General features: G+C 41.0%; 12 protein-coding genes across 14 annotated transcripts in view; 6 read left to right on the plus strand and 6 right to left on the minus strand.

Annotated features, from left to right (window-relative positions):
- The first annotated feature begins 17,868 nt into the window (after window positions 1-17,868).
- palm2akap2 (PALM2 and AKAP2 fusion) lies at window positions 17,869-113,158 on the plus strand. The gene is made up of 16 exons (XM_073477359.1): window positions 17,869-18,015; window positions 28,497-28,548; window positions 42,509-42,589; window positions 51,352-51,473; window positions 66,906-67,020; window positions 67,377-67,398; window positions 68,266-68,391; window positions 70,521-71,345; window positions 78,943-79,028; window positions 102,782-103,003; window positions 103,222-103,584; window positions 104,251-104,349; window positions 104,440-104,541; window positions 104,654-106,109; window positions 106,208-106,386; window positions 109,110-113,158. Exons 1-16 carry the CDS (start codon window positions 17,972-17,974, stop codon window positions 109,251-109,253), a joined length of 4,038 nt encoding a protein of 1,345 aa, XP_073333460.1. The 5' UTR covers window positions 17,869-17,971; the 3' UTR covers window positions 109,254-113,158.
- Window positions 113,159-115,297: 2,139 nt separating this feature from the next.
- Window positions 115,298-123,502, plus strand: slc46a2 (solute carrier family 46 member 2). The gene is made up of 7 exons (XM_073477945.1): window positions 115,298-115,856; window positions 116,086-116,256; window positions 116,976-117,185; window positions 117,305-117,476; window positions 119,032-119,115; window positions 121,027-121,183; window positions 121,634-123,502. The coding sequence occupies exons 1-7, from the start codon at window positions 115,374-115,376 to the stop codon at window positions 121,689-121,691; spliced, it is 1,335 nt and encodes a 444-aa protein (XP_073334046.1). The 5' UTR covers window positions 115,298-115,373; the 3' UTR covers window positions 121,692-123,502.
- A 163-nt stretch (window positions 123,503-123,665) lies between these two features.
- snx30 (sorting nexin family member 30) lies at window positions 123,666-140,463 on the minus strand. The gene is made up of 9 exons (XM_073477663.1): window positions 140,215-140,463; window positions 135,754-135,969; window positions 134,746-134,856; window positions 134,462-134,620; window positions 133,449-133,638; window positions 132,134-132,333; window positions 130,926-131,015; window positions 130,347-130,499; window positions 123,666-128,510 (listed from the first exon to the last, which is right to left on the minus strand). Exons 1-9 carry the CDS (start codon window positions 140,335-140,337, stop codon window positions 128,433-128,435), a joined length of 1,320 nt encoding a protein of 439 aa, XP_073333764.1. The 5' UTR covers window positions 140,338-140,463; the 3' UTR covers window positions 123,666-128,432.
- A 729-nt stretch (window positions 140,464-141,192) lies between these two features.
- On the plus strand, window positions 141,193-143,990 carry LOC141006067 (SOSS complex subunit C-like). 2 transcript variants are annotated; one of them, XM_073478171.1, is made up of 5 exons: window positions 141,193-141,336; window positions 141,462-141,524; window positions 141,926-142,022; window positions 142,225-142,312; window positions 143,462-143,990. In XM_073478171.1, the coding sequence occupies exons 2-5, from the start codon at window positions 141,500-141,502 to the stop codon at window positions 143,558-143,560; spliced, it is 309 nt and encodes a 102-aa protein (XP_073334272.1). In that variant the 5' UTR covers window positions 141,193-141,336; window positions 141,462-141,499; the 3' UTR covers window positions 143,561-143,990. The 2 variants fall into 2 exon arrangements, with proteins under 2 accessions (XP_073334272.1, XP_073334273.1); XM_073478172.1 differs by having other exon boundaries at window positions 141,221-141,239.
- Window positions 143,991-144,149: 159 nt separating this feature from the next.
- On the minus strand, window positions 144,150-149,708 carry LOC141006233 (uncharacterized). Its single transcript, XM_073478382.1, has 7 exons — window positions 149,576-149,708; window positions 148,972-149,181; window positions 147,561-147,869; window positions 146,991-147,474; window positions 146,646-146,876; window positions 145,990-146,181; window positions 144,150-145,876 (listed from the first exon to the last, which is right to left on the minus strand). The coding sequence occupies exons 3-7, from the start codon at window positions 147,858-147,860 to the stop codon at window positions 145,569-145,571; spliced, it is 1,515 nt and encodes a 504-aa protein (XP_073334483.1). The 5' UTR covers window positions 147,861-147,869; window positions 148,972-149,181; window positions 149,576-149,708; the 3' UTR covers window positions 144,150-145,568.
- A 2,700-nt stretch (window positions 149,709-152,408) lies between these two features.
- LOC141006074 (sorting nexin-18-like) lies at window positions 152,409-162,319 on the plus strand. Its single transcript, XM_073478180.1, has 4 exons — window positions 152,409-153,287; window positions 153,747-154,040; window positions 155,279-155,661; window positions 160,100-162,319. The coding sequence occupies exons 1-4, from the start codon at window positions 152,557-152,559 to the stop codon at window positions 160,324-160,326; spliced, it is 1,635 nt and encodes a 544-aa protein (XP_073334281.1). The 5' UTR covers window positions 152,409-152,556; the 3' UTR covers window positions 160,327-162,319.
- A 1,987-nt stretch (window positions 162,320-164,306) lies between these two features.
- LOC141006329 (chondroitin sulfate proteoglycan 4-like) lies at window positions 164,307-181,452 on the minus strand. Its single transcript, XM_073478497.1, has 22 exons — window positions 181,389-181,452; window positions 178,713-178,876; window positions 176,968-178,086; window positions 176,425-176,835; window positions 176,221-176,342; window positions 175,407-175,515; window positions 173,742-175,070; window positions 173,009-173,101; window positions 172,292-172,789; window positions 171,887-172,021; window positions 171,296-171,481; window positions 170,945-171,127; window positions 170,440-170,616; window positions 170,137-170,335; window positions 169,901-170,032; window positions 168,722-168,897; window positions 168,429-168,624; window positions 168,164-168,335; window positions 167,640-168,045; window positions 167,305-167,457; window positions 166,231-166,812; window positions 164,307-165,724 (listed from the first exon to the last, which is right to left on the minus strand). The coding sequence occupies exons 1-22, from the start codon at window positions 181,450-181,452 to the stop codon at window positions 164,618-164,620; spliced, it is 7,713 nt and encodes a 2,570-aa protein (XP_073334598.1). The 3' UTR covers window positions 164,307-164,617.
- Window positions 181,453-203,280: 21,828 nt separating this feature from the next.
- Window positions 203,281-218,827, plus strand: LOC141006040 (ras-GEF domain-containing family member 1B-B-like). The gene is made up of 14 exons (XM_073478133.1): window positions 203,281-203,489; window positions 210,834-211,358; window positions 211,453-211,575; window positions 212,020-212,157; window positions 212,527-212,742; window positions 213,864-213,938; window positions 215,115-215,207; window positions 215,464-215,566; window positions 216,040-216,119; window positions 216,219-216,314; window positions 216,401-216,496; window positions 216,815-216,938; window positions 217,060-217,132; window positions 217,240-218,827. Exons 2-14 carry the CDS (start codon window positions 210,840-210,842, stop codon window positions 217,271-217,273), a joined length of 1,770 nt encoding a protein of 589 aa, XP_073334234.1. The 5' UTR covers window positions 203,281-203,489; window positions 210,834-210,839; the 3' UTR covers window positions 217,274-218,827.
- A 78-nt stretch (window positions 218,828-218,905) lies between these two features.
- LOC141006041 (anthrax toxin receptor 1-like) lies at window positions 218,906-232,657 on the minus strand. 2 transcript variants are annotated; one of them, XM_073478135.1, is made up of 17 exons: window positions 232,356-232,657; window positions 231,534-231,605; window positions 230,205-230,276; window positions 229,932-230,013; window positions 229,483-229,587; window positions 228,827-228,895; window positions 227,632-227,712; window positions 227,479-227,539; window positions 226,141-226,236; window positions 224,892-224,961; window positions 222,004-222,082; window positions 221,780-221,875; window positions 221,559-221,609; window positions 220,575-220,670; window positions 220,291-220,464; window positions 220,036-220,116; window positions 218,906-219,065 (listed from the first exon to the last, which is right to left on the minus strand). In XM_073478135.1, the coding sequence occupies exons 1-17, from the start codon at window positions 232,478-232,480 to the stop codon at window positions 219,027-219,029; spliced, it is 1,449 nt and encodes a 482-aa protein (XP_073334236.1). In that variant the 5' UTR covers window positions 232,481-232,657; the 3' UTR covers window positions 218,906-219,026. The 2 variants fall into 2 exon arrangements, with proteins under 2 accessions (XP_073334236.1, XP_073334237.1); XM_073478136.1 differs by lacking the exon at window positions 232,356-232,657 and having other exon boundaries at window positions 230,205-230,358; window positions 231,534-231,597.
- Window positions 232,658-235,568: 2,911 nt separating this feature from the next.
- LOC141006429 (progestin and adipoQ receptor family member 3-like) lies at window positions 235,569-243,498 on the plus strand. Its single transcript, XM_073478637.1, has 7 exons — window positions 235,569-235,715; window positions 236,739-236,981; window positions 237,074-237,236; window positions 239,219-239,374; window positions 239,518-239,715; window positions 239,903-239,993; window positions 240,783-243,498. The coding sequence occupies exons 2-7, from the start codon at window positions 236,785-236,787 to the stop codon at window positions 240,920-240,922; spliced, it is 945 nt and encodes a 314-aa protein (XP_073334738.1). The 5' UTR covers window positions 235,569-235,715; window positions 236,739-236,784; the 3' UTR covers window positions 240,923-243,498.
- A 2,405-nt stretch (window positions 243,499-245,903) lies between these two features.
- Window positions 245,904-255,674, minus strand: slc26a1 (solute carrier family 26 member 1). The gene is made up of 8 exons (XM_073478034.1): window positions 255,541-255,674; window positions 252,451-252,934; window positions 252,083-252,289; window positions 251,224-251,470; window positions 250,905-251,136; window positions 250,260-250,443; window positions 249,015-249,302; window positions 245,904-248,934 (listed from the first exon to the last, which is right to left on the minus strand). Exons 2-8 carry the CDS (start codon window positions 252,856-252,858, stop codon window positions 248,353-248,355), a joined length of 2,148 nt encoding a protein of 715 aa, XP_073334135.1. The 5' UTR covers window positions 252,859-252,934; window positions 255,541-255,674; the 3' UTR covers window positions 245,904-248,352.
- A 10,727-nt stretch (window positions 255,675-266,401) lies between these two features.
- Window positions 266,402-288,358, minus strand: part of LOC141005967 (5-hydroxytryptamine receptor 4) — a 27,260-nt gene continuing 5,303 nt past the window's right edge. The window contains exon 6 of the mRNA XM_073478036.1: window positions 266,402-269,564. Within this exon, the coding sequence (XP_073334137.1) occupies window positions 269,471-269,564 (94 nt within the window). The 3' untranslated portion in view covers window positions 266,402-269,470. The remainder of the gene's footprint in view (window positions 269,565-288,358) is intronic.

Consider the following 288,358-nt stretch of genomic DNA (forward strand, 5'->3'; position numbering starts at 1 on the left):
ATAACATGTTGGCATTTTAAGTTTCTGCAAACGATGGATACGTTTAATTTGTTTGTTTCATATGTATCAACATTTCTACAATACATTTTATGTAAGATGTTGTGTACATCAGCTGACTTTCTCATCAGGAGGAGGAGGGAATGGTGGTGGCATGAAAGCTAGACAAGAGACCAGTGTCCCGGCCAGTTCGCTCCACCTGTCAACCGGCAGAACCAATTTTAGTGAATGTTTGGATGTTTGGCATCTCTAAGGCAAAAAAACCTGATATGTTTAATGCAGGCTGAAAGCAGCTTATTACAACCCAAATTGATGTTAATTGTTAGGCAGCTACCTCTAGGGGCCATATTAATTATTAAGGCAGCAAAGGAGGACAGATGGATGGTTGGGTCAAACAAGCAGAGGACTTTGACCCAGGAGACCGCTGTTCATGTCCAGTGTGAAAGTGAAAAGTCAACCTTGAGTTATTTTAACTTACCAGCGTAGATAAATTACATCACATTACTTAAATGAAGTTATGTACATACCTTTCATGAGTGTATACACTGTTAAGTGTATCTTGGGAAATGTTTTGAACATTGCACATTTACATGAGCATTGCACAGGTATATGCACACAGATCCATCTAGTGTATACAGTATACCATTTTTATTCTATTTTATCTCATTTATTGGAGCATATTTTTTATTTTATCTTTCTCTTAGTCAATTCCTACCTCCCGTTGCTACTTTCTGTTATTGTTTACACACTGTTCCTTTGTGCTGCTGTGTCATGTGTATGTGAATTTCTCATTACAGGCAAATTTTATCTTATCTTCATAACTGAAGTTACACAAGTAACAGAGTTATTTTAAGCCAAACCACAATGTTTTCCTAAACCTAACCAAGTCGTTTTAGTGCCTAAACCCAACCGAACTGCAAGTGTACGACAAAGGTTCGGTATGTCTGATGACGGTGCGCTTAATGGTTATGGTGAAATATGTCGTTTTGAGAGTCACTGGCAATCAACCGATTTGGCTGTTCAGCTATGGGGATGTGTTGTTTTAACAAGACGTAAGAACATTTTTAGCCATCTTTAAAGTGAAAAATCTTGCGTTTTAAACCCCAAAAGAGATCTATTCCAAACCCTAATCAAGTGGTTTTAGTGCCTAAACCTAATCAGACCATGCTATCACAACATAAAACTGAAAAATTAAACCTAAAGTTGTAATATAAATAAGTTTCAACATATCTGTGTTTTGCAGAAATGTAACATGTATTCTGGCGACTGACTGAAAGCTGTTTTCCTGTTGCAGATCTAAATCTCACTGACTCTGTGAGCACTGAAGACGATCAGACGTCACCTCTTGTGGTGAACTATTTGAGATGAATGGGAGCAGATGTTCTTTGAGAGGCCTGAGAAGCATGAATGGGGTTGTGATGTCATTGGATGATGCCGTTGAAATATGATTCAGCTATGCACTTTGAGTTGTGAAGATAGTGATTGACACAGATGAAGAAAAACCTTTGGAGCACTTTCTCTGGCTGAATTCTTCCTCTAAAATGAAGCACTCCATCAAGTCACTTCAGCCTGAAAGTTCATCCCAGCCTCAATAATTTAAATCTTAATTCAAAACCCACATCCCAAACCGTCAGTAACCTTCTCTTCTTCATAACTTCAGATAAATTCATCTTAAGCCTAATCTCAACCTTAAACCCCTCAGTCAGACCCAAAAATAGCTCCTGACACTGTGAAGAGCGGCAGGATGTCCTCGAAGAGCTGACTACTCTCAGGTTGTCCGACCTTGTGAGGACGCTGTCCTAATCAGTATGGAGACACACGCACACACTCTGACACGCACAAAAATGCGTAAACACACACTGTCACACAGACTTTAGTGGAATTTCATACACAGGCCTTAGGGTGTTCTCGGAAACTCTGTACCTTGTGGTCTGACCTAAACGATGACACAGGATTACACACACATGTAAACAAAGTGTGTACACACACACACACACACAAAGGTAAGTTCGACTGCCTATTTGTGTGATTAAATCAGTGTTGTAAGGTGGAGGAGGCAGCATTCATCTCCATTAGAGACTCAGAGGGCTGAAAGCTCGCAGAAACGCTGTGACTCACACACACACACACACACACACACACAACTCTGGGGACACAGGGAATCAAACACATTAGTTATGGAGTTTGCTCAAGGCACTGAAGTGTCCAAAAGACAAATATAAAAATGTGAACACACACAACTACACTCAAATACTTCATATTCTGTGGATTTTTTAAAATTAAATTCTGCAGTGTGAGTGCACACGACGGGCACGGGTCCCACACAGACGGTCTGAACTTTGATTCTTAAAAAAAATACTATCCTCCACACCAATAACATCATTTATTTCCGGCCAGAGAAGAAATGTGCTGCCCACGAGGATAAATAATGTAGTCTTACATCTGCAGGAGATAAATAATACAACATACAATCTTTTGTTTCTTCCTCTCAGCCCTCTTTAAGCACCGACAACCTTTTCCTGCCCTCCTCTTCCCTTGTGTTTTGTCACCTCTCCTCCCCGAACACAGTCTCACAGGCCAGTGAACACACAAGTACAAATGTGATGCAAATGCAGCGGCCACCCACCTGTGCATAAATATCTTACGTGCTGTGAGATTCATGTATCTGGAACAGAATTGAATATATAGAATATCTTTTTGAGCTTATATTTTGGTTAGCCCTGATGCTGCAAAGGTCACTGATGTCTCACCAAAACATATCTGTCATCGTTAATGCAGTGAACTGATATGAACATGATGTTTGAGTGTCGCAGTAAATTATTTGTTTCTACATCATGCACACATCGAAGCGATGCTGCTGACATTATAAATGTCAGCTCTGGAGTAATTACATTAACAGGATGTGAGAGGGGTGTAACATAAAATGCACGGCTGGGCATCGCTGCCCCGTTGGTGCCATCGAAACGACTTCGTCCAGACACATGCTACATCTTGTGAGTTCATTTTTCATTACACAATGTCAGTCTGGAAAGACCAATCTGAACCAGGGATAGGAATTGGTAAGAGTTTATAAATTCAAATGCCATGCTGATTCTTTATCGATTCCCTCATTGATTCCTGATCAATATTCTAAAAAAGAAGGCCTTCACAGGTTTTCAGCATCGACACAACTGTCATCTGATCATGCTATCTCTGAGACTGAACACAGTGGGCCAGTTGAGCTAGCAGAGCTAGAGTCAGTCATCATTTAAAATGGATAAAATGAGTGAATATACATACAGCCAATAATGTACATGGTAATTTATTCCTCACAGGGTTGCATAAGGAAATGGAAGATCATAAAGTCCTTCATGCTACACAAAACACAGAACTTATATATAGAATTGAATTTGCGTCGGGCTGAATGTAAACAGCAGCAACAACGTGGTGATGATAATATAGTCGGCATCTTTACATCAAAAGATGTTCAACATCTGTACGGAAAAACCCTGTCCATCCACTATGACTGAGTGTGAACACCAAGAATCAATGTTATAAACACAGAGTCCACCGCTCCGAGTGCAACAGCTTGATCCAAGATGTTGTGGTGGAGACAAGTCTCTGTGGGCACAACAGTCTCTGAGTCCTGTTGGTCCATTTCCTTATCCTGCGACCAGACATTAGCCAGGATCAGCCTTAAACCAAGCTGGATTAGCATGGGTCTTATTCCAACTCTCTTCCTCCCGGGGGTGGTCCAAAACGGTCAGGTTGCTGCTCTTAATCCAAAACACCCGCTTTCTTCTCCAATGATGATGAAAGTTTCTGTCATAGGCAATACGTGTCTGAGTAATAAAGCTGAATAAATAATGGTTAAAAAAACAAAAATGCAGCATAATTTGGAGGAGCTACGGGCTGCTGCATCTTCATGTGCAGCTGTTGCCATAGCATCTCTAAATCAATCATTTTAATAAAATTTGTCAGCGTAACTTGCTGGCTTGGTTCCTTCATTTGGTCATTCTGCTTTACCATGACTGTGACGTCACTATCCATCAAGATAAATGTGAAATAACACTCCTTTCTCTGCTTTGTCTGCATCATTTTAGCATGTTAACAGTCTTAATCATGAGTTGTGAGTGCATCCCTTGACGTACTGTCATCATGCTGTATTGTCAGTCTTCTTTTCAGGGTTAGGGTTACACACACACACACTTTGGCACAGATCCTCTTTTAACACATGAAATGTATCTTCATTTAATGCTAGATAATGATCTGTCAAAGCCACACAGCATTAATTCAATTAAAAATAAACCCTGAAAACCTGGAGCCAAGCTACTGTTCAGCTAAGCTTTCTCTGAAATCTCTTTTTTTGTCTACGGTCCTTTGAAGATGAGCTGTACAGTAGAGAGAAAGTGCACTGCGTTAATTATAGCCTCCTCCAAGTCCTCGTTGTTTGCCACTTTTCCCAAAGCAACCAAGGACAACTTCCTGTACTTGAACAAGATAGGAACTGAGACAGATGTAGATGAACAAAATCTAAATTAAGTCCAAAAAAGAAAAAAAAACATCCTGTCTGAGGGCATTGCAATGCTAATGCTATGCTATATTATCCTTCTCAGCTATGACAAATTAAGTCAGAATGAGCTGAGCGGTTTACAAATTTGACAAATAATGAAAAGGTATTGAAATGATGAACAAGGGGAATAAAATATGTAGGCTTAAATTAAATGATCGTATTAAAAAAGACACTGGAAGTGAAGGGAGGCAGGACAACAAAGACATTTTCCTTGTCTGGGGGAATTTATGACAACAGGAGAGAAGGAGTGGGAGGTGCAGCCTAAATTAGGGACAGAGAATCTAAGAAGAAAGGAAAGAGGAGGATGAAAAAAATGAGATATGAAGGAAAGGGGATCCAGAGACTGAAAAAAGGGATTATGCAGGCAGTAAAGCAGCTGTATTATGAAACCGTATTTTTGCAGCTGTGGCCTTGGGCAAAGCATGAATTTATTAGGTCTAACACACAAGTCCAGTCAGCCGAGTGAAGAACACATACAATGACAGAGAGAGAAACAGACTTATATACACCGGCATTATGTCGAACCCACCACATGCATCGAGGCTGCAGCCATCCTCACACCACCGCCGATTTTTACGATTCGCTTTCCTTGAATTCATTTTCTGTTTTGGTAGAGCAAACATGAAAGTCTGCTGGGAAACATTCGTTTCCCCCTGAGGTTTCCTATAACATTTAGTTTAACCTTTCTTTATGGAGGGGGTGTGGACTGATTACCCTTGCTAAGGCTTTAAACACACAAACCCATGTATTCAAGCCTTAAGGAATGAAGGACGGGGACATTCCTGCACTGTCACACACACAGGACCACCAGTGGAAATCAGCAGGATAATGCACGAATGCATGTTAGCATACTGTGCAGCACGGATGGTTTAAACATTTATTGTTGATGACTCCAAACATCACAGCCCAATGTTCTATGTGATCTGCAGTTCTGATCCGCAATTTCCAGAAATTGATTCAAACTTTGGGATGTTTAAGAGTTTTCATTAATGAGTCGATGCAGTGGAAGATCAGATTTTCAGTTATATCCAACTTCTGGTTTGTCGTATTGCAAAGGAGCAGAATTAACCCTTTGCTAAACTCTTCCCTGAACAGCGATTCTCTGAGCATAGCAAAGCTTCTTGCCAAAAACCAGCCAGTGAGTATTTCTGTTCCATGTACACAAACCTGAGAAACCTGTTTTGTGTACCTCTAGCTAAAATCAAGGAGCCCACCGTTACTGTCGCGCTTGCCATATCTGAACTCAGAGCTTACTGAGCTCAGCTATGGTTTGGTCAGCAACCCTAGGAAGAGACCTCTCCTTCTGTTGTTTGCTGTTTTTTAAGCAACCCTGTCACCATACGAAATTAATAAATAAAACTGTACATTTCTTTATGTTGCAACATCACGTTTCTTTAGGTTGCATTTTCAATTTAATGTTGTGACAACACTGTGCTTGCTAGGAATAAGATCATGTTTTGGCTTACCTGGTTCTGTTGGCTCGAACACATCCCGAACACTCGTCAAAAATATGTGTTGCCAAAAACACGCATACATCAGACAGCTCATTTAAAATATCCAGTGGTTTCACACTTACAAACGGTGAAACGCCAGCTCGAAACCACCATCCCCAACACCTGAAGTCAGCACATATACACAAAATGTGTACATAATATGACACATATTTAATTAAGGTTGATATGATACGTATAGAAGTTACAAATTTGAACATATCCGCAGAAACATAAAATGGAAACATTGTATTCTGGCAGCTGGTCACATCTGTGACAATACGTGAGGGTAAAAGTGAAGTTAGAATGTTGAATTTGATGAACATCCAAAATACTGTACATCACATGGTAGCAGCCACTAGCTCTTCACCATATACTTACTTATACTTATATATACTCATCCATTTCCTAATCCCAACCATCAAAACCATCCCACCTACAGTATATGCTCTGACACTTACTTTAACCTCACTCCTCAACCCTGAAAGTCTCAACACTCAAACAGCTCTTTGAAGAACTGAGGTGCAGATAAAATATTGTTGCTCCCCAAAACTGTGCTCAAGAAACACACAGAGAGATAATTAAAACACAGTAGCACACACACACACACACACACACACACACACAGAGAGAGACTACAGTGCACTGTTAAAAGCATTTACACGCTCTCTCTCTTCAAGTATCCTGCTGGCTCCGGCTATTTCCTCTTCACACAGCACTGTTTTAATAGTGTCCAATCATTACACACAGTCACACTCACACACACACAACACACACACACACACCTGTGCCCCGGGGGGAATTACGACCCGTTAATTGTAATATTGATGTTGTAGTTGAGGCTGGGTTGCACGTTCCAAAACACCAATCACATCCCTCATTTGATAAACACCACAACAACCCTAAACTGTGTGTGTGCCTGTGTGTGTGTGTGTGTGTGTGTGTGTGTGTGTGTGTGTGTGTGTGTGTGTGTGTGTGTGCTCACATTGGTGTGTGTGTGATTGTATGCTTGCTTTGTCTTCATGTGAATACATTGTGTGTACATTGTGTGCGTGCGTGCGTGCGTGTGCGTGTGTGTGTGTGTAGGCATGCAGTGGTGTGCTGCTCTCCATTTTAATGGCAATTCCGACGGAGCCTTTCCCATCTCCCCGTCGCCATGGCAACCGAGCGGGTAAGCGGCCACGTTTGTCTCGGGGGCCCTGGCCTTCTTTTGCGTGCCACAGCTGCGCACACACATGCACGCACACACACACACACATACACACACATACCAGGACACACATACACACCCAAACTGAAATCATAATTGTAAATACATTAAGCCCACTGAACAAACGTTTATTTCTCAATGCACACACACACACACACACACACACACACACACACACACACACACACACACACACCACGCTACATTCTATGCACTCACAGCTCCGCCCCTCCACCCTCTGAGCGCAGGGTTCTCCCCAAAATGATTCCCACACGCCTCCCCCCTCCTCCAAACCAATGCTTGGGATTTCCCAGTTAAACACTAAAAGGGCTTTCCCAACTGTTCCTCCCTTCACAGAAAGCTCTATAACATCTCTCTCTCTCACACACACACATACATTATACACACACACACACACACACATACACACACCACCCCAGTGCTCTGAACCTCTGAAGCTATTAGCGTGGTCTTTGTGTGTGTCTAGTGGAGCTGGCTGGCCAGTCAATGGGCTGGAACGAAAAATTAACACTCTGCTCTCTGATGTTTTATTCACGCTGCTCACATGTGGGAAAACTGTTGACCTCAGCTGGACGCTGATGATGACTAATGCAACCTCGACCTGCACCTCAGCTCAACACAGCCACGCAAAAAGCCAGGCCGGGCAACACCAGCTCAGTTTTCTGCCTTTAGTCTGGAAAACAATGTCAAGAATCGATTGGAGCACGGCAGCCAGAAACTGAAGCAGCAACGTTTTTAACGTAACTCCCCCACCTCTTGAAACTCTTGAGGTCAAACATTTAAACTAGGTACTGCAGGTATAAAATGATTCTGCAACCAAGTGACCAATCCACTTCTAAAACTTATTCAGACACTGATTTTGGCAGACAATTTAGAAGAAAACTGATGTTTTGTGAGATGTTTATGAACAGCTGCTGCTGTAACAGGCTGTGAGGAATGTAAGACACTAATGACAGCTCAGTTTATTCACCCAAACAGCTTCCTGTTGATGTCTTACTTGTCTATTATGTAGTGTACAGCCAATTAAAAATGACGCTTTTTCTCAGCAGATGCCCGTTGTGCCTTTGAGGACCATAACGACTAAAGGCACTTATATCTTATAGCTTTTTAGAGGTAGAAATGAGCTCCAGTACTTCAGTTAGACCAAATGTGCACTGAGACAAGTATGGAAACCTAACTAATTACTAGCTCTGGAAATTGTGTAAATAAAGCTTCAGGGACAGTTTTCTAAAAATCTGTCTGTGTGTTTCTGTGCAAAATAATCCCTAAAATATATTTTCAATGATTTTTGCCTACATCACTACATCACTACATCACTCCTCTTATTGGAGTTTCTATGCTTGAGTACATAATTCACTGCAGCTGGATCACATCTTTTCAGGTTTGAGTGTAGAGGTTCATTCTTGACCTTGTGAAAACATATCTGACAAAAACTGACCAGGAGTAAACAGACAACCGGAGAAAGGTCAGGGAGGCCGTCCACATAAGATCCAGGAATGGGCATTTCAGCCAAAAATGCAATTCAATATTCACAGGGAACTATTTGACCATCATTCTATTATTTCCAGGTGCTGGTAAAAAACAAGGGGAAAAAAAACAATGGAAGATAAAGTGTTCAAGACAAAGCCACAGTCGTACAAACTATTCTTTTTTTAATATAATTAATATTCAGATATTCAAATATCGTGACCCATCCCTTATCAGATCTAAGACAGATCCTACACAAAGACAACATGGAGTCAAGAGCTGTGGAAAAAGATAGTGAGTAAACCTTGAATTAAGAAGTTTATCACCATTAACTAAGCCTTAAAGCCTCTACCCAGGATGCATTTCATTTTAATTCAAAATCAAAAAAGGCAACAGGCTGAACACATTCATGTTGCAGTGGCTGATATCATGCCTTATAACAGTACATCAATACTGTGAAAGGTTACATCCAAACAAACAAATCGACTCATAACATACAACTCAATTTTCACTTACTATACTTTTTTTTTTTTTACTTATTTCTAGATTTCCAAACCAATCACTAAATAATAATAATAATAATAATAATATATTTAACTTATATAGAGCTTTTCAAAATACTCAAAAGAAGCATCACAAAAGAAACCAACAAATAGAATAAATCCTAACAATGTAAGCCAATGTAAACCCTGGATATGTTGCAACTTTACGCTGTACCTATGCTCTGGTTAGGTTTAGGCACAAAAAACACTTGGTTAGGGTTAGCAAAAGTTCATATTTTGACCTAAAATACCTGTTTTGGTCACCACAAACACAACTTTCTTTGCCACTAACGCTAAAAAATAAGCTGTGGTCCACAATTCATTTCTTCATGTCAGAGAAGAAGAAGAAGAAGAAGAAGAAGAAGAAGAAGAAGAAGATTTTTGGGCTATCTGAACTAGATGACCTGAATAATGTATTACTAAATGTTTAGTATTGTAAAACAAAAAACAGTGTAAGTTGCCTGAAAGGTTACCACATATCAAAACTCTCTGACTTATTTAGAGCTCTTTTTTGCCCCCAGTGTAATAAGATGTCAGATATATGCTGTAGTAGAACAGTGTGGAGCACTTTTGAAGTGGGTCAGAGTAAATCCCAGTTGTGGTTCCTGTGGTGTCGCTGGTTTATCTAAGCTGACAGACTTTCTGGATCAACAACCAAAACCCACCGGAGCATGAAGCATCACCAGCTCGCTCTCTGTCTATTTTTTAAAAAGTTTTTTGTGCCTGTCAGTCTGTCTATCTGCTTAAACATACAGGGATCTTACACCACAGTACTGCTGTAAGGGTACAGACATCCTGCAGAACTAATTGAACCTCACATTTGACTGAGAACATCGATTTTCATGACAAAACTGACGAGCAGCTGTAAGTTGTTTAGCTCTATGCTCTTTAAGTCTCAGCTCAGCGCTGCCTCCACTAACATCCCCTTCCCTTTACATTAACAGTGTACGACACACTTTGCTATGGCATCAGTGAGGGTATACATAAAAAAATCACAACAATAATAAATCTTGAAAGAGATCATGGCTCAAAATTGAAGTGATGCTCTGAAAGCCTTCAAAAGTTAAATACTTTCATTAGAAAATGTTGCCTCCCCTTTAAATTCTGACAAGCAGTGCCCTCTAATGGATGTCTTCTGGCGGTGCGGCCACTGTATTCATTGTGCATTGTTGTATACACGACCTGCATTATTTCACATGTAAAACATTTGAACACATTTTTTTCATATCACTATTTTAGTATTCTTGAGCTAAAAGGAAACAGTATTTAACAGGACAACATAAACGACATAAACAACCATAACACTCAATTCAGTACTAAAGTAATAGTGGAGTATGTTGGACATGTTTCATAATTCTGCAGGAATCACACCCCATATGTTTAATAATTTGATTAATGATCCTTTAGACGTTGCTTTCTGCCCAATGCAGCTGCTCAAGTCAGATATTTTCAGATAGCTCAATAAATCCACAAGATGGCGGTATACTCCATACTTTCAATGGACATTAACCACCACCACCAACATCATACTGGATTACACATACTGTATAGTATGTGTAATATGGCATGACAGAGTACATGACTGTAGTCCTTTGAGGTGCAATGAATGATGATACATAACCGGCTTGAAGTTGATTTAAATGTACAGGTGTGAGAGAGTTGGGAACGGCTTCGGGGGGAAATTTTAGAAGATCATAACAGAGTCATCCCTCCACATCTTCAAAGTTAGTCCCATTTTCAATAATCTACAATTTCAGACTAATTCTTTGTTCACTGTGTGCAGAAAAACCCCTTAAAACCAGTATGTGCTTTGGCAGCAGCATAACATCAAACATGTTGAGCAAGCAAGTTGGAAACACAGTTTGGGCTGAAAGAGTGGGAATATTTATCCGATCTGCAAATCAAATCGATTGTGAAATTGTTACCTTCTGATAGCATTGCCATACAGTCGAAAACAAGAGAAACTTGTTTTCGACTCATGGGAGCTACTGCCTGGGAGGCACTGGCTCAGGTTGTTGCATTCTGCTGCTGCTGACACCAACTCCCAAATAAATCACAATAGGAATGTGACATGGGTGCACCAATAATACAACTCAGAGGGATGCAGCACGTAAAAATAATACTAGAATGTCTAATGTCTAAAATACACAAGACCAATATAACAGCACAGTGAAATAAATATACTCATATACTATCCATGTGTTGTAGAGGGTACACTGATGCACTTCTTGTATGGTATTGTCCCATTTAGATAGATGTTAAACCTAGTCCAGTATCTTGTAAACTAGGTGTGAAAATGGCCACTGCCCAACCAAAAATTGCTCATAGTACTATAGCACTGGCCTCCCTATCAGCCAAGTGAATCATTTAAAAGATTTTATCTGTAAGAATTCTGTATTATAATGTCAAAAAAAAAAAAACACTGGACCTTTGTTATATATCTTGTTGAGTTGAATACTGACATTATCTCAAATTTTTCCAACATTTATGTGCTTGAATTCTGGTCATCCTCTTGATGAACTCAGCACTCACTAGAGATCAGGTTCTCTCTCTTTTTTCCCCCTCTCCTATTTGTAACATAATATTCATGAAGTAAAGTACATTTTTCCTCCAGTTCCAGTCAGCAGTCAACATTACATTAGAACATAAATACCCGACAATGGGGGTCCCCTCTGTTGCTGCAGTCGGTTTGATAAACAGGAGTGAAGATAAATCCACTTTCCCCAAAAGTTGCAAAAGAAAGTTGAGATGTCCTACTGCCAGTAAACAGCTCTCAGTCGGAGCAGAATCCAGTGTGAGTCTGGGTGTTTATTCCTCCAGAGCTGGCCGGCTCATATGTTGTTGTTGTGTTGTTGTGCGTTTAATGAGCTAAAGGCATAAGGACTTGATGGAATCAGTCAAATAGGCTGTTTTGATTCTCCAAGACGATGATAGGCCTGATGGACTCGTTTAACCATGGAACATTACTAGACCTTGTCTGGAGGAAGCTTAAACAGTTTCCTATTACAGTATTTGAATCTCTGTTGTCATATCCCCCCTTCATTTTTGTAATTTATGTATTTACTGTAAGCTACAGGGTGCACTCACTTAGCAATAATGATCGATGGTAGACACCATGACAACTCTCACATACCACACAGCTGGCAGGGTGGGAGTAAGTGAGTGTGGTGCGTGTCCGTGTGGGAGTGTGAAGGGCAGAGGGCGCATGTACGATGTCCATTTAAGGTCACTACCTTAACTTGAAGAGGAGCCTCAGAATAACTGGCATACCACACAATATGATAACCAGGGGCTCAATGTGAAGCGTCAGGCAGAGAAAGAGAGGCAGAGAAGGAGAGAGAAGGAAGATAAGTTAGGAAGAAACAAGTCTCCTGCGAGTGTAAACATCTAAATGTGTGACAGGCAGGAATGTGAAATGTCTTAGCACTTTAAGAGATGTGACCTTCACTGTGTGCTCTGAGCCTGGGAATGACATGTTGTCGACTCTACCGCTGGTACAAAAACAAGAAACACTGAGAAATTCAGCAGGGTTTGTGGGTAATATTGAGACATCCTTTCTTTAGAGCTCATTTGGCTCCTTTTATTAAACACACTATGGAAATTCTGTTTCCTCTGCACTATTTATACCCTTCTGCTTTTTACCCTTCCACCTATTCTGTACATGTTCAGTGTAATTGCTTCAGGTTTTTGTTTTTCGAAATAAAGACAATGCCTGATTAATCTAATGAATGTATAAATATTTAAAGCACTGTTAGTGTTGGACCGCTGTTTCACTTACAATTATACATGCCAAGGCTTCACATCAGACCTTAATCTATAGTAGTAGGGCTGAAACTAATAATTTCTTCTTTTTTTTATGGTGATTAATCGGTCCATTATTTTCTCAATCAATCGATTAGTTGCTTGGTCTATGAAATGTCAGAAAATGTTGAAAAATGACATCTACTTTTGTCCACAACCCAAAGATATTCAGGTTACTGTCAGAGAGAGGTAAAGAAACCAGAAAGTATTTACATTAATAAGATGAATCTGAGAATTTTGACCTTTGTTTTCACTTAATACTAACTCAAATCGATTAATTGATTATCAAAATGGTTGAGGGTTAATTTAATAGTCGACAACTAATGGATTAATCGTTGCAGCCCTTATCTGTAGGCTGCAATTTATGGGTAGGACAACAATTTACAGCTATAGAAAAAAGAGGAGATGATAGCAGGGAAGGAAAAGAAAGGGAGAAAAGGAAAGAAGGAGAAACGGAAAAGAAGCTAGGATGAAAAACAGGAATAGATAGAAATAGATGAGATAGAAAAGGTGGGAAAAGAGATAGAGAAGGACGGACAGAAGCTACCTACAGAAACAAAAAGTTGAGATTTCCCTCTGCCCTCCAGTTACAGCTGCTAAGTACTCCGCCAGCAGGTTATAGACCCAATAAAAAGTGTGCTGGATAAATATCTGAAGCAAGGCCCCTCAGACTAAACTGTTCTTAGTGTAGCAGTAGCACTCACAGTAGCAGCTGGATTCATGTCTCATCGAGCATCAGAGGAGAAGGAGGTGTTTGTTAAAGAAGGAGGTGGCGTGCCAAAATACCATCAGCCAGCTCTCTACTGTAAATGTCTGTTCTATCTGTTTTGCTTAGATTGTGACAGCTGTTTCTTTTTGGCTGTACTTTCATAATTTTCCACACTGTCTTCCTTGACACAGTCAACATCTTTTTGCAGTTTGACTGGTGTTGCTTTGATGATTATCCTCTGTATTTCTGTTTTGCGGTGTACAAACAGCAGTCTTCCGTATCCCAACTTTGAAAATAGTCACTATCATGTTACGACAAGCATTCACATATGCTCATCAGCCAGCTCAAACTGCAACCACAAACATATTACTGTTCATACTTAAAGGGTAACTCTTGAGGAGCCCTACTGCTATGTGGGAAAAGTAGTATAAAGCCTATTGTGGCTCCAGAAGAAGCTGCATCTAATCTTGACAAGACTGAATCACAGAGTTCGGACTCGGATGCAGAGCTGGCGATGATACTTTATTTTGAAGGTCAAAAACAGAAAGCGCCTCGCAAAGGAGGGTTGGCTAGGAAAATTAGCAACTAAAATACCTATCTTCTAGGGAGCGATAACAACGAAAACGAAGAGAACAAAAAACGCCTCCGAGGAGAGAAAAACTACAAAAGGGATGAAGTCAAAACTAACTAAGGCTATGAAAAGTTAAATGACAAAAGGTCAACAAAAAACTCTCTTAGCGAGGCAAAAACTGAGACTGAGACTAAGGTATTACTTTGACAAGAGTGATGCTTCACAACACACGACATGACACACTGGCACAGGACAAAGGGAGACGCCGACTATATGAACACATGAGGTAATGGGGAACAGGTGGACACGATCAGGAATCAGGGAAGACAATCAGACTGGTGACACATGAGGAAGGGCAAGTGACCTGAAACGAGAGGAGAGTTAATTTCCAAAATAAAACAGGAAGTCACAAAACAAACATGGAGACAGGACAAAAACTTAACTTGACATACCGGTGTGACAAATCTGACAGATTGCTTCCAGGGATGTAACTCAGTGAGTGATGTTGCATTGTGGGTAATGTAGGCGCCAGGTTTTGAAAAGGAAGAAAAATGCGTTAAATAAAAAAGACAGTATCTCCAGCCTGCCCTCATCAGAATAATGACTGCATAGGTCCACTATGGAAGCAGTTTATTATTATTAGACACATATTTATGGTTGTTGTTATGCAGCTAAAGTAAGTATAAATGAATACGTAATGATAGTGAGTGTAAAGGCAGTAAAGGAGGAAGTAAGGAGAAAAATTATTAACAACGACAAATCAGCCCAGGGAGGAGATCAGGCATGGACGGTTGGGTTAAACCAGCACCAACTTTCAGTCAGGAGGCAACGTGTCATGCCCAGTCTAAAACCAGCTAGTCGACGGTGAGTTTGTTTAACTTACTAACGTGGTAAAGTTACATCATGTTTGTAGCGTAACTTAAATTAGTTATTTGCGTGAGTTACGTAACATAGGTAGGCTACGTTTGTAACTGAAGTTACAGAAGAAGCTTACCGAAACCACAATGTTTTCCTAAACCTAACCAAGTAGTTTTGGTGCTAGGCTAACCAAACTGCGAATGTACAGTGAAATGTCCAGTACAACTGTTGCTGCTACGCTGAGCTCATGTTGTTTTGGGAGTCGCTGGCAATGGACCTATTCAGTTGTTTTTGTAGAAGGATGTTTTAAATATCTCTGGTTCTGCTGTATTCATTTTGATTAGCCAATTTGCTTTAAAGTGTTCATAATGAGTCTAATTGTAGAAAAGTTAAATGCTTGCGTTAATTAGCTTCTATGTTCAGTATACTGTGAGGCCCAACTTGTTTATTTGCTGCTGTTAAGCTAGCTGGGGGCGCCACCCCACGTGCTGCTGATACACAGCAGTGACATGTGTCTTGAGTCAGTGTAACGAGCAGCGTGTGTCAGTGTTGGTCAAGTGGTGACTACTGTACAGTTGTGCAGTGCCATAGCTTTATTACAAGTTATCTGTGCGTGAATGAAAAACGGGTGAGTATTTATCTGCTAACTGTGATATTTTATTTCCTTGTGTTTTCATTCCGCTACTGATAACTTCTGTCAAAGTCGAAGTGGATGAGAGTTTGGAGCTTAGATGCTAGCCCGCAATTAGCATTATGCTAATTACCTAGTATCCCGTTACCTACATGCTAGTTTATGGCCCTCACATGACCCTGCACGAAAGTTACAAATATGTCATGTAGAGTTCAAAACATGTTCGAACCTTTATTTCCTGTTGTTAAAACAGTCATGTGCTTATTGCTGGGCTCAAAATACGAAGGTGATAGTGTGAACTGTTGTCGCCTGCACCGTTACCGAAGCTGTGCTAACTTCGTGACAGGAAGTTGCTCTGTGTTAGGATGTAGTGTGACTGTCAGTTTTCACAATAAAAGCATCCCAATTGTTAGACAGTAGGAGAATTTAACGCAGATATACGTAATAGGAAGTTTAATGTTAACATTAGCAACAACTTGGCATATTATGTTTTGTAATATTATACATATTGCTGAGCATATGGGGTTAATGTATACCCAATATTTGCTGTGTATTTTGTTATTCTTTTCTTTATAGAAACCACAGCAAGATATAACTACACAGCTGTTAATGCATGCAATGTGAGTAAAGGAAGAAGTAAACGGCAATGCAATTTAGCCACTGAGTGACATAACTAGAGGCAATTCATCAGATTACCAACTATTTTGATAATCGATTAATCAGTTCAGCCGTTTTTAATCCAACATTTGTCACATATTTGTTGGTTTCAGCTTCTTTAATATAATGATTTGCTGCTTTTCTTTGTCACTTATGATTTTCTTTGGGTCTTGGACGGAAGAAGTAGTCTGAAGAGATCACTTTGGGTTCTTGGAAATTGTCGAGAGCTTTTTTCACAGTTGCCATTTTCTATGCAAAACAATTGAGCGACAAATCATAAAAATTGGCAGATTAATCGACAATGCAAATACTCATTAGTTGCAGCCCCATAAGCATTATTGTATGACTCGGCTCTGACTCGGCTCGGAACCAGACTGAATGTGATCCTGTAGTTTGATCTGACAGAAACCTGAATGGAAACACCTGTAATCTGCAACACTCAACACTCTTCAGAGATTACGCTCAGATTTGTGTGAATCCAGCTGTAAAAATCAGCCATTGCCTCATATTAACGCGACAGCTCCAACCCGCCTGGATCTGGATGTGGAGGATTTGAATCCCTAAACTGCAGCTCAGTTGTAAGATAATGTCTGTCCACAGTGACATGCCCTAGTTCTCGTATGTCGTGACGATTGAATTAGAATTGTAAGGGGACTTAGATGGTGTGTGTTTTGGTTGTCCAGATTGTTTTCCCGCATATCAGTGTGCTGACTTCCTTTATAGCTGACAAATCCTGCTCAGTATCATCCAGTCTTATTCATCCAAATATGCATCCATTTTACGTAAACATTTGTCCTGTGTAGGGTTGCAGGACACTGGAGCCTACTTAAAGAAGATTCTTTTTTTTCTTTTTTTTTTTTTCTTTTTAAGTATCCTATCTGCCTCTTTAAAAGAAATCCCTCCTCAGTCTCAGAGGGGAAAGGTTGCTCTCAGGGTAGCAGCCGGAATAAGGCAGGTTGGCCACTCCTTTCATTATACTGTAACTCCCCTAAGGCTCGCTTTCTCTCTCCTGTCTCTTCTCTCTCTATCCTCTGCTCTCCATCCTGCCCCCTCTCTCATCTCCATCTATCACACTTGCTCCTAGATTATTTCTCTCTCTCTCTCTCACTCATTGACAGCATCACCTGCACATTTATACCTACAAATACACAAGTGACGACTCTTTCTCTATTTCTCTCACACATGCTTAGACCCATCCCCTCCTGCCGGCAGAGCGGGGCGATGCAGGAGCGGCAACGGCAGCAGCAGCTGCTCTGACACATTCTGGCGTGACTAGCACACACCGAAAAGGCAGGAGGAAAGAAGAAGGAGGAGGAGGAGGAGAAGACAAGGAGGAGGTGGGAGGGAGGAGGAGGAGAGGAGGAAGAGGAGGACACAACTCTGTCAAAAGGACACCAGAGGACAAGGGAAGGAGAGGAGGACGAGGAAGAGGAGCAGGGGAAGGAGAGCGGAGGGTGTTGCAGCCATGTCAGACACACCTTTGCAGAGGAACGGCACCGCAACAGCACCGTGAGTAGATGATCTTTGTATTTTCCTATCTATCTCTGTCTCCATCTCTGCTGTCCTTGCCTGCATCCCTCCACCTCTCTCCCCTCCATCTGACAGGCTGGGTTGTCATGGGAACGGGAGCTCCGTCATGGTGAGGCTGCTGCTCAGTCATGACTGGCGAGGAGACACGCCGTACACCGTGTACACTCCTCCCTCTCCTCTTCTTCACACACCCTCACACTCTCTCTGCAAACCTCTCTGCTTTCTGCACATCACCCCTTCATGGCTTCACTCTATTCCCCTCTTTCTGTCACTGTTTCTGCAAAACCAGTCCTGCACTCCTGCAGCCTCTCACTCAGATAGTCCTCTGATACAATGTGTGTGAATGTGTACCAGAGTGTGTGTAATGTGGCATGTTTCAGAATAGTCAATGTGGTTGCTGCAGGCTCAGTCCAGCCTCTGTGTGTCAGCACAGTCCGCCATGCTGCAGACCTCTTCTCCTGTGTGTGATGTGTGTGATGTGTGTGCCTGAACCTGAAAATGAAGAATCAACCTGAAAAAATATCCAATACACCCGCAGTCATAAAATCACAGCAAGACAAATATCAAGCAAATACTGGTGGTGTGTTAGGAATCTTGGGAGCTTTTTGGAATTTTTGCTCAGATGCAGACTGTCAAGTCTTTGGTGATGTGTCCCACAAGTACTAGAGAGGAGCAGTATCAGCAGATTTTCAAATCAATCTGACCTGTCAGCTGCATTGCCAGACGAATATAGAATTTTAAGAAAATAAGAAAAATACCCGTTTGCCCCAAATATAACAATTTCTGTGAAAAATGTTTCTTTTTTTATATTCAAAGACAAAACATCCAAATGTGTATTGTCTTTATATAGAGCCAGTACCAGATCTGATGTTACATATTGGGCCTGTTGCTTTGAAAGAGAGTTGCATTATGGGTTGTTTATAGTCCTGGTACCAGGCTAGTAAGTTTTCCCCACACATCAAGCGGCAGTGATGCTGTTAGAGTAAGTCAATATTAAAAGTGTGCAGTAAGCCCAGTTGAACAAAAAGCAGCCAAATGGAGAAAGATGGTTGATTTTTGGGTCTCATCCCCAGGAAGTCAAATACTGACGCTTTGAGTTGGCAATGGACCTGATAGCATCAGTATTTGACGACCTGGGAATGACACTCAAAATATCAACCATCTTTCTCCCTGAAGTTACATTTTGTTGCTTTACCCAAGAGTTTTCTGCTGGTTCTTGCTACCGCGGAAGAAACTAATTTTAAGATGGTACAATATTGGAAAGTTGTTTACTGACGTCTCAACCACATAAATGGACTGGAAGTAATTTGTCAATTTACAAGATTCAAGATTAATTGACACAGCTAACTGGAGGTGTCACCATCACAGAATGTTGCATTAAAAGATGGCAGGGCCCTGAAAGACAGACAAAAACATAAAACTATATTCCTTGCCTTAGTGCAGCAGAGTGTCATACAAGATGACTGAAACACCAGCTGAAGGAAGACTGCACAAAGGTGAGATCATGTCATCCTGAGAATGGGAGCTTTGTTATCTCAAAAGAACAAGACAATCAACCCGTTATTACGAGAATACAAAAGTTAATTTCCTCTTATTAATCATAATGTTCATCAGAGATCAGAGGTACTATGCAAATATACTTAGATGGCGTCTTAACTTTACCAACTGATATAAGCTGGCAAGGTCAGATCATGAAGTACCCAGTATTGATCAACGCATCAGACTGTACTTCAATCTTAATACATACTTAAGTTTCTATTCCAGTTCCCCTATGCAATTCTTGTGTGTGTAGCCTATTGGACAGTAACTGGACAACAAATGCAAATTAGTTGCTAGCTAACTCTGGTGCAATTACTTTTAATCATGCACCATTACTGTTATATAACAATAAACAACGCATCTGTTTTTTTCTTCTTTTTCAACTATGAGGACTGAGGACTTACATTTTGTAGATGTATCTTGGGTAAACCTACCTTTCCTACTCAAATGAATACTTCACTTATATTACATCTGGACAAAGCCTTTGTAAAAAAAGGTGCTTTAAAATCCAAAGCTTTGCAAATCATCAAACAGCTGAGTTCGCTGGCTCTTTCTGAGTCTCAGCGAGATGAAAGGACAAAGTCTGTAAAATCATTTTTGTTGCACCTGAATGTGCTGCGATCAGCTGCTATATGAATCGGTGTGGAGAGAAGTAGTGACAGTGATACTGTAGTGAGAACAGCAGAGTGGGAGTTGTTCTTAAACATTCAAACCTTTGTGGGTGTACAGTGTTATGTTCCACTGAAGCTACTTTTGGTGGAGGGATTCGGGTGGCTGCTAAACAACAAAATGAAGAAATTCATGACTGATTACATTTTGACAGTATTGAGGTGCTTGTGGTGGATTTTACTTTGAAAACCAGAAAGCCTAATGTAAATAAGGTACAGGCGAGTCTTGTGCTGAGCTTTAGCTTTAACATCTGTCTGTTCTGACAAACTGTGTATTTGTTTGATAAAAACATGTAGATGTTGAAGATTAGGGGATGCTGTGCGGTCAGCTGGTTTGAGTGATAACCGACTTGTTCTATTGCGGCTCACCTCCAAGCAGAGAGTCTTAATCAGCTGTCGACAGGCAGTTCGAGTGACAGGTGGGAGTGATTTTTTGCGTCCTCTGTCAGAGCCGCACCCATGAAGCAGGCAGAGAAAGTGCAGTGAAGCATGAGGCAGACCTGCTTCTTTGGCGCATCAATAGTTAATGTTTTAATTGGGAAAATGAGACAGTGCTGTCGTGATTCAGTCTTTCACGTCCGATCTCTCCTGAGCTCTGCATGTTTTCCTCTCTCCTATGGGCTCATTTTTAATCACCATATAGGCTGCACTCTCTTTGGGTTGTTCACTGATTCAGCAGAAAGAAGAGGTAGTATTTGTGGTCATGTAGAGCGCAGACACCACAGTGGCAGATGGCCCATTCTCTGTTGCTATTTATTGCACACTCAGGGAAGTCTTACAGAGAAGGGACTCTCAATAGCGATGGGATGAGTTAAGCATGTAAAGTTTTACCAACTCAGCGACCCACAGCGAGCACCAAATAACTGTTAATCGCTGTTATGTTTTCGTTCATTTTAAATCGGAGTTAATAGGAATGGTTCATTAATCCTCTTTTATCCATCAAAAATACGAAACAATTACTGAACAAAACAAGCAATTTATGATGTGATGAGCAGCTTTCAGTACTTTTGTACAATTTATAGACTAAAAAAATAATCAATTACTGGTAATGAAAAAAAAACAATGGATTGATTGATCATGACAATAATGTTGCAGCCCTTAATCATGTACACAAGGGTCTCGATTGGTGTATTTATGACCCTGGGAAGAAACTTCAAGCCCATTCATAGAGAACAATTTCATACAGATGCAATTAAATGTTCTTTAAAGAGTGAAAAACAACATAAAATGTTAAAACATAAACACAGACAGACAGAGAAATAAGATGAACCAATACATGAACATGAATTGTCAAAACTGGATGAGAGGAGACAGGCAAACTACAGAGAGAAGAATAATGGCTTCCAGAGAAAGAGGGAGCAGACAGAACATGCTGAGGTGATGAGAATCTGAGTGTCTGGAGGCCAAGACATCTGCTTCTCCCACAGACCGTATAAAGGAAATGGACGTAGTTTCTGGGTGCCTTGAACCTGCATTCTTTCTAATGGCCAGCAGGGTGCGACTCCCCTGGTTTCAAAAAATAAGTCCGATTTTATGTAAGCTTATGAGAAAATGACCCTACTTCTCATTTGATGTATGACCTCAGTAAACAGTTTCCTAATGAGGTTGTGGTCTCAACCACTAGTTTGAAGTCTTCTTTAATACAACACAATGTTGTCTTATCCAGATATGGTCACTTCTGGCTCCAAAAAACCAAGATGGCAAATGATGAAAATGCCAAACGTGAGGCTTCAGTACAGTATTTCACAAAACAGTGGGTGACATCACAGTTGCTATACGTCCACTTCTTTTATATACTCAATGGCTTCTCTTTAATCTTTAATTCCACTTTAAAGATTTATTTTAAAAAAGTCTTATAAATACATGCAGACACTCAAACATGTGCATTGATATCTATGGGCATGCATGTGAATTCATCTCTGTCATTGAGATTTGTTCGGAGCATTTCATCAGCTTTGAAAGCTATCAGTAGTCCAAAAATCCTTACAGTCAAATTAAGGTTGCTAGAACTGGCTGTGGCAGACAGAATTATTAGTCCTATCTTTTATAAAAAACAAGACATCACCAATTTTTTCTCTCCAAGACTCGCCGAGACACATATTTTGTTTTTTGTTAAATTAGACCAGTTCTGCTGTGGAAAAATAAACATACTTTACAGCAGTGACAAGGACTGCAGTGCTCAGGGAACTGGCCGTATTGAATTTAGGGGAAAGGGTGCTGAATATAAGGAGGGGGGCAGAGATTGTCAGGTTTTTAAATACTTTTTCAAAGCTTGTAGCTAAACTGTGTGTGCAGACAGACAGACAGATAGACAGACGATGTGGCATACAAACACAGCTTTACCTCCCACAGTGATGTATAAAATATGAATGAGATCAAGGTCTGGCACTCCCCTCGCCAGAAATATGTCTGTTTTTGTTTGGGTTGCTTCTTCTCTCCCCCTTCACTCTCTTTCTGTCTCTCTCTCACACACACACACACACACACACACTCACACACACATACAATAATTCAGTCTGCAGCAGAGGCCAGTCTGTAGCAGATGTGTGGCTCTATCTGTGTGTCTCACTTATTTTGAGGAGCATTAAGGTAAAATGTTGGAGCACCAAGCTCAGGAAAGTTGGGCAAATGATATGACTGCATTAGCATAACACACACACACACACACACACACACACGCACGCACATGCACAGTTTTTCTGACTTATTTTCTTTGTCCATATTTGCTCATTCCCTCTGCCTCCTACTCACCCTTTGCATGTTGTTATATTTGTGTGTGTGTGTGTGTGTGTGTGTGTGTGTGTGTGTGTGTGTGTCTATGTGTTTTCCTGCTTCTGGTTCCACATCTGGAGGCCATTACCTCTGGGCTGGGGGGGAGGCGGAGCTGGGCTGGCTGTGCAGTGAGGTCATCGCGTCGTCGTGGCGATGCAGAGGAACAATGATGCTGTTGTCTCGACGACGACCAACCAACGTAGCCGACGCCAGAGTTAAGGGGCTGAAGGGGGGAGGGAAGGTGGCAGCAATTTAGGGGGCGTGGAGAGAGTTAACAAGTAGTGGGAGTAAAGTGGAATAGAAGGGAAATAAAGTAGAAACTGTTCTAAAGAAGTAGAATAACGTTAAAGTGAAGAGGAATGATTTGTAATGACAGTGTGCGCAGCCAACATAATGATGTGATTGGTGTGAATCCAGGTCAAACAGAGATTCGCAGAGAGGCCAGAAGTCTTTGACTGCTGCTGGCTGTAAAGTCAGACAGCTGCAGAGCTGAGCCTGGTTTTATAACATAAACTATATATCACTAAGTCCCCAAACAGGTCACGGTCTATAACCTGCATGTGCCCACATTACAGACATAGCAATATGTTTAAATGGAGGCAGGTCCCACGGTTAAACAGTACAGTTTTTATTTTAGTATCTCGATGGTGAACCTCAAGCAAGCCAATAGTATGTTTGACTTGTGCTGTAGATATTATCCAACAGAAAACGTCAACAAACTTTTTTTTTAATTCATGAAAACTAGCAAGTCACATGTATAATACATGTTATCATCTTGACAACAACCTTTAGCTAAAGAAACCCTTAATTCCAACAATTCCAGCTCGCCAGTATGCAACAGTACTACAACAACCATTACACCAAAGATATAGTTTGGAATACCTGCTAAACCTGCAAACTTTTTTTATTTCAGGGCAGCGCAACAAGCTGTAAACACAACAAAAGAGTCTGCATCTCTGTCTATTTTTAAAAAGAGATATATTATTATTATGTATATTATGAATTGAAATTGTATTTTGGATTTTAAAATGATTTGTAAATAAAAATAAACCTTGAAACCTTGAACAACAGTGATGGATTATCACCTTATGCAACATTAGCTGTGATTTGAACTCTTGCAACCTAATGAATGTAATCAATTCCCTCAACTTCCAGCTCTGTTTTTGGTCTCCACCAACCTCTGATGGAAATATGTGGCTCTAGATGCTCCATGTGTCTCAAGTAACTGTTTTTGTTATCGCTGCGTCACAGTGATTTGGTCTACAAAGTTGCAGGCTGTTAAACCAGAATAATCAGCTCAAAGGCACAAGCTGACATTGCTCCCTAGACAAAGAAAGAAAATCCAGTATTGCGCCACTCTAAAGTTGGCCAACGGCAAAAACTCAGGACCTAAACCCAATAATCTACATTGTCCTCACAGTGGACAAACTGTTAAAAGGACTCATAGACTACAGTAATAACTTCATCTCATGATATATCACTTCATTAGCTCTTATTTTAAAGACTGTGTTGCCAGTCAGGTTTAGTGAACCTTAATGCATAACAAAAACTTATAAAGACAAACAAATAAAACAAAAGAATGTAATATGTTCTAGTCTTAAAGCTGAAGTAAACAGTTCTAGAGAAAAATAATTGATTGATGAGTCTCATTCGCACATTGTCAAATACTGACGCTTTTGGCCAGCAGTGTCCGGCCCCAAGCGTCAGTATGAGATGACTCATCTGATGACTTATCATTTTCTAGAATTGTCTACCGCAGCTTTAAATGAGAAGAAAAATATGCTTTTTTACTGTTGTTGTGCACAAAAGTCTTCTTTAGTAACTTTAGAGAATTGCAGCGGATAAAAATTGTCAGCACTCCTGAACTGATGAATCTGCAAAATACTTGTCTTTGTGCAGTAGTTTGAAAATGATATAATAACACTGAAACATCGTAATCCCAGAGAGCCCTAAATGTTTTATATAGAAGCGATGGCAGAGAGCTGAACGAGTGTCATTTTTGATTTACTCAACTCTCCGGTGGCTTTACAGGACAGACACTCTCCAGCTGCTGTTATTTATTATACATTTTTTTCTCAGAGTAATGCAGTGGCTGTTATGTCAGAGTGTGTTTGTGTGATAGTATGTGTGTGTGTGTGTGTGTTACATGCTTCTGTATTCTCAAAAGAGTCGGCCAGGACTGCTGCTGCCGTTTCTCCTTATAAGGACGTCTGCTGGTGGAAGGTTGGATGGAGAAAAAAGGAGAGAGAGGAGGATGTGAGGGATCGAGGAAGAGGAGCAAGGAATTGATAGATGGAAGGACAGGTGGGAGAGGAAGAGGAATTGGGCCATGGAAAGAGAGAATGAGGGGATTGTATTTGATGGGGATTAAGAGGAAGAGGAGGTCAGAAGGAGACATGGAGGGATGGAAAGAGGGAGAGGAGGAAGGTTGCAGGGGTGAGATTTGAGGGGGAGATGATTTTAATGGGAAAGAAAGGAGGGAGGGAGGACAGAGATGCACCATGGGAGGTATGTAGGAAAAGGAGAAGTTGCATGGAGGGATAGTAACAGGGAAAGCAAAGGAAAGAGAGGACAAAAAGAGGAAGGGATGTAAGGAAGGGTGGAGGGGAAAAAACAAAGGAAAATAAATGTGGTTGTCGGGAAAAAAAGAGTGAAAGAGAGGAGGGTAGTAAGAGAATAAATGAAAAGGTGTAAGAGAGGAGGCAGAAGAAGAAGAACGGATGAAACCAAGGTGAACCTGGAGAGTTAAAATAGGGAGGGAGAAAAGAAAATTGGGACACAGGTAACAGTGACCCATTTACACAAGCTGTGCCTGTCTGTGTGTGTGTGTGTGTGTGTGAAGGTGTGTCATGTTTTTGCAGTTTGTACTCAGTTCTACTGATGTTCATTTGCATGCATCAATTTCATGGAGTGGCACAATTATCTTCTGTTCTTTTCTTTTGTTTCCATCCTATTCCTGTTTCTCTAATGTGTTCAATTGATGTCACTGTGAAAGGTGCTGGAACAAACATAAAACCAGAATGACCAGAAATAGATCCTGAAGAGTCAGCTGTAGGCTTGTTTGTGTGTGGGCGGCCGGACTGTGGACTTTTATTAAAAGATCAGAATAATTTAAAATGATAGTAACATGCTATGATGCAGGTTTAGGCACTTTGGGTCTTTTCTGTGAAACGTGTTGTATGACCCCTACTATGAGAGAAAGTGTTTTCAGCCCATAGTGCTGTGGTGGCCTGTGACTGGAAGGTAGCAGCGAAACAGCAGTTGCAGCAATTCTGTAAACTCCATCACATATGGCTGAAGGCTAGGCTGCTGGGAAGTGTCATGATGCAGTGGCATCAACTGACCAGTTCTAGGTAGATTTGCAGCAATTGGTCAATTAATCGATCAGTGGATGAAAAGTAAGTCAGTCACTGGCTTGGCAGCCTTCTCGTTGAGCTCCGCTGTAGCCCCTCCACCTCCAGACATGTCTGTTAGGTCACAACGTGTAATGTGAACGTGAAGTGACACGTTATGTTAAAATGTCAATATATTACATAGCCGATGACATGTACAGATGTGCATGTGAATCAGTGGTTGCAGACCCATTCATAGGTTGGACAAAAGAAGCAATATGAAGACGTCACTCTGAGCTCTGGGAAGTTGTGAATAGCATTTTTCACAAAATTGTGACATTTTATCGAACAAACAAATACTCTTGAAAATAATTGGCCGATTAATGAAAATAATCCTGACTTGCAGCCCTAGTTCTCAGGTATAAATGCTTCATTTCCCACTATTAAGATGATTTGTGGTAAAGGAATACATTTGTCATTTGTGTCCAACACACATGTAGCATCCTGTGTTTCAGAGTTGAGACTACATTGTGTAACCATGGTAAGCAGATTTCCAGTTGTGAGCCAATAGAAACTTTTAGCCATGGTAACTCAATTGATTAGCCTGTATATTACCAAAATTAACTTTTTGGTCTACCGCCAATGGCTGGTACTTATCGGCCAGATTTCTTTCTCAGCCTCACATACAATTGCCTAAAAAAACAGTAAAATTGACTTAAAAACAGTGCTTTTCAAGCAGTGGTGTTGCTGCCATAAGAAAGCCAATCTCTTCTCAACCCCTTTATCTGTGAAGCCCCACTTCTCTCTAAATGTCCTTTTAACTGTACTTCCACTAATTCTTTCCTTTTAGAATAATCTTCTCCAATCCAATCCACAATTATTGATTCATAGATTCAGTGCAAAACAATCATGGTGGACACTTTCTGTGTTGTCACGATGGTGATGAGAGTTTTTAGTGAAGCATTTTGGAAACCTGTGAAAAGCAGCCAGTGTAGATTTTTACTAGCATGTGGGGAGTGACGGGTGCTAACTTTGGACCCTGTTTATTACATTCTTGACCATGTGTTGAGGAAAATATCAGGTAAACCAAAAAGCAAATAAGTTACTGCTAAAATCAGTGAAAGGAACTATTTTGATAATCGATTTGTTGTTTTGATTCATTTTTTTGGTGAAAAAATGTCCAAATTCTCTGATTTCAGCTTCTCTAATGTCAGTATTTTCTGCTTCTTTTACTCCCCTATGACAGTAAACTGAATGTCTTTGAGTTGTGGACAAAACAAGACATTTGAGGACATCATCTTGGGCTTCGGGAAACGCTGGTCAACAAAATTTCACCATTTTATGGACCAAACACCTAATCAATTAGTCGATATAAGTCCATACAAAGGTTTTTTCGTAAACTGCTCCTTCAAACACAGAACTAAGTGGTCAAAGTTGACAATGGGAAGGATTATTTATCTCAGTAAAAAGATAAGCCTACATCAAGTTAAGATGAGGAAAAGTAAGAGGCAAAATTATTGAAAGAACAGTTTCCCCTGTTGTTTCCTCTCAGCTTTCAAATATGACAAATTACACCTCTGCTTCTCTTTTCCTTACTTCTGCAATTTTATTATACTCTTCCTCTTTCTCTCCTTCTTCTCACACTCCCCCCCACCTTCATACCATCACTCCTCTCTCCCTCCCCTCCCCTCCCCTCCTCTCTCTCTCCCTCTCCCTCTCAGCTGCTCCTCCCAGCTGTTTAATCACACATGGCTCATGCCTAAAAAAGAGAGAGAGGGAGGGAAGGAGGGGACAAATGGGAGGAGAGACGGAGAGTGCAAGAGAAAGAGTGGGTGATAGAGACAGAGAGAGCAGCGGGCTGAGTGTGGAGGCACATGGCCAGTGAATGAGAGATCTTTGCTTCCACTCAGCGCAAGCTCCTTCTCCCACTGTCTCCTCTCTCCTGTTGGATTACTGCTGAGGAAGGACCTCGCCTTCTTGGATACTCCTCCTTTCCTCCTCTTCCTCTTCTTCTTTTCCCTCTCTCCTCTACTTCCCTGCACCTCTTCACAGAGGGACTCCAGCTCTCTTGTCTTCCCAAAGATCTCACGTCTCTCCTTTCTCCTTTCACCCCCCCCTCTCCCCTGCTTCCCCTCCCTCCTCCCCTCAGGATGTCGTGTGAGGAGGCTCAGCTCCACAAAGAGAGGCTGCTGGCCTTGGCGGTAAGTCAGAGTGTGTTTAAAGCGTCTTTGACCTCCTGTCTGTTTGTCTGTCAGTGACTTACACAGCCGCCCCGTCTTCTTCTTCTTCTCTTTCTGTCGTTCACTGTACAATATCTCGCCTGACTGTCTGGCACCTCGGAGTTCCTGCAACTTCACCAGACTGTCTTTCATAAGTTCTCTCTCTCATTCTCTGTCAAGCTCTCTCTGCATTGTCACATTACTCATTCATGTTCAATTCACGTTAGTTCAAACACATGTAGACGAGCGGGAAAAAGTATCTGCCTCTGTTTTTGTCTCTTTGCTCCAAGTTCAAGTTTTTTTTCTTACTTCGACTACACAACAGAGGTGTCAAACATCATGGTGACCTCTTGGTTGAACAAAGTTTACAAAATATGGTCACTTTTGTCTCCAAAATACCAAAATGGCGAGACATTCTGCTTTTTCATTTAAATCCTTTCCCTTTAGTGTTTTTTATATGTTCTTGTGCACGCAAAAGTTATTGAAAGTTAAAAAGCCATAAGGCTGCACCAACGGGAGCTGAACTCCACAAAAAAAACACTGCTCTTGAAATGCCTTGTCAGTAGTCCCACCTTTTAATTGCTTGACTCTGTGACATCACCATGTCACACATTTGCATGATTATGCCGAGCAGCTAGTTTGGCACGTAAGAATTGATTTAGCGCAGCTGCTCTGTTGTTGTTAGCGGTGCTGGCTCAGGCGTGTGTGAGCTGACCAATCAGAGGAGACTGGGTATTCATTCGTGGGGTCCTTAAAGAGACAGGAGCTAAAACAGAGTGTTTCAGACAGAGGGGGAATACAGTGCTGCAGCACTGGATTTATGGGAAAATTGATGGATTTTTTGAGCATTAAAGCATGTAAACCTATTCCAGTAGTAACCTATAATAAAATGATGAACCTGAAAAAGAGCATAATATGTCTCCTTTAAGCCAATTACATTTAACTTATGGATTTCATATGAGCCTAAACAGAAGCTGAAGATACATCTGACATCCACTGTACACATTCCCCAAGTTAGCCAGTAGTCATACACCTGAGCTTCTCTGGTGTGAGGTTGAATGCTAATCAAGGCAACAAAAGCTAAGTTTGGTCACTGCATGTCACTTTTGGTAATCGTGATTGCATAGAGGAGTTATGTTAGCCATTAAATTAAATGGCTTCACAGGTACAATATGTAAGAACTGGCCACCTGTCAAATTCATACTCAAAACAAATAGAGGCCAGCGTATCACCAGAGTAGCCGCTAACTGCTGCCCTTAGCTAGTTAGGTCAGTTAGCCATGTAGCTAGCATTTCAGACTGAGAGCTCAGAACTTGTGGAGTGAAGTGTTTACACCGCTAGCACAGGAGCTTTGGGCCAGGATGGGACAAGCCTAGCTGGTTAGCATGCTAACTTCAGCAGATATCTCTGCAACACATTACACAGACACCATATTGTCAAAACTTCTTTTTAACCACATTCTGTTAATAATTTTAGTTGGATTTTTGAATATTTCAACTAAAATTCTTACTTATATCCCCTTTAGTGTGTTGGAAGCCCTACAGCATGACATCATAGCCTCCTACACCCATTTTCGTCATATAAAACAAATTGATTTCAGTTGCACCCATTATAATGTGACTCACTAGCCTTCATTCCTGCACTGCTGCCGCTGTGTTTGTCTTTCTGTTCGTGTCAGCTTTCATCTTCTTCCATGTCTTTTTTTTTAAGAGGGGGGGAAACTAACCTCATAGGAAAGTTCTTTCAGGGTTTCTTTATGTCTTTTTGGGCAGATGTCTGAGGTTTTTAGGTACTGTATATATGTTTTTTTCAAAATAGAAGAATCTCAGCTGCAAGGTGGTCTAGAATATGTTTCGTTACGTTGCCGTTATGTTTCATGATCATCTGCTGAAGCGTTCGACTCGGTGCTGGTAGGACTTCAGAGCAACGGTTAGAACGGCATCGCCGGACTAAATTTGGCGCCAGCAAGGAACCACAGCATACCACACACACTCAAGACGCACAGAGGCACAGGAACACACACACTAGTACGTACAAGTGGGGGGAACAGCGGCAGCAGATGGAGAACTATTTTGGCCACGTTGAGCATGGCAGCCGTACCAGGCTTCATGTACTTTGAGAGTGGAAAGTTCTCATGATTTTGAGCACAGAGGAACAAGCACTTCAGTTTCTTGCATCATTCTTGCATGCGCATTTGGCAAAATACTACAAAATGGTCGATTATGCGAAAATGAGCTGAGAGTACACTGCCATATTCTGGTGGCAGCTGTTGTAAACACTACAAAGAGTGCTCGTCTAATTCTATCATATCAGACATCCTACTGTAAGTGCCAAAAGCTTTGACACACATTAAAGAAAGGTCAGGTGTGGAATAAAAGTAAATCATTTGAGCCTCTTTGTCTCCTCCAAATGAGCATCTGTCTTGTCTCACCTCTCTGTGTATGCAGTATATCAAAGACAATAACAGCGCTAATAGCTTTCAAGCCCTACCAGGCACTTAAGTAGAGAAGGCTTACTATTACACTAATAGTACTAACAGCTCTCTGAGGCAGCGAAGCACTCCGAGGGAGCCAACCAGCGCAGGTCCAGTGTAAATACAGTAGCTGGACAGAGTCCTCCAGGGGAAGGAGGTTATAAAACCTCTTCTGACTGTCAATCTAGAGCAAGCATTTCCGAATCCTACAGTGGATTAAAACCTGTCCCTTGACAAAGTTTGATCATCATACGTGCTGAGACCAGACAATATTGTCTTGGCTTGTCTGGCTTTCCTAATAAGCATTACTTAAACCCCTGCAGAGAGGTGTACTGTGCCTACACACACTTACACCCACTGTCTCCGGTCCGCAGCTGACATGCTAATGTTTTCATCAATAATTGATACCCTGAGATTTCATTGTCATCACCGTCAGTGCCTGACTTCATCAATACTTCAGCAGATCTTGAGACAAATTGGAAGCTTCCTTTCAAATCAGAGCCGAGGGGATGGACCGGTCGTCTCCAATCCGCCTGAAGACACACCTGCTGAATCCGACACTGATTTTAATTAACATGTCATAAAGAAGCTTCATCTATTGAACATGACTAAAATAAAAATCACTGTCAGGTAGCAGACAGCTGTCATTTTAATGTTCATTAGCCACAGAGACAGGTCTGTGTGCTGTGTGGCTCATGAATAATGCATGGCACTAATGGCTGTGAATCAACAGCCCTTATTTTATTTTTAATTTAGCAAAAGAGACGACATACCTATCTGCCCAGTCACATCAGTCAAATTAGAGAGTGGAGAGTGAAGTCAAATCATGACAAATACATTTTCTGCACAAACGTGACTCTCGACAGCTTTTTAAATTTTAATGATCTAATTTCAACAATTAGTTATTTTACACTCTGTACTAGAAAACAAAGATTCTAATTTATCAATGAATGTATCACCCAGCTCTAGAATGACCCGTCTTGTGAGTTTATTCCTATATATAACTTTATGTGAGTGCATTTATATTTCATATTAATTATTGAAAGAGCAGACGAGCAATGAATCCCGTGTGGCATCTCTCTCCTCATGCACAATTTACGTACTGTACTTTCTTGCTACATTTCTTCCCTATTATATCTTGCATAAAACTTAAAGGATAAGTTCACCCAAAAATGAAAATTCAGTCCTTTTATACTCAGCCCCATGCCGATGGAAAGTCAGGTGAAGTTTTGTAGTCCATATTCTGGAGCTTTGCAGCTAAACAGTGTTGCAGCATTCTCCTAAACAACTGAGGAAGTCCATTATAGTTCAGTTGTTTGGCTGTGAAGCTCCAGAGATGCTTTCTGGACTACAAAGCTTCAACTGACTTTCTCATTTTTGAGTGAACTAATCCTTTAACTCAGCAAAAGCATGGCTAAGATGGTTCGCTCTTGAGATTTGTCTCAGTTAGTGTCTTCCAAACTGAAAAAAAAAAAGTACAACTGATTGATTTGATTCCACATAATAAGATTACTTAGCGTGTTAATCAGTCAGTACAACAAAGGGTGGGTGTTGCCAGTGTTTCATTTAAGAGTGGATGAGTGGATCAGCTCATATGTCCGCCCCACACACACAAACAAACGGACAAAGATCCCCACAGTCTGATAATGATTACGGCCTGTCAGCTGCCAGCAGTGCGGGTTTCCATGGTTACTAATTGGTCAGATTAGTGAACAGTTGTGATGTAATGTCGTTAAATGCAGACCTGTAATTGGTATATTATTAACATGTAATTATAGCAGTCGGATGGAGCGCAGCCTGGTCAGAGATCCCTAAAAAACTGATTACGTGTGTGTGTGTGTGCATATGTCTGTGTGCATATGTGTGTTTTTTGTAAATGCGTGTGTGTTCACCAAAAGCCTGCGTGTGGTTTTGAGATCAACCAATGACTGATGAGTGCTTCATCTTTCTAATTAGCTGTTGCCCGTGTGGCCTGCCGACCGCAAAACGGCATGGCAAAATACATAAACGCTTGTGTGAGTGTGTGTGTGTCTTTTTGCGTGCACTCATTCACTAACTTGTGTTAGTGTCTGTGATATGTTTACACAGATGACCTCAGCCCTTTGGACTTTAAGCTGCCCCCTGACACACACACACACACTCAAATACACACACAAGGCCGCAGATCTTTTGTGGCCAAAGGGGAATTAGGAAGAGGAGCATGAGGAGTGAGATGATGGCGCTGTGTGTGTTGGAAAGACAGAGAATGAGGAAAAGACAGCTGCTGGCACTTGGAACAAGACGGAGACTGTCGGGAACTTCAGGATTCTCAAACCTAAATCTCTGTTGTCTCTCTTGCTGCTTTATGAGTATTAATAACAATCCTGCAAGACTAATATGCAGTTATGAATGATTGTATTTCCTGGATTCGACCACTGGCTGATCTTCTCAGATGAGCTCTGTGAAGTAATCTGTGCAGCTCAGGGTTGTGGTGGAAGCTGGTCAGTGTTCTGGATCCACTTAGTGAGGTCTAACTGAGGGGAGTGAGTGGGGCAGGGTGAAGGTTAGGGGGATGCTATAGCTAGACCTTGGCATGCACGGAGATTTGTGGCTGTGGCATGCAGCGGAGGGCTGCGTTTAGAGAGGTAAATAGAGTGGGGGGCTGGGCAGCCTGCAGGCATGTGTAGTTTCAGGTTGTGGTTTTGCTTACAGATTGTCATATTGGCAGCACTGAACCACGGAGAACGATTTTGAAGATATTGATTGAGGCTGCAGTCAAGTGTTTTCTCCTGACTATAAGTTACTAATTCTTGCCTTAACTTGATAAGTTGATTTACCTTGGTCTGTGGGTAAAGAAAAGCACAAGGACAACTTCTCCTTAATAAGTCCATCACCTTGGCCACTTGTCAAAATACAAATAAGGTAATTTACATAATAAAATAAATCCTCACAAAAATAAATCTCATCATACACGATCATTTGCAAACAAACTGTTGAATACACAAAAACACAGATAAGTTAATCAGCACATTTATTTATATTGCAACTTTACATTTATTTAGGCTCATTGTTTCTCCTGTCACAACACTGTGCTTATGTTCTGGTTAGGTTTAGTCACAAAAAACACATGATTAAGGTTCGGAAAACATTATGTTTTGGCTTAAAAAAACCTGTTTAGACTGTGAAAAAATATTTGTTTTTTGTCACCACACACGGCTGGAAATTGTTCCGAGGTCTCCTCTAAAACATCCAGTGGTGTCAGGCTAACAACTGCTGAATTGCTAGGGTCACTGGTCAGAAAATATCCAGTGACTTCCCACACAAATGCAATCTTGTTGCCTCTAAAACCACCACCATCCCCTCCACCTCCACACATGACATCCAGAGAGGTCATGATACATGACATGACACATTTTGCAGAAATTTTTATACGGTGCAGCCTATGACACACACTGATTTGAACATATCTGTGGTTCGCAGAAACGTTGACTGCATTTTGAAAGCCTTGAAAGAAAGAAGCAGTTCTTACAATCATACAATGAAAGGTTTGTTACAGATTAGCCTTTAACCTCCTGACATCTGCTTTTATTAGCAGGAATTTTATTTTAACTCAAGTAGGTAATGGAAATTAGATCAACGGTTGCAAACTGCTGTAAACTTTGTTTGGCAGAGCAACAAGAGCATCCTGAAATAACCTCTGTTTGTTCATGTGTCAGTTATTTGTCCACAATAAGACACATTGACAATAACTAAATGAGACACACCCCTGTAATGGTATTCATATGCTTTGTCTGAAGTGAGAGCGAACACAAGTTTCCAGCCCTGGATGAGCGCAGTTATATTAAATCTTTTACACCTTTATAACAGATGTTTGCCATCTCTTTAAGCTTGTGTTTACAACATGGAAACTAGCTTATTTGGTCAAAAAAGGTAGCCAGATTGTTCCCACTTGCTACATTAAATTGGAAACGTGTAAATGCAGATGGCAAAAATACACAAATATTAGTTTATAATGACTCACTGGAGTTTTAGTCGATGTGCTCACATGTGATTGCTCAATGGGCTCCCTGAATTAGTGTCTTAGGTCTTGAATATTTGGCAGAGTGGGTGTGTAACTACCAACGGAGCAGATTGGATCCTGTAGAGGCAGGAGGTGGCCAGGGGAGGCTTGGTTTATGGACTTCAGCAGTTGATGGGGGTGGGGGAGTGTGCTTGGGGCAAAGTCATTTTAAGGGGGAAGAGGGGGTGTGGTTGGTTGGGTGGTAGGGGGTCTGGGGCACGCCAGGCATTACATGCCATCTAAAATTAGCAGCAGCTGTCTACTGGACATTTCAGTGTGTTTGTGTGTGTGTGTAGACGCCTGTTTGTGTGTGTGTGTGTAAGTGTTAGGGTTCACAGAGACTTGAGACAGGAGAGATTGGAATGCGGCTCTAGTGGGGACTGCTGGTTTTGAAATTATATTCTTGACATTTGAGCTTAACTGGATAGTAAACAATACGGAGTGACAGGAGGACAGAGAAATAGTGTAGATGACACGTAGCAAAGGTCATTTGAACAGATACACATATGAATGCAACACATTATACATCACATCGCTCTCCCCATAATAGATACGCTCTGGTTTGCTGATCGCAGTGAGATTGTTTGTCGGCTCATGAAAGGAGCGTCAGGAGACTTTTTAAGGTTATAATGTGTTTGTTTTTGTGTTTATCCATGTGAATGTAGAGGTATGCATGCACATGTCTCACCTCAATATGGACATGATGAGTATAGTCACCACCTGCTCCTATCGCATGACAACGGCATGCGAGGCATTTCAGCGATGTGCTAAGTTTGCATGTAAAGACACCAGCGTTAGCTCGGAGTTAGCAGGTTAGCGTTCTGTTCACTGTAGACCTGACAAATTAGCATTGTCTGAGGAGGACATCACATATCGTCGTATACTTTTTCATACTGAAGGCCTCTAGCTGCAACTAATGGTTATTTTAATTTCACCATGACCAACATTTTTAAATCAAGTTTATTCATAAAGCACTTTTGAAAACAACCACAGTTGACCAAAGTGCTTTACTAATTAGTCAGTGGCAAAAAGGCACATATAGTAGTAAAAAGGCACAATAACAATAATAAAGAGGCGATGAAAATATTCAAAGCAATATCAAAACACTGGGCAATAATGTTAAACAAATTTTAGCTTTTAAGATCAATTAATTAAAAAAATCTAGAAAATATTGAACCCTCAGGAGCAACCAAAGGTCTTTCTAAAATCTAGGTCTTTCTAAATGCAGAATCAAACCCATTCAACACATTTAAGTGGCCAGTCCATTTCAGTCTCTGTTCTCGAAGCGTTCAGGTATGGTTTCCCACCTAGTGGAAGACGATCACTGTGAGATGTCTCTGCTGGGTGTGTTGGCATGTGCAGAATGTGACCCATCAGATTTGCAGCTCACGTCAGTGCAAGATCTCATCACCAGCAGAACTTTGAATTTAAGCGAAGTTACATCACCGCATTATAATCATGTGTGTGTGACCTCATGCCGGGTGTGTGAGCTTATGTGTATCAGCAGTGAAGAATGTTGTTTACGGGCAAGTTTGTGTGTGTTTGCGTTTCAGTGCTCGCATGTGCACATTCTGACACTTTTTCGTTGTTATGGAAGCCGTCCAATCAGCGTCTGGACATGCGGTAACAAACTGTTTTTTGCCCTATTTGCTGTATGTATAAAATTATGATCAGTGGTTATTTCTTGAATTTTATTTACTTCATGGTCAAAGAAAATTCTAGAGAAAGAAAACAGTCGTAAACCATCTTAGAATTTTGGACCAACCCCTTACTTCAATCAATCTTTTCCTACTGATAATGGTTAGGGTTAGGGTTATTGGTTCAAATGTCTTTTTTGAATATTCCCAATATTTCCACTTAAACAACCTGACAGTAAATCCTGCTTTAAGTCAGAATTTTGTTCAAGGATTCATTCATGTAAGTATTTTTTGGATTCTAGATCGGGATCCTTTGTTTCCACCTTAAAGTCTTTTGTTTGTTCAGTTGAGAATTAGGGTTTGGTGATGTCTACAGAATTGGAAAATGACAACGTCCACAGTGAAACATCATGATTGTCGATGATATCATTTGTGCTGGGGGTCAGTAAAGCTGAGTAGGGAGAATCCTCACCACTGTAGTCACCACTGCTTCCCACTGTCACTCTGATGGCATCGCCCAACTGTGTCACAAAGCCTAGGAAACTCTGGCGCCTGTCACCAGCAAAGGCAGCAGGCAGATCAGTTCTCACATCTATGCCAGGCAAACGTCCCACAAACATATCCGTGTCAGGTTTAAAAAGGGTCTCCAAAACACATCCCAGATAGCAAAATGGTTGCAGCCCAGATCTGGCCCACACCGGACACGTTCATCCAGCCCACATACCGCATGGAATGCCCAAGCGTCATCTTTCCACGCAGTTTGTGGGCCAGATGAGGGTGTCTCGTACAATTTTGCTATCTGGTATGCCCGTAACTTAGTTGTCTTCAGCCTCTGAAGCTTGAAACAAAGTTAGCCGATTAGCTATACAGAGGAAGCAAAACTAAGAAAAAAACTAAAGTAATATAACCAAGCATCTTGGGTTTAATAAGAAAACAAGATAATACAATCATGGAGGCGTAGTGCATTGACCAACAACACCAACAGCTGCTTTTTATTTCTCTCCTACATGCCACAAACAACTCCTGCCTTATGACACTACCTCCAGTCCAAATACCTGTAGTAAACACAGAACAGTCTGTGACAGTACAATTGTGCAACTTTTAAAATCACAATTTTATGATGGTAGAGGGGTCATTAGTAGATTGTCAGCCATAGGCGATGGTGTCCAAGTGTGATACCTTTTGCCTGAAAATATTTGTCTCAATCCTTAACAATAGTAGTGTTGAACAGTTTGTTGGGGCTGATTAAATTATACAAATCAACTACAGGAAACCACCCACACACAGAAGGAGGTGAGGGTTAGAGAGGAAATCAGTCATTGACTTTATTCTGTCTTTTCTGGCATAAACACTACAAAGGAAGAGTGAAAGTTCATTGTGCTGAACTGAAGTTTATTGGAACTGTAATCAGATACTGTAAGTCCACTTCACTGCCAAAATGTTCAACCCTGTAGGATGAGAGGCTACTGAGTTCTGTCCAGTCCACGTGCCTTTGGGTTCACTTATGAAGCCAAACAAATCAACAATCAACAAAATTTGCCCGAACCATTTAAAATATTGAACACAAATATTGGACACCAATTTCTCGGATGGTGTCAACAGTAGTGAGAAAAGTGATGTCCCTTGTATACGAGCTCAGTGGCAAGCCAAGTGCGGCCAAACACTCAGTGAGTCAGAGTGTGGGAAGTCATGAGTTTGTCACCAAGAATGTCAACATATTTTCCTGAGGGGGAGGATGTGTTTTCTGAGGGGAAATACAGTGAACAGAACAAAGTCGGGGTCTGTCCTTTCAACTGTACCAGGCAACGGACTCTTTTCATCTTTTTGTAATCAGTTTCTGTTGCATATTCTCAAAGACAGCGACCGTGCCTCCAGCTAATGATTTTTAGTTTTGATCAAGAAGTCATAGCTGGACTCGTGAATGATTCCAACACTCTTCGACAGGAACTCTATGACCCCAGGGAGCTGACTAGTTCTTGGCACTGCAACCCAATTGAAGCCAATGTTCAATAGTGTTTCTAATTCTTCAATTTGTACAAGATCAAAGAAGCACTATGATAGAATTTTCTCCGTACATCATGGTCCAAGATATTGTGTGAGGACATGAGGAAGCAGGGCCTACTTCCTGAAATACATCTCATCATGCAGTTATTTCCAGAAGGTCTCATTCCAGCAGCCACCAACAGAGTGAATATCTTGGTCTTATTCACACTGTGTTCAGATTATTGACTGTATAAGGACGGAGCCTTCTAATCTGAAAAGTGCCTTAAACCTGCATTATTTCCAATGGCCAGGAGGAGACAACTCCACTGGTTGCAAAAAGAAGGCAGATTGTGTGTAGGCTTATGAGAAAATGACCCTTCATCTCACTTAAGTTATAACCACAGTAAAAAGTTGTCTGATAAGTTTATTGTCTCAATCGAAAGTTTCAAGTCTTCTGAAAATACAGCATGACGTCCATTTTGTAACATAGAAGATAGAGCAAAGTATGTTTCAGGGCTACCGTGACATGTCCTCAGGTTCTCAGTCAGATATAATCAGGATATCCTTCCCAGCTTCACCCACTCGTCCAAATATGTTCACTTCTGGCTCCAGAACATCCAAGATGGCAATCGCCATAATGCCAAACTTGAGGCTTCAAAACGGCTGTCCACAAACCAATATTTCTTTACTCAAGGTTAAAACTTACAGCAGCACTACTGCAGTGCTGCTTAGGCTACATTAATGCCAAGACACCCCACTGCAGTTTATTCTCCTTTGAGACAGGATTGTAGAACTCTAGAAAATGTTTACAGCAGCAGTTATGTTCTTGACAATTACTACCTACAGTGTATGTGTGCTGGGTGTTTGATTGGCCAGTGTTGCAAGGTTGCATTGATCTGCAGAAAAAGGGTCTGTGTCAGCTTTTTAGTACAATAGTGTTATTTAAGCAGAGCATTGCTGTGGATGGGAATGTCCATTCTATACTTCTTATTTCGGGAATGGGATGGAAACCAAATGGCAGCCAAACCGTCTTTGATCTGCAGATGTGAAGCATCTGTCTATATGTGTTAGTGAATTTCTCATAATCAAGGATTCACCAACACAGACTACACAGAACTTTCCTGAGTACTGTATTGTTTTGAGAATATATTAGTGTGTATATCATGTGTATATATTCGTCCCTGTGAGTGTGTTTGCTTTTGTGTGTTTCTGTGAATGTGTATTTTGTGTGTGTGTGTGCGTGTCTGTGTGTTGTGCCCATTCCTCGACCACATGTCCTTAACAGTCCTTGACATCTGGTGACCATGCCTCTTCTCTGGCCCTCTGACTGTACTTCACAAGCCATGGGAACCGCTGCTGTGTAGGTTGCTGCGGTTTGTGTGTGTGTGTGTTGGAGAGAGAGAGAGAGAGAGAGAGATATGGCCTTAGGTTTGGTGCAGATGTTTTCACAGTCTGGGTGCAGCTTTGTGATGTGTTTGCTCAGTAAGACTGATAAAGTCATGTTGTTTGTCTCTGGTCTGTATTTTCTAAGTTCAGTTCAGCTTTTTACAACGGAAGTGTTTTAAAGATCCTTGTTTCTCCTGGATTTTTTTCTTTTTACCAAAGATTAGATCTGTTTAAAGATAGCCTAACTCATATTGCATTTGTGTTCCTGTGCATTAAATGATTATGTCTATGTCTTGCAACAAGGAAGCACTTGTTCATTATGGTTTGCTAGAAGCAGCATATCATTCTGAACAACAAATCCTCCGCAACACTTACAGTAATTGACAAAATAGAGGTACACCTGTAGCTTCGGGGTTAAGATGCAGACCATGAACCACAATCCTGTCGCTTCTCTACTGTCTGTAAAGGCTTAAAAATGCCACCGAAAATATTAAAAATGACACAAATTGTTTCATCATCAGTGCCTCCAAATACAACCCGATGTGATGGTCACAAAAACAGCTCATATGACCATCTTCTGATCTGCCATCTCAGTGATCTGCAGTTTATGCGACAACAACTACTTGGTTTCAATTATTACAGTTAAAACAATTATTAACTGTTAGGGAGGGAGGTTGGAGGAATGGAACTGACAAAATCCAATGTGTATATATATATATATATATATATATATATATATATATATATATATAAAGAAATAAATTGAGTTGGATAAATAAATAAATATGCCATTAAATGAACCAAAAATAGTCATTTTAAATAACTTAATTAAGTGTTATTTATATTTTATTTGTATTCCGTTTTATTCCTCTTTGCACTGATCCCCCTATTCTTCTCCATGAATTTATTTATTTCTGTATTTTTTTCTTTTGTTATATTTTTATGCATTTCTGCTTCATTATGCAAATTAGGGGGATGTCATTCAAAGCATGTCATGGGGTCACTGCTGTCAGATGCTATGCCTGACCTTCCAACCCAGCCACCTGCCTAGGATTCCTGCCAGCGTCCGAGCAGTGTTAAACTTTTTCTGCTCTCATTATTCACACACAGCTACATACATTCCTGTCAGGAAAGTTTAAAAATGACTTCTATTAAGCGTTGGAACAGATGACCAATGGTGTAAATATTCTGTTGAGGACAGTCACAGTAAAACATGGAAAGAAAAATGTAGAGAAATGCAGGTGAGATGTTAAATTTGATGCAGATCAGTCAGGGTTCTTCGAAGTAACAGAAGTAGTGAATCAACAACATCTAAACCTGATAATTAGAATTTTCTTATTATATTTTCTCAAGCTTTTTGATACCCCACCAACTCTTCTATTCTATTCTGTGTTATACTTCATCTATGCCACTCTGTTCAGCTCTAACCTTTCCGCTGTGCTCGTCTATATTCAGTTCTCCCTTCATTCTTTTCTGTGTCACTCAGTCTGACTCCCTTTGAGAGGTGGTCTAAGGTTTAGTCACAATTTGGGGTTTTCCCTGATGCCTATTTTTAGCCGACAGGAAACGTCCCAGAAATCCTCGTTCTGCTCCCACTGAGAGAGAGAGAGAGAGAGAGAGAGAGAGAGAGAGAGAGAGAGAGAGAGAGATAAAGCCACATACACATCTACAGTATCTCATGCCCTTCAGCCCCAAACAGGGTTGTACTGGGAACTGCTTTGTTTATATTCCCATGCATATAGTGACTCCACATAGCCTCAGTCTGTTGAGTATTTTCAGTTTCTAACCTCCCACTGACTTTACGTCCTACCCTGCCTCCAAATGTCAGTCTCCTTTATCACATAAAAGGAAAGTAAATGATTGTTCTCCCCACCTCAAGTTCAACCACAGTGCCATTTGGAGGCTTCAAGGCCTAATCAATCCCCTTTAGATAGCCTGTGAACCCTGTCCCCTCTCAGCTCTCGATAAGCCCTGACCTCCGACCGCTCTAATACTTTACTTCCTCCCTGCGTACACCCGGGGGTCATTTTTCTCCCCATCTCTCCAGAATGAGAAGTTGAACAGTGCAGATGGACTCAAAAACTTGGATGTTGCTCCTGTGACACCACCCACCCATCAATTTAAACTGAACTGGAAAGTATCCTGCACTAGAAGCCATTAAGTCTCTGCTCACCTTTAAATTGAATGGATAAAAGCCGTAATTGCCCCAAAGGGATCTTGTCTTGATGAACACTAATATTAAAACGTTACATCAATACAACAGCATGCATTAGTGCATCACCATGCTCAACTGCTTCATCTCTGGTTTGTTTCACTGCACTATTAAACCTAATAAAACTACTGACAATATAAAAATATATCCAGAACAATAAAATGTTTAAGCAATTAATTTGATCTTTCTCTCTTCTGTTTTTTGTCTCTTAGGAGAAGCGAAAGCGACAGACAGAGATTGAAGACAAAAGAAGCCAGCTCGATGACCTGGTGCTACAACTGCAGCATCTCAAGGTTGGTTTGTGTTGCGGTATATTTAAAACATGGAGGTGCTGCTGGTGGTGAAATTACAGCCGCTCCGTCTACAATCTGTCTTCATTCAGTGTGTTCCCAACTTACTAGGTGCACGTAGCTGTTTACGCATGACTTCTATTCCTGTCAGGCTACTCATAGCATGCATTTTGAACCAACTCCGCCATATGAATCCTTGTAACACGTCAAAAAAATGACATTATCAGAGGTATGACTTTGGTGCAAAGACAGTGCAGCTGTAAAGCAAGTCAACTCAAGTTCATGTGCAAGGCAGACTGAAGGAACGTTTCTCTGGGATCAAGGTCCAACATAAATTAAAGCTGCAAGCAGCGATGAACGGGCCCTCGCAGGCCACGCGGGTCGGGCCTTGCTGCTGTCGGGGCGTGCTCCTTACCCGGACCCATTGCCCCGTTATTGTGCGGGCATGTCTTAATTGATAGCCAAAAAGTGGTTTTGTGTTGATAATAGCGCCACCTGCTGGTGATATTTGGTGTGTGAGTTACAGGGGCCGGTCTATACCACCCCAATCAGTTTCATATCCATAAGTGTTATGGTGTGGGCACAGTGCCAATTATAAAATGAAACTGCCACCAGAGCGCCACCTAGTGTCAGATCGGTAACACCTTCGTCAGCTTTCCAGGAGGCCATTGGCAATCAGTGTACCAAGTTTCGTGTTAATCCGACCAACCGATGTCGAGATATAAAATACTTCAATTTAAATAGCGCCACCTAGTGGTCATGGGCCAAGATTTTGCACAGAGCCTTAGGGGCTCATGGGGAAGTAGTGTCCTGAGTTTCATGTCATTTGGACACACCAATGTGGAGATATGCAACACTTCCTGTTTTGACCCGAATCCACAGGAAGTTGTTATTTAATAACTTGAGTATTCTTTGGCGTATCAAAATTCTTTTAATAACTTTTTGCCAGAAGGGTCCACTGATGCTGTGTGCAAAGTTTGGTGAAAATCGGTGAAATTGCCTGGGAGGAGTTCGAAAAAGTAGGTTTGCGACATTTCGCGAGCTAGCGAAAAAAAACGCTAGGCGCAAATGGGCGTGGCCTATATCAGGAGATTCAGCAAGATTCACTGAACGCGTGGATATAAGGTTTTTGAATGTGCGACAAAGTATGTGGGAGTTATTAGGCAAAAACGGTTTGTGTTGATGATAGCGCCACCTGCTGGTCATTTTTGGTGTGTGAGTTACAGGGGTCGGTCTATACCACCCCTGTCAATTTCATATCCATAAGTGTTATGGTGTGGGCACAGTGCCAAATATAAAAAGAAACTGCCACCAATGCGCCACCTAGTGTCAGATCGGTAACCCCTTTGTCAGCTGTCCTCAGGAGGGCAGTGGCAATGAGTGTACCAAGTTTTGTGTTAATCCGACCAACCGATGTCGAGATATAAAATAGTTCAATTTAAAGAGCGCCACCTAGTGGTCATCAACCAAAATTTAGCACAGAGCCTTAGGGCCTCATGAGGAAGTAGGATCCTGAGTTTGAAGTCATTTGGACAAACCAATGTGGAGATATGCAACACTTCCTGTTTGGAACGAAATCTGCAGGAAGTTGTTATTTAATAACTTGAGTATTCTTTGGAATATCAAAATTCTTTTAATAACTTTTTGTCAGGAGGGTCCACAGATGCTGTGTGCAAAGTTTGGAGCAAATTGGTGAAATTGCCTGGGAGGAGTTCGAAAAAGTAGGTTTGCGACATTTCGCGAGCTAGTGAAAAAAAACGATAGGCAAAAATGGGCCTGGCCTATATCAGGAGATTCAGCAAGATTCACTGAACGCGTGGATATAAGGTTTTTGAATGTGCGACAAAGTATGTGGGAGTTATTAGGCAAAACGCACTTTTCTTGATTGTAGCGCCACGTAGTGGTGGAAATTCACAACGACAACAGATTATAAAATTTTTCACGAAGCCTAATGACTTTGCCAAATAAAATCGAGTTTTCATTCACATTCAGGCAGTGAAAAATGCGATCATTTTGGACGAAGGAATAAAATAATAATAATAATAATAATAATAATAATAATAATAATAATAATAATCATTCGAAAAACAATAGGGACCTCGCAGGTTCCCTGCTCGGGCCCTAATAAATCAACAGTAGTATCAGGCTATGAAAACAGTATTAAAAAATGTTTTGCCAGTGCCAGTACATGTGCCGAAAGATAAAATATGCAATTAAAGAGTCATATAATAAGCTGCTGCAGCTAGCCAAAGTGAAATGGGTCGGCTATTAAGCAACCTGATAAGAAAGTGAGACAAAATTCCTGGGTCTGTCCCTTTTTCCAGATCCGCACAAAAAGTTACAACCCAGTCGCCAAATGTAAAAGAAATGCAAAGTGCTGACATATCCTGGCAACTGGGCTGAAAGTTAATGGGGTCTAATCTGGGCCACGATCCATCCTCCAGCCAATTTCCTTGGAAATCAGTTCTGTTGTTTTTGTGTAACCCTGCTGACCAACCAACCATCCAATAGACAAACGGAAAAAACATCTCAGCAAAAGGTAAAAATGTTAAATCCATTTTCCTCTTGATCTCACTAAGAGATGATGTATTGCTTAAGACTTGATGTGACCGTTGGTCAGATATTGAGTTTGGGGTTAGATTACAATGAGGTCAGTGTAAAGGTGAAGGTAAGGTAGAGAGTTCAAATTGGGGTTAGAAGTTAGCAGATGAATGATGCTTACATGAAAGCTTTACAAATGTGTGTGTGAAACCCATTCATCTCTCTTAATCCACTCAATCCCTCTTTCTTTTTTTCCTAAACAGACTTCTTCCCTTAACCCTAAAAGTCACAGAGAGATAAAGAGACTGTGTGCTCTCAAACATACATCCTGTGCCTTTCTTAACAGCTTTGTTCTGGTACTGCTGTTACACGTGCGTGCATTTAATCATTCACACGCACAGATAAATGTGTTAGCTTGTGGCTGACAGGTAGGGTTTTATTCCAAACATCCAGATCTCTCCGTGCTCCCGGTGTGCCGGCCTGTTAGAGTTTCCCTTGGCCAAGCAGGGGCAGGCCAGGGCTGTTTTCTTCTTTCCAGATAAACAGCTCGAATCCAAACACACATAAACATATCCCTTAATAATTACTGCCAGCCGTTGCTCGGAAGCCAAGATTTTGTTTCAAGTAAACACTGATGTGACGTTCAAATCGTAAGTGGTGCGTAAACAGAGCTACAAACTGCTGACAGATTGTGAGTTTTGAAAAAAATCAACAGCTTATTTATGTGGTGTTCTTGAACCTTTCAGCCAATGAAAAATGAGTCCCTTGACCTCGCACACAAGCTCAGAAAAACACATGATCAGTCCTGTCAGGTGGAGACGCACCAGCTAAAGCACCTGATACACCATGTCATGTCCCTTTTTAAAATACATTTTGACATTTAAGACTTTAGTTTCTGTTTCCTGATTATATTTTTTGAATGTATGCGAGAATAAATGTAGCCAAAAATAGATTAAAAGCAGTTCAATTAAAATATATACTGTCACTGCTTACTCAGTGAATGCACAGCATGATTCATGCACTTTTTGCATACTGGACTGCTGAAGAGGAATTGTTCCTAAAATTCTGCGGCCTTAAATGCTGCGCAGATGTTAAGTGGGTGGGGTTTCAGCTGTGGGTACACATTATACTACAAATATCTATGGCAGCCAGGTTTTAATATTTGCCATAAAAATACATTCCATTCTCTAATTACAGACCTTAAACACGCTTGGCATGAATGGTTCCTTTATTAAATAAGTCTGATTCCTGTACACGCCGGTGTTTTCCACCATTTAACACCCACTTATGGAAATATGGACAGAAGAGGAGCATTGATTAAAGCCATGTGCACAGTGTGTATCTGGCCATTGAAGCAACTTGTTCAACGCAGCACAACCATTAATGAAGCGATCGCACCAGGGTTTAATCACAGCAGTGAGTCCAGATGATACATTCTGGGCAAGCTGCGTAATAACATACATTATACCTAATCTAACCCTTGCTGGTTTGTTTGTGCACTGCCTGAATTTGAACCTGACAAGTTCCTTATGTGCAAGTAGAAGTTTTGTATAATATTTTGTCTATATGCATACTTGCGTGCATTTCAGTCAGTTTTCCTTTCATTCTTTTTTGGACCTGACACAGTTGCTCTGCATGGAAAGTATAATGATAACAAATTATACATATGACATCAACTGCTGACATTTCAGACTCCTGCAGTGACTACACTTTAAACTACTGGCTTGTGTTGTTTTATTTAAATCATGTCTGCATTGCAGAAATCCCCAGGGAACTCTGCTTTAATTACATGCAGCATTTTCATACACAATGTCTGTTTTTCTACTCTCGTCTGTCTAATCGCCGGCTCATAATAATTCAAACAATGTCTTGGTCAAAAAAGCTTTTCCATTGGCTGTTTTAAATACTCGATGTCTGTTTTTTGTCATGATTTTGGCATTTTATGCTTGATTGCATAACTGTATACTTGCATAGCTATATCTATACTGCAAGATAGCTGGCAGTAGAGAAATGACAGGAAGTGAGGAGGGAGAGATGGGGTCTCCCACCAGACTCACACCGGGTACGTTGCAGATCGTGATTAGCGCCTTAAGGCCTCATTCAGACCAAATCAGTTGTTGTAGCAAAAACAACAATCCTCCCTTTCATTTTGAGTGTGGGTAGTGCGTTCAGGCTGCGGTGGTGCGACCACAGGGGTTGCCGAAATAAAGCCCTGTGTCAAAAAGTTGAAACAGGATCTGAGAAGCTAACACTGACGTTAGCCTGTTAGCTTTAATTTCCCAGAACATAAATGGCCTTAAATCCATTTTTGTTTTTTAAGCTGTTAACACTAAATGTTTCTAGAAAATGATGCCAAAAATATAGCCTTTCATGTTTTCTTATACACGCTGGCTGACATGATACATTCAGTGTCATGTTGAAACCGATACTGTCATATAGGCCAAAAGAGACACTTGCACAAATGTTCAGATGTCCACCATATTGCTCCAAGTTTCTATTACGTTACTTGGTGCCTCAAACAACATCATGCTGAAAACACTAGAATGTATTTATTATGGAAATGGCCTCTGTGGAAGAAGGGATGCTACCAAGCTGGGAGCTGTAAACCACACGTTAAAGATCCTATTTGTAAGAGTAACAGATATCATCTAAATGCTCCCTAACCTAAACATGGTACTGCTTTGCTCTATCATCTACTGGGCTAAGCAGGGAATCAAATCAGAGTCTTCAGAGTCTGTGTACTGCTCTGTTTAGTGTTCTTGCATACAACACCAGCAGGCTTGAACTCCAGATGTTATCAGCATCTGGCCACAAAGTCCCATTTAATGGCCATTACCTCTGAGTGCCACACAGCCAGGCAGCATGAAGCAGGCTTTGTAGTCCGCTCTCCAGAGACGCAGTGGCCTGGGAGAGGAAATGGAGACTGGAGCCCAGAGATTTGATAAGGACCTCTGGGCGGCACGATTCAAGCCGCTCAGAATGGAGGCGTTGATCTGAGTCTGGGTCCACGCTGAACACAGCGATGATTTCAGAGTAAAGTTAACCTTTGGCCAGGATTTATGCTGCAGCCTGGTCTCCTCAGTACATGGTTGGTTTTCCCTCTGGCAGTTATGCATTTGAATGTTTTGATGCTCGACAATTTTGTTATTTCAGTTTCTGATGAATAGCACAGACCTTCTAACCGGCCCCAATCCTTGCCTTCAAAAGTACAGATTGGAGCGGTTGTGTGTCAGAGCTCAACAGGAAATGGAAAGTCTATTAAACAGCGTGAGAGAGAGCAGAGAGCAGGCTGGTTCTCAAAAGGAAACAACTGGTCAGTTACCCTACATAACTTTATTATCAGTGTTTTGTTGACTGTTGAATTGGTCCAGAAAACCTTTTTTTAAGTAATGACTTTTTTGTACAGTAGTACTAAAATTCCACACGGTGGTCAGACGTTAGAGTCAGCTCAATACCAGCATCCTCCTCGAAATAAATGACGTTTTTTTTGCCTCACATACACAATATTGGTGTGGTCTTTATTGGCCTCATGGAACCACTTTAAAGACAACACCAGTCAGTTTGGCTTTAAAGGTGCCATATTTTAGAAAGTGAGACTTCCATGTGTCTTTTTAATTATAATGCAGGCCTAGGTGCTCAATCTGCAAAGAATCGTTCACAGTCAAAAACTGAGCCTTCAAACGAGCCATCGGGACTTCCGTAAGGTTGTGATGTCACAACTATACAGTCACACCGCCCCCAGCACGGCCAAGGTCGCAAAAACACCAGCAGGACTGATGCAGAAACACAGTGGGTGGTGCCTGCTCAGGCCTGTGAGAGCTGAACAATCAGAGCAGACTGGGCTTTAGAGGAGGGGGGTCTTAAAGAGACAGGCACTAAAATGAAGCGTTCAGACAAAGGATGCTGCAAAAATGGACATTCTGAAAAAAAGAATGTGCTTTTTGAACATTAAAACATGTAAATGTTTTTTAGTAGACAACCAAATTAAAAGTATAGACCTTAAAATGAGCATAATATGGGTACTTTAAGGTAACTCCAGGTTTCATATGTATATTCTATCACCTTTATTTACCAGGAAAGCTTTATTTCTTATTTTGTTTTTCAAGATAGACAACAACAACAAGTTAGAGTTATGCACAAACCCTTTTTCTATCTCAGCGGACAAAATAAGCTGTGAGCAATCTGAAATTTTAAGTAAATGTGTGACAGGGAACACTGACCCTCTGCAAACTGCAAACATCCGAAGGTATTTCAGTCGTTGTGATGTTTAAATTTTAATCAAATGCTTAAATTGGATTTTGGACAAGCGTATCCATTCAGTCCAGCGACATAAATGATTGCACAACTTGAGCCTCATTCAAAAATATTTCCTGCCAACAGCTATGAATACGTGACGCACATGATCTATGTGAGGTTAGCTCGGCCATGTGGGTGTGTAGCAGCCACACACGCAGACACAAACAAACAAACAGCCCCGCTGCCACATTCTGACAGCAGGTGGTAAAATGCTTTGGAATCATTTCTGCAGAGCTCATTGTGTGCTGTGTGCCAGTGAATGTGTGCATATGTGGAGGCACTCGTACTGTTAATTGTCAGCTCTACGACCTCAAGCCAAGCAATGGTTTTGACAGTAAACAGCCAAAGGTGAAGCTAAGTGCTCGACTCTGTTGTGGTAACAGTCCCAGACTGAGACATTAGTGGCATAAACACACAGCTCTGGCATTCATCTTTAATACATTCAGGAAAAGTATTTACCCCTGTGTGATGAGATGATTGGTACTTTTACCTCTATTTATGCAGCCCTGATGTAAGACCTAATGTCGACTGTACATTTTAGTAACATAAACATTGTGTTAAAGGGATTATATCAGACATCTGTGTGACTCCTGGAGACATAACTGCTGTAAAGACAGAGACAGAATCCACTTTTGGGGAATGTTTGTGAGGCAAAAACTGCCATCTGTCTTATCAGACAACAGCTTCACATAAGATTTGTTTTATTCAATAGACTAGTTCAGTAAAATCTAATAAAAAAACAGAAGCATTCCAACTGAAAGCAGCAGGCAGATTCTTTGGAATTTCACGAAAACACATTTGTTAAAGTTCACAGAAAACTTTCAGGAATGAAAGAAAGAAGAAAGAAAAACAGACTCATTTGTGGATGAACAATTAGAGCAAAACCCCAAAAATACTTCAATGTATGTGTATTTGTACGCAACAAGACTTACTTTATGACTAATTACTGTCGTTCTCTTGGCCTGATGGGATTCTTTGTGTTTTCCTGTGAGTAACAGCTGAGTTTCAAGTCTGTGTTATCTAAAATACTGTGTGCATGTGTGGGCCTACAGTGAGTGTTTGTTTATTTGTTATAGCCGTGCTTGGCAGTCATCGTACACATCTCTCACAAATTAGTTTCCATGAAGGTCCGCTGGCTGTTGATAATGTCTAATAATATCGCAAGAGGCAAAGAAAATAAGAGCTACTTGAAGAGTGTGGTGGTGTTTCTGTAGATCTTTACGAGACCATTACTACTGATGTGTTTTGATGAGGGGGTCCGTGTTTAGTTTGCATTGTTGTGCATGCACACAAAGACACATATGCAGGCTCACAAGCTCACTGGGTACATGCCAGTTTCATGCAGTTCAACGGAATCGCAGTTGGTGGTGGTAATGACCCAGAGAAATGTGTTAATCCTAAGTAAAGGGTAGAGATGAAGACTGCCAGTTAGCAAACATGGATGTAAACAATGTATGTTTGAGAATGTTCAGAAAATCTGCTTTGCAAATGTTTTATAAGGACGCACACATTGTGCTTTTGGTGAACAAACTGTGTTTAAGAGACATTTCTACAAGCAGTGGCGGACTCAGGCTGTTTGAGGGGCAGGGGCAAAAAAGGGCACCACATGTATGTGGGGGGTACCAGCGTGCAGAAAATCGTGATATATTTATAGTGGTGAGAGGGCACTTGACCACATTTTGTCCACTGGATAGGGGAACCTGGAGGGCACTTTTTCATTATCATGTTTTGTCAACTGTAAGGGCACCCAAGGGGGCACCAATCAGTCCAGTTGAGTCAGACAAATCTGACATTATAAACATGAGCATCTCTTTACATTCACAGTTGACCTGAGGAGGAGGATGTCTAAAATGGCTGCCAAAATATGTAACATCTCCGATAAAAAAAAAAACTGTCTGACCTAACTGTGTCTCTCTTTCCTTCTTCAGTCCAAAGCCATGCGTGAGCGATGGCTCCTCCAGGGAATGGCAGTGGAGGAAGGGGAGGCACGGCGGAAACAGCTGGAGCAGGATGAAGAACAAGGCAAGAGGCTGGAAGACCTGATACACAGGTACGCTAGTGGACATCACAGTGACACTCGGCGTGGGGCTTTGTTTTGTCTTCATGATATAATTTTGGCCTTGCTGATCAGGTCTGACATACTGAACAGATGGGATTAAGAGAGTAACTATAACAAAAGTTGACAAATGGATTTTTGTCACTGCACATCTGCTTTTCTTCCCTCCAATTTTAAAATGTGTCTGGCAAATGTTTAGCTGCGAAGTGAAAATGTAGATTCTCTGAGGACAGCAACAATAGTTTGCATCCATCAGCCATATTTGAAGCATCGAACCAAAGTCCCAGTAAAGAGCTTTAATTTTGTGAGACTAACCACTGCATACTGTACAGTGGTTTAAACACACACACACACACACACACACACACACACACACACACACACTCTGTAACTACAGAAGTATTGGATTTCAACGGGACAGTTCTGTAACCTTAGAGCAAAATCCACATTTTTCTTGTGCATTGATGTGAAAACAAACACCAACAGCAGCTGTACAATTACACATCTTCTCTAAAAACAGAAACGACAAGAGATGACCAGGAATGAAATGAGAGAAGGATAGATGAAGAGGGGAAAATATGATGGAGATATTAAAGAAAATGAGAGCTGGAGGGCTGAAACAGGGAAACTCATAAAGCAGAGACAGAAAAACAAGTGAAAGCAGGGCGTAGATGTCAAAGGAAGAGAGTTAGATATTGAGACGGTTGAAAGACGGGAGAAAAAAAGAGAGAGTGATGTGATTCTTGGGCACTTCCTGCGTTTGTGTCTCTGGGAGGAGCTTCCTGATTCCCATCAAGCATTGCTGTTAGATAGTCACTTATTCCCCCGATGAAGGTTGGACATGAGATCACCAGTGCTATGAATAAAGCGCCTGCCAGCTCTTGCCACCGCGATGCTTTGTAAACCAAGCTGTGAGTGTTTCCATTGGCAGGGTGTGAGAATTGGGCTGGGCTGCACCTTGTCTTCTCTGAGACAGGACAGGCATGTTGAGATCACGTTTATTTATTTAATCTTTTTAGATTTGTAAGAGCTGTCCACAGTCAGTACAATAGAGAAGATTCTTTAGATTTTTCCTGAAGAGAATTAACTGTGAAAATTGTTGTGTGAACAGTGCATCATATTGGGAACAAGGGCTCTTGACAAGTAATGTCCCGTCCTCCAGTATATAAAAAAAAATGTGTAGGACGAATTGAAATCTTCCTTTGGACACCTCCAGGACAAAATGGATTACTCAGTGTGAAACTTGTGAAAACTGTGACACATTAAAATCTAAAAGAGACACAATAAACTCACTATCACCCAGGGACGCACCTGATTTTTTTTTTTTTTTGCACCATGCCTGCCCTCTGGTAAACTGATTACTTATTAACTTATTAGCAAGCACTGTCTTACATAGACACAAGGCTGAACTGTATCTTATTCCTACCTCAACAATACTCCAGTTTTTATGCATATCACCGTTTATTCATGCACAGAAAAAAGAGAAGGCTGGCCCCCAAATCGCTGACTTTGCCTTAATAATGTATGTATATACAGTAGCGTGGACAAGAACGCCCTTGAAAGTTCAAAAAATGCCTGGGAAATTAAAAGGAAAGGAAAAGCCTCTAAATGGGATCTTTCCCCGGTGTTTCTGGCAAAGACAAATAGAAAGAACACAGCCTACAGCAGCAGAAACTGTTGGCACAATGCAGCAAAGGGTAGAGGAAAATATGACACACACACACACACACACACACCACTGCATTAACAAAAAAATAAAATACAAGCATTTTAAAGAATAGTGGCGGGAGTGGAGTGGAAGCAGACTTCTGTCAGTTTCGAGTAATGGGAGTAATCAGCCAACACTCAATGTTTTATTCGATGATATATAATTTGGTAGCTTTTGTATTTGAGCGAAGGAGATCAGAGCACGCTCAGAAAATGAGGCTCTGGGTCAAACTGGCATCCGTGAGTCAGGCTCCACCTCCTCATCTATCACATCTCCGCATGAAAGAGACTCTGTTAGCCGGCAGCTACTGTAGCTTATCACCAGCTCTGGAATAACATCAACATCGTACGTTGCCACGAACGCCAGGATAACACTCGCTCTGGTCTGAACAGAACAAGAGTGAATGGTCAAAGACGGAGCGTTGTGGACCAAAAGTACAGTTGTGATTGTGAAGCCGAGTCGTGTGAATCACTTCATTCAGCAGCTGTTGAATAGACTTGTTGTCCAGTTCTCTGTTTCAAAGAGGACATATTGCAGTTACTCACAAAAGCGATTAAAGCCACAAAGATAATTCTTTACTGTGCCACAGTGACATGTGTTTTTGGTCTGGTTTCACTTTATTTTCCAGTGTTTAGAGTGTGGCCAAATGTGGCTTTATTTAGTTCCTCCGACAGGAAGAAGAAAACCGAGCAGTATCACAAGGATGAAGACATTCTGTATTTAAAAAACCCAGTGCCATAAGTTAAAGGCTCAGTTCGCACAACCACAGATCATCCACAATCACCCACAGTGGGTCAGAAACATCCTGAATGCCTTTTTTTCCCAGACTGCTTCTGACTAAATCTCGAAGTTTGTGACAACTTTGTGATACAACTATCCCTTGCTTTGTTTTATCTTAGTAATAGCCTTTGTCACTTTTGGTTGTGTAATGTGCATATATACCAGTAATTGTATCAGTTCTCAAAAGTACAAAGAATGATAACTGTCTCCGCAGAACCCAAGTTTAGAACGCGATCAAATGGCTTGGCATTTTTCTTGCATGTTTGTATGTAAGGAATGCTGCAGAAGCAGCTCTCAAGCAATTACAATAGTGAACCAGGGTCTCAGATGTGCGCTGGAAATTGCTTTAAGTGGAGCTCAGCTGTCTGAGATTCAATCCTCGAGGCTTCCAGAAAACAATCTCCTCCAGTGGGTGAAATAAAGTCACAGAGCTCATGTGTGGGAGTCCAAGGAGTGCCTTCAGTCACACAAACCTTAAAGTCAAAACACTTTAACCACTGAATTACCTCAAAACATTGACCTTGAACATCGATTTCAAAGTAGTTAATTGCTTTAAAAACTTAAAAATTGAGTGCGATGTGACACTGTGGTGGTGAGATTTTTCTAATTTGATTTTTTGTGTGACCGTGTACGTGTGTGTGTGTGTGTGTGTGTGTGTGTGTGTGTGTGTGTGTGTGTGTGTGTGTGTGTGTGTGTGTGTGTGTGTGTGTGTGTGTGTGTGTGTGTGTGTGAGTATTTCAGGCAGAGGGTGTGGCATCTATATTTACACTCTATGGGACACATCCCAGAATATCTCGTAACCCGGGCAACTGGAATCTTTCCACCACTGATAGGGACAGAGGTGAATCGTTGGGACGAATATGGACTCTGCATTATCTTTTGTGTGTGTGTGTGTGTGTGTGTGTGTGTGTGTGTGTGTGTGTGTGTGTGTGTGTGTGTGTGTATGTGAGAGAGAAAGAGGGTGACTAAAGCTATAATCATGAATAAACCTGGATTTCCATGAAAACGTCACCTTCCTCCACCTATAAACACTTCTCAAATAGACTACACTGTCTTGTAACCAAAAGCACAGAAGCCCAGACTTCTGTCTGTCCCACTTTAATGGCTGCTAGACTAATAACACATGCACCGTTAGACATTTTAATGACAGAAAGCAACAAAGACAAAGCGGCAGCTCTTTTATGGATGCTCGTATCGCTTCATGCACTGGAGAACACATAAACAAGAGTGGAAGAAAGAAAGAGGAGGAACAGCTGCATCTGTCTGTGGAGAACATCTCTAGTGCTACTGAGCTTCACATGCATGAACAAAAAAAGAGAAATGCACAAAGAAAGAACAAGCCACTCTTCAGATTATCCATACGATTATGCAAAGCTAATGGAAAACACATTATGAAAAACAAAACACAAAGGACAACAGCAGCGTCTTTGTGTGGTGTAGTAAGCCGTGCCTGCCTTTGACCTTAAACTGGAAATCATATAAAATGACGTGAGGAAAAAAGAGTGAACAGTACAATCTTTGTACGGGCTACTTCACACACATACCTACGGTCTTTGAGCACAGAGAAGGAAAAGAGACAGAGGCAGTCTGTGAGTGTAGTTGTAACGCAACGTGAGGAACACACAAAGCGACAGAACGATGAAGAAATAGCAGCCATTGTGTGCATGAAAAGACGCTTACTTTGCAGAGCCCGGAGAACAAACAGACAGAGGGAGACAGAATGAGAGAGTGTGGCAGCAGCAGTGGTAGCTGTACAGATATCCCTATCATTACACGGACAGGCTAAGTAAACAGAGAAAGGGACACAGCAGCAATAGGCCCTCTCACAATGTGGCACCAGCCCGACACGTACCCACACCGTGCTACTTTTGGATCGTTGCTTGTTCCCTGCCACAGCTACAGGACAAGTTTCCCAACTCGTTAGAGGAGACATTAGGAGGAATTGTGTGTGCAGGAGCATTTTAGACATGCAAAATTGTATTTGAGTGAGTTAAAGTCTATTTTGCAGCATGGACAAAAAGTAGGACACTGCAGCAAGATGAGCCTGTGCATCTGCATTACTGTGTACCTGACCTCTTTATGTATAAAGTCCACAAATTTTACACATTAAAGTGTGTTTACAGCTCTTAGGGACTACTACTGCATATCTGAAAAAAGTAGTATAGCGCATTTAGTGGATCCAGAGGAAGCTGCCTTCAGTTTGATAAATTGCCTCCGAATAATGCTCCATGTTCATGTAAAAACAGAGAAAACTCAAGTTTCTTCCATTTCTGTGGCCTTTCCTTAAAGAAATGTGTTTCCTGTTGTTGAACACTAGGTTCTAAACAAAACTTTGTGGAAACGAGGCATGGCAAGACTAATATCTGTGTGTTCAGTTCAGTATCTAAAGCTCACTTACTAACACTGTGTATCTAATGTGTTTAAATCATATGAAAACTGACATGTAAAAACATCATGTCGCAGTTTTACAGGGCGATGTTGGCTGAACTATCTCCTTGCCGGGGCGCAGCAGCTTACCAGAGTCTCTGCTGGTTGCCAATTTTCATGCCAGGCTAAGCTAACTAGCTATAGCTTCAGATTTTCTAACAGACATGAGAGTGCATCTTATCTAACTCTCTGCAAGGAAACAAATAAGCAGATTTTTCAAAAATGTTTAGCCACATCTTTAAATGTATGAGTATCACATTGCTATGTTCACACAGTGATCTCTTTACTCTTTTCCTGTTTGCTATGTGTGCTGAGAGTCTTAACTTCCCAGCTGAACCCTGCTGCTGCAGTGACCTCATTTCTCTACAGAAGATCAATAAAGTCACATCTAATCTTATCTAACTATCAATCAGTTACCAGTCCAGAAAACCTTCATTCTAAACTGTGCTGAAGAGGCAAATGGAGTGCGGAGGATACACAAGGTCCAGCAGGCAGTCTGGCTGCAGCAAACTAAACTTACTGCAACAAGCCCATTGAAGTGCCCTGTATGGTGTTACATAACGTTCTAAGAATATTTGTCTTTTGCCTCACAGTGGCAGTATGAGAGCACACAGTTTTTTAACTGACCAGAAAAAGTATGATGCAGTTTGTAGAGTAAACCTGCCCTAATTTCTGAATTTATCAACATTTCAGAAACTATTTGAGCAACTGCAGTGAGAACAAACCGCAGACACTAAACTTGTACCTAACAAATCTGCTTCAAAGTCCAAAATAAGTCACAGAATGTGACATAGTTCAGACGGGACACCATGTTAGGATAGACTGGATTTAAGAGAACAGCACAACCATGATTCATGTTGGACATTTACTGTAGATACAATCAGATCCTACACAGCCTTTTGTGTCGTCTTATACCTAAACCAAAGTCCCAGTTTACAATAAACTTGTAATAATAACACACTCGTGTTTCAACTCTCCAAAAACCAAAATCATTTAGTCTTTGGTATCTATCTTGATGTCAAAACAGAACAGATTGTATATACAGAGGAATGAAAAGGTACTCCGTCACGGCCATTTGCTTAAACGGAAAAAAATGTCCTGTCGTTCCTCTGGGACACTCGACTGTTTGAGATCTGGCTTTTATCCTTTTACGCCCTAATTTTATTTTTTATCAGCGCATTAAACTGTTGCTCTCATTTAAAGTCAGATCAAATGAGGAAGTCAACTAAATAAATAAAAAACAGTAAATTCCTGGGGTGGACAAACAAGTGCTTTTTACTAACAGAGCCTGGACTACATTTTATCCTTTGGGTGTATTTTGAAGCTAAATACTTCTTTTTTTATGTTAAAGCAACATGTCATGATTGTAACATTGTAGCTTACAGATGCAGTTGTATAGTATATATTTAAAAGTGCAATATGTAAGAAATTTAGTTTTAAGTATTTAAAAATTTACTGAGATTTTCAACACATTTAGACATTATGTGAACGACGTCTATGTATTGTCTTTGCAGAGATATCTATTAAAGCAAGCAAACCAGCTAGCCCCTAGCTACTTTGTACCTCAAGAGGTGGTAGTAAACAACAACAACACTCCCCCTGGTACTTCAAGCTCCCAGTCCTGGCAAAGTCAGCTAATACGGCCACTAGCTGCACGGTGAATTGAGCTAACGACAGCTCTGGCAACATGCTGCCCCCTATTTGTCTGAATATTGCACCTTTAATTGCACGATTAATTGATTTTGATAATTGATTAATGAGTTATTGATTAGAGCAAAACATCAAACACTTTCTGTTTCCAGCATCTCCAATCTAAGAATTTTCTGCTTTTTACGTGTTTCATAAGGTTGTAAACTGAATATCTTTGGGGTTAGACAAAGTAAGGCATTTTCAAGACTTCTCACTGACTAAACTTTGAAGTGATTGAGCAAAAAACGAATAGAAAAATTTATCAAAAAGATAATCATTGAGAAATCACAAATATGTACATAACCCAATTTTTAAAGATCACACAGCCTCATAAGCTCCCGGCTTCTTTGACCACTAATATAATTTTAAAATGATTCATCTTTTCGAAGACTTATGCTTCTTTAATCAGAGTCTCATGGCCTCAGAACTGTCAATGTTATGAAGTAAGGCCTTTTAGTTTAACACAACAGTGCTGAGACTCAAAGACAGCTCTGTCAGGCTCACCTGTCACTCAGATATTGAGATATTATTATTCAAACCCACTGAATGTGTCATTAACACCTTCCCAGATCTGTTCACTGTAAGGAACTGATAGAAAACACAAGCACTGTCAGATATTATGATAGATAAGGTGCTACCTTAGCTGCAAGGGTGCAAATAATAACAGAGGTGAAACATGACAGGGTGCTACATTAAGTCCTGACATTTACTTAAGTACTGTTTATATTTAACTTATACTACTACTTCTGATGAATCTTTGTGGTTGTATAGTATATTTAGTATCCATTCTGCCAGCTCTGTCATGTTGATGGCAGCAGAACCTCTAATTTGCCTTTCTATTCCCTTTAAACTTTACACAATGGTACAGATAAGGACTCGGACAGAGATAGCAAGAGACATATAATATGTCTTTATGTTGAGTGTGAATTTCAGCCAGGGACAGTAAATCATGACAAAAGCAGAAACAACAAAGAGCTCCAGATCTGTTTTTGTGCCAAGTCTCAATCAACTTCCTCTTTGTGATCTGGAAGACAGATCAACACTCGGGACAGAAACAGGAAGAAGCAGACTTCTGTCTGACAGCATTAAATCTTTACCAGCATCGGTGTGCCTGAGTGTATCAGAGGACAGAGTGCAGACACATGATACATGCTTTGATCCATGACTTTGGCAGGTTGTGTATGTAGTAACATGGTGTTGTGAAATATTTTGTTTAGCATGAGTAAGCTAGCCCCCAAAGGACTTTGCAATTTTGCAATTTTTTTCAGCTGTAGGCAAGTAATGGAGTGATTCAGTGTTGGCCTTTTTCATTTGGCTTGAGTATGGTTCATTGAGCTGAGCTGTGTGTATTGATTGTGAATGTGGTTGCGGTTGAATTTGGAGGCCACTGATGAAAGCCTTCGCAAAGCAACACTGCTTTTCATTAAAACCATTAATGCAATCACATCTGTAGAAGCTGTGATCGAAGAACTACTGAAAAATGAACCAGATCGTATTAATAGCTCACATATAAATATTTAATAAATGGTTTATAGTATATTACATTGTAGTTTTATGTCACCAATCAGAACTTCTCCTATGAAGACATATTTTATATTAATGCAAGTTTGTTTTGATATTTTTGTCATTCATTATCTATTTATACACCAGCCTTCACTTGTGGGTACAAACTGAAGGAGTTGTAGACAAATACATAAATTAACAACTATATCTGTTTACAACTAAATTCTAGTGTGCTGTGAACATTCATTAAATGTTTATATGCTGCTTATAAATGCTAAACAGCTTACAGACTACATTTCTTTTTCTCTTGAATGACATTTTAAGCTGAAGTTGAAGGTGACAGGAAAAATGAGCAGAGAGTCAAAATTGAACAGCGCTATCCACCTATTCCAAACCTCCATTATACCTTGGATGAATTATGGAAGTATCAGCCATAATTGTTTCCCCACTTACGTCCCCTGGAAACTCATAGATATAAATTTAAAGTTAAAGGTGCAATATGTAAGAATTGGTCACCAGTTGAATTAATTCTCCCAACAAATAGGGACAGCATATCACTAGAATAACTGCTAACTGCTGCTAAATGTATTCTGTTTAATCATCCATGACAAATAGCTACTGTTAGCTTGTTAGCCCAGTTAGCTGTGCAGCCAGCCGGACTACCAGGGGAATGTTGGCATTGAAACCAGTAACACAGGAGCTTTGGACTGCTGGGAGAAAGAGGTTTTCAGGCCTGAGGCTAGCTGGTTAGCATGCTAACTTAAGTAGATATCTCTGCAACACAATACATACATGTCTTTGACATAACGTCAAAACTGTTGTTTCTTCACTGTTGACAATTTGAGTTAATTTTTGAATGTTATAAGCTAAAGTTGTTACATATTGCCCCTTTAAGTTATGTCTCTTCATGGGTTGCTTGAGAAAAATGTGGCCCTGTGGCTCCACCTACTGAGGCCTACCTCAGCCAATACAATTTTTTCATCCTCTGCACCGCTCTGCATCTTAGAAAGTGTCCAAGAAAAAACTCCAGGAGAAGAACTGTACCTAGAAAGCAAGTGTACAACGGTCCCACACGGCCCACATGCAGCATCATTTATAAATACACAACGTGGTTACACTTCCTCTCTTCCACCCTCAGTCTGTCATTGTTTTTGTCAGTCTATGTATCTCTGACAGCCCCAACACACACACACACACACACACACACACACATCGACCAAACATAAAACCAGATGTCTGCTCTTCCTCCTCCTGTATGATGTGGAAAGCAGTTGCTGCCCACCCAGGCGTATCCATGGCAACTGGCCTGCGGTTGGTTGACAGGGTGGGACGGTGACATCACTGGCCCTTTTCAGGATCGCCACAGAGATAGCAACACCACCAGACACAGAAGTATAAAGAGAGGACGAAGAGGAAGTAGGGGGGAGGGAGAAGAGGCAGTGCAAGGTCACGGCCTCATCTGCCTCATGCGCACACACGTGCATAAATCACATATTCCAATCTGCAACATCCAGTCTGAAAGTAAATGTTTCAGATTAATTGGGTTTTATATGCATACCTAGCTACATAGTGTTTAATTATGTAACAATGCACTTAATGCATGCTTTATAAGGACCCTGGACTGTATGACGATGAAGAAGGAAGAGACACAGGAGTAACATCTGGTCGGATGGTTAATGAAAAGGTTAAGTCTTCATCATCAGTCAAGAGTATAAATAAAATTGATTTGATTTGATTGGTCAAGAGTAGTTAAACAAACCAGTATCATTTTATTTTCGGGAAAGGTGGGAAATACCACAGGACTTGATTGTCAGAAGGGTCCATCATGGTGTTTCTTCTTCTTCTGTGCTCACAGTTTTGGTCATTTTTATGGTTTGATCACTGGAGGGCGCCAGACACAAGTTTGGCCAGTGTGTTCCTGTTTGCTCTGCACATAATCTCAGGACCATTCAAGCTGACTGACGCATTCAAAGACACAGTGATCTCACCCAGTCTGATGGGCCTAGCGGAAATGTCACTTTTGAGAATTTTCATTGAGAGGTGAATAATTTTGAGGTTGTAGTTTGCTGTTGTGTTTTAGTAGATCGTATTGTGATGTTCAATTATACTTCCCTCCTTTTATACTCACCTAGGTTAGACCTTCCCTCCCACCCTTCTCTATATCGACTCCTTACCTACCCTTCTTACCTACGGTCTACTATTTTTTACAGTGGATAAACTAATTAGGTGCCACAGACACAGTATGAGTCCCTACAGGATTATAAAGGTGATATTAGAGCAGTTTTTCATTTGAGGTGACAGGTTGTACTTACAAAGAAGGGTTATGATTATATTAGAAAGGATTTAGACAATTTATTTTAGTGTCAAAAGCAGCTTAAAGCATGTATGCTACTCACAGTGAATATTTCTAGCATTTGTCTTGTTGGATGCTCCTCAGGCTATAATACAGTTCCTGAAGTCTGCGTCCTCCTCCGGCCACAAATCTTGTTTCTTGCCCATTTTGGCAAGACCTCGTGCAGCTTACAGGAAGCAGAAGTAAAAGCCATTTCCCTGCCAGAAAGGGAAAAAAGGAAATGAGATAGAGAGGAGCTGGGAAGAGAAGCCACATGAGAGGCAACGGGGTACAGACAGCTGCTACAGAAAGGAAAGACAATGGTGAGGGGCTGAACAAGACAGGAAATTTTCATCCGCCAACCAAATATACATGGTTACTGACAAACACTGCACATTTTCTGTGTTAGAGGTCCAAAACAGCATCTGTAGGTCTTTGTGACTCGTGTTCATGTACTGGTTACTAATCACAAACTTCTTACACTTTCAAATCCCACGTTTAAACTACGCACATCTCTGAGCTAGCAAACTGACAGGAGGCTAACTTGGACACTAACGGGAGAGTAAGTTCCGTTTATTCAAAAGAAATGTCTGTACCATTGACTCCTGTCTTGTAACTGTATGTAAACCATTTGTCTTCTGTGGAAGAGTTTTTACTACGACAGTGAAATGATGTTGACGATACAGCATAGCTAATAGCCTACCTAAGCTACAGTAGGCCTAGCTTCTTCCATTTTCTCCTCCAGCTGTTAATTTCCCCAAAGGTCAGCATTGTCAAAACAGCTTGATATTGTTCAAATTTGTGTGTCAAAGTTAACCAAAGTTGAACGTGACATGAAAGATTCAGGCAGTGCTTGTTAGCCTGTTAGCACGTAGATACTATTTATCGCTGCCAGCAGGATTTGACCAGACAATTTTTAGAGACTTTAGACTTTAATCATCCCCAATTAATTTCTTGTTCCTGCTAACATCATGATAAAGCATATATTTGGTAGATTTTTGATCTATTTTTACTTGAAGATTAGTCTAATTAGCGACAGAAATAATGACAATAAAATGACAATAAAGTCAAGTAAAGACAAGTAAAGTAAAACAGTTATCAGCTTTATGTCAACAACTTAATATTTTGGAAGGATAAACAAGCACACGTATTTTGCTTCCACTAAAACCTTCAGCACATCCTGCTAGCATGCACTAACCCGAAAACAAAGTTTGATAGGCCTATATTTAGAGGTCTAGGTATAGCAAGTAGTCTACTTACATAAACTGATTACACATTGTGGTGCAGCCCTTGCAACTCCAATCCAAGGTTGGGCGATTGTTTCTCATACCAGCAAGGCTAGAGATAAATATAGGATGCACAGTCCAGCATTACTGTGTTTATAAATAACCACCATCTCACTGCTGTTGAGACTCCTAGACCAAGAAACACACACAGATATAAAGTCGGAGAAAATGCTGAAAAGCTACTTCAGAAAGGGTAAGAGTGATGAAAGTGTAGTATCATAGTAAGTATAGACAAAACGAACGAATCAAGTTTCAGTCTAACCTGAGCCTGACATGCTGTATCATAATGAACAATACATTCTGATTAGATTGTGGCTCTCTTCAGTATTGACAGTGGTGTTAAAATAGCCCTTGTGCATGCTGCTATGTTTTGTTACATTCTTACTGTAGCAAGAAATAATACTCTGCTGTTTTTTAATGCACAAACCCCCTGAATCATCTGATTTCAAGTAACACACACAGTAACACTGTGGTGATTATCTTGATCCAAACAATGGCAAGGACACAGTTACAAGAAGCCAATTCAATGATGAGAAAGTGGTCATGTGCATTGTTCAGTCTTCAGATCCCATCCAAAGTAGTGCGTGATTACATTCAGCAAAGACAAACAACAGATTTGTGTGACAGACGCAGCCAATAAAAGCTTTGCTTCTTACTGCAGAATAGCTCGACTGCAGCTCTAACCCAACACACCACAGCTTCTGGAGCGTGTGCTGACTGCTCTGCTGTTCTCTGTTGTCTCCACTGCAAAAGAGATGTTGATCTCAATGAGATTACCTGATTAAATAAAGATTGTATATACAGTGATGTGTGCATGTAATGTACCATTTGGCTAATGTTATTGAGCGTATACATGTATCCGTGAGAAAGGGTACTTGGTGCACACAGTTATCAAAGCTTTGAAAACAATTGTTTGTGGCGCCTAGAGTTGTAGTCAAGACCACCGAAACCAAGGCCAAGTCATCAAGACTTTGAGGGTTTGAAACCAATTCAACAAAAAACACCAGAGTATTTCAAGGCTCAGACAGGACCAAGAGTTTGAGGTGTTGAGACCAAGGCAGGGTGAGCCAAGGCCCTGACCAGATCTGAAAGATCCACATTCGCATAAGGAAATGAAAATGAAATGAAACACAAATAAAGATTCCTCATTATTCCGCTTTTTTATTGAAATATTCTGTATATATGTGTGTATGGTGCCACAGCACAGTTGGGGTAGCAGTATCACATCCAAATATCACACCATTGAAGCTGAACTTGAGTAGAAACTGGCAGAAGGTGAAGTGATGAGTGTGGACTATGGGGATTTGTTTAGTTAGGCCTCAGTGATCAGAGCCAAGGCACCAGGTTTTCTGGCAAACATTAAAGACACCATTCTTGATTTTGTTAGTGCCAGCTAATCCAAAAATATCCTCTATGGTAAATGTTGATATCCGAAAAACTCAACACAGTTCAGACCTATTCTCACTTAAAACCTGTGCCCTTGTGTTTCTCTAAGCTTCAGATACAACGTCTGTAAACAATGCAGTCAGGACAGTGTGTACTAGTGTTTGTACACGGTCACTGATGCTGATATGATGAGGGAGCCCTATTGACGCTGGAATACTGTGGGAAGACCGACTGCCGATGGCATTGTTATGAACCTTAATATCTCTTTTACACGCACACGCTTGCACACACTGACGCACAAATTCCTCGTGTCCCAGAGGAGTGTACATTGAAGTGCTCTGAGTGCTGGCGTTCAGTGAGGAAGCAGCCCCGGTCCTCCTCCCTGACCGCTTCCTAGTATTGTTGCGACATCCATCTTAAATGTCCATGTGTGGGTATGTGTGTGTGTGTGTACATGGGTCTATTTAAGGTGCAAATTTGGGAATGATAGTGATGCCTAGAGATTGGCATCATCAGTAAAAATGACAGAACTGGTTGTATGGACGTTCCTGAGGCTCTTTTGTTGTGCATCCATTGCAAAACTTCTTGTGTAGAGTTTGTGTAGAGTATACAAAATGTTTGTTGACACACCAAGGTTCTCAATCTGTCCTACTGACGACTGAAGTCAATGTTATTTTCTTTTAACCATGACAGTGATCTTTTCATAACTTTATTCAATTTGTTCTTTGGTTGCCTGAACTTAACCAGACCTGAATTACCAGGGCAGTTAATCTATTACATATATATAAATATTTAAAAACAGTAATATGGGTGGTTTTGGAGGGCAATGACAAACATATGGACTGTATCTCATAGGGGTGCATAATCGTACTGACTACTTGAAATCCGGACTAGGTGATTACTTACACTCTAAATGATAAGACACTGATACCCACGCCTTCTGCAAATAGGATTAGCGGCGCAGCATATACTGTATGGATCCTGTCATTCTTCAGCCTCGGTGTCAGAATAATCTGAAGCAACAACTCAATCAGGATAAACTGCACCATTACAACGTTAAACTACAGGATTACTGAGTTTTATGGCATATTTCTTCTGTTTTTAATAAACAGTAAGGCTACTTCAGCAATCTAACCACCGAAAGCATTGATAATATGCATTAAACTCCACTTAAACCATGGTGCCCACTTGACTGATAGATTACAACCTGCTGATGGAGGATGTACAGATTTGTCCACCAGGCAAAGCTCTCGGCCAGATGTCTGCACATTTCTCACTGATCCCCTGTCTCTGTCTGGTCATTTCATGTGTTTCAAGCATCTGGATTACATCCAGATCAGAATTATACACTTCAAAATGCTGATGGTGTAAATTCATCCAGGAGACACTGAGAACAGACTGGAAACTGACGGCCTGAAGCAGGTGGTCTGAGGTGCATTTTAACCAGATGTTCTACTGTACAGTGCAGTTTAAATGCATATCTCTCTGCAAGCCACATGCTAAAGAAGAAATATGTATTGTTGGACATCAATGAAATACATTTGTATTTTTACTTAAATGAAATAGCAAATGGTTTTCAAACCAGCTGACCGTACAGTAGATGTGTCTAACACAAAGAGTACATAAGATGTGATTAAATCTTATTTGGAGGCAAACCTGGTATCTGACTAAATCTTTTTTGGCCTTTTCCCAAATAATCAATATTTTTATATTATATGTCCCATATTGTAGAAAGTGAGATTTATTTTATGATTACAAAGCAGTTCTAGGTGCCGTATAAATACTGTAAAACTATCAAAATGCTCAATTAAATAATCTACAGAAAAATGCACACAGCCCATATTCACAAACTGTGTATTTCAATGAGCTGCCAGGACTTGTGTAAAGTAGTGATTTCACAACTTTACAGTCTCTGCCCTCAGCAATGATCTCAGCATGGCAAAAACACCGGTAGAGATGATGCAAAACACTGTGGGTGGTGCCTGTTCAGGCTTGTGAGAGCTGACCAATCAGAGCAGACTGGACTTCTGGGGAGGGGTACCTTAAAGAGGCATGAGCTAAAACAGAACGCTGAGGCAGAGGGTGAATGGAAGTGCTGCAGCAACAGACAGTATGAGAAAAATAATAACATTAAGAGCATGTAAACATTTTGTAGTAGTCACCCAAAATAAAAGATGTGAACCTAAAGAAAGAACATAATATCTTTAACTTTCAAGCTGTGTTGTCCTGCACTTTATTCTGATCAGGGCAACCTATTGCTTGACTCTTGGGATATCATAACAGAAAATGTTTTCCTGTATTTCTTGTGTTCGCAGGCTGGAGTCTGAAATCGGTGCACTTGAGAGTGAAGAGTCCCAGATATCAGCCAAAGAGCAGGTTCTACGGGAACGTCTGAAAGAGACGGAGCGCTCAATAGAAGACCTGCAGAAGGTAAGAGAACATGATCTGTGTCTGAGCTGTTGAGGTGCTTCAAGAGCTACAAATTGTTGGCTTTAAATGCACTTACTCATTTTCTTAAACATAACTGGTCATTTTTCAAGTAGTGTCAGGATGCAGCATCAATTCTAGCATTGCTTGAAAAAAGAAGTGGTAAAGACAAGAAAAGAGACAAATGAATGCTGTTTTCCAGGAAACACGCTCTCATATATTATGTCATTATTAAATAAATTCCATACTAAGTAATAGTTTTGAATAGTATAAAGCATTCAATCATGATTATTATATAAAAACTGCACAGAAATCACTCTTCTATGACTCATATGGATTTCCTGCTGTCTCTCTTTCAGAGCCTGATGACCCAGGATGGAGGTATGAGCGACCGACACACAGACAGACAGACTGAAAATGCACAAACCTCATTGGGTGTCCTCCCCTGAGTTATTGTTGTTTCCTAGCAGTGGGGTCCCTCGCTTTCTATTTCTGTGTTTGTGCGTGTGTGAGTGTGTGTGTGTGTGTGTGTGTGTGTGGATAATAGTCTCGCTGAGGCAGGGGAGATGCAGGCCAGAGCACGCTCTTGAACCCCCCCGGACTCACACGTAGACATATGTACACCTGCACACAAACACACACGCGCGCGCAGTGAAACACACACATACACACACAGAACCCGGCTCAGCGAGACTATTGAAGCTCACACACACACAAGGCCATGACTCTGCAGCCTGCAGTCGCTGGCTTTATCCCCCCTATTCACCAGCAAGCCCCGTAAGCCCCTGAAGCTTTGTTTCTGCCATCACACACACATATACATTCACACACACACACAAGCAGAAACAAATACACGAACACACACACGCACACACTTCTGCTGCATAAGCACTGAACCTCTGGGGTGCTAGAGTTGGTGTGTACACTGAAACAGAGATGGGGAGAGGTAGATGGAGTGTGTTTGTTTCTGTGTGTGCATGTTTATGAGTGTGTGCGTGTGTGTGTGTAATAGGGGCGGGCAGGGTCACTCAGGGGTGTGGTTAATATCTCTACTGGGGGGCTGGGCCGTAAGTGTGTGTGTGTTTTTGTGTTAGGGTGTGGTTACACACCACCGAGGTGTGTATATGTGTGTGTGTGTGTGTTTATCAGCGTGCGCCTATTGTAGGTGTGTGTTTGCAGCTCTCCCTCACGGCCTCTAACGTCCCCCTGAACATGTGTCATTTCCCCTCTTGTGCTCCTGCTCACTAGATGCCACCGGCTGCATGTCCGCCCCTCTCTCGGACTGCACGGACCCTGATCCCGACCACCTCGTCCTGGCTACGCAGCCGCGGACCGGCCCACCTGCCTCTGGAGAGAACGCCATACCAAGACCTGGTAAGACAGAGGGAGGAGAGGAGGGTGAGGGAGGGGAGAGAAGAGAGAGAGGGAGGGGGGGAGTGAGGAAGAGAGGACGTGAAGGTTTTGGGTCGCAGCCAAGTTGGATTACCAGGACAAACTCACGCGCAGGGTGGACAGGCGCACATACGCACACGTTTGCATAAAAACAGTCAAATCTCTTATGGACTTCAACAGTTTAACATCCAAGTGGGCTGAGAAAAATCTTTGACAGTGATAAATTCATAATTACATACACTTAAACACATATACTGAAAGCACATGGACATCAGGCACTGGATCAATATTTTAATTGACTTTGGAGAATTAGTGCTGTCTCCAAGTTCATGTTAGGCCCACTATTTACTTGTGACATGACTACAATCCAGACTGTCTATTTAAAATTAGCAAAATTAACAAAATACAAAAACAAAAAAAATAAAATTTACTAGTATTATGGTCAATATTGTAATTGTATTAATAGATATTAGAATCACTTTCAGTTAAAGTTTCAATATAAATAATTTCTTATCAGTGAGCAACATTGAAATCACATTAGTATTAGCATTACCTTCAGTCTCCCTGATACTATCACTATATTTTTTAGTTTTAGTTTCAGCCTTTGTATTTTCAGCACTTGTATTAGTTATTGTGTAGTGGTACTACTTCGCTGTATTACAGCACTAGATCTACAGTTGTTAGCTTTAGTTTTGGTACTAGTAGGTTTAGGATTAGTAGTAGTTTTAGTCTTTTCTCCTAGTAATATCAATACAGTTTCTCTAGTTAAAGAAAAAAACAAAAGTTTCAGTAGTAAAGTTAAGTTCTTTATTGGGAATGTTTCATTGTATTTGGTGCTGCTGACTTTGCAGTGGGGAAAAGCTCTACAAAATAAAAGCTCAGCTTTTGTGTCAGCAAGATAAAGTAAGACAGTAGTGCTTATGGCTTATCTGCAGGAAGAGAAAGCTTTATACCAAAAGACACAAACTAAACCTTTAGAATGATCATTCTTTTTATATTCTATTTATTATTCTATCTATACTATCTATTTGTATTCTAGAAAATTACTGAAAACTGAAATATTTTGTTGCAGAAGCAAATGTGTATACAATCACTGCATGGATCCTTGTCAGGATTTACCGTGTGGACCACTGGTGATGTCGATGCATATTTTTATAATATTTCCCAAATAAGTGGGAAGGCAGTGAATAAAAAATAGTTGTAACTAATATAACTTGCTAAATAACGGACTACGCTAGGGTTACGCTAACAATTTTACACATCAAAGTGTGTTTAAAGGCCCTGAGGAGTACTACTGGATATGTGGAAAAAGTAGTATAAAGCTTTCTGTGGCTCCAGAAGAAGGATGTAATCTGATAACTTGTTTCAAGTTATGTCACTCAGTGGCTAAGTTGCAGTGTGGGTAATGTAGTCACCATATTCTGAAAAGGTCTAGCAACTGGTTTAGCATTGCACTTCTGTAACACTGTTGGACTCATTATGGACAGTTGAAAAACAAATGATTAACATCGATGCAGCAGAACCAGAGATATCGCCTTTTTATTCCTTGCAATCTTCTTCCTTTTCAAAACCTGGTGCCTACATTACCCACAATGCCTCAGCCACTGAGTGACATCACTGGAGGCCATTTATCATATTATATGCAGCTTCCTCTAGAGCCACACAATTCTTTGTAATACTTTATTCACATATGCAGTAGTACTCCCCAAGAACTGTAAACACACTTTAATATATAAACTTGGTGTAGTTAGCCTTTAATCCCATAAAATATCTGCAGGTTACTAGAGTACCATCCACAGTTTACTTGTCCTCAATTAGTTTAGGCACAGTGAGAAATAGTTAAGTGTTTTTCTTGTTGACTCAACATCATCTGTGGTTTGTGTCTCTTAAGGATAACATTAAGGTAATGTTATGTCTCTTACTAATGTCACGTTTTACAGTTTGCAGATATCAGTTTTATCAAAACACTGTGTCCCCATCCTCACGCTTTACTCCCTCCATCTTTTCCTCCCAACACCCCCCACCTCCTCCACTGGTCCCTCCCTACCCCTTCACTTTTCCCTCTGCATCAAACCCCTCCCTTCTCCCTGTCTCCCCTCCCCTCCTAACAGCAATGTTTGCCATGGAGATCAACGTACAGCACGACCCACAGACAGGCGAGCAGCGCGTCCTGTCAGCCAACCGTGTGAGCCCGCTGGATGCAGCGTCGCGTGGCATCAAAGTCTATGACGATGGCAGAAAAGTGGTCTACGAGGTCACTTCCTCCGGGGGCGTGTCCACCACCACCGTGGAGAATGGTTGGAGCTCTGCACAGGTTGACCAGCTGATCCAGCGGGCTGCCAGACCTGTTGGAGGGGGAGATGGCGAAAAGGGTCATGTGACAGTGACCCCAGCTGCGCCACGGGCCTACATTTCCCCAGCAGATATCGATGATCTGTCTCCGCCCTCCTGCGCCCCGCCATCCATCCCTTCAAGCCCCCCAGCCCAGGTCACCCTCCAGAGGGAGCCCCGGCTTGGCATGATGCCCCCCTCTTCTCCCATCACGACCCAGCCCGGCTCCATGGCCCACCCAGGTAATGAGCTCACCTCCCCACCCCAAGCCAGCACAGAGCACCCAGTCACCATGGTGTTCCTCGGCTACCAGGACGTTGAGGACACAAGCGAGAGCAGGCGGCTGCTCGGCTTCGACGGCGCCGTGAAGGCCGAGGTGGTCCTGATTGACGAAGACGACGAGAAATCGCTGAGGGAGAAGACGGTCACCGACCTGTCCATCATCGACGGCACGGCGGCTGACCTCGTGTCGGGGCGGCCAGCCACGTCCGAGGCCGTCAGCACGGAACTGTCATCTGACGGCCGTGAGCCTGACAGCGCCTCCTCGCCCCCCGCCAACCCCGACGCCAACACAGCCCCCCCACCCGGCCTCACCCCTGCCACAGGTACAGACAAGAGGAAACGCTGCGAGTGCTGCATCCTCATGTGACTGAATCTTCTCCCTCTTCCACCCTTTTATTATTACCCACAACACCCCTCTCTTCTCCTCTGTCTCTGGATGGTTACTAACAGAAGCCCTGCCTTCCTCCTCCTCCTCTGGACTCTGATCAGCTGGCGCACACATGCACGCACTCACACGCTGTTGTCTGACCTTTGACTTTTTACTCAGTTACGTTATTACCTCTACATCTCTGCTCTTTCGTTACCTTCTCTGTCAACATGGAGTCTCTGCCCTCCCGCCTCCTGTCTCCTCAGTATGTTTCATGGATTCAAATTCATTGAATTAATGGTAAAAGCAGTGATACAGATGGAGAAAATTGATGAACAGCTTAATCCAGGTTACATCAAACTACTCTCAGTGGTCAATAAGACTTTACGGACAATCAATCACATTATCATGCTGTTTAACCAAACAGTATGTCTGGCTCTGGGGACAATCAACCACTCATCTCCTTTTAATAAGCCAGTTTATAAAACATTCAAAAAGACAGACACGGTCTCAGTTATTTCTTAGATTTCTCTATTCAGTCACTTCCCCTCCCAACAGACACACAAAAACAACCACACACCCGACCTACGAACTCAAACGTCCCACCCCCACCCCCACCTTTCCTTGCACAGACTCTCTCTGACCAGGGCGGAGAGGAGGAGACTTGTTGCCTTGGTTTCTTTACGTGCCTCTTCATTCTTCCACATTGATAGTCCTAACAAACAAAATAGAGATAAGTAGAAGTTCTATTAGACTTTTATTTCAGTTTGCTGTTGTTATCTGAACTTTTTTTTTTCCTTTTGTTTTCAAATTTAAAAGGCCATCAAATTGTTGGGACGCCTGTTTCCGTGGGAGGTTTTTTGACACTGTAGGACTCTCTCCTCATCTCTCTCTCTCTCTCTCTCTTTCTCTCTCTCTCTCTCTCTGTCATTTTGTCCATTAACTCCAGCTATTCCACTGCTGAGGTCATTTCCTCCTATTCTAGTACTTCCTAACTCAGCAGCCAATAAGAAGCCGTGGAACACCTTTTGGCAGCCAGTAAGATCCGCACAGCCAACTTTTTCCTATAGAACACAGGAAGCTAACGGCAGCTTATTGAGTACACTCTGGCAGCGAACATGTATTTCCACCTATGAAAACAAACATGGGTCACTTCTAACAACTAACAGCCTGGGCACAACAGTGTGAATGAATAGTGACTAATAACAAGCACTACCATATAACTAATTATGACAGCTGTGCTCAGATGAGCTTTTAGTGCAATCCACATTCACCTTTTCTGTCCATTAAATTGGCTTCATTGCTGCAGAAGGCTGCCAGAGATCCATTATACTCTTTACAATTGTAAAAACACTGCCAGCTTTTGCTGTAGTCACCGACCAGGCCCTCGTTTACAAGGGTGCTACAAATAATGTGGCCTGGGTGTCATTATAACATCATATATATTCCAATGTAGGACATTTACTTGGCTGGCTTTCAGAAAAAGCTCTCAAAAGCGGTAATCATCCCCATTCTTTTGAATGATAATGGATGCTCTGGAAAGATTTTGCTTCATTTCAAGTGTCTTTGATGGTACATAGAATAGAGAGGACACTGATGCTCAATAGGCATCTAGTTAGTGACTACACTTAGCCATTGTACACAAGAAGAAATACGTTTTGATATGTGATCGAAGAAGATATGTGCACGTTTACAAAGAGGTCAGAGGGGCTCTTCAGATCCAAATAATGTGATTTGGGGTTGCTTTGTGGCTCAGGTGTGTAGCCAGAAACTGCAACGTCCTTGGTTAACTTCCATCCTGGGTCTTAAAATGATTCATTTACATCAAAATGTTTTTATTCACATAGGAGAAATGACAGTGAACACAACACTAACCTGGAGTGACCTGAAGAGCTTCAGCAACCTTTTTTTCTCTCTTTCTCTTCAGTCAGTAAAGAAACATGTCTGCACTGTGTACTAACTCTGATAATAGTCCCAAAAACAATGAAAGACAGAATTCATTGAAAGGTCTTTGGGTAAATCAAATCTCTCCTCACATGGCTCTGTGAACAGCTATCCAATCCCACCACTTCTGCTGCATACATGCTTTATTGTGATTGGCCACTGCTGCTGTCAGTCAGTCCCGCTGGCTGTGTGAATGGCCACCACCAAGGCCCGTCGGGGTCGAGTCTCCTGTGTAGATAAAGAATGTAAATACACTCTATATTCTATTTAGCGATGATTTTATTTTCCACATCTATATAGAGATCTAGAGATAATTCTGATTATAATGGGTACTGTGTCCCACGATGATGCCATATCACGACTGTATGAGTGCACAAGCGCGAGCTTTGTATATTTTCATCCTCTAACTTCACTGCTTTGCTGTGTGTTATATCACTAATAACCCCTCACGACTTTTCCCCCTCTTCTGACCACCACCACCTTCTCTGAACTCTTGGCATCTGCTACCATTCCCAGATGTGTTCCGGTGGGCCTCTGAAGGCATCTGAGGGTCTTAAAACATTGTGCAGAGGCAGGATCTCAAATGTCCATACCATTGATTTGCATGATAGCCTATTAACTACAAATCACATTCAATTTACTTTACTGCTGACCATTCCCCACGTTTTACATTGATTCCCTCTGGACAGCCATTGGTTTCCATTCATTTAAGTAAATCCATTACAATTTTTTGTTATCAAGTTTGAAATTCATCTGCAAAGTAACAATTTTACAGATAAAACATGCCAGTAAACTCTCATCCTTTTGAGCACATCCATGTTTATTTTCTTGGTTCATATCTACCACATAGCAAAGTTGGTCTGGCCCAGTGGTGTCGATCAAAGTGAACCCTGTGCTGGTTTCGCTTTGATTGAGTGCGAGTGCTGGTTTGGAGTTGATTCCATCTCGACCCTTTAAAGAACTGGTTTACTTTGAGTCACATCATTCAGTCGCTGTATACATTTCCAAATTCCCAATACTGCTAGGAAAAACTATGACTACATTGCTTCTTTACAAGTGTTGCTCCTGGCTTTTCATGCCTACATTGGCATCCAAACATGACTGTACTCAGACCACTGTTGCTTCAATTTGGGGTCCATAGTAAAAATCTTTTGTTTATTGTTGCGCTACACTCATTCTGGTTTCTGGGTGTAGGTGGTCCTTGGTTGAGATAACCCCACCCTCAGCCCTTGACATAACCGGTTCTTTGTTCTAGACCAGCAAAGTGTTGGGCAACAGCCAGATAAACTCAGCCCAAATACAGCAATGAATCACAGCTGTGGAGGTTGTCCAGATCTGGTAGCCAGGACACGGGTGCCCATGACATCAACGGTTCAACAAAATGACTGTAGCTGGTCTATGTCATGGCCAGACATGTTCTTGCTACCAGATCTGGACCACCTCTGAACTGTAATTGTTGTATGGTGGCTGAGAGTATGTGATTGTGTGCCCCATCGCTTGTCCAAACTGGAGGCCATCTTGGGTGCCCTTCCAGTAGACAAAACATGGTAAAGTGCCCTCTCTTCACATGAATGTATCAAGACTTTCTGCGCACTGGTGCCCCACAGCATGCAGCTGGTGCCCTTTTTATATTTTTGTCCCCTGCCCCTTAAACATCCTGAGTCTGCCACTGCGGGGCCAGGCCAACTTTGATTATTTTCACACTCTGGTACAACAGATCTCATTGGGGGACAAAACACCAAGATGGTTCCTCTCATACTTATTTTCCCTTAGTACGTTTATTTGCAGCAAACAGACTGCGAGGCTCGTGCAGGCTGGGGACAATTGCTCACGTGGTCCTTTTCAGTGTCCCAGATTGGCCAAATCATATTCATTGCATGACTGTTTGGTTTTAGAGATTGTGGAGGCTATGTGGAGAAATCTCAAATGTGTAGTGTTAGTTTCCCCAACGCTTAATGCACACACGATGTGCAACAGATTAAAGAAGCACTTAATGTATGTACCTACAAAAGGAAATGCAATCACAATCTCAAAAACATTAAAAAAAAAATAAAATAAAAAAAAAGAGTAAGACGCAAGGCAAGTTAATGCAGCCTGACCAATCTGGTTTGCCTGTTTGGGTTTGTGTGTGTGTGGGTGTGGGTGTGGGTGTGCGTGTGTGCGTGTGCGTGTGTGTACTTGATGTAAAGCGAGGAGCTGCACACGAACAACAAACTTGTTGAGTTTACCAGCCCAACTGCCACGCCTGCAGTACTCCTCTGACTCTGTAGGGGTCTCTCTCTTTCTTGTCTGCCTGCCCTCACTGGTTGTATGGACTGTTAAAACAAAAAAAGGAGCCATTTTCTATTGTTCAAACTCTCTCTCTCTCTCTCTCTCACTCTCTCTGGTTATGACAGCTCACTCTGTCACATTCTCTCTCTCTCTCTCTCTCTCTCTCTCTCTCTGATGTCTGTATCCTCTCTCTATCTTTGGTCAATAAAGCTGAGTTTCTCCAGTGCCCCCCTGCTGTCTCTTGCTTGTTGTTCTTTCCATCTGTCTCTAACATTCACTTTTCCATTGGCTGCTGACACAGAGATCACAAGCTATCCTTACTGCACCCCTATCTGCCACTAACAAGCACACACACACACACACACACACATTTCACACTTAGATTTATGAGTTTACAAGCAGATATGTGAAAGGATGTAAGGATGACAAATAGACCTTTAAGACTTTTTTCTCCCACGATGCTAATTGAGACAGGTTTTACAAGAAAAAAGACACACACAGGATTACAAATAAATGCAATCAGGTAAGGTCATCAATCACTATGAATGAGAAGACGAGGCACAAACACAAGTGACAGTCTGGTCGCACAACTGTTCTCTTATACAGCATGTTCTGTATAAAAAAATACAACTTTATAGTCATTGATTTAAACAATTTAACTTGGAACTTCTTTATTCAGTGTACCTCAATATTTAGACTGAATTAGTTTCATGTGTATAAACATGGTGCACCCATGTTGGGGGAAAAAAACGTTGCCTTCTTGGATGCCCTTTTGGTACATAAAACATGATAAAGTGCCCTCGAGGGTGCCCTTCCAGTGGACAAAACATGGTGAAGTCTTCACTATAAATACAGTTTATCATGACTGCGCGCTGGTGCCCCACCACATACATATGGGTGCCCTTTTTATTTTCTCGCCCCTGCTTCTCAAACATCCTGAGTCTGCCACTGCTTTTTTCATATAGCACCTGTTGCAATAAAAGCTTGAAAACAACTCCAATGAAAGATTTTTGGAATACAGAAAATTGCCAGAAGGATAAATAAAGAAATATCCCTGATACTATTAGCTTTTTTTATAGCATCAGTGTGTTCCTAGAAGTATTAAAGCCAAGACTAATGGATGGTATGACTAACCACTGCTCATGAGAAAATCACTTTAATATTATTGCAGCATTCCTGTAGGGACCCATGCTGTGTCTGTGGCATTTAATGAGTGCACACACTGCAAAAAATAGCGAGTAGGTAGCAGCATAGGAAGGTAATATTTGAGAAGATAAACAGAGAAGGGGAAGATAGCTGGTGTTGATGGAAAGAAAGAATAGAGTATGTAAGTAGTTAGATAAATAAATCGGATCAATGGAGACACAACACATGCCCTAGTTTTGCAGGAGCCCTGGGGCGCCCCCTTGGTATCAATCGTAGGTACTGTAAAGAAAAAAATCATCAAACTGTGACAACAATCACTGTGTGCTCACTCATCTAACTTTACTGATACCACTCAACTCCACAGAAAGAGATGAGAAACAAAAAAAAAGTAAACACACTCAGAACAGTATCAACACATATGATAAATTCATGTAACAGACTGTCATAAACATATCGTGAAACCATACACTGTGTTCTGTTAACCAGTACAGTACTGTAACTGAGTCAGAGATTCCCTTTGCAGTTGTACAACGTCATCTGTCCACCAGCACAAGCGTGACACACACTCCCCCAGAAAACCTCATCCAGAGTGATAAAAGATTATATTAGAGTCCTCATCGCAAAAAGGTATCTGAAAACAGGACGAGCAGGAGGAAGACACACACACACTTCCTGCACAGCGGATGGGTGTTTTCCGTGATGATAAACACTAATTGATTTATCTTGAGACAATGACAGTCGGGTGTGTTCGACAGAAACCATGACTGCAGATAATTATTACACACACACACACACACACACACACAAGAGGGGGAGAGGATGATAATACAGTACACGTGTCAACAGTGGAAAATATGTACCACTGTACGCATTTGCTGTAACATTGTGATTTTGGCTGCTCTAGCCTGCAGTGAAATGAAAGGGCAATGACTTCATGGCCCTCTAACATGATTTGTGGTTTACTCATGTAAGTCAAACTTCACATAATAACAGCACAGCAAATATAAAGCAAAAATGTAAGTAGTATATTAGACATCTTTTTGAGGGAGTAAATAGACTCCCTGAATGTTCTGCGCAACAAGTCAAATTGTTCTGATATCCTGGGTCTACTTTTAATACAATACTACCACTGCTGATGCTACTAATACTGCTGCTACTATACAGACACTACTACTAATGCTTATACTAATACAACGGCCAATACTGGCACTACTGTTCCTACTACCAGGTCTATTTAGGTGATATTCTATATCCTTTACAAGAAGCAATAACACAGTGTACATACAGAATGGTCAGTTTCAAAGTATATTCATATTATAGCATAACTACATTAAGTTATTGGATTATCATTACTGGTGCATTAATGTTTAAACAGCATTTTAAAGTTGGATAGCTTCATCTATATTTTATAAACTGATCGTACATACATATAAAATATTAATACACAAAGTAGCTCCTAACTGTAGCTGTCAAATACATGGAATAGAGTAAAATGTACAATATTTACTCCTGTAATGAAGAGTTGAAGTAAGAATTGGCATTAAATGGACCTTTAAAATACTGTAATTTTAAGAACAGTATTTTAGTTACTTTCCACCACTGGCCAATACTTCTACTACTATGGTACAGCAGTTACAGTATGAAGTGAACTTGTTTTGATGGATAAATGTTGGTATGTTGTGCAAATAACTGAAACAAGATAAAAAAAATAAAGCCAGATAGTGCAGCTGCAGGATTTATTTTCAATGTCAGGCAAATAGAGTTGCTCTAAATCAAAAGTATTCTCACAGTGATGACAACTGACAGAATATCAGATGTAAGCAGTTTGCCAATTCACAATCCACCACAAAAGCATCAGTGCAGGTGTGCAGGTGCATGTTTGCATCATTATCTTTTTACTGTGTTAGATTTAGACGTGGAGGACGGATGGACTTTCATGCTTTCACTACATTTCAAGGTGATACATTCCATTCATTTGCAGTTTGTGAAACTGCTCTCAAAGCCAGATAACAAGCCAAAAAGGGGTTGTTTTTCCTCATAAAGTTACTATAAGGTACATTGCCATAGAGATGGTGGGTATACACTGGAATATGTACAGTATGTAAGTCACAGGTGCAGATGAATATGAATGTATGATGATGATTGACAAAGATGACAGTGGTAACGACAACTCAAATTTTGTTTCATCATAGGCTACAGCCAAACACCGGGGGTTACCATGACAACAGCAAATGGGTATCAAGCTCCCATTCCGATCAGACATCCTCACACTGCCATGGTGAGTAGTCTGTATCCCTGTGGGTGTGTTTTTATGTTTATATACTTGAATCCATAAATGTGGGGCAAGGCGAGGTATTCTACAAGATGTACACATAATGTTCTCACACGTTTTCCCAAAAGCTTGGTTTGACAACAAAATAGTTATGGGCAACACTCCAAGGCGCTATATCTGCCCGGAAACCTTTCATGATGCAGCTATAAAGAGGGGACCATTTGTTCACCTTTTAAAGGGGATTACAGGCTTCCAGGCGGCAATTTCCATTATCCATTTTTTTTGACTGGCACTCACTGAAATGGTGTGTGTACAATGTGTGAATGTATCCGTGTGTGTGTGTGTGTGTGTGTAGACTAGAGGGAGAAGAGAGAGGGAAAAGTACAAAATCAATATTAGTTCAAAAAAGATGTTGCCATCAATTAATAGCTAAATAAAATGTCACATGGATAAAGACATATAAAAGGAAAATATAGAAATAAAAAGGTTTGTGGAAATAAATAGAGGGAGAAATGCAAAGGGAGAAGATTACAGAAATAAATAAAGACATTAATAAAATGTCAAATAAAATGGGAAAGTAAATAAGTAGTCAAAGTAAGTTAAATAAATACAGAAGCAAATTAAAACAGAAATATCTATTGATATCACATTTTATACATTTATACATTAATGGCATCATTTATTTTAAATATTTTTGGTGCATTCACTCGCATATTAATTTATCCATTGAGCTATTATTTATTTCTGATTTTGGCAATTTTAGTCCTTCATATTATATGCAATTAGATGCAGGCTGTTAATGTGAAAATATGTGTGTTTATATCTCAAAATAATTCCTTGAATTCCTGTAAATCACAGATTGATGACCTCTAGTTTAGCTGTCGCCCTTTCACAAATTCCTTTTGTGTCTACGGCTGTCAGACAAACACAACAGCAACAAAAGACATTACAGTTAAAGAGAGGCATAGAGGGCATAGTGCTGCATAGTGACAGGCAGCATAGCGTCCCACAACAAAATCACCATGAATATAAAATGTACAACAAAAAGCGAATGTAAGTATCGTATCTGAGGCTGGGTTTTGTCCATCTGGACTTCAGGTTCCTGCACTTTGTACTGTACGTGCTTCCACATAGACTGTTTGTGCTGAATCTGCTCGGGGGACATGTCTGGAATGCCTTTTAGTCTACAGGTGCATAGTTGTTCTTTAGTGTGCCGAGATTTTCCACTATACTGTCTCTATAATATTTACACATTATGTATATATTCATGGCACTCAGTAAATCTAATATGATCTGACTGTGCTCTGTAGCATTTTTATCAGCCTATAATATCTCGAAATGGAATTCATAATGAGTCTGTGGTGCCAAATAATGTATTTATACTAAGCTTACTGTACTGTGGGGCATTTTTATCTACTATGGAATCAATTTAATATAGTACTGTAATATTACTACTGGGAGACATGCGGTACTACAGTAACATGCAGTACTGTAAATTTTAAAGTATATAGTGACCATATTATTCCTTTATGACACAATATTTAATGGCGGAGTCCCATTTGTTCCTATTAAAGCTGCTCAGTGGTGTTTTGAAGCCAAAAAAGCTTGACTTCCCGGCTTATCAAAATACCTGGATCTACCGAAGTGTGCGGCCCACAGAGAGACAGTATAGACTTCCGTCGACCGAGCTGGCTTACTTTAGGTTTAGCTCCTGGCTAACTTGAATGGGGATAAAATAATTTAATCGTGCAGCTCTTCTAGACTTTCCGAATTTTATTGGACCTAAAGGCTGTAGATATGACGCTTTTTTCACGGTTTGGCCGGTTGCGAAAACTGTCTTCGAAGCCTGGCACTCGTCCTGGGGGCTTGTTTTTAGTCCTACACTTCCCATGATGCAAGTTGATTGTGTTTGGTTAGACCCTCTCTTTAGACTCCACACACAAAGTTTATAATAAAGGCTAACCCTAATGTCATCATCAGGGTAATTCTCTTATACCATGTGAAGCTCATCTAGGGCCACAGAAGACAGTAGAAATTATACAGAGTGCCCCTTTAAATGTAGTGAGGGACATATTCAAGTACTTACCAACTTGTGTAGGCTCGAGCAGGCTACATGTAGGTTAGCTAACTTTTACCACCGCCATGGTTCTGGAGTGTTCTGACTTTGTTGTTGTGTCTCTAAAAATGCCACCTGAGCACATTTGGGTGAGGGGGGGCAGGGGGTCATAGAGCTGGAGGTGGGGGAGACAGAGAGAGGGAGAGGTGGGGTACGGGTCGGCGCAGGGGCTCGGGTGGGTTGGGTTTGGTGGAGGGGGGGGACGCTGGCTGTCCGGGCTGCAGTCAGGTTGTTTTGCAGCTGAATAAATGAATGAAAGGCGGTAACCTGATCCGCGCGGGTCGGCCTCTCATTGTGCTCGGCTGGAGCTCGCGCTGGCGGCTCGCTCTCTGATTGTCTCTGGAACGAGACAGAAAGCAGCCCGCGAGCCCTGCATTATTCAGCGCGCGTGCCTCGAGGACGAGAAAGAGAGGAGAGAGAGAGGAAGAGGAGGGAACTGCTGGTTGGAAAAGCCGGCGCGTAAAAAGGAGCTCAATGTCATCTCAGTCACCGGTATTACCACCGCTGAGAGCACACGAGCATCCGCGCCGCTACCTCTCCTGTCCGGCTGCTTCTCTGACCGGCCGGCGGTGCAGCTGCTGCGGCCACGTTTAGCTTTTGTCGAGGTGAAGTGAAGAAGAAGCAGACAAAGCAAGAAGAAGAAGAAGAAGAAGAAGAAGAAGAAGAAGAAGAAGAAGAAGAAGTAGCGGTCAGCAGGTCGGTTACGCCTCCGCCGTTAAACAACTAATCCCGGTTATTAGCTGTTAATTAGTCGCTAGTAGCCTAGCTAAGGATCAACACAGCCACACATCTTCCTCCACACAGGTAGATTTAATTGAAACAAAAGTACTGCTCAAAACATATCAGGAATGTATTTTTAACTGAAGTTTATGTGGGATAGAAAACTCAAAAAGGGATATCAGTGAAAGTGAGGAGAGATTTTTTGTATGCTGAAGGTGTTGTCAATTAGCAATATGTGTGAGTTTTTGTAGTGTATGTATGTGTGTGTGTGTGTGTGTGTGTGTGTGTGTGTGTGTGTGTGTGTGTGTGTGTGTGTATACGTGCTGGTTAATAGAAACAGAGCCTGTAATTACACTGATTGGCTTTAAAGTGAGGAGGACACAGGATACTGCACCCTCCTCTCCTGACAGAGAGAGGCAGCCAAAGGAGGTCAGTGGACCAGACTGCTTGCTGCAGTAGTCTCTGTTTCTCCCTCCATGTGCTCCTCCTCCTCCTCCTCTGCATCACTTTAACCCAGTATAGAAATGACCTTAACCTGGTTTTCATCATCCACACGCTGAATGACTTGGCAGAGGCAGAGACAGAGTCTTCTGTGCCGTTACGTGTCCCTCACTGATAAAACATCATACTGTTGTTAAACTGGATATTTGTTTTGGTGTTTTTTTGTCCAGTCTAGTTATCCACTCCTTATAATTGCCAATTCTTTTGACAATCAGTTGTTTCAGTCATTTTTCATGCAAAAATGGCAAATATTTTCTGGTTCCAGCTTCTTAAACATAAGGATTTGCTGCTTTTCTTTGCCATTTTTAATAGTAAATGAAGAGTGTTTTGGTTTTGGATTGTTAGTTGGAAAGAAGAAGCGATATGAAGACGTCACTTTGGGCTCTGGGAAATTGTGATGAGCAATTTTTGACATTTAAAGACTGAACAATGAATCGATTCAACGTGAAAATAATTGGCAGATTAATCACTAATGAAAATAGTCTTTAGTTGCAGCTCCAATCTCAGTGGCTTATTATTTCTATCTGGCTGTAAGTAACTCTCAAACATGCATACAAACAGCGAACATGCTCGTGCTCTCATAACAAACCTGGTCAAGTGGCAGTGCACACAGTTTCCGCCCCACCCCTGCTGAAAAGCACTCATTTTGGATATTAAATGCATGTTAACATGTTTAAAAAAAGGTGAAAAGACAAGAGGCAGTCACGACCGTCACAGAGTGGCAGCCAATCGAAACAAAGAGACAGCTGGCACATGTCCAGAGCAGAGCACCTGAAGTCAGACTTCATTTGTTTGCTCCAGATTTTTCTTGTGGTGAGTTTTCAGTCTTTCTCTTTGCCTGTAGCTGTTGCCAGGCAACTTGCAATTCTTTTGATTGCAGACTTTGTCAGTGTTAATGGTTAAGGAGGGACGGATGGACCTTGCCATGCTCGAGGTAATTGGCTGATGGGTTTTTATTTTCCCGTGGTGTCAGATCAGATCATCAGAGGAATGTTAAGGTGAAGGCGAAGTATCTTATCTTTTCTGTGTAGCTCACTGATACAGTTATGTGCTGATAAATATCCCATACTGGGTTAGCTGATTGAATCCACTTATCCTAAAATTGCACACTCATGGTGCAGAAATATTCCAGTTAAATCCAGTACCCCCACCAGATGCTGTTTTTTTAGGAAGGTAAATCTTCCTGCTGTTGTCAGAATAAAGAAGGTGTTTGGAGAAAAAAGAAGTTGACCCTGTTTTCCCATCGCTTCAATCAGGCCGATTGATTTTACTTCACTATAGACATTTTGCTTGAATGCAGCTGACCAGTACAACACCAGACGGGTGAAATCAAGTGTGTCTTTGAACATCCTTACACACGCTCTGTAAAGAAAGACGTGTTCATTTCGAGTTTATCTTGGATTTGACAGCCTTTATTTGTCTTCCACCTAGTTTACTCAGCACAGCGGTGCCTTTAAGATGGGCAAACACATCCACCAGGCACAAGGAAGAACAGTACAAGAAACAAGGCACAGTGATGAGATTCTGGTCAGATTTGATCAGCAACATTCAAAACTGAGGGGTAAACAAAGTTGTGTTGGAGGTTCAAGTCTCTTTTTACTGCCCACCACACTCTATTTAGAATAGCTCATCGCCCGTGTTCGCTGTTTTGTTTGGTCATCATTTGAAATTACTAGCTCATTCTGGAAATAACGAAGCGCAGCAGCAAACTGCCAATTCAGGCAAAGTGTTTGCCAATCGCTCTGCTGGGCCCAGGGACAGAAAAATCACAGCCAGCTCTACAGTTTGATTAGATAGTCAATGACACGGGGGTACCTGCCACATACTGAATGTCCCATTGAGACAGTCAGTGCCTGTTTGTGTAGCTCAAGGTTTGTGTGTTTGTGTCTAGTGGAAGTACATTTTTCGTCCCCACCTCTCTCTCAGCAGCATGAATTGTGACAAGGCTGACAGGAACAACAAAGTTATCAATGATGTCTTCTTCCTCCGAACCTCTCCCTCTTCCCAGAAACCACACACACACAAACATACACAAACACACACACATAATCACAGGTTATATAACAGCTGTGTGGTTGATGATCCCAAAGCTTGGTGTGTGCACAGGAGGTGGAAATGGGACTGAAGGAGAGATATGATTACAGAGGCCGAGGCGATGACATGAAACAATGAGTAGAAGGAGAGATAAAGGGCGGTGGAGGTGCAGGTGTGTGTGCGTGTGTGTGTTTGTGTTGGAGGGTGGTTGGAGCAGTGAGTGTGAAGTGAATGAGGAAAACGTGAGGGAGGGAGGAAGGTGGAGGATGCGGGTCTAGGAAGTCTGTTCAGTCTCACATGGCTCGAAGTGTTGTTGACATTAACTGGCCGATGGCCTTTCAATGGCCGATCTGTTGATGAGCCTCCACTGGCTGTCTTCCAGGAAGAGAGTGATACTCCGCCTTGTGTTATTGGATGAAGTCCCAAACATTACAGTCAAATCAGCGCTGTTCACATGGACACTAATGCTGTCATTGATACACCATTGTTGTGTCTTTTCAGTTGTCAGTTCTCATTTCATGAGTGTAATGTGTGTGCGATCAGCTGACAGGAATAGGAAAGAAAACATTGTCATTGGAAATCATGTGAGAGCCCCTCAGGCACAGCTATTAGACTGAACCTTGAAAATAATTTTTGCTGCATTTAGACAAAGCCTGCTCATGTTTTTGCATCTTTGAAGTACAGCTGGAATCTTAAGTAGTTCTTTGCGGTGTGAATGACACTGTGGCTATTTTTGTTTGGCCCTTGGGAATGGATGACAGCTAAAAGTGATGAAAGGACACAGTGTATCTGTGGGTATTTCTCAGAACTTTCCCTTTGATTACACAGCAAAATGAAGTTACCTAGGTACAGTGAGAGAAGAGCTAATTTTTGGTTCTTAAAAAGGAACCCAGCCATCATGTCATAGGAAAAGATAGGGGACAAAAATGGGTCATGGGCATAAGTGCTGTGATTGCTGTCGCCATTTTTGTTTATTTTGGAGTTGGTTCTCGCACTGGCACAAGAAGAGGATTTTCCCATTGGTAATCTGTCCCGATTGGCTCAGCAGTTGCTCCAACTCTGGGTACACCAAATCAAACAACCTTGGTTCCAAAGAAGTTGGGACGTTGTGTAAAACAAAATGTGATAAATTGCTAATCCTTTTTGACACACTCAGTTGAAAAACAGGACAAACACAATATATTTAATTTAATAGTTTTATCATCTTCATGGATTTTTTGTAAATATATGATTATTCTGAATTTGGTGTCAGCAACATGTTTCAAACAAGTTGGGACGGGGGCAACTAAAGAGTAGGAGAGTGGTGAAAGGCTCAGAAAACACCTGTTTGGAACATCCCACAGGTAAACAGGTTTAAATGGTTAACAGGTAGCTCAGTTGTTCACAAGCAAGGATGGGGCGAGTTTCGCTACTTTGTGAAACACATAATTGTAGAAAAATGTATTTGTTTGAAATGGTTGCAAGGTGTTCTTATTTACTTTTTACACAGCATTTCAAATTTTTTGTAATTGGGGTTGTATTTGGTTTGGTGTATCCTTAGGAACCAGGTTTTTAAGGGCCATATAACATCTATGTCTGTGAACATGACATGAAAGAAAAATGTGTGACTGTAGCACCTGACGGGGTCAAAGAGTCATTTTTTGTCGCATTCCATCTCAGAAAAGTATTTTGTCCAGTGTTTTGGTATTTGTGTTCCAGAGAGGAAGAGAACTGGAGGGATGCAGGAAACGCAACAATACAACCCAGCCATGTGATGGCCACCATTACACAACCTCCGCCACCCACTATTGTCCACAACATCCACCGACTATTGTTATACTGTGCAACAGAAGTCATTCATTCAACACAAAGCGAAGCACAAACCACCTGCTAGCACAAATACCGTGTTTACAACAAAGACACTCACATAGACAATGAAAATGCAGCGCCGAAATACAGGGAACAGACATTTTTAAGACAACTGCCTTTGAACAGAACATTTCTCATTTTTAAAACTACATAAAATGACTAGTCTGATAGAAGTAGAGAGCTGAATAATTTTTTACCATGAGAAGTTACAGTAAACAAGAAACTGTCTCAATCGGTAGTTCGGGGAAGTAAGGCGGGAGGTTGACCTCTAATGTCAGGGTTTCATCTCACAACACAATGCTGTGTTTTGGTGGTGAAAGGCTGCAGAAGTATCTTTATCACATTCCAGCTTAAGACTGGAATTTCAAAATACCCTTTGGGCTTGAGGTGTTGCAGAACAGAATGATTACAGAGGCCGGGGGGGGGGCTCGGGGCGCCTTTGTCTGCAGGGGTGTTGTCGTTATCTTTGTAAGAGCCTAGTCGAAACCCTCAAAGCCAAGGTCATTTAAAGGAAGTGAGGTCCGTTACATCTTTGTGGGTCCAAGAATTTTGATTTATGGTTGAGCTTCAACCATCCAGTCAGTTTCTTGGAAATGACTCACAGCTATTACAGGACTGAGGACATGATCCATAACATTTTTATCCACTTTTAGTTCCCATGGCCTCAGGAAAATCTTCCTTTGGGATGTGGCAGGCAGATTTGTGGGCTGTTTGCTCTCTGAGCTGGATGAAACAAGTTCAAGGATGTTCCTATGGGTTGTTGAAAGATTGTTGGGAGAAATCAGTAAGTGGATCAGGAGCAGATAAGGTATCTGGAGTGAAAGAGGGAACGCAGAACAGTAAATTACAACACTTCATCACGAAATATCTCCAGGAATGTACTAAACGTCACAAACTATGTAAAAGAATCTGATGGGAGTTTTCCTTAAACTGGGGCTGGGCAACATTTTCTCTCCTGTGGCAAGACAAACTTTCTGTTTGTTGTTTGATTTGTAATCATTTTTAAGATATGAACTTCAGGAATTTACAGGGAGGGAATCAGTTGAGGTATTATATTTATGCAGTGGTAATTTATGCACACAGGAACAGGAATGAGTTCAATCTAAAGACTCATTTCAGGTTGTGTCGTTCTAACGCTCTCTAGTCATGTGTTTGTATTCTAAGAATACTAAGGTTGTCAAGAACACAGAATTTTAACCTTCGATACCACACACTTTTTTAGGATTTCTTTAACCTGTGACTCCGTTGTCATGAAAGCAGGTGAGCTGGGTGTGGAGGAAGCTTGTCGTTTGTTATATACCCGTATATCTCACGTACCTGGGCAGCCATTCATATACCTCAGCAGCCCACCCAAGTAAAGTCTATCTGTGGGAAAAACTGAATGATAATATCTGTTCAGCCTCGGGTTGAAAATCTGATTGTAGATCAGTATTTTTTAATAGCTCCTGCACTTTCAATACAATCGAATATGGATCAAAAAGGTACTGAAGTATTAATACTTTTGACAACCTTGAAGAAAACATGAATTATTTGTTCCTCAGAATGGTGGTGAGCGCAAAACGGTTGCTGCTGTATTTCAGAATTGTACTGAAGCCATGCTGCTCCCTTGAAACGACAGAAATAGAAAGCACTAATAGAAAAAAGCAGCATCTAAATGAATGGGTAATGCTGCCATTGTCAGGCTCAGGCATGTTTTCTGTCACCAGGCTGTTTTCTTCCTGTGTGAAGCCTCCTTCCTCTGTCTAAATACTGCAGCCTAATGAGCTAGTTTCCTGAAATAGACAGGTGATTAACACACTGCTCTTCTCAGTGTGAGGCACAGCGGAGCTAGTTAATGCTATAAGCTAACACTGGGTGGAGGTTCACTGTCTTAGGAGAACAGTGTTATTATGTTGTCTGATGGGTGGGAATAGGTCTTTAATAATTCTTGTGTGTGCTGTTCAGGCAGGGCCCGCTGCAGCCATGCAGCTTCAGAACATACAGCTGGGATGTTATTTCTAAAAGCTGTGAAAAAACCAATCTGTTACGTGATCGATCGACTCATGGAGAGGAAGAGTACGTTGGTGATGGATGATAAGGTCAGACACAATTCCTGATGAGTTCATGGTATTAGTCGTGGTCTCGGACATTTTACTGTCGTTGTATAATGTGAGTTTTGAGACTAGCTTTCTTTGTATTTGACAGGATGATCTCTATATCAAACTTCATCCTCAAAACTACTTCAAGTATTTAATTAAAATTTAGAGCTATCATTATAACCCGTTTGAGCGCTGACATGTAATCTTCATGTGCTTCCCTTGACAAATCATGTTATTTAGTCCGCAACATGTGGTGATAACAAGCCTGCTAATTAGCAAGCATGCTGGAGTGTGATTCGGTAGGTGGGTGTGTCAAGCTTTCTAAACATAGCTAGCTGCTATCCCAGTCAGTGTTGTACCGTGATGCAAGTCACTAATCTAATCTGTCTCCACTCTTTGACTCAAACAGTACATGTAAGCTCATGTTAACTTTGAACATCTGATTTGAGCTAATCATTTGCAACTGTTTGCAAAAGTTGGATGACGCCCATAGTCATAACCATGCTTGACTGGCTGATTATGTTAATGATGCAGATTGACAACAACATCCAGCAACCAGTGCAGAAATGTACGTGTGAAACTGCAACAAAAGCAACTTATTACTCAGTTACTACACACTGTTTTCTGATATTGTGTAAAGCTAATAGCTTCTTTCACTCTAGATAAAATCCCCCCAGAAAGCTTACATGTTAGCTTCTCTGACCACATTTCTTAATTTTATTCAGAACCTTTAGCCCACTGGCCGGTTAGCCTCACTGTGTGGTCGTTGCATTGAGAGCACTGTGGGACAAAATACTAAAATGGGCTGATTCACGCTGGGAAAGGATTAGAATTATATGCTCCGTGGCTTTTTCTTCACTCAGACACACACACACACACACACACACACATACACACACTGGGTTGCACACAGAAACAGGCACAACCACATCCTCGAAAACCCTCAAACTCAGCCATCCATGTGTCCCTTCCTCCTCTAGTACAGATCTGTTCCTTCATGTCTTTCCTCGGCTTATTTCCTTCACAATCTTCCTGTTATTTTGGATTCTGATTGACTGTCCAAAGAGGCTCAGATGTGTCTCTTTAGTTTCACTTCTGAGATTACTTACAGTATTTTAATTACAGACTTGCACTTAGAGTTAAAGTTTCTGAAGTTCAGCTATAGAGGAACCAGAGAAGCACTATTTTCGTTGCCTGGAACTATCAGTTATTATACGGTTTAGTTAAAGGTTAGTGTATTGAAAGGTTTCTGGGTTCACTGTGGGTGTTTGTGTGTGATGTGATAAGAAACAAAGGGAATGAAAGTTGACAGCAAGTGCTGTGTCCTGCTGGATTAACAGCAGGAGAGAGCTGGACTGTTATATAACCAAGGGGGGCTGCTGAAAGGAAGGAAAAAAGTCCTTGGCAATGTGTCCTGAAATTTCAGGAAAGTTTTGTCCTTTGGTCATTGATGTCATTGATAACATTTATTATTCCTGGACAATCACAGGTAACATGACAGAGAGAGGTATGCTCAGCAGGGCTGACCCCTATTGTGTGTTAGTAATGAGTCCTAAAACCTGGAAATCAATTTTTGCACTTCCAGTTCCCTCATCTCAAAGGTCTGTTAGTTTTTTGTTAATTGCCTCAGATAAGGTCTGTGGTCATCACATGCTTACATATTTGTCATTTGATGAGCCAAACACGACCCTCTGCGCTCGCAACAACTCAACACTTGACTTTTGAGACCTTTGAAGTGGCAACATTGGCTGATTTCTTCCTCCTGTCCTCGTCTCCCAGTAAACTCTAGATTACAAATTATCGCAAAGTATATATACTGTAGGTAAATAACGGCCACAACTTTGATAGCCCTTGTTGCTCCCACCTCCCGTTGAAGCTTTGAATATGTGTTTGAATAATCAGGACAGCCCTAATATTTAGCACAGCTTCAAATTCAGCGATAAGTTAATCTAAATACTGATATCAGGTTTCAGTTTGAGTCCCTCGGAACTAAAAAGCAAATGTTTTTTTCTTTGGATCGCCATATTAAATGCAATACTTTCTGACTCTCAATACATAACCAGATAGAACAGCTCTGCAGGCCTGTGTAATACCTAACCTTATTATTCCTCATTTAACATGTCTGGTCCATTTTGTTGATTGGATTCTAATCAAATGAACTAATGATACTTCATGGCTTTATTGCTGTTTCTTGGATCCTGCTGGCAAGAGGATAAATTACCTGATATAAACTGATGTTTAGTCACTAATTAGTTTCACAGCCTTCATGTCTTTGTTACACAGCTCTATATATGTATAAGCAGTTTCAGCTACAATGAAGTGTAACTGTTTTCCGACATGAGGCTGTTGAGGGTGATCGGAATGGCCTCGACTATAACCTGAACTCAGACTTTGCAACAGCGACTGACTCAACGTACATTATCTGTCACATAATACACACACAGTGCACAATTTCACTGGGCAACAAGCCCAGCAAAGTACAGTTTGTTTTACTTTCACAGTGTGAAATATTATTATACACACAGATCTGGGCACCGGTCAACAAAAGCAGTACAGTCGGCGCTTTGACTCAGTCCAAGACATTACTCATAATGGACGGCTGCTCAGTGTTACTGTTCGACTGTGTTTTGTCCCAGTTAGTCCTGTACTTGTGCTCTCTGTCCTAACTGTGCTTTGAGAGCTCATGTACACAAGTGGTCACACTCTCTGACTACAGACCTTTCCGCTGGAGAAGAGCCCTCCATCTGTGAGCATGTAAGTGTGTGTGTGTGTGTGTGTGTGTGCGTGTGCGTGTGTGTGCGTGCGTGCGTGTGTGTATGTAGAGTAGCATTAGTATTCAGGATTGAGAGTCTCAGTGAAGCGCCCGTCGGGCCCTTTGTTGTTGTTTCATGAAGGGGTCTGAGGGGGTCTGGGTTGTGCGTGAGTGGTGTCATGAGAGACTTGAAAAGGGACACAAATAGTTGCCATGAGTCCAGACATGCGCTGCATTCCTCTCTAACACTCTAAACTCTAAAGGCTTCTTAACATGATTTCAGTCTGGTTGTTGTTTCGAGCTCTCTGGCAGTGGGTAGGTGCAAATCGGCTTCATTATTATTCTTTAGCGGTGCTGCGTATGCTGTCACTGTGCCTGTGTGTCTCTGTATAAAGCTGGGTGGAAGTGCAATTATACACACTAACCTTATCCTACCAGTGCTTCTTAAACAGTGATGGACATTTATTGACTTTGATTGAGTGAACTGTTTACTCCGCAGAAGTCCTTGTGAGGTTTGTAGATGTAGCTTAAGCCAGGTCTAAAATATTTGAATTAAAATGTCTGTTTTTGATTGGATAGGCTGATCTGGTCGTATCTTTCAGACTATCTATTAAGCCAAATGTGTGTTCTAGTGCAGGTGGCCTCTAGTTTTTTGGCGTATTTCCTGTGTTGAGGGCCATTTCCATGGACACAAGTAAGCGCAGCTTCCTGGTTTCCTGTTTAGATGACCTGTGAGTTGTGATAGGCTTCTATCCAATCAGTTGCTTCCTCTACATTGCGGCATCATTTGTTATAATTTCTTAAAAGTGTTCACCGCCCATCTTTAAACTCATTGTGGCAGTCTTCATCATTCAGCAAGAATTAAAATAGCAGTATGAGAGTGAAGGATTTAGGAGGGCGTTGGCCCTCAATGCAGGCAATGCTGGATTCAGCAATTGGCAGCTTTTCTGAGAAATGGGTTTAATAGGATTTTACAGCCTTGGAAAAAAAAACAATATTACAATAGATGATTGGCATCGCAACTCAGACGTCATTACGAATGCTTCCTTTTTGTGCTGTAAATGTCAAATGTCTTCTAAATATTCACCAGTTTTTAAATACATTTGAAGAGAGTAGTAGACCATGCTGATGCAGAATAATACTTAGTTTTAGGACTGTCATTTTTTAATCTTCTGCTAGAAAGAATACAATGTTTCTAGCTCAAAGCCTGCGCTTTCATCTCATGTTGACATGACGATATTTAACTGGGCTGAATTAAAAGTCAAGTGGTTGTTCGCAGTTCTAAAGGGATTACTCTGCTAAAAACCTATGTTTTGAATATCAAACACTGAAAAAAAATCCTAGCCTACTCCTTTAAGGTAGAAGATTTGATCTCTGTCTCTTTGTATGCACGGTGTGTTCTAGACTCTGGAATTTTACCAGTATGAGGCTCAATACACGACTTACCTGTGAACGTAGATGAGAGCAGCACTGATAGGTCTCATACGAACTGTATACCCTGGAGCCATGCTGGACTTGACTTAATTACTAAAAGAGGAAATATGATTTTCGTGTTGATCGTATTTTTCTGTTCATACTCGTAAAAACATCTCAGTTTCTTACTGTACGTGGAAAGTCTTCTGTGTTTGTGCAGCACAGTATGTGTGTCTCTGGATCGTATGCTGCGATGGTTAAGTGTGTCATTCGTTGATCAATCATGATCAACTTCCATGACATAAGACTGCTCTGGGCACTGCCCTTTATTGGCAGGATTGTGTTGACCCAGATGCATGCAGTCACATGTAGACACGCACATGAATAAACCGTTACATATACTCCTGCTGTCTTCCTGTTATTCCTCTGCCTTTTCATTTTCTAACAATCTCTTTTCATCTTTCACAGCTCGTCCATTACTTACTCTATAGTCTTCAGCTCTTCCCTCTTTAAATCACCAGTTCTGGCATAATGACCATCACAAGTCTCTTTGTGTGCTACAGGAATTGAACTCCCCAGTGCATAAGCAATAATTGGGTTACTGTCCCAATTTTCTGCGACCGATTTCTCTTCATCATATGAGTTATTTATAGCCTGGGAACTCACCAGGAACTTGTGATTTGCCATTTTAAACAGGGACACCTAAAAGGGACGGAAGATTAGGATTAGGATTTTGTTTGTTTTGCATTGTAGTCAGGCCTCTCATGATGATTACATTATCAACTTATTGTACATATGTTATCGATTCATCAATGTACATGAGCTTGATCGTTTTTTGCCGAGCTTAATATTGCCCGTTGTGTTTACATGCGTGTTTGTTTATATAAGAATATCGTCAACACTTAAGACAAAATTAAGATAGGATAACTAGTAGGGATTTTTCTACAATTATAAGACTTTTATTTATTGTTTTGAAATTAATGAAACTGTAAAAAACTGTTATTTCTTCACATTCTGTTGGTTTTATTTTAAGGAAATCTTCTCAAAAAGATTCAACTAAAACTCTACATATTGCACCTTTAAGAACTGAAGGTTCATTGCTCTTTGAAATAGCACACTTGCGATTTTAGTTCTATTATTTCAGTGGTATAAAATGGTATTTAAACTTGACAACATTATAGGTAATCTATCTAAAGCATTATTTCTGGAATAATACAGTATATATAATAACTAATGATACTCAATGATGTTATCTAGAGAAATCCACAGTTAGAGAGCGAGGCCAGCTCCTGTTTGTCACTCTCTGACAGGACATCCAGCTGTTAGTGGGCACACATTGGCTTTCGCCCACCTTCCTCTGCAGCTACAGAGTAGGATAACCTCTCTGACCTCTGGACCACCCTGCTGTTCTCAACACGCGCTCCTCATTTCAATCCATTTTCAGTTTGATAAATAATGTCATGGTCTAAACTTAAAAGACTGGTGGTTTGTACAGGCCCAAAAGAAGTCCTACAAAACTGTCTTTTGAAGTTTTTGTTTATTTCGTTGAGTTTATTTTGAATTGACAGGTGATATTTTAGCCCTGATATTCAAAGAGGACACAGTGCTTGTGCTGTGTGTGGCAAGTGTGTGAAGCCCCTTTATGTATACAACAACAGCTGATTCAGTTTCTTGTCACCAGACCACGGTTAACTTTTCACAGAGGAGAGAAGGAAACTAGCTAATTAGAGCAAAAGTACATTCCAGAGAAAGGTCATATATCATTCTGTCAAATACTGCAGTAAAACTGCTTTGTCTTTTGCGTATATGGCTTTTAAAAATTAATCTTTAATGCTCTAATTGCTGAAACACATTCTGACATCGGTACCTTGCTTGCGGCGCCGTCCTCCATCATTTAGCAGCCACTAACACAATATTGCTAATTGATCCTTTAAATCTGAGGAAAGTGTTTCTAGTTGCGCCTTGATGTTGTGTTTGTGGGCAGAGAAAGTGAACCATGACTCAGGTGAGCTCTGGTTTCCACCGGCCTGATCCTATGACCCACACACACACACACACACCAATACGAGTAGCCTTACAGTGACCCTTAGACGTAAGAATTAGATTTCTGTCAATTTGGAATGAAAGTTACCGATAGCTGATAGCTGCTTTGACGAGCCAAATAAGTGACAGAGATTGGATTTCTTTCCATAACATTTCATTTTTGTCACGGTGGACAAGCTTCTAAAACAGTATTAAGACCAGCCTGTTATAAAGTCTCCACTAATACTGAAATACTTTGAGGTTTTAAGGCAGCATGAGGTCACAGCTATTATTTTATTAAAAGGTGAATACAACCAGCCCATCAGTCTACAGTCAACAGTCCCATAGTGATGATGACAGGAGAAAATACCATTACCTCCCTTATCACCTCCACCCCCTTTCTTCAGTCATCATCTCTTCATCATCCCTGCCTGCCTGCCTCTCTCTCTCTCTCTCTCTCTCTCTCTCTCTCTCTCTCTCTCTCGGCCTCCTGAGTTTTGACAGGAGCTGTAGGTTGAAGGGAAAGTGGGCGAGTGACATACGTACAGGACGGGGAAAGACAGGGCTTGGTCTGACACAGGAAGGGAGGAGTGGGGAGCCACAGGGTGGATGTTTTTGGTGTGTGTGTGTGTGTTTGTATGAGGGGCCTGCACAGACGGGGTCTTTGTGCGGGAGGGCATCTGGAGAAACACACATACACACACTCAGCCCATGACATCACAGCTTACCGAGCTGCCGGCAGGAATGTTACTGAGAAAGGAGAGGCTTTGTGGAGGAGAGGAAAGAGACGGGAGGGGAGGAAAAGGAGGAGAAGAAGAGGAGGAAAAGGCTCGGCCAGGGAAAAGTCCGGCACTCCCACTATCTGGAACAGGACAGAGCGTGGCTGGACTGAAGGGAACAGAGCTGAATAGGAAAAACGGATAAACAGATATTCAACGAAGGCACATACATGGTGGAAGTTATTGTAATATTACAAAACTGAAGGAAACTTGTTTTTTAATTTCATCATGGATATACAGATATCACCATTATAGAGAAAACCTACTGTTGAGACACAAGATATTTGTCAGAGCAGCAGGTGAGTACCAACCTGACTTGACTTTGTTGAGTTGTGTGACAGTTCTGCTTTGCTATTTAAGGTAGTTTAGGGCATTTCTGTTTTATACAATAGATTAGATTTGGTTTTGGTGAGAACAATTAGATCAAGAAAAGACTAGGAGACTACTCAAAGTGAGAAAAGGAATGGCTCTTCACTCTACTTGAGTTTTTTTTAACAGATAAATGTTCTGGAAGCTTAAACTTAGTAAAATATCAGTTACAGAGGGCCAACGTGAGCTGGATTACTGTAACGGTAAAGAGGAGGAAGTGTAAGGATAGGCAAACATCCAGTTCAAGTCATATTTTTTAATTAAGTACTGATGTCAAACTTGAGATTCTGGTGCTCTGGTGGTAAAAACTGGCCAGATTATGGCTGCAACAAATGATTATTATTGATTAATCTGCCGGTATTTTTCATGACAACCAAGAGTCCAAAACCCAAAGACTCTTCATTTACTGCCATAAATGTCAAAGAAAAAAACAGCAAATTCTTACATTTAAGGTGGAACCAACAAATGTTTGACATGTTATGCTTTTACAATGTCTGAAATAATTAATCGCTAATCAAAATCATTGAAAACTTTAGCTCAACTTATCAATTTATCAACTAATCACCCAGTCCTGATGTTACAACATAATCTTGTAAGAACTGAACTGTGTACTTTACCCTCTGCAAACTTTGGCCTGAAGACCCTGCTGAGTCCTCTCCTCTGGCCCGATGTTTACCTCCAGCTGTTAGCTCCCTCATCCAGCCCACCTGCCTGTCTGCTGACAAACCAGACACCCACTATGTGTCAATGTAACCACTTGTTTAGTCACTCTAGTGACTGAAATCATGACTTAGTCCTTGATAGTGCTGTTTTTGGCCTGGGTTCATAATCCAGGCTGCGTGGATATGAACACCAGGCTAACCCAGCACCAGGCTCCAGTTACTACGCAGGATCATATTAAGCCAGGGAACAGAGCCGGGTACACTGACTGCACCGGGTTACATTTAAGCCCAGAGTGTGTGTCAACTCCAGTGTGTGCTGATACAACCCGATGACGCGATATTAAAGGCATGGAAAATATGTTTGTGTGAGACGGAGAGAAGCCAAAAGATAGAAAGTCATCAAGGATGTGTGTTTACTTCCAGTCAGGGAGGATTCATATTCTGGTAAATGTGTTCGAGCTTACAAACCCCCCCAGCGTGCGTGGCATGCAGCCGAGTGTGTATGATTAAAGTGTGTATGTTTGTGTGTGTGTGCGTGTGCATGGGTTTGTGAGTTTTGTGCATCACAGTCGGAGCGTAAGCATTTCCAGATGTGATGGGAATGGCGACAGGCGGAGAATGAGACAGCATTTACACAGAACACAGTAATAGTTAGCTGACTCAGATAGACTCATGACTGTATCACTATACTCGTCATGACTTTCCAGTGAATTCATTGCTCCCCACCTCTTATAATATCGACCTTCCCAGTTACATACCTCACTGTATTATGTCTGTTTAATACAGGGAGTTGCTCTTTTTCTTTCTCTTAATTAATTGATCTGAAAGAGAAACCAAAAACGTCAAAGCCCGTAGTACAACAAGCTCAGTTAATCCTAATTAGATTATCAACCCTAGACTCAGATTTTAGCAGCCTAATCCTTCCCTAATCTTAGCTGTAAACCCAAATCCAAGCCATAAAAAAGTATCTTAATCTGAACTTGGATCTAAACTTTCTCCCAAAAACCCAACCCTAAAATCGTCCCTACCAACATTATCCTATAATAATCAAATAATCCTCAGGCAAATTGTGAATTTAAAGGTGCAAAATGTAAGATTTTAGTTGAAAACAAAAAAAACAACTAAAATTATCACTTAAATGTGAAGAACTAACTTTGTTGAGATATCTACTGAAGTTAGCATGCTAACTAGCTAGCCCTAGCCTGTCCTGGTCCAAAGCTCCTGCAGATTTTTTTCCTCAGCTCTCCATCCTTTTTTGGCAAAACCCCAAAACAGCTGACGCATCATGTTGGTGACTGTGTGGCACTGTTTACACTATATCTCACATTCATGTCAGTGTAACATAGACATTTACGTGTGTTTACATGCTAATGGAGCCTTAACTGCTGGTCCGGAGGTAATAAAGCATTCTGATGCTTCCAGACATTCACGTAAATCATGAGGAATTTCAGCTTTTTCATTAACGTTAGATTATTTCTTTCTCCACTTATACACACACTTTGCTCCTTCAGGCAGGGTGTACAGCGTCCCTCATCACAAGCATTAGAGCCAGAGCCTTGAGGACAGCCAGTTATGCCTGGAATGTCAGCTCACCTCAATGAGAGTCAGATACACACACGTGAATACACACACTTGAAAGAACACGCTCACACTGCCACGCACTGCTGCACAACTAGTCTCATACACTCTCCGTCTATTGTGTGTGTGTAGCAGAATAGAATTGCATATGAGACATTCCTGTACTGTAGTACTGTTTTCCTGAGGCGGTAACAGGATATCCTCCCCCTCTGTACTGTCCTGCCTGCTGGACACACACTCCTACACACACACACACATTCCTTAATATGAACGCACATACAGTACACAAACAATGGGTCGAACGTACCAAGACAGACGGTCTCATCTGTCTGAGTGTCTACCTGAGAGTGACATCTGGTCCTCATGTGGTCGCTAATACCATTAACTGGGTGAAAAATCATTTGACCTGTCGATGGGCAGAGTGTGGGAGAGCGAGAGGAACACAAAGGAAGTGGACAAAACGCTGGAGATGAAAGAAAAATACATTAGCATGAGCATTGTTTTTTGTGCTAATTAGCAAACGTTAGAACCGTGAACACGCTAAACTAAGATGTTGATCATGGTAAACATGATCATCCTCATTAGCATTGCCATTGTGAGCATAATAGCATGTTGGCATTAGCAGGGGTGCTAGCATGGCTGTAGGCTCTCATTCTTCTTACACGTCACTTCCCAGAGATCACCTGACAGTCACTAAGTGCATTAATGGCCTCTTTTTTCTTTTCCATCTTTGTAATTGGTATTCTGGTTGTTTTCTGTAGGGCTGTACCAAATGTCATTTTTTTTCGCCTAAAAACAAAGTAATTATCTACTCATCCTCATGTTGATGGAAAGTCAGGGGAAGTTTTGTAGTCCACAAAACATTTCTGGAGCTTCACAGCAAAACAGTGTTGCAGCATTCTCCTAAACAATTGAAGTAGATGGAGTATAAAATGTAAATAAAACAACTGAAGAAATTAAATAAGATAAAATGCCTCCCTAAAGGTCGTCCGATGTCTCTGGAAGCCCCGAGATCTCAAATTGATCTAAAAACGATGTTATTCACACCCTTCTCTATGCTGAAATCTTCATTGGGACAGCTAAGCTAAAAGTTTTAGCACACACCCCGTCTGAAGTGGGTTCACAATTGACTGTGTGTCGAGGGTGTAAATAACAGCTTTTCAAATCAATTGGGGATGTTGGGACAACAGGAGACTTGGATTACGCCCCAACAAGATGTATGGAGCCAATTTTGGTTCGTTTCTCCTTGTTTTGTTTTGTTTTGGTTTTGTTTTTTGTTTTTTTAGGTTTTAAAACAAGTCCCCAACTACTTCAGTTGGAGAATGCTGCAATGCTGTTTTGCTGTGGTGTTTCAAAAATGTTTAACAGACCAAGAAACTTCACTGACTCTCCATCCCTATGCGGGTCAGAAGATAATAACTGAATTTTAATTTTGAGTTGAACTTATCCTTTAAGGTTTTCGAATAAAGCTTCAAATCATCATATCTTATGACTTCTTCACCTGAAAGCAAAATCCTTAATTTGAATAAAGTGAATCATTGGATTTAAATGGATCGTCGAGAGCAAAGAGAATGCAGATACATAATACGCCAAAATAGATCATTTGTTATTGTGGTTAGGGTCACAACAGTATGTTTTCACAGTACAATAAACATTGTCAGAAAATATCACTATTTGAAAGTATCACACACTGTATACTGTATCAGTATTATGTCCTGTCAGACATTAAACTTGATATACATTTTACATATATCAATTTTAATAACACGTTTTAGTAACACCAATACAGTAGAAGTCAGTACTGTAGATGAGCAAATGTACACAGTGATGACCACACCGTCAGCAATTCTGGAGAAAGATAGCTGATTGTTCAGTCTTATTCAATACCGACAATTTGGATTGGGAGCCTCCGACCCAAAGTGTTGGTAGCTTGTCGCTGGGAATGAGATTGCAGAATCGCTGAATAAACAAGCCAATAATAGAGAGAAAGCTGCACAGCCTTCAAATGTTGATTTAGATTTCTAATGTCAACATTAAGAATGAAGAAACTTTTGAGCACAGCACAGTTTTCTGTATAAGAATAGACTCAGTTTTATTTTTAAAACAACCTTGACACTGAGTAGCTAAATTAATTTTTTTACATCAAGATGTCACAGAGTGTAACAACAATAGTCTTGAGCCAAAAGTATTCATTTAAGAGGATGTGTTTATTCTGAAATATATGACACACACTTCTTGAGACAGTATTAAGTGAAGAATTCGCATGTGACTGAGCCAGATGGGTCACTGAAATGCCCCCAGAGCACATTTTTTGCTCGCGGTAGAAACAAGAGATATGAGGATTGGAGGGAGGGGGAGAGAAATGAAGGGAGGGCTGAGGGAGGAGAGAGGAGAGTGTTGCTTCAGTGTGGACGAGAGAATGCTTTTTGAGGAGTGGCAGGGTGTTATAATCCAGCGTGTGACCTCACTGACAACTGTGGAACAATCCCAGAGAGGAGAGAGGAAGCAAGAGAGGAAGGAAAGAGCAGTAGAAGAGGGGGACAGGGGATTCAGTGGAAGAAGAGACGGGGAGCAAGAAATTGAAAGGGAGGGAAAAGAAATGATCGAGATTTAAGGCCAGCCGCCCACTTTAGTCCGACTGAACTCTTCTGCTGATTTAAGTGCAGAAACCCCCCGTGTTTATAGTTAAAAGGCAGTCTGGTGGTGTGTCTGAGAGGGTCAAAAGCAAATACTTCCTCATTATGGCCGTGTGTGCTTAAACTGAACAGTGTTCCAATTCACTGAAGTGATCCTCATTAAATCTCCGCACACACACTCTCGCGTGTTACAAAGGCAGAGGTCAACAACGTCTCATGGAAGTAAACACATCCTTGGAACAGAGGTGTAATGGGTGCATGGCAGTAAAACAGGAAGCCAATAGAGTATTTGTTAGTGGAAGCAGAAAGATCAATAAAGACAGGAGTGTGTAAATGCAGCTTCTTGCTAACGGTGGGTCTGGAATGTGTCGGATGGATGGTTCACAGAAACAGAAGGTCACAGGTTTGATCCCTGCATGCCAATGTGTCTACGAACGTGTCCTCTGACCAGACCCACTATGTAAATATCTTCCCTGGATCAATCACACTAGCTGTGTTTACATGGACAATATTTCTTCAGTCTGACTGCTGTCATTCTTATTAGAGAATCCAACTGAACCATTTACCTGGACGGTTTACATTTTAGTTTACAGCTTACATGCAAGCTTTTAATCAGAATCGAACACTGTGAAGCCTCTACTCTGGGGATCATGATAGCAATCGATAAAGCTAAGTTCTTCTAAGTGTGGCGTACGTCTATTTTACAAGGCAACGTATATTTGAACAAAATTACAACTTTAATAACAATAGCCTCTCAGAGGAGCGTCCATTTGGTGAAAATGATCGTGTTGAAAACAAACTGATCATAAAAGTGAAGTATTTTGCTGCTGGAAAGATGGCTTCTGCGTAAAACTTGAATGTCTAGGCTGTTTATACAATAGAAAGATACATCTATTTTTTAAATTGGTGCTACATGACAGGAGAAACCAGAGAAATGGGGCAGTGGTATTTCCTTTTGCTCAAAAGGTAGAAAACCTACAACAACCACAGTGCCCTGCATCACACTGGATCAACAAACACTCCTGCTGATGGGTGGCATATTGTGATTATGAGCATATCTTGGTTTTGGCAGCTCTCTCTCTCTCCCTCAAGATCAATATTTTATAAAATCAGAGTTTGTTTTTTCTAAATGGGGAAAAAAAAGAAGTCAAAATCACAGTATTGCATTAACTGGGGATTATTGCTTCATAAGTGTGAAACATCCTCTTTAGTGATGATATAATAATTGTATTGAGGAACTCTGTCAACTACTGTTCGTCAGCATTTGAATTACATCACTGGATAAAACTGTTCCTCTTTTTATGAACTAAAGTCGCCTGTTTTTGTTTGTAATGCAGCGTACTAAAGAAAGTTGATAGATTTCATTTAGAAGCCATTTTTATCACATTTTGTTATCAAGTTATCCAGTTATCAAGTCAGTGTCTACAGGCTGTGTGACCAGCTCAGCAGGGAAATGTAGGTTTCTGAAGACCTATTCCCTCCTCTCATAACAACCACTGATGATGTGGCCTTGAGCCAGGCACTTAATCCAGAAACACATCAGTGGGACTGCTCTGTGAAAGGCTGAGGATGGGAAGATACAAGGAGTGAATGTGCGTAACAGAGCAAATGTGAGGCTATAAACCTTGAAATATCTTTAAAGCTGCAGAACCTGAAGTATCTTTGGTGACTTGCCAGTGATTCAGACAAACTAAATGCAGAACAAGTATTATGGTTAAGGTGTCGAGTGATGGCAGATAGAACCATCGGACTCAGATCTTTAATCGTGAGGAGAAAAAGCAGAGTTTTAATGGTCATGAGTTTTTCTCTTCTTTTACAAACGTTTCTCCAAAACTACAAAATGGAATATCCACCATGCCACCTGCCACTTTAACTGTACAAGAAGAAATGAGAGACATGAAGAGTGACTGTATTGGAAATATGTTAAAATTATTCAGCATACTGAATGAACAAATCTGTCATGTTTCTGGTCTGTCATAAAGCAGCAGCGTTGGACTTGGTGCCCCCTAGTGTTGGAAACCAGTCAGCACAGACTCCTGCTGCTGCAGAGGTTGAACTCACTGTACTACTGCAGTGCAGACAGGCAGATTTAGTGTCTGTATTAGGTGTGTGCGTGTCTTTTTAGAGTCTGACAGGTTTTCTTCTAATTCCCACTCTGAGCAAACATTGTCTTGATCATGAGACAGTGTGCAGCCCCTCCGTGCAGCATCTCTGAACCTCGTGTCTTTTGTTTGTTTGTTTGTTGATGCAGAAATCGTGGCGGGCAGCCGAGGATGTCAGTGACACAGTACCAAGAGAGCGAGCCCTGAAGAGTGTCAGTTTCCAGGAATCGGTCAGCGTTATCACTGACAGGCCTGCAACCATGGAACTAGAGAGCCAGCAGATCCAACATGGCTGCCTCAGCAGCCCCAGTAACCGAGCCCACAATGCAGTTGGTGTGAAGGTGGAGACTCCCGACAACGAGGTGGTGCAGGTATGCAGGTTGTCTGAGAAATAGCCAGCTCAAATGTTCAGTTTCTTGTTTTATTTTCTCTGGAAAAATACATTTGTCTTTTTTTTGTTCTTTTAGCAATATGAGCATGTCATCTTATCTGCATATTATCTCTTTCTTTTACGAATAGGAGGACTATGATGAACATTATAGTACAGTAGCTTTACACACAGTAATTTGCCTATGTGCTGTGTCTACAGGAGATCCGCTACTTGGACCAGGTTTTAGACGCCGCCTCAGAAACACCCACCAACGGAACCTCTTCTCCGTCGGAACACACCAGAACAATCAGCATCGACGGAAACTCTCCTTCTGTCTTCATATCGGCCTCCTCTCCTGTCAATCACCAATCAATCATTGTAGAGGGGCAGCGACAAACCACGTTCCTCCACCAGGAGGACTCGGCTGTGAAGACCAACGGGCACGTGCAGGGAGAGGAGTCGGGGCGCAGCGGGGCCAAGTTTGAGCTGAGAGCGTTTCAGGAGGAGAGACGGCCGGCGAAACTCTTCACCCCTGGAGAGGAGCAGCAGGTCAGGGTGACGAGGAGGCGACCCACAGAGGAGGTAAATGACAGTTACATAATGTGTCAGCTGTAACAACAACAACAACACAGCAGTTCTGTTATTGTGAATTAAGACTCAGTGTCTGTGTTGACAGAAGTGTTAGTAAGTAATAGAACATACGGTATCCACATATGTTGACTTTCACTGAAAGTTTAAAAGAAAGGCTTAATTTCAGAGTTTTGTGTTCTTTTTAGGTACAGTATTAAGTAAAATGTTTGTGAGTTCTGACCAAAATCACATCGTATACTGTCCTTAGCACAATGCACTGCAAATTGAATCGTGAAATCAAGAAAGTACAGTCTAAAAGGGAGAAATGTTGAAATTGAAAGTGTGTCGCCAGTTAACCTGGAGTAACACATGCACATCATGCGACAGCAGTGGCCACGAGGGCAGTTGTGGTCACATTTAGTTAGAAATTCCCTGGAGAACAAGATCATTTTCAGTCGAGTCAGGCTGTTTATGATCCTTCTTTAGAGTAGTCAGGTAGACCACGGTTGGCTCGAGGGCAACACACCCTGCTTGGCAGGGTGATAGCACATGTAAAGCCTGTCAGAAGGCTGACACTGATACTGATACTGACACTAATATGCAGGGGGGCAAAATGATTGTTGTGAATGCTCTTTTTGCATATTCATATTCTTTTCTCTTCTTCTCCTTGTTTGTCAGGTTCAGGAGCTGGAGCGTGAGCGTCAGGAGCTCATTAAAGACCAGGCAGTGAAGAAAAACCCTGGGATTGCCCAGCGCTGGTGGAACCCTCCTCAGGAGGTAGCCTCACATTTAAACTTTATTTGGAAATTAAACTCCATTGACTTCCTGACAAACTGATTAAGTGGTTCTTTGGTTGGTTAATTCAAGGTTCCTTTGGAAGAACAGCTGGACGCAGAGCAGCTCGAGTCTCTCAAGAAATACCAGGAGAGGAAACAGCAGAAACAGACTCATGCTTATCCATACACACAGGTAACACACACACATACACACATAGGCACCGTACCATTTGGAAACAATATAGAAAAATGTTAAGTTCTCTCCTTTCTTTTATTTTCCTCTAACTTTCTGCTTCTATTTGCAGCCCCAGGTGTCAGGTCCTCCCACCGTGGTGACTTTTGACCCGGAGCTCAACAGGAAGGTGGATATTGTGGAGGAGCAGATCGACTTCTCATCTGCCAGGAAGCAGTTTCTGCAGGGGGAGGCGACCAAGAGGGATGTAGCACCTCACATTTACTCTGCCAAACCCTTCTCTAAAACCGTTATCAGGGGCAGTCACGGGAGCAGTGACATTCTTGCAGAAACAGGAGATAGCCACGTCACTTGGTCTGATGAAGGTCTGGCAGGGGAATTTACTTGTGCACGAGCTGTAATGACATTCCTGCGTGAGGAGGATGACGCGAAGGGCCACTTCCATCCGTCGTTTCACCCAGAGGAGTCCGACTCAGGATTAGACGAGCTGTCTGTCCGCTCTCAGGACACGACTGTGTTTAGCTTGGATAATGTCTCCGACAGCGGGGCTTCGCTACCACCTACCCCGCTGCCACTCACCCCTGTGTCACCGCCGACCCCTCAGCCCACCACGCCAGTCAATGGGCAGAGCAGCGGTGGTCCAACAGAAGACGAGCTGGAGTACCACGCAGGGGTACTCGTTCAAAATGCCATCCAGAATGCTCTGTCAGCTCAGAATGGAGACGAGTGGCAGCCATCTGACTTGAATTCTTCACAGCTGAGCACCCCCGTGTCTCCATCCTCAGCTTCTACAAACAGCCCAGTGCCAGTTTCTTCCTCTCCTGTGTCTTCTGGTGGAGCTCCAAGTCTCCAATCACCTGTGTCCTCCAGTCCTGCTCCATCCAACCTGTCCCCTCTGCCAGAGAGACGGTCAGAGGTGAGAGTCGTTTCCCAAGAGAAGACGTCAGAATCACAGCACGCTCAGCAGCAGCAGCAGCCCTCCAGTCCAGCCCAACAGCCACGCCTCCAGACGCCTTCTCCACCTCCTTCTCAGCCCATCTCGCCACCACAGAGACCCAAAGATGGAGGCCCCAGGATCAAAATCCAGTCCTCTTATGCCAGAGCGCTCGCCTCCTCTGCCCCAGCTCCGGCTCCGGCTCCAACTCCTGCCGCAGCAGCTCCAGTTCCCAGGCCAACCCCAGTCTACCGTCCCCCTTCTCCTCCAAGCCCAGAGAAATCAGAGTTCAGCTACTTCAGCAAATACTCAGAGGCGGCCGAACTGCGTAGCACGGCGGCAACATCACGAGCCCCTGAGGCTGAGCCAGCCAGCGGCCCATTCCGCCTGCGCTCCAAGAAGCAGCGTACTCTGTCGATGATCGAGGAGGAGATCCGAGCTGCTCAGCAGAGGGAGGAGGAGCTGAAGAAACAGAGGGAGACAGTGCCAGTTGTCATCGTCCGCCCCAGCAACACCTCCAGCAGCGGTCATGGTCTTGTGAGGACGGGGATGCGGCCAACCATTTCCCCAGCAGATAAGATGAAGAGCAACAGCCTGCCAGCTAGACTCACACTGACAGCGAGGACAGCACCAGGTTAGTTCCTTCTGTAACTGTACTGCCTCTTATTAGCAGAACCTGTGCTAATTTAACAAATCCCTGTCTAACTCCATGTTTTGTTCTGTAATGTTCAGGAAAGATTGAAAAGATTCGACCTGCACAGCCCGTCTCACCCTCACCCTCAGAAGGAGCCCTGTCTGATGCCGGCAGCGAGGACTCTGGAGGATCACGGCCCAAAAACTTCATGCAGACGCTTATGGAAGACTATGAAACACACAAGGTGAAGAGGAGGGAGAAGCTGGAGGACAACAGTGTAAGTATTTAAACCTGAAACACCTGGGGTTAACAGAGAGAAAGGAAGACTTGTTTCCCATCTGTAGTCCATTCAAAGCTGTCGATTTTAGATTCCTGCAAAAATAAAACACAACAAATGCATTTTTTATGGATTTACACAGGTAATACTTTTAATGAGCAGCAGATAAAAAATAAAGATAAAGGATCTTACTCGAATCAAATAAAACATAACACTGATTTTTTTAGCATAAACATCAGAAAAGCCTCTCAGTAATTGAAAGCAGCTCAAGGTGAGAACAGCTTATCACACATAATTAAGCGCTTGTTTGACTCTCGCGGTTCGCTGGGATTTGTAAATGTCAACACGGTTGAATGCCTCCATCCATGGCCCGCGGGCATGAGCAAATAGTGTACAACACCAAAGGGAATTTCCCCGCCTGAAGCAGGAAATGAAAGTGAAAGTGAGGCACAGAAGCTCGGGGAATTCTATCCTGACTTCATCTTTTCTCATTTTTTCTATGTGAATACATTTTTTCAGTGCCAGACTACTTCTGGCAAAGTGTCATTGTTCAGAATGAGGTCACTCTTGAGAGGAAGTATTGAATTCTGGCAGACTAAACTGTCTACAAAGAACATTATAACATTATATTGTTAATGAAAAAAGTTTCATAACCACCTGTTATTAACTCATTCATTTATTAATTCATACACAACATTAACATACTAGAAACAATACACTTGAGGGCAACATTACATAACAACCACTGACAGATCATATACTAGAGAAGAAACTATTACATGTCATTCATATTTATCTAATCATTCATTTTTCAAGATATTTAACTGAATGTGCAGCAGGGTTATTGTTGCTCTTGTTGTTGTTTATTCATGATGACATCACATATGTTGACTGTATGTACTGTTGCTTCTCTCCTGCTGGTCGGTCAGTATGCCCGTTTGTTGCTGGCTAACGAGGTAACCAACGAGGTACCTGTTCCCTCTGTTAACTGCCTTTACTGACAGACCTGGGTCAGACTGAAGTGGACAATTAATACGTTCCTGAGTATAGTTGGACTGTTTCTGTCAAGGTTGAAGAGTGACTTACCAGTAGGAAAATTCTTAGGATTTTGGATCTGTATTAATATTCATGGCGTTTGTTAATTGGGATGATTGAGAAGAGAAAGTTTATGTGTCACAAGAGTGGAAATTCCCACTGGCAATCACTTTCTCATTCTCCATTGAGTGTAGAGGAGTCAACAGTAAGAAACACAAACTATGTCACTTCCATCAGTCTCCCACATGTGAAACCGGTCCAGAAAATATAGGCCAGGATGTATTATTTTTGTTTGAAACCCAATACCTGATGGATTATGTGAAGGAAACCTATTTTTTTTTTTTTTTTTTTATCTGGTCCCAGGTCTGCTTGTGGTCTCACTGCATTACTCTTCTGCTCTGTGGTGTTGGTGCTGCATGTGCTTGTCCATGGATTTGTTGTGACCTTTGACCCCCCACCCCAACCCCAAACCCTGCACAATGTCATGCACTTGACCTCTGTATGCGAAACATATCCTGTACAGCATTAGTTACAGACAAAAAAAATCTATGCTACTTAAAAATAGTAGAAAATAATTAATATTCATGACATTAAAAAAAATCATGATGTTCATTTAAAATATGAAGGTAATCAAACATTTTGGATGGTCTACGTTTTATTAATTTATAAATGTTGGATAATAAACCTCAGATAATGACATTATTTTACCATACAATACAATATATGTGGAGAAATATACTGTATTAAAATCCCATACTATGTTCATTTTTAGGTTCGTATTTTTATTTTTCATCTTGTAGAAAATGTTTACATGCTTTAATGTTTAAAAAACACGTTGCATTTCTCATACTGTCCATTGCTGCAGCACCTCTATTCACCCTCTGTCTGAACGCTCTGTTTTAGTATAGTTCACACATAGTACATCACAACCTTACGTAAGTCCTGACGGCTTGTTTAAAGGAACAGTTTCTGAATACGGACTGTGTGCATTTCTCCGCGGATAGAGTGTATTGATGATCCCAAATATTCACATATCACCCTAAACTTGCTTTATAAACAAAAATACTTGGAAATCAAATTTTCTACAATATGTGACCATTAAAATATGAAGGTAACCGACCATTATGGATGGCAAAAGTAACAGTGTAAATGTTATGTTAAGCTATGTTGTGTTTATCAGTGAGTCTTATTTACTTGTGGTGGATGTCTGTGTTGTTATCATCATTGACTTGAGGTTCTAGTTACAATAGCTTAGAAGCTTGAAGCTTGAGTGGGCTCAGTGTAATCACCTTCAGCCTGAATTCCTGCTCACAAAGAAGTCTTTCCTGCGTGTGAAGATGTGCTTAAGTGCTTCCAAGTAGGTGTGTGACTATGTGATGGCATGAGAGGTGTTTGGAGAATATGAAACATGGAACTAGTGTTCAAGCATGAACTTTCCCCTGAAATGGAGTCAAATTTGTTTTTATTGTCAAATACTGCAGGTGCGCTTCATTTGGTGGTAGCCATCAAAAGTTTTACTGCAGGATGGTTAAATCAAGCGCTCCCTCAGTTTTTGACAAACACTGCATGCCATGTTGAAGTCACTGTGGTGTGTTTTGTTTTTTTTGTGAAGTAAAGCATGTTTTTTTTTCAGGCTCTCTCTTACATTGACTGTGCGTGTATCTGATGAGCTGTTTTGTGACTGACAGGTTCTTGAGGCCACTCGTGTCACCAGGAGGAAAAGCGACATGGCGCGGAAGTGGGAAGCCGGTATCTACGCCAACGAGGAAGGAGAGGAAGAAGAGGAGGAAGAAGAAGAAGAAGAGGAGGAGGAGGAGGAGGAGGAGGAGTAAACAGCTCCTGAAAGAGACAGTTAAGGGACCGAGTGGAGAGGAGAAGGAAGCGAAGGATAAAGGAGAGGGAAAAGGAAACAGTATTTATTTTACTTATAGTATTCTGATGATCACATGACCCACTGGCTCGACCAATGGGGCTCATCGAGGAGAGGCATCAAGTTGTGGTGTTTGGACCTGAGGATTGAAGGCGCAGCAGCATGTTGAGTGACTGAGTATGTGAGAGACATTTGAAGTGTTGAGTTTGGAGAAAGAAGAGACACTTTGAAAGGTTTCATGGTGGTTTAAGAGCGCTGGTCAGAAGTGTACTTGGGATGAAAGGTTTTTACTAGTTGGTAGACGCTGAATGACTTAAATATTCATAGGATTTTACATTTACCTGTAATTTTTTAAAATTGAAACATGGGCTGAGATCTACAGATTTTATTTTGAAAGGTTGCCTGAGACTTATTGATGATGGTTTTGGCAATGGGTGCTTGATAATAACCCCTGTCATCTTGAAAATGTGTGGGAAAAAAGACAAGCAGGTGTGTGCAGAGTGACTATGAAGAAACTTTGGACTGAAAGTTGTTCAAGAAAGGAGAAAAGGCCTAATCACACACCCAGACATCCACTTTCACCTGGATTTGATGATGCTGCATGAATCCGGCCGCGATCTTTGAACCAAATGGGACTCGAAGCATCACCCTCAGTTTTACTGTCTGCGTCCTGCAGTGCCACAGTACACCACAGTACAGATAAAACACACATATAACACGTTGGTTGGCGCTTTCGCAGTCCTTTCAAGCATCCGTATTAAATCTTAAGTGCCGACTCGGGGGTCAGGAACCTCGAACTTATTGAATGCTAGCGAGGAAATGTGCAACACTAGCATCGTGTCTTCAACTTTGCCTTAGACCAGTCAGTAATTGTCGGGATGCACAATATGTATGATGTATTTTATCTTCTCCTGTTTCAGTAGACCTTAGAGAAAATACGCAACCACATTAGATAGAAAGTCTATAAAACACTTTCTTCAGTGATTTCATGTCTATGAAGTGCAGTCAGTTCAATTAGGAGGAGTTTAAACAACAAAGGGGAAAGAGGGAAGCTAACTGTGGGTCATGTTTGCGTCACTTCGGTCAGTGTGTGTGTCCATTAAAGGGCTGGGTCGGGGGTTTTATATTCTAAGAAATCACTTATTTTACCGTCTCTGGCTACGTCGCTTTGTTGACCTGTGCTTTCTGATGTAAGCAGTCGTCGTTTGGTGTATTATACTGAGGTAGGACTGTGTATTTGATATATGAACATGTATGTTGAGATTCCAGTGGGGCGACTGCTTTCTTGTATCTACTATACCTTGCTAGCTGAGGATAAAGTTTTGATGAGAAATATTGAAAAAGCTTTTTATAAAAAAAACAAAAAAACATTGTTATACCAAAACAGAATGTTGTTATTTAGTCAGACTGCGCTCTCAAGTCTGTTTAAGAAGTATTGATTGTGTGCATGACATCACACTCCTTCCCTGACCTGAAACAAGCACACAACAAGCAGGAAGAAGAAGGCAGTTGACTATCAGTAGGAAGGCTCTAAGACAATACAAGAGCAGGCTGAACATCTCTTGATGAGTGGGGATTGTTTTGTTTTTTTTACGACATAGCGTTGACTTTGCAGGACGATGTGATTTTCTGTTTTGTTAGATGAATGAAAAATAACCGCAATACAGGCCTCTATGAGTGTGGTGATACTGTGGATCGTCCAGGTTTAGCAAACAAAGTTCAGCTTTCAAAATAAAACACTAAGGATCAACTGATATGATACTAATACTGATTATTAGTAATCAAAGAGACCGATAACTAATAATGGAAACCGATATACATTAGCAGTGCATACAAAAATCTTACTGTCAAAGTTTAGAATAGAATACTTAAGTACAATTTTGAGGTAATTGTACTTATACTTCCATTTTGCGCTACTTTAAACTTCCACTCTACAACATTTTGGAGGCAAATATTGTACTCTTTACTCCACTACATTTATTTGAACCATAGTTACTAGTTACATGTGGCTACAGACAAAGAAAGGCAGCCGCATCAGAGCCAAAGCAGCGCATTTTTAAATAATAATTTTATCAGTAATCAGACAAAAAATACAGATTCTGAAAATCAGAAAAATGCTAAATCCAGTGTTTCCCACACATAGACTTGACTTGGCGACCCATTTAAACATTTTATACTTTCATTTTTTTATCCGTCCGAGATCGATTAACTAGCTGACAATCTGCCCTCGCTCTTCCCCTCCCGTCTATTGTCAATCACACATGCTTTGCAGAGAGAGGTGTTGTGTTACTGTACATCCTCCTGTAAATGCAATGATTGTGAGGCGACCTCTCCTATGTAATGTAGGCTTACTTAAAGCTCGCCACAGGTACAGGTCTGTGGGAAACACTGATAGCAGATCCGATAATCGGCCTTAGTAAAGACGTTGACACAAAATCATAAAGCAACCCCTGGAGCCTCCAGGACTGACAGAAATCTGTCAACAAACAGTACTTTTGAACCACTTTAGCTGAAAAGTAGCAAAATGATTCTACTTTTCAGGCTTCATTAGCTTGTTTTACTGAAGCCTTTGAGATTATTTTTAGGAGGACGGTGAGATAAGATTCCAGTTTTGATCACCATATCTGTTAGCGTGGCCTGTTCAAGTGTCCTTCAGCAAGGCACTGACCTTCACTGGCTGAATGCCTGATATATAACTGTACACTGAGGTAAACTTGCACAACATATGAAAAATAAAGAATTGACACATACTAACCCCTTGACAACAGTAACTCTCCTTTATATTTATTGGGACCGTCCCATCCTGCGTGCATGATAAGTTTCTCTTCGTAAATTCTCAGACTCTTACTTAATTTACCTCTTGCGATACGCTCTCTGAGGGAAACGCAGTGCCACTAACCTCACCAACCAGAAGTGAAAACCAAGGTCTCATGCCTCCGTCATGTGTCTGTTTCCCCCTGAAACAAAAAATCCCACACTGGTTCCTCAGAATCCTCCTTGTACTTGTTCTAATACACATGCAATAATTTATAAAATGATGAAAGTATTTAAAGGACTAGTGTCCCTTTTTATGAGACGTTTTTGTGGTGCAGCAGGGATAGTTAACTTAGTCTGGTTTGTTGTCCAGGGGTCAGGAACATGATCTGAGTTGTCAGACAGTATTAAAAGCAACTTGCTTTACTGCTATGTTGATGCATTCTCACATTAGGTTTTAGAGGAATCACAAGCTAAAAAAGACGTTTTTTTCAGTATGAATGTCAGATGCAGATCCTTTTTAATGAATGATAGTTTCACAGTGGCCTATTCTGGATGCCACCTGAGCGTCTGCTGTGTCTCTCTGAGCTTCGTTCGCAGCATGATTCGAGTTTTAAGCAACGTAAGCAGACGGCTACTTTCCCTCCTGTACTGTAGCTGCAGCAGCACATCGTCAAACTCTCTTATTGTACACAAACACCCCAAAATCATTTTCAGTTCTCATTAAAAACGCTACAGAAATCATGCAAACGCAGAGGAGATAAAACGGTGTGATTTATTATTATTATTATTATTATTATTATTATTATTATTATTATTATTACGATGCTTTTGTTGTTTGAATTCATGGTGCAGAGGTGATTTATTTATCATTTTTGAAATGCTGGTAGCTTGTTTTTTTTTTGCCCGCAGAAGCTGCAGTGTGGGACTCGCACTGTCTGTGTGTGATGAAGCAATCCTATTATACAGTATACACAGTATAGCCTCTGTTCCTATGTTAACCACTTGTAATGCTCATACTCTGCTTTGTTATTTTATAGCACATGTAAGGCTCACAGTTATACACCTACTATACATATTATGAATATTTTCTCATTAAAAACAAAACCTGTACACGTGGGACTGCTGAGTGCTTCATTCATGTATGTTTTTACTAATATGGTGGTCTTGTGTTTTGTTTAATCTACTGTGTGTGCACTTGAATGCATCGTTTTTCAGCAGCTGACTCCTTTAAGAGTGTTTTAACAAAAGACTGGACCACTGACGTACACTGTCGCTGCCGTTTAGTGACCAAAAACTAAACATTTTCTGGTTGTCGCTCCTCCAAAGTGAGGATTTGGGTAACACTACACAACAAGGGATCAAAAAGAATACTTAAAGGGTAAGGCCACCAATTTTACATGTTGAACTCGAAGTGTGCTCACAGGTCTTCAGGAGTACTACTGTATGTGTGAAAAAGTATTATGAAGCCTTTTGTAGCTCCAGAGGAAGCTTGCATGTAATCTGACTCAAGTGAGTGGCCAAGTTGCATTGTGGGTAATGTAGGCGCCAGGTTTTGAAAACCAGTCCCCTGGTTTCTAGCTTTGGACAGTGGACAGTTTAAAAACAGGATCGATATAGCAGAGCCAGAGATATCTCCTTTAAATTCGACGCATTCCTGTTCCCAACTGTTTATCTAACTGATCTTTTATCATCCTGTGTTCTTTCTCACACTCTGACATCCTCAGATGCATCTTTTCTTGTTGTTCCAAGTTCAAGATTAATTCACAAAGGTGACAGAGCCTTTGCAGTTCGATCTCCAACACTTTGGACTGACCTGCCTGAGGAGATCACGGCTGCAAACTCAGTCTCACCTTTTAAATCACTTTTGAAAACCCACTTGTCTATAAAAATGACCTTTCAGTTATTCTATCCGCTTTTTAAACATGTGTTTTGCTCTTTCATGTGTATTGTTTTTATTGCTTTTAGCTTGTTTAATTCGTAACTGCGTTTTGAAAGGTTCTGTACAAATAAAGTTCGTTATTATTGTTATTTTCAAAACCTGCCGCCATTTCATCAGCTCAGGAATAACCCACAGTTACTTCAAACATGAACTGATATGCGACAAAATAAGATGGTGTCCTCCAACATAAAGTTTATTTCAGGACCGTGCATGTGCTCAGCTTCTCTGATAGAAAACAATAGCTTCCCATTTCTATAACAATGATGTTCTGCTTTCGAACTGGGCAATAATTAAATTACAATTATGTTGTTGAAAGAAGTGTGGAGCTAGTAGACAAAGTCTACATCCAGCATGTACCAGCTGACAAGTTGTTCCATCCCCGACAGGTCAGACCTGCTCAACTACTTTTTTTTAGAAGTGTTAAACAACGCTCTGTTGTTCATTTTCATCATTAAATAAGAATCATTTACAAAAATACAGGAAGAACAATACACCTTTTGAATCTTTGGAGTAGGTTGTCAGTTTGTACCCATAAACTCCCCCTGCTTTAACAGTCTGAGTTCAAACTTATTAATGAAATAAGTGTATATTTGTACTTGTAGCAGCAGACACTACTGATAAATGCACTAAAACGCCTACTAACAAAATGATCAAAGAGCAGGAATGAGGTTGTTTAAGGGACACGAGGTTGTAAATGTGTCAGAATATAGATTAATTGATGAAGTAACTGTGGATTCACATTCCTTAATTGATGATCACATAAAGTGAGAGTAACTTATTATCTCTTAATGTTGAGAAACAGGGATCCATGATACATCCTGCATTCATTCCTCAGTTAATCATCACTTACTTACTTAATCATTACAAGATTAGCTTTTTCCTCATGTCTGACATCATTATAAACTGAATCTCTTTGGCTTTTTGGGCTGGTGGTTGGACAAAACGAGCACCTTGAAGACATCAACTTGTCTCCAGCACTTCACAGACTAAACGACCAAGTTATTAACAGGAAAGGAAGATGAGCTGAGGTGTGCTGATGTAATAAATAAACAAATGTGGCATGTTTTTTCTGAATACCACACAACAGGAGCTCTCATCAGTTTTACTTTCTCTCTTGAGTTGATGGAAACCACAGCAGAGACAGTTCTGTTGGGTGGAGTTGGAGGTGGGGGACGGGTGGTTTCCCAAATTTCTGTTTCACACACACGAACACACCCCGTGAACCAGCTGAGCACATGAAGAAGGAGGAAGTGGGCGTGAGAGGATTTCATTTCCTCCATCATATATTATCAAGCGCACAACTCACTGTGTGGAAGTAAGGAGAGGAGATCAGCTGTGTTGACTTGTTGCACTGACAGTGAAGTTGTATTCGTTAAAAGTGAAGTCATGGTGCTGCCGAGCCTGTGTCAGACAGCCTTCGCGATGCTCCGGCACATAGAGCCCATTCTGGTGCTGGAGCAGCTGGGCAGCACCTTCTTCGACACCGCCCTGCAGATGGTGGTCAGGGACCGGTGCGCCAACGCCACCTACCCCGACACCCACCTCTCCAGGGAGAGCAGCCAGCAGAAAGCCATGTCGGACTTCTACATGACCTACAACCTCATCATCCAGCTCACCCCGATCCTACCATCGATGGTCCTGGCCCGGCTGAGCGACCGCCGCGGCTGGAGGAGAGCCCCCATCGTGGTGCCCCTGAGCGGGTACCTGCTGTCCAGGCTCGCCCTGCTCCTGGTGGTCCTCTTCGGCCTCCCTCTGGAAGTGATGTTCGGAGCGGCGGTTCTGTTCGGGCTGTCCGGCGGCTACTGCGCCTTCTGGCCCGGCGTGATGACGCTGGCGTCGCTCGGCTCCACGGCGACGGAGCGGTCCAAGGTCGGTGCGTCAGGGTGGTGGTGCGTTCAGGGCCTGTAGTGTCATTAAACGATACAGTCATAGACAACTGTGTTGGCTGTGTGTTGCAGCCAGGGGCGGACTCGGGATGTTTGAGGGGCAGGGGCCAGAACAATAAAGAGAGGACAGTGAAGAGAGAACACTAAACATTATTTTGTGTATGTGTGTATACACTTTTCAAAGAAGTAACGTGTGTCCGTGTCCCGTGCAGGTGTTAATGAAGGTGGAGCTGCTGTATGGGATGACAGGCCTGGTGGGCAGCCTGGTGTCGGGTCATCTGTTCCTGCTGTACAGCTCCAGTCTGGGACACGGGACCATCCTGCTCACTGTGAGCACACTGCTGAACCTGCTCGCCTTCATACACTCCATAGTCCTGCTGCAGGTCGGTGTGCTGTGTGTGTGTGTGTGTGTTTGTTTTTTGATTTGTCTCTTTAGTCTAAGGCTTCATCCTAGATTGGCCAGTGTTTCTTATCTGCCAGTAATGTTCTCAAAGGTCTCAATGAAAAGTCTCTTTAGAAAAGAAGTTAATCACTTCCTGTATAATTCTAAAAAAAAAATGCATATGATATTTTAAAGGTGCAGATATAATGAATAATTGATAAGACTCTAGCTCTCGATTTACTGCTGTCACTCAACTCAACCCTTCCCCACATTTGAAAATATTTTGGACTCGTGATAAATGACAGGACCTTTTAACTTGTATGTGAGAGATGACACCTGACTAACTGTACATCCCATGATTGTAATATAAAACACAGGATGTTTGCCTCTGTGGAGCAACTTAGTTTGCCACCTTTTAATTTCAGAAACCTTTATGAGGGCTAAAAAGCTTTTAAAAAAAAGAAGAAATTTCCCTTATTGGTCTTAAATCTTGGCAACGCTGGCTCTCACCTGCAGTTGAATACTGAAAACAAACATCTGTGTCACTGGTGGTCAGGAAGACTTGTTCCATTCAAGCTTGACTTGAATTCAGTCTGACAGTTCAATGATGTCCAAACCATCAGAGCCATATTTTTCACTTTCACTCAACCACAACAGGAAAGTAATATTCTCCATGAGCATACAGCTGTTAAATGTCTTTGTGTCTCCATCTAATTCAAGGTGAAACAAGTACCAGAGCCAGAGCAGGACTCCAATATCCTTTCTCACGCCTCCAGTGATGTCTCTGTGGCGGCTCCTGCCCGGATAGATATAGTGAACGTGGTGCTGCTGTTTGCAGCTGCCATGCTGTACGGCTCTGCAGTGGGTGGAGCCATAGAAATACTGGGCGTCTTTGTGTTGAAGGCACCGCTCAGCTGGAGCGCCACTCAGGTGACATATTGTGATTTTGATGCATGAAAGATGAAACATCAGGCTGTTGGTTGGACTTGTGATTATTATTATATACAGCACAGTGTATACTCACTTTGTTTCTCTCTCTCTTCCTCCAGGTGGGTTATGGGAACGCAGCAGGCTGCATGATCTTCCTCACCAGTTTCCTCGGCGTCATCGTGTTCCGTCGTTGCGTCAGCGACGTGTTGCTCATCCTGATCGGCATGATGTCGTTCGCCTCTGGGATTTACTTCATGTCCTTCGTCACGGCAACCTACCAGTTCTACCTCGGTAAGACCGAGCACGTCCTGAGTCACTTTGTGATGGATCATGACTAATGGACATTTTTCCAGGTCCTGCATACGCACCATTATTTCCCCACAAAATACAACTGGAACGTCATTCTGTAACACCTTAACGTTGGTCCCATTATATTCTATCACCAGAAGAAATACTGGAATAATAACCTTCCCTCTTTTTTAACATTTCCTACTAAAATTTATTAAACTGGGTTACTCTATTGTCCCAAGGTCAGAACCATTTGCTGGAAAGAAAAAAAATGCAAATAACCATTATTTTTCTCTTCAATTAAACATTCAGTCTATAAAATTGTCAGAAAATCCCACCACACATCCTCAGAGCTCGAGGTGACATCTTCAATCAGTTGTTTTGTCTGACTATTAGTCATAAAAATCCAAAAATAATCAATTTGCAACTATATGAAACAGAGAAAATGAGAACAAGAATAACTCTCTTTACATTTGAGAGGCCTGAACCAGTGTTTTTGCCAGATAAATGACTTTAATAATTGATTGACAACCAAAATGGTTGGCACTTTGTTGGCCAATCACTTGAACACATTCTGGTATGATGACACACAAGGTGAAAACAATACCAACATGTGTTGCAGCTGGTAGAAAGTCCCTTTGTTGTCAACCGGCTGTTCCTATAAAGAAGAACAGGTTCAGTTCTTATAATAGCAGCCAGGTCCCAGCTTCATTCTGACTAACCAAACTGCAATCAAAGCAAACATAGAAAACTAGGACTTAGTTCCTCATTCTTCGTTTGCTGAGTCAAATCTTAAAAAGGAACAGATTTCACGTCATCTGTGTTAGAAGTCAAGCTGTCAAGGTTTTACCTCGTGCTTTACGTCTTGTAACAGGTCGATGACAGATTTGGTCAGCACAAATTGTAAACATGTAGGAACCACATTGAGGAAGTGAGAGTGAGCAGAAGCCACCACATCGTTTTTACATTGATACACTGGAATACATCCCCTTTAACGCTTCAGGTTTTATTTGGGTAAACGAACAAGATGCAGCATGTGAATAGTAACGGAGCCGAGCTAGCTGTTTCCCTGTTTTGAGACTTTGTGTACTTTGTGTACTTAGCGTACAGACATGATAGCTTTATGTCAAGTGGTATCAATCTTCTCATGAAACATTAGTCTTCTTTACCAACCAAACTGAAATATAAAACACATTTTCTTTGCTTAAGTAAAGAGACACAAGCTGTCAGGCTACATACCAGCAATTGGAGGCTAAAGTAAGCTAGCAGAGACAAGCACACAAATGGAAATTCATGAATCGATTTACTGTTGAACCAGTCTTGTTTTAAAGCAAGAAATAGACATACATATTTGATAATATCACAGGTAACAGTATTACTTTAACAGAAAAAGACTGATTGTTTAGATGACGTGGGCGAGATAATACAAAACGAGCTCCATTAGAGACCTGACCTGCCCGAGAGTGAAAACAGTAGCTGCATGGCGGTTGTGGGTGGTGTGTGGAGGGAGAGGTGGAGCTGAGAGGAAATAAATTAATCAATGTTCATTTCTCCGCAGCTCGCTCACTCAACCTGTTTGGTCTCATCCCGATGCCCACGATCAGATCTCTGCTCTCCCAGCAGGTTCCAGCATCCTCATGTGGTGAGTGTGTGACCTGTGTGTGTGTGTGTGTGTGTGTGTGTGTGTGTGTGTGTGTGTGTGTGTGTGTGTGTGTGTGTGTGTGTGTGTAGGTGTGTAAAAGCACTACAGATGAATCAGTAGAGATAATTGAACAATGAAAAACAATTAAATACACACAACAGTATTATGCAAATACATGCGACTGATGGTTTCAACATAATAACATCATTTTGAAGTCGCTTTTAAAAGATGCTGTTCGCAGTTTTCCATTACGAAAGGGTCGGTTCACCTTAAAGGGACAGTTCACCCCAAAATTAAAAATACATATTTGTCCTCTCACCTGTGGTGCTAATTATCCATGTAGATTGTTTTGGTTTGAGTTGCTTAGTTTTGGAGATATCAGCCATAGAGACGTCTGCCTCATCTTGAATATAATGGAACCAGATGGCACTCGGCTTGTGGTGCTCAAAGCACATAAAATATATAAATAGGATAGAATAGGATAAATAGCAGTATGGGTAAAAGGAAAGACATTAATTTGTAATGTTTGTGTGAACTGTCCCTTTACCGGCAGAAATTTCTTCAGTAGAAAGTAGTCAATGCAAACACAACCAATTTAATTTGATTCACAGACAAATATCTAAAAATCTGGGTAAATAAAACCAAAACCATTTGCACCATCTGCTAGATACCACCAAACATAGATAAGTGAGAATGTAATTTTGTGAACTGGTCCTTTAAATGCATGAAATCAGTGTTGTATGCAAAAATAAATCAGAGCTATCAAAAATATTTCTTTAGCATTATAGTACAGACGGTGTCAGAGATCAGATAGAAGTGCAGGATCAGGGTAAGCACAGGAGGAAGTGGTGGTCAAAAGGGAAGATGATATGACATTTCCAGAAAGTTGAGTTTGCAGTGTAGGTCAGGAAGTCATGGAACGGTCAGAAATAAGAAAAATGCTGATTCGATACAGATTTAGTGAAAGTTGTGTAATAATACGTCACCTGACAGATAATGAAAGAACTTTGACGATGGTGAAAGCAGACATGAAGTTAAAATTTTGCTCTGTAACATCATCTAACACGGGAATGCTTTAGAAATGCCTGCCAGAAAAATGGATTTTATTTGGAATAATTTCCCGCTAATGCATGACACATCAGATATTCAAGTGTGGGGGGAAATGATCCAACTACTTAAATTAGGTGGTGTCGTTTTGGAAAAATGAAGCAAGAAGGATGAGCCACCTACGAGTGTGGTGTTCATAGATTTTGATCAGGCGACCAACATTTATAGTCTTCAGATCTCATCTTTAGTGTGTGTGCGCAGTGTCTGGCAGCTTTTAGGTATGTACCCGTGGGGGTGTGGTGTATACTGGAAACCTGCAGTCAGGCTGGTTTATACCGACAAGATGACGCATCATGTAGAGCCTGTTCTGCCTTTCTCTCTCTCACACATACACAGAGAAAAGGTTCACTAATGTTTACAGACTCAGGGTTATTGATTGTCAGGGTTTTTCCTCGTGTGTTTGCTCTGACACAACATATGTTTGAGAAGTCAAACAAAAACAGCACCCGACTCAACTCTTTTCCTGTTCACACAATTCACAAATATACATCAATACAAGACAATAGTCTGTCATATAACCCCTCATAAAAAGGCTGATTGACGTATATACACTTAGGTAGTTACAGTGATTAAACAAACGAGATATGACGTGAACTGAGCTTTAGAGGGGCTGTTAACTCTGTTTCCAGTCAGACTGATGGCGGTAGCTTCATATTTATATGAGAGTGGTTCTAATCTTCTTGTCTCACTCATGGTGTGAAAGCAAATTAGTGCATTTCCATTATTTGTGGAGAGCTTAGAAGTTAATGTATATGATATATTTATTTCTCTGTAATCTTACCTGTCTGTCCTCCTTCCCATCAGGCACCACGCTCACCGCCCTGCAGTTGTCTCTGAAGTTCGGAGGTCTGGCCTACATCCCCGCCTTTACTAAGATCTATCAGAGGACCCTGGACTGGTTCCCAGGCTTCGTCTTCCTGCTGTCCAGCATCTTAACAGTCCTGGGAATGATACCCATCAGGTAGGGCCTGGGGAATGTAAAGTTGTTGACAGTGTAGTGACAACAGGACCAGTGTTTATTTCATTATCAGTAAATCAAAAATGTAACAGATTTTTGTCTGAATACTCTATGAAATTTTTAAGATCGTCGATGCCACTCTTGGCTTCATATTTCCGTTGGAGCCAGGAGTCATTTAACCTAGCTTAGCATAAAGACTGAAAAGACTTAGTTGCATTTATGAAGGTCATCAGTATGATCATGGGTAAAGAGGAAATGCGGGTGGAAATTACCGTAGACCAATCTGCAACTTTTAAAAAGTTTTACAAAATAAAATCTTTAAGGTCGTGTGATAAACTTCCACTGCCTCAGCTCTGTAAGTGCCGTGTTGACAGGATGTACAACCTCGAATGAAAAACTTATTTTAAAAGCACAGATCTTCTCATCAGAACACTTTCTCTCTCCTCCCTCCAGTATCATCGGCTGTAGATCACCTCAGAGGCGTAACTACGAGAGGATTCAGGGAGACTGATGGCGCCCACGTCATCGCCAGCAGTGAGTTAGTGTTGGTACGAGGCAGATGGGAACTGAGACTTGAAAAGGGCAAAAGGAGAACGGTGCCTTTAATCTCACTTCCTATAATGTTCGAACTGTAGAAACCTCAGGAGAGCTGGTTTTCCTGTGGTTTTGGTTGTTACAGGAGGAACAGATCGGAGGTTTTTTGTTTACATCAGCATTTTATATTAAAAAAACACAAATGATCTTATATATGTATATTTTAATGAGGCCTACGCAGAGTTATAGTATACATGCGCACAGCCCAGTTTGACAAAAGGTTTGTAGCAGTCCAATTGTTTGACTTGCTATTTTTCTTTGTTTGGGCTGATTTTCCTCATGACTGATTGCAGGGGATTCAGATCACCTGTGCACAGGTGGGGGGACTGACTCCTGATTGAGGAGTGGAAGCAGCTTGGGGCATTTCCCTCCCAGCCAATCAGGATGTGACAACACCTTGTTTGAAAGGCTTAAGAGAGGTGGGAAAAGGCACACCGGTGGCTGTCACCCTCATACTGAATCTGCCCCTGACGCAGTCTGAATCTCTCCCTGAACCACTGTTTATTGTCCTAGTAGTGGACATTGGGCATTCCCCTAATTTTACATGTTTTTTATTTATATTTTTATGTAGGTTGGGCTGGCCTGTAAGCAATTAACAGCCAGTACAGCCACAGGTTGCAAACTGTTAAACTGTTTGACATCAGTCAGTGAAATTTCTCAAGAGCGCATTGAAACAAGTGAAGCCATGTCTACAACAACACACCCAATGTGATTTCAACATAATGTAGATTTGTTATTGAATGGGCTAAAAATGACTGACTGTACACATTTAAACAGGCTTTTTATTATTTTAATCTGAGGTGTGTAGACTTGCAGTATGTTGTCTTTAGACTGTGTTGCTGAATTGTGAATTAATTAACTGGCTAGTAGTGAGCAGTGTGGCCAAACATCATGTTAACATACCAACTGCTGTCTTACAAAATATGCTTAGTTATCATAGCATTCACTGCAACATTACGATAGATGCACTTTATGGTATTTATGGAGTCCAACAACAATTACATGCTGACTTCAGAACCTGCTGGTCAATGAAGGCTGACATTTTGGTGACGTTGACTTCTCTTTTACATTTCTTTAACCTCTTTTAGGTCCTTACATGTTTACTCACTTATGCAGTTTATCATATTTTTTCTGTTCACTTGTCTCTCTGACAAACAAACAGACATTTACATTTTTTTAGTTGTATGTTTGGTCAGTTAATTTTGCATTTGGTTGTAAAGTACTTTGAACTGATACCATATATGGTTTGATATTTTAATGTTTAGCTTGTGTTGTGTACTTTGCTTGGTTGACAGCCACATTGTTCGACAAGTGATCCAGTGAAATTTCACACTGTGTATTCTGTCATTCTGTTTTATGGTACTAATGGCAGATATGAAGGGAAAACCGTGCAGCCTGCATTACTGTTGTTTTATTCAATGCATATATTTATTAACACACATTTGTTTGTTGACACTTTAACAAGCACTGATGCCAAAGGAGGGCTGTCAGTTTTTTACAGGTAATTAAGGAACAGTTAATGTTGGTGTAAGGGTTTGAACACAAGGGAAAATATTTGCTGTAAGTTGTATAAAAGTTTAGTTTTATATATGTATATTTATATATAAACATTATTGAGGTATGTTTTGAAGTTTAAAATTTGATTCCACTGATATGAAACTTAATGGATGCAATGTTTTATAAGATTCATCTTGATTTTGTGAATAAAGTTGTTTAAATCATTTAAAATGTATTTTTTAATATGTTTTGTCACACCATTTTAAGTTTATTATTATTCTATGTATTTAATAAAACACTTGCTTATTTTTATGCACTTACAATACATTTTAACTGTACACACAAAATGTTACAGAGAAAAAAATGAGACGAATCAGACCAGAGCAGACGAGTATCAAATGCATTCATTCTTTTTATTATTGGTCCAATATATCCAAAAAAATCATTTGAGGTAAAGATAAATTGCATCAAAACGACATCAATATACAAGCTTATTTATAATTACAACAAGATGTTATTAACATCCAAATGTACAATAAAAACTCTGAACGTAAACAGTACACACTGGGGAGGAACAGAGATTAAAAAAAAGACTGAAGCTAAATCCACACGTTCATAAATCGTCTGACTTTGAACCTTTCACACAGGTTTGATTGATCAGGTTTGATTGATCAGGTTTGTCCTGCACTGCAAATCAGAACTTCTCTTCATGTGTGAATCAACGTGAAGAAGACAGGAGGAAAAGATGGGGACGTTTGGCTTTCAAAACATTTGATTTGTACATTAAAGAAAGCAAAAAAATCACGTCCCTCATGACTCTACCGTCTTTACAGCCGCAGCCATTAATGTCCCTGTTTGCAGACGATGCCTTTCTTTATATCACAGAACAAAGTTTCCAAACTGAGACATAAAATACGCCTCAACCAACTCAACACCAACCCAATTATTTTCATTTTTGGCAACTGCAAGAAAGCAATTATAGTTTTTTTTGTTTAATGTTTTTCAGCAGACATGTCTGCCCGGGGGCGGAGCTCTGTATATAGTGCAAAAACAAATCAGCAGGCACACAGTATAAGATGGTGATTTTACAATGACTAAGAAGATTTAAATGAATCAGAGAACTACTGTTAGCTTTCCAATGAGCATCAAAAATAATTTACAAAAAAATCCCTTCTAACATGTGTCACTTACTCATTGGAAACCCAACAATGATCTCCTGCTTCTTTTATACAAAAATAGACTCAGCTGCATCATATAATTCAGCTGTACACCGGGGTATATTGAATATACAGTATATTGCCATTAGAGCAAAAAGAATTTGAAATCAAGCCTGAATGATCCCAAAACTTTCAGCGCCCTGCTCAGGTCCCTTCATCAGGTCATTACTTCATTTACATCACATAGCAGGAAAGTCTTCAGATGCACTGATGCCTCACAGTGCTGAGCTGTAACAGACACAAGTACTGATCTGATCCAGAACAAAAAGCAAAGCGTGACAAAAGTTGCTTTTCTATGTCCAATTGGATACATTTTTTTAAACTTTCATTGTTTGCTACATGTCCTATTCCTTAGTTCTTTTTTTTCAGGTCAATAATAAAATGTTTTTGGCTTACAGTGAACATTAGCTACTGGCTGAAATGTACTTTTTGCAAGTGAATGTGGAAATTAAGCCAGAGATACAGAACAGATTTTGAAATGCAGATCTTTTAAAAGGACTCTGTGCAACAATTTGTTGCAATTTACGTGTATTAATCCCTTTATAAATCATATGTGAGCAGATTGTAACGTGACATGAAAAACGAGACCTTCCCCGTCTCTCTCGGTTGCCTACACAAGCCTGTTTAAGTTGTTGCTGCTGGACTGTAGATTTCTTTGTGAAGGACTCAGGTCGGATTTTCCGTGACAGTCCAAAGGATCTGACTGTTTCCACGATCTTGAGTGCCTCGTCTCAGTGCCTCTCTCTGCTCTGCTAACAGAGAGCAACAGTCGCTAACATCCGCCAACATAATCAAATAAGAGACGTTCCACAGAGCCCCTTTAAAGTCTGATATAACAATGAAGTTGAAAGGTGCCCTATAGAGTTTTAAACAAACAGAAGTATTCAACTTTTCCTACCAAAATGCTGTCTGTTTCCATGAGATACAAACAAACTGGGGACTGGTTCATGAAAACGCTGCTCTGTAGCGCTACTAGTGGTCACATACTCCCTAGGGTGTCTTTAATTTAGCTTGAATGGCTGCTGTTCTTAACTGAATAACAATAAGTCAGTCCATGAAACCACTTTAAATATGTCTCTTTAAGTTGGTACAAATTAATTTGACAACATAAAAAAGATGGAAAATTTGCAAATTATAATGGAACAGTTACTTTTAATGCAGCAGTATGGGAATTTTAAAATAATTACTTTACTTGTTCAGTATTTGTGAAAGAAACAGACAATACAGAAGCTTCTGTTTTGATTTCTAAACACCTGGCTCTTCTTAGTTGATTTGAATGTTTTGGTACAAATACAGTATTTTAGCATCAGTGCTTCCATAGTACTGTCCGCTGTTACTGCCTCCACACTAGATCACAGTGAACCCACCCTGAAAGCTTCTCTCCTTCTTAAAACAAATATATAGAAATTAAGTTTTCTTCATGTGTCACCTCGCTGACAGAAGTGGAAACAGTAGCTGCTCTGTGCTTTTAAAGCTCGAGGGGAAAACATGAAGGATGAATAAAAAGAGAACCGAAAAAGTACCAAAACCAGTTTGCAAGCAGCCACAGTCACTTCCTCTCATCGCTGTGGTACAACTCTTGCATTTGGCTGCACCGAGAACAGGCGCAGCAATGTGACAGCAGCCTGAAAAAAAAAAACAGGGCGAGGGCCATTCAAAGACTTTAAAAAAAACAAAAAGAAAACAACTAAAAAACTTTTCTGTTCTTAACCAAACCTCTTCACGGAGCACAGACCGGAGAAAGTCAAATCAGCACCTTATTTCTGAAAATCCTGTCAATAAATAAAAGGATGCGAAAGAAACTCAGAAATTCTTTGTACATTTTTTGAAAAAATAGTTTTTTTTCCAGTTTGAGGCTACAACACTGTGTTATCCATGCCACACATGAACAAAGGTTAAAATCAGCATCTTTGTAAATGTTGTTCTGATGAAGATGCCAGACGGAGTCCGCCCTCGTCATCATTGGTCCAGTTTTTCGCTACTTTATGCCGAGTTAAAAAATAAATGTTTTTTTAAATTGCCAAAATACAATTTAAACAATATTTAAGGGATCCACCATTAATATGATAAATGGGAGAAAATCATTTTGGGAAAAGTCAGATCTCATTAAGTAAAGCGGGTTCAGCAAAGATTACACACTGAATGGATATTTCCTTTAAGGCCACATGAGCAACATTTTGAGCCAAAAAATAAGAAAAGAGGAAACAAGTGTGACGCAAAAAAGCTGTTGGCCGTACATGCTGCAGTGCTACGACATGTCCTCAAAAATGCTTCCCATGAGTCACAGCTGAGCAGATGAGGTCAAATCGTCAAACTGCTCTATCACAGGGAACTATTTACACATTCAGTCTGATACTAACTTGCTTACTTGTGTAGTTTTGGAGAAGAGAAATATCTTCATTGAGTGTTTTTTATGTCTTAACAAACTCTCATACTGTTTTACTTTGTTGATATGTGGCGGACCCTGCCACCCTTATAACTTCAGTGTTCTGGGACCTTGTTTTCCTCTGAGAACTGCTTGTTTACTCAGTTACAGAAAATTTAATATTTCTGAGTTTGTATTATTACCTCAAGACCTCCACAAAACTCTTCTGAGTGCTGGTTTATCTAATGTCCCAGGTGCTTACATGACACAGCAGAGATTTGAAATGCTCTGTTCCTCTATAGGCTAGCAGAATCAACATGTTTAGTTATTTCAGGCCAGAGTCCGCCTTCAAGACTTACTCCTCTTGAAACAGGACAAACGTTTTGTTAATAGGATGCGATAATATCAAATGTTCACAATGCAGTGTTTGTTCCTTTCAGAGATGTTCTATAAATGATCTGCCTCTAAAAAGCCGATTGTTTTCATTTGTTTAAAGAGAATAAATTAGTGTACCACTGGACTCTTCGCCTTCCTTTTCATTGAGTAAATCTGCCCTTTTACATCCCCAACTGACTTAAAGCCTTCACTGAAATCCCTACAGCCTGTTGAAATGGCCATCGTTTAAAAGAAAAAAGCATGTGATATCTAAAGCAAACACCAGTTTCAAAAGACTGAAAGCCATTAGCATCTTAACCACCAGGTGGTGCTGCTACACTCACTTAAAACACAAGCACAATCAAATCTGCTGTGTGGATCACTTCCCTGATAAAGCTCAACATTCATAACTTGTTGTTAAATGTGGTGTCTAAGGGTCAAAAATACATCCTAAAGTTTACATTTTGAAGAATTTTTACAGGGTTTTACTGAGGTTTGTTGCTACACCTCCTGCTTCATCTCCATCCAAGCATCATTTCTGTTTGAGCACACATGCCGTGTCATGATTCAAGAATGAATACGAGTAAATGGGAAACTATAAAATGTATAAACCTCCTGGAAAAATGAGTAACAGTAATGGCAAGTAAAAGATTTTATGTGCTGAAACATGCAAAAACAACAGGAATGGTCCTTTAAATTTAGAGCCGATATGATGCCTCTAAGAGTCTTGAGTGGAGAGTTTTAGTGTCAAGTTTTCAGAGGTTGTTACAACCTGACAGGAAGAAAGAAATCCCCGGGATGCTCTGAATGCTTCAAACTTCGCACGATATCCATATCTGTTTTTTGCTTAAGAGTTATCCTTCACACTTGATAACAGGCAGAAAACTCTGAGACCGCAGTTAAATAAACACGGGCAGCGACTGACTGTTAATCTGAAATATATGAAGTAGAAAAAGTCAATAAGAACAACGACAAAAAAACAAACAAAAGGAAAATGTCTGTACATAGTAGGTCTCTCTGCTTTCCTCGCTGTCCTTGAACGCGCCATTCGTTACCTCAGGTAACGACGACTCCCCTCCGTCCAGTCGTCTCCCAGGTGAACACGGGCAGAGTCCAGCAGTCCAAATCTGCAGCCCGGTTGGCCCTTTTCCTTGGCATGAGAGTGTGTTTCACAGAGGGGGGTGCAGGGACATGAGGAGGTGTTTCAGTTCGTCTCACTCGTTTTGTCCTCAGTCTGTTTGTCCTGCAGGAGAGTTACGAGCGACTCCCACGCTGCCTGGCACTGCAGAGGGCGGAGATGGATGGAGACAGTCGACAGAGGCAAAAAAAATGAAGTGAAAGGGAAAGAGGGAGACACAGAGAGAGAGATGCAGAGATTTTTTAATACAGAATGTGCCTTTGTACATTCATGCACAAACTGAACAGCTCCTTCATTTCAAAACCAACCATACTGTACATATTTTTTTAAATATTTTTTCATATTTTATTCTAATTTTTTCTATTTCCTATTTATGTTTCTTGACTTTTACAGTACTTGCCTTTTATTTAATTATTTTTCGCTTACTATGTTTATTGTTATGCACAGATTCCTTGTCGGTGAAAACTTACTTGGCAATAAACCTGGTATTTTGGTTCCGATTTTTATTGCACATTTGGTTCAGATTTATTCTCACTATTGCCAGTAATGTTGTGAAGCCAATGTTCTTTGGCCTCTGGCTGTGTGTGATCACTTACTTTGTGTTTCCAGGTCAACGGTCTTGGACAGATCAGATAAATCTGGGAGTGAAGTTAAAAAGTACTGCCACTTTCGCGAGCAAAGAATTTATTTCCTAACTGCTTCAGTAGATCAGCCTGTTGTTGTACTGGCTGGGTGTGAGTACGAACAGGCTGTTTCTGTTACAGAGTGTTCGTGATTTGTGAATCTACTCCAGAAAAATAAAGGTCAACAACAGACAGCTCATTTCAGCTCATCTGGTGCTCTGATCTGGTGCCAAAGCTCAGCTTACTACAAATACTAGAAATTTAACAGAACTGGCTTATTACTGTGTGTTAACTACAGACCTGCAAACTGAAATTAAGATATAAGACATAAGAGATTGGCGATGACGAAGGCTGAGCTTCAAACGTCTGTACTGTTTGAATACCAACTGAATTAATTCTGCAGTGCTGAGTACTGAAAACACAATAACAGACATTTTTGGATGTGAATAATGATGCTTGTAATTTCATGTTAAAAACGGCTATCCTCAACACATTTCAGAAATGTGTGTCATGGTGTTATAAATGTTGTAAGCGTTATTAAAAAAGTAGTATTTTGGTATCTCATATTATAATGGTGACAAGGGCTTCTATGGAGTAGGACTCAACACTTTGTGAACTCATTTTACAGCAGAAAGGGCTCACAATAATGGAGCCCTCAAATACTCCTTTCTATTGCCCTGGTATTAAAATGGTATCACTATGCGTTTACACCTGGTATTCTTAATGCCTTCTCGTTACCCTCATTGAGATCGCACCTCTGTCCTACATAGCAGAACCAGTGCGTGAGTTATTTGTGGTGGCTACAAATCAGCCCGACTCCCCTGCCTGTCGCAAAATCTTAATCATGTGTCGCTTTTTGTAAATTTGGTGAATGAATAGTTATTCCTTTTTTTCTATAAAAATATTGAGTCCATTTGTTGCAGGCTACTCTGTTACGAGATAAATCGTATGCCGTGTTAAGAGCAGATCAGCAGCACAGATGAGTTCAACACACACACACAGTTATTTCATACTGTGCCTCATTCATTTCATTTTTCCCACACTTCTGCTGAATAACTCTCCTTTTGGTGCTTTGCTGCAGAGAGCAGGCGTATAATCAGTACTTAGAGGCAAGTCTCTTCCAGCTTTATCGCTTGCTCTCTCTCCTAATTTGTAGAACAAACCACACTTTATGTTAGTGTTTAGTTTCTAAGCCAAACTACCTGACACAACACAGATCACACCTCTGTTTCAACTATAAAAATGATTTGATGAATGATCACAAGTCAATTAAATCTCCCCGCAGAGATTCAAAGTCTACGCCCCTGCAGTGTTTTTAAGTCTATTCCACGGATCTCTCCAGCAGCAGCCTCCGTACCTTTTCATAGTGGTTGATGTTTTTGTCGGCCATGCCTGTGAGAAGCTGTTTGAAGTCTTGTCTCTTGTTGCTCTGCCAACGCTCCCAGTCTGCCTTCAGGTCCGCGTTGAAACACTCCACTTTGTCCTGGCATTTCTCCACCTCCACTGGCATCTATGGTGACACACAGAAAACTACAGCTACAGGGGCCTTCGGGAGACATAATACAAGACTACCGGTTACAAGGCTACAACCACAGGAGACTAGGTGGTGTGGGAGTTTTGGATGGGAGGGTTGTATTAGGGAAATTTGACAATGTGACAGCTTTAACCAATTGTCTCTCTCAAATCTGGAAAATATTTCTTTGAGGACTTAGTATGGAAACTACTCAAAAATTATATATAAACTTAAAGTCATACACCAATATTGTGCGATTAAACAGTTAAATGCCCCATTGTGTGCTTACAACAGGGACAGTTAATGGATAAAAAAAGTTCTGTGAAGTCAGCTTTGGGAAACTACTGACACACCCAGAAAATGGCAACAGTGAACACAGCAGTTTTTAATGTTTACGTATGTGAGAGGAAGGAGGAGACTTACTGGCGTTCTGTCCTCCTGTTTGCGCAATATGGCTGCTTCTAGTCGACCCTCATACTCCGCCTGGGTCTGGTCTCGCTTCCTCAAAACATTCTACAACCAACAAGAAGACGTCAAGCGTTTTATTGTGACATTTCAATGACACTGTAATATTTCTGAGAAAGACGAAATGTGAAAAATATTAACATACAGTTAATAGACAGACAAGAGATATGCTGAGTCAGGAGCTTGGTGAGGACATGACACATGCAGAATATCAGATGCTGCTTCCTCTATTCAGGGTCTAAGGTGGCTCAGCTGAAAGAAAGCAAGCGTGTCGCTGTGTCCGAAAAATTCAGACTGCACACTAATTCAAAGCAGGTTCCAGTCAAAGTCGGAGGTCGGATTTTCCTAGTTGAAATTTCCAACTTTGGACCTCTGAGCGTTCCAGGAGCACGTCGCCAGAAGTTAACAAAAAACTTGGCGGATCATTGAAAAATGAAGCCTCTTTGGCACATGAGTGAACCCTCAGCAGTGCAGTCTCTTTGCATATATAAACAAATTAGAGAAGGGAAAGGACACATGAGGTCAACAGACGCCATTACACATTTTATTTACGGCACTTTTAAACTTGGAAACGTATCTAAATATTCCATTAAATGACCTAATACAAAAACTGTTGAGTTAACAAGTTGGAATTGCGACACCGAGTGAAATTCCATTGTACTTTTTCAAGCAGGAGGTTGGAAATATTTGAGCTCCGAGTTGTCTGGAACGCAGCAGTAGTATGGCCATTAGCATGAATGCTAAATTTTGATTACTGCATGTGCCGTCAATACACACTATTCTCCCACAATGGAATGCAATGCAAAAATTAAACAAATTATAGGCGGTGAAACAGCACATGTAGTATATACATGTAGTATGGATTTGGGATACAGAATGTTTTTGTGTGTGACAAGTGAAGTCAATTTTATTTATATAGCTCCAAATCATAAATAATATTGCTTCATTGGGCTTTGCAATCCGTACAGTGCACCCTTGATTTGAGCAAGGAAAAACCTCCCCCCAAAAATACCTTGTAGCAGGGGGAAAATGGCAAGGATGTACTCTGTAATCTGTGGAGGTAATGCTTTTTGGGCTGCAGGGGTTTATTTTCTTTTGTCTCAGGCCCACAGTCGTTAATTAACAACAAGTTTCACTGTATCCATCTCTCAAAATGTCCTTCTCACCTTCATGGACTCTATGTAGAGGATGTACTCTCTCAGAACGGGCAGGAAGTCCTGGCTCATGTTCTCACTCTGGTCATCCAGCGCTCTGCAGCACGTTGCCACGCATCCAGACACGCCCTCCAAGGGACGGCGCAGCTCCTCCTCGGACCCGGCCCAGCTGGAGTACACGGTGCCGTACTCACGAAGCTCTGTCAGGTACTCTAGTGGGGGTGGAAGAAAAAAAAAGGGAGGTTAGGAAGCCAAACGAGAAATAAAGAAAAGAGGAGTTCACCATGTTCGAACTGCAAAATCTATATTTGTAAATTACACATGAGAGGGAGTGGTGGCTAAACGCCAGGCTGCTGAGTCAAGCGCGCATGGCATGTGTTTTTTAACACTGTGTATCAGCTCACAGGCCTTCATTATCTAAAGTTCCCAGAGTTTCCATCTTATCTCCTCCAATGTGGAAAGAAAGACCTTTTGTTTACGCTGTAGATTCTTGCACGAAAGACCACAGCATGTCTAAAAGCCCCGAACAGATGGTGACGACGAGCATTTCACACGGCAGATGACAGGGATTTACAGGATCACTCGTCATGCATGAGTGAGGCCTGCAGTTATCAACCATGCATCACCTCAAGGCCCAAAGGTCTGTGGGTTTTTCTCCAAACAAACACTGAGTGGGTCAATACTGCAGATAGATTCACTCGAGCTACAGTTAGCCACCTGGCTGAAGACTGAACTGTTTTTATGACATAAGCTAACCACAAGCACCATGTAGCACATGCAAATGGCTGCCAGTAAGCAGGTCTTCTCAGAAAGTAGACTACTGGGGGCCGTGTTGCAAGCAGCACACACCACTGTTTCAAAATGTTTCTTCCTGGTGCCAAAAATACAGCCCCGGAAGAGGTAGCTATTAAGAAGTGGCTTCAGCTCTCCAGGCACTGGAAGGAAGTAATGACAAATTTAAAACAAACACAAATGAATGTAGTAAAAAAATAGCAATGTTTATTCTAGGTTTGTCAAGAAAGTCAATGTGGTGCCTCCAAATATTTAACTCTACAATTAAACGCACTCATTGGAAATTAAAAACAATGTTTTTTCTGTCAATTTCACATTTCAGGGACGACAAAGACATATTTTCAATAGAACACTTGTGACTCTCAATAGCCACATGCTTTGAAAAGTGTAACAGCCTGGATTTAAAGGATGACTCAGATTTGTTTCTTCACTAACAAGTGTCCAATAAAAGGTAAAAATGCCCCAAAATATATATAATATATAAAAAAAAAATAAAAAAAAGGAAGAAGAGGAGTCATCAACCTCTGTGTGATACCTGACTGCTCTTTGAGGATCCTCTGAGCGATGCGGTCGATGGTTCCCAGTTTCTGGCTGAATGTGTCCAGGTATTCTCCCATGGCGCAGAACTCAGGCGGCCGTGCCCGCAGCTTGTACCCTCCGGCCACGTGCTTCACGGACTCGCCCACCTTGGTCAGCAGTGCCAGACCCTGACGCTTGTTCAGGTCCTTCAGACACACAGTGAGAACAGGCGACAGTTGCATTTACGTCACAAGAAACCAGCATTCATAATAACCCATTCTTTTCTTCCACCTGCTGAAAATGTCACCTGTGTGTTTAGAAAACCCCTCCGCCTCACTGTTGTTTTATCACCTGTAGTGTCACTTTACATTGTAGACCTGATACTGTTCTACTATCCTCATGCCCTACTTTCTTTCGTTCTTTCTTTCTCTTCCTTCTGAGTCTAATTATTTTACTGCTGCAACAACCTCATTTCCCCACAGGGATCAATAAAGTCTTGTCTTGTGTCTCAGCTACTTAGAGACTAAATTTGTGACTGATGGCAGACGTGGAAAGTAAGGAAGAAGAAGCTCTGTACTGTGCAGTTTTGCATTTACTGAAAGAACTGCTGAGATGACTGTTTTTTATCAGCATTACAAGATCTCATGCAGCCTAAGTGGTGTATAAATGTTGTGAAAGTATCAAAACACTATCCACGGAAAAATGCATACAACACAGCCCGTAATAAAAAATAAATAAATATAAAAAACTTTAAAAAGAGTTTACAGGACTCCTGTAAGGTTGTGATGTCAACTATTCAGAAACGCAATGTATGGGGCCTCCACAGGCCTGTGAGAGCTGACCAATCAGAGCAGACTTTCAGACAGAGGGTGAATAGAGGTGCTACAGCAATGGACACTGCATGCAAGTATGCGACAGGAGAAACTTGAAGAAGTAGTAACAGTTTAAAACTAAATTTGTCTGTGAGATAGTCATGGAAAGAAAATCTTAAAAAGAGTCCCTGAACTTCCCACCCTTATGATGTCTTACCTTGGCAGACAGGAAAGCGTTTAGATGTGGGTTGAAGGAGAGGACAGGGTGGTCGGCAACCCGCTTCAGGAACTTGTCCAAAGCTTTCATCCTCGTCTCCACAAACTCCTCCGAAAAACGATCCACCACGCCCTTCATCACGAACTTCTCTGGCAGCGGCTGGAGATGAAGAGAGATGGAGAGGATGAGGGAAGAGGAGAAGCAGAGCAGAGAGGGTAAATTAAGCGTTTCTAAATGGAAAACAGCACAGAACGTAGGTGTGCGTCATGGCTCGTTTGCCCTACAGGGATGAGGTGGGTCGGCTGGCTTTCCTCCAACTTGATCCTCAGCCAGTCAAAGTCCTGGTAGCGCCGTCGCACACAGTACTCCGGCAGGTCAAACTCTATTCGAGATGTCTGAGGAAACACACAAACATATTTAATTTAAACACATTAGGAATGCATTAAATACATTTAGGTGCTAGGAATGTTGTACATGCTTATTGACCTTGAAATATAGCTGACAGTGCATGCACACAGTCTCTCTCTCCCTGACGATACAGTTCTAAAAGACGCCCCCCACATGCTCTCAATTAACACTTTGTGTTCATATTGGGCTGTGATATTTGTCATGGGCCTCTGAGTCTGTGCATAAGGTAACTGTCGTCAGCTCCTGGCAGCGTCTCCCTCTGAATCTGTTTCTTTCATTACACGAAGGAACGGCCTCCACAGCTATGATTCTCTGCTGGAAGTCTGAACAAATTAACTTTCTGTCAGACAGAGAAGATCCTCTTGCTCTGATTACTGGCAGAGGGATTTGGAGGATGGAACTGAGGTTCCAGCTGGTAAACACAAGCTTCTGAATAAATCTCTGGTCTCGAATATACATTTTTTATGGATTCCAGTAAAAAGTCTTTTCCAAACTGAAATCTTAGATGTCCCATCACCCCTGGGATATATTCTTTGCCAAGAGGTGGAGACAGTAGCACATGTGTAGTCTTAACTGCTACTGCTATTCCTTTTCATTCCTGCAGCTGGCACAAGCTAACATTGTGAAGTACTCAAGTGTAAACCCACGGTCTGAACCCTCGCCATCTTGGTTTTTCGGAGCGAGATGTTGGAAGCTAAAAGGTGAGAAGGTGAAGCTAGGGAAGATATCTTCATTGGAAATGACTGAGAATACGAGGACAAGCTATGGAAGCGACTTGTCAATCCCAAGGTAGCCAAGCCCTAAAGCATACCCTGCTTTGTCATCAACTTTACTCTAAATGGGACCATCATTTACTAAATGAACATCATTCTGTAATAGCAGACCTTGGTGGAGACTCTGTAAGTGATGTAGGTCTCCATGGTGGAGACGTGCTTCTTTGGGTCGTCCACTGTCACAAATAGGTCGCGGGTTTCTGTTGAGGCGTAGAGGTCCCGGACGTCTGCTTCCAGGTCGTCGTCCAGCTGCAGCCTGTTGAACAGTGAGGATGCAGAGGCGGGACTCGACGTCTCAACCGGCGTGCCATTGGTCAGCCCTGCTTCCTGCGTGGACAGAGACAACGGTGACATCAAATTTAGATGCTGCAGTGGGAAAAGCTGCAAACAAAGAGGTGATAGATTGATGCTGATGGTGATGCTGTTGTTGCTGTCTGTCAATGGGGCTCTTGTTGAGGCTGCTGCGCACTCATCTGACACTACTGCTGTCTGTGTAATTGAATGATGGATGAGGGCAGAGAAATGGAGTATCTGTGGACCAGGGGATATATTTCCACAGCCTTTATACAGAAAAAATTACAACTATGGGAAAAAATGTCTTGTTTTAATATATGGAGGGTAACAAAGGAACACATATCCATTTCATTTTATTATATTTTTGAAAGAAACAGTGTTTTAACTTGTTTCTGCCCTTGACAAATGATTACTTTTATTTTAGAAGGACAGAGAACCTTTCCAGTAAAATGGCATCCTCCAATTGTATGGATAAACAGGTGCATTAAACAGTTTAGTCAGTATCCGGATCTACAAAAACAAATCTGATCAATGTAACTATAAAAACTGAAGCAAAACTATTTATAGACTTTTCACAGATGACACTCCCCCACAGGTCGGACTTGTTCTAGCGCTTTCAATCTTTCAGTGGTTTTACAGAAACAAGTAGATACGACAAATTTCCCCAACGGGCTCCATCCAAGCACAGCGAGAGTGCTGTGGGTTTGGAGACATTACTATTAGGGATGCACAATTAAGATGTTTTTACCTGTTTCTTATTGTCAACACCGAGAAGATTATTGATAATTTCACATTTTAGTATTTTAGTAGAAGTTCATAACCTGTAGTTTGTGCACACCTGAGGGTAAAAAATAATCATCAGTCATGTGGATATAAGGACTAAGTGGGTAAACACAAGTATAATAAGAAGTAGAACTGGCTGGTATGCTGGGAAAGTGACATCCCTTTATTTTAATGCAAAAAAACATATGCCATATCATGATGTAAAATAACCAAAATCTAAGAAGATAGACAGTATAGTCTCATATTACAATAACGGTTCCATCGATATTTTCTCTAGCCCTGTATTGATTCATGTATTGCGCATTTAGAGGGGATTGCATTAGCAAACTGGAGGGACAGCAGGCAACAATATCTAAACAAAGACAAAAATGTAAACACCTTAACAGGAAGGAAGGCAGAAAAACGAGGCAGCAGGGTTGCTGCCTCATCGAAAGTGGTTCTGAAAATAAAACTAACCAACCACATCTGCCAGCACAACAACCTGAGCTGATCTAAACTCTTAACAACACTTCACAGCAGTTACTAATGTCCCGCGGGGCCACTTCTTGCCTCACATGAGGAAGAAATTATTTTCATCCTCAACAACGTTAAGGTGCATGAAAGCACAGAAGTTAATGTTCAACCTTAAATCATCTCTTTATGCCACACGCTTTTTTAAAAAATTACCGTGAGTGGGCAGGTGTGAAATTTTCAAATTCAATCTGTGTTTAAAAGAAAGGGGGTACGACTCTCTCTCCTCTCACTCCTGTATACACAATTTTAACACACTGACCACACACACTTCTCTCTCTCTCTGCCGCTGTACATTCACAGAATCACAGAAACACACACACACACACACACACACACACACACACACACACACACACACACACACACACACACACACACACACACACACACACACACACACACAGGGACAGGGTGCTGACGTTTCAGTGCTCTTTTTTGCACTGTGGTGCTAACCTGCAGTGGTAATCACAGCTAAGATAATTGCATTGCGTTGCATCATTACAGCACTGTGAATGAACAACCAGGCCACAGCAGCACAAACACACTCAGACAGACAGGGAGGAAGAATATGCAAATATTGGATTGGGGGACACGGATCTCTGTTTGTAATACAGAGCAGAGTTTAAATGTATGAATAGAATTACCAATATTGTAATACGAGAACGGATATAATGTTGAGTTCTGTTATTGTAATGGTAGGATCGATATAGCTATATGATTGATATTGTGTAGTTGATTAAAAAATTCAAGCTTTATCAGTCTAACAACAGACTGCTGTTTCCTTTCTCCGATTAAGAAATTAAGTGCTGTGCATGAAGAGTTTTTGTTGAAAACGTTCAAAAGTTCAAATAAAATTATCAATAGAATGTGACGAAATGTTATGACGTCTATGTATTGTATTGCAGAGATATCTACTGACTTTAGCATGCAAACCAGGTAGCCTCAGCCAGTTTCGGTCCAACATTCCTGTGCTAGTGGTGCAAACACCAGCATTCCCCTGGTGCTCCGAGCTCCCGGTCAGGACCACGAGATGCAGATGCTACTCAGAGGGCATGTTCATCCACCAATCTAAATGTATTATTTTAACTAATAAAAATAGAGCTGCAATGATTCATTATTTAGTTGTCAACTATTTAATTAATCGCCAAATAATTTCAGGGCTCCGGGGTACAACTAGGGGTACAACTATTTTGGTTGCACATGCACTAATCTGACATTTTCATTTGTCGCACCAGTGCGCCTGAATTGAGCTGTTTACTTTTCAAACAATTGAGGTTATCGCCTTTTCTTGTTGGGAGTGCTGTGATTTAGAAAAACATGAAGAAAAACATGTATTTTCATCTTTAATCCTGTTTACAGTCATTCACATAATGTGTTGAGAAATTAAATTCAAATGTATTATTGGGCGTACCTTAAATATAATTGGTGTACTGAATGAAAAAATTAGGCGCACCAGTCTGCAGTGTAAAAAGCTAATATGGAGCCCTGATTTTGATAATAATCATCAAAATCAAAATTCTCTGATTACAGCTTCTTAAATGTGAATATTTTCTAGTTTTATTCCACCACTTTGACAGTAAACTGCATATCTTTGGGTTGTGGACAAAACAAGACATTTGAGGGCGTCATCTTGTGTTTTGGGTAACACTGATCAACACTTTCCACCCTTTTTCTGATATTTTACAAACCAAACAACTAATGGATGAATCAAGAAACTAATCGACAGATTAATCACCAACAAGAAATAAACAATTGTTAATAATAAGAAATGTTTATAAATGTCAAATCTGCAACAAGATCTGGATTTTTAAATAAAATACAAAGTTGGATACAATCATGGGGTATATGTGGGAGATTTTTTTCATTCTTGTAAGTATACTAGTTCATTAAACAAAAGCAAAAGACGTTAAAAAAAATGTTAAGAATGCAAAGGGTAAGTTATGCTTTCAGAAAATCTACCCTGGGTCCTGTTTCACGTCAATAATGAATCACTTGTTCACTGGCCCACCACCACAATCTGACCTTCCATCAGACCTTATTGAAATGTGTTGACAAATTGTTTTAATATTTGGCTGACAGCCTGGGACCAGAACCATTAATGAAAACCATAAGTAGTGGGAGTAAATAGGGTGACTCTTACAGGCTTCACATTCTTAATATATAGAGGTTTTGCCTCCAAGTTAATGAAATAAAAAATGGCATAGGACGGTATGTTACCATGCAAACTAAACTTGCTGGAAGGACATATCATAGCATCTCCTATTGGCAATAATTAACTGCAATACCCAGTGGTTGTTAAGGTATAACTCCTGTGTTAAACATCAGCAGGAAGAGTAAAAGCCTCATGACTTGTTTGCTGGGTCCATCTTGTTTACACAGGACAGCTCTGCTGATAATGATGCCAGGTCCTTTTTTAGAGAGTGAGAGGAGAGAAATCTGTTTTCTAACCAAAACATGTGTAACCTGGAGTCACCACGTGTAAATAAAAAATCAATTTAAATGGTGTTATCACATTACTCATACTGTAGTAAGCTTCTGTGAGTCTGTGTGCAGTAGTAAGCTCATATTCTCCATCTTATATTTATCTCTGCTTGTTCGTGCTTGATGCTTTAGTGGTTTTGTTGCTGTACTCTAACTAAAGCTAAGTCTATATTAAAAATACTGCTAGCTAAGACAGTTTCTGAGATGTATCTTTCATGCAACAGTGATTCAGTGACAAACTCAGACAGTTAAGCTAACAGTCGTTGGCAGTAAACCTTAAACATTAACCAGAAAAGGCGTTGGTGTAAATGTTTATCCCGTTTTCTCCAGTAACTTCCATTTGTTTACTACTTCTTTCGTGCTGCATTTAGCCATAAACACTGGTGCCAGCCTGTAAACAGGTTAGTTTACAGGGTTTTGTTGGGTTAACCGTCCTCTCTACATCCCCTGGTTGTTTTCAAACCGACAAACCGGTCTCGGTTCAGCCCCTGCGGACCCTACCTTGTCCCCTCCGACGCTGACTGGGACCGAGAGCGGCTCCTCGGCGGCGGACAGCGGATGGAGGATCTCCGCGATGGGCTTCTGCCCCGAGCTGGCCAGGCCTCTCGGAGCGCCGACACTCATCCTGCGGGAGGCGGGAAGACGTGGCCGGGTAACGGGGGTGAAGGCTGTCCGGTTCTCCGCGGCTGATAACGGTGAGTGCAGACAGAGGGAGGCTTTTTTCTCGGTTCAGGGTCTCCTGAGTGGAGATGTTACACCCGCTGGTTGGTCACAACTGTCAGCTGACCCCCACTGCGCAGCTCCGGAAGTTAAACTACACGAACCCGGATGTAAACAGACGCGTCACGTGACGATAAGCATGCTGAAGATCGTCTCTCGAGAAGATCAGTGCCTTGTTTCTGAAACTGTTTACTCTGCCCATTTTTAGCCAGCTAGAATCACCACAGAGCCCACAAGCAAATCGTGTCTGTTGAAGAAGAGCAGGAAATAATGTTTAAAGCTCAGGGAAAAGCTAGCAACTACACATCAAGTTTGGATTTTTTTTTTATTCATCCAGTTACCAAAGTAAAGAATGAACTCAAATGTATTAATTCAAAACATGTGACAGGGGTTAAATTTTGGATAATTTGTGCTATTGGTGGGCTAATTTTTGCTGACATGCACATGATTCATATGTTTGGTTTATTGTGCATACAAATGTACAATTCGGGGAAAGGATTTTTGTTTTAATTCATGTGTATTTTCCATAGACATCTGTACTGCAGATATGTGGGCATCCGTATGATATTATGATTTATTTAACGAGTTCCCTTTACGTTATTTTCAGGTAACATACTGTCATCCTTTCATCATGCTCCTCTGCTAGCCTTTCTGCCTTGTTTTGGTTAGTGATAACGTTTTTGGCTACCGAAAGTAAGAGCAGAGTGAGACCTCTTGTCTTTTTCACTCCTATCTAGCCAACCCACCTAACAGAAAAACCGGTACACGGTCTCTGGAGGCGAAATGTGGCTGACCGACAGCACACAGTCAGGAGTTTTATCATTATTTTAAACTTTCACTCACTGTTACACTGGTCTACCACAGCAAATGTAATCTGTGTAGTTTATCCATCTTAAGTTTGAGGTACATTCATTGTCCAGTGGGACTTTTATCGCTGTCTCTTATCCAGCAGTGAAACATTAGCTGGGCGGAAGCAAACACAAACACATAACGTTTAAGCTAAACCATTAATATAACCCTTTCTGTAGTTTGTAGTTTCGACCTACCACTTGCTACCTGCACCGACATGACTACTAATCCTCCAGGACAAGGTAATTATGTTGTTTGGGGACAAATAATAATGGTATTGAAGTTCTTTGTCTTCCTTCAATCAACCTGTCCTGGCTCCAGGGGCGTAGCTACGAATCCTGGACCCCCTGAAAACATTTTCCTCTGTGGTTCCTCTTTGGGAAATAGCTAACTAGTAAGCTAATGTGGCTTCTGTAGTCCCTCTCTAACATTGGCTATGAATAGAAATGCAGATATATATATACCTTTTTTTAATTTGCAGTTTGTTATCACAACTACTATGTGGTCAACACAATCATCAACATTTACTCTAAATGTCGCCTGTTAGATGAAGTCCGTTATGTCAGCTAATATGTATTATTCTGTCCTTCTCTTTGTCCTCTGATGTCTTTCTGTCTCTTTGTCTTCTCTTTTCTCCATCCAGCCTTCCCAAACAAGGCACGGGTGGCAATCCTGGCCGAGCTGGAGAAGGAGAGGAGACGGCTGATGCAGAGTCAGTCCATGAACACACCTGGAGCCAGGTAGGTACTGTGTACATCCAGGGAGGGTAACGGGATACCCTCCATGGGTATGAAGGGTATCAGGTTTCCAAACCTTGGAGAAACCTTTACAGGGGGGCAAATTAACCATAGAAAATATCAGTATCCAGTAGACTGAGGGTATTGTCAGTGATTTTACCATTATAAACTATCTCTTTTTGTGGGGGGCCCTCTCATCTTGTAGCATCTCGCTGTCCAGACCGAGTATGAAAGAGTTCCGGGACAACGCAGAACAGCAGCACATCGCTGCCCAGCAGAAAGCTGCCCTGCAGGTGAGACAGAAGCCAATCAATGCAACTTCTTATCCGTTAACACCACTTTTTCACACTGTATCAAGTAGCATAACAAATTACTATTAAAAGAACAATATGTTAGAAGAAGAAACCATTCAAAAATTTACTAAAATTATGAACACAATGTGAAGAAACAGCAGTTTCGACATTATGTCAAAGACGTCTATGTACTCTGCTGCAGAAATATCTACTGAAGTTAGCATGCTGACCATCTAGTGCTGGCCCTTCCTGTTGAGTACGACTTTGTACCTCAACAGATTATAGTCCGATAGTATAGCTCAGCCTCCAAGGAGTGGGCAATGACTGATAAGATTGCTAGCTGCACGGCTAACTGAGCTAACAGGCTAATGGCAGCTACAGTTAACAGCAGTTAGAGGTTACTCCGGTGATATACTACCCTCTATTTGGTATTTATGAATTTGACAGGTGACCAGTTCTTACATACTGCCTCTTTTAATGCAGTTGCACTACAGTGATTAATTGCTGAAGTAAATACATGGGTCTTCCAAATAACTATGATTTATGTTAAATATTATTTTGCTTCATTCAAATCATAATGGTGATGTTGTTTAGTAAATATCCAGTTAGGTTTTCATTCAGTGTTTGTGAGTTTGTTTTCCCGTGTTTGGCTTGTCTTCATGATGTTTGTGGCTGATTTTTAAAGGTATAATGATGCAGGCAGCATTTTTTGTAAATCACAATGACAAAGGCACCCGTACTAAGTCATATTTGAATACCAGCCCAATACCAAATACTTGAATACAGGCCTGAAAATCATTATTTGAGAGAGAGAGAGAGAGAGAGAGAGAGAGAGAGAGAGAGAGAGAGAGGTTTCAAGGCAACATGAAACTCTCCACATAAACTATAAAAGGATTGTTGTTTTCTCTATATCACTATTTATGTCTCGCTGTTGAATAGCTTCACACCTGGCAGGTGGCTAGTTTAGCTTAGCTTAGCATAAACACTCAAAATGGGTAAACAGCTAGCCTAGCTGTGTCCCAATTTACTAAAACCTCCTACTAACACCCTTTTAGATGCACATTATATCTTGTTTTTTTAATCAATACGTGATTGTCAGTCAAAACTCCTCATTCTAACCTTTGCCTGTGTTTGTCTTTTTTCTTGCAGCATGCACATACACACTCATCGGGCTTCTTCATCACTCAGGACTCCTCGTTTGGGAACCTCATCCTCCCCGTCCTTCCGAGGCTGGAGCCTGAGTCCTGACCTTTTTACCTCCTGCCCCCCTCCTGCTGCTTGGTTTGAGACAGAGCTTTAAACAACATTCATGAACACCAGAACCACGTCTCTCTCAGTTTCCTCTTTTAAGTCTGTGATTAATGGACGGTTGTCATGTCATAAATCTCAGGGGAGTGTGAATCTTTCACTCTTACATTTTCCAGAGTAACAAGTTGGCTGCTGAATTTAGGAAAGTTTCCAAAACAGTCAGAAGTTTCCAGATAGCTGTGAAACATCCTGGGAAGTTGTCCAGGAGATAAAAACAAACTCTTCACATTTGTTGTAAATCCTGCTCGGTTGCCTTCCACGGCCCTAATCACGTGGCTTTCCATTAAATGCACATTAAGCCAGGTTTTTTACAATTGGAATGGATTTGTATAGATATTTGGAGAATAAAGTTGTTACATTGAATTGTATATATATTGAATTTCAGTTTTAATTTTTTCTAAACACAAAAAGAGGGTTTAAATACATAGTCTTTGGATATGTTTACATTATAGGTTCTTGTGATCAGATTTATTTATTTTGCTCACGTATGATCTTTGTCTTTTTAAGCAAAAAAAAGGGAACAGATGTCTGTTTTGAAAGCCTATGTTTAATGCTTTTTTAAAATTTTAACCACACACAAAAATGACAGCTTTTTTTTTTTTTTTAAATGCCACATCATACCCCAAGGGTAAAGGCGGATGTATCCCTTTTCTAATGTTAAAAGGTAACAGCTAACTGCTGCTAACTGTAGCTGCCCTTAGGTAGTTAACTTGGTCAGCTGTACATTTAGTAGTAGACTGGGATTCATAATGATGCTAATAATGCTCGTGGTTTTCAGTGGTTTATGGTAACAGTGTAGTAACAGTGGTCGGCAGCACACAAAATAACCTATGTAACAGAATAAACACTACTTGATCGTGTAAAAAAACTTTTTCTTCAAGCCACTGAAGCTTGAATACAAAAAAGTCCCTTATTTATCAGACTACTGTTTAATTATTTTTCAGCTGACAGAGAGGGGATGACATACAGCAAAGGGCCACAGGTTTCTTAAAGGCTGAATTTGACTATGATTAATTCTGAGCTGCCATGACTGCAGCATCAAATATTCATAAACAGTTTTGGTGGGAGGAGAATTTAAGAAAAACGTTTTCTTTCCCACCACAATATTGCACAGATGTTTCACATACATACGAGGAGAAATGCACCAGACAGGTGGCAGAGACTTATTTCTATACCCACAGTAGCAGATATGTGTATCTGTAATGCAGCCACATAATCATCAGAAGTACATTAGACTGAAAAAGACAGACTTGCAATGTAATTACTGGAATACGTTGTAAAGCACCATGGACTCGGATAGTAGAGGAAGAATGTGTTTTCTGTTTGTGCTGAATTTTAGTTTTATATGTAGAGTGTGGGGGAAACATCGAAGGTCCAGAACATTCTGGCCTCATAGGATGTCATAGGTACCCTGTATAAATGTTAGGCCCGATAAGGTATGGATGAGGGCATAGTGCCATCTGCTCTATGAGTTTATATCTCTCATGGTCTTTGCAAACTTAGCGATTCGAAGCTGCTGTAGATCCCCGACATACCAAAGCTGACTGTTTGTGTAAACTCGTAGGATGGCCTTCGATTGATCTATGGTTGCAGACTTACTGTCTTCTACCCATTTTCTTTCTATTCCTCACTCGGCCAGAGGTGAGAAGCTCTACAGTAACTTTTCCCTTCTTTGTTGTTAAACAGATAACCATGTATGGGAGGGATGCTTTCTGAGCTGAAGATATAATCTGAACATTGGGGAGACTCGAGAGTATTAACACGACATCGCACTGTGCAGACAGATGTGCTGTTATTTTGTTCCTCCTTGATCAAGTTTGTATAAACTACTTCAACTTAAGTGATCAGTGTCTCTTAGTCTTCTTCATCTCTCCTGAATGGTCAAGCGATCCGAAATTCCACAACATAGAGAAGTGTGCATCGATGTGATTCAGTCTATCTGTATCTGTCACTTGGACACAATGGGCAACAGTTCGCCTTTTGCCTTCATCATCTTGATCTTGGCTTTAATGTTGTCGTCCATCGCCTGTCTGCAGCGGAGGGCGTAATGTGCCAGCGTCTCCTCCTTCTCATCCCACGGTGCCAGAGCGTGAAACACCTCCGGAGCGGCCAGGCTGAGCTCAGCTATCGCCGCCGTACGGGAGATAGTGTTGCGGTCCACGCCGACCCGGTCAAAGGCAACCTTCATGGAAACACTGCGGCGAAACTCTTGCAGGGCTGCCATGTAGCGCGCTATCACACCCACCACGTTTTTCACTGGAGAGGAGACATAAAGGGACGGTGAGACACAGCAGTATGAACAAAAAACAAATAAATGCGCAATATGACTAGTGTCAGTGATACAGTGTGGTTTATTGTCATGTCCTTACTCCTGACTCGGGTGTTTTCTCCATCTCGGCTCCTCTTGCTCTTCAGGATCCGGTGGCACTCCAGAGGGTGAAGGTCCATTTCTTCAAATGAGTCAAACAGTGTTGGCGAATCAGAGCCTGCCACATCATCAGGAGAGGTCATGTGTGAACTTCCTGGTTCCATCTGATTGGTGCGACGATGCAACCTCCTCTCTAGAACCAGCAATAGAAAAATTACAACTCTAAATTTGATGAACGTGTTTCATTCTAACATTGCCAATGCTAGCTAGCTAATATTAGGCCAGTACAGCATGTTGGGCACATCCTGAAGAACTCAGCTATTCCTATGGGTTTTTTTCTACAAACTGGCAACTACCACAACTGCTGATCGCTGACATAACACGGAAAACACATGATACCAACGCCATTATACTATTGACTGACAAACATTGTTAGAACTGGAACCGACTGTCAGAATTCTTTCACACACAAACACAACAATCTTTTTTTGGACCCGACAAACATTGTAAAATTATTGATTCACAAGTAGCATGCAAAAATACACAAAAACAGGTGTGATTTTTACCTCAACGTGTCAACCAACTGTTAATTTTACCGGGAGTAAATGTTACAGTGACATAATTCATCGACAGCTGGACTTCCAATCCAAACTCTACCTGGCCGCAGTTTGTCCTGCAGGAAGTCGCAGATGAGCGCCGCTTTTGCGGCGAGTTCATGCTGCAGCAGCTCTTTGTCCTGCTTCAGACTGGAGATCATCTCTGTCATCTTCTGGTTGCGGCTGCGTTCTGCACACAGTAGCTCTCGCAGCCTCGTCAGCTCATTGTGCCCCCCTGTGGATTTACATCCCCAAGAAACACACTCACACTCAGTAACAGGGAGACAGACAGCTGGATAAAAACACACACATGAGCATGAATTTAACTTATTTTGGAGTATTTTAGAAAAATCAAGTTTTTTTCACGATGACATAAAACTAAAAATCCCTCACAACAAAGCTGTACCTGCAATCTTCCCTGTAGTCTCAGTGGTAGAGCTGCATCTTTTGCTGTGTTCCGTGGTCCCTGTTGTGGCGCTGCGTCCTCCCAGCAGCTCCATCTCTGGGTCCACTAACCCCTCATCACCCATTACCTGTCCATGCATGTGCTGAGAGCTGGGTGGGAGGGGCTTGTTGGGCAACAGTGTGTGTGCGATTTCACAGTGTGTGTCTGGTGTGGCCTGACAAGCCAGCGAAACAGCGTCTGTCACTGCTATGTTAGCAGCTGTGTCAAAATCCTCTGCTGAGGTTGCTTCCTGCTTGACCTTCTTCCCGGCACCTGCTCCACCTGGTGCCCCACCTCTTTTCCTGGATGGGCGGGGCTCGTAGTCGCCATCGTCATCGGTGGCCGAGGAGTCGCATCCAGCAATGTCAAACAGCCGGCTGCTGAACTCCTCCCCCTCTGACGCTGCTTCGCTACAAGAGAGGTCACATGATGCCCTCACTGTCACCTGGGAGGTAAGACAGAGAGAACAGATGAGACGCTCCACTGATTCAAGATTCAAGATTTTACAAACAGAACATCTCAAGTCTTTACCTTATTGGATGGACGCCCTCCAACAAACCTCTCCTGGCCCTGGCCGGTATTTGCTGAGCCTCCAGAGCCATTGCCATGGTCACTGAGGGGCCAGTGGTAGGCGTGTCCCGCGCTGCAGCCCCACACAGCGACAGGGACACTGCTGCCATGGTGACCGGGTTCTGGGGTCAGCACATTGCGGTAAGAACCAGTGGTGGGGCGCTGCAGGCTGGGGATGAGGTTGCAGATGGTGCCGTGGCTGTGAGCCCAACGGACGAGTTTACACAGACTGTCAGAGGTGGTCTGAACCGGGTCGCACATGGTGGAAACCTAGAGAAGAGATAAGGGATATACAGTGTCTAGACTGTGCTGCCATTGGTTGTTTAGTGTATAGCAATTGTTAAGGCTGCCACATATTAAATCACTTCATTAAGGGTTTTAGTTTGGACCTTTAAGTCATTTACTATAATAATGTTAGAGTCAAAATTGAAGTAGTTTATATTAAGTAGCAGCATTTAGTCCAACCAGCAGTGAGATGTCACTGTTGGGTAGATTTAAAGGATGCTCACAAAGCAACACTGTTCATAAAATAAGCACAGCAGTAATATCAGATGTATGGAGGGCATTAAGGGCCAAAACTAATACACAAATAATTATAGAATTAAATGCTTAAATAATATTTATTTATTCATTCATATATTTATTTCATACTTTCATGTATCCATAGAATAACTTATTGCAGCAAAATAAATCAATCTGTCATGGCCTCTAACCGGTGAATGAACAGTATTACAAACCCAAAAGGCTTGTCTGTCAATCGAGCGACAAGTTTGTGCTGAGAAGCTTGTGTGTTTGTGTAATGTGTTCCCCATTCAGGTGCCACTTGAATTTTAGCACGGATTTCAGTGGCTGCAGCAATTTCTCTCTTTTTCTTCTGCCTCCGTACTATTGTGGGAGGTGTCAAAGAAGAACTATACTCCACTGTCAAAGAGAACCGAGACTTGTTCACTCGTTGTGTCTGTAATACTGTTCATTTACTGATCAGAGGCTTTAACCCACCCCTTGACTGTCTAAAAAATGACTGATTTATTTACTGCCTTAAGTAACAGTCTGGAAAGTAAGGGAAGTATTAATTAATTAATTAATTAATTAAATCAAATTATAAATTGATGAATACATGTATTAGTAAGTAAGTAAGAATGTATAAATACACACAGAAATATGAAACGGTAAATCCACATATAAACGTAAGATTTATATTTTATATATATATGTCTCTCCTATTTTGTGATTTATTTATTTATTGTGACAAATAAGCATCAAATTATAGTACACAATTAGATAAAATACGCTGATTAATCGATTGTTTGGGTGATTTTTGTATTTTGTCTTAAAAACATTGTTTGGAATAATACACCTCACGTGTTTTTACCTTTCCTCCTCTATCTCCTTCACCTTCCTTCCTATCCTGTTATCCTCCTCCTCTTCCTCTCCACTCCACCTGGTTTAACAAGGTGTTTGTGGTGCTGCTGTGGCTTCATTTGACACTTCCCGGCTCCTGTTCTAGTAGTTTCAAACAGCAGTTTTCCAAAGCGTAGAAGAAGAAGAAGTGGCACAGAGCTGCTACAGCGAGCAGCTCCCCCTGGTGGCCAAAACAAGCACAACACGAGTGAGACATCAACCACAGACGCGGCTGGTTTGCTCTTTCTCACCACGTTAGCTATCATTTTACTTTCCAAGTCTGTCTTTTCAGACACAAACAAAAAAGGGGAAGATATCGGCGGACAGCTCCACCCGGGGACAGGTCACCAGAAGAAAGGGGGACTGTCTCTGGAAGACAGGGACGTGTTGTCACACTCACACACAATAACAACAAGCTGGATGAGTGAATTGTGTCTTACTTTAAACTACACTCAGACCACTATCGAGGATAAACGGAGATATTTATCGACCATCATACATGTCTATGTGCACACCACGATTCATCAGGGACCAGAACAAAGCTCACACCACCCATCAACATGTCTCATATTTACCTTTTATCAACAGACATTAAAACAGTCCGGCTCTGAGTCCACACAGCATCACATCCTCCTCATTTATCCCGCATGTGTCGGCCGCTTCAGACAATATTGTTATGACGCTAATAATGTTTGATTAAATAACATGAATATCACCCATAATTATCAAATTCCTTGTCTGGAGGGTTTAACATGGCCAGATTTACACGTGAAAGTCGCTTTACTGCCATCAGCTGGACAGGAGGAGGAACTGTTGTCTCCTCTCACTGTGTGATGTAACACTGACCTCTTGTGGCCGGTATGAGTCATCGCACACTGAATTATATTATATTATATTATATTATATTATATTATATTATATTATATTATATTATATTATATTATATTATCCCTCTATATTTAATGAAGAACAATGTTCCTGTGAGAACAATCCTTGTAAAATAGTCGCTTTTCATACAGTTTAAAAGATTTGGACGTCCACACTTTATTTGGGGGAATAGGTCTAATAAATATACTTTAAAGGAAGTACCTATGCTTCAAAAAATGCAGAAACAGTAATTTTATGAAAGGATTTGTAATTCTTAGCTGCAGTCAGATTAGTCTATGGGCAAGTTTTGCGTAAACAGACCTACATTTGGGGAAATTCAAAGACACCCTCCACTCAAAAATGTGTTTTGCTCAATGTTATAGAACACAGTCAGACACTTGAAGGCTTTTTGAAATTAATCTGCTGAAGGGGGGAAGTTTTATTGTGTTTACTTTGAATGTAAGATGTGTACACATGAGCAGGATTTTGTGACAGCATAACTAGTTTGAAAGACAAATATGGTCTAGTGTTCAACTTACACAAGTGTGATGTGGAAACTTGAAGCCTCCAGTGCACGCAGACTGAAAATGAAGTAGAGGACAGTTTGGATACAGCTGAATTTTTGACAGAAACAATATTTGCATACTCACAGATTTTGTGTTTTTCTGTGGGGGAGAAGCAGACGTGTTTTAAAGAAGTTTAAATTTTTAGGTAGGTTTATTGAACCTACCTTATTAGAGAAAAAATGCTGTTCAAATAGTATATTTAATCATATTTAAAGGGTTTTTTTCTAACCACAATAACACCTCAATAAACTTAAAATTCATCTTTTTATTGGGGAGTTGTGACACAGAAGGGAAAAAAAATACACTTAAGATTTTTGACCATGATGAAAAAGATCCCAATATAAACCATACACCATACCTGACTCTGTCCCTTAATTGCAGCCTAATAAAAGTGTTTCCAGCCTTTATTTGAGTTACATTTGCAGTTTATTTGCAAGTCAGTACACTGTTTAATATGAGTTAGCTGAATTTGCAGTTGGGTAATGTAGCCCATTCAATGTTGTCTTAAAGTAAATCTTATAATTACATTACAGTAAACTAATAATAGTAATAATAACAATAATAATAATACATCCTAAGAATTGGGATGTTTCTTTTAAAGCCATATAATAATTAAAGCTGCATGGAACCATAAATAGAGAACAAACCTCCAGATTTGTGCAAGGACATAAAAATATTCTTTGGTATTTGATCTTTTAAGCCCATTTACTTTGTTTATGTGGCGGACCCTGCCACCTTTCTAGCTTCAAACAGTGTTCTCTGGACCTTATTTTCCTCTGAGAACAGCTTGTTTATTCAGTTATGGAACAAATATATAATATATCTGAGTTTGTATTATTAGCTCATCAATATCGTAAATATTAAAATTCTGAGTTTGAATTGCCTCTCTAAAATTACACAGTGCCCCTTTAAGAAGGTAGGAATACAAATTTAGAAATATTGATTTGATATATTTCCATAACTTAATGAACAAGCGTTCAAGCCGGGAACAAGGTCCCCAGAACACTGTTTGAAGTTAGAAAGGTGGCAGGGTCTGCCACATATAAACAAAGTAAAACAGTATGAATATATGTTGTCCTTTGAGGACAGTTGGTTTAATTTGTATTAAAAATATATCAATGAAGATTTTTCTCTTCCTATTTTAAAATGTCTTCCCCAAAACTACATAGTGCACCTTTAAAGTCTCGTCCTGTGGAGAAAATGTGATGCAGTGTATAAATGTAATATAGGTTCTCAATAAATGCAAGAAAATGAGTTGGGCTTGTTATATGTGCCTATAAATGGTTAAATTACAGAAGTGTTGGCAAGTTGTAGTTTAAATCCGAGTATTTTTTCCTAAAAATGGAGGTTTAATGCAGAAATATATTTTTCTAAACCCATGAGATTATTTGTCAGTAATAATCCGGCTAATTAATAATATAAGTGGCAGCCATTATATCATTATACGATTAATACCATTAGACTCGATGACGTGTCCTACAGAACTGGACATTTATTTCTATAACGAGGTTCATGTCAGCCCAGATAAAAGCTCTGTGTGGGTTTTGCTTTTTCCATGTATGACTCCAGTGACATGACTGGACTCGCTCCTGGCTCCACCCTCCGTTACTCAGCCAGTCTACTACGTGTTAAGACTGGTGCCTTTAACTTACAAGCATCTCGGGGAGAGGAGGAGACACGGAGGACTTTCCCCCCGGCTCTTATCTGGAGGAATAAAGCAGCTATACAACCCCGAGGAAGTCCGTCAGCTTTAAAACTCGAACCGGCATCAGAAAAACTTCCCATCAGGACTGGCTTCATCTCCGCTTTCCGCCTTGGATTAAGTTCTGGATGGAAACAAGTGATATTTGAACCCGCAGAGAGGAGGTGGGTGTCGGGTACAACCCTGTGTGTTTCTGCTCTTGTTCTTTTTATGCACGGATCTCTGATACGAGCCTGTTTGCTTATTACAAAAGTGGGAAGGAAAAAAAACCTCCCAGTTGTTGCTGTTGCGTGATCTAAACCCTGCTCAAGTTTCAGACTGATCTTTAAAGGTCTAATCCGGGAAGAAAAGAAAGTTGTTGAGGCAGACTTTGCAGTGAAAGACAAGACACAAACATAAAAGTGACAGAAGTCCTGAAGTTATGGCGTTAAAGGCCAGAGTGTTGTACGACTTCCACTCTGAGAACCCAGGAGAGATCTCCATAACAGAGAATGAGCTGGTGACTCTGTTCAGCGAGGAGGAGCTGGAGGGCTGGCTGGAGGGGGAGAACAGCAGGGGGGAGGCTGGCCTCTTCCCTGCCTCCTATGTGGAGATCGTCAAGGACCACATCACCTCCAACACCAACAACAACGGCTTCTCCTCGCCCAAAACCAAAGCCCAGACTCCCACCCACACCTCCTACACGTCCAGTGGCAGCGGTGGAGGCAGCTTCCACACCAGCCAGGGCAGTGATGACGACTGGGACGACGACTGGGACGACAGCTCCCCTGCGACCGATGCGCCTCAGGGTATGGGCACCACGCCCCCCTTGTACCCGGTGACCTCCTCCTTGCCGGGGCGGCGTGAGAGCGCCCAGTCTCATCAGCAGCAGGCAAAGAGCTCGGCGACAGTGGGGAGGAACCTCAACAGGTTCTCCACCTTCGTCAAGTCCGGAGGGGAGGCCTTCCTGCTCGGGGAGGCCTCGGCTTTTGTGAAGGATGGAGACAAGATCTGCGTGGTGATGGGGAAGCATGGACCAGAGTGGCAGGAGGACCCATACCCATTCACGTGCACCATCGACGACCCCACCAAGCAGACCAAGTTCAAGGGCATGAAGAGCTACATGTCCTACGGCCTGACCCCGACGCACACCAACGTACAAGTCAACCGCAGGTACAGCCTCTCTTCCTCCTTCTCTTCCTCCTCCTCTTCCCTCTCTGGGGTTTCCGAACTGGGCTTATTTCTTCACCGGATCCCCCCCAACACCCACACACTCCGAATAAATGTTTCTGTGGCTTTTCCTGTGGCCGCAATTGTTCACACAAAATGGCAAAAACAGAGCTGACTTATGGCCTCTTGCCCTCTGGAGTCCTCAGGAATCTCCCCCCCCTTTCCTCTCTGAGATTCCCTCTGCACCTTTTACATTGTTTCCCTGTCAGTAGGCCTGTCATTTCCAACCAACACTTACTCCCTTACATTTCCACTTGGTCCTGCTGGGAAAACACTTCGACAACTTGCTCCTTCGTTTTCACTCCTTCTCACCACATTTCTCTGCCCTTTACCCCACTTCCTAATCATTCCCTTCTCCCTCACAAATCCTGCCACCTGTCTCCACTTCCATCCTCCCCGCAGGTATAAACACTTCGACTGGCTGTACGCCCGGCTTGTAGAGCGCTTCCCCGTCATCTCGGTGCCCCACCTGCCAGAGAAACAGGCCACTGGACGCTTCGAGGAGGACTTCATCTCCAAGCGTAGGAAGGGACTGATCTGGTGGATGAACCACATGACCAGCCACCCCGTGCTGGCACGCTGCGACGTCTTCCAGCATTTCCTAACGTGCGGGGCGGATGAGAAGGCGTGGAAACAGGGCAAGAGGAAGGCAGAGAGGGACGAGCTGGTCGGGGCCAATTTCTTCCTCACAATCAGGTAGGAGGCTGGGTTGTAGAGAAGCTGTGGGTTCAATTCGTGAATGTATTTCATATAGAAACCTGATTCCAGCAGGTTGGACCGAGTTGCAGAAATGTTTTATTGAACTAAAACATCAGGTTTGTCGTCAGGCAGTAGCAGTTGGGGTTTTTACGTCTGGGATAGGGAAATGGGCCAACAAATCTCAACTTAACACAAATATTAAAACATTACCTTGTCTGTGAACATTTGTGAGTCATGTCTAATAGATTTTCATCAGCAAAGGTGGTTTTATAATGGTGTGTTCACTACCAGTAAAGCAAGTTTGACCACAGAGTCAATTGTGTTTAGTCACGTTACTCATAGGGTGTTTATCTGCCCCAAACCGCCAAATTACTATACTGTACATTAGCCTTAACCAACGTTAGCAAGCAACGGTACACAAAGTGTGTGTGTGTTTAAATCCCAAAAGTAAAAAGTAATCTTCGAGCTCTCCTCTAGTCAGTAAACGGCTCCGGATCAGAGCAGAATCTGATGAGACTTGGGGTGTTGATCTACCTCTGCACCCAACTCTATAGATGGCTCTGGACAGCGAGCAACTTGTGTAACTTCAAGCACAGCGGTATCGGATCGGTACTCCATGTCAGTCGAAGTTAATCGAAGTCATAGAAGGAGAAATCCATTGTAGAAGAGGCATAGAGACCCACATGTCCACCAACAAGAGCAGCAAATACACCGGAATGCGTTGATGATGCAACCCAGAATGGCTTTTCAATAAGGGCCGTGGTCCTCACTTTCGTAACTTGAAAAAGTATCACTCTGGTTGCTTTATTGTGGTCTTACACTCTCACTCTACTTCTGTAACCAGCCACTGAACTTATCAGGTTCCAGCCCAGATTGTACAAGGCATGCTGGGAAATGTATGCAGTTATAGAAGGTCATAGCATATCATAGAGATAAAAATCAAGGCTGTGGTGTTGGGTTACGTCGTAGTATAAAGTAGGTATAAAGTAGCAGTGTAGCATATTTTCCCTTCAGCAAGACGCACTGTTATCAGTATTCCTTGTTTCTAACTGTGACTGGAAGCTTTCATCATAGGGAGTGCCTGATAGTGAGGATGAGATAAGTGGGAGAAATAATCTGCTCTCACATGTTTGTGTAATAAAGTTGATGTAATGCTTGAATTAAAAACATCACAAAGGATTTCAAAATAAAGCTTCAAAGTCTTAAATGACCGTCTTTTTCATTATTTTCTTTAGCACGCCTTCTGTCCCACTGGACCTCCACGAAGTGGAGAGCAAGATCGAGGGCTTCAAGAGCTTCACCAAGAGAATGGACGAGAACAGCGTGGTCGTGAACACCACCATCAACGAGTTCGCTCGCAAACAGGCGGTTGGGTTCAAGAAGGAGTACCAGAAAGTCGGACAGGCCTTCAAACTGCTGGCGCAGGCGTTCGAGCTGGACCAGCAGGCCTACTCAGTGGGCCTGAACAAAGCCATCTCCGACACCGGTGAGGCCTACGAGGCCATTGGAGAGTATTTTGCTGAGCAGCCGCGGCAGGACCTGGATCCTATTTCTGACCTGCTGGACCTCTACAGAGGACATCTGGCCAATTTCCCTGACATCATCCATGTGCAGAAAGGTGGGTCAGTGTGTGTGTGTGTGTGTGTGTTCATGACTGCAGGAGTGTTAAAGTCTGAGCTCTTTAACACACCTATATTTCCACTTTCGAGGTGAGATGTAAATGCCAAACACGTCACAGCCTTGAAATAAACCAAGAAACTGTGCAGGGCTGTGTCGAGCAACGGCAGAAGTGCTGACATAAAATGCATTAAACTCTTCAACATGCCAGCAAGAAATGGAACACATGCAGGACCTATCTTCACAGGGAGGTCAGAAGTCAGAGGATAGCTTGAAGTAGAGCTGGTAGAGAGTGAGCGGTCAGGACTCTTGCTCATGGATGCCTGTGCAGGGTGGAGGGTTGAATCCAGAGAGGATTAACACGAGGCCTTTCGCTGAGTTTCCATGCTGCAGGCTGTACAATCTCTTCTGAAACAAAAGATTTATTTATTTTTAGTTGCATTAGAAGATAATTAATGACATTTCCAAAGGCCATCCAGCCCGCAGCCGCCCTATCTATTAATCATGTCAGTCCGAAGGCAGACAATACACAGTCCCTGATTCTGACTGTTTCAACATCTGTTTTCATTTACTGAATTGCAGTTTGAATCTAGGTTGAAAACTGAAACCCATGGCCAGTCCATTGTAACACTCTGGGTAGTGTGAGAGCCTGTACTTGCTCATTGAAAAACACAAACACAGAAACACACACACACACAGACACACACAGACATGTACAAAGGACTTGCAGAGGAGTTAGCTTGTTAGTTCCATGCAGGTCGGGAGGAGGGAGGTGCTCCTGGCACACAAAGTCCTGACGTTGGCCAAAACCTAGAGGCACTGTTTCTATAGTCCGCTGAGCTCTGTTCTCTAGATACAATCACAGCGCCGAGCTATGGAAACACAGTCTGAATCCCAATAGTCCCTGTGACTGACGGGACTTCACCTACTTTCTGATTGACAAATAACACATTGTTGTGCGTCCCTGAAAGAGCCTCTAACACTCTAACTGGTTTGAACATGTCGCTCATTTCTGCTGCACTGGAAGACACTGTTCCTATTATTGAAGCCTCGACTAATAGGTTTAAATTTAAATAGATTACATGAAGAAATACTTCACAAAAACGAATTATCTAATCATCCCATTCTGATGGAAACTGAGGAGAAGTTTACAGGAATACTGAAGTAGATGGGGACTTTTTTTTTCCAAACGTAAAAAACTAAAACATAAAATGGTTCCTTACAACTTCCCTCCAGAAGCCCCAAGATCTCAAACTGATTTGAAAAGATGTTATTTATATCCTTTTCAAGCCAAGATCTTTGCAGTAGCTGCTAAGCTAAAAGTGTTAGTGCGCACTCCATCTAGCTTGTGTGCATGAGCTTGACCGCACGTTGAGGGTATATATACCCAAACTGTCACTAAGCTAACTCATTAGCTAAAACAACTTTATCGTATCCCTTAAAAATTAACCAAGTAGTAACAGGGACATTATACTACTCATAGTAATGTCACAGGATATGATACCATTATTTCTGCTTTCACTGTTCTCACTTCTGGAAACCACAGCTTAGATTTAGATTTGTGGAAGGAAGGGAGACAGCAGTCTGTCTTTCTTTCTTTCAGCCCAAATTTCCACCAAATTTCATTGGAATCAGTCGAAGCAGAACATGTAGGGATGACGCATTTTTGTCGGCCAACCCGGAAGATAGCATCGCCCTGGTTCCCTCGACAGGGCATTTTGGATTATTGCAGAAAATAAGCTCTGTGGCAAACATGATCTTATGATACTTACATGTTTCGTTGTGTTTCTAGCTATTTAATGTTGTAAATTAAATCACTAGAAGTGAAAAGCTAACGTTAGGCTATAAACAAACTGTTGTGGTCGCACGACTTCAACGTCACCACAACTAAGCGTCTTACGACACGATTACTTTACAAGTTTTCTGTAAACAGAGCGACCTACATGTTGTAAAGTTTGAGTCAGCCTGTAAAGACAGACTAGTGAGCAGAGTCTCCGTGTTTGGCCTGATGACGTTTGATGTCCGTGACAACTTCTCTTTTTAAGTGCTTTATAATTAAATTGTGGGGACTTTATTGATGTATTTTATGTCGTAGAACAAATCTTGTAAAAATCTTCAGTCTTTGGTGACCACAGACCTTATTTCAGGCATTTAACTGGAAACCCATTCAAGAAACCCATTGACTTTGAGACGGGGGAACCAGAAGTGCAAAAATGCGACCAGATTCCCGGATTTAGGAATTTAGTTGCAAATTGATTGACCAACAAGTGTATTACTGATACAAAGAGACTCATTGACTCTAAATTCTTGAATTGTGCCCAGCATGTGGTAGATCATATAATCAGTCATGGCTGGGATATAAAGGCATAGACTCTGAGTTACTCATTATTGCTGCGTTGTTTTGTCTGCTTAGTAACATCATCCCCACAATGCAAAGTCTGCACTTCTGTCAGTTGTGAAATAACTACCTTCAACAATGGATGGCTGGTTTAGTCACAGTTTCCATAAACAGTCAATTTCGTGAAGGACTCAAATTGAGAGAAAGCTGATGAGAAGTAGTGTAAATGTATAAGAAATCTTTTTTTTCTGCCTTTCTTTTCTTTTTTTTTAGCATTTGATGACATTCTTTTGACTTGGCACACAATGAAACCCTGACTGCAGGAGTTTCACGTCTACATTCCCCAAATATCTATCTCATTTGGGCGCTGAACATTTATCTAGTACCAACCGAATTACAAAATCAAGTCAATATTGCAGCACAGATTGGTGAGAGAAACCACCGCTGGGCTCTTAAGGTGGACGGCTTTGTTGACCTTAAGGTCCCTAAATGTACAGTGTCATCTGACTGTCCCGGTTCTGTCTGTGAGGTCCAGAGGCTACATCTGATTTGAATGAGGGGAGATTCCTGGGCCTCTTGTCCTGTGTTGCCCTGGGACTGCAGGAATGCAAAATGGAGCGGTCTCAGGATTAGCTTCCCCTCCTCCTCTTTTCTTCTCCCTCTTTTCCTCCTGGTCATACAGCGAGTTGAAGAGAAGTCGGAAGAAAAGGAAGAGGGGAGGGCTGTGTGTATGTGTGCGAGGGCGCAGATAGTCACAGAGCCGGACAAGTTTCCCACCAGCCAGCAGTACAAGAGTTCAGATTACAGCTCTGTAATCGCCTTGGCAGCAAGGAGAGCAAAGTCCAAGTTAATTTCGGTTCGTTAGCGTTCTTAGTAGGTATGGTGTGTATTTTCCACGAGTGCGTACGAGGGTGAGATAAAGGGAGAGACAGATCAAGAGACTGTAGGTCAACGAGGTCAGGAAGGAGGGCGAGAGTGACGGCTACCAGCAAGCTCATCATTTCCTTCGCACGCCGTAATGTTAGAGCCTGACTCTCTGAGTTCCTCTTCATCCATTTCTTCGTGGGTCATGTCCGCCCAAACTGCGCTACTTCCCCCACGAAAGTTTAGTCACACTAAACTAGACACTCTGAGTCACAGATGTGCGTTGGGTGACTGCAAGGAAACAAAGAGAGTATGCAAACCAGCTCATGTCTGTAGTATTCAAATAAAATGTTATGGCCAGCTTGGAGAATTTCCCTGTCCTTCTTCCTGGCAGTCTTTTTAACTGTGGTTTGTACAAGCTTGTCCCGTAATCTCAGTGAGAGGGTAGGATCACAGTGTTACATACGTACATGTTCACTCCAAGAGAAAAGTTTTCAGCACATAACATTGTAATGACGTCATGAGTTTTGTTGGTAATTAGCACCTACATTACATCTGACAATTGTTACAGACCTGTGATTTGTATTTAAAACAGTGGTGTTCCACTCAGAAACTGTGGGGCGCCAAATCGCACAAAACTAACAATTCCTACATAATGCTACCTTAATTTGTACAAAATCCAAAATCTAAAAGGTTGTTTTGTTGTTTTTTTTTTGTCGCTAAGTTAAGCCAACTGTCTCCTGGCGGCAGCTTCTTAATAGACAGATATGAGCGCAGCATCAAAATTCAGTCATCAGAAGACTATGCAGTGAGACAGCTGAATACAGAGATGTGTAAAAAAAAAACTACAGATGAGTGAGTACACCTTATTCTGTGTCTGCTCAACCAACTACATCACCTGTATCTGTATGTGCAATGGTTGGGGCTTACCCGAAGTTAGTTAATTTAAGCCTAAAATTGATATAAGTTTATCAGATGTTGCTATTATTGATGAGAAAACTATTAATAGAACTGCCCTAGAATCGTCCCTGTCCAGCAAAACAGAGTAAACTGACCATTTTGAGCCTGGTTTCAAGGCTGCGTTTTTAGTCGTTGGCCTGTGATTTTACAGAAGTTGTTTTACTGGAACTAATCCACTAAGTTCTATTTTTAGTTCGGCTCTGTGCTTCATAAACCTGCCACACATTCTCAGTCTTCTCCCTCTCTGTCTCTCCCTCCCTCCCCCATCCTCTTCCAGGTGCACTGACCAAGGTGAAAGACTGTCCAAAGCAGGAGGGTGACCTCCACGACCGCTGCAACATCATTTCCTGTGCCACTCTGGCAGAGATCCAGCACTTCCACCGCACACGCGTACGGGACTTCCGTTCGCAGATGCAGCACCATCTCCGTCAGCAGATCGGCTTCTTCCAGAAGATCACCTCCAAGCTGGAGGACGTACTTCAGAGATACGACGATGACCAGTGAGAAAGAGGGGGAGGAGACGGAGAAGTTGGATTGTAAAGGCCTTGAGGAAATGGAGGGCATCTTGTTGTCCTTTAAGAGAGAAAACTATTTGCTGTGATGGATCCTGGGCCTGGTATAAGTGTTTGAGGAAATATACCACTCTTTTTAAAAAATATATAGGTCACTGGACTGTGGAATGACGACTTCTTGGATTATCTGGACGGCTCTGATGAATGTACCAGCAACAGGGATTTTGCTGACGCCCCAGGCACATCTTGCAACTCAGCGGGACTGTAACGATATTAAAAACAGCTGCTCTCAACATGACGGGGCCGCCTCTCGATTCCCGGTTTCAGGGTCACGTGATCTCTCCATGCCTCCTCTGCCTCACCACTTCAAGGAAACCCTCCATCTGGGAACACGGTCACTCGACATACACGTAGAGATGAACCTCCCCAAATCACTTAAACTGGATGTTTTAATGATTGAAAGACAGGACTTTTAGACTTTAATGTTTTATGTTCTCTCTCTATATGTGTCTGTTTTTACTTGAATGACCTGTTCAGTATTGTTTCGACGGAACATGACAGCATGCAAGTGATTGTTGATGGAAAGTGGGCATAATCTAATCTGTTGAATCACTTAAGTAGTTTCATTACAGCTTGAGATTTGACCTACTTCTTCTGATGTCTGGCATCTCTCACAACTCAGATCTTCACTCTATTATCATTTGGAGCCCACTGTTCTGCATTATGCTTTATGTGTTGCCAGACCTTAAATAAGAGTTGATTTCAGACTCAGATTTTATTTTTTTCATGGACTCGGTTTGTTTTGAGGTCAGGGGGTTTAGGGTGCAAACATTTCAACACGTAGGATTGCATTGGATGCTTCTTGGCTTCAAGTTGTGAACACAGATTTTCCAGTTTAAAGCCACTGTGTTGACTTCTTATGTGATCATAGCATATTTGAAATTCTTTTGTTTTTTGTTTCTTTGCAAAAAAGTTCGACAATCTTGATATGGGCGTTTCTGAAACCACACTCTACACCTTCTCCCTCCCCACCTCCCATTCCATTTGTGCGTCTGGGTGGCAGGTCCGCCACATTAGGTGCCATCCCAAACCAAATAGTCTGGAGTGGAAGTGGGTTAGAAAACCTTCTGACAATGAGTGTACACAATGCTGACTTATGGACCGCGTGCAATGCTGTGTTGTGTTCGTTGAGGAAGATGCTCCACACAATTATTAAAAAAGTGAAAATTGCTACAGATTGTCACATAGAGCTCCTTTAAAGCAGCTTATAAACAGAAAAAAGAAATGCCGCTTCCAAAAGATGCTGATAGGAAACAAAGCTTGCCACAAAACTTGCCGCTGCCCTACATCTTAATGAAGGGCGATTCATTAAGGAGTGGGAGCTGGGAGGGTCCGGTTTGAGGGAGGCCCTATATGCTGTCTTTTTTGATCCTACCAATCGAGGGCGCTGAAGTTAGAATTTTTTCGAATTCTACATATAGTGGCTTTAAAGAGGGTTGCTCGTCTCAGTTTGCTAACCAGCTACTTTAAAATATTCTTGTTAAACCAGTAAGTGACCAAAATAAACTCACAAAACTGTTTGTTGATGCTGAGGTAGTAAATCTTGGCATCCTGGAGCACAGACATACTGTATCTATGTCCTGGAGAGACTTTCTACAGACATCCTGTATTGATTTAACAAGAAACACAACATTTCATTACAGTGCCTTTGTTTCTTAACCCTTTTAATGTAACACAACAGAACAGCATTTCATTAAATAAATGAAAGTAGAATTTATTTCTGTCATATATCTGCATTGTTGTCTGTTTCTTAAAATATAACTTATAGTTTCATTTGACCCATTCTGTCTTTCAATTTCAATTAATGTTTTGACGAATATTAATGTTTTAATTATATTTAAGGTATATGTTCAATTCAATTTTTGTGTTTGAGTTGTCACATGTGAACGCCAACACTGTTTATTAAAATCAGAGAAGAGCCAAAGTCAGCCACCCTAATCAGCTGCTTTTGTCATTAAACATGCAAAACCACAAACAACTGACATCTACCTTTTTATCAGTTAATAAATTCACCCTGATTTATTTATTTATTTATTTTTATTTTTTACTAATAATAGTGCTGATTGTTCTTAGTTCAGGTCATACAAAACAATGTTGCTAAAGAGATGAAAATGCCACATATATGACAGTCTGAGAACTTTTTTCTCAGCAGCACATGTACGTAAAGCTGATCAGATCTTATATCAATCTGCAGTGGAGAACAGCATTACATCCACTTATTTATATAAAAATGACAGATTGTTGCTTTAAATCACACTCACTTTTTTTAACAAGACACCTGCTCCATTATATTTTTCATTTACATCTGTATTATGTGTGTTTTCAGTGCAAAGAGGAGCTGTTATCATTTGTCTTTCCTGTGGAGGCAGCAGCAGTCCAGTCCCTGATATCTGACACCAGAGTTCACAGACTGCAGGTCGTGTTACCGCAGTCGCAGGTTCTTCATTATTTAGACCAGCCTCTTTCTCCTCTCCTACCTTTTTATTTTCTTCTTCACTATATTTTGGTAATTATCATTTCAAATGATCATTCTTGGTTATTCTGAATTACCTAATACTTTCACTTCATAAATATGTTCTTAAAATTAGTTTATACATGATTCTTCCACTTCATTCAAGAAACAAAGCTCTCCTGCGCTTTAAATGCTGCACCGAATCCACCAAGTTTTAAAGTTTCACAGCAGGATGATCTGTTGGTCAGGCTAGTCATGGTGTAATTTGAAACATGTACGTACAAACACACAAATTATATGGGTCAGTGCACATCTGGAAACATTCACGTACTGACTTTGAATATTTACCTTGAGGCTAAAGCTTTGTCCTTGATTATTGAATCTCTCTGCCGGCTGAGGCCTACTTTTACAAGTTACATAAAACCTCAAGGTAGTTTATGTAATCGTCATAAAATACCGCCATACAACCGATGTAAAGAATAGACAATTGTGTGTGTTCAAGTACTCGGCTTATAATGTGTGCGTCATCACTGTCAGCAGATGAACAGCCTGTTGCTGTTGATCGTTAAAGGAGACCTGTTATGCTTTTTGTTTTTTTCCTTTCCTTCAGTGTTTTATATTGTACTGTATTTCTTGTGCTTGTAAAAGATCTTGAAAGTTAAAAAGGTCAAAGTCTGGACCAACAGAAGCTCCTCTCTCCCACAGAAATCACTGCTCCCGAAATGCCTCGTCAGAATGAGCATAATATGTCTCCTTTAAAAGAGCACAACTACATTGCACAAAAGGACGATTTCTGATCCTCTTTTTTAGTTTTTACTCCACTGACTGTTGTTTGAGCTCAACACACAGACATCTTTAAGAAATGTTTTTATTAAAAATAAATCTTTGACAGTGCATGGCAAAACAGAGGCTGGTATAAGTGTGACAAGAATATTGAGTTGATCAAGAACCGAGGAAACTAATCATGGCTTTGTTAATACTGTATGGACTACCAGAAACAGTTACACAGCTCGCTGCCTCAGTCAAAGGAAAGGGGAAAGTGCTGAACAGTGAATGACACCTGCGCCTGTGCAGGAGGGATGAATGTTATTACAGTACAGCCACTATGATTTACCAGCTGACATAAATACTTTTGAAGAAGTAACACATCAACTTTATACAGTTACAATTTTGTAGACTACAAACTCACATTGGAGCAAACTTAAAATTCAGCTACATGAAATCAGACTATTTTTTACAGTAAATGCTTCACTCACTTTATGTTTCACTTCCTTATTCAGCAACAGTAACGAAAATATACCATATCCATCACAACTATAGACGTGTTTTCAGGAATTAGTCAGACTGTGTTGGTTACAAATATGGTCTTTTTGCAAAAGAAACCAATGAGGTCATGTCTGTGTCACATTATTGCAGTGAAGTTGTGCAAAAATAGGAACAAGCCTTGAAAGGACGATGAGAAACAGCTGCCTAAGCATTAATAATGGATTCTGTTTACTTTGAATAGTACTTGACAGCTCCTATAGGTAGCTGGTTAGTGTGTTCAGTTTAAGTTGGTTCAGTGAATTGACTTAAATAAAATGGCATTCATTCATTTCCTACAAAAAAGAAACAATTTCTTTGACAAATGTGCATATTTTGTCCTCTTTTTGAAAGTTCAGAGCAGGTCACATGTGCCTTAGATGTCCCCTCAATGGTACACACATCACATTTACACCCTTCACACCAAAAAAACACCTGTAAGGCACAGTTTGTCTTTGAGCTACCTCCATCAAACCCAGTACTGGTTCTCTTTAAGAGTCGGAGTCGGGGACCTAGATCTCACAGTGGTCTTGAATCCTATAGTGACGGCTGCACCACCACCACTTTCACGATTGTTCCCACCTCTAATATTCCCATCACCACCTGATCCATCTGCTTCAAATGGCCCCCAGAAGGTCATCCCAGGAGCCAGACTCCTCCTCCTGGGATTTATGGATACTCTGGGTGAGGCAGGGCAGCTTCTAGGGCCCAGCGGGGTGACCACCACGGAGGGCATAGCCACGCTCCGCTCAGCCCGGGCCAGGTAAGGGCTGTCCTCAGTGGGTAACGTCACCGCAGCGAGCTGCTGGAGGAGCCGCAGCCGGGCTTTCTCCTTGCGGCGGCGGAACACCAGAATCAAAACTACGAGGATTACGATGAGGAGCAAACAGGCCAGCAGCGGCAGGATGATGAGGAGAGGGTCGGAGGCGGGGCGAGGGAGGACCTCGACGTGGACCGGGTGGGTGTCAGGAGGGCTCGCTGGACCGTGTTTGTCTGAGACAGAAGGAGTGTGGGGTTGTGGGGCATGACTGTGAGCCCCTCCTGCTCCATCTGCGCCGTTCCCTGATCGTCCTCCATGACTACGTGTGTGGTTCCCCCAGCGACCGTGAGGCCTCAGCCTGTGCTGCGTCCTGTTGTGGTTCTTATGTGACAAAATGTGGGGGGGCAAACCCACCCCGGCCCCGCTGTGCGTCGTGGATCCCCCTCGTCCACCTCTTCCTCCTTCGGTTGTAGTCCTGTTTTGTGTGGGCAGATGGGTTGTCGTGTGTTCCCGACTTGCGCCATCTACTTTATTTGAACCGCTCGGACCATGATGCATCTGGTGGTGGGGAAAGATGGTGAAGTGGAGCTCTCCTTTTGCTGGTTGGACGGTTCCAGCCTTCACTAGGAAGATGAAAGAATCATTGAGAGGTGTGGCGGGGGTGTGGCCTCGAGCGGTTGCAAGTGCTGATTTGTTGTTGAGGAGCTGGTTGTCACCGTCACTGAGAGTCTCCTCGATGGCAACCCGGCCTTGCACCACATCTCTGAATGTAAACGACTTCAGGACCTCTGATGCTCGGTTAGGGTCATAGGTCATCTGCATACATGACAGACAGACACAGAAGAGAAAGAAGATAAAGAACACTGAAATAAGACGTTTAGAGGGGTTTCGACTTTGCTGATCTCCAGTGGCTCAACTTCTCCCCTCACAGCAGTGATGCAGTGGTGTAGTCTTGCGTGTGTCAGTAAACCGTGACATCACAAAGTAGGATGAGGTTACAGCGCCCAATTCTGACAATTCAGCACCACATTATTAGTTACAACAGACTTGAAACTTTGAGCCTGAAAGAGTAGTGAAACACTGATTTTCAGCCTGGTATTGTGTAACTGTTTTAAAGAGTTTAAATTTAAAACAGATGAGTCACAGTCATTTTACAGGCTTACTCATTTCGCTAAAACGTTCCTGAGATCGGGAAATAGACTTCAGCTGTCTGTGTCTTAAACTGAAAGTAATGCAAAGACAAGCAACTAACACACGGTGCAAAAATACCACATGTCAGCTTCCTTTAAGCTCTTTCAAACACTTACAATGAGCAGCTTTACCTTGACTAGTTTTCCATGTTTCGGTGGAGACAGAACCTCAAAGACCGGGTCGGCTCGGCTGATCCTCGCCAGCTCAGAGGCGTCGATCATGGCTTTCCCCAGTTTCACAGCGATGCCACTGGGAACCCTCACTGGCTCCCTCAGGTAGATCAGAGGCCGCACAGTCACCTTCACCGTCTGTGCTGTCACGTTTCCATAGTCGACAGTTGGAGACGAGGCTGACACCAACACCTGAAAGCTGTCCTCTGATTCGCTGAGTTCAGTCATGTGGTAGACGACACGGCCGAACTGCAGGTCCTCGTGGCGGAAGGTCGTGACTTCCTGGTCGTTAATAGCGATGCGTCCGTGGCGAGGGTGTGAGGTGACGGCGTAGGTGATGTTGGCCGGGCTGCGGCTGTTGATTTGAGCCGCGAGCTGGTTGGTTGTCAGGACAACAGCGGTCCTGCCTTGAACCAATGATAGGCCAGTGTTGTTCACCATGGAGACAGATGGCTTTATCACCTCCAAACTGAAGAGTCTGTAGAGCGGACGATGATGACCGTCGGTTACATTGAAATAGAAAACACCTGTTGAGGGCTCACCCTGAAGGAGAGAAGACAGGAAGAAAGGGAATGAAAAGTTAACAACACGCTTAAAGAAATCAACCTACACTGCATTATCATACAACAATGATGTCAATTTAAAGAGAATAAGAAATGAATGAATGAATTACATATCGCAAGCAGGCTAATTTCCACACAATTGCTAGCCAAAAGTCGTGAAAAGAACAATAAATACTACTTTGAAAGGCTCTGATTCTTACTGCATCCACAGGTCACTTTCTATAACATGTAACCTTTTTATGTACAACAAATTTCTATTTTTAAAGCTTTAACTTAATGACACAGTGGAGGACAAAAATCAGAATTCAAACCCCAGAATACATTTCTGTCATTGGCGACCCCTAGTGTCAGTATCAAAACACACTGGTAGACAGCGATGCCTGCACATTGTTTAACTTCTGCCACCAGATTCTGTTAATAATCACGTAAAATATGGACACAGTTGCTAAAAATAAATCTCCTGACTCTTCACCTGCTGTATGAAGTGCAGCCGGCCGTGGTTGACGTCGTACTGGGTGAAGGAGGTCACTGGCTCTGGTCTCTCCCCCAGCGTCAGGTAGCCATTGTTGGGCCTACTGATCACCAGGTAGTGCAGCTCCTCTGGAGGGGTGTCATGATCCTCAACCTGGACATGGAGATTGACAGGGTTACATTTTTATAAAACTACACCATTATTAAGAAGCAACTGGGTAATTAGAAAATAAGATATTTTTGGCTTCTATAGGTAGCTTACGTATAGTAGAAGTTTAATTTTGTTTCCTATGATAGTGAGAAAAAACCTCATTTGCTATCTTCACACTTGCCCACCTGCAGATTATCTGGTCCAACTATGACTCTCTCCCCGACGACGACCTTCATACTCGGTGCTCTGCCCCTGATGAGCGGTGGCTGGTCGTTGACTGGCGTCACCGTGATGTTGAACTTCTCCGTCACAATCAGGCCTTCCTTGACACGGCGATGAGAAATCACGTCTACTGACGAAAGGGAGGATGATGAGGCTGAATAGAGAGGGGAAAAGGAGGAGGAGGAGGAGGAGGAGGAGGAATCAGAGGAGAGAGCAGACAAAGAAGTGGAGGAGTGAGAGGAGGAGGAGAGATCCAAAGGAGCCACCCAGGCCCGGAAAGTGAAGCTGTCGCTCGTCGTCTCTGAGTCATCGTGGATGTATGTGATGCCGAACTTGTTTAGGGTGACCTGGGAGAAATCAGGCTGGGTCCTGAGGAAAGAGAAACACAATTGTTTACTTAATATTTGTAAGGTTGTTGCTGAATGAAGGAGGAGTGTAATTTCAGTGTTCCGGTAATTAACGAGACAACTTGAACTGAATTAAGCACCTGGTGAGGTTGTATCCTCGTACAGACAGAGCCCCGTGACGCGGAGGGGAAATCACACGGTACAGGATGTGGTGATCTTTCCTCTGGGGCTCTGGGACTTGCTCGAGGAGATTGGAGGCATCAAGTTTAGACCTGTCAATCATCACTTTCCCTCCCTCAGCCACCACAGCACCTTAATAATAGATACAAACACCTCAGTTGGTCCTTTTGACCTTATATTCTTCCTGGTACAAGTGTGTATTATCCACACACAGTCACAAAGTACCTGCATTGTTCAGTAGTCTGGTCTTGTGTTGAGGGTTGTCGTGATGCTCGTTGGCCTGGTAGGAGATTAAGATAGAGAAGGTGTGCGGAGGAAGGAAAGCGGGAGGAGACGACACAGTGAAAGAAAAAGAGTCTGCAGCCGACCATCCGACTGACTCTGGCTTCTTCTGATCATACAAGATGACCCCACCATTCACCTGAGAGACAGAGACAAAGAAATGAAGAGGGAGAATTTTATCTGAATCAGCAAAAGTTTGCCTTTAGCTGCAGAGGCACACAATAATTCATGCCTACCATGCTCTGTGTGAACGTGGAAATGTCTTGTGTGGAGTTGTCGGGCATACGTCGGACCAGGCGACCGAGTTTTGGAGGAGCGGTCACTGAGAACACCACAGAGTGGTTCCGTTTGATGTCGTGGACATCGTTGGTTACGGCCTGAAGCTCCTGCACAGTGATTGGTGTCACAGAGCCTTCAACGGTAGCAAAGACACAATGAGAGTTAGAGGAAAATAATTTTGCCATGCCTTACATTGCCTAATATATATATATATATATATATATATATATATAAATAAAAAGTTAATATAACTAACCCTCTTTTAAATCACGAAAAGAATGCCTGACAGGTTGGGTTACCAACAATAACAACTTACACAAGAGAAAAAGTATCCCACATGTAGAAGAATACATCAGTACATATTTGTAGTTTGTGCTGCTAAATGCATTTTATTGGCAGTGAAAATGTTTTGAGTTGTTTATAGAGAAAAAAAATATTTGTAGAGCTCAGATTTTTGTGGCTGTGTCCATTTTTTTTTAGTATCAAGTGAAATATTTTCAATGTCATTTTATGTTTATATATTTATGATCACAAGGAATATATATTGTTAAAGATATTGTTTTTACTGTCTATCTATCAGAATAGCAGCTGCACTTATGTAACCTTGATCAGACAGACAACAGATTAGTGTGTATGTTTACAGGTTAAAACCACCTAACCCTGGAGAGTGGCACTACCAGCCTGGCACCGACTGGGCCCAGAGGGACTGTAACCTGTTTGTGTTTGCCGAAACATAATGCAGCGGGCTAATGCTCAGACATGTGATGCCACCCAGTGCCATTGTTATATTACTGCGCTACATTTGGATCGCTTTCCTTTTCAGATTCATTCAATCAAAGTAAGAATGTTAAGCTAAAACCCACTTCCAAGATAAAAAAACTGAGAAAAAACATAAACAATGAAAAAGATTTTATAAAAAAATGTTGTCCTAAATATCTTTTCATGACCTTTAATGCTCTGAATACCAATGTAAACAAGTGGTAGATCAACAGGCTGGTTTCACTAAATTCAAGAGTTTGGATTTAAAAACCATCTATACTGTACTTGAGCAGAGGAATGTCTGACTAAGCACCTCTGCTACCATCAGCTGTGTGTAAGCCCAGAGTGTTGAACCAGTTTTTTATTGTAAACCTTACCTGGGTAGACCTCCATTGGATGATTCCTCAGCAGGGTGAGGACCAGAGAGTGGGCAGTTGTGCTGAAGATCTGGCGAGGTGCGAAGTTCACGCCGTCATTCACCTGGAAGTGAAAGCCACCTGTCAGAGCACCTACACAAGAGCAGAGTCAACGTTAACAAACAGAGAGATTATTCCTTCATCTGTTCGTCTAAAAAATCTAGAAAAAAATACTCTAAATAGCAAAGTATGCTTACCACTGTGCACAAACACCAGTTGTCCAGTTTGTATGTGATCCTGGGTGAAGTTCAGGATGTGTCTGGAGGGGGCGCTCTTCAGGACCAGGTGGCCGTTGCTCGGTGGTGTGACAACGAACTCCAGCCCCTCAGGCGGAGTATCTGAGTCCTCTGCACTGAGCTCATTTACGGTGATTTCTGTCACTGAGCCCACCCACACCTGAGGCAATGAGAGCAAAGATGGAAGGAAAGGACAGGAAGATTATCACCTTTAGATGATGTTTAGATGAACATATCCCGTGAGAGTATATTGTCACTCCCCACCTTCAAACCCTTGTTGGCTGCCACAACAGGAGTCTCATCGTTGACAGGCGTGACGTTGACATGAACGGTGCAGGGCAGACTGTGCTTTCTGATTTCCGTCTGATTGGCCACAATGGTGAAGTTGTCTCCCTGTGTGTCGCTGCCATCGTGGATGTAAGAGATGTACTCACGTTCTACCTGCAAACAGAAGTGAGATGGAGAAGATTCATGTTGAAGTTGATCCTAACATGGTACTGATCAAATAATGTCGAGCAAAACAACAGGAGACTCTCTCTCTCAGGCCTCTTAATGGCAAGATGAAATTAAGTGTATCTTTGGGATGACTTTCCTGACGATGCCCTTGAGGAACACTAAAGTGCTGCTTTGAGAAATGGGCATTGCTAATGATCCACCTCTACTGGATCACACCTCAACACTCTTTACAGCACAGATCTTCGTAATTACCTGTTTAAAAATAACAATTTCAAAACATGTCCTCAGTGTATGTGTCTGTGCTCAGTCAAACCTCAGTGTGAGTGAAAGCAGTGATGGGCATCCCCGGGATCCGGCTGTGCTCCAAGTGTCCGTGTCGCGGTGGAATGATGACCTGGTACAGGAAGTTCATCTCTGAGAAGTGATGATTGGTGACCTTGATGATGTCAGAGGTCAGCGGCAGGGACGAGCCCTCATCAAGTGTCAAGTCAGACACCTACAAAATCAACCAGATGATTGATTGATTGGTGGGTCACTCAGTTTGCTAACTGAAAACTGATTCCTCCTTTGTGTAATCCTTTGGTTAAGAAAGAAAGCTTATCTCCCTTTTCATGCATTTTTTTCCTTTTCTGAGGATCTGGATATCTAGACACACATTCTTTACCTGTAGAGGGAGCAGGATAGGGATGATATCAATCTCCAGCCTGACAGGTCCGACCTTTGTGAGCCCGTTGGTTGCCTCCAGCAGAATAGAGTCGTTGGTGCTTCCTGCAGCCTGCTGATGGTAAATGATCATACCCTGGTTGATGTCCTCCTGGGTGAAGGAGGTTGTTGGCTGCTCTCTCATGCCCTGCGTAGAGGAATGGAGCAGACAAAAAAATCAAGTGCTATTTGTGTGTGAATCTTTTGACACTTGAATGGTGGGTCACAACTGTTTACCCATTTTCTTGAGCTCTACAGGGCTTTTTAGTCCCATTTTGACCTGTAAACTACTCTGCTTTCATTAAAATCAATAAAATGAGGTTTTAAATCTTTAGTACATCTCTATAACCTTATATATTCATTACTAACTGAGCAACACTTGGAGTTAAAGATTTAAAAGAAAACCATCCTAAGTAACTATTAATTAGAAGTTAAACATTCAAAAATGTCAGATTTGGGTCGGTCTGGTTTGATCGGATTGGAGCCCAATTACTTATTTAGCTTTAAACCCAACAAAATCTGGTTTAAATGTTGGAAGTAAGGAGGACTGTACTTGATAGAGGTGCTGCTGTTCTCCATTGTTGTGATGGTGATTGTCGCTGGGCGGAAACCTCAGAAGGGAGCCCAGGGCGGGAGGACTTTGGACAGTAAAAACAATTTCTGAGGGCTGGCTGTCCTCATGAACCACCTGTTCAAAGAAAACAGTACATATAAGAAAAAAAGGCTGATGCTAAAAACTATTTATTACATTCAAACATCCCCTTTAACACTGATGCTTTTAATGTCTTTTATGATTTTATTTGTCTGCTGTATGTTTTATCCTATTGTAAAGTGACACGTGTTCCAAAAATGTGAAACCCTACGTAGATAAAACTGTTATTTATCTGTTATCTGAAAGTGAACACTGGTTAAGTAGCTAATAAATGATTCATGTACTATGTGATGATCACTGGCTTACCTCCAAGTGCTCCCTGCTTATGGAGACATTCTCTCCCTCGGCCACCACCACTGGATGGTTATTTATGACCGTTGGGGGCCTCTGGTGACTCTCCAGGTAGATTTTCACCGGCACTCCTATGTCCAGATGCACCTCCCTCCTCCCTCTCTCAAGTCGCCTCTCTGTACTTTTCTCCATTGCTCTTGCCGTCACATTGAACCCATCTGACAGCTCGTGGCTGCCGTCATGCTGATACCCCAGGCGCCCTGCCACCAAATCTCTCTGGGTGAATATTGAAATTGCATCTGCTTCTGTTACAGTCTCTTGATCTCCATCGTTAAAGCAGAGCACACCATGTTTGGGTGGAAGGAAGACCTCAAACGTCACTTCCTGTGGGTCTCGGATGTCGAGGTTGCTGAAGACGCTGAGGTTAGCAGAGGTCAAGGTTGTGATCCCGCCTCGCTGGACCATGATGCCTGTGTTGTTCTCAACCTGGAGGTAAGGATCCTGAGCCATCACCTACACCAGCGCGTTACAAAGCAGAGACAGAAATGTATTATTTATTATTTAAAGCAGCATCACTAGGCTTTATACTGTATATTTGAATGAAAATCTAAATATGAAACAAACTATCATAACTTGAAAAAAACAAACATCTTGCCTCCAGCATTTTTCCTGTAAAAACATATAAATAAATGAAACCGTAAAATACATAAAGTGTGAAGATATTATAATCACCTCCAGCAGTGTTGATACGTAATGTTTCCCGTCTGTTACGAAGAGCACAAAACGCCCAAAACTTACTCCTCTGTGGACGAACAGCACCTTTTTCTGAGCGAAGAGAAAAGAGGAGGAGATGATGACAGAAGAGTAAAATGCTGCTGCAGATAAAAAAAAACAGCACAAAAAAACTGAAGAAACATTAGTATTACTCTTACTCTTTATCTAAAAGTAAAAAGCAGCTGGATTTGCTTTTTAAAGTGGTTATCAGATCTTCAAAAATCATCTAAACCTGCCTTCCTGCACACCTAACCAGCGTTGGGACTACAATTTTTGCAGCTTTCCAAAACTGATAATCTAAAAGTTACGCCCACTTCATGCAGCTGCTGGCCAGGTGTGTTTATAGGAAACTATGGATTTGTACAACCAGGTGTAGCACATAAATACCTTTAAGGAAAGACTATCTGAAAGTGTGTGCCCTTACCCTCATTTTTATGATTCACCACATCCCTGTGTACTGTATTTGTTTGTATTACAGCAGGTGTTTACCTTTAGATTCATATTTCCTGTGAACTAGTTCAACTATTAAAAAGCTTCATCAGTTCTTCTGGGAAGTTGCAAGGCTTTCATCCATTATTTGGATCAGTCAGATGTTTAGGATCACTAGAGGTTTGTTGAAATTATGACTAAGTGGTCCTAAATATTTTACCACCCGTACAACCAAAGCTCTTGACAAATAATGTGTGTTTACCTGCTCGAGGTCCCGCTGTGTGAACTCGTACAGCTTGTGAGTTGTATCGCTGGCCAGCACTAACTCTCCCATGGGAATCCCTCTCCGCGTGTACACCAACCAGCTGTCCTCAAAGTCCGAGTCATCGTCCCGGTAACGAAGGTCATTCAACGTCACCAACCTCTGCCCGTCTCGGGCCACATGGAAAACTTTATCGACAACCCTGACAGGTCTCTGATCATTGACGAGCTGCACAGAGATATTAAAGGTGTGTTCGGCTTTGTTTTTATCCTCCTTCTTGTTGGTGTGTTTGTGCGGTTTGTAAACCATTATTTGAAAAGTAAAGGAATCCTGCTTGGTCTCGCTGTCATCGTGAACGTACATGATCCTCTCCTCAATGATATCCTGATTTGTGAACGTCTTAATGTTGTCGTTAATGGAAGTTGAGTTGGAAAGGTTGATCCTCCGTATCTGCCCGTGCCTGGGGCTCACTGTAATGTTGTAGTGGACTTCCCGGTTACTTGCTGTGTGAGTGAACAGGATATCTTTATTGATGACTTTACTTCCTCCCTCCATGATTGACAGGCCTTTGTTTACAACCGTGATGGCAGACGACTCGGCTTTGATGTTGATTCTGAAGTCATAAGCTGCTGAGTTGGCATGTGATGAAAACACCTGGAAGCTGAACGTGTCTCTTGTGTCATCCTGGAGCCTGGTGAGCAGCTCGTACTTCACCAAGCCATCTGTGATGTTCCTTTGGCTGAAGGTTGAGTTCCTTTGCAGAACTTTGTTGTTGAGGAACAGCCTCCCTTTCTTTGGTGCTGTTAGGAGCCTGAAGAAGAGGTCGCTCTCATTGAGTTTAACAACCTTAGAAATCGCATGGAGATCCTCGGGAGTGACAGCTGCAGTCTGAACACCGTTCAGCTCCATCTTGCTGCGTGTGACCTTGAAGTGGATCCAGCGTACTGCAATGAGGAAAACAACCTCCTCTGTGGCCTGGGAATCAATGCTGATTTTACATTTGAAGTGATCAGTGATGTTGCTCCCAGACTGAAGGCCATGGTAAGTGTTGGCATATCTGATCCGTTCTTTTTCTAGAAGCTTCTGAGAGAAGGAAGTTGTCGGCTTCCATTCGCTACTTGAATGCAACCGCTGGAGCTCACCAAACTGTGGCAGCTCAGTAACGTCATAGAGGATATCCACTGCCTGATCAGCCACATTAACTTGTACTGCAAGGTGATCGGTTGTGATGATGGAAGCCCCGCCTTGGTTTACCTCCAGCCCGGTGTTATTCACTAGTTTGTGTTCGAGTGGCACCGCCATAATCCTCAATACTACTGTGTTGCTCAACTGTGGAAAGGAGAGGGAACATGAAACACCAGAGGTGAGGATAGGAAATGATTCAAGACAAAGGCATCGGAAACAAGGGAGGAGAGGAGGCACTGTGAGGCTATATTCAGGCACGGTGGTGCTTTAAATGTTAATATCAACACTGCTAACAAACCAATGTTTATCATGTTCACCCATTTAGTTTAACATGTTAGCCTGCATTTCCTTATTAGCCCTAAACACAAAGTATAGAAAACTCTGTCCAATTTTCAGTCATGACCAAAGTCACCCCCAAAAGCTAGCTCACACTCTTTATGTTACAGCTTATGGGTTTATTACAAGCTATACTTTACTTACCTTCTCCCCATCGCTGACCCTGAATGCCAGTCTGGAGTTGGGGACCCCAGTGTGCACATAGCAGATCTTACCCTCCTCCAGGTCACTCAGAGAGAACAAATTAATAGCCCTGGAAGAAAAATACAATCCTATTAAATTTGTTGTTCTGTTTTGTTAATTTAGTTATCATCACAATATTGTATTATCAGTAGGTTTGCAGAGTATTGTTGATGAAGGTTCTCAGTCATCCAGGTCATGGTAATTCTAACCCTAACCCTGTATCGTAGGCAACTGAACGTATTTCAGTTTCTTGAATATGAACAAGAAACTGAAACACATCCAGTTGCCTACAATACAGCACTTTGTAGAGTTTTGATATTATATGTGAACATATATATATGAATATGTGTATATATATACATAAAGGTACATTAGAGTATACTGTATGTGCCACTGAATGCCTGATATGTGTGTATGTAGGCATGTATAGATATGACGTGTGTGTCAACAATTATGTGTTCAATTATTTATGAATTTTTGTATGCTTTAAAGTCTTAAAAGTGGAGTCTCGAAAGGTTAGTATTTTTAGATGTTGATGATATTAGGTACAGTGTATTTAATATTTTACTTCATCTGGATAAATATTGTTTTAACATTTAACAACCTTCAATGAGTCTTTGATACCATAAAACATTTCAGGCATCTTTCTTTTTCTAGCCTGGCCCTTATATAGATATTACATAAATAAAGATAGGCACTTCTCCAAAAGACCTCTGTGACTGGTTGTAAGAAGATTTGCGATGCACTGTAAAGCCTCACAAGCCATAGCACAAACCTGCCGGGGTAATCCTGGTGCTCAAGGTGTCCGACCTCCGTGCTGAGGTTTCCCAGGGAGCTGAACACCAGATCTGCAGGACTGCTGTCAGGGTCCGACACTCTCAGCACATCTGTTGTCAGCTGGGGACATTGTGGTTGTGTGAATTTTCAGTTTGTACTTAACACACATTTTCATACCGTCTGGGCATTCTGTTACACCTACCGGTCGTTTGGACTTCTCCACCAGAGTGAAAAGGTTTCCCTCCGGCAGGCTGAGCACAGGTGCATCATTTACAGGGCTGATGCCGATATCAAAGCGGTGCAGGCGGTTGCCCTTCAGAAACAAAGGCAGCTCCTTCTTTTTACTGGAGAGGACTGAAAACATGAAGAAGTCCTGCTTGTCCTCTGACCCACTGTGAACGTACATCACCCGGCCCTGCCAGAGGTCCAGCATACTGAAAGTCCGGTCAACCTCTTCTGCTCCTATTGTGATAGTCCTCTCCTGCCCTTTCCCCAGACTGCCTTCATGGTCTGGACTGAGGTCCAACCGGAGCTGGCCATGGACAGGCTGCCCCTCAACACGAAACATCAACTGGGATGGATGAATGCCCAATTTCCGGAAATCCAGATTCACCTAGAAGGGAGTACAAATAGGAACTGACTTATACATCCTGAGAAAACTGAATATCTATATAATAATATTATTGACATTCATACATAAGAAACCTGTCAAATAACTAAAAGTGAAGTAGACAACCAGTCCTACCCTCATGTGTTTGGGCTCCAGTGGTGCCCGGCCTCCCTCCGCTACCTCTAGCTTTCTCAGCAACAAAAAGTTAGGGTTCTTCTTATTGTTGGGAATTGCTCGTGTGGTCGTAACATCAAAATCAGGATGATCTGTTGGACCAGTGGTGGCCACTGCATCGGCAGCTTGCTCTGTCTTACAGCCCACCGTGATGTCCTTGCTGATGACAGCTTGAGGTAGGCCCATTTTTTGTGTGTTCACCCTAATTTCTCGTAGGCAGCCTTTAAAGGAGCCTCCACCCCCAGCCAGTAGCCCCCCTGGCACAACGGTCAAAAGCCCGGCTCGCCTTGCCTCACCACAGGCTTCTTCGTTTAGCCCTCCCAGGAAGAGAGGCCCATTGAGCTGGATGAACTGGAGCTCCAGACTCAGGTCGGCCTTGACCAACTCCTCACCCACCTTCAGCTGGACGCTGTGGGGCAGCAGGTGTAGCTGGATTGGGTACCAGGTGTGGTTGCTGAGGACATATGTTAGAGAACGCAGCTCAATCTTACTCCCACCTTCATTTCCCACTGTTGCCACCAGGTGACCATCTCTGATCTCTATGGAAACAAACCCTCCCTGGCTGCCAGAGCTATACATGACCATGCCATCTTCTTCTCTAGCAGAGGGATGCAAGTGGCATTCAAACACCCCCTCCTGTAGCACCTCCCACGGCGGGAGAGAAATAAAGGCTTTAGAGCTGAAAAAACTGACAGAATCTTCTTCTGTTGCAGAAAACTGTGGACTACAGCCCAAAGATACCTCATGGACACTCTTGTATCCAGAATAAGGCCTCAGGCTGGACAGCAGGTTATGTTCATTGAACACGACTTCATCTACGCAACCTCTAAACCCAGAGGAGATGTTGAGAAGGTGTTGGTGGTTCAGTCCAGCTGCCCCGCCAACAAAAAGACCATCCTCGACACTGAGCTCCAGATCTGGTCCTGGCATACGGAGACTGGTATGAGCGTTTCGGTCCACGGTCATGGTGACATTATGGCGGTCGTGGGTCAGCTTCATGGAGTGCCATGCCAGGTCGCTGAGGTGGATGCCCTTTTCTGAACGTAGAGAACGCTCACCAGAGCCCAGGTCCAGGCGTACCTGAGGGATTTAAAGGGAATGCGAGGAATGAAAGCCAAGACAGATGAAATGGAAGCCTTTCTAAGATGTATTTATATGCCAAACACAAACTTTAATTAGTAAGACATCGAGTTTCAAGACAGGCAAAACACATAAAAGCAGACAAAACATAGTGATTAGATCTTAAGTGTGCACAACTGTAAACAGCATCAAGGGACTTGTTAACTGTAGATCTAAGGACTATTCCACAAACACAAATGCAACCAAACTCTCTCATGAGCAGCTCCCTTGCCATGTTGGAGTTTTCATTAAACTATTGCGGTCTTCTCTTTTAACCTGGGTCATGAAGGAACTTGTTCTAAAATGAAGCCAGTGCCAGGGGGTTATTTTTTTCTCTCTGGAAGCAATCTGACACCAAGCGTGTGTGTTCAGTCTTCTCTCGGGCCCTCCTCAGGATAGTAAATGCCAATATATATGAGCCAAAATGACCCAGGGGAAAAATATTTGCTCTTGTTTTGAAGGTGCGAGGCATCTTTATGTGAGAGCCTCTGGACAGGCTTAGTTCGACTCATTGGCTCCACATTAACAGATTTGTCTTGCTTGTTGTTTTCAAGTGCACTACTGTCCTAATGAGTACTTTAGCCTACCTGCAGGCGACCAGAGATCAGCTCCAGCAGCAAGAAGTCTCTGCGTCCAGCTGCCAAAAACAGCAGCCCTGTCTGACTGGAGGTTCGAAATCGTACATGGAGCAATGTCTCAATGGACGCCTCCACTGTCCGTAGGTGGATGTAGCCATCGCCGTAGAACGACACTACAACAATGAAAACAAAGACAAACGAGAAGTCCATAAAGTTATACCGAAAGTTTTTACTGACACTCAATGTGATTATAGAGTGGAGATATTGATTAGATCTAATGCCAGAACTTCTTGGCATTTTTTTTATTTTTTTTATTACATTCTCAGTTACATCTACATACAAACAATCTACTGACACAAAAACATTTGGTGACTAAAGGCCTTCCGCCTCCAAAGGCTATTCCACTAATTTGTATTGAGTGGCTTGTCAATGTGGTGTCTACTGTGCACTTTACACCTGCTATCTGAATTCAATTAATGACAACTAATGCATTCTGGAGCGGGCCATTCTGACATGTTCAGATGCTAATTAGACTTCACTGTTGACCCAAATGACGCAGATTGGACATTGAGTTGTACAAACACAAACGTCTGTACTAAAAACCACAAATGTCAACCTCGTGGTGGTGCAAGAGGAAAAGTCAAAGGGCCTCCAAAATAATTCAGATTTTGTATTTTGGAAACATGAATGTACACATTTTCATGGCGATCAATTTCATAGTGGTTGAGATATTTCAGTCTGGACCAAAGAGGACCAACCGACCACTAGTATGTGCATTGTCATTCCTGGAGTCATGCCTTTTTCATGGTTAAAAATGCATGAAGTAATTCAGCTGCATTTATATTTAAATGTTTTCATCTGGCATGCTTTTAACTAAATACCTTTAGAAATGATGTACAACTGATCAACACTTACTAGGGCTGGGCGTAATGGCTCAAAAATAATATCGCAATGAATCACTTTACTGTATCGCAGCCTTTGAAACCAGGATAAGGTGACACGTACAATATCAGGATATAACGGTTTCCAAAATCTAAGATGATAAATAGTTGCAAATCACCATAAAATATATATTTTCCAGCCCTAACACCTTTCCATTCTAGGGTTCTGTAATTGTGTCTATCTGCAATTACAAGGCACAGTCTTGATTTTAATCAATTTGACCTACAAAGCAGCTCTATTGGAGCACTCTTTCAAATGACTGTCTGACTGTGGAAAAAGTAACACACAGCAAATAGAGGTCAGGAGATGTGTGTGTTTGTGTGTTTATTGTTCACAGTTCAACAGTATGGAGTGGCAGTGAGACTAAACACAGAAAAGAAAAAAGTTTTCAAACTAAAACCACAGAAATTGTTTTATAAAACACGATAAAAAGGGTTGATTGGTATTACTGGGAGAAAAACTGAAGCAAAGACATTTTATGAATGAATTAGTTAGAAATTCTCCAGGATAATTACACAACAGCCATTAATTCATGTGCCCACATCACAGAACAACATTTTTTCGGCAACACAAGCTAGACTTTTACTTTTACCAAAAACCATTACCATTCATCATTTAACTTAGTGTTTAGTCTCTGAAACAGAGAAAAATCATCATCTTTTACTTCTGTTCGTCTGTACTCTATATTTTTATCCTGCACTGGTCTCATTTGTCTGAACAGCTTATCGATTTATTGCCTTTAAATCCGTTTGCAGGATTGGGTCGGTTGGAAATGCACTGCCTGCAAAAAACCATAGTTTATTATCAAGGCTATTATTGTGTGTTATAAGACTGGTCCCAGTGAGAAGTACTCAGTCAGCAGGCCGGCCCAGCATGCCGCTCTGTATAAAGCCTATAAGCCCGCTGTCAGTATAACCCATGTCTGTCCATCTATCTCTAATCTGCTTCTATGATACCAGTGAACATTGGATTATTAGTAATCTTCCTACAGCGACAGACACACCTCGAACGTGAATGCAGGTCTTTAATTCGCTGTCAAGTGCAGGGACGAGGATAGAGACATGTATAATTGTCTTCATTATACCTGAAATGTTATTCCTGTACATGCAGCAACCGGTGTTAGATGACATTCAAATGGAAATTATTAAGATTACAGCTCTGAGGCAGCTTTAAGGTCAATAGGCGAAGAATTAAGTGAAGTCTAGTGTGTGTAGATTTAGAAACACTTGAACACTGTAAAACCTTCTTATAAACCAAACTGTAGGGGGGCATTTGGTGAGCAGTTTGACAGATCAGGTAACCATTTTCCCACGGCATTAACATAAGTAACTACAAGCACCCAACCAAAATGTAATCCATTATCCAGCAGCATATTGCCATTATGTCTACAGACAATATTAGACTGGATTAAACATTAAGCTGCCAACTGTCACAGATTTTCACTCAATCAAATGTAGTACAAACAACAGCACTGCATTTACAACACTACTACTATCTCCTGTTTTAATTCATTCAAAGGTGATGAGATTCAGGACAACAACCACAGCCTGTATGCGTCAAAAGACCATAAAAAACCTTTTACATGTTTCTCTAAGGGAAAGCTTTTTACAGCTTTCCTAGTTCCATCAGAGCCATGCCACAAATCATTGAGCTATAATGTGGAAGGACAGTTCTTCTTAGTTTAAACTTTTGCATCTCGCAGTTAGGAGGAAGAGTGCTTTGCCCTCCTCTGCAGTGTCTTACCTCCATAAACTTGTCCAGTGGAAACCAGCAGGAGCAGAAACAGATCAGCCACAAAACTCCCCATTGTTAGTTAGGCCCTTCAAATCTAACCTGCGTTTAGTTAAGAGCAACATCTGGTTGCTTGATTGTGCCGTCCATTCTCATTACTGTACATCAGTGGCTCTGCATGTCACCACCACGAACAGTCTCTACCCACTTTGCTAGCTTTGGCTTACAGCTTTTTAAAAAAATGTACCTGAGAGCTGAGCACAGTGAGGTGGAGCTCCACCCTCTGACCCTCCCTTTGGAAGCTGTGGTGCTTAGAACCGAATATGAACACCAGGGGGCGGTGTCATAACACATACAGAGGCAGAGAGGGAGAGAACAAATGTGCAGAGGCCTTTTGGACAGTACAGCAGATTGTTTGTGTATCTTTGTTCATGAGGAAACTGAGACTGTCCCACGTTGTAAGACTACTGCAGATACAGACTATTCTGAAAAAGGAAGTCGGCCTGAACTGAACCCATCCTTACCTCAACCCATGGCTTGTGTTGTGGTGAGAAAACACATATACATATCAAAATGAGCAGCACTGACATTTTACCAATTTCTACTATAAATTTATCATGATGAATATTTATGTACTTGTAGGGTTTGGACGTGTTTTTTGGTTGACTTGGAGAAATTGTTACTTATAATTAATAGGTCAAAGAGCCAATGTGGCATCCTGGCTGCAGCAGTATAACTTCAAACCAACCACTTTACAATTTACTGATGCTAAAATTATAAATATATTTGTTATGATAGAAAGGTTTATCACACATCAGTCTTATGAGGGAAAAGCAAATAATCATGTGTCTCTCCAAAATTAGAGAATTAACAGCTATAAAAGCTGAAGAACATACTGTTTATTAGCACTTCTGTCTTTCTTGTGTTGAAGTAAATCAGTCTTAAAAACAGCTTTATCCAACTTCTATCTGTGAACATGATGCTTTGTTGTTTGTATGCGCAAAATACAGTGTAATGCATTGTTAATCAACTGGAATGGTAAACAACAGAGAACAATCCTCGCTAGAACTGGTATTTCAACTTGTTGTACTGGAACGCAGTCGACTCAGGTATAACGTCATTCCCAGCCCCAACCTCCAAGGTAAATGGAACGCACCATAATAGTATTATGCAATGTTGAGGTAGGTGACTGAAGCTAGTCTTTATCTTTCTTCCCATCTGACACATCCCTTCGCCCAAGTCTGACATTTTCAAATTCAACAGTCAGGAAGATAAATTCAGTTACTTGAGTCAAAGTACAAACAAGTATTTTAAATTGTTATAAAAAGAGAATCCTTTTGCCAGCAAAGCCGCCATTGATTTCAAATGAGCTGACCTTCTGAGAGAATGAGAGACAGGGAAAGAAAACATTAATGGAAAGAATGGAAAGGTACAGAGTGTGCAAAATGGCTAAAACAGAAGAGAGAGAGGGGAAGTGAAAGGAGCAAGAGGTTAGAGGAGGGAAATGTCCTGTGGCTGATTGAGGTAAAGTGGAAGTTTGGGTGTGATTGTTCAAACTGCAGGACACACTGTATCCTGAACCCGTCCCACCCTCTAAACTACACACACACACACACACACAAGCACACGCACACACTGAAATGTGCTGCTGTGCTGCTGCTTGAGAGAGTTTGCTCCATTAAGCTGCTGAAAGAACACATAAGGGCTTTTATTCAGCTGCTGATTCAAACTCTGCTTGGCTCACACATGAGAGGAGTGCTGGGTTTAGGTTTAGTTCCCAGGATGTTGAATAATAGACTCTGCAGACTGGTTTCTTAAGCGAAGGGGTCACACCCAAAATGGGTCACAGTTCAGCCGGTGATGGGGTCCTCTCATGACGAGAGGGGCGGTGTGTTTTAATGAGCCTGGATCCCACGCTGAGAGGATTACCGTCTTGTCATTTAGGCTGCAAAACTATTTTTTGTGTGTTTTGGTTTTTTTTTACTCTCAAGCTAAAATGAATGTTTATATTGAGTTCGCGTGCCAGGAATTAATCATGTCTGTGCATCAGGACCTATTTGCAGGGAAATTTCTGAAGCTAAATGCAAATTATCTTCTTCTCTTCTAATAAAAACAAAGTAATTACATGTACATACAAGGTTGTGGGTAAAGTGGGTATTGCTAAACAACCCTATAAACTCCAGCAGATATTTTATTAGCATTAAGTGCTATGTTGGGAACTATTGTAAGTGATGAAGACTCCAGTAGATATTTTATTAGCATTAAGTGCTATTTTGGGAACTACTGTAAGTGATGAAGTCTTCTCTTGTTTCAAAACATAATATTTAAAGGGAAATGTTACTTTGATTTCAAAGGTTTTAAAATAATTTATGTTGGCTACGCTAACAATTCACTCAGCTTAACACAATTTTATAATATAAAGTAGGTGCATTTATATTTAATACAATTACCTGTAATTCTTCCACACAAGGGATCTGATACATTAATAAAATTTAACCGGTTTACTGATACCTACTTGGAAGTAAAAGCAAAGGCAAAAGTTTTAACCTATTATAGATATTTCAGAGTTACTTTGTGGTTCCACTCTGAAGTACGCTAGCTGTGCATGCATGCAGTTTTACAATGCAATGGAGAGATGTGACGCATATTTTAAATCCAGTCTGTTCTCAGTTTCCCATCAGCAGTTTATAGAATTCTGTCACACTAGAGATTTATTTGAACCATCTGCTTGCTTGATTAGTCATGCTGCTTGCCCTCTTGTACAGTGTTGTTAAGCTGTGGCTAACAGTGTCACTACAACCCCAGAATTTGACAGGTTGATAGTTAAAATGCTACAGTAACTGGTGATGGCCAAAACTACAAAAGCACCAGCCCATCTTCACCAAAAAAGTAGCAGTATATGTCTCGTCTTTGCAAGCAGCTTAATACGACCCATATTTATGTATATTTTAGGTGGCGACCTCTAGTGGCCGCATTAATTATGATGGGAGCAAAGGAGGAAATCAGGTGAAAGAGCAACAAAGTCCGCACGAGGAGGATGATGAGTTTGGTGACTGGAACAGCAAGTACAGGACTTTCATTCAGGAGACCACTGATCCCTGCACGAAACCGAATGTCATTGGCGAGTTCTTTTAATTACGTAACATACCTAAAATACATCACATACGTAATGTATCTTTAATGTTACATAGCGTACTTATTTAAACCCAAACCATGATCTTTTCCTAAACCTTATCAAGTCGTTTTCTTAGCTGAACCTAAGAAAGTAGTTTTTGTAGCTAAACCTAACCAAATTAATAACGAGAACCACGTGACGACAAAGGTCCGGTCTGGTCGCTGGTACTCTCAATGATCATATATCGATGTGGGAACAGTCTTGTGTTGTTTTGGGAGTCACTGGCAGCCTATTCAGTCATTAGGTGTGAGGACGTGTTGAAAAACACTGAGGTTGTCCAATTTTGGAAATGTTTTTAGTCACCAAATGAACAATGAATCCATTGATTAGTGAAAAAAACTTGCATTAGCTTGCATGCATAATTGTTTGCATGCAATTGTTTTTCTATAGCTAAAAGCACTTTAATATGCAATATGCTCATCTTTTGGAGCTCATTTGAATTTCTTCCTCTACAAAACACTTACAAACACAAATCTTTTATTAATGCTAAAAACAATGATTCAACATAAATACCAGCCCTGCAAATTGTTGGTAGCTCTCTGAAAGCAGAACCAGAGCCGTGAAACAAGGTAGAGAACAGGAACCACCTGGCTTGGGATAAGGCAAACAGCGTAGACCAGGAAGAGATGGCGGATTGGGACCAATTTAACTCCATCAGCAGCTAAAACAACAAAAAACACAGCACACAGCTGGACGGGCAAACCTGAAGGGCCTCTGCTTCATACCCTGTCACCAACACTTTGCTGAGTAGTTCAACTGAACATGTAAAGAATAGAAAACAGAAAGACAAACCTTCTTCCCTCTTGGAAAAATAACGGATGACAAGCTTTCCCCATCCTTCCTCCCTCACCTTTGCATCCTACATGTGTTGGCGCATTCGTTCATGCTTGCACACATGTCAGGTCCAGTTTGAAACAGATCTATCGATTTCTAAGCTGCTAAACAAACAATAAAAATAGAAGAAAAAGCCGAGCACATTATCCACCTGTGCAGTAGAAATCAATGAGTCACTGTGTTTTGATACTGGAGCAAAAATAAAGTTAATGGAAGTAGGCTTAAAACACTGTGTGGGCACTGGTATAAACCTTGGCCTGAGCCTTTAGTCCATTACCAGTATAAATACAGTAATTGAGTGACACATCCATTTTCTATTTATGAGCTGGTTGCGTAAGAACAGAGAGAGAAAAGGGGCCGTGGAGAAAGGCCAGAGTCTCAGACAGAGAGAAGTTTTAGGAGAGGCTGTCAAAGAGAAAGAGCGAAGCAGGGTTTATACAGATTCTGATTCTAGCATGTCACTCGTGTGGCTTTTGTCTTTTTAATAGTCATAAATAGATCAGATACTAAGCATTGAGGAGCTGAAGTGTAGTGCACGTAGCCTTGTTCTTCTGGTAAACGCACGTAGACTTCTCTTTTTGTTTGTTCACCTTCTAGTGTTTCAGAGATTTACTGCAGCATACTGAGCATAAACGCCATAGTAGATTGCGTGCTGTCTGCGGAGGCCGTATAAACAAAGCTTAAGAGGGTGGAGATCAGTAGATAGTCCATAGACTGACATTAAACCATAAAGGACACGGATAATTAACAAGCTGCAGTTTTTCTTTGTCATTTCTAGCATTTAGCTTAAATATCATGACATTTTTTAACAAAACTCAACAAAAGAGCAGCTCAGGACATTTGATCCTGTCTAGTGGGGGGAGTGCATGTTTGTGTGAGTGCGAGGGAGGCCAGAGCTTTCAGCCATTCATTAGGTGTACTCTCTCCATCCCTGGCATATACAAGTTGCATTAGTAGTAAGACACACCAGACTATTCACAGTCTCTCTCTCTCTCTCTCTCTCTCACAGTGTGTGTGTGTGTGTGTGTGTGTGTGTGTGTGTGTGTGTGTGTGTGTGTGTGTGTGTGTGTGTGTATCCCATCTCCAGAGGCACTTCTTCAAACGTTTCGGGGAACTTTTCAGATATTTGATATTTCTCTGCTAAAACATGCAATGTGATGCTGGGAACAGCTGCTACCTTTGCTTGCGGACACCTTGGGGAGTCTTTGTTTGTGTGTTTGTGTGTGTGTGTGTGTGTGTGTGTGTGTGTGTGTGTGTGTGTGTGTTTGCGTGTGTGTGCCTACATGCGCAGGAAAGTGATTAAGGTGTGAGTCAGTTTGAGTCATAGCTGCTGTATTTAGCTCACTTGTTGAAAGAGAAGAGGAGACAGAATAAGACACACAGAGAGGTGATAATCACAAGATGAGAAGAAGATGTAACCTACGATGAGGAGTTCATTTTAAATGATTTATCAAAGAAAAGACAAAAGGACAAATAGCTAAAGCTACAGTATCTTTAACTAAGCTAACTTGTTTTGGATCTAATCTTGTCTGTTTGCAGGTGCTGCAGGCTCTCACACACTTTAGAAAACAAGACTCTTCAGCCAAACTAGCAGCTCTGTGAAGCTGTACGTGGCACAGTAGTGCTCTGAGCTGAATGTTAATGTTGGCACGCTAACACACTCACCATGACTGTGCTTACATGCTTTTGTTTAACAGTATATTGGTGCGTACCATTTACCTCAGAAGTTGGAATGACGTCATACCCGAGTTGACTGTGTTCCAGTACAACAAGTTAGAGTGCCAGTTCTAGCCAGGTTACAGGTTGTTAACTTTTGTTCACAATACCATTTGATTAACAATGCACTACACTACACCAGAGCAACATGTCCACAGGTAGAAGATGGACACAACTGTTTGTAAGACTGATTTAATGAGACACAAATAAGACAGAAGAGCATATCAACAGGAATAAACTCAAATGAGACTGCATAGTAGACTGAGAAACGGGAAAAAAATGAAGATAGACATCCTGAAGACAACAAACTTTTCACTGCAGTAACAGCACAGATGGAACCACTAACATTAACAACAGCTCAGTTTGATTGAAGTGTCCTAGTGAGTGGAATACAGCCATTTTTAATGTTACAAGTTACACCTGTGCTTTTCTGACTTGTCATGTCCAAATGTCTTTTTATTATGTTTTCTTGAAGTCTGGAACACTGTATTGATGTATGTATGTACAGAACAGTTTTGAAATTAATATTTGGAAGACTTATAAGCAAAAAGTAAAGTTAATAAAAACACTTTTTTCAAAATCCATTGGACTAACTTCCAACGCTTATGCTTACTTTCATTTTCCTCTCCTCCTTCCCAAACCTATAAATCACAGATTGCTCTGAGAAAACAAAGATGGGCAACATTTGCAAGATCAGCACTTACAATGAGGAGTGACGGGAAGGGAAACTGCAGAGAAGGAAGGATGGGAAGGGATGAAAGGAAACGACCTGTGGTTATCTTACAATGTGGTTCTTTTTTTTTTCAAAATGGAAAGAAAGTTAAAGGAATGGAAGAAGCCTGTTCACAAGTCAGGAGGTCTCGCTCGTCAGTCCTTTCTTTTTGCAATGTTCAGCTCTACAAACACTCAAGTGGTGATTCTGTTCCAAAACCCTTGCAAAACAAGCACGTCAGGAAATCACATCTTAGTCTTTGTCTGAATCAATTTTCCAATTACTTAACACTTTGAACACACACACACTTAAACAAGCTTGCAAGCATACAGAAAAGCTTTGAAGCACAGAAACATAGAGGCCTACACGTGCAGGTATCACATGAATCCCTTACAAGTCACACATGACATGTTACTCTCTCTTACACGCCCACGCTGCTCCCCTGATACAATATCACTCTTTCAGCTGAGGATTGTTTTGCTCTCCTCTCTTACTCTTCCTCTCCATCTCTGTGACAAAGGTCAGTCCCCAAACACAATGGCCGCCGGCAGCTGGTGGCCTGACTCACTGCCAAACCACTCGACCCTGCAGCTTATCGGGTGATTTAACATTGTTAAAGGCTTCTAAGCAAAACATGATCTGAGTCACTGCTTCTGTCTTAGTCATAACAACAAGCACTCAAACTATGAAATGATGGACACGGTTCATCATGTCACTCACTCAGCTGGACTTGTTGCATGCATTAACAGTACAACACACCATTCATACATGTGATCGATGACACGCACAGGACACGGTAGTTTAACTGTGTGACGTGCTGCTACAACTTTGTGGTCTGTTAGTTTTTGAACATTTGAATTGCTTGTGTATTGAAAAACAAGATTTTTTTTTTACCTATCATGTGCTGTACCCAAAGCTAATATCTGATCTTTTCCCATGCAACGTCTAACTTGATTATCTATGGTGATACAATTTCTCAGTTTACGACTCACTTGCCAAAAGCTATTTCTGTCAGAGAGATGGGCCATGTTTTTATTCCAGGAATAAGAAAACAAAAACAGCATGCTACTGAAAACATGAGCATCATATTTAATGTGCTGAGAAGGAATTTGAAAGGACACACTCTATGCCAGGCAAACATACAATGCAGAATTACATAATATTGGCTGAATTTAAATTAAACATTGAATCAAAAAAATAAAATGATTTTTGTTTCATAACCAATTTATCACCCAAATGAATGACCAGCATGCAAATATGGAATCAAGAAAGTCAACTAAATTTAAGTGAATAAATACAACAAACTGTTGACATGCAATAAAAAACAATAACAGTTCTTTATATCCAGATAAGTTCTTGCTTATGTCCTTTCAGACTTATAACTAGACTCACGTGGATCTTGGCTATGCATTAAGACCAGCTCCACCCCCATTTAGTTTTTAAACCTGGACTGCAGAGATTCCTTTGCCCCCAATAAACAAGTACAACCAGTACAACAACTCCTCACTGTCTTGTCTTTTTAAAAAACAACAGTGAGCCTGGGTAGACGGGAAGTCGCAGGGGTATATGAAAGAGCCAATTGTAAAGTTGAACTAATTAGGAGGCCACGATTGAGAGTCATAGACAAAACTGGGGTCAAAGGGTCAAACTGTAACCTGGTCATTAAGTGAGTTAGATATGAATCAGCTATTGTTGTCTTCCAAACGGACACATTTTTGGGGCTTATAATTGAGTTTTACTCTAATACAAAAAGGCATTCACCACATGAACTTATGCAAAGGATTCCCATCGGCACACTCAACTCAATTTTATTTGTGTCGCATTTTTCATACAAACATGCAGCCCCAAAGAGCTTCATAGAGCAAGATACTCCTCAGATCCTCAGCCAGACTCTTCTTCCTTCTCATTACTTCTCTCACAGTTTACTGAAAGCTCCTGCACATCACGCGGTGGTGTGATTACAGATGTTGCTGCGAAGCCTATTATAGCGTCACTGCTTGTTTGTGAACACAGTCTAAATTTGGTGAGACAAACTCAGATGTGTGTTGCATGTGTTGTACACAATTGTGTGAAGACTTTCTTTCATCACAGAAAGCCCATGGAACATTGCTGTATTCAGTAATTTGTTCCCATAAAGATGCACAAAGTTTCCAAAAACTAGCTTTTAGCTCTGGTTTGGCTGACTGTAGAGTTGATCCACAGTGGGATCAGTAGTACCAGCAACTCTTACACATTACAGAAAGCCATTTGATTCAGTTCCCAGGCAGTTGTTGGCCATGCCCTCTAGAAAGACACTTACTGTAGAAGTGTTCTCTCTAATCTGCCCCTCTTTAGGAGAACGTCATTATTTCCTTTCCAGAACAGTTACAAATTACATTATGTTTAATGATGTGAAGAATCGTTTAAGTTTAGGCAAAAACAAAAAACGACTTAGCTACAATTCGGGAAACAGTGTTTTTTGGGCTGAAATGACCACTTCATTAAGGGGTTGGGGACCTTCATGATGGTTACAATATTGAAAACTTGAAAAGGTCAAGTGTGACTGATAAAGGGGATCTATTGGCAGACCTGGAATATAATTATGATAATAATATTTTCATTAGTGTATAATCACCTCAAACTAAGAATCACTGTGTTTTTGTTACCTTGGATTGAGCCTTTTATATCTACAGAGGGAGTGGGTCCACTTCTATGGTGTCTGCCATGTTGCATCGCCATGTTTCTACAGAAGCCCAGAAAGGACAAACTAAACACTAGAGAGAGTTTTCCTTTAAGCGGCCAACGTAGGTTCTCCAACACACTTGGAAGGGGAAGGTAAGTAAGTGGTGTTCAATTGGTTGCAATCTGCAACCTCACTGCTACGTGCCACTAAATCCAACACACTGGACGTTTAATGTTAGGAACCATGGTTTTAAATAGCGTTGACTGTCGATTGGAAAAAATACACGAACAGCAGTCTCCTGTATTAAAGTCTGAAGTCTTATTGACCCATACATCAACGGCGACTTTCTCCCTCTGCAGACTTTGTTATTCTATAACAACTTCACCTGACTTCCTCCTTTGCTCATACTTTGGGCGCTTAATGTCAACATGTGTCAGTTAGAGGAAAATTTTGCTGTATTAAATGTCAGGGACTGTAATAGCCAGCAATAAAACATACTGATCTTACGTAATATGAGTTTGCTTCACCTCTAAAACACCTAATGGAAACTACTGTTTTGTACTATAATGTGTTATCCCTGCTCTCTTTCTGTCTCCCTCTCTTATTTGGAATGAATCACTCACATGAGAGGAACTGGAGTGGCACTTCACTCTAAAAACAAACTCTTCCCTCCTTTTGGCGCCGTTGTTTACAGAAGAGCTGTTTGTGGCCCAGATTCGGATCACAAATCGTTGTTGTTAAATGAAAACCTGATGTCCCTTATTGCCGATAGTCATATGAAAATCATTATATCCAACTGAAGAATGACGCACTCATCTTAGAACTGAAGCCATCTTCAATATTATGAAACACTAATAAATCAAGTTGGATAAACCCAGAAACAATTGGCAGTCTGGTTGGACTTTTTTTTTGTTCTTTTATTCTTGAAAACTTGACATCTCAGAGCTCCAAGTTATGGATGATATATAACTATTATAAAATAATTACTTTAAAAACATTTGTTAGAGACTAAGTACACTATTGCTTAACCCACAATCTCTCTCAAAACTCCTCTAGTATCAGTTACTTCAGAGGAGGCCAAACTGAGGCAAAAGCAATTTTAAGGGATCCTATGATAGCAAAAGTTTCCAAACTGTTTGGAGAAAAAATTAGACCAAAACACAGAGACTACCCCTCTGCTGACTAACTGTCCCAAAACACAATCTCAAGTCTGGGATGGGATGTCTGGAGTAAGTGGACAACATGAAAATGCAGACAGGCAGGAATGTTTGCCGTGACTCGTTAGTGACGCACTATTTGTTGTTGTGCCACGCTGTAGTGCACTTATTGTTGAGGAGGGACACTTCGCACTTGTTGGGGGAGGAGGAGGAGAGTGAGGAAGGGGCAGAGGGAGGGGTTTTGTTGTGAGAATGAAAAGTCGAGGGTGTTCTCCTTTCGTTTCCTCGTTTCCCTGAAAGACCCCAGCCCCCCTCCCTTGGTCTGTCACCCTCCCTCTCCCCCAGCACTCATGTTGTTCCTAATGTCTTTCCTGTACAGGCGTAGGATCTGTTCCCACACCGTGTAAGACGCTCTCAGACACATACACACAAGGAAAACACACCCTGCTGCCTGTACACACAGATCTACATACTGCAGGAGTCTGGCCAGATACTAAATGTATGAATAAACTTCGAGGTTTGAAACATTTTAGATCTTCTTTTCATGAATCACTAAAATTTAATTACAGACTGTATATTGGCAGTGACACTGAATTCTGTTTGTGCTGGAAAAGAAATAAACTGTCTTTTCAGAGGGCAGTGATTAATTTTGGTCATTTTTTAATGGAAGTTTTGAACAGAAGAGTGGCTGCTTTCTAGCTGTGAGGTTTGTTATGACTTCTTGCTCTTTGCTGGAAAGGATTTCTAGAGGGCTCTGGAAATTTTCAATTTTGTTACCTTGTTGGCCTTCATATCTACTGTTATCCAGTGGTTTACATTGGCTGGCATTTACGTATTTCTGCTGGCTATGTGCTGCTAACAGTTTTACTGCCTCAGGCTCAGTATTTGCTTGTTTTGGGTCCAAAAGTGTTAGTCTTAGTGGCTAAGACAAATAAAAAAGACTTGTCTGGTCTTTCACCAATATTAAGACAAATATTCTCATAGTTTACCAGAACCAAATACTTTTTTAGCATGTTAGTGAACATGCTAAAAAAGGCCTTGTTTTGCCATCAAGAGGCATTTCCTGAACTTTCAATGGCATTCTGCCAAGACCTCCCATTACATACTGACTCAGATCTGTACTTAAACAGTGGTCTGTGTGAAGATAAAAATGTGATCAATGACACTTAAAAAAGATTTCACAATGATAGATGTGAATTTAGTCCTTCAACAGCGCCTGTTATGTAAGCTCCTGGCAAAGCATATTGTGTTAGATAAGCCTATGCAAGGACAAAGTTTGGAATAAACCTTTCGTGAGCACCACTGAGCAGAAGGGAACACAAAGCTTGTTTCCTGTTTGTGCCACATTCAAACCCCTCCCCTCCATTTCCTTCCCTTGGGTTCGATTGTGCACCTGCGCCTAAAGGCCAGCACAAACACACTCAGCTGCTCGCCGCTCAACTGGGTGCTGAATTCACCAGCTGCACAACAACACATGTGGAGGAACAATACAGCTCCTGGGTGAAAACAAGGTTGTTTTGCACCGATCCTTGACAGTATGAATAGAAAGTCCAGGATGCCTTCAGATTCCTTTGCATTCCTCTCGTTTGTGTTGACTGTTTACCTTGAGTCAGTGGGATGAATATAGATGTTATATCCATCTTATTATGTAGAGGAATGAAAGGAATGTGACCAACTGCTTTACTTTTTGTTAAAACATAAGGATTCTAGGTCACACTGATGGATGTGGTTAAGGAAAAGTACACTGCAGGGACTGTATGGGGTTTTTGAAAACACACGTGCAAATCTATTTTGTTTCTATCTATTCTTTTCTTTGTTCATTTCTTGTAACTGTAATCACAATATGCATTGTGGAAAATGGCCTTTGGTTTACCACAACAATGAAAGACAGCTAAAATTTTATTTGTCTTTGACAAATCAAAACACAAGGTGTATGCAAAGAATGCCACACTGTTCTCTGCTGAATCTATTATGTGAAATAATCCACAAGAAGTCATGAGGTTATAGAAAATAAAGCAATACTAACAAGGCAAACAGTACAAACTTAGTCTTTTTTTTTTCTTTTTAAATAACAAGGTTATTGATGTGTTCAAATTGTGCAGTGGTAATGTTTACAGACAGTTTATGACATCATGAGCACTGATTTAGAGAAGTGGTTTAAATCACCATAACTATGTTTGAAGTGCGGTCTGGATTATAAATTATCATGAACAATACATAAACCAAAAATATCCTTCATGGCCATGGTACAGCAAACCATTATTATTGTATTATTATACATGAAGTCAATGTGCTTTGGTTGGCAAGGCAATGATACATTTACAAATGGATCCTCAGTATTGTAGAATTCTTTTGTATTGTAAATTGTGGCCAAAACTAGGAAGGAAGTTTCCATTTTTCTGATTAAACAGTGACCAAATCTTGGCAGAAGTTGTTTCACTGACCTTCAGTTAACTGTTCCAACACATCCTCATACCTAAACGACTGAATAGGTCGATTGACTCCTAAAACAGCATATCATCATTCTCAACTGTTGTAATGTACCAGGGACAGGCCCTTTGTTGTTTCTGTTAAAGGCTGGTTAGGTTCAGGCACTAGAACAACTTGGTTCGGTTTCTGAACATTTCATATTTCTCACTAGCTTTGTCTGTCTGCTGTTTGGCACTCAGTGCTTGGGTTTTTAGAGTTTTTATACAGAAAACAGCTGCATCCGGAAACAAAAATGATGGGAGAGGTGAGAGTAAACCAAAACAATGACCTGAAAGATGCTGAAAATTATTGGTGGGCTTTGTCACTATGAGGAGCACCTTTCACATCATAGTCGTGTGATCCATACTAATATAAAAATATAGATTATGGCAGCTTCAAAGTATAGGTCAGTCTTATACACCACTGTTAATTCAGTGTTTCCTCTACGTTCATTTAGAAGTGGTGGACCACCACAGTAAGAAGATACAACATCTAGATACAATGGGAGATTGAATATAATAATAAGAAAAACAAACAAACATGAGGCTTTGTGCATAGAAGTAGCCCTTTAATCACGATCGAATAACTAAATATAAACAAGGGGGCTTCAATTACTTCTAGCACTTGAACCAACAGAGATGTACGCAGAACAAATACCAAAAATTACCCCCTGCCACCACTGCTACAAAACAATTACAGAGAAAACACTGTAATTACTTCAGAGATAAAACATGTTGTTATGTTTCTTGCATTGGGTCTTGTTGAACACTGAAATTTCAAGCATTGGTCAGTCATTGTACGTCTGCAGGATGCCCTCTGATTATATTGTTTACAGAACTAATGAGAGCAGAATTGAAGTCATTGTGAAGTGAAAGGGGAAAACAAGTTTTGTTGCATTTTCAATTGTCCTGTAGAAAACAGAGTGATTGATTAACGTTTGTAAGGACGAAGTCAGTTTGCTCTGAAAACACCAGCAGGATTCCTTAAAAAGAATCCAATTTGGTTTGGACATGTAGCTGAACACACACACACACACACACACACACAGACACACATACACACACACACACACACAGTACACATACATCCCCTCCCACTACATCCAGTGCCACATCTGCAGACAGTGTAGGAGTGGTTTACAGTAAAACCACCGGAGCTGCAGTGAAATTACAGAAGTAAATCAAAACACTCAGAGTCTGTGCTCACTCCCAGATGTATCTTTACTTTTGTTTTTAGTAAGAGCGTGGGCAGCTCACATCCCACCTCAGACATCTATTGGGTTTAACGCTTTATTGGGAGGATTGGGAAACAGCAGAGTGGGCACTTCATACTGATATAGAACTAAAAGCCTACGCTGTGACTTTAAAAAAAAAAGTTACATGAATATGTGTTCACCGACTCCTTTTAAATATTTACTTTTCATGGGTCCTCAGCTTTAATTAGACAGTAAATTGGGTCATGAGAGGAGGGATGATTGAAAGGAAGAAGGCGAAGGAGGCAGAGTGAGAGGAGAGAAGTTAACTGGTGCGTGAACTCTGTGGCCTGGAGTCAGACCTTTATTTTGTAAGTGAACAATAAAGACACTAAAAAAACAACAACAAGATTTTTTCTCTGTCATCACAGAATTCTGCCCATACAAGGGCCAAATTTCACCCACACAACAAGATTGTGCAAGTTTCCAAAGAAGCGCTGTGCACGGCTGTGACGGCAGCATTTTCATTGTCCAAATGGAAAACAAATGGTGTCTAAAGAGGGTGTTATTAACAAGTTGTGCTTCTAGTGACCCAAAATCCACAATCTTATTCCCAGAATGGAATGAAAAAGTAGCATTTTCTTTGTTCTACATTAACTTTAACAAAGTAGGCTTCTGTCTCCTACATAACAAAAGTAAAATAAGTTACATCACATAAATTGAGCAAAATGTCGGTCTTCCAAAGCGACAAAACACACTCCAAGAGCATGTTGCTTAATCGTTGGCCACCAGTCCACTACAGTATGACTGAGGTAAAGTTTGGTATTCTCTTTGCAGTGATTCATATGTTTTTCATGGATTTGTTGGAAGCAAGTTTATAGTTTTTTGGCAGAACATTCAGTCTGAGGAGGGTTGGGTGAAAGGGTTCACCTGCTTGACATCTTTACACAGGTACTTGCAATATTTTATATGCCCACTGTACTGCAATATGACTCCAAATATCTAAAGGTATGCAGAGACCATCAAATATTTTTTAGGTTACGGTTTTGTCTCCTATCGTTTATGTAAAGCAGATGTAGGTCAGTGTGGGGAGTGTAAAGGTATTTATACAAGGAGAGTAATATGTAACATACAATGTGTGCGCGAAAGTGGGTCATGAATGTGAATGTGTATATGCATGTACCTTCCATCCTCAGAGGATATCTGTGTGTGTGACATGGAAGTCAAGGGCCCCTCCAGGAAACAGGCCCTCTGTCCGACTATCATCCATCACCATCAACCATCATAGGACTCCCACATGAAAAGGTGGAGGGGTCAAAACTGGAGGCAAAAGAAAAACAGCAGGATCAAGAGTTGGTGTCTTTTTGGCTTCACTAAGAGAAGAGGTTGATCCAATTTGTTACTCAAATTTGCAGTCTTCTTTCACGTAACTAGAATCCTGTGGAAACTTGGTTCTCACTAAAGCTGATCGACCAAATTAATTCTGGTTTTGTTCCTATTTTAGTGCAGATGATATAAGTCAACAGGAAGGATTGGGGTATCACAAGCATGCAAAATTGAACTCTGGCATATGCACTTCGTGTAATTTTAAATGTCAGTTGTGTTATTTATACACAGATGACCCAATTGCCAAAATAAACTGCTTTTCTTTAGCTTCAATTTTCAATTTTATGTTGAGACAACTCTGTTTTAAGTGTGGTTTAGGCACAAACCCCACTTGTTAGGTTAAGGAAAAGATTACATTTTGGCATAACTGGTTATGTCCCGCACCAATTCAAAAATATTTGATTTTGTTGCCACAAATTCGGATGGAAAATATCCCAACTTCGCCATAAAAATATCCAATGGTTTCACAATTCCAAATGTTAAAACACAGGCACAACCAGTGGTCTATTGCTTAACAACCATCTCGCCTAGCTGTAACACCTTCACCATACCTGACTGTCATTAAATGTAATGTAAACCTGATATGACACGTATTGTAAAAAACTGACATGTATACATTTGACGGTATCCATGTTTGCAGTAACATTAAATTTTATTCTGACAACACAGACGACATAGACAGACGTAGATGAGACTGAGTTGGGATGATTGTTCACATCTAATAGGCAACAGTTCCTCTCGCTTGGTTTGATGCCTCTTCATGTGTTCATATCTGTTCCTAACAGCAGGAGAAAGCACACACAGACGACGACTGACGTTCAAGCTTTAGTCACCAAATGCGTAATCAAACACCTGCATTTTCCCTTTTGTTTCACCAAATAGCCAAAAACAAAGAACAAACAGCACAAAGGGAGCATTTCAAATGTGATTAAAATTGGAATACGAACACAGATCAGCTGTCTGCCAACCTGACTCATAATGGAGCATCTCTTCACAAGTTTTCTGTCACATGGCTACTGTTGCTGTGGGAGAAAAGGATACCCTTTCAGAGCAGAAAGATGGATCGCTTCACAGAATTAGTATGAGTGACTGAATGAGACAATGTGCACATGTATCAATGGGGGCTAGTGTGCATGTGCTCTTTTCATAGGGAGGATGACGATGAGCGGTAAATCAATGGATGTAAGCTCATCACTAATGTGTGTGAGTCATGTACTTGTGTTTTTGAGAAGTCGAAGCATCTTTAAATCTAATCTTTTAGCTAAGCTGACAAAAGTGTAAAATCTGTTTGAGGATCTTTTTCTGGCAAAACATTCATGTCTATAAAACACATACAAATAATCCAGATATTGGGCTTTATTCAGAATCTTGAGAGTTTCTACACACACTTTCAACTCTAACCCTAGAAAAAGTGAAAGCAGTGGCAGCTGTTTGTTATCACCTGCAATCTTTTTGTTTTTAATATTTTACAACCTCAAGGGTCTCTTTTCTTCAGAAAGTCAAAAGCACAGATTATTGCCCACATATTGTCTCCAGACAGGGTCAGGGGGCTTCCAGTAGCTGAGTCAGACCTCTTACTGGAAGCCTGTGAGTCACCCGTCTTCCTCTCCCTCCTTATCCGCCCCCCTTCTCCCCTCCTCATATATCCCCCATATCAACCTGAACTGTCCTCACACTTGTCTCTCGCTTCAGGTCCTTCATGAATGTAAACATAAATGCAAAAGAACAACTAAGCATGTTGGGATTTGAAGCGGGTCGCTGTTATTATACAGCTGCATTATTTCCTCTCTTTAACTTATCCAACATATAAGTGTGTGCATTCCTCAGAGCAAAGAATGTCACCATGAAAGCTTTCCACCCCCCCTTGCCCCAGCACCCATTATACCCCATCCCCTCCCCCGGTTTCTCGGGTTCTCCCCCTTCTTCTTTCCCCCCTTTCCCGCACCGTAATGATCTTACCCAGCTGTCACTGTGTAATCCCACCCACACTCACTACTACTACACTAAAGTCTGTTGCTGCTGCTGGGGGCGGCTGACATCATTTGTTTTGTCCCTGTCACCATTTCCCTGAAATCCAAAACACACTGCCAGTCCGAAGCTTTTGAACATTTTCTTTAAGTAATGCATTCACTGCAACTGCTATAGCAACAGCTTTGTAAGAGTTTTATTCTAAAATCTGCAGTTGGCAATAATTATTATTAGGATTAGGCTTATATTGTGCAACTAGGGTTCAGAGTCCAAAGTAGAAATCCTATTGATCCAACAGACAAATTGAACAAGATAAATGGGACAAATGTGGACATTTAGAAACATTAGAAATGTAATTGAATACCATGCAGTACAAGACACTATAATCAGTAATTATTGCATAAAAAAGTTCAAAATCATTTCTGATACCATTGCAACAAAAAATTAAATCTGCAATAATTGATTTCTTGGCCACTTGAGGGCAACGATATACAACACCAACATTATATCACCTCTTAGGTTGATATGTTGAACTTGTTAGCAATCAGTTGCTTATTTACACATCCAGCAGACAAAGACAAACATGTAGGTCCAATATTTACTCTGCTTTTAGCTCTGTTTTTGTTCTCCACCAACTCCTGAATGAAATACCTGGTGTTTTAGCCGCTAAATGCTCCACTAGCTAGTTGCTAACTTTGTCAGTCCGAGCAGTTAGTGTTAGAGATAGGTTATAGGGTAGGTTTATAGGGTTTTCGTTAACAACAACTGCCTGCTGCAGCCGAAAATTACACTTTGAGAGAGGTGAAAGTGAGCCAGAGAGGGAAAGTTGGAGGCCAGAAAACCAAAACAATGAAGGGAATTCTCCTTGAGGGTCTCCTTTCACATATAAGTTGTCGTGTGATCTTTTCTTAATATAAAAACATTAATTATATCCACTTTAATATGATAACCATGATAAAGTAATCATAGTGTATTTGATCATACTGGTGTTGCTAATATACTTGTAATTATAAAAGGTTTAATCCCCTGTATAGTTTACTTACAGTTGACGTCAGGTAACATACACCAGTGTTCCCTTTTTTCCCCCATGATCTTCTACATGATTTCATCTGAAGTGAGTCATAGTTCTCAAAGATGATCAATTTCGCAATGTCTAATATCTCTGTAATACAATCTTTCATTGCTCAAAAACCTGCCAAGATGGCTGTTGAGTGTCATCCTGAATTTCCTACTATCCAGTCTATTGAATTTACTCTCAGATAATACTGAGACATATAAATAAGTTAGTGTTTAATCTAGGGCCTGTGCCCTGGAAAAGTCATCCACTTAAACCTGCATAAGATGAGGCAAGAGATGGGTGCATTATGACTAAACTATGCCTGTTTTTACTTAATGTCTAATTTAAGTTTACTTGTCGTCAATATACAATTGGACTGCATCAGATTTCACAACAGAAACATTTGCCTCACAGTATAAGTTGTCATGCGACAAAGAACTAAGGACAAGCCTGCTACTTTCCCAGTTTCTCCTGATGATGCATTCAGTATCTGCAAGTAATTCTGATGAATAATGTGAAAATGAGAAACATCTCTTACGTTATCTGTGTTTGCGTGTGTGTGTAGGAGAGAGACCTGTAGGCAAGATGATGAGTGTTTTCCATTAATACAGAACAACTTAAACAACATGACCTTCACACTAAACGCTTTCACATCAGCTCTGTGCATTTACACAGGGCACAGATTAGTTTTTCATGATGGTCTTTCCCTTAATGGTCGTCAGAACGTTTTTCTTGCGTGACAATGTGTGCAGACGAGAAGCAGAAATCCTCCTTAACTCAATTAAACCACCTTTTTATTTAACCAATTAAGCCTCTGGAACCATGTGGCCTAGGTTTGAATCCTGCAGGATGTTTCCCTCCTGTTTCTCCGTTCCATTCTCTCGTGTTAAAGTCATACTCAAAAGAGATAATTCTTTCTTTTGCTCTGTTTGGGAAACATTTAAGGCCAGACCAATTCTACTGTCATTGATAAATAGTTTCTAAATGTCTTAAGGGTTACATAAGATGTTTTTCAGAAAGTCTGAACTTTTTTTAATTTGATACTTCTTGAACATTTTGTCTTCAAGATTTCAGCAGAAGGAGACAGGTGAGAACAAAGGAGAGACAACATGTGACAAAATGTGGGATAAAAAGAAAGTAACTGTATGCCAAATACATCCATAAAACAACTGTTTGGCTAATGGGGATGGTGTTAACGTCATAGCAGTTTATCTTATTTACACTGACATCCTTGATTTCATATGCCACTCGGACAGGAAGTCTCCCTCAAAAGCAGCTGTGGGCGTCATGCAGCCAATCAAAAAAAAAAAAAATCTCATGAGGGCCCTCACCAGAGCGTCGCCATGGTCAAGCACCACCGGAAGCAGATGCGTGTGCATGTGTGTGTATGGGCGTACTTTGTGTTTGCACGCATTTGTGATCCACACATGGCCGAGCGCATCCGGAAGCTGTGCACTTGGGAGCCTGGTGTAGGAGTTGGGTTATTGACGAGAAAACCCTGCAGCCTAAAAGACTCAGAGATCAGCTATTCTCGCCTGAACGGTGATGTGTCAGAATGTAAGAGGTGTCAGTGATCAAAAAATGAGTGCCGCCCACAACTTCAGGGCCCGTAGTGTAAGTCTAACGCTGTGTTTATGTAATTGGATGTTTATGCAATGAAAAGGACAGGACTGTGCTGAGGTGGATGGCAGCGGTGCAGTGGTAGATGAGGGGGTGGGAATGGTGTGCACCCACCTTGCTTTAATTACCATATTTCAGAGGAAATTAGACTGTTGGAGGCAGAATAGTATATATATTTAGAGTGTATTCTAAACATTTAGAGAAAGAGATGAGGTGTGTTTTTATACTCGGACAGAGTAAAAACCTGTTGTTTTAACCCTGCCTGTGCCTACAACGACCCACACTGCACACACAGAGCAGGATTTACTGTACATATTCCTGTTGTTACATGAAAACCTAAATTAGATAATCTTCTTGTTTTCACTTCAATTTAAGGATAACTGTGTTATGGGTTGAGTAATTTCTCCAACTATGTGGGCTTGTGAAATCCTTTCAAACCCCCACCAGATAATGTCGCCAGACTAGTTTTCTTAATTCCTGAAGATAAAGTTAATGCAACATGTAATTAATGCAGTTCCTGTAAATAAAAAATCCTGTAAATTACCACTTTGCCTTTAATGCCCACTGTGTTGAATAATGTACACAGTACAGCTGAGAGTAAATAACTGTGTTTATAGATTTACTCAAAGTCAGGTACAGTTTAAAGGTTTAGCAACATACAGTTAGAGGACGGTCTTGCAAGAAACAGCTATGACCAGGTATAATTAACTGTGACCACCAGTCTGGTATAAATTACCTAATGCGGTTCGAGTTTGTTATGCTGCACCTTTACACACAAACATTGTATGTTGAAGTGGTGTGTGGCTCAATAAAAGTGTTATAAACTAGCTCTGAAATCTTGGACGCTACCAACAACACTGATATCAAGGATATCATATGTCAGAGGTGTTTTCAGTTTGCTCCACTACCCACTAGTGGCCAAATAAATTAGTTTGACTTGAAGAGGTTATCTGCATCCTTTTTTAAGCTGAAATCTTCACTGCAGCTGCTAAGCAAAAAACGTAAGTACACACCCCAGCCCGGCCGGGCGTTAAAGGTCTAAACGTCAATGTCTTTTCAAATCAATTTGGGATCTTGGGGCTTCAGGAGACTTGGATTACACCAAGTGAGCTGTATGGAGCCATTTTAAGTTTTTTTAAAGTTGTTATTCCATGTTTTAAAACAAGTCCCCATCTACATAAGTTGTTTAGAAGAATGCTGCCATGCTTTTTTCGCTGTGAAGCTCCCAAAATGTTTTGTGGACTACAAAACTTCACCCAACTTTCCACTGAGCTCTTGCAGTATACTGTCTGAAATTTCATTTTTGGGTGAACTTATTCTTTAATTAAATCAAGGCAGCTTCAAGCCAACAAAATGTTCACTGGCAAGAATGACCTGAATTGGAGCAAATTTAAAGATGCCATCCTCCCACTGCAGCCTTGATGCTGGAATGCAACCTACAATAGGTATGAAAAAAATATTTTGTAGTAAATGCAAAAACAATGCTACAATATGCTGCAGGACTGCTATTCCTTATATCAGCATCATCTTTCTAGCTAAAAGCTTTAGAATAGCTAGCTTATTTTCATGTGCCTCATGACATCATTCACAAGACGAACCTTTAATAAATACTGAATAAACCAGCTTATACACTTATACTCTAACAAACTCTTGCTTTTTAAGTCATTGAGACTAACTCACAGCCACACACACGGCCACATTCCGGGGGGAAACCTTACACCTTCCATAGTTCAGCTCTCCAACAAAAACATTCACTGCTCCTGGCTGCGGTTGAAAAGAAAGAACTTCGACGAACGGCGAGCCAGCCAATCAGAATCTCCGGAGATTTCGATTTTTCGACTCCTCCGCCGCGATTGGCCCGCGCCGCCCCCAGAGGCCCCCGCCCCCGTGCCGCGATTGGCCGGTTTTCCCGGCTCTATGGAAGTCATTTGAATACGCCTCGCTTTGAGGCTCATTACGGCGCTGCTGGTTCAAATTGACTCAGCCACCAGGAGCAGACACACAATGGAGGAGAGCACGGAGCAGACGCACCGCTGACAGACTTGTGCGAGTGTTTCACCGTGCAGCTGTAACCGGAACGGAGATTACAAAGAGTTTGGGATAGTCTCGTTTATTTGTCAATTGAAAGAAACTGCATTCGGACACTGAGCTGCATCGCATACGAGGTAAGTGGAGGGTGTGGATGATGGTGGTATTTATAGGAACTTTATTCTTGTTTGAATGAGCTTCATGCCCGCAAAAACTATTACGACTGTATTAAAATCTGACGTGTATCTCCTGGAGAGGTTTAATAGGATGATAATAAGACATTTTACGACACAAAATTAAGGTTTATAGCCATAAAATTACGTTTATAGGGTTTTAATTTCATTTTAAGTAGCTGTGAGCATCGATGCAAATGAGACTTTATTCTCTAAAACGACCATAGCTTCTGTTCAGTTTTGTAATACTTAGAAAACAAAGCTAATATTATCCTCCCCAATGTCTTTTTTTCTTCCTCTTTGCTCCATTTGTTGTTGTTGTTATTGTTTACCACCCATGTGGGTTTATAATTAGGCTGGCTGTCAGACACAAACAAACCTTACTCACCAGCACCTGTGATGGGACTGTGGTTACACAGCATGGCGTTTTTCACAGTCAGCTCTTACTTTTACTGTGTTATGACTCAGTCAGAAGCCCATAATGTAGACCAGGCATGGTGGCCTGTGTGTGTGAGTGTGTGTAGGAGAGAGGGGAGAGAATAACAGATTGTGTATGTGTCTGCTGGGAAAAGAAAAAAGACCGAGAGAAAGTGTGTGTACTTCTGGCCAAAACAGACTTTAAACAGCTTTATTCCCTCCACACCTCTATATATAAACCAACAGGCTCTTAACTTAGCTGAAATGATTGCCTCGGTTCCCTCTCTTACTTTGCAAGCTAACGTGACAGGCTGCTTGAATAGACCTCAATAAAATGGTTTAACTCATTTAATAATTAACACAAAGGCAGTCTGAGGAGCACAGGCAACATTTGAGGTTTCAGCTGGTCTAAAAACAATCAAGTGCAGTTGTTTTTCCAACTTTAATCTTGTTCCTGTTGTGCTGTGAGGCAGTGGTTTGTGGGATGTGTAGATGCATCGACAATAGAAAATATGTGTGTGTCTGTGTGAGAGAGCTTAGATTTATTGTATCCCAGAAGCAGGGGAGATAATGTGTCTTTATCCTTTCTGACTCTAGGTTAATACTGTACTAGCCTACCAGATCATACAAGGGACAGGTGTGTGTCTGTGCCTAGTTGGCACAGTGTGCCTGTGCCTCCGTCCTTTTAAAACACTGTGGGTGTGTGTGTGTGTGTGTGTGTATGTGTGGCGCCTACACACAAAGCAACGCAAGCTTGAATGCAACGTGTGTGTGTGGGACTAAAAGATGAAAAACAGGACCATCCGTGGGTGAATTGTACTCCACGTATCTCTCCAGCCAATCTGAACATGGAGTCTGTTTCCGGCTCTGTTTGCCTGTCTATCAGATTCAGTTCAGCAGGTGCAGGTTTTATAAACTGGTCAGCGGGTCCTGCAGTCTGGTGTTTTGACAGCGGCCGCAGGCCTCGTCTGACCCCGTACGCTTACTCGAGCGTGAAGTGGAGCAGTTTGTTTGAGCTCTGCGGTGTTTTCCTACTTTGGTTTTGGCCCATTTGGTCAGGTGATGATGACGCTCGAAGTCTGGTAGTGATGAGGTTGCAGAGTCAGAACTGTGATTATGGGTGTGCAGTGGGCTGCCAACTAGAACAAAATTACATGTCAGCGGATGCTTGTGTTCAGCTGTTTATTCATATGTTCTTAAATAGAGAAGAAGAGCTAACTGGGCAGAAGAATGGGTGCGCTTACACTTATAATTTGATCTAAAAGTGTCAGAAAAAGGAGAAAAATGCTCAAATGTTTTGTTTTGATTGATCAGCAGTCCAGAGGAGGTGCATGATTAGTGAAATAATTGGTTAGTTGATTGAAAGAAAATAAATAGCCAGATATTTTTATATTAGATATGCACTGGTGCACCTAATGTTTTCATTAAGATGCACCAGTACATGATTCAGGTGCACCTAATAATACATAAAAAAGAAAGAAAAATGCATAATGTAAATGATTGGAAACAGGAATAAAGGTGCAAATGCATGTTTTTCTTCATGTAGATCACTGCACACGCAATAAGATTTTGCGATAACCTCAGTTGTTTAACGAAACCCCACAATAAATAACTTGATGTTTGGGCGCACTGGTGCAACCAATGAAAATGCTTAGCTGTACTTGACAGATTTTTGTGCGCATGTGCAACCAAAATACTCACACCCTGGAGCCCTGGTAAGAATTTGCTGCTTTTCTTTGTAATTTATGGTAATAAATGAGGAGTCTTTGGTTTTTGGACTGTTGGTTGGACAAAAGAAACAATTTGAAAACGTCACTTTGGGCTTCGGGAAATTGTGATGAGCATTTTTCACAATTTTCTTGACATTTCATATAGTAAGCGATTAAGCGTATCACTAGAGTAAACGCTTACTGCTGCTAACTAACTGTAGCTGCCGTTAGCTATTTAGCTCAGTTAGCCGCACAGCTTGTGTTCAGGCCTGGCAGCTCGGAGCACAGGGGAAGTGATGATGTTTATACCACTAGCCCATGAGCTCGGGACCAGGACAGGCTAGAGCTAGCTGGTTAGCATGCTAACTTCAGGAGATATCTCTGCAACACAATAGACCTACATAGATGTCACAATGTCAAAACTAACCTGAGTAAGGTGGTTCTCAGTGAGAGGTAGCAGAGCTGATTAGAACTATGATTTGCGTGAGTATAATTCATTTGCCAACAAGGTGTGGTGAGTTAGTCAGATCTGATAGAATGGAAACATTTCAGCAGGCAACGTGTGAGGTACTGCATCAAAACAAAATCAAGACCAGACTGTCCCCATTCCAAACATTTAGGTGTCACAGATTCATATCATTTGACGTAGGTGACACTTCTCCACCTACAGGAAGTAACAAATCACAAGTTTGGGAGTGAGGAGGCGCTCCTTCCAGAGAAAAATGGACTGACTAAATGTGAGCTCACTTTCTTTGTTTTTCTTTGGTATACAGAAATTGTTGAAATTACTGACATCATCTTGTGGGATTTGTGTGTATGGTAGTGAGCTGTTTAAAGGGTTAACTCTTGTACGTGTAAAAACACGAGTAAGTGATACGTGCCTGGACTTTAACCTCATTTATTGTGACGAATAAGGCTGACTGTGAAGGGTTTCCCTCACACTCCATACGTGCTGCGACTTATTAGTGCCAAAGTGCATAAAGTGCAAAGTAGAACAAAGATAACATTGCATTAGATTGACCTTTTACTACTCTTATAAATTGTTTTACACATCCTGTTATCAGCTGCTTTGCGCTCACACCACATTGTGTGAACCTATATGGTGAACTTTACACAAGTTAGTGCATTTGAAGGGGCTTGGTATCCATATTTTACTGCAGATTATGGAGCCCCATTGGAATAGATTAAATTGCCCATAAACTGAGCAATATGAACAGAATATCCCAATCACAACAAATTAATTACAGGGCTCCAGGGTGTGACTATTTTGGTTATCATCATTTTTTTGTTGCCTGTGCTCTGATGTGTTTTCACGCTTATTCCTGTTTGTGATCAATTACATAATTTGTTAAGAAATTAAGTTTAAATGTATTATTGGTTGATAAAGTTAGTCTAGAGCCCTGAATTAGTAGTTTATGTAACTTCATAGTGCTTCACAGATGCTTATGACAATTTCACTGTGGAAAGACACTAATGTTGAATTGTTTTCTAGCCACATGTCCTGCTTTAAGGCTTCCAATTTAATTAGATGTCACAAAAAGCAGGAGTCTTTGCAAACACATCTTCTCTTGTTCCTTTTAGCTCCTGTTGTGGTGAAGCATCGGGGGGTTTCAGGACCAACTATTATTAGGTCAGTGAGTACATAGACGCTTACCGGGGTCAATTGGCTTTCAATAAGGACAATTTAGACTGACCAGGTCAGCTGCAGAGTGCTTGCACACAACAATCCATGATTATACTGTTGTTTTTAATAGTCTATATGTGTGCTGTGCATGTATTCCTTGCACTAAATGAGAGCTGACCTTGAGGTCCTAGCACCACGTGCAGATATATCAGCTTACGTCAATATGAGAGTTTCGATATGCTCCTTTACTGAAGCCACCAAGTCTACCTTTATTGCACTGGGCAAATAAAACTGGTGGCTTTATGGCGCATTACCTCAGAGTAGATGACGCCTGTCAGGGTATAATAAGCGTTCACGCCTTTCCAAAGAATGACAAAGTCTGCTTTAATGGTTTGACTGATGTGAAAATGATCCCAGCCTTGCTTCATGCACAGGCAGGGCGTCATATGGCCTGACGATGGCAAGCAGAGTTTGTGAAAGCTGCTGTGTGGGTCTGATCTGCTGTGATCTGCTCTGATCTCTTCCTGGGGGTCTTTGTGTGGCTGTTAATGCCATGACAGGATAGATAATACCTCTATTGTTGAACACCTCCCCCTCGTTCTCCCCCGCCTGTTATAACCGGCCTCAGCATAGCTGGGTGTACCTTTTTAAAACCACATTATGTGATTTAGGGGGAAAAAAATGGTCTGCTTCAGGTTGAAAGATTTAGGTTGTTTTCAGCTCTGGAACCAACTGGAGTGAAGTTAATCTGCAGGGATCTAAGAAGGAAGCTAGTCCAGCAGCAAAACCAGGCTTTCCTTTAATCAGTTTATTCATACACCCTAAAGATGCTTTCAAACTCATATTGGACACTGAAACTAAAGCTGGACAAAGACAGAAAAGGTGCTCATGTGCCGTAAGATATTTGACAGCAGTCACATCCATTGAAACCACCAAATTATGTTGTCTCTTTAAAGGTGCAACATGTCAGAATTTTACTTTAAAACATTCAAAAATGAATATTATCAACAGAACGTGAAGAATAACAGTTTTGACATTATGTCAACGACGTCTATGTGCTTAGCTTCAGAGTTATTTCCTGAAGTTAATATGCTAACCGGCTAACGCCAACCCTTCTTGTCAAGTACTACTTTGTACCTCAAGATGGTATAGTCCAATTGTATAGCTCAGGCCTCCTCGGGTGGGCACTGACTGATAGGACTACTAGCTGCACAGCTAACTGAGCTAACAAGCTAATGGCAGCCACAGTTAGCAGTTAGCGGGTACTCTATTGATTGGTTGGAGTATGAATTTTACATAATTTTAAAGCAGTTTGGACAAATTCCACTGGTTTAAATCCTTTGACAGATGATATTTTGGCTGCAGCTCCATCAAACATTCAATTATTTTTAACCTTTTGATGAACTGGGTTATGACATTTCAGGCACCACATGCCATTTGTCATCACAGGAGATATTGTCTGTTGTGCCACATTACAAAACTGATGCCAGTGAAAGGAAAAAAGCTTTAAGAACCTTATTTTTTGAAAAGCTGAGCACTTGAACAAACCCTGCACACATGCAAATGTATTCTTGTGGTATTGTTGGGACCATGATCTAACAAAACTGTACATTTCTGCCCTTTCCTGTATTTTAACCACCACATCAAACCCCAGTGTAAGGCTGCAATTTCTCAAAGTTTACAAACAAGAGAATTTAGACAATGCTCTCAATATGAAATTATGCTCCCAACGTCATCATTAAGTCGTCCATGGCGAGTCCAACCTATGATTTAGAGCGAGTAAAATTTCAGTGCTGCAGCATGGAAGCCGCAGACTATCCAGAGGTCAACTTTTCAGGAAGTCTGACTGGAAAAACTCAGATTGGTTTTAAATTTTTAGATGGTGTTTTCCATGTGTGTCACCTTTCAATGCAAACACAAGCTTGGAGACAGAAAAAAACAGCATTCAAACTGGAGTAAATATCACACAGTGGATTCTTATCTCAAGCCGCGCTGCTCCAGAAAGCATAGTGTAACTTTAGGAAGGTAAAGCCACCGTAATCTTTTAACCGAGTTAGAAGGAAAACAGCAGGCGGAGATCACAGAGTTCAGAAGAGGGGCTGGCACTGGACTGGCTTACACTGGCATGATGCCAGGCGCTGTGGAGTGTGTGTGTGTGTGTGTGTGTGTGTGTGTGTGTGTGTGTGTGTGTGTGTGTGTGTGTGTGTGTGTGTGTGTGTTTGTCACTCAAGCCATCATTTGTTTATGTGTGACATGTGTGTGTGTTTGGATTATACCCGCGTGGGGCTAGGCGCCATGGTGGACAAGGGTGTGTGTGTGTGTGTGTGTGTGTGTGTGTGTGTGTGTGTGTGTGTGTGTGTGTGTGTGTGTGTGTGTGTGTGTAAGATGTTGGCTCAGGCAGACACTCCTCTGTCGGCGCTGTGATGGACAAACAAAAGTCTGCTGGAGTCGTGCAGGGTTTTGTTTTCTGGCACAGTGTACGTGCATGTGTATACGTCGCTGTGTGTGGCACATGTGTAAGTGTGTGTGTGCGACTTGGCATGTGGTTCCTAGACAGACAACAGTAGCAGGATAAAGATGGCTCCAGAGTTAAAGCACGCCTTGGTGGTGATCTGGGATCAGCTTACCTACCTCAGATCCAATTATCTACACCATTAAGACAGAAAAGATCATTGCTGTCTCGAGATCCTCCATCTGTTGGCCTATTTTTTTTCCTTATGCAGCGCTGATGCCAAAACAAATTGCCTCGGGAATGTGATAAAGCAGGAGATGGTGGAGAAAAATCAGTGTTAAAAAGCCATTTGGTAATTTTTCTTACTAACAAATAAGATTTAGGGAAAGTGGATTGCACAACAGGCATCTTTCAACAGTTCAGAGCCAAAACGGTAAACAGAGGAGGGGTGAAATTATGTGATTAAGTGTAATTATTACTTCCACAGACGTGTCTAAGTCTCTGGGTTGCGTGATCGAGTCCTCAAACAGATATTTACACAACATGTGAACACAGTAAGAAAACATTCCCAGGGAGTGAGGGAGGGTTGTGTCATAGTATAACATCAGGGAAACTACAGCAGACATTTGTAGTCATGATTTTTGATTCAGAAAATATACTGTGGCTTCTAATGTTGACTGAAAGATGGTTATTAAACAGCAGCATTTTCAACAGCAGTGAATATCAATGTTTGAATGCCTAATGTAGATAGAAAGTATCATTTCAAACCAGAAAGAATGCTTGCTGCTTTTTTAAACTATTTATTTTTACCTAATTGTATCATAGTATCAGTACTTTGTGACAAAATTACTTTGTCTACACTTGCTTGGTTGCTATCCCTTTAATTATCTCAGTGTTTTAGGTCAGTGGTTTCCAGGGAGGTTGTAAGATAAATATGAGGGGTCATGAGATGAATAATGAGAAGGAACAAATCCAAAACCTGTTCTTCTGCATGAAATACATTAAAGGTATTACAAAAGGGTTTACAATTTCTCTCTTGATTGTGGAAATATCGAGATATATATTGATATGTCCTAAAACCTCCTCATGTCATGTCGTTTCTACAGGTCATCATGCCTCCCACGACCCCTTATGCTGGAAAGTTCAACTCTTACAGCAGCAACAACAACAACCATCCTCAGCCTCACAGCCCGTACCGCAACGGCACTGGCCCAAAGCCCGCCAAGGAAAACGTCTACAACAGCGCCTATTCCTCCACAGAAAACCCCTACGACATACCGCAACGTCACAGTTCGTACCGCAGCTCCTCAGTCTCCTCTTCGACCACAAAGGAGCATCATTACAACAGCACCTATGCCGTGTCGGAGAACCCGTACTCCTCGCCGCAGCCCCACAGCCCGAGACAGCATAGCACTTCCTGTCCTGGACGTGCGTACCGCCACACCAGTGGCAGCAGCGGCGGCAGCGAGCAGTCATGCCGCAACAACTCCATCACAGCAAAAGGCCGAATTTACCCACACGGCGTCACCGCTAGCTATGGGGAGATGTGTTACCATGACAACAGTTTGGTTTCAGCATCCCTTGAGGCGCTGATCCAGCACCTGGTTCCTACAGTCGACTACTACCCTGATGTAAGCACCAGTAAACTGCTCTAAATGTTTTAGTTGTAGTGGTTACTTCTCATCTCCTGTTTCTCTGAGAGCTGTTCTGTTTCCTCATCATCAGAGGTCGTACGTGTTCACCTTCCTGCTGAGTTCACGCCTCTTCCTGCACCCGTACGAGCTCATGACGAGGGTTTGTCACCTGTGTGTGGAGCAGCAGCGGTCCGGAGATGCCCTGCTGGATAAGGTGGGCAGATTACACACTCAAACACGTTCACACATACACACAGGTGTAATTAATCCTCTAAATTTCACCCTCTCTCCTACACAAACTCACACCTAGTTTAACACTGTTACACTCACTCTCCCACACACATACAAACCTCTGTATTTCTTTTTTGGGTGAAAATATTTATTGACTATTTCATGAGCAAAGAAATTCCAGAGGAGACAGAGAGGGTTCAAATCGACAACGGGGAAATAAAAAATGAAGGGAACACATTTAATGTGAACAATAAAGTTAACCAACACACAACTAATGGCAGCATACAAAGACAGGCTACACTGGCTTCTTTTGTGCTGTTTGAGAAAGGTCACAAGGTTTTGTCTCGACACATGACTCTCAAAAATGCTGTCAAATTATAGAATGTCTGCTTCAGCGCCACTTGACGTGCCAAATGATGTCTTTTAGATCCGTTTCCGTGAGGTGGCGCCCAAGCTGGTGCAGCTGCTGACCGAATGGACGGAGACGTTTCCATACGACTTCAGGGACGAGAGGATGATGCGATGCCTCAAGGACATGACGCACCACGTAGCCCGAGGAGATGAGGTCAGTGTCAAATCTACCGTAGATACATTTTAAAACAATTTTCTAGCAACATTATATAACTTTTTACCTTAAAATAACAGCTTCAATTTATACATAATGTTGCTTTAATGTATGTAACATTAGCCCAAAGCTAACTACAGCTGATTCTTAGCTAATCTGCCCAAGTCTGCACCTCCACAACCTCGCCAAATATGTCTGAACTGGTTTACATTTAGTCCAAAGTGACAGAAAATAGCATGGCTGCAAGCTATTAATCTAGTTTAATTTTAATGGCTGCAAACTGAAGTGTACTTTGAGCTGGTTAATGACAGAATCTAAATGAGGTAGGAACAACTCTTATGACTTGTTCTGTGTGTGTCATGTCTCCAGTACTCTTGGCGAGCCATGCAGCAGATGACCCAGCGGCTGATCAAACGCCTCTCTGCCCTCGGCCAGTACGAGGAGGCCGTAGCTGCGCTCAATACCGTGGCGATGGAGCGGCCCGCTTCTCTGAAAAGCAAACAGGCCTCGGGTCAGCGAAGCGACGTAATGAGCGTGTGTGAGGACGCCTTCATCCTCGCCCAGCAGCTCACACACATCGAACTGGTAAGACATGAGATGGGCTAAGATTTGGGACTCTGTCAGGAGTGTCCTGTGTAACCATCTGTTGTTGCCTCTCTGATGAAATGTGTTGATTTTATGGCATGTGGTTACTACTCCACAGGCGGTTTTTACCCATCTAAATTTAGTGAATTTATTATGTTGGTGGTGTAAAAGCTGTGTTTAAGAACACTCATTTATAGGCTCAATGAATATGTGTAAGCTGCTAAGTTGCTTGTGTGTTGACTTACTGAGTTTTTTGCTGTTATTGTCATTTCTTGGTTTTATTGTTTTGCAGTAAACCCCTTTTGTGGTCTGTCCTGCTTCACAGCATATATAGAAAGTAATAAAACTGGAATTTTATATGAAGATAAATTGTTTTCACTCGTGCTGTTCTTAGAGCACATGTTTAAAGGGGCAATATGTAAGAATTTTAGTTGAAAACATTCAAAAATGAACTATAGTTATCAACGGAATGTGAAAAAATAGCGCTTTTGACATTATTATGTCAAATTATATATATGTATATATATATATATATATATATATATATATATAGATATAGATATAGATATAGATATAGATATATCTATATATATATATATATATATATATATATATATATATATATATATATATATTTATATATATATAAAATCTACTGAAGTTAGCATGCTAACCAGCTAGCTCTGGCCCATTCTGATCCAAAAATCCTGTGCTAGCAGTGTAAATACTCACATACTGCACAACTAACTGAGCTAACTAGCTAAGGGCAGCTACAGTTAGCAGCAGTTAGTAGGGGTTTTTGCTGCCCCCTATTTGTTTTGAGTATGAATTTGAACGGTGGCCACTTCTTACGTATTGCACCTTCTAGAAGATGTCAATGTAGGTTTTTGTTTTGTTGTTTTTTTCTGTAATGAACACTTATTATAGTAATAGCTGTCCTTCCACACAAATTAAATTTTTTCATCATCATATCCAATTTTCTCAAGCATCTCTTTAATCTCATTTTTGGTCTTCTGCGTCTTCATCTTTTATTCATCTCCTTGTCTTCTTGATTATCTCCCTCTTACATAATACTGTTATCGTCATCCTGATCATTTTCTCTCCCTCTTCACTGCCTTCAGGACAGACTGAGTTTTATCGGCCCTGAGGAGTTCATCCAGACATTCGCCATGAAGGATCCTCTGGAGAACCATAAGGTACAATGGGTTTGAATGAAAGCCATTTATTATCTCTCTCTCTCCAGTTGCTCAGCCTGTTTTTGAACACCATAACTCAGATTATTTCAGAATTGTATGATCCCTATCACAACGTTTGGAAACAATAAGACATTAAACATAATCACGACCCGAGTCAAGCAGAAAACATATTTGTTAGTTTACTTTTTCCTTCTTGTATTTTATGTTGCTGATTAATAGGATTTGTAAATGATTAAAGCAGTCTTTCAATGGGTGACATGTCTATATAATTATCAACATCAAAGCAATGATACAGAAAAGCCCCAGTTTGTAGTCATTCCTTATTTTGATTTCAAGTGTCTTCATTTTGGGTCCGCTCTCAGTGTAATTTGCGGTCTGCTTCACTTCAAGTTAATTTGCTTTAGAAACCACATGAAAGGTCCTCCTGGCAAATTTGGGGAAAATGTGCAGCTTTTATTTTTTTTAAATTTGGTTTTTGAACATGCATCGAACACAGTATGAGAGAGCCATTGTGTGTATGTCTAAGTGTATCTGAAGGGCTCTTTCTCTCCTAAGTGGTCCTGTGAGTCAGCTGAAGGGTCGTTTTCAATCAGCGCTGCCCAGAACAAGCTTTCATCCGCTGTTTGTGGCCGCGCGGCATTTCGGCCCTCACCGATGCTGCGCCCCTTATATAAGATCCACTTTGTGTAAAAGAGCGGTTGAGTCAGCGTAAGGGGTCCTGAAGTGTAGAGGGGAAGTTTTGAGTGGAGTGGGCTGCCAGTGTTGTATAAGCATTTAATAGATCCATGAATCTCTGGGATTACATCACCACGGCCAAGTCAAGGTTATTTATACAATGCTTTTATAATGTTTATTTATATAAAAGCGCCTCCGGCGAGCAGGTTCACTACTGAGTGTCTCACAGAACACCAAAAGCAGATGTAAAGGAGATAGAAATAACAACAGACACGTCACAGGCTCCACTGTGCAGGTTCCACGGGTTGTGTGGGTGTGAAGGCTGTCAAGGTCCATTTGCAAAGGAAATCACAGAGTAGCAGCAGTCTGTTTCCTTGTATTTCTTTTTTTGATAGAATTATTTCTAGGATGTCTATAATTATAAGGCAGCATTTCATATAATGAATCAGAATTTGTCTTGACTGATTTTGACCACATCATCTCCCTCCTTCTGTTTGTTAGGGTTTCTTCCGGAAGCGTAAAACCAGCAACCTGGAGGCCTACATCAACTGGTTCAACAGACTGAGTTACCTGGTGGCCACTGAGATCTGTATGGTACGTTGTTCTTAAAGAAGTTCGTAAATCTGAAGTCTGTCCGTTTACACAGCAGGGCTCTTGTTGTTCATCAGCAGGATTCACTTTCACAATGCTCAATCTTCTTCTGCAACATAACCAATAAATGGTTTCTACTAGTTTGCTCATTGTGCTCCAAAACATATATTAACTATAATCATTAAGGTTAAAATTGTGCATATATTTCATGGCAAGTGACTGACGAGTCATTGATTCACTTCCTGTTCTCTCATTACAGCCGGTGAAGAAGAAACACCGAGCACGGATCATAGAGTTCTTCATTGACGTTGCTCAGGAGTGTTTCAACATTGGCAACTTCAACTCCCTCATGGCCATCATCAGTGAGTACAGAACAGAAAAACCTACAGAAACGCACTTTTCATCAACAGACAATTAAACACAACCCACACACTGTCTGACTGACAGGTGCGTTCTCGGAAATTATGTGAGGAGTCACCGCGGGGCTTCAACCTGTGTCAGCACACATTAAAGAAAGTGGAAATCCAACACAGATCACATACTGCTAAATGCGCTTGATATTTCTGAAATGATTTTAATGGTCGCCACTTAAAGCTGTAATTAACATTACACTTGAATTCACAAACCACTTTGTCACTGCTTGTTTTTGAAGTACAAGACACTTAGTCTTAGTCCAACAGCCGATAATCAAATCCAGTGAAGTCAATAGATATAGTGCCAGCTGGAGTTTAGACTAACGCTAAATGGTTTAAGGACGTACAAACTGAGTTAGTGGTGGCCTGAAGCTGTCCAGTCTGCTCATGTTCTTACTTTCTTACATTTCTGTGTCTCTCAGCTGGGATGAACATGAGTCCTGTTTCCAGACTGAAGAAAACCTGGAGTAAAGTCAACACCGACAAGTTCGAAATATTGGAGGTGAGAAAACATGCACATGTCACTGATTCACGTATTCAAGTGGATTGAAGATTTTATGTTGTAATTTGACCGATATCTCCTCTGTCTTACCTCACTCAGCACCAAATGGACCCGTCAAGTAACTTCAGCAACTACCGCACTGCGCTCCGTGGCGCCACCCAGAGGTCTGAGACGGCACACAGCAGTCAAGAGAAGGTAAGAGAGCACGCGTGACTCTTGATGACAGACAAAAAAATTGTAAATGTAAAATGTCAGTGACAACTGTTGCCTCTTTCCTCCAGATTGTGATTCCTTTCTTCAGCCTCCTCATCAAAGACATCTACTTCCTGAATGAAGGCTGTGCCAGCAGGCTGGCCAACGGACACATCAACTTTGAGGTCAGTCCACAGTTCAAGAGACACATTCAGTTGTTGAATGAATCAGGTTGTGGTCTGTGCCTTTGACTTGATTGTTATTATGAACATTCACACACAGACCTGCTCATTTAAACACAATAAGAAACGATCATTCACTGTACAATTATGTTACAGTGACACAGTTACATTTTAGGCCCTGACATTTGATGTAATGTCTCCCCCCTGTGGCTTAAAGGAGCATTACATTTCCCCTCATCGTCCTCCTTTTGTGTATTTTCTGTATCTTCATGAGCCAATAAGATGAGTTCTATAAAGTTTGTTGTCACTGTGTACCAACAGAAACTGTGGGAGCTTGCAAAGCAGGTGAGCGAGTTCCTGGTGTGGCGTCAGGTGATTTGTCCATTCGACAGAGACCGCCGCGTCCTCCAGTACCTCGTCACCACGCCTGTCTTCAGCGAAGACGGTCAGTTTGCAGTTTTCTCTGCATTTTAATCACACAAATGCCACGTGTAGCAAGGCTGCTTGCCATCAAGAAGGAAAACAAATGAAACTAATTTACGCTTCGTCTTGTGTTATCGCCACAGAGCTGCATCTGGCGTCATATGAGAGTGAAGGACCTGAGAACAACATGGAGAAAGACAGTCGCAGGTCTCTTCGGTGAGTGTACACACACTCTACAATCAAACTGCCTCAACTGTAACATATGACAAACCATTTAAGACTGTAAGGCTGATTATCTTTGTTCTGTTTTGTCTGATTTTCAGATCTTCCCTCCTGCATCGAGAGAATCGATCCTAAGAGAACGACATGACAATCCCCTCTGCTCTATGCTCTACAGACTGTACATAAACGAGGTGTTTTAAAGCTACAGGTTCCTCCATATCATCGTATGGACACATTTTTACAAACTAATGGCCAAAGTTAAGGTCGTGGACCTGATACTGATACAGGACAACAAATGCAGCTGGGAATCCTGTATATTGTCACAGATGAACAGAAGAGTATATTGCAAAATGTGGGCTTTGAGCTCTCAAGGATCATACATCAGAGAATCCTTGATGAGGTCCATCCGGTGCCAAAGCTCCTCCTCAGTTATTACTATAACACTCTGCCTTGCAAGCATTCATGGCCCAAAGTCATAATCATTCCCAAGAAGAGCTCAGATTACCTGATTTGGATCATCTTCTTCAACATCGGCTCTGTCCAAGGCTCTCAGAGGAAGAACATGTTTGGATTTTGTTTATATCTCCACCGAACCTTCATCATGGCGGCCTCACATTGTGCGGCCTCACAATGCTATGGAAGCACGAAGGGAAGGGCCAGTTTTGCCTCCAAATGAGACACATATGGACCCGATACTGCAACATTAGCACTGCTCCTCTGCTGTGTTGAGTCAAGAACCACAGAGAGAGAGAGAGAAGAGACCTTCTCTGAAAGGACGAGTTGATTATCATCGATTTGTATTATAAATAACAGGCTAACAACTGCTTTCAAAAGTGGCGTTGGCGGCAGTGTTGTTTTGTTGAGTGCATGATTTTTGATGAGAACATCTTGGCAGCAAACGCTCCACATCCAGCACATTTGCTCTCAGTTTGCACCGATATCTGGCGCCGCACAGTCACGCGAGCCTTTTATTTCATTTAAACACATAATGCAAGTCGATGCATCAGCTACATATTACCAAACACATTTACAGACAGTTTTCATCAATCATGCTTTTTGGTTCCAAACATTTTGTGGTGTGTGCACTTTGGTGATGCAAAATTGTGCTAATCATGCAAGTGAAATGAAATGCACTTCAGTGGGTTTTTGTGTGTTGTATTATAGGATGTGGTGACTCCTATTTTAAGGCGTCTTTCTTACAGTATTATGTTGTATTTTGTATCAGAAGGTTTTAAAAAGAAATGTTTTTTCTGTGTACATTTTCTGAAGTTTCTCTGTGAGCTTGTTGCTGGTTGGCTGGCTCTGCTTTGGTAAGCTATTTTGTTAATACAACACCAGTTATGACAAAGAAGTGTTTTGAGTCTGAGTGAAGCGCAAATCGACGTGTGTATGTGCAGCTTCAACAGGATCCTCGTCCTCCTCTTCATCTCGTCTGTGATGATGTGAGCGTGATGTGATCCTTTAAAATCTGCCTGTGAGTGAACGTGATGTGATTTGTATGTTTTTTTTAAAAAAAAAGCTCATTGTGTGTTGACGTGTTCATTTTATAAGTGTTTTCTCATGTATGCTTTTTTCTATCCTTTTTTTTTTTTCCCCCTGTGTATCATTTGTGTTACCGGTCAGGGTACTTGTACTGAAGGTCTTTGTGAAAAGAGAATTATATTTTTTCTTTCAAATAAACAGAATAACTGAATAATGTGTTCTTTGGTTTGGTTTTAACTGATGCACATAAAACAACCAACTTGAAATACAATAACAACACAAGAATATAAGTAAAACATTTATTTACAACACACACTGAAACAGTTTATCTCTTGAGTGTACATGTCAGTCATCTTTGGCCAAAAATTGGAATAAAGTGAGAAGTGTTGAACGTCTTGTTTGAACATCAGTGACTCTGAACTCTGGTGAAGTTAATGCAGCGGCCCTGCAGACAACAAAAGACAAATAGATAATATATACCTAAAACAACACAAGCAAATCAAAGGTGATACATGTTATGTTTTGAAGCTAGAAAGTGACATTTCCATGTCTTTGTTGATTATAAAGCAGGTCTGTGTTCAGAAACCGTCTTTAAACGAGCCATCAGGACTACAGTCGTGGTTGCAAAAAATGGCATGTAAACATTTTCTAGTAGACACCCAAAATCAAAGTATGAACCTGAAAATCAGCATAATATGGAACTTTCAATTTATCCGAATTAGCAGAAATACAAGCCACCATGATCCATTGTCTGTAATATTGGCAGTATAAATTATAAATGAAGATAGGAACAGAGTTTAAAACAAGGAAAATGTGGTCTATTCTACATATGAAGGGATGTATGTATTTAAACAATTGACCACAGTGTGAAAATGTGCCATCCTTTAAAGCTGCGTCAAACTCTGCATGGAATGGCGAACGAAATGTGTGCTCAAAATGTTGGCTTTTCCTTTGAGCTCAGCCTGATCAATGTAACACTTCACACAGAGACAAAATATGACGATAAATCATCAGATTTAGATCAGTGAATACAGTGAGAGGAAAACAATCCTGGATCATTGGAGGGCCTGCAGCCGGTTTGATGACGCACTGCACAAGTGCTGACATTCAGACTGTTATCTATAACAGCTGGGTTGATTCAGTAAACTGGTAATTTGACTGTTGGGATATATAATTAGAGGGGGGAAATTGGGCTGTTATTTTCTGTTATTATCTAATCAAAGCACTGTGGAGTCAAGAGCGTGGATTCATTTTCTAATCAAATTAACTGGTGACAAAAAAAAATGTCAAAAACTTCTTTGTGACTGCAGACAGCCAAGAAATAAATGATAATCAAAGTAGTCTGAATTGACTGGCAGCAGTGTTTTCTTTCATCTGACTGACAGTTGGAGGGAAATACTGCAGATATTTCTTACCTTTTCCTGAGATGTGGGTCTCATGACTGCCACTCTGTTGTACTGTCTCCTCAGTAATGCCAGCAACGCATCAAAACGCCCCTGAGGGTCGAGTGAGATCAAGTTGATTCAGTGAAAAACAAGAAATAAAAATACAGATTAAGAATGTGTGTGAGGAACAGCAGTGACACATAAGCCTTAATGCAGTCAATATCTGCCAATATTCAAAGAGTGAACAATAATGACTTGTGATTATTTATGACACTATCGTCTCACCTTGATCGGGGTGTACCACTTGGACTGTGGCGGGGGGTTGTAGACCGGAGGAGGTCGTGGTGGGGGTCGGGGTATGATGGGCTCCTCCTCCCCCTCTGGCAGAGTGACCACGGCATCTTTGGTTTTCTCTAGTCGTGACCCTTCCTCTGTGGACCCCTTCTGCCCCCAACGCACCTACAGACCATGGGTATGTCACTGCACTTACATACCATTGTGTGTGTGTTTGTCAACACTTCGTCATTAAAAATGCTGAAGTTTTCCTCAATTAACACATTTTTATTTACCTCCATGCGTTTGATTCCTCCAGGGCCTCTGCCTCCGTAGTATGAAGCGTCCACTGTCGGCCATCTGTGTTTGGGCAAAGGATCTTCTTCTGGATCCTTGAAAACAACAAAAGGACATTGAAATAACTTTTAAATGTTAATACAAAATTCCATAACATTACGATCTAAAATAGAAATGAGGATCTACATTTTAGCTCAAGTCAATCAGTCTCGCCTATACTTACTGCTGGGACAAACATCTTTAAATGAGTCAACACCAAACTGTGACCACGATGGCTGGAAACTGAAGCCAGTGCTCAAGTGTTCAGTACCACTAACAGCCACAAGATGCTGCTCTATAAACTGTCGAGCACCATTGAGATCTATTCAGAAACTCTCTCCTCTCTTGGAAAAGTTAACTTTTTTTTCCACAGTTCTTGTCTCGGTAGCAATAAAAAAAAAGGGGGGGTTTCATTAACAAGAGAGTTTAAAGAGGGGCATGACAATGATGTGGTTAGTTGTGTCATGCACATACAAGTGCCCAGCCCATGTAGACTTATAAGACACTGAAAATACAGCTGCAATGGTGAAACATTCATCAGACAAGAACATAACCTCTTACATGTAACATGACATTGCAATTACTGGTCCTTTAAATCATCACACTTCACAAACAAAAGCGTTTCTCCTCAGGGAGACCATCAAATCTGCCTGAACTTCTTGACTTTTGGTTAAATTCTACCTCACAATATGTTCATAATTTAGGTTTGTGCTAAACAGACCATCATTTCTCTTCAACAAATTGGGCTGAGATCAAAAGAAAGAAAACCGAGATGATGACTCTGATGAGGGCTATGAGCCAAAATGTGTTGGTCTCACTACAACTTTGTACAAAGTTTGGACCTCTTCAGAATCACACTAGTCACAGGCAAAAGTTCAGTCTCTTCAGAAACATTCTGATGATGTAAGAGAAATACATTTTTCAACAGTCTGTGGTTTACTCACAATGACCGGAGGTGGAGGAGGCGGGCGATCCGGGGGCGGGTCTCTGATCACCTGTAAGAAACAATATGAGGGATAAACAGTCACACTACAGTTATCGTAGAGTTACTAAAGGAATCACTAACACTTCAAATGGTGGCCTACTCTCTAAATAACAATGGCACTGAATTATGGTTCATGCTCCGCTGGGCCTGAACTGGCACTTATATGGACCTTAAACTCACCACAGTGCAGCAGAGAGGCCAGAACCACCAGAGCAGGACCAGAGCCAGCAACAGCAACAGAGCCAAGAGCAACCACAGCACCCAGGTCCCATCGGACTGAAATATACACACACTAATCAGCTGCACATGTAACACCACACATACACCTAAGTTTTCCTCCTCAGGGACACATAATGGGTAACAGTTGACTGTTTGACAATTGTAATTATCGGCGACCTACTCACACATGTTGTGGCGTAGATGGTGATGGGACTGGAGATGTAGGATTGTCCATTGTTCAGGCTGACCAGCACCTCAATCGATCTGCAATTATCAGACAGAATCAGAAGAAGAGGAACCAGGTCCAGCACACCTTTTATTATTATCAGCTACAACTATCATACTTAGTTGTAAGCCCTCGTTGTACAGTATGTTAGAACAATCCAAGCAACATGTGAGCATCACCGTTGGCTATTTGTGTCATTCCTCCCAATATTCACTGAATAGTTGATTATGATTATGATGATTCAGTGAACTAACCTTGAGCCCTATGAACCATCAAAGGTCAGTGACGTGGTTTGATAAGTTAGTCTGAGTAAATGTTTGCTGTAATCATTCCTCAGTTTCTCACCTGTGTTATTTATTAATAATGAGGCTGTTGCAGTTGCCGTCAGTTTTATCAAAACCTTCACAGCTCACACTGATTAGTTGTCTCACTGTTGATGTAATGAGCTCTCTGATGTGATGTTTGACACCTTCACAGTTCTAATAAAATAGTTGTTGTCAATTGTCAAATAGTCCTGGTTATGTGCAGTTCATTCATATTTGTAGCTAATAAAACAAGGGGCCATAACACAGTCTTTGGCCTCCGGCTGAAAGGGTTTTTCATGAGTATCCCTTTTCCGCCAAAATGGGACCAGTTCTGCTCCGGTTTGCACCTAATTTTGAACCGTTGGCAGCATTTTCAACCAAAAGTTGACTCCCAGCTGGAACCAAAAATAGCAGGTTTTCCACGCCCTGAAGTTGAAAACAAAGAAGAACCAAAAATGTTGAATGGAAGTGGTTCAGGAACCAGAGCTGCTTCAGTGGAAAAGGAGCTGAAGTGACACCACGTAAAACAGAGCAATTTTGTTTGATTATTCACAGTTTTTTAATATAAGGCCTCATAGACTACAAAATGGAATATAAGTTTACTCAAGTACAAGTTTGTGGTTTGAGATACTATTTAAGTATTTCCATTTTCTGCTACTTTGTACTAAAAGGTGCACTGTGTAGTCTTGGGGAAGACATTTTAATCAGAAGAGAAAGATCTTCATTGACCGATTTGTTATGCCAAACAAAACAAGCTAAATAAACAAACTCTCTTTGTTTTCACAACTGAATAAATTGAATAAACAAACTGACCTTAAAGGACAACACAATTTCATGGTGTTTTACTTTGTTTATATGTGGCGGACCCTGCCACCTTTCTTGCTTCAAACAGTGTTCTGGACCTTATTGTCCTCTGAGAACAGCTTGTTTATTCAGTTATGGAAAAAATATATTATATAAAAATATTTCTGAGTTTGTATTATTACCTCATTAATATTGTAAATATTACAATTTGAATTTCTTCCTAAAAGTCTTTAAAACTCTTTAAATGTTTTAACCCCATTGTGTTTTGGGGGCAAATGTTGTACTTTTACTTCACTAAACTAATTTGATAACTTTGCATGTTGCATCAGAGTCAAATTAGTGATTTCTTTATTAATTCATTCATTTTATTATATTCTAATTTTACTTTTACTTGTACTTTTGATACTTAAATAGGTACTTTACCTTTACTCAAGTACTATTGGTATGGGTGATTATTATATTTTCACACAATATCTTTACCTTCACTCCAGTATGACTCTGGGTACCTTTTACAACTTGCTTTTTTGGTAACCTTATCAGATTCCCTGTTGACGTTCCAACCACATCATTAGTGCCAAAAACATTGACTCACTGAAATAGGAAGCCATTCCCATTCATATTCTTATCATTTTGGGGATCAGATTTCCTCGTTCACTGTTAGAGCATGCAGTAAAATATCGTTTGGTTCCAACTTTTAAGGTTGGACTCAACTGAGATTGTTTCAGCTTTGTCCCTGCTGAGTTATACAAACTACGCATGAGTGTTTCTGGAAGGAGGGAGTGTTACAGAGTGGGCGAGACATGATGGAAAGTGAGAGAGGACTGGGGACAGATAGGGAGCGAGGGATGGAGCGCTGAAGTGGGTGAAGTTAAATCAGCTTTGGCTCGCTCTCTAAATGCCACAGATATTTATTCTGGTCGGACTGGCTTCAGATCATCCAACACTTTGAGCTGTTCGCACATATTTCTCCTGTAAACATTCTTCTGGCTTCTCTCTCTGCTGAACACATTTGTAGTTTCTAATTTCCACCTGCTGTATTTGCTCAGGCCTAGTGCGGATCTATACATATATTTTATCGTTGTTTTAATTTACTAGCAGGAGAAAGTTAGGACTGTACATTACTGCATTATTGATACATCATCTCTGTGAAATGTTGCCACACCTCAGTGTTGTCCTGGCGGGACACCAATGCTCTCCACTGGACCGATGATGCACTTTTCTTTATGTGCCTGGGTCGAGCCAGTGTTGTCAGAGAAAAATACCACGGTCATGATGTTATAAAATGATGTCATGCCAAATAGCATTTTATTTCTTTTTTTTTTAAATCCTGTTTTTTTGGATTTATGTTTAACACAGGCTCAGTATTGGAGAAAAGGCTGATGCAGCCTGGAGAAAAACAAGGACAAAAGCCGGATCATGTGAGCGTGGATAATGAGAGCTTCACGCACTATTTTCAGTGTTGAAACACAAGTGTGGTTTCTCAGCTGTAGATTAAGAAATTCTTGTGGCTACTGTTTAATTTGTGTGTGACTGCAACAATGCACTATTGACTCTCCTTAACAATGATCAGAATGTGAGGATACAATAATATAATTCTAATTAGACTTTTCATTAGAGTTTGACATTTTTATCTATAGAAAGATAATCAAGCTCAGTTTTTTCCCACTGGCAGCTTGTTTACAGTTTCACACAGGGTCACAAACTTTTTGTGTGTGTGTGCGCGTGTGACTTGACTTACTGTCCGACCTCGTGCAGAACAGGAGCAGGACACAGCAGATGTCCGTCTCTAACTACTGTCGGCTTCTGGTCTGAGAAGAAACGGAGACAGACAAACACTGAGACACTGTTTCTGCCTATAAAGACAGGAGTTTCTTGCAAAAAAATGCAAAAACGTCCTAAAACAAGTTAAAAATAAATCAGTCAACACATCAATTTTGCCTCTTTGTGCACTCAAGGTGGCCAAAACAATTGGTGCTGATGGCGTTTTAACTCCTGAAAGGAAAGTTTCAAATCATAGTCTTTGGTGCGTTGTCTAATTTTACTCAAAAAGAAGGTGGTATGTGTCGTGGTTTGGGTTTCCTGTTTTATTTTGTAGTTATATCCTCATGTGTCTTGTTGTGACTTTCCACTTCCTGTCTTTGTCCTTTTTTCCCGCTCCTTTTTTTGTGTACACCAGTGTTACATTTGTTGATTACTGCTGTGTAATCCAGCCTGTGTTTTCCCCTCATTCTTTGTCAGTTCCTCTGTTTTTGTCCTCATGTCAGTCCTGCAGCTCCTGGGTTCCTGTGCCGGTTCCTTTTTCCCTTGTCCCTGTGTGTCCTCTGTGTTCCCCCTTTGTTCTCTGCGGCTTCTGGTTTATCTTCAGATTTGTAAACTTTTCTATATTCCTTTGTCGGCCTTTCTGTTGCCAGGTTTATGTGGCCTGTCATTTTATTGCTCGCACTTTTGGATTTTGGACATCAGCTCATTAAAGCTCACTTTTTGTTTGTGTGTCTTTCATTTGGGTCCTTTTTTGTGTAGCTGTAATAGTCTATACTCTGATGTCTAGATGTTACATTTCTGTGTGTACATAATGAGTTTGTAGGCAGCAAAGGAAAGAGTGACAGGAATTTCCAGCAGAACAGATAAAAAACAAGCCAGTTAGAAGAAGAAACCAAAGATAAAATACAGTCATGTCCTCCCAGTGACCCCCCTCCCTCAGATCTGTTAATAGACTAATGACATAGATCTTCTCCCTCCCCCTGCTCTCATAATGTCTCCTCTGTTCTCTGGGCTGAAGTCAATAAAATGCAGCCTCTGTTTGTTTCTGGACATCATGACTCTGACTTTCCACAGCAACACAGAAATCTGCACGTCGTATCACATTGCACTTCATAGATGATGTTATCCTGCAGTCGCATGTGGGCACACGTTTGAAGCATCACTGGGAAGTAAACAAGCTGTATATCACATGTGATGAGTGTGGTGAGTGTGTGTCATTTACTGACTGTATGTCTTTTGATTGACAGTGAGGAAGCAGAGGACGTTGTCTGTCCTCTTGGATCCGCTGAAGCCGCTGCCCCTCAGCACCACATCGAAAGACTCTGAGAAACATCAGACACATTTCACAGCCGTGACGTTTTACTTACACTGCAGCTTACAGACACAGCAATTCTTTAACAGCAAGTGTGGTAACTGAGCAAATTAAAAATAACAAGAGGCTCTGTGAGGCTTTTTGGGCACAGCTGTGCTTTGTGCCAAATGCCAGTGTCAATATGCTAACATGTGTATAAAGCTAATGTAGAGACGGTATCATGTTTATCGATTGATTGTATAAAATATGGATGAAGCTTCCAAGTGAAGCCAGTGTGGAGGTACATCAAACCTCCATTCTTTCTAATGGCCAACAGAGGGCGACTCCACTGGTTTCAAAAGAAGTCCTATTGTATGTAAGCTTATGAGAAAATGATCCTACTTCTCACTTGATTTATTACCCTCAGTAAACAGTTTCCTTGTGAGTTTTTGGTCTCAGTCACTAGTTTCAAGTTTTCTTAAATACAATATGATGTTCATTTAGTAAATTATGGTCTCATTTAGGGGAAAAAGGACAATAAAGCAGGGTATGCTTTAGGGCGTGGCTACCTAGTGATTGAAAAATCGCCACCATCAGGATAGAGGTGCAGCAGTGAGTGCTCCCCAACTCAAAATGGTCACTTCTGGCTCCATAAAACCCAGATGGCAACGACCGAATGCCAAACTTGAGGCTACAAAACGGTAGTCCACAAACCAATGGGTGACGTCGTGATGGCTTTACACTGAAGTTTATCATGTTCACCATCTTAGTTTAGCTTGTTAGCATGCTAACTTTTGCTAAAGAGCATTAAATACAGTGTACTGTACAGCTGAGGCTGATGGGAGTGTCATCAGTTTTGGCCATTAATAAAATTATTTGACAAATTCATGTTTTCACCTGATGATGGTGCTAGAAGGTTGTTACAAATCATCCTGAGGGGGTCGTGAGCATGGGGTACCAAATTTCATAGCAATCTGTCCAATAGCTGTTGAGTGCTTTCACTTAAAAGCACTAATGTCAACTTCATAGTGGCAGTTAAAAGAGTCAGCAGATCACCAAAGTCTTTAGGCTTCATGAATAGCTGTAGGTACAAAATGTTCACAGCAATACAGCCAATTTTTGTTGCAATGTTGTAGTTTGGTTCTGTTGAACCAACCAACAGACTAACATTCACTAGCTGGTGTGTTTGAAATATCATTTTACATAAGGACATGATTTATTTCTACCATATATTATCTGCATAGATGCAACAAACTCTTCCCCACTAACTTACCATTCACACAAACACTTGACGGCTCTATTGTGAACACATCTGTGCACGTCTGCTTCAGGATCTGTGTGGGGACAAAGATAATGGTAACAGCTCATGTTGTAAGTCTGTACTCTCACACCGTGTGCCAACGACTGTTTTGTGATATGACCTCACCGAGTTGACGATGTCTTTGAGGGCATGAAACCCGGACAGCACTGGGAAAACTTGCTCCGTGCCGTCTGCTATTTCAGCAAGCTGTAAAACAACAGTATAGAAATAGCTAACTATCTGCTGATATATGTCATAAATATATGACGAACTTTACATTCAACTTCTTGCCTCCTTTCTGGGAGGTCTTCTGCTTATTTCAGTTCAGTGCTTCAGCAGTGTTTAGGGAGGAAGAGCTGGTTTATAGGAGATGAAAAATGCGGACGGCTGGCTGTAGCTTTCATCTCCTGCTTTAACGATAGCAGAACAGGAAGCTCGTCTGGCATTATCTAATTAGAGTGATGTAATTATTTCCTCCTCAACTGCAAAGTACACTCGGTCACTAACTGGGCAGAAGAACACTTGCACCCGCTGACTACTGAGGACTTCCCCAGTCATGATTTATAGGACTGTGAAGCATTTCAGATATCTTATTAATACTTATTATGCTGATAGAAAGTGATGTGATTAAAGCTGCTGCAACAGCAAAACAAACCATATTAATGCATGAATGATTCGGGGGGGATGTGCCACTTTAAATGAAAAATTGCAGTGTTATATTTCTCAACAAATGTAATTACATGTTTTTTCTTTGCACTGTAAATCTTATTAAGTATCAATATGACCCATGCTGACTGCAGAGCAATGGCTCCTCTGGGATAATGCCTGTTTTTGTATTCCTTTCCCAACACAGTCAGCAGGAGGCATTTGGGCTCATTCTTATTCAGCATTAAAGAAAACAAGGTTTCATCCTCACTGAGTTTAGTGTTTTCATTACTAACACAACACTCCCTTCAGTCACCCGATACCTGCTCAGGAAGGAATCAAAGTCTCTCCAAGGAAATGGGAACTCTAACCGAAATGTATTCCTTGTTTTTACACAAACTAAATGCAGAATAAACTACAAATCCCTGCCAGCTGCGTGCTGTTCTGTCCTCAGGAGGTTTCAGTTGAACTCTAACAGACTAACCAATGAGGTCAAGGTGAGTTAATAAATCTGGGCCAAAAACAGAGCGGTCTATTGAAGTTCTGACCCACACACACTGACACACAGAAAGACAAATAAAAACTCAATGTTTGAACAACCAACACTATCAGGAAGAGAGAGAAGTGTCTCTTTCCCACAGGCAACCAAGTGAAACTAAAGAGAAAGTCCTCCTACCTGTTTGTGGTCAAAGTCCATGACCCCGACACAGTACACCCGGGCTCCATACCCTCTGGCTTTGTCAGCCTGGGAAGCACAAACACAAATTTCTGCTTCTAATGACAAACAGTAAACCCACGTTTATGTTTATAGAAAGGAGGTAATTGATAAAAGATCATATATGATGATATAGTATAGTATGATTTTAAAATTCATTCATGTTAAATCCTTTATTTTTTATATTATCACTTAAGAGAAGACTAATATACAGACCAACTCAACTGGGGACCTGTTGGCCCAATGCAACCCTTAAACAACCTCATTCTGGCACTTTAATTATTTTTTTAATTTTATTTTTAATTATGACTGTTGCTAAGCATAAAAATACTCTTAATAAAAACCCAGTCTGTTTAAGCAGAGGTCTTTTTTTATAAGAATCAAACTGACAACCTACTTCTAAGATTTTTCCTGGACTTTGGGGTTTTTTTGTACTGTGCTTGAATGGAGGTCAATGGCTGCTTGAAAATAGTCATAAAACTTAGAACTTGTGGTTTGTGAGAGATGTGACGCTCATCTTGATCTCTTTCACACACACCGCATCATTTTCACATAGTTTTTTACTGCTACCATTCAAATTATTTTCAAGCGTGTCTTTGTGTGTGTGTGTTCGATACCTCCTGTACGCTCAGCTCATAGGGGTAGATTTCCAGCTTGCCATCAGTCAGAACGATGATGATGGTGGATGACGGTGAAGTTTGTGCCTTCATCTGCTCGGACACCTGTTGAGTGAAAATACAGTTATAGAAAAGTTGGATGCATCTCTGTCTAAAGAGCAGCACTCAGTACAGCTCACACACACACTGTGCACACATGCAGCTCTGAAAGAGTCATGACACTTTAACTGTTTTATGTTTGGTTTGCTGAAACATTTTCTGTCACAAGGCCCCACTGGAGCTGCTTGAACTATCTGACAACATATTATCTACTTTAGTGGTCTGATCTCATCTAATAGCATTAGTGGCAGTAGGGAACAAAGGAACTAGTGGCAGTTCATGTTGAAAATAATTAAGTGTCAGTGACAGGCTCCTGGCAGGTATTCATAATGTCAGATAAGAGCACTTACCGCTTTCATGCCTTCGTGCATGTACGTTTCACCAGCAGGTCTGATTTGGCTCAGCTTCTCCAAACCCTCATCTATCTTAGACCTGCACAGCCAGATCACAAAACACAGAAACACAGTGTAAATACAGACCGATAGGAGCTCTGTGTGATGTGGTTATCAGTGTTAGGATGTTGTTTTTTTGTGAGGAGGAGGAAGAGGAGGAGGATGGAGAGGGAGTGAGGAGGAGAAGGAGCAACAGAAAAGAGAAGGAGGTTTAAGAATTGGAGAAGGTACCTGTCTCCCGTTAGTGGCAGTATTACAGCTGCTCTGGCTGAAAAGACGATGTAGGAGACCCTCATCCTGGGACTGAAACACACACAGGAAGCTTGTGAATCAACAGATTTGGATCCGCTGACGCTGCTGCCCCTCAGCACCACATCAAAAGACTCTGAGAAACATCAGACACATTTCACAGCCGTGACGTTTTACTTTGATCGATTGTATAAAATGCGGATGAAGCTTCCAAGTGAAGCCAGTGTGGAGGTACATCAAACCTCCGTTCTTTCTAATGGCCACACAAAATGCCAATTTCTACATAATGTTGCTTTATCATTCATCACGCAACATTTCATTCAATTAAAGGTGCAGTAAAGAATTCTGGAGAAACACTGTTGAGTGTTGGGTCTCATTCACAGGTAGTTAAATACTGATGCTTTGGGTTGGTGGTGCAGTCGAGGACCTGAATGAGACTCAACAATCAATTATCTTTCTCAAGAATCACACACATGCACTAACATCAATGCGGGGCTGGCTCTGGTATGAAAAACAACAGACAGAGGAGCTCAGATTACAACACACACAGAGGGAATGTTATCTTACCTTTGCTCAGGATGCTATTACTCCACTATTTCTCTTCATAGCATATAGATGTTTGCTGCTATATTAATGTTCAACATGATCAAAGGTGTCATGTGTATTAAACCTCTGAATTTCTTATTTTGATGAATTTTATATCACTACACAACATGGTACAATGTCAGTGCCTTGCTCACCCACTGATTTCCACACAGTAGGGAACTGAACCCCTAACCCCCGTCAGTGTTACTTCCTTGCTCTACCCTTCAGGCTGTGGAGGGGGACAGGACTGTCTGTTGTGGTCAACACCACCTTCAACATCTGGTTGGATGTTTTACTCTCATATTTAGCAACCTGCTATTAAACCTAAAGATATCACACACCCTCTGCACCATTACCCAGAAGGGTTTTGGAGTAGTTGGTGTCTGCTGCCCAAAATAGACATGGCCTACTTTTCTACTCACTACTACTGTTTGTTCTGTAATTTAAAGACCTATAACGACTCCCCACTCTTTAAATAGTCTTTTTTATTAGTGTAATTTCTGATGTATGACTCTAGTTCACATGTAATATGCTGGGCTGTCTGTATAGCACTTTTAACTTCATTTTTGACTGAAAAGTTTTGTATTATTTCACATTTTCTAATTCTTTTTATTGTTTAAATGCCCTTAAAATCTATGGAGGAGGAGATGAGAGAAGAGGGGCTGGAGAAAACAGAGAGGAATAACATCACAATATATGAAAACACACAACAGAAGCTTTACTTACCTGACAAACCTGTTGGTGAGCTGCTCCACAAATCCATAGATCTCATCCCAGTGTCCCCACACACTGCCCGACCTGCAAAAACAAGCAGCACTGGAGAGATAAATCACACTCACCCAAACATGAAACATCAACAACACAACACAAGATTAAACAGGAAGCACGCCAAACCATGAGGACAACACATGTAGAAAAAAACAAGGGATGGTCCTTCAATCAGAACCAAACCTAATTAAAACCAATCTACTCACTCCCATGCCAATGGAGAGTCAGGTGAACCTTTTAAGTCCACAAAACAGAGTTGCAGCATTCTCCTAAATAACTGAAGTAGATGAGGACTTATTTTATAACGTAAAAATACAACAGGAAAAAACACAAGCTCATGCTTAAAGACAAAACAAACACAATGGGTGTTGGTCAGTTTAATCTTTTGTTGCACAGAATAAACAGAGAAAAGAAAACTGAATCTGGCATTGTGTTCTGTTCTGTACAGGACCTTAGTTTGTTCATACTTAGCAACAACATAACACACTGAGAGGAACTCTGGAGGCTCTGGAAGTTAACTTTCTCCAAGTTAACACCACACACACACACACACACACACACACACACTGGTGTTCAGAAGAGAAAAGATTAAAACAAACTGTCAAACCTGCAGTGAGGCAGCAGAGGGACATGGAAACTAAACACAGCCATACAAGGAGAGGACTGAGTCTCTACACTGAGGTTACAAATATTACATTAATACACTGGCCTGTTTCTGTTGGCTCATGCAAACACACAAACACACACATGCAGACAGAAACAGTGTGTGTGTCCACTCACCTGTCTAAGACAAAATAAATATCAAACGCTCCATCACAGGACGCCTCGTCGCCATCATGGGGCGATGAATTCACAGTAACACACAGAAGAAGTAGGATTTGGCAACATATCCATATCCGATCCATAATCCATGTGTTTCATATCAGCAGTCAGCCCATGCAGCTACAGTCCGAGTCCTTCATCACTGTTCACAGCATCAGGCCGGAGGATCACATGTTGGACCAGTGCTGACTGGAGGCGCACACACACACAGACACACACATACTGGAGCTGTGAGCTCTGACAGCAGCTCTTAATGAAGTAAACTGGGCAGGGCGCACAGCTGCTGCACTCTGCTGTCACACCAGCAGCAGCAACACAGAGACACAGCTTCCCTCAGGACTCTTCAAAGTAGACCACAGACAGCAACACAGCAATATACCACCATTAATGTTACTGCTGTAATACATTTATAAATATATCTGAAACCATTTATTCTGTAATATGCCATTAAAATATTCACCTTTTTATTGATTTCATAGGCTTTTATATGTTTCTATTTATTTATTTTTATTTTTCCTTTTTTTAAATTCAGGCCAAAATCTATATTTTATATAGATCTTTTATACAGATCTTATATAAGTCAACCTAAATAACACAATTAGAATGAAAACAGTTTGTATGAAATGTTTGTATTAAAATAGTTTATAAACATGCAGGGAAAATAAAAAAATATGACAATTATTTACAGTAAAGGTGTAAAGAAAATAATGGTACAGTCTATATAAATTGATTGCAACCAAATTATATTTTTCTTTTTTAAAAGCTTTGTTTTTTGTATCACTGTGGAAAGCCTACATAGATTTTCAGGCACGTACATTAACAAAATAATGTAAATTCAGATTTCTAAAATACAAAGAAACAGTTTAAAGTAAATCAGTATTAAGTAAATATAAATCATTATCAACAAATCAACAAAAAAAAGTAATTTCATGTCTTGCATGTGTTAAAAAGTCTACAATAAAATTATAGGGAATATGTAAAAAGAAAATCTTCAAAAAGTTTAATTTAATGTGATTGTATTCCTCTTTTATGTCTGACTCCAATATGCTTTTATTTTGAAAGACATATCCTTTATCTTCCTGTGTTGTAGAGGCCACTCAGACTTGACTTTCAGTTGCCAGAGCAGCTGGCATAAATAGTGAGTGACTGAGATAACAAAAGTACAAAGGATGACAGACTAAAAATAACTACTAAGGAAACTCTCTGACCTTTAAATATCCCTGTATTTTGAATAAGAGGTGAAGGGAGGAAATTTTCCTCTAATAAATAAAAAAATTAATTCCTTCTCAGTCTTTGAACAATTCAGCAGTGGCTTAATACAAAAGTCACTGACTCATAAATCACTCTTCCAATAATGAACTCGACCGTTTTCACTTCAGGACAAACAAGTGCATCATGTTCCTATAAATCTGTTGCAGATGGAAAATCAGAACTGAATATGCTAACACAACGTCCTTGGTATGTCAGAGTGATTTGCAGCTTGTTGCATGAGCCTGTTTCCACATGGTGACTTGTCCGAGAGCTGAAATTAAACCGACTCCTTTGTCTCAAGAGAACAAACTGGGTTTGTGATTAAACACACGTCTCTTCAACACCAACACAACTGTCCTCAATCTAAGATGATCAACAGTTCTTTCCAGTAGTTCTTTTCCAGTGTTGTGCTGTAATTACATATTTCATTGTGTTTGCAGGGATGCAGTGCTCTGACTGCCTGTGGCTTCCCAGTAGGTTTAATTGTAACTTTTGAGTAGGATGAAGTCATGACAGTAAACAACTCAAATAATAACATACCAAAGTCAGTGTGTCAGCAAATGTCATTTACTGTGTCTAATCTTGTGCTACAGTCTGGGATCCCTCTGGGATATCACAGACGGCTGTTCTGGATTACGTGATCTGGGCTTTGTTCTTGGGTGAGGTTCTTGGACAAGAGAGGAACCCACGCTGCATGCTCCCTCCAATTCTTGCTATTATAACAAAGACAAAAATGTAACATTTTACACAACTGCAGAGTGAAAACATGAGGAAAGACAGAGAGCATCAATTCATCATTACAGCAGTTTTAAAGGGACAGGCCACCCAAAATGGAAATTCAGTCATTCACTGATCAACCCCATGCCGGTGGAAAGTCGTACTCCACAAAGTACAGTTTGGACCGCTAGTTGCACGGCTAACTGAGCTAACTAGCTAACAGCAGTTAACAGCTACTCTAGTGATATGCTGCCCCCTGTCTGTTCTGAGTATGATTTCCACAGGTGGCCAATTGTCACATATTGCACTTCATAAAATGGCTTCGTACAGCTCATCCAGCCTAATCCAAGTCTCTGGAGGCCCAAGATCTCAAATTGATTTAAAAAGACAATATTTACACCCTTGACATGCTCTTGACATACGCTTTCAGTGTAGCAGCTACAGTAAAGATTTCAGCTTTAACAAGGATGTAAATAACATCAATCCAAATCAATGTTGAATCTTGTGACTTGTCTTGTTCCAGAAATGTTTTGTGGACTATGAAACTTCACCCGACTTTCTGTCTGCATGAGGGTGAGTAGATGACGACTGAATTTTTTAATTTTTGGGTGAACTTGTGCTTTAAGGAAGATACTCACTGTTCACAAAAGGATTTTATGATGTGGGATGCTGATGCAACCTTTTCAATCCAACTGTCTTGCTGATGTAAGGAGGGATCGCCAGATGCTCTGCTGACCTCATTTAAAAAACAAAACAGAGGGTGTTTCTTCATACCACTGCTGATGAAGCTTGAACCACAGCCAATCCCTTCCATCAAAAACAACACAGATGAAATTGCAGGGTGTGGTCACAAGTCTGCTTTATTAAATAGAAAAGCATTTATACAGCCAGAAAACAATCTGCATTGTAATTAAACTGCTGCCAAAAGCAAGGGCGTGATCTTCTTTTCAGCTTTGGTGGAGATATCTGCTCAAAACCACTAGAATAAAATGCGCTTCAGGACATGTAATTCTCATCTAGACAAAACAGACTTAACTCTAAGCCTTTGAGAAAATTAATTTAATGTAGGATTCAAGAGATATTTTGCAGGAAAGTTCAGGAAATGATCTTGTTTCATGAATGAATGAATGGCTACAGGTGCAGTTCTCCACACCAACCAGTTGGTGGCAGCAACGTACGGTGTCGTCGTTTAGTGTAAACACCAGAAAGAAGAAGACCTGCTGAATTCAGTAGCGGAGTTTCTTTGTAACAAAAATGTGATCATCTTTTACCGCAATGCCAGCTTCATAGCCATCCGGATATGGCTGAATTATCTGAGCCAGGACATCGACAGTCGGACCGCGACTAACGGTGAGCTTTGTCACCCCGTTTTCAATCAGTTCAGCTGGCTAAAATAATGTCTGTCAAGGTTAGCATAACGTTACCCGGATGCTAACATGGCTCGACAATAACATAGCGGTCGGACATGCAGTTTGAAGATGTCAGTGTGTCTGCACTGTTATTTAAAAAGCCTCTATCTCAAAGTGGGAGAGATGTTAGTCTCTGAGCTGAAGAGTCAACATGTCGGGTGGTGGTAAAAGAGTGGTAGCTAAACAAATGCTATTGAGTGGATGAAGGAGTCAGTCAGCATCAATGACATCGTTAGCTTTAGCTAGCCTTCCTGTAAACAGTAAAGTCCTATTCAGCTATCCTAAAACATTGACTCTAAACTCATTAATACACGTATTTAAATGTGGAATGAAACGAAGTACATTCACTTAAATACTGTACTTCAGTACAATTTTGAGGTACTTGTACTTTACTTGAGTATTGCGTTTCTTAATGATATATTATACTTCATTTAGGAAGCTAATATTATACATTTTACTCTACTACTTTTATTTAACAACAGTAGTTAATTTGCAGACTCATATTGTTTATAGAAAATATAAAACAACTAATGAATTATGACATATTATTATGCTACCCTAAATTATTTAGAGTAGATAATTAGTTCCAACTTTGTCTTTAGTACTTTAGTGAAGCACACATTCATTATAATGCAGTGATTTAATGTATTTTATTCTGAAATGGCCCTTTTCTGCTTAAAGAGTACTTATGCTTTTGGTATTGTAAGCCAATACTTATGTACTTTCACTTAAGTAAGGATTTAAATGCAAGTATTTATGTCTACACTGTGGTACTGCAGTACTTCTAACCAACACCGGAAGACACGTCATAAGCACAACATGTTTGCACCGTTTTCTTCTCTTGAATCTCTTTGTTGTTACTTGACAAACTAGTCTAACCAATACAACCAGAATTCAAATTATGTAACTGAAGCCAGCGCCTCTTACTAACCGGCGTTTTCTCTTTCCCTCTCTCCAAACTCAGCCTTAACCTCCCCAGCTTGCCTTGCACCAGAGGAGCAGAGGACAAGATGCTGCTGAAGATGCCCCAGAAGCTGCTGAAGACTGCCCACTACATCGAGTTGGGCAGCTACCAGCACTGGCCCGTGCTAATACCCCAGAGAATAAGACTGTACACCTACGAACAAATCCCCCTCTTCCTCAAAGAAAACCCCTACATCACGGACGGCTACAGGGCTCACCTGCCCTCCAAACTCTGCCTGAGGAGGTGGGAAATACACACTTTTTAAATTAGAATTTAAGACTTACTTAATATATTCTACAATACATTCAATCTTTGTTTCTTCTTTTCTGTCACAGTATTTTTATGATGTCCAATGAGACGGTGAACATCTGGAGCCACCTTCTGGGTTTCCTGCTCTTCTTCTCTTTGGGGGTCAACGACCTCTCCTCAGTACTGCCAGCCTCTGGAGCTAACAGAGAGGACTATGTCATCTACACTATAGGACTGTTCTGCTTCCAGGTAAGACTTTTTTGGCTAGTGAGGGTGACATAGGGTGGAAAATCCCTCTCTTGGAAAAGTTAATGACATTTGAGAAAGTCTTGTACCCTCATCCAGACCTTGTGATGTTGTTTAGACAAACTGAATACGAAGATGTTGGTCGATAAGAGCAGTGCTGTGATTTGGGTCATACAGATGGTTTCAATTTACTAAAATAAGGTCTCCTCAGTCCTTCCAGCCTTTATTTTTACAGAAAGAATGTGTATGATCTGCAAGTGTCTGTGATTTAACTACTTGTAATTCTAGTGGCTTCTTCATTTTGTACAGCTGTAAATATTGTGTGTGAAATATATGATATGTGAAATAATCTACACAGTGTCCTGTGTTACAGTGTATTTGTATGGCTTAACAAACTGATTCATGTCGATTCACGTTTCCTGCCACAGGTGCACTCAGTTCACCTCTGCCCACCAGGTGTGTAAGCGGTGTGTAGCTGTTACTGTTGTAAAGGTGGGGCTCAGTGTATTATAAAGAGCTACAATAGGAGTGGCAGTCTAGTTCAGAGTCCCCATTGGCAGCTGTGGAATTGTTCTCTGTAGAGACGATGTTTATTGTCTGTGTGTTAGCTGTGAACCGTTTGTGTTGTAGGTTGTGTAGAAGCTGATAATGGGATTGGTAATGTCAGTAAGTATGTTGTGTAGTATGCATTGTGTAGTAATGTTAGTCTACCACCCTTCTTCTTAAACCCCTTTCTTTGTCCATATCAGTACATGTTGTGTTGTGTGTCTGGATTGTCTTTACAACCATTGTTTCTTGAGAAGCTCATGTATTAGGATTTTGTTGACTTCTAATCAAAAAAGTCAAACAAAACAAAAGTTTATCTGATGAAACCATAAATGACATCATAAAAAAAAAACTTGAAACGCAGAGTTTGTACAAGTGCTGGAAATCCTTCAAAACACTAGTATTTTATGTGATGTTTTCAAGGTTTGAAAAGTACTTATATGTTGCATAAAGTGCTTGAAACTGCTTGAAATTGTAACTGTAATACATTCATAATATGTACTTTTATATTGGCTCAGACATGTTGTATAGGATGCTAAGTCTACTGACAGACAGGTGACACATTTTGAAAAAATAAATCTTTTTTGTGTTTACCTTCATTTTGTCACCCTTCTGTAGAATGCGCTCACAAAACATGTTTGTTGTTTATAGTACAGTAACATCTGATTTAATGTGATGAAGTCAAATAATCATTTTTAGTATATGTCTTTAAAAATGTGTATTTTTAATTTCATTTATCCTTTATCTTAGTGGGATACCCACTGAGACCAAACTCTCTTTTTCAAGGGGGCGGCAACTACAAAACGAAAAAGAAACTCAATCTCACAATCGCACAATTTTAACAACTGCAAGTATTTTCCTTGAGCAGTTTGGCCACTAGCTCGTTGAAAATACACCATATGATACCAGAGAGGAAAGCTTGAAAGTTTTTCCACATAATGGCTGCAGCAATACTGAAGGCAGCCTTCCCCCATTCTGACCTAATACCTTGGCATTGTTAATGTGATCCAGTCATGAGATCTAGTTTCATGTGTCAGGTTGTTGATGACAAAAGACTATTTAAGTACAAAGGGAGTTTACCAGTTAATGCTTTATAAATACAAAGTATACTATGTTGCTTCCTCCGTTGACCCAGAAAGGGCCAACCAACAGTGCTATACAGAACACAGTGGTGAGTTTGAAACCCAGCACCTGCATCAAAATGCACTGCGCTATGATATATAGCATCCCTTGGCTTCAAGATCGAGACTGCCGCATGAGTATAGAGTTTGTCTCCAAAGTCTAATACTGGCAAAATTGTTGCCTGCACATGTAATTAACCACTGATGTAAGTTGCTGGAGAGCTTGACAATGCTTCTTTTAAAAAAGCTTGAAAATTGCTTTAATTTGACTGTGGATAAGGTGTCAGACTGTAATGTTACGGTGTGTTTTCGTCCCAGGTATGCATGTTGTGTTCTGTGGGGTATCACCTGTTCTCGTGCCACCGGTCAGAGAAGACTTGCCGTCGCTGGCTGGCGTTAGACTACGCAGGCATCTCTGTTGGCATCCTGGGCTGTTATGTACCTGGGATCTTCTACGCTTTCTACTGTAATGCTGTAAGTGTGCACACTTCAGATATCAAGTGATTTGTACCACAGCGATTCAGATAGAATAAAGTAAAAGATATTATAGACTTATAGAAACAGATGCTCTAGCTCTGACAAGACTGTATCTAATTGGTTTCTCTCCCGTCTTGCAGTTTTGGCGACAGGTCTACCTGATGACAGTCCTGTCCCTGATCCTGGCCGTCTTCTGTGCTCAGGTGCACCCTCGTTACCTCAGCAACGACTGGCGACGGATACGGGTGACGATCTTCTGCTGTGTGGCTGGAATCAGTGTGATCCCTGCATGTCACTGGGTCTGGCTCAACGGAGGGTTCTCTACTGATGTCGTACAGGTGAGGAAGTACAGTGATAGTAGAAAACAAGCAAAGTGAGAGTGCGCTGATGTATGCTCACATTAAGTTTTTACACCTTTGTATATACTAGTTAGCAGTTTTATTAAGAGTGTTCCTCACTCCTGAATCTCAGCATTTTCTTCCTCTCTGTTCTGTCTTACAAACGTTGTTTTTATTATGTGTGCAGCTGTTCCTGCCTCGTGTGATAGTGATGTACCTGATTGCTGGATCTGCCTTCCTGTTCTACGTCACCAAGATCCCTGAACGCTATTTCCCTGGTGAGTCCTCCTTCTCTCTCTCTCTCTCTCTCTCTCTCTCTGTCCGTCCGTTCGTCCGTCCAGGCCTGAAGTGGGGAGCTTTAAACCAATTGAGACATTTGGTCACCAGAAGAACAATTCAGCAATTAAAGTGACTGTATCAATGACTATTATTAAGCAAAGTAAAAAATATATTTCCCAGTGTTAACTGTATTTTATTTTGTCAGCATTAAGCTGCAGTTCAAGGTTTAAGATGGTTTGAACATGTGTGGTCTGGAACAAAAGCACGTGGTCTCAAACAACTATTTGCTATGATAAGATATAGTGGAGTACTGGGTGCTGAACTGCATTCAAAGTGTTCTGCAAAAGGCATTCGCTTTCAATTGAAACCATCAAACTTGAGCAACCTAAAGCATATTTTTATTGATATTTTAGGTTACTTATGTAAGCAGGATAGCTAGCAAGCTAATTACTGTATACGTTACATGGATTTAGGTCACTCGATAGATCGAAGAAACAGCTCCTTAACAAGATGATTACGTTGTCTCAGCCCATCACAGCCCATCACATCACATAACTGTCATCAGCAGGTGGAGTTTGCCAGTTCATTCAGTTGTAGATGTTCAAATCTCCATTTTTTCTCTGAGCACTTTAATGAGCCCTTTCCATGTTGCCTATAAAGTTTGGACTTTGGTACTCATCCCTCTGCTCTTTGTCATCTCCTGATTTAATTCTGTGAGTAAGTATGTATGTAAGTATGATAATAAACAAAACACAACTTTGAGCCTTGTATTTCCTGTCCTCTTCTAGGCCAGCTGAACTACTTGGGTGCCAGCCACCAGGTGTGGCACATACTGGTGGTGGTGATGTTTTACTGGTGGCATCAGACAGCCGTGAACATCATGCAATTCAGACACAGCCAGGCCTGCCCCACCCGGACCAGCAGCTAAGTTAAACTGATCAAATATTGTGATGGGAAGGCAATCAGATGCAGGCTAATTGTAAGTAGATATCAGTTAAACTCATTATGTTATTATTCAAGGACTTCTTACCAGTTAGCTGCTGGTTAGAAGTTGCAACCTAACTACCACTAACTACCAGCAGCTCCTGACTATTATCTCCTAAGGTTCGAAACCGAGAGTCTGACAGTAGCTTTCACTGAGCCGTTGGTTACTGTCGGACCGTTTGTACCCTGGCCAGCTGTTGAAGACCAGTATCGTCTGTAAGTCTTCTGTCTCTAACTGAAGATGCCAGCTAAGAGTTTTTAGGAGCTCCAGTAAATCTTAAATCCTCTTAACAGAAGCTGAACTGATGTCAAAAGTTATGTAGCCGCTCCACACTGATGGACAGAAAATAACACTCGATGTTGCTCCGTAATCACTATGATCAATGCATGAAACAGGAATTCTTTTGTAGAAACTGACTAACGTTTGGTGTTTTTTAATTGGTTGATAATTGGTTACCATGTTTTTTGTACAGAAGTATTGAAAATCTATCCATAGGGATTCTTTTGAATCAAACAAACATAGCCTGTGTGGACTTCTTTTGCATTTAATTTAGTTTCATCTATCAGTTCCTACAGGATTAGATTGTATGAAATGTCTTGAAAGGTGGAAAGCAGAGGAGAAAAAAACATGACAACTGGAAATTCAACACTGTGAATCTAGTATTTGAAGCTTTTGAACAAATATTTTAATCAACGATCAAACTGGAACATGTAAAAAAAAAAAAAATGTGGGAGCCCTATTTAGGCTACACTGTTTTCTTAGCACTTCTTGATTTGTGTCTTTTTAATTTTGTGTGTTTGTTCTTTGCAACAATTAAGGTGGCAGTTCAAGAAAAAAAAATACTGTAATAACTCTTTACATTGCCCTCACAGTATGTGACAGAGACAGAGTTAATCAACATGTTGTATAGTCATCATCACCTTTGCTATAATTGTCATTATTGGATTTAATCTTTTAAGTAAACCAGGCCTGCCATTACAAGGCAAGTTATGAAATTATTGCTAAATCTACATCTACTGACATCATGTTGCATGATTTTGGTGTCTTATTTGTTTATTAGTTTACCTAATTTGCCCATCACAGCTTTCGTTTGTAGACGCACAATAAATCAGATCAAACTGAATCAAATTCTGGCCAGTAAACAAGTTTAAAGTTGAGGTTTCCAATGAACCGACAATGCTGTGTTTAAATATTGTGGTTCATCCAAATTACAACAAAACTATCTTTAACTTATCTTTACAGGGTAAACATAGTTTTGATTTTATGCATTGTGCGATTAATACAATGAAGGTGAATGGAATTTAGGTTTTGGCGTCTAAAACATTCAAACATGACATTAAAAACATGATTCTAACAGTTTTTTAAGGACGGCTGTACTGTGTGTCTTTGTTAGAAAGTGTTTTAAAAACCTGAGCAAAAACAACCCCAGTTCCCTAAAAAGTTGGGATGCTGTATAAAATCTAAATAAAATCATTTGAAAACAGAACAGAGGAAACAAAAGACTGGGAAAGTTGTGTGATGCTCCAAAAACACCTGTTTGGAACGTTCCACAGGTAAACAGGTTCATTGGTAACAGGTGATAGTATCAGGATTGGGTATGAGGAGCATCGTCGAAAGGTTCAGTCGTTCACAATCAAAGATGGGGTGAGGTTAGACACCTTGTTAGACACCTTGTGAAACACATAAAGGACATTACTACATGGGAACACTTTGTAAATGATTGCATTCTGTTTATGTTTTACACAGCGTCCCAACTTTTATTGGAATCAGGGTTGTAAAACAAAAACTATCTCATGAATTAAAAAATGTTTCTATAAATCTAAAGGTAATTTGGATGATATTACTCTTTAACAATAGCTTGAGTTGTTCGATAAAGACAATGAAGTCACATTTGTGCTGAGAGCTCAGTGAACAGAAGTTCTCACTGACTGCATCAGCCATAGTGGTGACCAGTTATCAGATGTCGTCTCTATCATAAAGGCTGCCAGCGTGTTAAATCATCATTGTCTACTTGAAGCTGTTTAAATAAGGTCAGTGTTTGGAGCAGTTATGTATTTAAATGTTTAGTGTTATGTTTTGTGTTTACTTTTACATAGTTTTAATCACATTTGTACTGCATTTGCCTTATTATCTTTGAGTATTTACACCGTATACACTCATACTGTTTTTTGGTCCAGAAGGAAACAAAAATCGAAAAAGATCAAACTTGGACCGACATCATCTTCGCTGTTACACCACAAGGCCATTATGGTTTTTACTTTATTTCATTTTGCCTTTTTGAGCGTGTGTTGTTTTTATTCTTGAACATGAACTGCCCCTCTCATTAACATATATATTATGCCTGATGTTTTTCTGAATGATCTCATGATTGTTTGATCCTGTGTTTGGGTTTTTCTTGAATATCATTTATATGATGAAGCACTGACACTGACCTACAAGATGTATAATATTTATTTCAGTGCCTATGTGAAAATATATTTTTAAATATTTTGAATGAATAAAGAATGCTGGAAAATACATTGCTGCTCAGTCTTTCGTCCTTTGTTTTTGGATTAGAATTACTCTCCATACAGTGATGTTCACGTTAGTGAACAACAGAGGGCAGCATTGATACAAAAGTTGCCCATTTACATTAAAGAGTTCAAAGAAAATGTGGGTGAACATTTCTGATTTTTGTCATATCACCGTCTCTCTCTCAGTGAGTGGGAACCATGTTTTTCCTTTGCCTCGTTTGACCTACTCGTCCATCCATTGTCTTCTAACGGAGGTGAATCTTGCTGAGTGGAGAGTTTTCTGTTCACCCAGAGTCGAGTGATTCACTTCAGTTAGCAGTTCGACATGCTTGTTAAACACAGGGACTTCTTGATGACTCTGCAAGTCATAGTCACATACTCAGCAGCTTGAAATACACCATAAACACTCCTCTAACTTTAATAAAGATAGTGCACAAAGACTATCTTAGTTGCTGCAAATAACTGTCCATCAACAAATCACCTCATCCAGTGATGAATATTTATGCAAAGGTTGTGTGACACAGTCAGGGTGGGAAATCAGCCTGAGCTAGGAGACTACTGGAACTGCCTTTATAATAGCAATTTTCATAAATTAGCTTATTCATATTCTTGCTGAGGGTTAGATGACAAGATCGATTCCACTGTTAATTGTGACCAGCTGCTGGTTAGCTTAGCTTAGCTTAGCAGACTGTAAAGAGGGAAACTAAGCCAAACTAAGATATCACAATACACTGACCAGCTCCTCTGAATACAAAATCTTTACAAAAACTGAGGTGAAAAAACAATTCACATTTTTATTGGGCCGTTATTAAGCCACTGCTCCAGCACGTAACCTGATTGTAAAAGAGCTGATTGTCATTTTGACATATGCCACACTTCAGGGTTTGCCCAGATTGAACTGAAAAGATATATTTTGTTAATTGGTGAGCTTTAGAGGTACTGGTAATGTAGGTAGATTTTATTAAGCTACATTTGGGCAGAGCCAGGCTAGTTGTTTCCTTACCTTGCAAGTCTAAGAAGGCCGATCACTCTATGAGAAATGCATCACCAGAAAAACCATTGTTTTCCTGGTGTACGCTCCTCTTTTGTGCCGCGTGTTGATTTTTTTCTTGCAGTTTGAAGTAATTTAAATATCTTCAACTTTGTAGCGCTTGTTGATCCATTTGGTGATACCTATAAGAAACCTTAACTTTGAACTTCAGCTCCAAGGCACAGATCTTTGTGTTTTAGAGTTAGTTCGTGGGAATGAAGCATGCTGAGGTTTGAAATAGGTTTGGTCTTCAGACAGGTGTACTTGGACAAATCTGTCCATGCTTCAAATGAATTAAAATGACTAGTAATTATGTAGACTACTATTTCTATCATGTTTAGTTGCCTTACAGACTCTTTCTTTCTGTTCTGTTGCAGTAATCAAAGGAGCCATAGATCGTACATTGTGACACGTGCATGACTTTTCATTTTCATCTATGTAAATATATTTAATCATTGTCAGTCTCGGTGCAGAAAAACTGCTTACCTTCAGCATCTTTACAGTTAATAAGTGATGATGGGCCCTTAACCTCAATGTGTAACTGTGCTATAGATAATTACATGGGTTATAAGGGCAGTCACATGAAATGCTGTAGCAGCGCTATCATTTAGGATGACTATGAGCATAAGAAGACAAACTTAAATGTTAAAAGTATGATAATTATGTGAGCAAATGATAGTCATGAGTGTGTTACCTCATGGACTGATGGATGGTTGTGTGGAGCCTGACACAGCAGCACTGTGTTGCCTTTTAAAGCTGCTCAGGTTGTTTAATCATCATTTCTGGAACATTCAAAGTTAATTTGGACACATTTCAATTTAGAATTTATTTCAATTCTTAAAGATGTAGTTGCCTTTAAGTAAGTTACGATATCTTTTACACTTTCATTTATAAATGTAGCCTTAGCAGCTTTGTGACAAAAGGTCACCTCCAGTGACAAAATGTGCCACTCCACGTTACATTTTAGCACATTTTGTAAGTTTTATTTAAAAGTCTGACCACTGACAGGACCCACACACACCAAACCAACTTCAAAGATCTTACGCCGCCTTATTAACCACAACATTGTTTGTGGAGACACACATTGCTGCTGAGTTTTTAGATTTCAAATTAACACATTTTAGAAGTGGCCATAAAACCAAAACAATCGGCTTAAAGATGCTGAAACACTCCGTGAAGATGAGGAGAACTACAGAATTACACATATTTTTACATATTATACATATTTGATTTGATCCATTGCTGATATGAAAATATTGATGAGTGCAGCTGTTGTGTTCCTTCCTTTGGCAAAATAATATGGTAAAATAACATCTGTCATTACCAGATTCCCTTGTACATCTGTTACTAATGGCAATAACAGAGTCACAGACACATGCACTTAGCTAAAAACTTGTGTTTAATTCAAGTATTCAAACATTAAGGCAGTGTTTGCTTATGAGTGTTGAATGTCAACACTAAGTCAGAAATGAAAGTCGAACAGACTTCTCCTAAAATCTCATGTAATCACTATCATGATTTGGTTAAAAGGAATACATGGAAAAAATGCTGATGACAAAATAAGTGTATGAAAATACAGAATGATGATTTTCTAAATTTACAAACCAGAAAGTCTGCATCTTATTAAATTACAAATTACTTTCAAGAAATGATTTGAAGAAGTTTGAAGAGCTGACAGAAACAAAATTGCAAGTCATAAAAACATTTCATCGAACAAACCAGTGGCAGTGAAGCATTTTGACAAAATACGTGGCATCACCTGCTGCCATCAGTGTACTCAGTAAAATATCAATCTAGAAGCACCATATGATGATTATCTTTCATCCAGCACCTGAGAAATGACCTCAGATGTGTCAATCCTCTATTTTTTACAAGAACAGATCCTACTGTTCTTGCTGGGTCGGGAAACAGGGCAAGAGTACAAGTATGTTGTAATGAGCCCTGGTTTGAAGGCAATGCTCTCTCTGTGTGTGAGACCTTGTGAGTCATATAAAACTTCTGATCCCTCCATGAACAAGCGCTTCTTCTTATAGTCAGGAAGAGATTAACAGGCCTTTTCAGAAATTATTTTGCGGTCCAGGGTAATAGTTGGCTACTTAGGAAATCCCGCTGACCGTGGCTGAATCTCTGTGTCTGAACTCTTGGACTCTTGGATCAGGGCCATCGTGGACTTTGACCAAAGGCTTGAAGTGATATAAAAGTTTAAAACGGCTTTGCAGTGACACAATTGTGTCGTATGAAAAAAACCAAGACATTAATCAGCAACTGAATAGAAGCTAACCTGGATACTGAAGAAAACACATTTGTGAGAACTAACATTCACACAAATCAACTGTAATCAATCAATCACTAAACAAGCAAGGACATACATATTAGATGTAGGTCACAGTGCTCGCTGTGTTTACATTTAGGAGACCTCATTCTTGATATCACTAATGCTGTGGATCATGGGCAGTCCCTTAAAGGTCTTCAGACATACACACACCTTGGTCTGTGAGTCCCAGCATTCTGATTCAGTGATTGAAAATGTGTATAGGTGTATAATGCAACCAACTTAAAAAAAAAAAAAAAAAATCATATCTCCTTTTCTTTCTTTGTATCTTAATCTGAAACAGCTACTGAGTCAGACAGCAAATATATGACTATATGGGCTGTAACAACATTCTGTCATGTATGAAAATTTTCAAATATTTGTAAAGCCATTTTATAATTTGCTGATCAGTGAATATATTTACTGACTTTATGTTCTTCCTTTTCCTTTTCTTCAAAGACCAATTTCCCTTATTTTCACCTGATTCCTGGTGTTTTCTCCTTCCCCTTCCTCGGTTTCCCCTTTTAAAACCCTCTTAACCCTCCTTTTTCTTCACTTTTCTTCTTGTCTGGTCAGTTATTCTCTCTGTAGTAAGTCCATATCACATTAGACTCGCTACTTTTTATTATCTTAAATGATCTTACTGTTAGCTGGTTGCCTGCTCTGTTAGCTCAGCCCTGAGCCTAGCCTAGCAAACTAGCTTAGCCTCTAGTCATCCACAGCTAACGCAACATCGATAACTGTGTTAAAACGGTTTGTGTTAACTGTTTTGCCTGTGTCGATGGGGCGTCTCAAGAAACGTGTCAGTAAGGTAGAACAGCTCATCTCTGCTAACGTTATGGGGACTCTTGATAGCTTAAGCCCAAGACTTGATGGCAAGCCTGTTACTGATAGCATTAGCATAATGTCTTCTGCAGATAATGCAGAGTTTATTCCTTTTCAGCTGCCAAGTAACTGGTGGTGCTCCTAACTTCCTGTTTTTGACTCTCCATTGGTTGTCCTGTTGCCCCATGTGCCTCCTCTACCCCCGGCGCACAAGGTCAAACAATGCACGCTAGCATTAGCAAAATTGTAATCCATGTTGGCACCAATGATGTCAAAATGACTCAGAGATCACAAAAGAGAGCCCAGCCAAGAAGTTTGGGTTTGCCAGAAAGAAAAACGTTCTGTTCACCATATTGTTTTCTTGCTGATTGTAAAGAAACCCTGATATTGAAAGGCACCTTGAGCAGTAAATAATAATTACTACATTTCATGAAATGACTTTCTTTTCATCAGTGAAATGGCATTTTATTTCTTGAAAAATGTCTTTAGAGAATGCTCATTGGGCAGGTCAGATCTTATTTTTGTCGAAAGGTTTTTAAGGGTACAAATAAGGGTATTGGATCCTCATGGTACCCCCGGGTTTTCTTGGACATCGTTTCCTAAAAGGCAACCTCAAAGCTGCCTACTACAGTATTGTTAAAGATGGCAAGATAGCATACCTAAATTGTCTCATTTCCTTCTTCTTCCTGCTGCTCTACACCACAGAGTCTTCTGACCTGCTTTCTGCTGCTGCAAATGTACTGTTTGCATGAAGCACTGCAGCGTGGACTGTATGAAACAGCATGCTGCTCATGTCTTGGTCATTCTTCCCGAAGAACTGTCCCTTCTGCAGGAGATCAATGACCGAGGTGTTACAGTTGGCGAGGAGAACGCTCACCTTGATCTCTTTATATTCCTTGACCAGCCCCTTAAATGTGGCCATGCCTGTTGAGTCTATGAAAGGCATGGCAGAGCAGTCTAAAACTATTGTGTGGAAATCCAGTTCTCTCTGGACGAGTCTGATAACGGCCTCTCCGTTGTTTTTATCCCCATTTGCCTTGGTTTGTTTTGAGGACATCTCTTTGGCCTTCTTCTCTACCTTTCTCCTCTTAGTCATCTCTAAGAAAGGCTCCACTCCGACAGCTTTGTAGAGGGATTTGAGGAATGAGTCCTTGTTGGCGTAGTACAGAGGAGCCTGGAAGCGGAAGACCTGAACCCGAGGTGGAGGTGTGAGGTCCTTGTACTCGTCCATGTCCTCGTAAAGATCAGTGTCATTGGCCCGGCCGAGGAGAGAGACCTGACATCAGATGAGATGAGATCATGAGCTTTCAGCTTTCAGCTTTCAAAACCATTATCAGCATCAAGTCAATTACTCACCTTAGGGTTCTGGGTCTTAAAGATGACGCAGGTCATTGAAAAAACTACTCCGACCAGGAGGCCCAGCTCCACGCTGATCAAAGCTGTGGCCGACATCGCGACCAGCCACACAATGGCATCATTTTTACTGGCACGCCACTTAGCTGGGACATCCTTGAACTTCCTCAGAGCCCCCCGAAGGCTGACAATGATGATACAGGCAAGAACGCACTTCTGGAGATCGTAGAAGAATGGTGCGAAGAAGAGGAGGACGAGAAGGACAACCAGGGCACTGATCAAACTTGATACCTGAGGGAGGAGCAGAGAAATGGAGAGAAACGGAGATAGATCAGCCACAGTATTAAAACCGCAGATGTGAGATGAAAAACACTTTGATCATCTCGTTACAATGCAATGGTCTGCTGGGAAAGCTTGGGTCAGTGCACTCATGTGGATACCACTTGACACACACCACCCATCCAAACACTGTTGCAGACTAAGTACACCCACTCATGGCGACAGCACTACCCGATGGCAGTGGCCCCCCAGAAGGATAATGAACCCCGACAAACCACAAAAACTTTTCAGGAACTGCTTGAAGAACACAACAAAGAACCCAAGGCGTTGACTGGGCCTTCAAATTCTCCAGCTCCAAATCTGATCGAGCATCTGTGGGATGTGCTAGAATAAGTCTGATGCATGGAGGCCCCACCCCCTCCCCATCCCAACATACAGGACCCAAAGGATCCACTACAAACATCCTGGTGCCAGACACCACAGGACACCCCCAGTCGCTTATGATCATTGCCTTGACAGTTTAGAGCTGCTTGGCTGCACAAGAGGAACCTGCACAATATTAAGTAGTTGTGGTTTAAATGGTGTGGCTGGTAATTGTTTAGTGAACACCTTCCTCAATGTTAACATGAACAGGGAAAGTACACATGTCCTCAGGACAGACACCAATTCCTAACACAGGAAATATTATATCAATATTTGCCTTTCGCAGAACTTTTGCCCCAAGATGTGTGACAGGACAAATTAGTTGAAGCCCCATCCCTTGTTGTCTTTGGGTAGTTATCGATCTGATTCATCCTTGTTAAGAAAATAAAGGTAGTGAGAATGTTTTGCACAGATCTTTGAAAGCGTGAAACAGTATTGAAGCTGTTTTGCAGCAGAAGGTAGCTCAACAATAATGTGAAAATGTCTTTAGATAAGATATATCTTTAGATAAATAGGTTTGACCATTTTCAGAAGTGTGAAATTCACCTGTGTCTGGCAGCCTGTTGAGTCCTTCACCATGGTTTTGGCCAGTGCTGCACTGGTGGTGAAGCAGTGGAAGAAGGAAGGGATGATGTTGCATAAGCTAATGGCCAGCATCTCCTGGTTAGGACGGACCGTGTAGCCGTTTTTCTTGGCAAACATCTCGGACAGCGACACCGTGAAGGCAAAACTGCAAGACAAAATTAGATTTTGTTTACAAATCAGGGCAGTAAATTAATCTTTTTGGCTCATAAAAGCACGTTAAGTCCCTTTAAGACCTGGTGTAAATAAACATTCAGGGTAATCATATTAACAGAAGCTTAAGTAAAATGGAATTTGTTTGCTCCCATACATTTACTATTATAAGATAACAATATTTCTGCATCCATAAGTATTGTTGAATTAGGACTTAGGTATTGTCTTGCAATGACATACTTAATCCATTTCAAGAGAAACTGAAATAATAGAGGAGGAAATGTCCATAGTTGTGTGTTTCTTGGGGTGAAAGTGCAATGAGATCTCAATCTAGGCAATCAGGGCACATATTATTGCCTGACGGTAATCCAGCTACTAAATTGTATCTGTAACCACCCAGATAAGAGACACATGTTGATGCCAAGCAAACATGTTGTTAAATTTGTTGTTCATTACCTAATGACTGCCAGAGGAATAGCATCCAGTGCCACCCGCTGCATCAGACCAAAGTTGGGCACCTCGGGAGGAATGAACCCTGTGGGGATGTGACCGGAAACACTGGAGCTGTAACGACTGTTCAGCTCCCCAAAATGGCTGGCCAGCGTAGCTCCTGCAACTACTATCAGCTCAGTCGGCAGAGGGATCTTTAGACGATCCTTGTAGCGCTCCTGGATCTCTTTCCCTGCCACTATAAATAAAAATTCAGTGTTATTCTATGATAAAGAAATGAACGAATTTGAATCTAATAGGAAGTATATGAAATAGAGGTCTTTACCTAATATAGAGATACAGAGGGCACTAGTGATGAGGTCACACATGTTGGTCTTATGAATGTTGGCAAAGATGTTAATCCAGGTGACGACAACTGTGCCGTAGCCCTGGTGACGGGGAATCTTTAGACCCAACAGGTATTTAGCCTGCACAGTCAGGATGGTGAAAGAGGCTCCAGTGGCAAAACCATCCAGCATAGGAGAGGAAAGGTACACAGAGACGAAGCCGAGCCGAAACACAGCCATCAAGAGCTGGTGAGGAGATTAGGAGGTGGAGTAGGAAGGAAGAGGATGGAGGGGAAAGAGAAAGTTAGAAACCTCATCTTTCACACAATACTTTGGTTCGTCACTAAATTTCTGCATGATTAATGACCTAAAATACCCATTAGCCACAACCTGTATTTTGTGTTAAGTGCTAATTAGCAAATGTTAGCATGCTAACATTTAAAACTAAGATTGTGATCACAGGATACATTATACCTACAAAACATGAGAATGTTATTAGGGTTACTGGGACCATTTTAATATATATATATATATATATATATATATATATATATATATATATATATATATATATATATTATAGCCAATATAACTCTAGGACACACATTTTTGGTTCATTGCCAACTACCAATCAATAAAGTAACATCTGTAACATCACAGTAACACTGTGTATTACGTCACCCAGCTACATGTGTGCATACATGTGGATTGTTCTGTGTGCACTAGATGCAAACAAATTGAGAACCAACACTTAAAATCTTTGCTCTTTAGCACTACTAGTGGTCAAAAACTGCACAGGGTGCCTTTAATTCCGATATAGAGTGTTTTGTCTCATGCATTAGCACTTTGTTCCTTTACCTGATAGATTCCAGCCAGGAATGTAAGAGCAGTAGCGATGGCGATGGCGTAGCACTCCTTCTCGCACTGCAGACCCATTAGCTCCACGCTGTGAGGCTTACCAATTGTGAGGTTAGTGCCCAGTGTGGCATTAAACACATCAGGGGCAGGGGCTTTGGAGTCCTCATTGAGGTCAAAACCTGCCAGGTATAGCTCCTTATCCACCACCTGCAGGCAAGTAGAAACCACCAGTAAGAAAGGATCAATGATCTTACCTGACCTGTTTTCCAGTGACCAGTATTAGCAGGAATAGAATAAAAAAAATCCCTCCAACATGTAATTAAAGACCCTAATTGTATGATCATTGCTTGCTACTTATGATCCATTACCTGTCCGACCATGAGGCTCATGAGGCTGAAGATCCCCACACTGACATGTCTGGATGTCCCCATGAGGAAGTAGATGATGTTGGCGTAAAACGAGGTGTATAAACCATAGATGGGCTCCACTCCTGCCAGCAAGCAGTAGGCAATGGCCTGCGGTACCAAGATGATACCAACAATCACACCGGACATGAGATCGCCCCAGACGTACTCTCTGAGCTTGTATTTCGGAAGCCAGCGCACCACAGGGAAGAACCCCGTCAGGGTGGATCGGACTCTGGGCACGGAGCATGTCGCACTCTGCTTCAGCTTGGATTTGAGGACTGAAACTGTGGGCTGTCGCTGGCGAACCCGTCGTTCCAGGAGAGCTGGCAGGGCCGGTGTGGTGTCTGTGACCTTGGTGACCTCCTCCATGGTCTTAGGGAGGAAGAGGAGGCAGCAAGGTGAGAGGAAGAGGGAGGGGATGTAGATAACGTGGTCAGCTGTGCTCCTGGGAGATCATCATCAAGGGAAATAGGAGAGGGGGAGGACAGACAGGGAAAGGGAAACAGTCAACATCAGTAGAGATGCCTTCAGTCAGTAGATAAGATATTGTATCTTCCTGTATACACTAAGCATGTTTGCCATGCAGCGTTTGAATTCTGGGGCGTTCCAAGATGAAGAATCCTAATTGATTTTGTTGACCCATTCATCGACCTAAAATCTTTATAATGTCTCTTTAAGTGTCAAAATAATTCATGTTAGTCTTTTTAAATATATTCCTTTTTTCTGTGAGTTAAATTTTGAGGTAGCAATGTATCCTACAGTTGTTACATGATGGTCTAAATGATCTCTTAGTCGGTTTCCACAAAAAAGTATACCATTAAACTAATCAATGGGCTTTTAAAACCTATAACTGTCACTATAAATGAATGACGTAGATCAACACATCCGTGACACTCATGACTGAAGCTTGTGACCGGCGGGTCGCAGAGGGCCTCTCTCATAAGATTGAGTTATTTTCAGTAGCAGCTGCGTCTCAGCGGAGATAACCATGTCACAGAAATCATAAAACATAATAAATGACGTGCTATCAGCCTCTGCCATCACAGCAACTCTGGTATGTGCTGTGACTTCCTGCAGCAGCGCCAGCACCTCTAACGGACTGATATGACGGGTGGATAAAGAAGGAGGAGTATTTTGTGTTATTATTATGTCTACGTATAGCAGATTTGTTGTTTTGCAGTTGTTTTACCCGGACTCAAGTTTAATTGTGTCTTTTTTTCTAATTTGATGATTTTCCCACTCACTTCAGGACAGTAATTACTTAATTTGCATGGAAATGACCCTTTAAATAAATGCAACCTTAGTTTTTTTGTCGGATAAAAGGCACAGGAGATAAATAATGAGGCTTTGCTTTGAGGTACAACACACAGAGACCGAATACTTAAGAGCTACCCCGCATTTATACTTAACACTCCTGCCAACAGATAAAAACTGTCCATCTAAACAAGGTTTTCTTTCACGGAGAGAAACACACACACCTGATTAACTGCTGGACATGATGGGAGTCACACTGAGGACCTTCTTGAATAAAAGGATTTAATTTACTTCAGTGTCAGCACTGAAAACAATTGATTAAAGCTGTTTCTGTAAACCATTTCTAATCAATGTTCTCCGCCTTTAATCATGTGATATAAAAGCACCCCAGCACTGCTTAGAAATGACCTGAAAGCGTCCTCTGAGGGGGGAGCGCGCCTTTCATGTATAGCTGCAATCTTTTCCATTCAATCATGTTAAAGGAGCGAAAAAAAAGCCTGACTTCACAGATGAATCATCACTGTGTGACAGGAAGCTGATATTTGTCATGTAAGGTCTTCAGTATCAAAGAAACAACATCGACCTTGTTCAATCTACTGCAGTTAATTAACTAATTTTGTCCTGCATGTGCAGATTTAAAGAAAATCAAGTGTGATTGTTTTGGCCAAAAGTACCATACCGAAATATGTATATGTATCTAACTTTTAAAAACCTGATTCCTAATCTGGTGACAAATATTGTGGCTTTTAAAAAACCCTTAGGGTCGGTCTACACACTGAGCAACACTACTGAAGCCTGGACTGTTATCCCTGGTAGACTTTCAACTTTAAAACACAACAATAAAGATACAACAGGTCATAACCATGAAAACTGTGCAACCAAAGAGCCCCACACTGTTCTGACTTGAAGAGAGAACAGGTGGTTTCAAAAAGATCATGTTGTTCAAAACATCCATGTTGAACTTGCAAAGCCAACAGTCAAGCGACGGTTTTCAATATTTGACATTAAAGGTGCACTGTGTAGTTTTGGGGAAGAAATTTTAGAAGAGACAGATCTTCATTGACTGATTTATTTTCTGCCTAAACAAACTAAATAAACAAGCTGTCTTCGTTTTCATGACTGAATGATTTGTTTATATTTGGCGGACCCTGCCACCTTCCTAGCTTCAAACAGTGTTCTGGGGACCTTATTTTCCTCTGAGAACAGCTTGTTTATTCAGTTATGGGAAAGATAAATATCTCTGAGTTTGTATTATTACCTCATTAATATTGTACATTTCTGAGTTTTGAATTTCTTCTCCAAAATCTACATAGTGCCCCGTTAAGGAATATCATAAAGGGCTGGAACCAGTAATTACTACGGCAATTCTCTACTCAAATTAAGTAGACGTCAGACAGTTCGTATTAAAAAAAAACTCAAATACAAAACTTGCTCCTTTAAAGACTATTCTGAAAAACAATTACTTAGCTCCATATTTGTAAAAGGTTTCATGTGGACCGACCAACACCTCTCCAGTTCAGTAACGCTCTCCACAGACTGAAAATCCAAGTCAAACTGATCCAAACCACAGCAGAACTGTACGATACCCTGCCATTCTCACCTGTCCAGATGTGGTTAATACAATACTTCCTGCATGAAGGACAATTAATGATTGTAGATTCACTCAGAAATCCCGGCTGGACTGCCTCTAGTTACAGTATAACTATACTGAATGCATCAGTGTTCATTTCTTGGACATTTAAATCCAGATGATAAGAAAACACAGTTCCATTCGCTGAAGTGTCACAACAAACTCACCTGCAGAGTCAGAGCCACAGGGACAAACAGGACCACAAGTGTCTGATGTGTCGTACGTTAATCAGCTCTGTGTTGCCTGAACTTCTTCTCTCTCTCTCTCCCTTTCACTCTCTGTTTGTCTCGCCCTCTATCCGTCTCTGATGTCAACTGAGCAGTCAGACCGCAGGAGATCTGAGTGATCTCTGCTGGATAAATAGGAAGATAAGAGCAGCCCTTTGCTCACCCCTCACACTGTTTCCTATTGGCTCGATCAGCAAGTGTGGGCGGGGCATGGCGTCATTTGCAAAAAGTGACAGGCATTTGTGTGTGTGTGTGTGTGTGTGTGTGTGTGTGTGTGTGTGTGTGTGTGTGTGTGTGTGTGTGTGTGTGCTTGTATTACTCACACTGTGGAAACTTGTATTCCTTTTGGACACAAAATGCAAGTCCAATTGTAGTAAATCATTAAAATTTAGGTTCATGGTTAGTGGAAGGTTCAGTTAGAGATATAATGTGTAACATTTCTGTGTTAAAATGCCTAAAAATAACTTGATGTGTACTTGACATTGTCCCAAATGTTTCCAGTGATGTCCTAACTCAGAGAAATCTGTAATTTTATTCAAGGGAACGGTGTGTTTCATTGGGTCACCTGTCAATACAACTTCAGTGGAAACATCCGATGATGCGTCAGAGAGTGAGGAAGGAAGCTGGACAAATGTACTGTGAATAAAACTTAAACATTACCTCGTCTGTTAACATCTCTACCTGAGTCATGCAGAATAGATTTTCTGCATGGCAATGGAGGCTGTTAAACAATGAAGACAGCAACTCCCATGATCCTACGCTACTTCACAACGTCATCAAACCACTCTTTTGTTTTCACTGATAAATAGCAAGTTAAATACCTGGTTTAAAGGGTTAGCGTTTATCTGTATCGTGTTTGCAAAGTGAAAATGAGCAAAGACTTGTATGTCAGCTTGTCACACTGTTTAAATACATCCTGTGGAATGAGTGGATTACATAGCAAACACGAGATAAGCTGTAGCTGAAGTAGTGCTGCTGTTATCTGTTAAGACACAACCTGTATCTCTCTTAAACACTCACATCAGGCACAAGATAAGTGCCGTGTGATTATGAAAAGTGTAACCAACAGGTAAAATGTGTGTATCACATCTACCGTAAATATCAGGTTGTTTGTCATTTATTATAAAAGCTTCTAAAGATTAAATCCAAGCTTATAATCAGAAGCGTTAGTGATGCACCTATGACATTCTGACCTATATCTTCATATTTCAGAAAATAGTGCAGGAATTAATGAAAGCCAATATCATGACATGTGAAAGACTTTTTAAAAAGTGGTTTTATGTTGATGCTTAAAACTTTGAAGTCATCATGACAATCAAATAGAAAAAATCTTGACGCACTGCAACTCACTTCTTTGATTTGTGAGATTCAGAGGGTATATATTGTGCGCATGGATAAGAAGGCTTTGATAAAGAGGTTGGACATTTTGATTAAAAAAAAAGTTATAGTTGGCAGAACATTTACTTTACATATTACATTTCTGATCATCTTTTTGCATAGTGGTTTAAATTTTTGCCTTTTCCAGGCAACCGCAGGTTTCCATTTATTTCATTACAGTATGAAAATCTCCTGGCACAGACTTGCAACTTGCTTCAGAGGGTAAGTGAACATCTCATTTCTACGTGTGGTTATTTAGTTCAGATGGTGTCAATAGTCAAAATCTTTCAAATAACTTTACATAACTACAAAAGATCAGAACAACGGTGACAGAAATAAAAGCATACATGATGTTCAATGTGGATCACCTGCTTCAGGAGTCACTGCAAGTGGAGGGAAATGAGAAAACAAGGAAAACAACTTACAAAGTCTGAGACAGTACAAAGTCTGAGAACTGGGGGGGCAAGGAAGCTGCTGGACGTCAGTATTTGTTTTCAGGCCTCAGTGGAGGCATTTTCAAGGTGTTGAGAACCTCCCTTGAAATAATCTAACCATCTAATCTTTAAGATGAACTGACTACACTCAGTCACCATTGTCACTGAATGAATCAGAACTGCTGACAGCTCATCAGTGATTACTTCCTGGTTAAAAGCTTACTGTTATGTGAAAGCCAGATAAACAGTCACCACCAATACTTGACAGCTTTACCTCTGATAGGATACGTTTGTACTGAACTGAACATGGAGGGTATTTTGCATCATTTCGAAGTAAAATGCGACCCATTTAATATTAATCACTGATATGAAAGAGTTTTTTTTTTGAATATATACGACTAAAATTCACAGTGTGAGACAAAAGTGGGTCTGTGCATGTGTGTGTGGGTGTGTCTGTGCATTATATGCTCGTATGAATGGCGTCATTGTCAGTGTGACAACATGGCACTTTCTTTATGTTCTTCTAAAACAGTCAGTCACAGTTAATATTAGGGTCACATTTGTAACACGCCACTGAAACATCAAGGGAGAGGGGGCTGCCTTTTAGTATATGTGTGTTTTGTGTGTGTGTATGTGTACAGTATGTGTGTTTTGTGACAATATCTATGCACAGTGTGACAGGCATTTCGCTTCGAGATGATAGAACCAAACCAGAGTAAGATGTTAGGAGTTTCTGCGTGCCTTGTTTCCTTTATGGACCCCTCATTGCAAAGCAAAAAACCCACTCAACCTCAGAAGATAACTGCACTGCCCCTTTAAATCCACCGGCAGCATCCGTCTGGCATGTCAGCCTCATCACATCATGATTCCTGGACACAGCTTGAGAGACAAGTGAAACGAGGGAGGACTCACCCAGAGAGAAGGAGCAGCTTGAACGCAGACAGGAGGCAACATGGGCCATACCTCCCTGACTGGTGCCTCTGCCTCCACCATCAGTCTGTTTTCCTCTGTACTGCCGTCCACTCACTGCTCCTGCCTTCTTCCTGCTTCCTCCTGCAAAGCATGATGGGAGAAGCACCCCCCGTGTCGTTGCTGTCTGCGGATTGGAGCCGAGCAGAGGGGGAGGGGAGAGGGGGACTGTTAGCAGTGGATGATGGTTACCACGGTGACTAAGCCCCTATGTGTGCATGGATGACATCCTCTCCTGACCCCAGCTCCACTCCTGTATGATATTAATGACATAACGATGTTTTAATGTGCAAAAAACTTCTATTTTCAGTTCAGTGAATCTTCCATTCAATGTGTTTCTGTCTTTTTCTCAGAAACTCCAATTCTGCACAGTATTAGATGCATTAAAGGTATCCAATCATATCTTTTTAAATAATATGCTGTTCAAAGTGTGTACCTCCCAGTACGTTGGTTTATTATAAAACACAAAAACTATGCATCCATATTTGGACGTACTTCCTCTGCTATTGAGAAATCTTTACCAGATATTTCAATTGCAGCTTAGTTAATAATGCCTTTAAAAGGTGCAATATGTAAGAATTTTTGTTGCAAAACATCCAAAAGTCAACTAAAATGATCAAAAGAGTGTAAAGAAATAACAGTTTGTTATGACCTTTATGTATTGTTGCTGCTACCCAGCTAGCCCCGGCCCTTCAGGGTCCAAAGCTCCTGAACTAGCAATGTAAACACTCGCTGGTCTGAGCTTCAAGGCCAGAACGCTAGCTGCACGGCTAACTGAGCTAACGAGCTAACGGCAGGCACAGTTAGCAGCAGTTAGCAGTTTCTCTGGTGATATGCAGCCCCATATTTGTTTGGATTATGAGTTATGAGTATGCCAGTTCTTACATATTGCACCTTTAATGTCATTTTATAAAACAGCACAATGGAAATGTTACTTCCTTCTACAAATTCATATGTTTACTCACCAAATCTACACCATAAGCCCAGTGGTAACAACTATTGATATCTAGCATTTGGTAATATTCTATATTGTTGTAATTCTAAACAAATCTCATGAAATAACCAAGAGCAGCAAGCCTGTGTATGCACAGAATACTTTGGCATATCTGTGCTCCATTATTATCCAAAAAGTACTAAAAACACATCAGTGATTGTAGTTTATTTTGAGTCAATCCCACATGCACCACCCTGCTGCCAGAAATACTCACTAGAGCACGTGATGTGTATAATTCCACCGCTGAAAATAGTCCCTGAATAAATGTTCCCCCCTGTTTGAGTGCTTTTTGCTTAAAACTACAGTGCCCAGCTGTTTCAGGAAATGATTCAGCCTATTTTAAAAATGAAATATAAATTACAGGCTGTCTATTTCAACCACAGCAGTGCTGCTTACGGAAGAACAAGCGCTGCTCTTTTCACGTTCCCTGTGCAGATTAATTATCTTGAATCAGCAGCCCTGAACAGTTATGCCAACGCTGCACATTTGAAACTTTCCACAACAACTGTTGTTGTTGCTGTTGTTGCTACATCGTTTGAGTTACCTCATGCATTGACACTGACCTTGATATTCACAGAATCATTTACTATCTATTGTCTATCTATCTACACGTGTGCAGCTATGCAAAAAAGGACCAACAATACATTGTACATCGTTCAATGCTTCGGTAACATGACACTTAGACCAGTACATTTTTGGTGCCTTTGCCCTTATCTCCAGAGTGTTGGTTGTCCTAGAGAACTGGTCAGGCAAGCAGGATTCAAGAACATCGAGTGTGAAGCCAGGTAGCAGGAATTCAGGAGATGTATGATATGTATGACAAGGTCAAGGACAAGGTTTGAAAGTGAAAGGAGCTTTGTTTTTTTGTCACTCTGTGAACACAAAGATTACATCAGATCCTGACTGTTGATGATGTATTAACTCATGAGTTTACCCAGAAGCGACACTTACAACAAATTCTACGACATCTAGTCTGTCTGTCGAAATATAAACAATGTATCACTGTCGTTGATTGACGTGCAGATTCCCAGAATCCCAGGTGATGCTGTCCCAAACTGAGTAGATCTTTGGACACACAAATTCATAAGAAAGGAAAACACAATGTCATAAAGGGACTGAGAGACGCCCTGTGGCTACAGATTAAGAGGGAAGAATACAAACAACCTGAAGAGACACTTAAAGGCGTTCCAGCTTGCTATTAATGCCTTGGGCAGTTGGCTAATTGTAAGTCCTAATGGTAACTAAGCATGTAAATTTGCTAATGTTAAGTCAGTGCTAACAGGCAGTCAGCTGTGTCAGCAAATTTGTTAGCAAGCCATGTTGGGTCATCCCAGCTAGAGGCCCGTTTTTCTAGCAGAAGCAGCAGAATAATGACTGAATGTGGCTGAGTTAATGTGTTAGCTAATGTCAGTTCACTAACTTCAAAGCTTGTGAGTGAAACATTCAAGGCTTTACATTAACGTTATAACTTGTCCAGGATAATTCAACTGTATGGCCATGCAAGTGAAATGCTTTATGATATATTGTCCTATCATTAGAGTTAAGCATATGGGGAAAAACCTTGTTGGTGTTTCAAACCTGATCCCCAGTGTGTGTTAATGTGCATCAGGTGTTGCTGCTGTAGCCTGCAAGTTAATTTATTCAGAGCCTGTATTTGAACAAGAAACTTGTAATTCTCTCACTTTTCTTTGCCAGAAAAATCGTAATGGCAGCTCCCCACATGGCATCGCAGTTACTATCTAGTCAAACAGTTTTTTTTTTCTAAGATTACACAGAAACTTATTTGGCAGATATTTGCGAATGATTTCGTAGCGCTAAGGCCGGGTAGGCATATAAATCGACTAACTGTTTCAACACTAGAGTGATTGTAATAGTAAAATTTGTAAGTTAAACCTTCTCAACAGGCTGTCTGGCGTGATCAAAAAGAAACCTGCAAACATGCAGCTGCTGATGACGCAGAGGTTTATAAATCAGTAAGTTAGAGACAAATAAAAGACAAAACACTTTGTGATTAAAATGTATGACTTTTTCGTCGACCACAACTATGGAGGAAAGGATGGCTAAAATGTGACTAACCCCAGTAAGCACTAAATCTAAAATAGCTGCAAAAGTTAACACTGTAGGCTACCTGCTGCCATTCATCATTTCTATGTTGTTGTTCGATGGTGTGCCTCACTACTATAGACTAACTCCACCACTGACAAACTTGTACTACAGAGCGGAAAAGGAAGAATGCACATGTTCTCATCTAAACACCATATGGATTTGTTTATGAACATGCACTTCAAATGATGCATGCAGTCAAATGATAAAATGGCTTTTTCTGACATTAAAAGGGTTTCCTGAGTTAGCTGGATTTACGGGATTACACTGTAATTCCAAGAGATTTCTATAAATTAGGTTTGGCATGTGTACCTTTGAAATCCAAACATCCTAATAACTCCATGACATATCGGTAACATATGGAACAGCCAGATTCTGGTCAACCTTTACAGAGGAGCGATAGAAAACATCCCAAACTGGCATGGTTTGTGCACGGCCCAGGACAGGAAGGCTCTACAGCGGGTGATTAAAACCGTCCAGAACATCGGTGGTACCATCCACAGAGCATCAGTGGTGAAGTGAGATGTCTGCACAGAGCCCAAATGAAACTAAAAGACAACACCCATGCCAGCCACAGTCTGTTCACCCTGCTGCCATCTGGCAAAATATACAGAAGTATCCACTGCCATAACACCAGACTACAGAGCAGCTTCATTCCTCGGGCTGTGAGACTGCTCCTCATCATCATAATCAGAATGATTGAGTCCTCATTATCATAATCATTATTTCATTTTTTTTAAAACTTTGTTTAAAAAATGACAATAAATGTACCTTTACATGCCATCACTTAACTTTCTCCTCCCCTCCAACATTTCTCAAAGGTTAAAGGGCTCCGACAACAGACACAAGAGTTCATTTAGTTTACTCATTAACTCCCTTAGTTGAGAAGTCACTTATATGTCAGGAATGTAAATGTTTAAGGAAGATTAGTTGCAACAGAGGAAAAGTCATGCACACAAAATACCTGCTTTCATTCTCACACAAACATGGCTAAAAAAGACAGATGTCAGTGTTTAAGTATAGAAAGCATCCTGATCTGGACTGCATTTCATTCTACAACCCTGTGTGTCTTGAACCAAGTTTGAATTGAATGTGAAAAGGTTTGATGTCCATACAGCCTCGTCCTTTGTGGTGTTCCAGGAAGACGTAGTGCAACACAACATCTACTCTGAGGACTTGGAGCAATACTTATGTTCTGTTAGAAAGTTTCAAGCAGCATGAAAAATAGTAACTGTGCAGTTTGCTAATCAAAGGTGCAATATGTAAGAATCGGTCACCTGTCGAATTCATACTCAAAACAAAGGGGCTGCATATCACCAGAGTGACCGTAAAGTTCTGCTAACTAGAGCTGCCGTTAGCTAGTTAGCTTGGTTAGCTGTTCATTCTGTTAATAATCTGAGTTAATTCTGCTCCTCCTCTCTATTCACTTAACTTAACTGCTCATTGTTTGCACCTGCCTGTGGTACATTCAAGTGACAGATGAACGTCAGAGAACAGCAAAGTTTGCCATTGATATGTGTGCATGTGTGCTTTCAATACTTTTTCTGTATTGTGAAGCTGCAGGGGAAAATATCTGACTCTTTTTTGTTTGAGGCTGTTTGCCTTCTATTTTCTGAGTTTGTATAACTTTTTAAGCTTCTTCACAATAAACTGATTCAGTGGAAAAAGCCCAGAGGATAAAATCAGCACTAAAACCTGTTGTATAACAAAACCAGAATGTGCCATATGATTGTTTCATTCATTTCAGTAGTAGACATTTTCTCTTGTTATAGTAGGAACAACACAGGTGCTACAAATAACATTCATGATGGCTCTGTTCTATTCAGGCATCCAATCATTTACACCTGAGCTTCTCCTGCTGGGACATGTCAAAATGTGAAATAGGTCCTCTGCTGGGGCTCAATATGACGTGCCCATCCAAAAACGCCAGCAGAGGAGTTCAGCTGCATAAGCTAAGTGTGGATGCTTGTGTTGGAGCAGCATCTAGTGGTAGTAATGAGAGAAGCAAGCAGGGAGGGTGTTAGAGCTGACACACAGCAGCTGATGCTACTTTCTTGTGTGTTGTGTGGGTTAAATGCAGAGTAACAGTTTCACTATGTTGTACATCATATGACATGTGATGAAGTAAAGATTCTTCTTCTTCTTCTTCTTGATTTTAACATACAGTAGTTACAGTACATTTAATGATTTAAGTTTCTGACTGTCGAGGTGTTTACACAGCAGGGTGTGTGTATAGTGCTCATTCCATATGGCCTATTGTGTTGGATTGGTTTTGTCTACTGTAACTGCCTACCTGGTGTTATTTATTAAAGGGTAACTCCACCCATTTTACACATTAAAGTGTGTTTACAGGTGGGAGTGGGGAGTACGACTGCATATGTGAAAAAAAGTAGTTTGAAGTCTTTTATGGCTCCAGAGGAAGCTGCATGTAATCTGATAAATTACCTCCAGTGATGTCACTCAGTGGCTAAGCTGCATTGTGGGTAGTGTAGGCACAACAGTCCAACATTGTTATAAGAGTCCAATGCTAGACCAGTGGACTGCTTTTCAAAATCTTGTGCCTTACGTTACCCACAATGCAACTTAGTCACTAAGTGACATCGCTGGATGAAATTTATATTTATATTTTACATGCAGCCTCATCTGGAGCCACAAAAGGCTTTATACTACTTTATTCACCTATACAGTAGTACTCCCCAAGACCTGTAAACACACTTCAATATGTAAAATTGGTGGAGTTACCCTTTAAATAAATGTAACCAACATATTGTATCTCCTCATAAGTTGCCATGTGATGTAGCTAATCAGAGTTTTGGTGTTCTCATTGATACTCCTATTCTTTTTTTTCTTTTTTTAAACTTTCAAAATAAATTTTGAAGATATTTTTCACTGGACCTCCGTATAATAAATATAAACCGTCTCCTACAAGGCAGGCAACCTTTAGCCCAGAGAAAATACTTACCGCTACAGGCTTTTCTTTATAAAACAACTACAAAAAAAGATGTTTAAAACCATTTGATAATAATAATAATATTTTTTTTTAAAAATTGACCTTAGTGTTGCTGGTCCAAGTTTTTGGTAAAGACTCCTTGTGGATGACATCATAAATAGTGGACAGAGCCACCATTTATGGACTTCTGTTTTGAAGCCTCGGCTGGCTGTCCCCATCTTGTTTTTTGGAGCCAGAAGTGACCATATTTTGACGAGAGGGTGGAGCTGATCCTGATTAGATCCAACTGCGAACTCGAACACAAGCTGTGGTAGTGACTTGTCAATCACAAGGTAGCCACGCCCTAAAGCATGCCCTGCTTTATCGTGTATTTCACTGTAAATGGGACCAAAATTTACAAAATGAACATCATGTTTCATTGAAGAAGACTTGAAACTACAGACTGAGATCATGAACTCATTAGGAAACTGAGTTAATAAATCAAGTGAGAATTAGGGTCATTTTCTCATAAACTTACATACAATTGGAATTTTTGAAACCAGTGGAGTCCCTCCCTGCTGGACATTGGAAAGAACTGCTCTACCCACTTATTATGCTGTCTAAAGGCTGTTATCACCTGCTGTCAAGTAAAGCAGCGTGTGTTTTCCACCATCTGGCCTCGAACCGCCTTTCTTGATGGCAGAAATTACGACTTGGCTCACCATGATGAGGCGAAGAAGATGTCGAGCCAGGAAACTTACTTGGAAATCAACATGTAGGTCAGATTTATGCTTTATCGGAAGTGTTTTCAAACAGTATTTTTCAGTTTTGCAAAAACAAAAGACTTCAGGGATGAAGACTGGTTGGCTTCGCAAATGTACGTCTTGTTAACTTTCCCACCTCCGATGAAAAACAGCAGCTCACATCTGCTTCCCTGAGCTTTTCTCTGGGAATCATCCTGAACGGCCAGGCCCAGGTTTACTGCTTTGATGTCGAGGCTGACCTCTTACCTCCACATGGAAGGAGATAAGTAATAAATCCCCTCAAAGGCTTTATTAGAAAATCACATTTTAAACCCTAGAACAAATTGTTTCTTCAGTGGACGTTTCTGTTGGAAGAGCCGATTAGGTCGGATTCATACAGGAATAAAAAGTTGCATGACTAATTTGTAGCAGCCCATAGAAGGATAAAATACTGGATCTTTGTCTTACGGGGTTAAAAATAATTTTGTGTTCCTCTGTTAAATTCAGACCGATCTTGGAGCCGAGGCGCTTTTAGAAAACCCAGGTCCAGCTGTGGCATTGCTGTGCTATGGGCCAAAGCCTTGAGATCTTCATGCTTTAGACAGAGTGTAAGCCCACAGAGATTGTGTTGGAGTCAGGGAGTTTTGAAGGGGCTCACAGAATAATGAATCCCTCCTCTGGAGTTTTCCTGATTGGTTAATGGCCCAGCAAATCAGCTCGGAGATTATTTGCAGCGACGGAGGGAATGATTGGTGATAATCACATTTGCTGCTACCAAATGGGCTTCCTGACAAGGGGCTTTGTGTTTAATCGCTTGCCTGCCACGGCCAACAGTAATAAAGGCTTGTTCAAATGTGTCAGGCCAACACGGGATAATATCAGCCTGCGCTTGATGCTCATGTGGTTTTACTGGCAGGAACACATCACAGAGCTCAGGTGAGGATGTGTAAATCATCAACAGAAGATGTGTGAAGACTGAAATAGTTACCCACCTAACATGGCGGAAACTGCTTTAAAACATCATGTAAAGAGATGTGAGCATTCACCGTATTTGACAGTAGTTCTCGATACAGAGTTTACCCTCCAGGTGACCATGAAGTTAATTTTAGGGGTAATAATATGGTACATCTGATAGATCTGAACTGTTTGCCATCTTGGCTCTCCCTCGTATGCTGCAGGTTATAAACTACAATCTCTGGCCCAGAAATGAATCACTTTATCTCAAATTCTCTGTTTATTTATCATCTCCATCACACACATAAAAGATGAAATACAGGGAGCAATGGACTGTTAAAGGTTGTCACATTGTAACAAGACATTCATTGACCTTTTCATCTCTGAAGCCGGATGTTGAAGTTGTGCTTTGGAAAATTAAAAAGGAACAGTGATGAGTTAACGGTTGCTTTCTGAGGCAGATGCAGAAGGAAAATGCAGATCTCAGTGATGACTGTAGGCGTCTGAGCTGGTTTCACACCTCGGTGTGTCAGTCTCCTATATGTGATGTGATTGGCAGAGAGAGTGAGACAGACGGAGTTCAGATATGTAAACTGAGCATCAAACATCAGAGGAGACATTCTTCAATCTACCTTTGAATCAAATCACTTGTAACTAAAGCTGTCAAACCCACGGAGAAACACAGCTGGCCCTGCAGCTCTATACTGATTTTAGCTGTTTTTGGCCACATTTTACTCAATATTTTGTTTGTTCCACGCCCCGGCTCACCTGGCTAGGAAGCTGTTGCAAGCAAAGCAAATAGCTCGAACATGCTGAGAATATGCTGCATGCCCGACAAAAAACAGCAGAGAGCACAACTGAGTGGCTGGTAAGAGAATAGAGACCAAATTAGAGCTCAAAGTTGAGCGAATATAGGACTTTTCTGCCCTCTAGTGGTCAGAAATCACCTAATGCAGCTTTAAAAACACAACCATCAACTAACTGAAAAATGCAGACAAGCCTCTTGTTCTTTATTTGAGTGACATCAGACCTTTAATATCCTCCATGAATTTGAAAATAGTTCATCAAAATGTTTTGATTTCGTAGTTTTCAAGTTCACTGTGGAGAGAACAAAAAAATATAACTTGCGCTAAAGAACATGTGTGTCAGTGCAAAAATGTATTTTTTGTAACAATCTTTAAAAAAAAATAAAATTGTGAAATGAGCCTAAATGTCCAAAAAATGCAGATCATGAGTTGGTGGTTTAGTCCGCATCCATTAAAAGATGAAGTCACAATAGCATCAACTGGACAATGAAAAAGATATTGAAGGAAGTTATGAAGGGATATAGAGTATTTCAGGGTCAACTCTTCAAATGTGTCATTTCCTGTATTTTTTCATTTGTAATTTGTTTGTTATATTTAATTAGTTTGAAATATTCCCCAATATGAGAAAAGTAAATAAATCTAATGTGCTATTTTGTGCAATGAATGCAATTCTGGGAATATTTTGTATTTTTCTTATTGTCAACAAACCCTGTGAAAAGACCAAAATCATCACGTGTAATAGACCTCTGCAGTTTATTTTTAGTTAATTAACATAGCGTAACATTTGCAAAATGTCACACAGTGTCCACCTCTGTTAGGTAATAATTGTGTCTTTTTTGAAAATATGCCACAGACAGATTCTTTGTTTTGGTCCTTTCACTAAAAAAAATAAAGAATATTTCCAGTCTTATCCTTTCAGGTTGAAAAGAAAAAGAAATATTCGCAGTGTTAACTCAGAATCATGTCACATTTCTTATGAATTACAGCCTGAAATCATTTAAAAGCGAACCTCTTTTCACCTGGGGTATCAATTACTTGTTATTTGTTCTTTCAATGGAGTGATCTGAGTCTCGGAGTAAGAGGCCCAGGAAAGCGTCAGTCAGCTTCTTCCGTTGAGTGTCGGTGTCCTAAAAAACCACACTATTTTTAGAAAGTATTTATTTAATTGTAAATACTGAATGTTACTGAGAAATACTTGATTTAAAATCCGCGATGCGAATGGAGTTGTTTTTTTTTAATGGATGTCACCTCTTATGGATTTTATGTCTTGGGTTTTATTGTTTTACCATGGTGTCAAAAGACACTTTAAATAAGGGTGATGATGATGATGAAACAAACTATTCAGGGGCTTAAAGGCCAAACTGGGATAAAATAAATGTGTGACAGAGGATCACCTATCCATTTGCAGGATCGCCTCCTTTACATGGTGGCTGCTGAGTTTTAAAATTTGGTCAGTGAAATCCAAACTAATGGAGTTTTCATATGGCGTTGATGCTACTGTGTCTAAAACTATGCTTCTTGTTTCAAGGTGTCTAATTCTTTCATAGGGGAAGCATTTTCTTACACGGTATACATGATCTGCATTTTAAGAATTTTTGCCCACCTTTAATGAGACCAGAAAGTTTTTCTCAACTTTTCCAGATACACGTATGGCAGTGTGATTTTAACACTGGTAATTACATTTTCCACCTTGCTGCAGTGATGTAGAGCTGCAGCACAAAACCACTCACCGGTGTGTGTCGTCAGAGATGCGACAGATGTCAAGAGGTAAGTGCAACAATATTTTATGTGCCATGACAGGTTTAGGGAAGTGTTTCATCACAATGATAGGAGGGTTTTTATGACGCTGTATTTCATCACAAACTTACAGACTTCTAATTTCACATCCTCAGACTCAGAAACTGGTGTTTCGAAGGGAAACACGAATATGAACTAAAGCATTTTAACAAAAAATGTCCACTTTTGACATCCAACAGTTTCAGTGTGCCATCGATGCTTGTAAAAGGCAAGAATACAAACTTCTGTACAATAAACTGAACTTGACTCTAATAAGACCTGCGGTCACCTGTGTGACCAGCTGGCAGTTAACTCTGTTATGACATGTTTCTCCTTCACAACACGGCGCCAAACGATTTCACGCTATGATGGAACGTCATCATAGAGCGTAAAAAAAGCAGAAGAGGCCTCTTGCTTCGTCCATCATGTTAGCCACAGTTTGCCTTGTAGTCTGCTCTTGTATTGGGAGATCTGTGGGAAAGTACAGACCTGGAAACATTGGCAGAAGTCTTCTACAACTATTAGGTTAATTCAGCACTAATATGCATCATTCCTTTCTCGTTCAGAGTCCGTGGGAGTCAGATTTGACTTTCAGTACTTGTCTGATGCCTCTAACCTTTGAATTACCCCAGACAGCATCATCATACGTGTAGCAAAGTCAATGATGATGCTGGATCATAGCTGAATATCCAGGTAATCTTCATTAACAGGTCAGATCAGTTTACAGCGGCTGTTGAGAACCAGACTATCTCAAAGGTCCCCCACACAGCTCTGTGAAGACATCCTCATAGTGGTCCGAGAGAGTCCTGGGACTCCTGCTCGTTGGCCAGTATCGTCCGTCCGTTGTCGCTGTAGCTCCGGTTTGGCAGGAAGGACAATCTGAAAAAAGAGACAGAGACATATTTAGTTAACTTAAATCAAGCCTTAAAGGCAAAAGTGACCCGTGAAAAATAATCTCAAGTCCGTCTCAAACAATCAAATAAAGATCTGATTAGTTTGTTTTGTAGGAAAATGTTGGGAGGTTGAGGTTAATGTCCAGGAAGACACAGTTGTATGATAGTTCTGCTGGCAGAGAAGAGCTTCTGTGGCAGAGTCAGTGGGAATACAAGAAGAGGGAGGCATGGGAAATGAATAAAGAGCGACTGGGAACCACTGTCTACATTCTTCTCAAAGCAGGCAGCAAAGTCCTCACCAAAGATAGCGGAAGAGGAGGGAGCTTAGCATTGAGTTAGAGTTTAAAATGGCCAAAGGACATTTTAGCATTTGTTTTTTCAGTGACAGTTTATTTAGTAAGTATAACTTTTAAATATCCACATAGTTAACATGGCAAGAAGGAAAATATTCAGTGATTTACTGTATGTTTTCACTGGTCTGTTTACAACCAAACAGACTGAACCTCAGACAACAGAAGCAAAATGTATTTGTGTATAACCCGAGTGGATGTTTGACCATGATTTTATGGTAGCTTTACAGCCATGACGTTTTAAATGTTTCCAAGAACTGCAAACACACAGGTACGACACATTGTGACAAATGCAGTCTTTTCAAATACTTGTCCTGTATATGTTTGTACAGGACAAGTTGAAGGTTTCACTGAGAGAACGGAGAGTAATTACACCGGTGTGTCTTTGGTTAAAATGTAAATACAGTTAAATATATGTTCCATCCTGGGACAAATCAAAACTCTAATCCTTCTGTGTACAGACTGCAGGACCTCATGAGCACGTCACTACTACAAAACACACACACAATCAAAAACACACCTGAACGGAAGTCCGGGTAGGTTCCTTCTGGTAAGTCCCCAGGATTAGCTGTTATCAGACCATTTACTACAATGACCGCACACACACACAGTCCCACATGAAGGCATGTCCAGGGTGAGGAGGTGACGGGGGAAATATAAACACAAATGTTCTCTAACTTCTGCTCCTCTGTTTTGTGTGTTTTCTGTACAGCCAGTCTATTTACTGTCCAAACACGGCTCGCTCTGCCTTTCTGTCTGTCTGTCACACAGTCGTGGATGAGAATAGCCACCAGGGGAGGGATCAGTGTAAGACAACAGCAGCCTGAAGCACTGAGGAGGAAATCCAAGGAAACAGGCATCCGGATTACAAAAAAAAAAAGAGAAAAATCAACCCTACATTGATGCTTACACAAATCTAATTTAAGCTGGCTAATATAGTTTGCGGAAATTGCAATTGCAGCAACTTTTCCAATGCAGTGTGGCGAGTGTGACACTCTTAGACACAAAGCGAAGATGAGATGCTTAAAAATGAACATCTTCATCATACAAACATCATACTTCAAAACATAAAGCATTAGCTTTAGCTTAGTGTATACGATGTCTGAGAAGACTCTGAGAAGAAGCAGTGTTATGTTTGTGGTGAAGTGTGCCAATCGGTGGGTTCAGAGGACATTATACCCCGAGTATCCACTGAATCCAGGGCTTGCACTGCATTCTTCAACATGAGTAACTAAGTAGTCTGAAACAGAATATTGGCAGCCTCTCTTTGGGACCACAAATACCAACAACAAACCTCTGCCAGCAACAGCTGTCTCACTGCCTTGAGGAAGATTAAATGTTTACTGAGTTTATTTTAATTGGATTGTAATGCAGGAATCCTTAAATAGACCCTCCTGCAAAATCCCTCTCTGTTCCCCGACTATTGCTCTTTATGAGACAAAGCAAAACCCTCCTCATCCCAGAGATCTGACCCTGATTGACCTCATGTGAAAAATACATGTCTTTGTAGGGATGGAGATCAAATTTAATCATTCATTAAGCATCGTTAAATTAATGCTCCCCTCGAAATCTGGGGGCGTTTTGGATTCAGTTTCATCCGGCGGCTCAAGATTGATTCACTTTTAAATTCAGATGTCCAGTCTGAGCAAAAGACTTACATAGCACTGATAAAGATGTTTATACTTCTTATCATCATAAATGAATTCACGTTCAGTTGAGATACGGGTCACGTTGCTGGACTTACATATATGGTATCGTTCATAAGCAAAACAAGAACATGTTATCCTTAAATCTAATCTGTGAGGGCTAAGCAGACGTTTTGACTACACACATCAGATGATATATGACACTTCAAGTACATACACATTAAATATATTACTGCACATATCTTCCCTCAGACGTTCAGTGTAGCAGCAGCAGTGCGGCTTAAATTTGGGTCATGTCATTGAAAAAAGCAGCTATTTTTTCCCCCCCGTAACAGAACATTTAAAAAGAGAGCGGGGCTGGGTGTGTTGGAAGTTTCCCACAACTTAAATCAAATCTTCTAACATCAGTTTCATGAAGGAACCGCAGGCTAACGCTTTGTCCACAGACAGTTTAGTGGTTAACTCCCACCAGAGATTTTCCCTCCTGTGTCTCCTCTAATCTGTCTCACTTTCTGCTTCATCACTGTCCAGCTGGAAGGAGAAAAAAAGGGAAAGGTGAGAGGGATTTATCTTGCAATACATGTGCACTTTGGGAAGTGTTTATCATTTTGTTTAGTTTAAGGGAAGAGAAACATTTTTGTGAGGCTTCGTCAGCTGTCAGTATTGATAAAAATCAATGAATCCTCCAGTGTGGTCTGAAGGACAAAGATGAGAACCAACTTGTGGGATTTGACTAATTTCTCTCAAGGGGATCTCAAATATGTTTCTGTTTCCATTCTGATTATATACACAGCAACTGATCCTGAACTGAACTGCAGGGGTGACGACTGCACAGCTGATAAACACTGAGAGTTTAAGTTGAAAGTTTTTATGACGTGAAACCCATTTTTGACACAGTTTATTGTCCTCTTTATGTTGTGGTTTTCACTGTGGCGGGGTCCGCCATCCCTGTGATGGATTCAAATTGCCTCTATCTCACTGACATCAACCTCATTTTTTACTGTTCACTCTGGAGTTACTGCTAATGCTAACCCAACGTTTTTCTAGCATTCATCTGTCGAAAGACGGCATCGCTCAGAATGGGAACAAACACGGAGCATGAAGACAGAGGGTGAATAGAGGTGCTGCAGCAATGGACAGTTAAACCGTTAAATTGAACTGTACATTCGATGCCATCAAATAACTAAAGTTGTTACAATTTCTTCAATCCTCCCACCTCATATGTCTGAGTGCCTGAGAAGCAGCTCTCAGAAATAAAAGGCCAGTTAAAAACAGCCCCAGTACAGGTCATGTATTCAACTTGCTGTTCCTAACTGCATCTGGTGCCTGTACGCTGCCAGATTTGCTGTTATCTGCCAGTTAGTTTGATTTGTGGCTGAATTCCAGTCGATCAAAACACGCATCAAAAAGCTAGATGTGCAGGAAAAGATCGTGAGAAAGGAGGACTCCTTGACTCCTTCATCTGATTTTTAAAGGGATTTGTTCTTTTGGAGGAAAGAGGGGAATTTAACTGGCAGCAGGCATTTCAGACAAGGTTTTTGAAACAATATTTATTGTTTTATTTATTGTTTACGCAGTTGTTTGTGTATGTTGGCTCCAATGTTTCTACTGCTTCAGGCTGGTGATTGTTTTCTGATGGGCTGCTCTTGGCATTAAATGTGGACATTTGACAAACGACAAAGGTTTTGCATTCTTTTACTTAAAATGTTTTTTTTTAAATACAACCTTTAAACTACTGAAGACAAGTCCCTCACTTTAGGTTTTATGGGAATTTAATAAAGGGCGCTTCCCACCACAAGGTCTCATGAAATCCTGATTCTAAAATGTCTTTACATGAACTATTTTTGTAATTGTATCTAAGCCACAGTCCTTGTGCAGGATTCATGCATGGCTCAAGTATATTAAAATATCATAAATTATTATTCCAAGACTTAAAACGTGTTGTACAAGCAACTTTATCGAAACAATCTCTGTGCTTGCATGTCATTTAGGAGAAGAAATGTCTCAGGTAAAATCAGGTTATCGCTTTCAGACCCCATGAGAAGTCATCCCCCACACACCCTTTCATATTTCCTCTTCCAGCTCTCCAAATGCAAAAATTCCCTTCTTGCTGTCCCATGCAACAAGTGACTTGTGACAAAACATCACCTGATCCGTGACGTGACCTTAACAGAGATCAACACGAGATAGAGGAGAGGTTTGTATTCGTTTAATTTTGTGCTAATATCTTTCAGGGACATTAAATAATCAAATTTCGCTCTTATCTCCTCGCTTTGGGAGCTGAAGTTGTTAGGAGGGAGCGCTGATGGGGATGGCAGATAAGCTTTGTTTTCCCACAGGATCGCAGCGGAGCAGGCTGGCCATGAATGTAGTAGTGGTGTTATGCCTGACTGACTGGAATGAGTGAGCCTTCCTCGACCAGTTTGGCAGATATTACTGGAGGAGATAGTTTTGTTTAGTTTCTAACCACCTTTGAGACCATACTGAAGGTTTCACATGTGTTAATTACAAACTGTGTATAGTTAACATGATCATTTACTAAAGCAAAAAGACCTATCGTATTGTAATTTCAGTCACAAACTGGTACATGTCAAAATAGTTGCTACTATCATTCAATTAATAAATTAAACATTTACTAAAAGCAGAAATAGACAGCATTTCCCTGTGGTATTACTGCTGCTGCTGTATACACAATGTTAGCAGCCTGGCTCCTGTCTCCCTCCACCGTTACCCAGGGATAGCAACCGGCACTCTTCATTTTTGCAGGAAAAATCCAGCCCGGTTCAGACTGAATAGCGTAGTGAAAGCGAGACTTACAGGGAATCAATCTGCACGTTTTTTTTCTTCAATATTTCAAGTACAACTAGAAATAGAACGACAAGTACAGACTGAGACCTAGCTTGGACGGCTCCAGCACCCGAGGGAAATTCACTGGCTAATTGGCAGCGTGAATTCATTCTGATACTCTGGAATCTGGACCAGTGAGGCTTCAGTGCTTCCAGCGCAACAAATATGTTGGACAGATCGACTTAATAAGTGAAATCCAAGTATTCTGAGATCTAGTTTTTATAATTTAGGAGCACCTGAACCGTGTTGACCACTAAGCACCACTATCTTGACACAGAAACAGGAAGTGATCACTCTGCTTTGATATAAGAGCTCTTCCTCCGGTAAACAAAAAGACAATATATCAATATATGGCAGGGTGACCAGGTGTTACCCTGCTGTATATTAAACTAGATTTGTTTTTGTTTTGACATGTTAGATCCGACCATATTAATAATAAATTACAGCCTATCAGAGACCCAGATTTTTACTTCTCCTGCTTTCTACACTATAAACAATGTCAATTCCTCCCAACTCGCTAAATTTAGTTTTTGCTCCTTATGCTAAAAGCATAAGATAGATGCTTCTCTTTTCCAGGCAACCCCTGATTTCAGAGACATTTCTTTCCAAAATCTCACGTCATTCCAAATCGAAGATTTCCCATCTCTCATCCTGAGATCAAACTGAATGAAAACATCAAGAGCACGACAGGACATCAGTCAAAAACTATGGCTTCACTGGGCACAGTAAACAAACACACAAAACAAAAACAAATCCAGAAATAAATAGCGATAAAAATGTCTCAATAAGTTGATACCAGTTATCACTTTGGCATTATTATGTGTGAACCTTTTATTCCAGAAGCTCAGTAAGTTGAAGACAGAAAGTGATAAAGGAGGAGTCATCTTCTAACATGGAAATATGATCTGAGAAACCTGAGATGCTCATCTGAAGTGTCTTTGCTCTTCAGAAAATTGAAAAAATACTGACCACACAGTGACAAGATGGCCAAAAGATCCCTTTAAAATTAAAGTTGTGTGCACAAACACGTCTTTGAAAACAAACTCTGACACTGACCGACTGAACCACGTACTGCATGCTCTAGCATCAATCCACACGGGTGTCCTGCAGCCTCTTTTTGTGATCCTGATCTGGGTTTCTAGGACAGAACACCCTCTGCATTTGGTTTCCTGCTATTCTGCTGTGGATTACACAGCAGCAGACACACAACAAAGGAAGCTTTTCATGCAATGACTGGACACCATCTCCACACAGATCTTAAAAGTCAGTCTTCACTAATTAGGTATTTTTATTAGCATCATACTGGCAAGTGGAAAGAGATCGGTTTATTTATTTGATGTGGTTTTGCGTTTGTTATATAGCAATATAGAATTTATTATAACAAATGTGATATTTAGACTTAAAGGTTGAAACATGTTTACATGTTTAACCACTATGATAAAGGCTTTTTAACGTATCCTTCCTTGTTTATTACATTTTCTTATATTTCGAGTGCCTGGATTGTTTTGAATGTGATACTAATTTTGCCTGTATCGCTGTGCTTCAGTGCTGACTCCCATCATATAGCATAAAAAAAAAGAAGAAAATTCCTTCCTTTCTCCAAACAGAGCTTGTTTTGTTAGAGAAGAACGAAAATGATTCAGTCCATCCCACTGAAGTTAAACCATCTCACTTCCTGCTCACAGATGGATCACCTGATAGTGAGCTGCTGCTTCCATTTTAGACGCTGTTTCTGTGTGTGTGCGTCCAGATGAACGGTGATCTCTTTCGTCATTTTTCTAGACATTATATCCTTTTTGTTGGATGAAATCTTGCCCAATAATTAAACCTAACTTTATCTCATGACTCGTTGCTAATAATTAATTAGCAGCATTACTCAACCCAGACTGGCCTTACATATTTTCCAGAGTTATACACTGACTAGTCTTCTTTGCTGCTAGAAAATAAACTTTAATTGTAGAGATCAAACTGGTTTGATTAAACTTGGAAGAATAATAAAAAGAAAACACGAAGAACCTAAAAACCCTTAAAAAATGTTTACACAGGTGTTTATATGTTTATAACACCTGTATGGTCTTTATTGAAAGTTTGTATTTGTGTGTGTGTTGTTGAGTGACTGATGCTTCTTCAGCTTCAGTCAGTCTTTCCCATAGCTTCAGAAATCCAATTGCTAGATCAATCTATACCCGGGAGTGTTGATAGTTTTTATTTAATAAAACTCAATTAAAATAAAATAAAGTGATTGTAATGCAGCCTAGCCTGGAGTTTTATCTGGCTGCACCAGAAACGTTGGACTGAGCTCTAAGAACTGCAGAACTACTGGCCGATCACAACTCAAGACAAAAAACACATATGAGAAAAAATATCCACGACTATCTATATTCAATCTTTTGGCCAAACCTCAACAGTCAGAAGCTGTCTGCAGCCAAAATCCATCCAATCCAACATCAGCGCTGACAGATTACTGCGGATATGACAGCTATAAAGGGGTGATTCATCCACGCTCTCTACGGACGGGTTGCCTGCCACAAATTTCTGATGGCATCCAAATCTATCCATATTTCTGCATGTCAGCGACTGTAGCATTGAAAGAGTTAGTCACAGGAATTCTGTTGAGTGCAGTCCCTATTTTCCTACAAATAAACAATCAAAAGAGGAAGAAAGTTCCTGTGATTTTCAATGAGCTTATAATGTAGTGCCTGTTGTTTCTTGGAGCATCTGCGTCTTAAAAAATGTCGGAATGCTGCAGCTAGATCATGCACTACTTGTTAAAAAGAAGAGTAATGTCACTGCTAGGTAAAAAGAGTGCTCTTGTTAACATTTCCAGGCACGCAGCATAGCTCTTCCACATGGACAGCACTTATCCTGGGCAATTTTTCCACAGGTGGAAATACCGCGAATACTTTCTCAGTGGCCATAACTAAATAATTGAGGTTTGATTATATGATATATTCAGTTAATCATCATCTGAAAACATCACCATCTCCTCTGCAAAAAACCGAGACTGATGGAATATTAATTTATCTTTAAAGCTATAAGTTATTTACATGTTAGATGCTGTGATAGGCTCAGTTTTCATTTTAAACATTTGTGTATGGAGGATTACATGTGTCATGTAATTATTGATTGTTTTCTGTTGTTTTTGGAAATCCCATTTTAATTTGAACAAATTAATTTGTATAAATACATATTTTTCTTGCATAGTTAGTTATTATTAATGAAATGCTTTATTGCTATTTCCGTGACATTTGTGGTCCTCCATATATGGACATCTTTCCCCATATCCTCCTATAATTTAACTCTGTCACATGTTATTTTGTCTCTTCTTTCAACTACATTAGAGTGAAATCATTTCAATGACTAACCTATGAGTTAAGAAAAACTGCTCATCATTTTCTCCTACCTGCTTGCTGTTGCTAAGGAAACAAATAGTAGCAAAACACTTGAGGCAAAACAATTTTTTTTTTTTACAAAAACTCTTTAAATGTCTGGTTCACTGGAGGGCTTAGAGCACACAAAAAATTTGGGGAGGCAGGAGAGAATCTGAAGGAAGAGAGCAAATAAGAAGTGCTCTTTCTCTCCTCAGAGGCTTCACTGATCTTAGTAAAGTGCATGACAACAGAGTGGAGCAGCTCAGATCCGACAGCAGAGGGCTGAGGCTAAACTGAGCTGTGTGAAATGCTGGCTGTTACTAAAATACACCATCAAGTTTACCTGAATAAATACAGTACACACACACACACACACTGACTTGAGACTATTTGCTAAACTGTGCTGGAATGGTGTACCATCAACCTGTCACACAAAAGTAATTGCTTGTGCAAGTGTGAACAAAGCACAGTATATAATCTGTACATCAGATATAGACATCCATCTTTGTTTACAGAGATATTTCTGCCCCCTATCCCAGCCATACTGTCTTCCTGTTTTCTCACTATGTGTCCTTATGTTTGTATTTTTTACTGCTGAGTAAATCCATCACTCTTACAATTTCTACCCAACTATAACTAACTTTACATTTTACAGCCTATAAAAAACATACAGCAAACTTACACACACACGGTTTATAGGTCACGAAGCATCTACGAGGGACAGTAAAGTCGCATGACATATTTGTTATGCAGGGAGAGGCTACTGAAGCTATAACTGAGAACACAACGTCCAAACAATTTTCTAGAAAACAATTTAACTGATCTGAATTGACCTGAATTACTGTACATCTTCACCGCTCCTTGGGGGGAAAAGTGTGCTCTGCAGACAGAGTTTAAAGTAAAAACACATGATCAGAGCACTGAAAACAAATGAACAAACAAATCCTAAGAAAGCCTGAACCTCATCCCTGAATTTAATATCAGCTCGGCACAACGCACTTGCTGACTGCCAGTGTTTATGTGTGATTTAAACTGAGCCGTTATATTATCTGTATCAGACATGGGTCTGTTATTTTTCTCTCTTTTGATCGGACGGAGAAATGTAAAATATGTGATATTCACCTGAAGCTAAAAGAAGGTCAGCAGTAACAGGTTGACAGAGACATCTGACAACACCAGTGAAACTCAATTGTTCCACTGTAAAGTTGAACATATGCTGTATAATGTCAGAAGGGAGCCTGACACAAGACCAAATAGTTTCCCACTATATATGCACACACACACGCACACACCTACTACTATCTCTGCAACTCTTTACATCAGTAATTCTGTTTCCAGCAGCTTTCTTCCCCCGAAGGGTTGCAAAAATAAAAAGCAACAACAGCGAAAAAAAAGAAAGAAATAAACACGTCATTCGCACACAACTACAGAAAGTAACTCCAAAACACAGGGGATTATGGACAGCAGAAGGGTTGGATTCTAACGTGATAAGCAGCAGGTGCTAGTGCTTGGAAAGCTAAGCAGAAATAAAGTGAATCATCAGATGTGTTTCATCCATTCGCTGCCAAAATGTTAAAATCAGGTTATCAAAACTTTGGCCATTTAATAAACTGCTTATGATTCATGGGATTTTTGCTTACAAGTCCAAGTTTGCTAAAAAAAAATAAAAAATGAGGCTGTAAGCATCTAATGAAACCAAACACACAAAAATACAACAACGCTGACATTACCAGACTTGTTTGGATACTTTGCTGGTGTGATCACGCCCTTACTCATCCTCACATACAGTATGTATCCACCTTGTGTTGTTCTTGACATCAGCTGAAAACTGAGCTGAGCTCAGCTGAGTGCAGAATTTGCAAACATAACATTAAGGGACCAACACTGCTCGCAGAGCGATGGAAAACCGAGATAGTGGAAGTCGTCAGAAGCCCTATCGGATGCCTGGCAAGAATTCTGATGCAAAGTTTAATCACAATATTTCAAGGTGCTGAAATGAAGTTAGAACTTATCTTCCTGTTCAGTTGTGTTTTTAGCTGTATCTATCTGTGAGGCCGACTGTCAGCTGAGGTGAAGTCCTGGAGGAGGGTTGGCTGGGGATCATCTTCTTTTGATATTCTGTGAAATCAATTAGAAGTAATCTGCTCGTGACACAGTGCTGCACATTGTGTTCCTGTTTGCCTATCAGCTCCGACATGTATCTTATTTGTGTTATTTCTCAATTGTTTTTCACCAATGCATGAATGTGCACAACACATTTCTTGCCATTCTGCTTATCAGATTTTGCATTTGTTTTTCACAAGTCTGAAGGACTTTCATCGCAGTCTGACAAATCACCAAGTTGGATGCCTGAATGAGTGACGAACTGTTAGCATCCTTTTTTCTTATTTAGGAATACTCTACGCTCAAGTTTTTATTCTACATCTCCATAGATCCAAATGAGAAATCAGGAAGCACAGTGGGTTTATAGCTCTACAGCAAAACATGGCAAGTGTGTTGTCATACACTGATTTGAGGACAGTCCCTTAATTTTTATGTGCAGCAATTCGGAAAAACGCAATTTGTAATTCTACAAATTTTCCTGAAAATGCTGTGGTGAGATCAACATTGAGATGGACATTATGGTGTTATTAAAAACTCCTGTCCTCTTCTCTTATTAGACTGATAATTACAACAATAAAAAAGTACATACAAGTAAATCATGACCGCAAGTTTTTTTTTAAAGTGTGATCAATCGCCCGACTCTGCAGTCCACCTTAACTCTACGGAGCATTTCAGCATCTTTTAGCTAATTGTTTTGGTTTTGGGGCCGTGAACCTCTATAAATCCACGGTTCACTGTCTGTATTCAGAACCAATTAACAGCTAAGAGCCAGCTATTTCCTTCAAGTGTTGGTTGATACCAAAACAAGAAGAAATAGGAGAGTGAATTTTGGACTTATACTCGGCGTCCTTCTGGTAGATGTATAATTAAGCCATTGTTTGCTAACAAAGTTTGTCATATCAACTTAAAAGGTGATAAGATGTTAGTCTATACTGCTTGTTTCTGCTGCCCAGAGCAGACATTTTAACTTACATTTTTAACTCACAGGTGTAACTAATAACATTAATGATGGCTACATCCGGCCAACCAGGATCCTGAATAACAAGCATCTTAATAGAATTCAGCCACCTGTGCTTTTCCTGCTCTTCTGTGAAACAGGCCTATTGTAAATATTAATCAGTATCTGAAAGCACGAATAGGTAGTAGCTGAATGTGTATTGTTTTTTTGTTTCTTTTATTGAGATTTTATTAACATTCTGTATTTACATTTTCCAGGCCATTTATAGCTGGCAAGCATGTAACTAAAGCAACCAGCGAGTAGTATGTTGTCATTTAAACACCCAGAAGGTCTTCAGTACCTAAAATCATGAAAAGAACACAAGCACAAAACAAGCCTTTTGTCCCTAACAGAAAAAACATTTCCTTAATTGATTTTCAAAAAGCTGATTAGCCCAGGTGGGTCCATTCATGGTCCAATTTGTCACCAAGGAAACAATGTTTCTATAACAGGAGAGCAGAGACAGAGACGGACGGAGAGATGAGTTTCATTTACAATCACAGATGAGTTCAGAGCATCCAAGCCGAGACTAAAACTGAGGAGGAAGAGACATGACAGCAGCTGATGTCCTAAACCCAAGTCTCTGGTTATTTTATTATGCTGCTTAGTTTTTATTATTTAGATGTGACTTTTTCATATTTTATTTTCCCTTCTTTCCTTTTTTATCCTTTTGTTCTAGTTAAAAATAGGACAATAGACATGAATCCTGTTTTTTAAGAGCTTAAGATGAGGAAGTCAGGGACATCCTGGTGACAACTTAATTGCACATAATTAAACTCCTTTTCTTCCCCCTTTATTCTAAATTTAAGGCATAAATGCTCAAACTCTTCTTCTCAAAAGAAATGTCATGTTTTTTTTAAATAAAAAGGTCAACTTGGAAAGAGAGAAAGAAAGAAAAAGACGACACGTAGCAGGCTGAAAAAGAGAGAGGAGTGACAATAGTAACGAGACAAATATTTCACACCAATTTTCAACAAAAAATAAGTAGAGAAACAGATGATAAAAACCTTCTGAGTAATAATAAGACAGAGAGAGAGAAAACAGTGAGAATCAGAGAGGAGCAGCTGGCGGATTTTTAGGTTTCAATCAAACAATAATAAATCAAACAAGTCTCATAATAAATCACAGACTGGAGTGTTTACACTTCTCCGGCCTGTCTGTCCAAACTGTGTCTGTGGGCAAAAAAGCATGCTCTTTTTCACCAGTGACCTGCTTCTCATTCATGAATTTACACACCTTCACAGCTGCAGAGAGGGATGCAGCCTGGACAACCACAATCTGAGGAGGAGGAGTGATAATACTCAAGGTTCCTGGTTTTTAATGATGTTGGCAGTGCTCAGCTCCGGCATCTTGGGACAAGAAAGGTTACACACTCCTCTCCTGATGATGTGAAGGATAAACCATATGAGAGTGGAGGATGATCATCTAGCCTAAATCACACCAATTTCACACAGTCCTGAAGGATGAAACCGCGAATCCTCAACCAAGATGGACAGATCTATTTTGGGACACTATTTTCCCAAGATGAGAAGCAGCTTAGTCTTAGTCTCCAAGACTAATTTTAAGTTAAAAAAAGACAACATTATGTGTTTAAGACTTGATTTGCCTCGAGACTTCAAAAGAAAACAGTTCAAGTTTAGAAAACAACAACAGGCAGGTTTTGTACGCTTGGACAAAAACATTGGCCTTGAAAGACTCGGACTTGCCCCAAAAGACTGAAAACAGCTCTGTCTCCAATTACTGACAGGAGCCTACAATTGTTTACAGCATGTTAAAGGTGTACTCCGCTGATTTAGTATTTTATTTTCTATAAAGTTAGACAGCCTGTGATTGGCAGAACTGTCAAAATAAAAGTACCATAGGCTAAATCTTGCCTTTTAGTCTCTAGTATGGGTCAAGGTCCATCTGGATCCTACATATCCCACAATGCAACTTAACAGCATCTTTTTGTTAGACCACTGGCTTGGTTAGGTCAAAAGAGAGGCATTAGGGTTACAACAACATTGATGTCTTCCAAACTCCAAACCTACAGTCTCTAACACAGGCTGGTTCGGTTTAGTAGTCTTCAAGTCCAATCTGAGACAACCCTGATGACATCATCACTGGGGTTGTATATATAGATGTATGAGAGTCCTGCCCCTTCTGGTGGACCACTCCAGATCCTTATTTCAGGAAAAACACACAGGAGTCGATGGCGAGAGACGGATCATTGATCTGGTTTGAATTGTTCCATGAATTACACAAATGATGTTTGTCAATTTAAAAGATAATTTTGCAAGTATAATACTGTGAAAGACTACACACCCAGAGACCCAGTGCCGTTCCAATTAACACTTACTGACTCTCCTCTTTCTAGAAGAAAAAGGTGAAATGTGCCACGGTGACAGCCACGTTGGTGTTGTAGATGTAGCTCACTGAGCAGTTTCACCCAAAACTACATGGTACTTTACTATGTTTGGAACAAAATGCGACTCTCTTGACTTGCAAAATTACCTTTTAAATTGATAAACACAATGGAATCAAAAAATTGTCGACTATACAGATTTTTCTTTGCCACTTTATTCTTGGACTTGACAAAGAGCTACAGAGAACAATATACATACCAATATACATCATTGGTGCTGTTACAGGAAGAGTTTGACAGTCTGAGTTACACAATATACATTGTGTAAACATTGCTAGAGTGTGCCATTAATATAACCCGACAATGATTTACGTTGTGTCGGATACCTTTCTGGTTTCATTATTTTAGCATTTCAACAACGATTTTGTATTACATTTTTGCACTCAAAGCTCATTAGTCTCCTTTTCTGCTGAACCCCTCTGTGTAGACCTGATTTCCCTACATGGAGCTGAATATTTTATCTTATCTCAACAATCAAAACACAGAAACACTGAGGATGGAAAAAAGCACTATTTGAGTATGGCGGCAGGGCCTTGAGAGTCATCTTTCCCGTCTCCCACGTGACCTTCATTCCAAGAGAGACTTCAAATTCTGCTGTTTTCAAGTTGCTAAACAGCTGTGCTTTGCTTTGGCATCGACTGCCAGATGCGTCGAATCACATAACAATCGTCCTGATTGTTTGCCGCTGATAACAGTCGCTGCTGCTCGGCTTTATTTATGTTATTCTACAGGACTTGTGATCTCTCTGCCGAGTTGAAGGTGACGTCAGGAAGGATCACACTGTACCTGATTTACTGTTCCAGGAAGAGTTTGACATTCTGAGCTATCGCTTGTTATTTTTCTCACCAGACACTTGGGGGAAGCATAATAATAGCACTTCCTGGCATCCCTAAAATGTCTAACTATGGGCTCCTTTATTATCTTGACCTTTTTCTTTAATAAGGAACGTACCCATTTACCTGTGTCATCTGGGCCCAAATATGTGCAAATTAAGCCAAAATCAACACCTTTCACTCTTGTTTGACTCACTCCCATTTTATTTATGAGTTCGAGCTCACACATTCAGCCCACACTGTTTGAGGTACTGATGTCAGCTGCTCTGAAGGAGGTAAGATGACATAGCTGAGAGCATCACAGAGAAACTACAGAGGACCAGAGGAGAAGTGAGATTCATCTTGGAAAATTCAGGCAAACACAAAGCATTTACAGTCCCGACTTTTAACCACCTACAGAATCAGTCATTGTACTGCTGATGACGCATTTAGTTTTTCCGTAATAAGGGGTTTTGTTTGAAGTTTGGTCACTGTCTCAATAATAGGTTATAGGATAAAGATTTTCAGGTAGACGTGTGGTTGTGATGCACCTATATGTTGAAGAATAAGCAGGCAACTATTTTGTTCCCAGATTGTCAGCAATTATCTGCATGTAAAAATGGGATATCTAGCTGAATTAAATCATTTCAGAAATGATTCAGAAATGAGATCACTAAAGTAGAGCCCTTTTGTGGTCTGAAAACTATTCAGACTTTAAAGGGACAGTTCACCCTTTGGGGTGACATGTATTTTTGATTTTGGGGTGAACTGTCCCATTGAAGTGAGAAGGAGGAAATTCATTATCACATAAACTATTTGCTTTCTCCCAACACCTTGTGTGATCTTTCAAAACTTAAGTTGAGCTGCATACCAAGAGCCTTTTTTTTCAATGGCAGATAATTTTTTCAAGTAGGACAACTGATTAGTATTGCAGCAAACATAACAGATAATACATATCACAATAATAGTAGGGGAAATGCTGAAATATTTCTGAATTTCAAATGCAATGTGTAACAAAGCTGTCCTTCATGGGGTAATTAAAGGTGCAAGTAGGTGTAACTTTTGCTTTACCACAAACGAAAATCTAGTTGAATTAACTAAAGCTAAACTTTAATACAAGCTTACCCAATTATTTGGTCAAACTCCTCCGCATAACAATATAGGAGGTTCCTTCCAGTGTCATATCAGCAGTATGACCATCAATTTGTCTGCTCGTCATGTTTGTGTAAATGTGCCAATAGGGAGCAAGAAGGCAATTACTGTAAAACAAAGTTGTACATTATCCTCTGACTGGAGCAACACAAGGACCCGGGGGACGGTGCGACTGTATTTACTCAACAGCTTTAACCTCTTTCAGATGGTCGATATGTCTTCTCTACTTTCTCTACTAGTGGGCACAACAGAAGGTCTTTGTTATGACTCTAATCACAAACAAGTGTCTACTATCCACTGCTGGAGCTGTGAGCCACTACAGTGTGTGTGTGTGTGAGTGTGTGTGTTTGTCTGTTTGTTGTTAGGACCAATCAGGATAATGGCCTCAAGAATTTCAGAGTGGAAAACGCTGATGCTGTTTCAGGAATGCAGGAATGTGTAGTGAATCATAAGCCAAAACTCACAACACATTTTGTTTTTAAAACCTTCCACACACTTATCTATCGATGCCAAGACATCCAAGACAATAGGATTAATTCAAAGATTTAAGAATTGTACTGTTACAAATTAATACTGGATGAATAAGAGGAAGAACAGCTTTGTATTTATTTTAAGTTTATGGGATCATGCTGGTTTTACCAAGTATTTTCCACAGTATCCTGAGGTCTTCTGTTGTTTTCCTGCCCTGTAGGCACTAACTGTTTGAGGTGCTTTCAGTAAAAGGAACTTGCAGAGACATGAAACTTGCAAGCTTGTCAACAAAAACACGACCACTGCTACATCATATTCTTTACCCATAGTGAATGCAAAAATGATCGCTTGGAGCAAAATAAACTTTTAAGCCAGGTGACCAAAAAATACCAAAAAGCTCCAAGAATTAGTCCATTAAATTGATTAGTTGTCAACAATGTAATTATTTTCCGTGTATTTTTATTATTGATTAATAGTTTTTAGTCATTTTTTTTTCAGAAGAAATGTCAAAATTCTCAGTTTTCAGCTTTTCAAATGTGAATATTTTCTGGTTTCATTTTTCACCAGCCTCAAAAAATATGGTAAGCACCAAGTGGAAATACTCCTCTGCCACAAATGACTTTTATTTATCTGTAGCCAGGCTTCAGTAGAAACTCGAAATCTATTGCTAACCACAGAATAAAATGGTTTCATGAAGCAGATGAAAAATGACGGACTGACCACTACTTATTAATTGTGAAGGGAACAATCAATGGCTGAGTAAAAAGAACAGTTATTGACCGCCTTTTATCTGGTCCAAGTCCACTGACCTATATTAAGCATGTGTGCCCGCAAGCTCAAAAACAGATAAATAAATAAAAGACAGAGGACACTGAATATGAAAAACACCCACACAAACACACACACCATCCACCTACCCACTCCATCCTAAACACCTAGACAAAATAATTCAACAGGATTCACCCAGTAATTTCAGTTTCCAGTATCCTGCCGGCTTTAATCTGATTGTCTGAGTCTGTTTTCTGTCAAGGCGGTTTTTAAGAGAGGACATCAGATTGGAGTTAACACTGTTTGCCTTTCTGTTTCCTACACACAAAGACAGAAAGCCCCAAAAATGCACACAGACACCACGGAAACAGACACACATAGACTATACACACATTATACAAGTTGCAGCAAAGAAGGTCAGGTCAGAGGTTTCCTCTGTACTAACTACATACGCACAGTAGAAACCACACAGTACTAATGAACAGGCAATAAAAAAGGAAGCACATTTAGAAGCGTGCGGAGTGTCATGTGAGACAATATCGGAGGGTCCCACTCACATGCCTGTGCTTATACACATCTTGTAGAAATGAATTTATCAGCTGTGTTTGACTCTGTGTGTGTGTGTATGTGTGTGTGTGTGTGTGTAAGTGCGTATGCGATTGCCTCTGTTTCTCTGCGGCAGTGAAGTACTTGTGTTAAAGTTAAACAGTGCAGACACAAGCAGGTCACCTCCTCCATCATCGCCACTCGAAGGAGCTGAGAGCACAAACACAGACGTCAAATAAATCACCACCATTAACGTCAACAGAAATCCTGCTAAAAAAAAAGACTGTTGGACTTTTATCGTGACATTGTACATTATCATTTAATTAAATATTCTGATCTGTAGAAAAGACAAATTTGGAAAAATTCAATCTATCCCTGCTGAAGTAATCATTCAACACCTCAGATGACTCTAAGCTCAAAAAACTGTAACTCTATGACTCATATCTTTAACAACAAGTAGCCTTAGAGTGGGTGTCTACACAAAAGTAATAACTACAAAGGCAATAAAGTTTACAGTCAGGAATAGTACTCATAGAAAAGCACCTAAGATCCTTTCAGTCCAAGAACAACACAAGACATAATGATAGTTAAATAAAGTCTGTGAATGGGCGGATTTATGTTCAGTTATTAAATACAACTTTGGGTCAAATGTAGTATTTCATTTTCAAATAACAAAAATGACAACATTTTTAATCAAGAAACAAGACTAAAAGACTACAGCCATGCTAGTAGCTTGGTGAGGTTGTACTTGAGTCCTAGTGGTGCTTTAGGATAAATACTTACGTCAGTGTTAACCTGCTCATGCTTTATATTTAAGTTTAGCGTGTTATCACGCACTGAAAACACAGATTACAGCTGCTGTAAGGCTAATGGGGATGTCAGTATTTTTACAAGGGGCAAAAAAGCAAGACAAATACAAATTTCAACCTCATGATGGCATGAAATGAAAAGACAGAGCGACACTGATATCACTAGAGGCACACTGCGTGGTTAATACACCTGGGCTCAATCCCATATCTGATTTTACCCCTACCGCTCGTTTTCAAGTGTCTCCTTGCCCCTCAGAACAGAGTTACAAGAGACTGCGAGAATATGAAAAGTGAATATAAAATAGGAAAACCCTTCAAGACCCTCATATATCGCCAGTTGTCATAGATGGCGTATCATCAAATAGGAACACTGCTTCATTACCTGGCCACTGCTTTTATAGGCTAACACCAGCAGCCCATGCTCCTGTCTGCTCTGATATTAGAGGATTGTAGAATGAAGTCAGTTCTTTTAATCAGAAGGCAAACTTAACGGCTTACTAAACT

This window comes from Pagrus major, chromosome 12 (assembly GCF_040436345.1).
Source record: "Pagrus major chromosome 12, Pma_NU_1.0".
Lineage (NCBI taxonomy): Eukaryota > Metazoa > Chordata > Actinopteri > Spariformes > Sparidae > Pagrus > Pagrus major.

Coding starts and splice junctions, on each gene's coding strand:
- slc46a2 (XM_073477945.1), top strand. CDS start 115,374: ATGGTGCTGCCGAGCCTGTGTCAGACAGCCTTCGCGATGCTCCGGCAC. Junction 117,186..117,304: donor TCAGCTGGAGCGCCACTCAG/GTGACATATTGT, acceptor CTCTTCCTCCAG/GTGGGTTATGGGAACGCAGC. Junction 121,184..121,633: donor CTGGGAATGATACCCATCAG/GTAGGGCCTGGG, acceptor TCCTCCCTCCAG/TATCATCGGCTGTAGATCAC.
- LOC141006041 (XM_073478135.1), bottom strand. CDS start 232,480: ATGGATCGGATATGGATATGTTGCCAAATCCTACTTCTTCTGTGTGTT. Junction 230,014..230,204: donor CTGCCACTAACGGGAGACAG/GTACCTTCTCCA, acceptor CTGGCTGTGCAG/GTCTAAGATAGATGAGGGTT. Junction 220,117..220,290: donor AGTGGTACACCCCGATCAAG/GTGAGACGATAG, acceptor CTCGACCCTCAG/GGGCGTTTTGATGCGTTGCT.
- LOC141006074 (XM_073478180.1), top strand. CDS start 152,557: ATGGCGTTAAAGGCCAGAGTGTTGTACGACTTCCACTCTGAGAACCCA. Junction 153,288..153,746: donor AACGTACAAGTCAACCGCAG/GTACAGCCTCTC, acceptor TCCTCCCCGCAG/GTATAAACACTTCGACTGGC. Junction 154,041..155,278: donor AATTTCTTCCTCACAATCAG/GTAGGAGGCTGG, acceptor TATTTTCTTTAG/CACGCCTTCTGTCCCACTGG.
- LOC141006040 (XM_073478133.1), top strand. CDS start 210,840: ATGCCTCCCACGACCCCTTATGCTGGAAAGTTCAACTCTTACAGCAGC. Junction 211,359..211,452: donor CAGTCGACTACTACCCTGAT/GTAAGCACCAGT, acceptor CCTCATCATCAG/AGGTCGTACGTGTTCACCTT. Junction 212,743..213,863: donor AGCTCACACACATCGAACTG/GTAAGACATGAG, acceptor CACTGCCTTCAG/GACAGACTGAGTTTTATCGG.
- LOC141006329 (XM_073478497.1), bottom strand. CDS start 181,452: ATGGGGAGTTTTGTGGCTGATCTGTTTCTGCTCCTGCTGGTTTCCACT. Junction 178,877..181,388: donor CACTGGACAAGTTTATGGAG/GTAAGACACTGC, acceptor TCATTGTTGTAG/TGTCGTTCTACGGCGATGGC. Junction 170,336..170,439: donor CAGCCAACAAGGGTTTGAAG/GTGGGGAGTGAC, acceptor TCATTGCCTCAG/GTGTGGGTGGGCTCAGTGAC.
- LOC141006233 (XM_073478382.1), bottom strand. CDS start 147,860: ATGTGCGACCCGGTTCAGACCACCTCTGACAGTCTGTGTAAACTCGTC. Junction 147,475..147,560: donor GAGGGCGTCCATCCAATAAG/GTAAAGACTTGA, acceptor CTTACCTCCCAG/GTGACAGTGAGGGCATCATG. Junction 146,877..146,990: donor GACTACAGGGAAGATTGCAG/GTACAGCTTTGT, acceptor GTTTTTATCCAG/CTGTCTGTCTCCCTGTTACT.
- LOC141006429 (XM_073478637.1), top strand. CDS start 236,785: ATGCTGCTGAAGATGCCCCAGAAGCTGCTGAAGACTGCCCACTACATC. Junction 236,982..237,073: donor TCCAAACTCTGCCTGAGGAG/GTGGGAAATACA, acceptor TTTCTGTCACAG/TATTTTTATGATGTCCAATG. Junction 237,237..239,218: donor TAGGACTGTTCTGCTTCCAG/GTAAGACTTTTT, acceptor TTTTCGTCCCAG/GTATGCATGTTGTGTTCTGT.
- LOC141006067 (XM_073478171.1), top strand. CDS start 141,500: ATGACTACTAATCCTCCAGGACAAG. Junction 141,525..141,925: donor TACTAATCCTCCAGGACAAG/GTAATTATGTTG, acceptor TTCTCCATCCAG/CCTTCCCAAACAAGGCACGG. Junction 142,313..143,461: donor AGCAGAAAGCTGCCCTGCAG/GTGAGACAGAAG, acceptor TTTTTCTTGCAG/CATGCACATACACACTCATC.
- slc26a1 (XM_073478034.1), bottom strand. CDS start 252,858: ATGGAGGAGGTCACCAAGGTCACAGACACCACACCGGCCCTGCCAGCT. Junction 252,290..252,450: donor TGAGCCTCATGGTCGGACAG/GTAATGGATCAT, acceptor ACTTGCCTGCAG/GTGGTGGATAAGGAGCTATA. Junction 249,303..250,259: donor CAACAGGCTGCCAGACACAG/GTGAATTTCACA, acceptor CTCCTCCCTCAG/GTATCAAGTTTGATCAGTGC.
- snx30 (XM_073477663.1), bottom strand. CDS start 140,337: ATGAGTGTCGGCGCTCCGAGAGGCCTGGCCAGCTCGGGGCAGAAGCCC. Junction 134,621..134,745: donor AGCCGACCCACCTCATCCCT/GTAGGGCAAACG, acceptor CTTCATCTCCAG/CCGCTGCCAGAGAAGTTCGT. Junction 131,016..132,133: donor TCTACATAGAGTCCATGAAG/GTGAGAAGGACA, acceptor TGTTGGTTGTAG/AATGTTTTGAGGAAGCGAGA.
- palm2akap2 (XM_073477359.1), top strand. CDS start 17,972: ATGTCAGACACACCTTTGCAGAGGAACGGCACCGCAACAGCACC. Junction 28,549..42,508: donor AGAGGCTGCTGGCCTTGGCG/GTAAGTCAGAGT, acceptor TTTGTCTCTTAG/GAGAAGCGAAAGCGACAGAC. Junction 104,350..104,439: donor GGTGGAACCCTCCTCAGGAG/GTAGCCTCACAT, acceptor GGTTAATTCAAG/GTTCCTTTGGAAGAACAGCT.